Raw genomic sequence first — 285,931 nt, 5'->3', positions numbered from 1 at the left:
TGTTTTTAGTGTTGACAATCCACATTGCTGGGATTGCATATGTCAACATGTTTGTGGGTAGATCTGGATGTACCAGGGGTAAGTGCAGCCACTCAGCCTTTACTCAATGTGATCATAGCAGCAGGTGCAGATGTGTCACAAGTTAATCTAGTAGTAGGCTATGGTATTTGGCCACAGGTGGCAGCAGTGGACTGACCTCCATTGGAGACTGCTCCAGCTGCTGTGTGGTAGTGGATCTGCTACAAATTGAAGATCATATGGAAGTTTTGGAAATTAACCCTTGTACTATGTTGAAGAACAAACAATTGACATTGATTTTGTTGCGGGTCATTTTGACCCGTACTGTGTAAATCCACTCAGGATTATCCAAAAACTGCAATAAAACAATAGCAACTTTATTTCCCATCAGATAAACATGTAGAACACAGACATACAACAGTTTGACTTTCCATAACTATTTTAGGAACAATTTGGTTTTTCGTTCTTACAAACACATTTCTTTTGAACTTGCCCAACATTCTCAGTTTTTCAATGCTCAACATTTTCAATTTTGTCCACATGATGGACAGAATGTAACTGTGTGCTTTCTGCAGATGTACTTCTTGCATTTCTCACAGAAAGTGCTTGTTTTCAAACAGGAATCTTCCTAACTAAGATTTAAAACAAAGGATTTCTACGTCTCCTCCAGTCTCACAAACAGATGACAAACCAAGTGACACACCTGAGTCACTGACTTTCTTAAATCCACTCACTCTCACTGGCTGTTTATTACTAATCACTGTGTAACTGCTGTGAATTCACAGTAACTGCCATCTCCTTACAAATGTTCATTAGATTAACCACACTTATACAGACTGTATATAACTCCAGCCATGTTGATGGATTGCCTATATTGGCTGGAAATATTCATTTCCAGGGAAAAGACACAGACAGACTCTGCTTACAGGATGTGATGTGACAACACTAATGAAATATTGATTTGTCATATTTGTCCAAGGTGTATTTCATTGTTATGGAAAAAGAGAATATCAAAATCATGATGACCAATTGGAGTGGTGATTTCTATGACTTTGTGTATATAATTTGGAATTTTGTACAAATGTAGGCCAATAAGGAATGTATGATATCATTTCATTCTTTTCAATGGTTTATTTGCATGACGCACAAACACACAATTGAAAGGTACAAATGTGCATGACCAGGGGCGGAGCGTGGGGGTGGCTTACTGGGCTTAAGCCCGGGTTGTTTTGTCAGAAGCCCGGGGTATTTTGGAGTGTAATTTTTTCATAGTTAGATGCCTGGCTGACAACTGTATAAAATAAAAAGTACACACAATATTCGAAGCACATAGTGCACACTGTGGGAATTTACGACTGTGCGTGAATCCCCCCCCTGATATTGGTATGATCCGAGCTCAGGCACTAAGCGACTTAGCGAGGGGGCGGGGCAGCTGCTGCCCGTGAGTGCGCTGTTGGAGAGACGGAGCCAGCCATACTAAGGAGAGCTTAAGTTTGACCAGGTACCAAAGCAAATCATTTGTACCGTACAAATAATGTAAATATGACGGTGTATCACAAAAGATTGATGTCAAACTGATCACTTGACCAATATTACGTTACTTGCTGTTCAAGTGAATCAACAAATGGCGAAATGAAAAGCCGAACAAATGCTATTTTTTTAGAGAGTCTTAGCTTACGTGTGTTTATTTCATATTTTCAGTTCTTACCCTCCCCGACTAAATCGGTTTCAGTTATGTACTGAAACATAAGAATGGACATTAGAGGCTTCTTTCAAAGAAAAACTCAGGTAAATGTTATTTTATATATTATGCTTTGCATGTTGTTCAGTATATTTCTATGCAAAACAAGAGGGATTTCAGTACACAGCAGGATATTTACATTTGTAACCAGATATTTACACTTTAGGGAGAAAACATAAAACATTTTTACTGTACAACATCAATTTAGAGTAAACTTTTGTTTTAGATAAATATTGAAATATCTTTTGAATTAGTTAAATGTCAGAATAAAGAGAGACAGAGCTTTCTGTTTTTTATCACTTTCATCAAATTTAGGAGTACATGTACATTATGTTTGTTAATTAATAAGAAACTCCAGACGATTCCATTCTGAGCTGAAGAGGCTTCTGATAGGTTCGTAGAGTACATGTGAGTAAATTGGTGGCACAGCTGTGGATGCATATAAGGCAAAACACAGAGCCTGTTTCTTTGAAATGGGAAAATCAAGAGATGTCAACCAAAACACCAGGAAAAGAACTGTGGAGCTCCATAAGTGTGGCTCAGGTTTGAATACAATTTGGTGCCATTTGCAATTAAGAAATACAGACAATTTCTCTCTTTACTCTTAAAGTTAACAAATATGTTTTTTATATTTATCAATCTAAAAAAAAATAAACATTTAGTCTGATTTGATGTTACAATTAAAAAAGTGTTTGTGTTTTGATCTGAAGAGTACATAAATATGTGGTTTCAACTGTATATTTGATGATTGTCAGCACAAAGAGGGAGAGAGAGGAACAGAGATTGAGATGGAGAATGAGGACAGAACAGAGATGAACAAGAGCAGGTGAGACACACATGTTAGTCAAATGGTTGTTTACCAAAAGTATCACCGTATCATAGGTCCTCATGTATCTCGTACCTAGTGTTTCTTTTTAGGTTTGTTATTTTTCAAATTCTATATTTATTAAGTTCTGCAGGCTTGTTTGCACAACAAGGCTAAATAATTATATAAACTTTTCTCAATCTAAATATTGTACTTTGGTAAAATTAAAAAATAAGTGTAGTGCAAGTCTATGATGATTTTTAGTGCTACTATCATCTAGTTCTGATTCTGGTTCTGTCTTGGTTAAATCCTCAGTAGTCCTGATTTTGAACTGTTGTAGTCCTGTTTTAATTCTGGATCAGTTCTGGGTCTGGTTGAATTGGGGTTTAGTCCTCGTGTCTTGATACAGCCCTGACCTTGTTCTGCCTTGCTGCTTAATTAAAAAACTAGTTTAAGGTGTCCTGCACATGTGATATATATATTTTCCCTATATGAAGTCATTCTTTTTGAACAAAACTCAAAACAGAGCCAATTAATCTTTCAGTCATTTCTACCCCCCCCCCCCCCACCCCCCCAAAAGGGAAAAAAAAAAATCCCACATGCATACTACCCTTTTGGGCTAAGCCCCGGGTGTTTCAAATGTCTGGCTCCGCCTCTGTGCATGACACTGATTCAAACGTGCTGCAGATGTGTGTCACCAGTTGATCTGGCTGTAGGCTGTGGCACTTGGCCAGAGGTGGCGCTGGTTGACTCGAGTCCATGTTAGTGCACAAAGTAAACTGCTCGCTTTAGTTGTGGAGCAAAAACGCTGAATTCGGAGAAATAAACCGTGCGAGGGGAACGATAACGACGACAAGAGTCTCCCGATCGTTTACTCTTGCTGTCCTGTGAACAACAACGGCGTGGTATTACTTGTTTGCTGTTTTCGCGATCGCGTCGCGCATGAGGATATCACCAGGTAAACTCGCCACATTTTTAAACATTTTGTTGTTCAACAGCATCAAGACTGACGGAGTGTGTTTGAGACAACCTCACAAATGTCACAGGTGACACATTTGGCGTTTTTTTTTTTTTTTTTTTTTGCTGGTTTGTCGGTAGCAGCTCCTGAAACGCAAGACTGCCACACATCTGTTCGACTAACGCCAGTTGATCTAAACGCCAGTAGATCTGGAACACCGGGCAGGAGAACAACCAGCCCCCACCTCCAGGACAGAAAGCCACAGGTACAAGCGTGGGGGAGGGCAATCAGCCTTTAGAATAGGACTTAATAGGACCGTCTCCAGATGCATCCAGGGCTGGACTGGGACAAAAAATCGGCCCGTGTTCCAGATTAACTGGCGTTGGTCGAACAGATGTGTGGTAGACTTGCGTTTCAGGAGCTGCTACCGACAAACCAGCAAAAAAACACCAAATGTGTCATCTGTGACACTTGTGAGGTTAACTCAAACACACTCCGTCAGTCTTGATGCTGTTGAACAACAAAATGTTTAAAAATGTCGCGAGTTGGTGATATTGTCAAACACGCCGGTGTTGTTCACAGGAAGGCGAGAGTAAACGATCGGGAGACTCTTGTCGTCGTTATCGTTCTCCTCGCACGTTTTATTTCTCCGATTTCAGCGTTTTTGCTTCACAACTAAAGCGTGCAGTTTACTTTGTTTGCACTAACATCGACTCGAATGAACCATGAATGAATGAAATAATATCATGTATTTATTTTTGACCCACAGTTGTAAAAAAAATTCCAAATTATATACACAAAGTCATGGGAATTACCACCCCTGTTAAGAAAAACGTCTTGAACAAATATGACACATCAATATTTCATTAGTGTTGTCACATCACATCCTGTAAGCAGAGTCTGTCTGTGTCTTTTCCTCTGCAAATGATCATTTTAGAGTTGGTTGTTATATACAGTCTGTATAAGTGTGGTTGATGTGCCTTTCATAGTGTTTAACTTGAAGGCCCCGAGTACTTTCTCTCACTGTTTTCAGTCGACTGTTTTCAGTGGATTTCAGCTTGCTGTGTTTGTGGATATATGACTGGCTTTAATTATCCATAAAATCAAGACATTCTCTGTAAGATTTACATACTATATATTTTACAGTGAAGGCTTTAAAACCATGTTAATGCTGAAAGTACAGGGTGGTTGGTGATATTAAAGTCCTGTTTGTGGCACATTAGTATATGCGAGGGGGCAACTCCTCAAAATGGGTGGTGACCAAGGTGGCCATTTAGAAATCGGCCATCTTGGATACAACTTTTGTTTTTTCAATAAGAAGAGGGCCATGTGACACGTCACACTTATTGGTAATGTCACAAAAAAAAAAAACAATGGTGTGCTTGGTTTCAATGTAACTTGATACACCAACCATTCCCATTTTATTACGGTGTATCCATATAAATGGCCCACCCTGTACAAACATCACTAATGTCACATAACTTTGCCGACATCTCTCCAACAGTCATGTTTTAATGTTCTTTGTTTTTTAACATTTGCAATCAAATAAGCGGCATAGCATTCAGTACTTTTAAATAGAGCAGGGCTATATGATTAAAAAATATTTATCACAATATAATTAGAAAATTTGCGATAATGATATAATTGACGCTAGACAAAATACTTTACAACTCCACAATTTTATTAGTGCAAAAAAACCAAAAACAACTGTCAATGTATTTTCACTATTTTCACTGTCAATTTTCAGAAAAATCAAAGGATTGATTTTAGTGTTGTGCTGTATTTTCCAAAAAACACGGTAATAACGGTGGCCTGCTAGCACGTTCTACCAAAAATAGTGCTTTGTTGTGTATCTAATGGACGAAAGCTAAACCAGTTCCGCGCCATTGAAGTTGCAACGTTTTTACAAACCAATTCTGGTTCATCCGTTTCATTCAACGATCCGCTTTCGCCCTTCTCATTCGCTGTCACCACTGTGCTTTTTCCAGCCATGTGCATATGAAAACAAAGGCAATGCGCATGCGTGTTTTACCCTTATTTTATCGGGGTATTTAATTTTCTTATCGTTGCCCAACATTATACCGGTATTACCGTGAGCGGTATGATATAGCCCAGCCCTACTTTTAAAAGTTTACTATTTGGCTGCCCCACATCAACCATCCGCTGTTTGGTTTTTTTGCGCTATGAAATTTGTTGCGCTATGACAATTGTTGAATCTGACCCATCCTTCAAACGCAGGGAAATAAAGGATGGATCGGAGAAAAATTACAACCACATGTCACCTCCCTTAAAGTAGGATTTCTGGAGATCTTCCAGTCTACGATGGGTCCACTGTGAAGGTGCAATAATATGGGGCCCACTTATGATAACATTCTATGCGAATGCATACAACTGGTGAACACTAAAGTGAGGAAATAATATTACTATTACTAATGTGATATTATTAATACATAGGAAAAGAAATCTGGCACCACATCATGAAAATAGCATAGCACACGGTAAATACACACAGAAATGAACAATTACAAGATTAAGTCTGCATAGCCCACAAGTTCATGCGACCCTAGGATGTCGCTGTGATCTTCCTGTTCCTGAAAAAACATACATACATCCAGGGATGGGTATTGATAAGATTTTCACGATTCCGATTCCAGTTTCGATTCTGTTTAACGATTCAATTCTTTATCGATTCTCTTATCGATTCTTTTTTTTTTTTTAAATGAGAACATTAAGGTCGATTAGCTTAGAACTTTGTTTTATATCTTCTCTTTGAACAAGATATAAATTTAGGAGTAACATGGCCTTATAAACCCAACAGTGAGATCTTAAGAGATCCACAGCCTACGGCTCTCCAATGGGGTGTCACAGGGTCCCCAGGAAAAAAAATTGTAAATGTAAAATAATAAAATAAATATTCTTCTGTAGCAATAACAAAGTATAACATAAATTATTCTGTAGCAATTACACAAGAATATTTAATAATGTCCCTGCTGCTGATTCACGAGTCCGGAGCGGGATTAAAGACACGACATTCATTTAAGGTTATCGTGTGTTTTGTGAGCAAATGCTTTTGCATATTCGTAGTGTTTTAATCCATCCATCCATCCATCTTCATCCGCTTTATCCGAGGCCGGGTCGCGGGGGCAGCAGCCTAAGCAAAGAGGCCCAGACCTCCCTCTCCCCAGCCACCTCCTCCAGTTTATCCGGGGGAATACCAAGGCGTTCCCAGGCCAGCCGAGAGATATAATCTCTCCAGCATGTCCTGGGTCTGCCCCGGGGCCTCCTCCCGGTGGGACATGCCTGGAACACCTCACCCAGGGGGCATCCTTGTCAACTGACTCCTTTCGATGTGGAGCAGCAGCGGCTCTACTCTGAGCCCCTCCCGGATGGCCGAACTTCTCACCCTATCTCTAAGGGAGAGGCCAGCCACCTTTCGGAGGAAGCTCATTTCTGCCGCTTGTATCCGCGATCTTGTTCTTCCGGTCACTACCCACAGCTCGTGGCCATAGGTGAGGGTATCCCTTAAATGAAATATAAATTTGGCAAGTATTGCAAGTTGCCCTGTTGTCATCCATTCTCATAAAGTATAACCAAACTTTTGAGCGTTTGAGCCGTGTTTCCTGCCAGGTAACTGACGCTCCGCAACGTGGTGACGTCATTGGAATCGATAAAGGAATCGTTTGCAAAAATGGCAAACAATCCCAAGTAACAAGGTGTATGTCATGGTAAAACCTCCCCCACACACCAGGAACAAGAAACTAAGAATCTACTAGTCTCACTCATTTAATCCCTCTGCTGCATTCTGTTCACCCCTGCTATAATTCAATCATCTTTCCTAATATAATATTAGTCCAATATTTCATATATTGCTTCTCATCCCACTAAGTGAACCATAAAATCAGAAACACAGCTTCATTGCATGCGTGTATGTGTTAGTAGGATTAATACATTTTGTGCTCCTTAAAGGTTAAAATATCAATACAACACTCTCAATATCAGGAGAGGAAATCAGTATGTCCTTCTTGTTTCAGAAACATCTAAAGTCAGGTTCAGCTAAATCCTAAGCGTTTGCAAGTTCACCAAGTGAATGTAAAGGTGTTGTTAACACCGTCAACAGGTACCCCCGTGTGATGTGTGCCACTTCTAATGTGATTTTTGACACCCCCATATGGAGGACAACAAGAGCCACGCACATCGAAATAAAGAATTCTGTGCTTGAATAATGAATTGTAGAATAAATTCTCCATTTGTAAAATTTTTCAATTCCTCATTAACAAAGGGATTTTTGAAATGTTTTTTTTTAACTCCTAGGATGATAATGAGGTTCAGTATAAACTTAGTTGGCTGAGTTTATACTGCTACCGATGAGTCTGAGCGGGACTCCTTTGTGGATCTCTGGAAGTCCATATTTACTTATTTAATGTTTTGTTTCACACATTGTACAGCAGTAATTCATTTCTTATCCACAACCTTCCTGTTAATTAAAGTAACACTGTTTCCATGCAGGAAAAGGATCAGGAAAACCTCATTAAAACCTTCCCCCTATCTGTGATGATACAAATAGGCAACCAAAATTATACTCAGACAATATTCTACGCAAAACAAAACAAGACAAAACAAACAGAACAATATGCTCAACATTGAGCAATACCACTAAATATCAAACTGAAAGGATAATTTTGTCTACAGTTAAATTCTGTTATTTTCAACTTCTTCATATTGGTTTATCGTTTTATTGTTATAGCAGATTTTAAATTGAGAAACCTTTGTACAACACATGAGTTGATCATTGAGAGAATTCCAGTTTCTTATGCCCATGACTGTTGAACACATTTGCCTTTGTGTGGTTCGAGCAAACCGATGCTTAAAATAAAACTTCCTTCTTCCCTCCCCATGTTCTGAACACAATACAAATACACTTTGTAACTTAAGAGGTAGTGTTTTATTTTTTGCCCTAAATATAATAATTAATGTCTATAATTTCACTATATCTTCTAGTTTTAATAATTTAGATTTTATATACAAACTATTACTGTGTTCTCTATACTAATATATTTATATATATATATCCCGGGAATAACATCGGAGATCTCTGTCCAGAAGAGCGCAGTCCTGGGAACAGCTAAGATACTGCGCAGGACCCTCAAGCTCCCAGGCCTCTGGTAGAGGACCCGAGCTTGAAGGATAAACCGCCCGCAGGGGCGTGCTGGGTGGTTTTTTTGGGTTTTTTTTTTAATACACACACACACACACACACACACACACACACACACACACACACACACACACACACACACACACTCTTACATTACCCAGGATATAAATACTTTTAGCCAACTTTTTTTAACATGTTCAATATGAGGTTTCCATGGTAACTTGTCATCCACTATTACACCCAGAAAATGGAAACCTGTCATTCTTTCAATTAATGCTCCCTCTATAGATAATATTATCTCTTCCTCCTTTACATGGTTTCTGAATATCATAAACTGTCTTTTTTCCAAATTCAGCGTTAGCTTATTTACATCAAATCATTTTTAAATTTTTTTTTTTAAATTTCAATAACCATAATTTTAGCCATTTCTTTCAAGTTTTCTCGGGAAAAAAAAAATTGTTTCGTCTACAAACAACAAAATTGAACATTTTTGACACATCACAAACGTTGTTTATATATAAATTAAAAAGTGGTCCTAAAATAGAACCTTGAGGGACCCCACACTCTATTTTCATTCTATCAGATGAATTGCCTAAACACTGCACATGCTGAAACCTATTATCTAAATAACTGCTTAACCTGTTCAATAGTATTCCTCTCACACCACAAGTACTTAATTTGGGCTACGTTCACACTGCAGGCGAAAGCGCATCAAATCCGACTTTTTTGACCCTATGCAACCCATATCTGATCATGGTATGACAGTCTGAACGGCTCAAATCTGATCTGGGTCACTTTCATATGTGGTACTGAATCCGATACATATCTGATGTTTTAGAAAGCGACTGCTGTTTGAATGGTCATGTCGCATTAAATCCATCTTTTACGTCACTGACAGAAGACGGACGCCAATTATCAGCGCTGGAGAAGTGCCTGAGAAGACATCACGAACGCTTCCTGTCCATCCCGTGTAGATGTTAGTGAAACTGTTGGAAGGACAACGTGAACATTTTATTTATACTGTATAATCTGCAGATTTCTAAAACGGCAATAAGGATAATTATTAGGCCATATGTAAATAACAAAATAACTTACGGCAAAGTTGGGGAAATGTAAAGTCCAAAACAAGTCTTTATATTAAGGGCCATCAGTCAAACAAACGGTTTGGTCTGGGCCTGAACCGCGTTGTGTAATGTCTTCTTTTGCGCATGTGGGCCGCTTTTGAGGGTTCACACAGGACCGTGTTTGCTGTCACATTTCATCTGTAGTGTGAACAAGCAGACAAAAAAAAATCGGATTTGATCGAAAAATTGGAATTGAGTATTAAGACCTGCAGTGTGAACGTAGCCTTAGAAATCAAGATGGAGTGTTGCAGAGTGTCAAAAGCTTTTTTTTTTAAATCAATGAATACCCCTATAGTATATATTATTATTATATTTTCTGATGAAATGTTTTCAATAGCATTCATTAATGCTATTGCTGTTGATCTGTTCCGTTCAAATCCATACCAGGGCTCGCAAAATCGCTAGCCCGGCAAGCGATTTTTCCAGTCGGGCTACCAAAATCTATCGCTGCCCTGCCCATCGGGCTATCGTAGGAAGGAAAACTATATGTCAATGCTTTTGCATCCCTTCGGAAATGTAGCTGGGTAGTTATGTCATTGGCATCGGTGAGCCACTGTCAATATGTGACATATTGAAATCGCGTTTGAATTTGCGCTTGTTTTTTGCTTTCACTTTGCAATCGCGCGAACTGTGTATAGTGACAGAGAATCGCTGAGCGTTATGTGAGTGATAGGTTTGTAGCATAAACCTATTCGCTGGAACGTTAAGACAATATAATTACACTGCAAGCAAGACGCAAGTAGGCAAACTTCTTCATGTTACTCGTGCACGGGAGAGAACCGGACAACCGCTTGACTCCAGTTGGTCTCGTCCGTTCTCCCATACACTGTCCTTTTATTGAGGTTACATGAATATGCATAGGTTCATTAACATACGACGTCTACATACAAACAAAGAGTACCTTGCCTGTGTGTGTGTGTGTGTGTGTGTGTGTGTGTGTGTGTGTGTGTGTGTGTGTGTGTGTGTGTGTGTGTGTGTGTGTGGGGACTGCTGATCAAAGGGTCAAACATCCTTGGTCAGGAAGAGGGTAGCCTCCCCCTCACCCTAGATGGTTCATCCTAGATAACACGGTGAGGAAGTCCTGCAGTTCATCTAAACAAAGAGCACCTAGACTAGAACAGACGTAGCTACGTTAATCCTACCATAAAACAATAAGACACGGTATGACCTCTCATGCTCCCAAAGTGCTGTCTAATACACACAAAGTTTGCAGACTATCAAGGATCAAAACCTCTACCAATCTACAACTAATTACAAAACTCTAAGCATATATAAGTAAATATTTCTAAGCATAAATGACAATCAACAATACAAATCTAACATTTCCCCCCTTTTTGACCTTTATGCCTGAAATGGTTCACGCTTCTCACTGGGCCTCTGAAGATTTCTCAGGAGATTACTGCTGCACCTGTATTTCCTTGCTAAGAAGAAAAACTTCTATTTGGAGAGCATGTCAACAATCATCAAACCACATTCTTTAGTTCAGTGAACTTCACTTATAGGCCATCAAAGCCTCATCTGAACATGGATGCACCACTTGCATAGGTTTAATATTTGTAAATAAAACGGCTAATCACACAAATCACTGCAACAATAATAAAAAACATTGTTTAATGTTAATCCTTGGACTCCACCTCTTGACGCATGGACATTCCCATGCGTCAACTCACCAAACCTGGATCCCTGTCTTAAAGAAAAAGATTAGCTAGATCATATCCCAGGCAACATCAGGGCATCTCCTCCCCTGGAGCAGCACCACCCTGGACCTATAATCCTGCAATGAAAATGTTAGTGTGCTTTGCATATTAAGTTTGCTTAACACCTGGCTCTCCCAGGAGCCTGCATACACATTATCATGGCCTGGAAAACAAAATCTGGAAGTAAAATCAAACTCCATACCTGTAAACAATTGTATCATAAGGACAAGAAGCATTCAACATCAGCAAGACAAGTGTCATGTGCAGGTTTTCTCAAATCAGTAAACTACAATTATTTTCATAAGTCGCCTCAGACATGGATCATCCCATGTACTCAGGCAACATTAATGTAATCGGTGACTGCTCTTAAGCAAAGTCACTCCACTTATATATTACTATGGGCTCAAAAGTGGCCAGCTAATGAGCCCATATCAAACTATCCCAGAAACACTGTATCTCTTATTTGTTTTACTCATGTCACTTGTCCGTTTCAGCTGAATCTTCCACAGCATTCTCAAAGAAATTAACATTAGCAATACACATTGACTGTAGTCAGACAGAGGTCAGACACAGGTCAACAGGTTCCAGAGGTGCCATAAAAACACCATAAAGTCAACCCTAGCTGTGGAAAGAAGTAACACCAGTTCTCAACACAGGAAATTTCACACAGGTTATTCACATTATCAAAGTAACCTTCACATTTTCCCATCAACACAATGCAACAGCATCACCACTCATAACCTGTAAACACAGTTTTCCTCACACATAAACCCAGAAATCCTGTAGTAGGAAAAAACATCAACCAGTTGTCCTGGTATAAATCGCATCATCAATTCACATGAAGAACTGGCATGCTGTAAGAAAAGAAAATGCAAATATTAGCGCTTGCGCAGGCGTATGCATACTTTGTCACAGATATCTCTGTGAGCAACTCAAGCCTATGAATAACACACCTGATAAATGCACAGACACAGAAAATGGCATTTAAAAGGTTAAATCATCATGCAACCTCGAGTGTTGCTGTCATCTTTCTGCTCCTGTAAAAGGAAACACATGGGTTCATCTGCACCTTTGTCAGGTGGGGGTTAGCTTCACACAATCATGTTCAGTCAGTCAGTCAGATATTTTAAAATTCTTACTCATTCACTCAGTGGTTCCTTCTTTTGCTAATTGTGGAAATTATCATCGCATTCGTTTCCACGCTCAGCAAAACGACGTTATTTCAAAAAGAAAAATAATTTAGACTGGATTTCCTCGTTGAATCCTTTTTGGGGGGGACTCTCATTTCCTAATTGTCCCAAATAAGTGGCTTTCTCCTGAACCCATTTTAAATGTGGAGAAACTCACTTGCAACAATTTTCTTGACGACGTGTAACGCTTTTAATTCCCGACTTGCAGATCTGCTCAAAGAAAAGAAATTCACAAGCAAAAATCAGTGCTTGTTCAAAAATGAAAAATAAAAAAATAACAGAGATTATCAAACCAAACTCTCAGTGCACTGTGAAAGTATCAAAATAAAAAGGCCTTGTTAAGTCATGACACAAGCTCCTCATCTCAGGAGGGTAAATCATACCATTAGCATGGTTTATCATACCATCATACTAATCGGCAGGCTCAACTTCACAACAAAAGAAAAATCATCAGCTAGATTCACTCCAAATCAACCATCAGCTGCACAACACACAACATAACCCTAATGTCTTATTAGCTATGAGTTTAATCACCCGGTCTGTGCTCTTCACTCATTTAAGCCACAGATCTATTTTATTCAATTTTTCCTTTTTCCCTTCATCATAAAACATGTGACATGCTGTCATGCACTTCACAAAACAGTCTGTTCTGACGTATTCAGAGTTGTGTATCTAAATACAGGATTCACTCGCACATCAAAGCAGGAAACTCAGTGTTTTAGAGTCTCTACTCAACACACAACAAACTCCAACACATCTCATTCACTCGTGCTAGAATTCAATCACCTTTCATTAATCTAAAACCGATCAACTAATTTGCATATCAGCTATTAACCCACTAAGTTGACAGGACGACAGAAAAGCATGTTCAAAATAGTATCACAAAAGACAATTTCCCTCATACAGTAAATTACTTATGCTGCCTCAATCAAGCAGGAAGCTTCTCCCAATTTACCATTTTAACAACTAAATTTATTGTCTGATCACTGGTTGGTCAAACCAGGATCTTTTTTTTTTTTTTCCCACAAAAGTTAAACTGTTGTCCTGCAACTTGTAGAGTCAATTTTTTTTCTTTAGGATAAATTCAGTATTTGATAACAAGTGTCTGCTAAATTGACACTATTGTAACACTGATGAAAGATAACAAGCTAATTTTCATTGCATGGGTTTGTGTTATTAGGCAGGTCTAATGCATGTCTGTGGAGCTGCATCTCCAGCAGAGCATGTTCTTAAAGCTGCCTTTCCTACACATTTCTCTGCTATTATTTAATCATTTCTTAACTAATGTGCTATGAGTCTTCATGAGTCATTTTGTGTTTGGAATTGTTAGTAGGGTTAATGCATGTTCTGCTTGTGTGTGTGTGATTTTGTATATGTTTCTATTTTCGCAATGTTTCAGACTCCGTCTCAATTTTCCAACTTAAGCAGTCAGTTTTCTTTTCCCCAGTTTTGCTAACCCAAATTTTGATTTCCCACATTAAATAATTCCTATGTGTTCTCACCTAGTCTTCTCACTCTGTTGTCCTCTCACTCTTTTGTCCTCTCCCTCTTCAACAGTCCCGGCAGTTCTCCTTCAGCTTTGTCCTGTCTAGTAGCTGAAGTGCTGCTGCTGCCTTCTTGGGCGACTTCTTAGCAGCTGCTGCCGATTTCTTGGCTTTGGCCGCGGCGGGCTTCTTGGCTTTGCTCTCAGTAGCCTTGTTCATCTTGAAGGATCCGGAGGTCCTGGTGCCCTTGGTCTGCACCAGAGTGCCCTTCGCCACCAGGCTCTTGATGGCGGTCTTGACACGGGCCTTGTTCTTGTCCACATCGTAGCCTCCGGCAGCCAGAGCCTTCTTGAGGGCGGCCACGGACAGGCCGTTGCGCTCCTTGGAAGCGGCCACGGCTTTCACAATCAGCTCGCCCACGCTGAGGCTGACCTTCTTGGGCTTGGAAGTCATCGTCTTCTTCTTCTTGGCCTGAACCTCGGTGCAGGGCGTGTTTATGATGGAGCCTTTCCCACCACAGCGCTGGCACGTTGAACGCATCATGAAGGGTCCATTTCTTTCATGTCGCTAGCCAGCATGCTAGCTGCATGTGGCTTGCCCGAGTCACTCAGTCCTTTTTGAGCATTTCAACATGCTGCCACCGCCATCTTGCTCGCCCCTCCGTGGAATTCATCCAATCAGACAGGAAGATGGGTTTGCTTTCTTCTGCTGCTGCTGTTTATCCACATTGCTGCTGCTTTGCTGGGACTTTTTGTGCTCAGGACTTGCTGCTGTCTCTTTATCATGGAGCTGCATTCCTTATCTTCAGGGAGGAGTGAGCTCGCTTGTGAGGTTGAGAAACACATGGCACTGTAAATAAGTCAGCCAGAAACTTGGCCTGCATGTTTCCAATGATGTTAAACTATAACTTTCTTCCGACCGCTGCATGTGGAAAATTGATACAGGTCTGCTTTTCACCTGAAAGTGACAAACTAAGACATTTCATTATTATCATCACTGCTTAATCAACACACATCTCTCTCTCTCTCTCTCTGTCTGTGTTTGTGTGAACAATCCTTTCTTAAAAGCAGAAAATGACATTGTAGTTGTTTTTCGGCTGATCAACACAAAACCTTTTTCCTATGATTATTTCTCTTCGTCTACAATGTAGTAATTTGTCTCTTTTTCACTCTTTTTTTTTTTCTTCACAATAGCTGGTGGTCTGCAAAATCACCGCTCTCACTCACAATCAGAGGCAATCACTTTTGCACAGTGCACAAAAACACTGTGATGTCAGACACATTCACACTCACTTTTTCATCTGCATAAATAAATCATATGGCTGGAGATATGTGCCATGGTGATCCATAAGCATGATCACCAGTTTATTTAATTATTTTTAATCCAACAAAACAAATAAACAAAAACATGATGCTGATGCTACACACACACACGAGTCAAGGTGCAGAAAAACTGCTCATGGAAACGCTGCACACTCTCTGTTTCCCTCTCTTTGAGTAGTTCTCAGACAGCTCTTGATCTGATAATGTGTAGCTTGCTCATCAGCTCAAAAAACAAAAACAAAACTGCAACGCGACATCACACAGTAGTTGCATGCTCTGCCCACAGTGGCAAAGTCTTACACTTACATATTCAACACAGCTTCTCCATCATGTATTTTTAGATGTTTCATACAGGGTTGAGCATATTAGTTGTTTTCACAGATGTGCTCTATATCTCAACAATGGCTCATAATAAGACGACAGTCTTCCACACAGGTCAAGTGCCTCTATGCACTTCATGAGTTTAAATATTTATCTATATCACTTCACCTCACATGTCATTGTACTGAATTTAAGCAACCACAAGCTTAATGTAGATTACTTTTAACAACTATCCACCTCAATTAAATCTATGGTCTGGCACACAGGCTGCTGTCGATCAGGGCAAGCTAAAGAATAAACATTGTGTCAGCAAGGGGTGGGGGGAAAGCCATTCACCAGAGCATATCTTAAGTGCTGCTGATGTGGGCTGGCCTTCTCCACAGCTCTCCAAGGCTGGTGTGTTTTCTGAAAACTTCTAACATTTGAATCTCTTCCATTTATAAGCCTGCGATTAACCGCACGGCTCAGGTCCGCGTGACCGCGCTCGCGTGAACCCGCGCAGCTGTGGAGCCGTCGCTCTCTCTCTTTTTTACATAAATACTTTGTGCTGCCAGGAGCAAAGTCCAGCACAAACGTCTGTCTCCCTCCGACTCACTCTTGGTTGCTTAGAAACCCATGATAACAACAACAGTCGGTGTCACAGACCACATGTTCTGCTCCGCACACACAACAACAACAACAACGACGACGACAATGACAACAACACAAAATAGGCCTACTGTCCAGAACAATCTGGACCCCGCGGAACTTCTCAACACCCCACTGAGCGGTGGAGAACTCACTACAGTACCCCACACAGCGGTCTGTATTTCGCCCCACTAAGACGGCGAACCAAAAAAAGTTCGAACTGCGCAACTCTGCGACTTAATGCTTCTGTACAAAAAACCCCACTGAGCGGCTTTGTACATCGCCCCACTTAGACGGCGAATTTTAGCCCCACTAAGCGGCCACGGACAACGCCCCACTGAGCGGCGAAGACGTACAGTTATAGAGTTGGACTCTAAACTTACTCGGTGTTGCTTAGCGTGTAATATCAGCCTCGAATCCCGCCAATCGCCATTCATCGAGGAGAAAAGACATACAGCGAATCCACAGGAACTTCCTGGCTGACGTCAGTCTTTCAGCGTGTCCCTCCTCCCCTCGGTGAATGCGATTCCAGGGCTCTGGCATCGAAGGACCAATTAATGATAGGTTTGTAGCATAAACCTATTCGCTGGAACGTTAAGACAATATAATTACACTGCAAGCAAGACGCAAGTAGGCAAACTTCTTCATGTTACTCGTGCACGGGAGAGAACCGGACAACCGCTTGACTCCAGTTGGTCTCGTCCGTTCTCCCATACACTGTCCTTTTATTGAGGTTACATGAATATGCATAGGTTCATTAACATACGACGTCTACATACAAACAAAGAGTACCTTGCCTGTGTGTGTGTGTGTGTGTGTGTGTGTGTGTGTGTGTGTGGGGACTGCTGATCAAAGGGTCAAACATCCTTGGTCAGGAAGAGGGTAGCCTCCCCCTCACCCTAGATGGTTCATCCTAGATAACACGGTGAGGAAGTCCTGCAGTTCATCTAAACAAAGAGCACCTAGACTAGAACAGACGTAGCTACGTTAATCCTACCATAAAACAATAAGACACGGTATGACCTCTCATGCTCCCAAAGTGCTGTCTAATACACACAAAGTTTGCAGACTATCAAGGATCAAAACCTCTACCAATCTACAACTAATTACAAAACTCTAAGCATATATAAGTAAATATTTCTAAGCATAAATGACAATCAACAATACAAATCTAACAGTGAGTGCGTGTGTAAAAGCAGCAGGATATATATTTTAGTTCTGCAGAGCCAAATAAGACAGGTCAGGGTGAAGAAGTGACAGCCAAAGAAAAGCTTACCACAAAACGGAGAAGTTATGACAAATCAGACTATAAGGCAAAAAGAAAGTGCAGCTTTATGGTTTCATGGACAAAAGAATTTCTGTGGCTGCAATATGATGAGCTATATAACCAGGGGTGCACATAAGTGGTCCGCAGGTGCGCATTCGCTGTCAAAATAAAACCAGATGAAAAGTTCCAACGCATGTTTGCGTTCATAATATTTTCAGGAGGAGGCCAGACATTTGTTTAGAACTTTTAAAGATGTCGAAGAAGCAAGGTCCTTTAAGCAATTACTGTCGTGTTCCTCCACGGCAGAAGAAATGTCAGAAGGAGTCCGAACCACAAAAGAAGCACGTATTCTCGGAAAAGTAGTTGCAGGAGGTGAGCTGGCTTCAAGCAAATGATGAACGCACAGAGATGTGGTGTGGAATGTGCCGTGAGAATCCCACTCCAGCAGACAAAAACAGTGCCTTTTATATGGACGCAAACGCGTGTTGCATCTTTTATTTTGACAGCGAATGCGCACATGCGGACCACTTATGTGCATCCGTGTAAATAACATAATGTTCTGCCGGGTGTGTTGTTGGTTTTCCCTTGATTTCTGAGTCGACAAGTGCCTTTGTTGCTGGGACCATTCATTTTAAGAAAGGACCCCATTAGAACCCATAAGAAATGCATTATTGCTCAGTCTGCAATATCTTTCCCAGAACAAACACCAATTGCAAATAACATACTAAAAATAAACCTGAAAAATCTGTTTAGAACAGCGTACTATGTTGCAAAGAGTGAACTACCACTGGCACGATTTAGCAGTCTTTGCAAACTTCAAAAAAGCAAATGGCCTAGATCTTGGTTCCACTTGTCTCTTACCCGTGACTTCAGTGGAAATTTCAAATTCAGGATCTGACACAGACTGATTCATGTCCTACACAGTTCTTACAAGTTCATAGAAATTTCTGTTCAATTAGAACCAAGTATTTGAGTTGATGATTGTAATTTTTATACAGTGTTGTAATTTTTTTTTTTTTTAAATTTTGATTAATGTTTCTGTTACAATATTATACTTTAATGTATAATATTGTAAAGCAAACAAAACAGGAAACAAAACATCAATCAAAAAATTATTCTCTTTTTTTATTTGGGCTACTTAAATTTGTTTTGGGCTACCAAAAACCCTTCCCTGCCCGAAGGGTTACCAGGGATTTTGAGATTTTGCAAGCCCTGCACTGAGGAGTGTAGTAATGTTTATTTGCTCTGCTTCTTTTTGTAAGGGGTAAAATATGTCTATATACTTTTTGTGTCCCAGCTGAGTAACAGGAGTCTGGTGGAGCAGTAGAAGGACAATTTCAGCCATTTGGACTCAGCTCAGCCACTACAGAGGAAACAATGACTTCAACACAAAAGGTGAGAAAAACATCACAGTTACACTGTTATTGAAACTGTGTGTGCAACTGGTTGGTTTTTAAAACACAATTAACAGCAGCTTTGTCTTTTGCATCCTGGGCTCCTCCATATATACAGACTCTACATTCACAACCAAAAACCACAGAAGTTAGAAGAAAATGCAAAGATCATATTTTATCAGCACATATTGAAACAACAATATCATCAGTTGAACTCAAAATATTTTATGAAGTAAAAGATTTTCTCCACTTATATATTTCTTCAATAATGTAATTTTCATTACACCTCTCATTGTGTCACATCATTGTAATGTGATACTATCACCAGAAGGTGGTGCTAACACACCAACAAGGTGTTTGTTGACATGTTTGTTTCCACTGACGGAGGGAGTTTCAGTTCGTTCCGCGACTGCATTTCACTCAGTGCCTCTGTTTTTATCTCTGTCACTGCAGGACCAACATGGAGCAAGAAGTCAGCGCTCTCAGGAGGATGACAAACGTCAAAGAAAGGGAGAGAAATCCTACAGCTGTGATGAGTGTGGGAAGGATTTTACCCGGAGTGACAGCCTAAAAACACACCAACTCATCCACAGTGGAGTTAAACCCTACAGCTGTGAGTTGTGTGGAAAGTCTTTTACCCTGGCTCGAATCTTAAAAAAACACCAACTCGTCCACAGTGGAGTTAAACCTTACAGCTGTGACTTGTGTGGAAAGTCTTTTACCGAGGCTAGAGGCTTAAAAAGACACCAAGTCATGCACAATGGAGTTAAACCTTACAGCTGTGACTTGTGTGGGAAGGATTTTGCCCGGGCTAGAGGCTTAAAAATACACCAAGTCATCCACAGTGGAGTTAAAGCGTACAGCTGTGACTTGTGTGGGAAGGATTTTGCCCGGGCTGAAAGCTTAAAATCACACAAACTTATCCACAGTGGAGTTAAAGCGTACAACTGTCACTTGTGTGGAAAGTCTTTTACCCACGCTCAATCCTTTAAAACACACCAACACGTCCACAGTGGAGTTAAACCTTACAGCTGCAAATTGTGTGGAAAGTCTTTTACCCATTATCAAAGCTTAAAATCACACCGTATCGTGCACAGTGGAGTTAAAGCACACAGCTGTGAGTTGTGTGGTAAGGCTTTTGCTGAAAAAAAGGACTTACAGAGGCATCTAGGTACCCACTCTGGAATTAAGGCGTACAGCTGCAACTTTTGTGGAAAAAGTTTCAGCGACAAACAGTACCGAAATAGTCACCTACGGATTCACACTGGAAATGATGTTTCCCGCTGTGATCAGTGTGGGAAACTGTTTACAACAGACGCACAGTTACAACTACACATGTTTAGCCACACTGAGGAGAGACCTTATAAATGTGACCTGTGTGAGAAGACTTTTAAATCTCCACATCACATGAGAAACCACCGACGGATCCACACCTGAAAGTAACTCTACAAGTGCAGTTACTGTGAGGCTGTATTTGTTTTTTTTCTTTTAATTGTAACCCGAGTGTTTGGAACAAGTCTGATCAGTAAACTTACGGAGTTATACTGAATGAACTGTTTGGGAAAAATGAAGAGTCATTTCTGTTCAGTAAACTCAGTCTTATAATGTAAACAGTAAAATGTAATTGGACGTTGGCAGAGATGCTCTTTGTTTCAGGCAACATTGAGGATAAAAATAAAAAAAGCAGAGCAACACAGATGGATCCAGTTCTCAACCCTGTCGTCACTGTGGTGGTGGGAAAGAGTTTCTTTTTAACCTTTGAGGAAAAACTTCCAATCATCAACGGGACCTAAAACCACATCAACGTATCCACACTGGAGACAAAATGAACTACTGCAAAGAATGTGGGAGAGGCTTCCACACACAAGTACATTAAAAATACAAAAACTCTTCCACAGTGGGGTCAAAAAGCACATCTGTGACCAGTGTGGGTCATCCTTCACCACTGGACATGACCTCAATGAAAAACCATAAGCGAATCCACACAGGAGAGACACCATACAAGTGCAGACACTGTGACAAAAGCTTCTCACAATCAGGTCATCGTAACAAACATGAACGTACACACATGGAAGTGAACTTAAGCTGTGACCAGTGTGATAAGAGTTTCAGGAATCTCAGTTCATACTCCGAACACAAACTATCCCACACTGTAAATAAACTGTTTCACTGTTACCAATGTGGAAAAGCCTTCACTTCATTATCTGCTCTGTGCAAACATCAGCCTGATCATGCAGGACTGAAATCACTGGATCACAATGAATCTGAAGAGAGAGAAAGATCCTCTTCTGGTTTCAGGCTCAGACTTAAAAACCTTGAGATCAGGCTCCACAGAGTTCAGATGGAATCTCCTGTAAAGAGTGTCAGCTGATGTCACACTAGGATCTGATGAGGTAGCTCTGATTTCTGGACCTGCAGTGAATAATCCTGAATGTTACATTTAGGAAGCTGCATGTATAGATATGCATATCAAGTTTGTTTTTTCCTTTGAGGGATTTTAATTCTCTAAAATGTTATCCCTGTTACATTTTAACCTTTGTTCCCTTAGGACACAGTAGTGTTTAGTAGTTGTACTTGTTACTGTATTATTAAAGTTATAGGAATGTCTTTTTTACCAAACAGACTTTGTATCAAAATTGCAGATATGGATATATATTTCAGTTTCTTTCATTTGAACTTTCTTAGTGTTTCCAAAATTAACTTCTTTTTTTAAATGTATTCATTTAATGTGTTACCTCAGTTAAATTTAAATTCTTTATTCATATTTAAACTTTTGCTGTTTCTTCTTTTGAACCTTTTCTCCCAAAATTGCAAATATTTTCACAGCAGTTGCTCTTAAATCCTCCAAAATGAACTAAATCTGTCCACCAGCTTTGAAACAACACCTGCTGTGACTTTATGTCCAGAAAAAAGAAACTCAAGCTAAACTGGTTTTGGGCTGTACTTCCATGTAATACCAGTTTGTACCAGAAGATGGAGCAGTGAGTCAGAGTAACCTTTATTCAGTTAGGCAAAGACCACATTCGTATTCACATTGGCAGCAAAGAACTGTTACAAGATCAAAAATTCAAATTCTATTAAACCTCTATTTTTCGCTCCTCCTTTAACTTTAGTGTGTTTACTGTGTTCTTGAAGTCCACATGTTGTTTTTTTATGAATTCATTTTGATCCACATGTTCTGCAGCCTTTTTCTTGTTGATTTGAAGTTTGTATTATGAAATCGTGATTTGTTTTGATCCTATATTTGATGAACTTTGAAAAATAAAGAAATGGTCTCACAACAAGTAGTTTGAGCCCTGATTTCAGATTCAAAGTAATTTAACTGTTTTCAGTGGTACATGTGGAGCTTTATCACAGGAGGAGACTTGGCTGTTCTCCACTAACATTGAACAGGGTTCCTGCAGCTCATTAAAAACTCTGAAATGATCTTCAAGGACAAAGATGTTTGATTTTTCTTAAAAACAAGATGTGGGCATGAAGTTTTCACAGAGTGTGTTTAAGATGCTTTGTGATGAACATCTCACACAAAGCAGATGTTCCTGCATTGCAACAGCGGTTTGCAGATGTGTTCTTCCCCCTGCCCGGCTGCATGACTCTCATGGAGCACCACTTTGAAACGCAGTCTGCCGTGAAAGTGCGTTCATGGCCCTAGATGTTGCCTGAGCACAAGAGACAAATTGTGCAAAAGGAATTGGCTGAAATGGTGAAAATGCTGTTATCATAGGATGAAATGAGGATTTGTTCCTCAGTGTTTGGTCTCCTATGCTTACCATTTCTCCAGATGATTTGTCGCAGCTGTTGAGAGGGGCCGGTGTTCCAGATCAACTGGCGTTTAGATCAACTGGCGTTGGTCGAACAGATGTGTGGCAGTCTTGCGTTTCAGTAGCTCCTACCGACAAACCAGCAAAAAAACGCCAAATGTGTCATCTGTGACACTTGTGAGGTTATCTCAAACACACTCCGTCAGTCTTGATGCTGTTGAACAACAAAATGTTTAAAAATGTGGCGAGTTTACCTGGTGATATCCTCATGCGCGACGCGATCGCGAAAACAGCAAACAAGTAACACCACGCCGTTGTTGTTCACAGGACAGCAAGAGTAAACGATCGGGAGACCCTTGTCGTCATTATCGTTCCACTCGCACGGTTTATTTCACCGAATTCAGCGTTTTTGCTCCACAACTAAAGCGAGCAGTTTGCTCTGTGCACTAACATGGAGTCGAGTCAACCAGCGCCACCTCTGGCCAAGTGCCACAGCCTACAGCCAGATCAACTGGTGACACACATCTGCAGCACGTTTGAATTCGTGTCATGCACATTTGTACCTTTCAATTGTGTGTTTGTGCGTCATGCAAATAAACCTTTGAAATGAATGAAATGATATCATGTATTTATTATCAGCCTACATTTGTACAAAATGCCAAATGACATACACATAGTCATAAGAATCACCATCCTGATATCAACACTTTTGCCCATAAGAAAAATGTCGTGAACAAATATATGACACACCAATATTTCACCAGTGTTGTAACTCACATGTCGCCAGCATAGTCTGCCTGTGTCTCCCCTCTGCAAACGAACATTTCAGAGTTGGATGTGATATACAGTCTGCATAAGTGTGGTCAATCTCATAACGATCCGTAAGGGGATGGCAGCTACGCTGAATGTACAGCAGTCACACAGTGATCAGCAATAAACAGTCCCCAAAACTTGCATATAATCCCCAATGTGGAGCCCATCTACTGACTACCACATAGCAGCTGGACCAGTCCCCAATGCAGGTCAGTCCACTGCTGCCACCTGTGGCCAAGTACCATAGCCTACCACTAGATTAACTTGTGACACACATCTGCACCTGCTGCTATGATCACATTGAGTAAAGGCTGAGTGGCTGCACTCACACGTGGTGCATCTAAATCTACCCACAAATATGTTGAAACATGCAATGCCAGCAATGTGGATTGTCAACACTACAAACAATCAGTAAGCAAAGACTACACGGGTCAATTCCTTCTGTGTTCATTCAACACCCGCTACATTTGTAGTCGCCTACTGCAGAGGGGAAGTCGACACACACTGTGTGGTACCACTTCCCACAGAAGGTGCATTCAATCTGCAAGGAAAAGTAGATTGTCAGTGTCATTCAGCTGGAGTCAGGCTCTTGAGTAAAGCAACTAAACATGTTACAGTGTACAGATACTGCATATTTCTGTGCAACAGTCTCATCTGTGCATCACTTGCTGTTTCCATGCGTCCTGTAGGTGCTCTAGTGTCTTTGAAGTGCAGAGGCATGCAGGTCACCTGAACTAGAATTCCACTGTTGGTGCATCAAAGTGACATGTCACCCAGTGATGTTGAAGTAACCCAGTCAAGGTGCGTCCATCTTAGGTATTGATTCTGTCATCTTACCCAGTCATCGGTTTCTGCACCTGAGCTTGCCTCACCACAGGCACGACATAGCTGGGAAATGTCATCTATAAATACATATGTCACAATGTGGATACACACATAACTGTCACAAATGGAGGTCCAAATGCCGTTTCCCGGGTATACCTGAGTTTTGGAGCAGAGAGAGCGCTAGCTCCAGTCTGAGCCTGGCAACCCCCTCCTCGTCAACAGGGAAAGATATATTTGTCCCCGACAGTATTTGTTCTGCAAGCTGAACATTGTCTACTCATCAGAATCTGTCCATTTAGGTACAATACACCATGAGCATTGTACTAACCTTGCATACAAAGACGCCACAGGATGTTAGGTCCTGCTGTTTTGGATGGGCAACAGTTGAGCATGTCCATTTGCCGATGGCTGGACATTTCCGTCTAACCAGAGCTCTTTCAAATGTTAAAAAAAAGAAAAAACAGATGGGTACAAAAAACAAGAAAAGGAACAGGTACTGAATGTCATCCAGTGCAGCAGCCTTATGTGATCCACATGTACAAGTTAGAAATATGACTGCTGTGGTTAACATTAGCCTGTTGTGCGTACCTTGTCACATCCCTGCACCTATCGAGTTGTGCTTGTGTTGCCCCAAATGGGTCAACAAAGACAGCCCGCATTTCTTTCAGATACATTATCTTGAAAAACAAATGGAGATCATGTTAAACCTAGTAGGTTCACGTCAAATTCTGATGGTTGTGTGGCGTCTTACAATGAGTGTCCAGTGTCTGTTGTCACAGACTGCCCCAGCTGCCACGTCATAATTCAGCAGATCCAGCTACAAAGTGAAGATCGTGGCATTACATCATGAATAGTCGTAAATGAGGATGGTTACATGTCAAAGCCAACTCACCTTCCTGAAACCTTTCATGGACCCCTGCCAAACTGATGTCATGAAATAGGAGTCCATAATCAATACAGCGTGTTGGCGCCCCACCAGTGTCAAATATGCATTTATGATCTAGGGGCACACACGGTACATTGTCATTCCCGTCCAATGAGGTGACCACTCATGTGGAAAACATCTACATACTTCACTTTCCAACTCTTTCCCAGGGGCCAAATCTGCAATGTTCTCCGCAAATAGCTTGTAAGGCCCAATTCTGGACCACAGCACCTTTCCCCTTTCACCAGCCCAGATTCTGGTTATTACTGTGAAGACAACATTGTCAGGAACTTGTCAGACATATCATTTGTACATTGTCTGCTTACTCACCATTTTCGGGGTCACAGCGAGACTGCACCAGTGCTGGCCCCTGGCAGGGTGGCGGTGACAGTGGGGGTGCTGATGGCCCCTGGCAGGGTGGCGGTGACAGTGGGGGTGCTGATGGCCCCTGGCAGGGTGGCGGTGACAGGTTCTTTAGCTTTGCTGGGACCCTCTCCTCAGGCTGGAAGTAGTGCGTCAGTTGGTCAACGTTGACCTTCACAGTCCGCTTGCCCTTCCCTGACACCAAGTCAGCACTTTTGCCTTCCAGCTTCACAATCCTCAAGGGTCCCAGCATATCAGCATCCAGTTTGCCACCTTTTCTCTGTTCCTGCCTCACATTTTTGCGCAAAACCATGTGTCCCACCTGGAAGCCATCCTCCTCTCCCCTTTCTGCCTTCCCCCTGTGGATCTTGTCTTGGGTGGTTTTGACATTTTTGGTTACGTCAGCGTAAACCACCTCCTGGGATTTTAGGCCCTCACACACGTCTTCATTCGAAATGAGTTTAGTGACCATGCCTTCTGTAACCTGCCAAAATACAATGACTGAGTAACTGGATTAGGATTGAGACATCTTCTCTCTTGTACATTACACCATTTTACCTTGTATGCCTTTGGGATCTCCGATGGATACCTTGCCTCTCTGCCGAACATGAGGTAATATGGGCTGTATTTTGTTGTCAGCTGCTTTTTTGTCCTCAGTCCAAACATGGTTGACTGCAGGAATTTGTCCCAGTTCTTGGGCTCGTCACTCACCAGTTTATTGAGGGATCTGAAATGTCAATGCATGAATACAATATACTAAATAGCCATCGTTGTGACATAGTTACAGCACAATATATAAATGACAGTATTGTACCTCTGGATTGTGCCATTTAATCTCTCCACCAAGCCATTGGTTTGGGGATGGTATGGTGAGCAGAGGCTTCTTCGGATGCCCAGGGTTTTACACAGGCCATAGTTGACCTTGAAAAGGTGATCACATTGGTCATCCAAGCTGACATTACATATGTGCTTGAGCTACTAATACCCCACCTTGTTGCAGAACTCTGAGCCCTGGTCTGTTAGCAGTCTTTTAGGTGCACCAAATTTGTAGAAAAAATCCAGAATACAACTGGTGACCTCATCTGCAGTTTTGTTTTTCAGTGGGTAGGCCTCTGCCCATTTGGTGAAATAGTCAACCATCACACAAATGTACTGATTACCACCATCCGTTAAGGTCAGTTTACCCACAAGATCCATTCCAACGAGCTCAAAGGGCTCTGTGACCTGTGAGGGGGGTAAAGAAGAACATGTCACATTTGATGTATTTGGACAGTAACAAATATGCTGTCTGTGTTACTGTACCTCGATTGGAATGTATCCTTTCCTTTCCTTAATATTGGCCTGCTTACACTGGCATTGTGGGCACTGAGCAACCTATTGCCAAATTAAGTAACATTACATGTTAATGATCAGCAAAGTGCCTTGGAGCTGTAGGTTATATGGGTTAGTTAGGAGCAACAGGGTACGAACACAAGACATACGAACAACAGAGAAACAAACAAATGTAAAAAAAAACAAAGGGGGGGGGGGGGTTCTTGGGTTTCCACAATGCGTTTGAGGCTCATTCATACAGAATGTGCTCACCCATTTTTTAATGTCACCCTCCATGCCAGGCCAGTAATAGCGTGCCATGATGGCACAGTGGGTCTTCTCCCATCCACAGTGTCCACCAAAGTGGCTGGAATGAAATTCCTCAAAAATGTCATTTGCCTCTTTGGCAGTGCAGACCACTTTTGCCAGGTTCTCCGTTCTGTTCTTCTTCTGCCTGCATACATAGTACAGGTCTCCATCTCCATTGGGCATGTGGGGCGAGACAAGAACAAACAGACAAGAGGGAATGTTCACATTAACGCACAATACTACACTCTGATGGTTTACATGACATTATCCATTGTACTCACCATTTATCCTGAAGGTCTCAGCTCTTCTTTTGATTGTATATCTTTCCCTGCTGGTTGATCCTTCAGGATAGCGATCGTGGAGCTTGAACTCCAGAAGCTCCCTCACAATTCTGGGATCCATTTCCCTCACCTACACCTGTCCACCTATCTACCTACTCCACTGTACCACAAACACACAGACTAACAGACACACCACACAAACCAACTAGCACACCTCAGTCACTCACTTTCAGGAGTCCACTCTCTCACAAGCTCTTCCCAACCACACTGGCTATAGTTGCCTTCTAATCACTATCTAACTGCTGTAAATTCACTGACTGCTACCACCTCACGAAACCCACAGATGTTGGTTGTACTCACTGGGCTTATATAGACTGCATATGACTACCAATTCTTTCCAGCTGTGCTGCTTAATCACCTATATTGGCTACCAGTGTTCCTGGCAAACACCACACGATTGCCTCATGTGACTCCAGTTGCACAATTGAAATATACAGAATCACAGTAGAGACATAGGCAGCCTATTCTGACAAGGTGTGTTGTGAGCACACTGATGACATATTTCTATGTGATCTATGTGTGGAGTGCATATTGTTGTTGGGTAATAACATAAACAGAAGGAGTTGTGATGTCTACAACTTCATGTATATGATGGGATTTAAATGGATACACAATTGTGTTTCATGTGGTTGCATGGTTTATGGGACAGCAAAGACAACATTGACAATTACAAATGTGTTGTGCAGGTAACATATTCAAACGTGGTGATGGGACCAGCTGCAGATGTGTGTCATACGTATATCTGGCTGGATGATGGACAGAAGGAATTGACCCGTGTAGTCTTTGCTTACTGATTGTTTGTAGTGTTGACAATCCACATTGCTGGCATTGCATGTTTCAACATATTTGTGGGTAGATTTAGATGCACCACGTGTGAGTGCAGCCACTCAGCCTTTACTCAATGTGATCATAGCAGCAGGTGCAGATGTGTGTCACAAGTTAATCTAGTGGTAGGCTATGGTACTTGGCCACAGGTGGCAGCAGTGGACTGACCTGCATTGGGGACTGGTCCAGCTGCTATGTGGTAGTCAGTAGATGGGCTCCACATTGGGGATTATATGCAAGTTTTGGGGACTGTTTATTGCTGATCACTGTGTGACTGCTGTACATTCAGCGTAGCTGCCATCCCCTTACGGATCATTATGAGATTGACCACACTTATGCAGACTGTATATCACATCCAACTCTGAAATGTTCGTTTGCAGAGGGGAGACACAGGCAGACTATGCTGGCGACATGTGAGTTACAACACTGGTGAAATATTGGTGTGTCATATATTTGTTCACGACATTTTTCTTATGGGCAAAAGTGTTGATATCAGGATGGTGATTCTTATGACTATGTGTATGTCATTTGGCATTTTGTACAAATGTAGGCTGATAATAAATACATGATATCATTTCATTCATTTCAAAGGTTTATTTGCATGACGCACAAACACACAATTGAAAGGTACAAATGTGCATGACACGAATTCAAACGTGCTGCAGATGTGTGTCACCAGTTGATCTGGCTGTAGGCTGTGGCACTTGGCCAGAGGTGGCGCTGGTTGACTCGACTCCATGTTAGTGCACAGAGCAAACTGCTCGCTTTAGTTGTGGAGCAAAAACGCTGAATTCGGTGAAATAAACCGTGCGAGTGGAACGATAACGACGACAAGGGTCTCCCGATCGTTTACTCTTGCTGTCCTGTGAACAACAACAGCGTGGTGTTACTTGTTTGCTGTTTTCGCGATCGCGTCGCGCATGAGGATATCACCAGGTACACATTTTTAAACATTTTGTTGTTCAACAGCATCAAGACTGACGGAGTGTGTTTGAGATAACCTCACAAGTGTCACAGATGACACATTTGGCGTTTTTTTGCTGGTTTGTCGGTAGGAGCTACTGAAATGCAAGACTGCCACACATCTGTTCGACCAACGCCAGTTGATCTAAACGCCAGTTGATCTGGAACACCGGTCGTCTTTAAGGTGCTTCCAGGTAATTAAGAAGTGAGTGCAGGGTTTTAGAATAGAATAGAATGCCTTTCTTGTCACTATACAGTTGTACAATGAGATACAGAGCATCTCCTACTCAGTGTAAACATGCTGGGGGGGTACAGTTCTGCATCGCTATGTACATATGGACAGTAATAACATAGGGAAAAACATATATATATATATATATATTAAAAAAAAAAAAAAACACCCAGCACGCCCCTGACCGAGTGCTCAGTGAATACCTCAGGCAGCAGAAACCCAAGAAAGAGGAGGGAGACGAGGAACCATCATGGAAGGACAGGCCCCTGCACGGTATGTACCACCGGCAGATAGAGGAGGTGACTGATATCCAGAAATCCTACCAGTGGCTGGACAAAGCTGGACTGAAAGACAGCACAGAGGCACTAATCATGGCAGCACAAGAACAAGCTCTGAGTACAAGATCCATAGAGGCTGGGGTCTATCACACCAGGCAAGACCCCAGGTGCAGGCTGTGTAAAGATGCCCCAGAGACAATCCAGCACATAACAGCAGGGTGCAAGATGCTAGCAGGCAAGGCATACATGGAACGCCATAACCAAGTGGCCGGCATAGTGTACAGGAACATCTGTGCCGAGTATAACCTGGAAGTCCCGAGGTCAAAATGGGAGATGCCCCCAAGGGTGGTGGAGAATGACCGAGCTAAGATCCCGTGGGACTTCCAGATACAGACGGACAAAATGGTGGTGGCTAACCAACCGGACATAGTGGTGGTAGACAAACAGAAGAAGACGGCCGTAGTGATCGATGTAGCGGTTCCGAATGACAGCAATATCAGGAAGAAGGAACACGAGAAGCTGGAGAAATACCAAGGGCTCAGAGAAGAGCTCGAGAGGATGTGGAGGATGAAGGTAACGGTGGTCCCCGTGGTAATCGGAGCACTAGGTGCGGTGACTCCCAAGCTAGGCGAGTGGCTCCAGCAGATCCCGGGAACAACATCGGAGATCTCTGTCCAGAAGAGCGCAGTCCTGGGAACAGCTAAGATACTGCGCAGGACCCTCAAGCTCCCAGGCCTCTGGTAGAGGACCCGAGCTTGAAGGATAAACCGCCCGCAGGGGCGTGCTGGGTGTTTTTATATATACATGTGTATGTGTATATATACATGTGTATGTGTATATATACATGTGTATGTATGCATATATATATATATATGTAGACAGAGAGAGAGAGAGAGAGAGAGAGAGGCTTCGGTTAGCTCTGCAGAAGGCTAACTGAAGCCGCCAAATTGCTGGTTCTTATTTTAGTCGACTGTGATTTCATAACCACTAGGTCTGGAAATGGAACAGAAGCTCTACTCTGTATAGAGATACTGTCATCAGCACACTGAGACTCTTTGTTTCAGTGCAACAGCAGAAATCACTAAAGTCTTCGTGTAGAAATGAGGCATTCAGGACTCTGCAGATGAATGCTGCTGTGAACTTGAGTGAAATCTGCAGAGGAAAGGAACTTGTTCCTTAAAGTCTCTGTGCAGATCTGTGAGCGTCAAACTCAGTCATAATCACTCAGTTATTACCTCTGTTTGCTCCTCTTTTCTCTTTTGATTGGAATGGTGGTAAACAGGGTGGTTTGTACTAAGAGTGGATGAGCTTTGTACTGATGATTCAGAGTGGTTTAGACAACAGGAGCTTATATGTAGATGTTTTGACTGGGACATGTTACTGGTGGTTTGAGTACTTCATCCAGCAGTGACTGACAGATCGATGAAAATAAGATGACCACAACTGTCAGTGCTGCAGAGTGAAGTGCTCTGAGAGCAGTTCCACTCATGAATGAATGAATGAATGAATAAAATATAAAAGTAAAGTTACATGATATAATAACGTTATATAGATACTTTAAAACAGAGTTTTTAAGCGTGCTTAAATCAGAAGATAAAAGACAACGCATGGAATAGAAATAGTTATACAGCTGTAAGCCTCCATTAGGTTCTGTGGAAAAATACACAAAACAGTGTGCGATATTATTCATTAAATATCAGTAAATTAAAGTCCATTTAATTCTAGGGGTAATTACACCCTAAGCCTGCGTGCCATATTATAAAATGCTACCAAAATTCAGATATAATGCAAAACCCGAAATGAAAGTTGAAAGACTTCATCTTAATCACATATTTATCGATTGACTTGCAATACTCTCCGGAGATCAACAAAGGGAAACCTACAAAAATGGTGTCTTTGCCTAAGACATTGTGGATGACATTATATACCGTAGCATGTGTGTATATTAGTGCACAAACTCTTTGTGGACTGGAAATCTCCCATCACTTTCTGCTGCTTGTATTCTGCAGTCTCCCATCCCTCCAACTAGTAAGTAGGCGGTGACCTTTACGTTTGTTTTCAGCCTCGGAACAAGTACATAATCCCGATCAATACAACAAGCGGAGAGTACTCATACTTGGAAAATGTTGGGAATGTGACAGTGGAAATGGCCTTTCTGTTGGAATGCTATGGATGCCCCTCCACACAAAGAAATACATTCTTTGTGCCAATTTAGTCGGATGATCAACCATCCGGGGTGTCCCCAGACTCTTCTCAACCCTAGCCTAAAATCACGTGATCAGCAGGGGCGTCAGCAGCTTGTCCCGGGTGGTGATAGAAGTCAGATGAGGGGTCAAATCCTGAGGGAGGGAGACGCATCTAGACGGACTTTCAGTCTCTTTCAGCTCTATGTGAAAACTTACATGTAGTGAGACAGAATAGTTGTCTGTAGCACCGCCTCAGAATTACATCTGAAATGTCCGCTGGAACATCTGTACTGCTCAGCTGGACCCAGCTGTGGCTCTGCCTCCTTGTTTTGGTCCGTGCAGGTGAGACTTGACCTGTTAAATGTATCTGTATCTGTAAGTATTAATAAGTAAGACATTTAAAAAATGACAAAGTGTTCCCTGAAAACGTCTGTCTCTAACTCTGATTAATCTAATATCAGTATAACAGCATATTAGTTGCTTGGAGAGTGCGTCACCACTTGCCTTTCACTACACCTTTGATTTAAACCACTTTGTATTCTTTTCTTTTATGTACTGACATCTAACTAACTTATCATTGATTCTAGGATCAATCTTTAAGTGCAGAGCCTACAATTAAAATTAAATTAACCAATTCACAGATTTCTCTTCCAGGTTAAGGTGAACCCTTTAGTTATTAAACCTACAGGTTAACAGTCAGTCATGTTTTTCAGAATTTTCCAAAGTATTTTGAACAATTATTTGTAGTGAAACAGATAAGAGGGAAAACATGCACAGCATTGATTCAGTCACTTAACTACAGAGAATAGAACAGAATAGACTTTAATTCCCATTGTACATCTACAACGATATTTAACCGACTACTGTACAAGAAATATAAATAAGACGAGCGCACAACAAATGGCACATGATAAAATGAAGTTGTGACATTTACAAATGACTTGAAAGTACTTGGAGACAGTCCACTATATCATCAAGCAGTCAAAAATCACACTGCCTCTCCATACACCTGGACGAGAAGCAAACTGATAGGAGGGCAGCTTAAGGTAAAGTTTTCATGCAAGCCCTCCTCTTATTGTGCAGACTCAACACAGGGTACATCTGCTCCAGGGCTGGAGATATAGATTTCATTGGCAGCCGTTCTGTTCAAGCCATGTTTGGAGTGCTTTGAATCCTGTTACCATTCAGATCAATCAATGTGTTCAATTTAGAATGTCCCCGTGCATTTTAAGGTGTTACTGGAAAGCACACAAAACATCCATGAAATATATCTTTAAATTATCTTGCATTTTTTATTTAACAAATTTCCCATGTGTGGGACTATTAAAGGGTTATCTTATCTTCGTATATTTGTAAACCCTTACAGTTTTTTCTCTTTCCATCTAACTTTGCCATTTGCCCATTTGTTCAGTTTCTGCTCTCTCACTCTCTCTTGCTCTTTAAAAGACAAAGGCCCCCAGATGGCAGGTAGAAGGAAAAGCAGGAGTTTGGTGGTGAGAGCAGGGACTTTAATGTAGGGACTGTGTAACGGGAGAGAGGTGGTTCATATGATGGAGAGAAAGTAGATATATATATCTGCAGCAAACCAAATGGAAAGGAAGCAAGACCAGGTGCACCAGAGGTGGATTCAAGCTCTTCCAGAATGATGTAGAAGAGAGGAGAGATAGAGTAGGGAAACTAGAATGGAAAATTTTATATTCCATTTATACGCCAATCAAAACATATACATCTCAGTGGTCCCTGATCCTCACAGTGATTGGCTGATGTAGAGGTGAACACTTACTTCATCCTCTTTGCTTTGTGTTGTTTCCTCTTTCAGACCAGAAAAACATAACATCTAAGTCTGGACAGAACGTCATTCTGCCATGTCGAGCTCCAAACAAGGACATCCGCATCATTGTTTTAGAGTGGAGCAGAGCTGACCTGGGAGAAGAATATGTCCTAACGTACCGAGACGAGCAGTTTGATCCAGATGAGCAGCATCCATCTTTTAAGAACCGGGTGGATCTGCAGGACAGACAGATGAAGGATGGAAATGTGTCTTTGATTGTGAAGGATGTGATGATTAACGACACTGGAACATACAAGTGTCGTATCATCATGAGAGAAACACGCTCGTGGGAATCCATCAACAACATCAACCTTCATGTTGTTCCTCCAGGTGAGTGAGTAGAGTTGAGTGTGTGTGTGATCAGAGGTGAAGCTGCTTCCTGGTTGTTGATGTTTGTTTCTAAAGATGTTGTTGATGAGACTTTGTAGAAAGCAGCTGGTCTGAGTGATGTGATCAGAGTGCAGTAGATAATGTCTGACAGCAGTTTGAAGAGGAAATGGATTCTGTTCTGTTCTTCACTCATCACCTATCTGACAGCTGACACCTCACACCTGTTTCTCACCTGCAGGTCAGACAGGAGGAGGCAGATTTGTCCCACTGATACTTTGTCTACTTGGTTCCACTGTCTTTATTGTGGTCAGTTTTCTGATCTACAGAAGAAAACCCCACAAATAGGATTCACACGTCCTTCCTGTTGAACAGCAGCATATTTAAAATGTCTCAGAGCTTCTTAACTGTGAACTGAGTCTCTTGCAATTGTTACTAAATATTTATTAGAGTTTTCTCATTTTAAAGAAAAGCTAGGCAGCTTTTATTCATTACATTTTTTAAGCACTGCTTACATGTATTTGCACATGTCTGGATTTGTCAATATATTTACTTCTAATATGCATTTTATTGTTAATGTTAATGAAATTATAGCTGAAGTTCCTGATTCACCGCCCAACCCAATATGCATTTTTATCTGTTTATTGGGTTTCTTTTTACAGTGTTTTAAAGTCTTAACTGTGAATACAAATTGTATTTTAATGACTGAACATGTGTTGCTGTGTTGATATGTGTCTGTTTCTTTTAAAATGTGTATGTTTGTTTTTAAATGTTTTCCCAATCTTACCCCACCTTACCTCTCTGAGCTTCTTCATCCCTACACACCCTGTTGGTCTCTTACTTGCTTAGTTGGAGTACCGAGATCCGGGAGGAAGCTCAGAGGGGGCAGGGCCTTCTCTATCGTGGCTCCTGAATTTAGAGAGGTCCCATCTCTGTCCACTATTAAAACACGCCTTTAGCTTTTGACCACAGTGAGACTTAGTGTCTCTTGTATTTAAATGTGTTATTTAATTAATTATTTTATTTTTCTTTTATTTGCTTTCAATTAAATCAAATGTTATTTTTATTATTTAGTTCCGATCCACGGCACTTTGCGCCAGCTGTGGTTGCTTTAAAGACTTTATTAAAAAAGATGATGGTGATACTTGTGCTCATTGTAATTCAGTCTATATCTTAAATGTTGTTTTGTATTATTTTATGCTTTTTAATGTTCTTATTTTTTTTACTCTAATTTGTTTACAGTGTTTGGTGCTTAGAATTAAAAAAATAAAATAAAATCATAACTAAAGAAAAACTGAAATAGAATAATCTGAATTTTAATCAGTCTTGAGAAAACAAACATCACTGACAGGTACAACCTTGCCACTTAAAAATATTAGAAATGAGAAATAATCAAAAACATGCCAATTTAGTCATGTTTACAAATTAAACCATTACCACATTAAATGATAATTTAATGTGGTAATTATGGTAACATAATTACCACATTAAATCATTCAGCTTCTCTGGAGGTTATCATGTCACTTGTAAAAACTCATCTGATATTGTGGACCGTCGCTGTTAAAATGTATTTTTGAGTATGGAAACAATAATGATCTGCTTGTATCCATGTTAGTGTTTAAAGTCCAACATCTCCCTCTAGTGGCCATATATGAACCATGTGTGAGGATGGTGTTAATGTAAAATGTGAATCATAGTGTTCCAGTCAGTCATCAGTGTGTCTCTGCACAGCTGTAATTAAAATGTGTTCAGAGGGCCTCAGTGTCTGAATGGTTCCAGTTCAGCTCCATAACAGCAGCGTCCCTGGTTTGATTCCTGTGTTTCACATCATATCTGCCTCTCTCACTGAGGGGGACGTCCACTACATGGACATGGATTTGTTCATCAACCAAACTACAGATCACTGAGAGCAGAGGACATTTGACTTGAGTTTTCTTTCCATCTGTGTGAATTGCCAGATGTCTCAGCAAGCTCATTGCATTAAAAGATACATGTTTATAGTTTATATCTTGCATTTTTATAAGAATTTAATTATCCACTGTATTTGAACCAGTAGAAAAGCAGGTGCTCAGAGGAAGAGGGCGGGGTTTACTTGGTGTCAGTGACAGAAATGAAAAAAAGCTCAAATGAGTGAGAAGGACGATGAAGGAAACATCTGTGCTGTGTCTGCTCTGTAAGTAGAATCTCTGTGTTTGTTTGAATTCTTGTACTTTGACTGTCTGCTCTCCTGATAACTGATGATGGAGGAGAAGACATGAAAAACAAATCAGGCTGAATTCAAGTTCAAAACACCACGAGGACCAACTGCAGGTCTGAACTGACTCTTTATCTTTGCTCAGGAGTTGAGGAAACACAGCAGGCAGTGAAAAGCTCAAATCATTCACTCATTATATCAACACAGCTGCACAGTGGACACATGACTTTACAGGGTTATTTAAAAGTAATGGATGTTTTGCATATACTAAAAGTTTAGTGAAATGTTTATTATTTCAATGATCATTTTTAGGAGATGCTGTTTAGATACGTGTGTAGCATCCCCGGTTGAAAAGATGGTCTCTCAAACTGATGGTTCACAATACTTTTATTAAACAGCTGTGTATGTGAACACCCCGTAAGACCATTAGTAAATCAGTGTGTTACCTTTAACACACCTTTGCCTTATTCATTAATCACAAATTAATTATCTTGAACTTACATAACATTTAACAGTGGAACTTGTAAATTATTGCATCGCTGCCTAAACATGACGAGGTACGTTAGCACCCTCTAGTGGGTGAAAACTTAGCCTTTACCTTTAATAGCGGTCAACAGCTATCCGGTTGTTCAGTGATGACGCAACGAATCCTACTTCCGGGACTAAAGTAGTCTGCGTTTAATATGGCTTTTGTGTTGTTAACATGTTTAATGTTATGTATTTTCTTCTATTTGATCTCAAAAAGCTCCTAAAACAGTCAGTGATCACTGCTGACCTCCCTCGGCTTTTATTACCGCTAATCATTTATTTAAGCTCAGTTTTTAAAACCTTAGGATGTAACTACAGCCCAGCCCATGCAGCAGTATATGAATGACTAACCTCGTACTGTGGATGGATTATCTCAGTTGTTCTCCTGGCTGAAGTTTGGTCCTTTTACAGCATCCTGCCATGCGATTACATTTGTTCCTGACCACCGACAACACTCACGTTAACTTTTATCGAGTGGAAAAAAAGTTAGCTTGTTTATATTATGCTAACATAGCTGTGTCGCTAGCGGTCACGTAGCACATCATTATATACCAGCTAGCCCAACTTCAGTAACCCTACAAACGTCACTGCTGTTTAGTTTTCTGTCTTCATTCATGCTGGAAGTGATAGCAGAGCTGTATGTTTTAATTTGTTTCCAAAACCCCGCAGTCAGGACATGCTATATTGTATTTAGATAGAAGCTAGCGAGCTAACTCCCTGCTAACTTCTAACTCCGTTAAATGTCATAAATTCCGTTTTCATGGATGCCTGGATGTTAAACTCAATTGTTACACCTGGTAGAGCAGAACACTGATCATTTTATTAAAGATGAAAGACTTTAGACAGTTTTTCAACTCTCAGTAATGCCATAGTGATCGTTTGATATATGGACCTGCAGCGGAGTTTAGACCCAGACACGGCTAGTGACGTCAGACTGAACAACCGGATAGTGCGTTTTCATGGTGTGTCATCAAACCGGAAGTCGCCATATTGGAGCTACTGGAGGTAAACAAAGCGCGTGCACTCAAACAGATTCCAAACGTCGAACGAAAGGAAATGGTGAATTATTGCCATGTTTTTGGCTGTACCAATCGGTTAGACCGTGAAAAATATGTGCAGTTTTATAGACAGCCAAAAGTTATTACAAATCATGGAGAATAATGCCGAAAGTTATCAGAGGAAAAGAGGCGGTTGTGATTAGCGAAGCTAAACCAGGCAAAAATCTGGACAACATCTGAATTTGTTCCACTCATTTCTTTCCTATACTTAAGCATACTTAATAAAATATACTCGAAGTATGCTACTTTTTGGTAAGGGATGATATCATACAGTTAAGGTTTGACTGATTAAAGATGTTATTGCGTTACTTACTTTGGCATTCACAACACATCTGTCGCTGATGACTTGATACTGCATCTCCCTCACCCATCCACACACCATCTGGTTATAGGCCTCCAAACTTTTATAAGATTTAAGGTCTGCTGTCTTCTGGGCGAGAAAACCAGGTAGTTGATATCAAGATACGCAATAGACGGAAGACTCCCCGGCTCGTCATTGATCCAAGATGAAGGAGCCAACTCATTTGGATCTGCACACCAATAAAACCTAACTTTTCCAAATATCGTGCCCTTACCTGTGGACCAAGTCCTTCACTGTATACCTTTGCATCTATAACGCATTTTGAGGAGCTTTTCTGTGGTTTCGGACATTGATCCATTGCAGTGTTTACCTCCGAGTGCCTCCAATATGGCCGCACATGCAGGTTACCACCCAGAATGTGACGTGACATTACCAATAAGTTTGATGTGTCACATGGCCCTCTTCCTATTGAAAAAACAAAAGTTGTATCCAAGATGGCCGACTTCTGAATGGCCACCATAGTCACCACCCATCTTGAGGAGTTTGTCCCCTCACATATACTAATGTGCCACAAACAGGACTTTAATATCACCAACCATTCCCATGTTACGGTGTATCCATATAAATGGCCCACCCTGTAGATTGTACTACAAGCTGTTTTTTGAGATACATATTAGAGTAGAAGTGCATGAAGTCCAAATTGATCTGCTGTTTTTCCTTTTTGTTTTGTTTTGGATTTTTTTAGCTTTAGCTGAAAATGAGCACATATATCGGAGATAAGAGTTTGTGTGTGTGTCAGCTGTTTGTGTGGAGTTGTTCTTTATGTTCACCTCAAATCAACCTGAGTGTCATTTCTCTTTAGTTCTGATCTCAGTGCTGAGCTGCACAACAAACCAAGGTCAGTAACCTTCCTCTGTCACAGTTTAAACCTGAGAAATGCTCACTGATATGACCTGACTGGGATCATCTTTGCAGTTCTAACAAAAATATATCAGCTTTTTTGTTTGTTTGTTTGTTTGTTTGTTTGTTTTGTTATTTTAACCCTCACAGCTCATCTGACTGTGAGTCCCAGCAGCTCTCAGTTTTTTAAAGGAGATTTTGTGTCTCTGAGCTGTGAGGAGGAGGACAGCTCTGCTGGATGGACTGTGAAAAGAAGCACAACAACAACTATGATCACTCTTTGTGGAACGGAATGGGGAACACCAGCTGGTTCTTCCTGTAACATCAGCTCCATTTCAACATCTGACAGTGGACTTTACTGGTGTGAATCCAAAAATAAAGCAAATAACAAGATGATCTCTATCACAGTCACTGGTAAGCTGAGTGTGTGGAGTTAGTGTTGATGAAGCTGTGTGTAAATGGATGAAATGCTGTAGTTTGTCTCTGTGTTGAGGTGGATCAGTGATCCTGCAGAGTCCTGTCCTCCCTGTGATGGAGGGAGACGACGTCACTCTGCTCTGTAAAACAAAGACCACTCCCTCCAACCTCCCAGCTGCTTTCTATAAAGATGGCTCCCTCATCAGAAAGCAGCCTACAGGTCACATGACCATCCAGCATGTTTCCAGGTCTGATGAAGGCCTCTACAAGTGTGACATCAGCGGTCATGGAGAGTCTCCATCCAGCTGGATCACTGTCACAGGTGACACACTCACCTGTCTGTGTTTCTGCAGCTTTCAACATTCACAATGTGACGACAACTTCATGACTGTGTTTGCTTTATTTTAGAGAGAAACACCACCACACCTCCACCTACATCCACACCTCCTCGATCACTCTCTCCTCCTGTTCTCTTTGTGTTGCCATCTGTTGGATCAGTGTGTGTTGTGGTTCTACTGGTGTTATTGGTTCTGCTGGTGAAACGATGTGTTCACAGGAAACCTGAAGGTGAGACTTTCTGATTTTCCATGTCTGAGTTTATTTGGTAGAATAAAGTTCGCATTCATGATGATCACAGTAACAACTTTCTTAAATGCAATCTCTGTTTACATATTTTAATTTATATTATTGATCATTTTGCATCATTTCAGCAGATCAAGAAAAAACTGGAGAAGATGACATCCTTACTGACATCATGTGCAGTATAATCAACATATCAAAAAATCAACAAGCGCCAATCAGAGAAATCCGAGGTAGTGGGCTCATCTTCCAATATAGGAAGTTTTTAAGCAGGTTTCATCAGATTCGACTTGTGATTTTACACACACAGTTTCTCACATGCTGGTGACCTTGTGGCTTAAATGGCATTTCCTATCTATTTGGTCATAGATTTTAATAAAACTGCCCAAATATCTGTTAGGAGGCATTACCAGGAAGGCCACTGAATGGGTAGATTTCCTTTTAGAAGGACTTTCATGTAGCTTTATAATGTGAACAAATTTATGGAAAGTTGGAGCGAAGATAGTTAAGGAACTGGAAATGTTTGAGAATGTGTGTTTTGATCATAGTTTGGACGATGAATAACATCTCTGATTTTTTCCTCTTCAAATGTGTCAGGCACACAGTTGAATATGAAGGTAGAATAAGATTAGCACTGTTGCTGACTTTGATGATGGGACATATGAGGGAAGTTCAGAAGTGTAAAAATGTGGACTGTTGTAAGAGTAAAACAAGCAAACAAAACTTGCTAAGTGTAGTTATGAACTTGTTTCCTTTGTCTGAAAATAGGTCAGCTTAGTCAGGTCTAATTGCCTTAAGTGTCACACTGTGAGTGTTGTTCACTGTGAGCTGGACTGTGTGTTTGTGGTCTGTGGTTAACTGAAGCTAACAGCTCTGCAGTCGTCCAGCATCCTGTTTCTGATAGAAAGAAAACCCTTCAGCTGCAGGTGTTTCAACACAGGACCGTTCATTTTAAAATTAATTTAAAAGCATTTCCCAGTCTCTATAACGAATCTGACGTCTATAACGTTGATAATTTAGTAGTTTCTGTACCATCCTGACACGTTGAGCACATGCATTAATCATGTTGATGATTCCAGTTAACTATAGTCTGAAGCTGCTTCTCACTGCAGTTTGTCCTAGTTTGGACAGTAATAATGGTTATACTGTGAGAAAGTGTTTGCTTTGTGCTGAGGTGAAGCAAGTCAGTCTGTACTGAAAGCAGTAGCAGCTTTGTGGTCGTCCGCTTTTCTTTTTCACAGAAACACCCCTCAGCTTCATGTGGCCAATCTTTTTTTTTTTCATAGCAGTGGCATTAAGATTAAAAAAAAAAAAGTATGAAATGCTGCTGTGGTTTTTTTTAAAGTTGTCGCTTATTCTCTTCATGATGCAACATTAGGGTAGAAAGTTTCCCACAGCTCTGCTATAGTATAAAAGTTGTGCAGTTGTTATACCTGTTGTAATTTCACATAATTCTGATTGTTTACTTCTGCAGAGACGGATTCAGATGCAGTCTACTCAGCAGTGAAAACTAAAAATGACAGTTATGGACAAAAAACTATCAGAACAAGAAGGGCCAGGTACGACTTCTCTTTAACTTTAACGTTGGACAGGGACAAGCTAGCTGCTCACCCTGTTTCCAGCAATAATGCTTAGCTAAGCTAAAGAAAAAAAAGAACAACACACGATTGAAGCTCAGAGCTCTGACCCAGTTCACACTTCAAATGCAAATGTAAATAAGAGAGGCATCAAGGTCTTGATTGAACTACAAAGCTTGTAATCATGTTTCCTGTTGGGTTTTTTTTGTTTTTTTTAACTGTATATGTTTGTGTTCAGACTTTAAACCAGAGCCAGACGTTGTCTACTCTTCACTGAAGTTGTCAACCAGTCCAGCCACTGACGTCCAGCTGCTGGTCTCTAACTGGGCCCCACCACACGTTAAAAAAATATTTTTATTCTTTATGCTTTTGTAGAATAGAATAGAACAGAACAGAGTAGAATAGAATACAATGGAATAGAATAGAATAATCCTTTGATTGTCCCACAAAGGGAAATTTGGTTGTAACAGCAGCAAGAAAGACATTGTAGTCATTCAGTGTGTCTAACAGAGCTCATCCATCTATCTATCTATCTATCTATCTATCTATCTATCTATCTATCTATCTATCTATCTATCTATCTATCTATCTATCTATCTATCTATCTATCTATCTATCTATCTATCTATCTATCTATCTATCTATCAGTTTATGTAGTGAGGTTTGCACCCATTAATTTATGCCCACCACAGCATCATTCAGGTTGAAGTCTAGACGCCGATGCTCATTTATGACTCTAGTCTAGAGTATATTAATATACAGAGAAGTTTGTGATAGCCTCAATTACTTTCAGGTGACCCGTTCCCGTCACTGCAAAACAAGCCAAAAATCATCGCCCCTCCACCACTGTGGACAGTACAGTATGATGTATTTGTGATGACATCCTGCGTTTGGTGTTATCCAGACATAGTGCTCTACATTGTGTCAGATATTTTCCTTGAGTAGTTCTTTGGGTTTAATAAAGAAAGTCAAATTGAAAGTTTGGCTGGTTTGGTTCTGGCTGATACACACTTGTGTTTATTGTGAAAAATAAATGAATCCCAAAATGAGTTAAACTGTTACATACATAAAGCAGCAGGAACTGAATTCAGTAGCTGTAAAACAAACTTCCAAAAGTAGTTAAATTTTCCCTTTACTCTATTTATTTGGATTAAGGATTGGATATACAGAAATGTATTTGGTAGCATTTACATATATCTTCCATGGAAATATATGTAGTACCACACTCAGGACTTCACCATGAAGACAAAGAAGTGTTTTATTGTATGAAAACCTTCAAACCTATATGACCCAGGCTGGACTTCGTTCTGGATCACAGCACAGAGCTCCTCCTTTCAAACTTCTCAGTGAATTTACAAAGGGACATGACTCAGAGTTGAAGTCTGCTTCTACCTACTGGCAACACTGAGCATTACAGCAGGGCAGCTGCTTTGTAAATGCCAGCAATATAACCTCTTAACATCCACCAGTTGAAAACATTAATATGAATAATACAGTGTTATTGATGTCAGCTTTTCATGTAAAAACTGTGGAAGATTTTCAGTTAATTTCCACACAGCATATCTTTTTAAACTGTGGGAGAACACACAATCCCATGATAGCAGCTGAAGGAAGTTAGAACCCAGAACTTTGTAGGCTTAATGTTGCAAAAACTGCATCACAAACTCATGTAATGATGTTGCTCTATATTGTTTCTTCTTGCTTCGATAATGTAGAAATATTACTCTTTGAAAGACGATAAAACATAGGTATTAATGTTCATATCTTTAGTCTGAAAGTGCAGTCATGAATTTAAATATCCTTCCAAAAGTTACAAATTTTCTTCTCTTCCAGCTTTGGCGTACTATGATATACCAGTATACATAAAATGCAATTAGGGATCTAAATCTCTTTGACACTGCGATACGCCAAATTACAAAAGAACTGAAACTCTGTGGAAACAGGTCTTATGCAAAAGATGATTGAAATTGAGAATCCAGCTAAAGCCATCTGTAAAGGATGAGACTGTGTGATTTTTATATGTGTAAAGTTCAAAGCAAAGGGCAAACTGAACAGAGATGCCATCAGGCTAAACATTTGTGTACAAAGAGTCAAATGATGAGTCAGATGATCATGGGACTGAACAACAGGTTCTCTTATTTTAAAGCACTGAGCCATGAAAATGTCATGATGTCCAACATTTAAGAACAGTGAGGATGTTTAAACAGAAGCCTGGGTTATAAGGTCACCTGGACTCATCTGGAGGTATAAATCTCGGTGTTGCCAACATATCAATGCAAGGATGTGTGAGTTATTAAAATATTTCCAAAAAATATTTATTACAACCTGATGAGGAAGCCCTTAAACAAAGACTGCCCACAGCCTGTTTCAGGACCACTATAGACATATAAACTCCTAAAAAGTCACAAAGAATAAGGAAATTTGTGTTTGATCAGTTATATTTTGATTGTAACAATACATTGTGCCAGAGAAAATTTGACAATTTTGTGATGGTTTCAACCCACATACTCAACTCTGCTATTTAACCCACAAATCTATTTACCTTACAATTATGAGATAAGTTAAAGGGAAATAAAGAGGTAATACAACAAGCCCCACGCGCAGGGCGATCCGTGATAGCTAGCTAACTGAGATTTGCTGCGTTAATACGGTTATGATATTAACGTCCTTTTAATAAGATTAACGCTGATGGTACTAATTTAACACGGTGGACCGGTGGTTAGCACTGTTGCCGCACAGCAAGAAGGTCCTGAGTTCAATTCCAACATCAGGCCGGGGTCTTTCTGTGTGGAGTTTGCATGTTCTCCCCGTGTTTGCGTGGGTTCCCTCCGGGTACTCCGGCTTCCTCCCACCGTCCAAAGACATGCAGCTTGTGGGGATAGGTTAATTGGATAATCCAAATTGTCACTAGGTGTGAATGTGCGAATGAATGTGGGTGTGAATGGTTGTCTGTCCCTGTGTGTTGGCTCTGCGACAGACTGGCGACCTGTCCAGGGTGTACCCTGCCTCTCGCCCTATGACAGCTGGGATAGGCTCCAGCGCCCCCCGTGACCCTGGAAAGGATAAGCGGAAGCGAATGGATGGTACTAATTTTAATATTAAGTGACTCTCACTGATGATCTGCTTGTATCCATGTCAAGATTTAAAGTCAAATATCTCGCTCAAGTGGCAACATTGAAGGGTAGCATTTCAACAATCTGTGAATCATAGTGTTCCAGTCAGTCATCAGTGTGTCTCTGCACAGCTGTAATTAAAATGTGTTCAGAGGGCCTCAGTGTCTGAATGGTTCCAGTTCAGCTCCATAACAGCAGCGTCCCTCGTTCGATTCCTGTGTTTCACATCATACTCATCAGTGAGGTAAGCAAGATTTTATTTATACAGTCCCTTTAAAGGGAAATATTAAAAAGTGCTTCACAACCAAAAATACTAAAAACATGACACCCAAAAGAAAGCTTTAACCACTAACACATTATAAAATTGAATGAACCACTTAACGGTTATTTGAATTTGTTCATTAACGAAATCACAGCTCATCAACACCAGACTGAGGGAATCTTTGACACTGACATTGAGTTTATATTTTAATATAATTTAGCATAGGCATCTGTACACAAGTAAAAAAGCGAGTTACCCACCACCGCCTTTGTACCAACAGAAAAAACACAGACTCAGAGGAAGAGGGCGGGCTTTACTTGGTGTCAGTGACAGAAGTGAAAAAAAGCTCAAATGAGTGAGAAGGACGATGAAGGAAACATCTGTGCTGTGTCTGCTCTGTAAGTAGAATCTCTGTGTTTGTTTGAATTCTTGTACTTTGACTGTCTGCTCTCCTGATAACTGATGATGGAGGAGAAGACATGAAAAACAAATCAGGCTGAATTCAAGTTCAAAACACCACGAGGACCAACTGCAGGTCTGAACTGACTCTTTATCTTTGCTCAGGAGTCGAGGAAACACAGCAGGCAGTGAAAAGATCAAATCATTCACTCATTATATCAACACAGCTGCACAGTGGACACATGACTTTACAGGGTTATTTAAAAGTAATGGATGTTTTGCATATACTAAAAGTTTAGTGAAATGTTTATTATTTCAATGATCATTTTTAGGAGATGCTGTTTAGATACGTGTGTAGCATCCCCGGTTGAAAAGATGGTCTCTCAAACTGATGGTTCACAATACTTTTATTAAACAGCTGTGTATGTGAACACCCCGTAAGACCATTAGTAAATCAGTGTGTTACCTTTAACACACCTTTGCCTTATTCATTAATCACAAATTAATTATCTTGAACTTACATAACATATAACAGTGAAACTTGTAAATTATTGCATCGCTGCCTAAACATGACGAGGTACGTTAGCACCCTCTAGTGGGTGAAAACTTAGCCTTTACCTTTAGTAGCGGTCAACACCTATCCGGTTGTTCAGTGATGACGCGACGAATCCTACTTCCGGGTCTAAAGTAGTCTGCGTTTAATATGGCTTTTGTGTTGTTAACATGTTTAATGTTATGTATTTTCTTCTATTTGATCTCAAAAAGCTCCTAAAACAGTCAGTGATCCCTGTTGACCTCCCTCGGCTTTTATTACCGCTAATCATTTATTTAAGCTCAGTTTTTAAAACCTTAGGATGTAACTACAGCCCAACCCATGCAGCAGTATATGAATGACTAACCTCGTATTGTGGATGGATTATCTCAGTTGTTCTCCTGGCTGAAGTTTGGTCCTTTTACAGCATCCTGCCATGCGATTACATTTGTTCCTGACCACCGAGAACACTCACGTTAACTTTTATCGAGTGGAAAAAAAGTTAGCTTGTTTATATTATGCTAACATATCTGTGTCGCTAGCGGTCACGTAGCACATCATTATATACCAGCTAGCCCAACTTCAGTAACCCTACAAACGTCACTGCTGTTTAGTTTTCTGTCTTCATTCATACTGGAAGTGATAGCAGAGCTGTACGTTTTAATTTGTTTCCAAAACCCCGCAGTCAGGACATGCTATATTGTATTTAGATAGAAGCTAGCAAGCTAACTCCCTGCTAACTTCTAACTCCGTTAAATGTCATACATTCTGTTTTCATGGATGCCTGGATGTTAAACTCAATTGTTACACCTGGTAGAGCAGAACGCTGATCATTTTATTAAAGATGAAAGACTTTAGACAGTTTTTCAACTCTCAGTAATGCCACAGTGATCGTTTGATATGTGAAAAATATGTGCAGTTTTATAGACAGCCAAAAGTTATTACAAATCATGGAGAATAATGCCGAAAGTTATCAGAGGAAAAGAGGCGGTTGTGGTTAGCGAAGCTAAACCAGGATCTACAAGGCAAAAATCTGGACAACATCCGAATTTGTTCCACTCATTTCTTTCCTATAGTTAAGCATACTTAATAAAATATACTCGAAGTATGCTACTTTTTGGTAAGGGATGATATCATACAGTTAAGGTTTGGCTGATTAAAGATGTTATTGCGTTACTTACTTTGGCATTCACAACACATCTGTCACTGATGACTTGATACTGCATCTCCCTCACCCATCCACACACCATCTGGTTATAGGCCTCCAAACTTTTATAAGATTTGAGGTCTGCTGTCTTCTGGGCAAGAAAACCAGGTAGTTGATATCAAGATACGCAATAGACGGAAGACTCTCCGGCTCGTCATTGATCCAAGATGAAGGAGCCAACTCGTTTGGATCTGCACACAAATAAAACCTAACTTTTCCAAATATCGTGCCCTTACCTGTGGACCAAGTCCTTCCCTGTATACCTTTGCATCTATAACGCATTTTGAGGAGCTTTTCTGTGGTTTCGGACATTGATCCATTGCAGTGGTTACCTCCGAGTGCCTCCAATATGGCCGCACATGCAGGTTACCACCCAGAACGTGACGTGACATTACCAATAAGTTTGATGTGTCACATGGCCCTCTTCCTATTGAAAAAACAAAAGTTGTATCCATGATGGCTGACTTCTGAATGGCCACCATGGTCACCACCCATCTTGAGGAGTTTGCCCCCTCACATATACTAATGTGCCACAAACAGGACTTTAATATCACCAACCATTCCCATGTTACGGTGTATCCATATAAATGGCCCACCCTGTAGATTGTACTACAAGCTGTTTTTTGAGATACATATTAGAGTAGAAGTGCATGAAGTCCAAATTGATCTGCTGTTTTTCCTTTTTGTTTTGTTTTGGATTTTTTTAGCTTTAGCTGAAAATGAGCACATATATCGGAGATAAGAGTTTGTGTGTTTGTCAGCTGTTTGTGTGGAGTTGTTCTTTATGTTCACCTCAAATCAACCTGAGTGTCATTTCTCTTTAGTTCTGATCTCAGTGCTGAGCTGCACAACAAACCAAGGTCAGTAACCTTCTTCTGTCACAGTTTAAACCTGAGAAATGCTCACTGATATGACCTGATTGGGTTCATCTTTGCAGTTCTAACAAAAATATATCAGTTTGTTTGTTTGTTTGTTTGTTTTGTTATTTTAACCCTCACAGCTCGTCTGACTGTGAGTCCCAGCAGCTCTCAGTTTTTTAAAGGAGATTTTGTGTCTCTGAGCTGTGAGGAGGACGACAGCTCTGCTGGATGGACTGTGAAAAGAAGCACAACAACAACTATGATCACTCTTTGTGGAACGGAATGGGGAACACCAGCTGGTTCTTCCTGTAACATCAGCTCCATTTCAACATCTGACAGTGGACTTTACTGGTGTGAATCCAAAAATAAAGCAAGTAACAAGATGATCTCTATCACAGTCACTGGTAAGCTGAGTGTGTGGAGTTAGTGTTGATGAAGCTGTGTGTAAATGGATGAAATGCTGTAGTTTGTCTCTGTGTTGAGGTGGATCAGTGATCCTGCAGAGTCCTGTCCTCCCTGTGATGGAGGGAGACGACGTCACTCTGCTCTGTAAAACAAAGACCACTCCCTCCAACCTCCCAGCTGCTTTCTATAAAGATGGCTCCCTCATCAGGAAGCAGCCTACAGGTCACATGACCATCCAGCATGTTTCCAGGTCTGATGAAGGCCTCTACAAGTGTGACATCAGCGGTCATGGAGAGTCTCCATCCAGCTGGATCACTGTCACAGGTGACACACTCACCTGTCTGTGTTTCTGCAGCTTTCAACATTCACAATGTGACGACAATTAATGACTGTGTTTGCTTTATTTTAGAGAGAAACACCACCACACCTCCACCTACATCCACACCTCCTCGATCACTCTCTCCTCCTGTTCTCTTTGTGTTGCCATCTGTTGGATCAGTGTGTGTTGTGGTTCTACTGGTGTTATTGGTTCTGCTGGTGAAACGATGTGTTCACAGGAAACCTGAAGGTGAGACTTTCTGATTTTCCATGTCTGAGTTTATTTGGTAGAATAAAGTTCGCATTCATGATGATCACAGTAACAACTTTCTTAAATGCAATCTCTGTTTACATATTTTAATTTATATTATTGATCATTTTGAATCATTTCAGCAGATCAAGAAAAAACTGGAGAAGATGACATCCTTACTGACATCATGTGCAGTATAATCAACATATCAAAAAATCAACAAGCGCCAATCAGAGAAATCCGAGGTAGTGGGCTCGTCTTCCAATATAGGAAGTTTTTAAGCAGGTTTCATCAGATTCGACTTGTGATTTTACACACACAGTTTCTCACATGCTGGTGACCTTGTGGCTTAAATGGCATTTCCTTTCTATTTGGTCATAGATTTTAATAAAACTGCCCAAATATCTGTTAGGAGGCATTGCCAGGAAGGCCACTGAGTGGGTAGATTTCCTTTTAGATTGAATGTCATGCAGCTTTACAATGTGAACAAATTTATGTTTAATTAAGGAACTGGAAATGTTTGAGAATGTGTGTTTTGATCATAGTTTGGACGATGAATAACATCTCTGATTTTTTCCTCTTCAAATGTATCAGGCACACAGTTGAATATGAAGGTAGAAGAAGATTAGCACTGTTGCTGACTTTGATGATATGATTATGGGAACATTATGGAACATATGAGGGAAGTTCAGAAGTGTAAAAATGTGGACTGTTGTAACAGTAAAACAAGCAAACAAAACTTGCTAAGTGTAGTTATAAACTTGTTTCCTTTGTCTGAAAATAGGTCAGCTTAGTCAGTTCTAATTGCCTTAAGTGTCACACTGTGAGTGTTGTTCACTGTGAGCTGGACTGTGTGTTTGTGGTCTGTGGTTAACTGAAGCTAACATCTCTGCAGTCGTCCAGCATCCTGTTTCTGATAGAAAGAAACACTTCAGCTGCAGGTGTTTCAACACAGGACTGTTCATTTTAAAATTAATTTAAAAGCATTTCCCAGTCTCTATAACGAATCTGACGTCTATAACGTTGATAATTTAGTAGTTTCTGTACCATCCTGACACGTTGAGCACATGTTGATGATTCCAGTTAACTGTAGTCTGAAGCTGCTTCTCACTGCAGTTTGTCCTAGTTTGGACAGTAATAATGGTTATACTGTGAGAAAGTGTTTGCTTTGTGCTGAGGTGAAGCAAGTCAATCTGTACTGAAGGCAGGAGCAGCTTTGTGGTCGTCCGCTTTTCTTTTTCACAGAAACGCCCCTCAGCTTCATGTGGCCAATCTTTTTTTTTTTTCATAGCAGTGGCATTAAGATTAAAAAAAAACTATGAAATGCTGCTGTGGTTTTTTAAAGTTGTCGCTTATTCTCTTCATGATGCAAAATTAGGGTAGAAAGTTTCCCACAGCTCTGCTATAGTATAAAAGTTGTGCAGTTGTTATACCTGTTGTAATTTCACATAATTCTGATTGTTTACTTCTGCAGAGACGGATTCAGATGCAGTCTACTCAGCAGTGAAAACTAAAAATGACAGTTATGGACAAAAAACTATCAGAACAAGAAGGGCCAGGTAACTCACCCTGTTTCCAGCAATAATGCTTAGCTAAGCTTAAAAAAAAAAAAGAACAACACACGATTGAAGCTCAGAGCTCTGACCCAGTTCACACTTCAAATGCAAATGTAAATAAGAGAGGCATCAAGGTCTTGATTGAACTACAAAGCTTGTAATCATGTTTCCTGTTGGGTTTTTTTTTTGTTTTTTTTAACTGTATATGTTTGTGTTCAGACTTTAAACCGGAGCCAGACGTTGTCTACTCTTCACTGAAGTTGTCAACCAGTCCAGCCACTGACGTCCAGCTGCTGGTCTCTAACTGGGCCCCACCACACGTTAAAAAAATATTTTTATTCTTTATGCTTTTGTAGAATAGAATAGAACAGAACAGAGTAGAATAGAATACAATGGAATAGAATAGAATAATCCTTTGATTGTCCCACAAAGGGAAATTTGGTTGTAACAGCAGCAAGAAAGACATTGTAGTCATTCAGTGTGTCTAATAGAGCTCATCTATCTATCTATCTATCTATCTATCTATCTATCTATCTATCTATCTATCTATCTATCTATCTATCTATCTATCTATCTATCTATCTATCTATCTATCTATCTATCTATCTATCTATCTATCTATCTATCTATCTATCTATCTATCTATCTATCTATCTATCTATCTATCTATCTATCTATCTATTTACTGGAATCAGTTTATGTAGTGAGGTTTGCACCCATTAATTTATGCCCACCACAGCATCATTCAGGTTGAAGTCTAGACGCTGATGCTCATTTATGACTCTAGTCTAGAGTATATTAATATACAGAGAAGTTTGTGATAGCCTCAATTACTTTCAGGTGACCCGTTCCCGTCACTGCAAAACAAGCCAAAAATCATCACCCCTCCACCACTGCGGACAGTACAGTATGATGTATTTGTGATGATATCCTGTGTTTGGTTTTATCCAGACATAGTGCTCTACATTGTGTCGGATATTTTCCTTGAGTAGTTCTTTGGGTTTAATAAAGAAAGTCAAATGGAAAGTTTGGCTGGTTTGGTTCTGGCTGATACACACTTGTGTTTATTGTGAAAAATAAATGAATCCCAAAATGAGTTAAACTGTAGCCACATACATAAAACAGCAGGAACTCCATTCAGTGGCTGTAAAACAAACTTCCAAAAGTAGTTAAATTTTCCCTTTACTCTGTTTATTTGGATTAAGGATTGGATATACAGAAATGTATTTGGTAGCATTTAATGCTCCTCTTCCATGGAAATGTAGTACCACACTCAGGACTTCACCATGAAGACAAAGAAGTGTTTTATTGTATGAAAACCTTCAAACCTATATGACCCAGGCTGGACTTCGTTCTGGATCACAGCACAGAGCTCCTCCTTTCAAACTTCTCAGTGAATTTACAAAGGGACATGACTCAGAGTTGAAGTCTGCTTCTACCTACTGGCAACACTGAGCATTACAGCAGGGCAGCTGCTTTGTAAATGCCAGCAATATAACCTCTTAACATCCACCAGTTGAAAACATTAATATGAATAATACAGTGTTATTGATGTCAGCTTTTCATGTAAAAACTGTGGAAGATTTTCAGTTAATTTCCACACAGCATATCTTTTTAAACTGTGGGAGAACACACAATCCCATAATAGCAGCTGAAGGAAGTTAGAACCCAGAACTTTGTAGGCTTAATGCAACAGTGCTCGCAAAAACTGCATCACAAACCCATGTAATGAGGTTGCTCTATATTGTTTCTTCTTGCTTCGATAATGTAGAAATATTACTCTTTGAAAGACGATAAAACATAGGTATTAATGTTCATATCTTTAGTCTGAAAGTGCAGTCATGAATTTAAATATCCTTCCAATAGTTACAAATTTTCTTCTCTTCCAGCTTTGGCGTACTATGATATACCAGTATACATAAAATGCAATTAGGGATCTAAATCTCTTTGACACTGCGATACGCCAAATTACAAAAGAACTGAAACTCTGTGGAAACAGGTCTTATGCAAAAGATGATTGAAATTGAGAATCCAGCTAAAGCCATCTGTAAAGGATGAGACTGTGTGATTTTTATATGTGTAAAGTTCAAAGCAAAGGGCAAACTGAACAGAGATGCCATCAGGCTAAACCTTTGTGTACAAAGAGTCAAATGATGAGTCAGATGATCATGGGACCGAACAACAGGTTCTCTTATTTTAAAGCACTGAGCCATGAAAATGTCATGATGTCCAACATTTAAGAACAGTGAGGATGTTTAAACAGAAGCCTGGGTTATAAGGTCACCTGGACTCATCTGGAGGTATAAATCTCGGTGTTGCCAACATATCAATGCAAGGATGTGTGAGTTATTAAAATATTTCCAAAAAATATTTATTACAACCTGATGAGGAAGCCCTTAAACAAAGACTGCCCACAGCCTGTTTCAGGACCACTATAGACATATAAACTCCTAAAAAGTCACAAAGAATAAGGAAATTTGTGTTTGATCAGTTATATTTTGATTGTAACAATACATTGTGCCAGAGAAAATTTGACAATTTTGTGATGGTTTCAACCCACATACTCAACTCTGCTATTTAACCCACAAATCTATTTACCTTACAATTATGAGATAAGTTAAAGGGAAATAAAGAGGTAATACAACAAGCCCCACGCGCAGGGCGATCCGTGATAGCTAGCTAACTGAGATTTGCTGCGTTAATACGGTTATGATATTAACGTCCTTTTAATAAGATTAACGCTGATGGTACTAATTTAACACGGTGGACCGGTGGTTAGCACTGTTGCCGCACAGCAAGAAGGTCCTGAGTTCAATTCCAACATCAGGCCGGGGTCTTTCTGTGTGGAGTTTGCATGTTCTCCCCGTGTTTGCGTGGGTTCCCTCCGGGTACTCCGGCTTCCTCCCACCGTCCAAAGACATGCAGCTTGTGGGGATAGGTTAATTGGATAATCTAAATTGTCACTAGGTGTGAATGTGCGAATGAATGTGGGTGTGAATGGTTGTCTGTCCCTGTGTGTTGGCTCTGCGACAGACTGGCGACCTGTCCAGGGTGTACCCCGCCTCTCGCCCTATGACAGCTGGGATAGGCTCCAGCGCCCCCCGCGACCCTGGAAAGGATAAGCGGAAGCGAATGGATGGTACTAATTTTAATATTAAGTGACTCTCACTGATGATCTGCTTGTATCCATGTCAAGATTTAAAGTCAAATATCTCGCTCAAGTGGCAACATTGAAGGGTAGCATTTCAACAATCTGTGAATCATAGTGTTCCAGTCAGTCATCAGTGTGTCTCTGCACAGCTGTAATTAAAATGTGTTCAGAGGGCCTCAGTGTCTGAATGGTTCCAGTTCAGCTCCATAACAGCAGCGTCCCTGGTTTGATTCCTGTGTTTCACATCATACTCATCAGTGAGGTAAGCAAGATTTTATTTATACAGTCCCTTTAAAGGGAAATATTAAAAAGTGCTTCACAACCAAAAATACTAAAAACATGACACCCAAAAGAAAGCTTTAACCACTAACACATTATAAAATTGAATGAACCACTTAACGGTTATTTGAATTTGTTCATTAACGAAATCACAGCTCATCAACACCAGACTGAGGGAATCTTTGACACTGACATTGAGTTTATATTTTAATATAATTTAGCATAGGCATCTGTACACAAGTAAAAAAGCGAGTTACCCACCACCGCCTTTGTACCAACAGAAAAAACACAGACTCAGAGGAAGAGGGCGGGCTTTACTTGGTGTCAGTGACAGAAGTGAAAAAAAGCTCAAATGAGTGAGAAGGACGATGAAGGAAACATCTGTGCTGTGTCTGCTCTGTAAGTAGAATCTCTGTGTTTGTTTGAATTCTTGTACTTTGACTGTCTGCTCTCCTGATAACTGATGATGGAGGAGAAGACATGAAAAACAAATCAGGCTGAATTCAAGTTCAAAACACCACGAGGACCAACTGCAGGTCTGAACTGACTCTTTATCTTTGCTCAGGAGTCGAGGAAACACAGCAGGCAGTGAAAAGATCAAATCATTCACTCATTATATCAACACAGCTGCACAGTGGACACATGACTTTACTGTGTAAAAGTAGTGTTTTATATATACTTAGAACATTCAATGCACACTATCAAAACAATAACTTTAAGTGTTGTTTTTTAAAATATAATCTTAGAGTCAACATAATTAGTCCGACCTGTGTGAACTGCTTTGAGTGTTTAACAATCAAATCAAATTCACCAACAAAACTTTTTGTTCTATTCAATTATTAACAAAAACAATATATAAAGATCTGTAAATTATATTCTAAAGTGGCACAACAGCACATTTGCTGAAAAAGTGGTGAGAACTTATTTTTTAAATCATCTAACAGTACACACGTCACAGTGGTGCAGTGGTTCGAGTCAGTTGTGATGTTTGGTTAACTGCTGATTTTAGGTCTGAATGTGACACAAATCTTTCTAAACAATTGGCCCAAATTTAGAGACAAAGTGCCAGGACATGTGTTATTTGAATTGGTTCCAGAGTTCATTCTGTTTGAACTAGTCAAGATAGATTCTACGTTTAGTTTTTTTGAGACCCCTAGACCCAGAAGAGTGTATTATCTGTGTTTGTCAGCTGTTTGTGTGGAGTTGTTCTTTATGTTCACCTCAAATCAACCTGAATTTCATTTCTCTTTAGTTCTGATCTCACTGCTGAGCTGCACAACAAACCAAGGTCAGTAACCTTCTTCTGTCACAGTTTAAACCTGAGAAATGCTCACTGATATGACCTGATTGGGTTCATGTTTCACAATGGAGCTCACATATAAAACTGAAGAAAAAAATAAAATCTAATCGTTTTTCACTTTAACCCTCACAGCTCGTCTGACTGTGAGTCCCAGCAGCTCTCAGTTCTTTGAAAGAGATTTTGTGTCTCTGAGCTGTGAGGAGGACGACAGCTCTGCTGGATGGACTCTGAGGAGAAACACAGCAACAGACAACAGAGCTGAGTGTGAGGAATGGGGAACACCAGCTGGTTCTTCCTGTAACATCAGTCACATCTACTCATTAGAAAGTGGAGTTTACTGGTGTGAGTCCAGAGAGGGTCCCATCAGTAACATGGTTAACCTGACAGTCACTGGTAAGCTGAGTGTGTGGAGTTAGTGTTGATGAAGCTGTGTGTAAATGGATGAAATGCTGTAGTTTGTCTCTGTGTTGAGGTGGATCAGTGATCCTGCAGAGTCCTGTCCTCCCTGTGATGGAGGGAGATGACGTCACTCTGCTCTGTAAAACAAAGACCACTCCCTCCAACCTCCCAGCTGCTTTCTATAAAGATGGCTCCCTCATCAGGAAGCAGCCTACAGGTCACATGACCATCCAGCATGTTTCCAGGTCTGATGAAGGCCTCTACAAGTGTGACATCAGCGGTCATGGAGAGTCTCCATCCAGCTGGATCACTGTCACAGGTGACACACTCACCTGTCTGTGTTTCTGCAGCTTTCAACATTCACAATGTGACGACAACTTAATGACTGTGTTTGCTTTATTTTAGGGGAACACACCACCACACCTCCACCTACATCCACACCTCCACCTACATCCACACCTCCACCATCACTCTCTCCTCCTGTTCTCTCTGTGTTGTCATCTGTTGGATCAGTGTGTGTTGGGGTTCTACTGGTGTTACTGGTTCTGCTGGTGAGGCGATGTGTCCACAGGAAACCTGAAGGTGAGACTCAGACTTCCTGATCTTTCATGTCTGAGTTTGTTCAGTCGAATAAAGTTCACATTCAATATGATCACAGTCAAACGTTCTAACATGTAATCTCTGTTTAGATAATTAATCTAAATGGATCATCTTAGCAGAACAAGACAAAGCTGGAGAAGATGAAGTCATCACTGACATCATGTGCAGTATAATCAACATATCAAAAAGTCAACAAGAGCCAATCAGAGAAATCCGAGGTAGTGGGCTCTTTTTTTCATCATAACAAATTTTTACGCAGATTTTATCTTTTGATTTTACACACACATTCTTTCATGTGCAGACTTCACAGCTTAAATGACATTTTCTATCTATTTGCCGTAGATTTCAATAAAACTTCCCAAATATCTGTTTAGAGGCGTTGCCAGGCAGGACACTGAGTGGTTAGATTTGCTTTTAGAAAGGCTTTAATGCAGCCTTACAATCTGAGATAATGTATTGAAAGTAGGAGTGAAGATAGTCAGGGAACTGCAAACATGTAACAATGTGGGTAAGCAAACATTTTCCTCCTCAGATTTAAATCTAAAAGTTAGTTTAATATGAAAATAAAATCAGATATAGGTTCATGAACACTTGCTTGTCATTATGATGTGTTGGGTTAAGAGGACATTCTGGATTATGTGTGATCATGTATTTTTATTTCAGTTTGTGTAAAATTGTGGATTGTTGAACAGTAAAATAAAGATTTTTATGATTTGACGCTTTCACAATAAATCGTTTATGTTTATAGATTATAAATGAGTTTTATTTCTTTATGTAAAATTTGATCAGTTTTGTCAAATATAACCGTCTGTCTGTAAAGTCTCACATCCTCTAATCGCCTGAGCCAAGGTGTGAAACTGGGTGTGGGTCCCAATCAGCCAGAGTTTCAGGTGTGTTCATTGTGAAACCTGGCCCCACCTTATCATGCGAATTCCTGAGGGCAGATGGCCCAGGATGGCCCACTCACATCCTGGGCAAGCAACTTAAAGAAGTCCAGACGCTTTTCTTTGCAAGCTCCTTTGACTAAAGTCTCACACTGTACTTACTGTTGTTCACTGTGAGCTGGACTGTGTGTTTGTGGTCTGTGGTTAACTGAAGCTAACAGCTCTGCAGTCGTCCAGCATCCTGTTTCTGATAGAAAGAAACACTTCAGCTGCAGGTGTTTCAACACAGGACTGTTCATTTTAAAATTAATTTAAAAGCATTTCCCAGTCTCTATAACGAATCTGACGTCTATAACGTTGATAATTTAGTAGTTTCTGTACCATCCTGACACGTTGAGCACATGTTGATGATTCCAGTTAACTGTAGTCTGAAGCTGCTTCTCACTGCAGTTTGTCCTAGTTTGGACAGTAATAATGGTTATACTGTGAGAAAGTGTTTGCTTTGTGCTGAGGTGAAGCAAGTCAATCTGTACTGAAGGCAGGAGCAGCTTTGTGGTCGTCCGCTTTTCTTTTTCACAGAAACGCCCCTCAGCTTCATGTGGCCAATCTTTTTTTTTTTTCATAGCAGTGGCATTAAGATTAAAAAAAAACTATGAAATGCTGCTGTGGTTTTTTAAAGTTGTCGCTTATTCTCTTCATGATGCAAAATTAGGGTAGAAAGTTTCCCACAGCTCTGCTATAGTATAAAAGTTGTGCAGTTGTTATACCTGTTGTAATTTCACATAATTCTGATTGTTTACTTCTGCAGAGACGGATTCAGATGCAGTCTACTCAGCAGTGAAAACTAAAAATGACAGTTATGGACAAAAAACTATCAGAACAAGAAGGGCCAGGTAACTCACCCTGTTTCCAGCAATAATGCTTAGCTAAGCTTAAAAAACACTTCAGCTGCAGGTGTTTCAGCACAGAGCTGTTCATGTTAAACACAGGAAGGAACACGGAGACATCATTTGGAAAATGATTTCTTTAAACTCTGCTCACAGACCATCATGAATTCAAAGTGAATAATTTCATCAAGGACGTCTTTTTATAGTTTTATGATGCTAACATTTTATGATGCTAACATTTTAAATCCAGTCTTTCTCATTCTCCAAAATGAAAATTAGAATCTGGCTATAATAAAGTTTATAATTATCTTGTTCTTTATGGCATGTTGACCAGATACAGTCATCCTGCTGATGATTCTAGTTTACAGTAGTCTGAAGATAGTGAAGCCTCTCAACACAGTGTCTCTTGGTTTGGCCAGTAATAGTGTTGATGTTGTGAAGGTCTTTGCTCTGTGGTGAAGTGCATCAGTGTGCACTAAAAGCAGATGTTTGCAGCTTTGTGGTTGTCCTCTTTTCTCTTTCACAGAAACATCCTTCAGATTTATGTGGTCAGTTTCATAGCAGAGATGTTAAGATAAGAAAAGCGTGTGAAGCTCAATCTCTACACTGTGCAACATTATGAATAAAAACAACCTTTGCAATAATATGAAAGTCATACCGATTTTGTACAATGTCAAAGGTGTTTTATTTTGCAGAGAGTTACTCAGCTGCAGTCTACTCAGCAGTGAAAACTGAAGATATGAGTAATGGACGAACAGCCATCAGAGCCAGGAGGACCAGGTACAGCCGCTCTTTAACTTTAACTTTAAACAAGCTAGCTGCTCCCCCTGCTCACCATCATGCTAAGCTAAGCTAATATAATTGCATCATATCTCGAGCTCAGTCTGAACTGGGACTGTGTGTGATGCAGAGAGGTGGAGATTGTAAATAATGTAAGTAAGAGTGTAAATAAGAGAGCAACCGAGGTCTTGATTGAACTACAAAGCTTTTAATCATGTTTTCTGTTGTTTGAACTGTGTGTGTTTGTGTTCAGACTTTAAACCAGAGCCAGACGTCGTCTACTCTTCACTGAAGTAGTCCACCAGTACAACCACTGACGTCCAGCTGCTGGTCTCTAGTTGGTCTCCCCAGCACTTCAAACTAGAGGAGATCCACAAGTTAATAATATATATATTTTTAATATGTTTTTATTTAACTTGTATATGTTATTTTATCTTATCTTTTACGTGAATTTGCTCTAAAATTTCAAATGTGAACAGTAAATGTTAAAATGTTCTGGTGACTGTGGTTCAGATGGTAATTTGATTGGTAGTTTGTCAGGTGATTCTTGGGCAGGATACTGAACTTTGAGCTTCCCCCAATGCATGCATATGTGTGTGTGTGTGTGAATATTACACTATTTATCCTTGCAATAACGTATGTGTGAATGAGACTTGCAATAGAAAGTGAAAGTGCTTTGAGTGTTCCTCTTGCGTGTTTTCCTCATGTGTTTCTGTGAGTCTAAAAAGATTTAAAACGGAAACTTAAATAAACATCAAACCACACCAGACTGAATTTGTGAATTCATGTGAATCAGAACCGACTTATTTTTCGACCACATCTCCTGAACCACCAATCTCCTGTTAAACCGCTCACCATTGAACTTTGGAATTACTAATAACTTTTAAATTCTGCTGCCATCTGCTGGTAAATCTAAGTTTTACAGCAGAGCAGCTGCTTTATAAATGACAGCAGTTTAACAGCCAAACCTCCAGCAGGCGACATCAACCAACTTTGCACTATGGTTACATTTTACTCACACGCTAAAGAAGAGTTTCAGAAACTTAAATATGCCACATTTTAAATTGGTCCTTCGATGCATTATCCAGTAGGCAAGGACATAAAGGTCAAAAGCTGATGAAAAAGGGATAACGGCATGACACGCTGGATAATGGAGGACACTGGCAAAAGTAAAACCACAGAAAAATTAATCAGGAGAGATAAAACTCAACATGGTTATCACTATTTTTTCTCTTAGTGTAGAAGTGAAAGAGGAGAAATATCCATTGCAATGCCAAAGTACTAGAGGGGACACAAGGCGAAAGCTGGTCTTTAAATCCGCTGCAGTAAAGAATTTAAGGCAAACAGGTAACAAGGTCAACAGGAGAGACTCCGCCTCTGGGCAGGGCCAAACAAGGGAACCAGACAACCTCAATCTCTTATTCACCTGCAGGAGTGGAGAGAGACAGAAACAGATATAAGGAGGGAGAAACAGCAGATGGCCATGACAAGAACAACATAGATACCTGCTATCACACTCACAGATTTTCAGCTTCCTTTATCAGATTTTAAACTCAGGGATTCTGTGATTCTTGAAAAATACCACCATCTTTTGGACATTTATCGCACTTTAAATGAAGAAGCAATGTCTGCTGTAACATCTGCATCTCTCTGCCTGACTTTACTGTCTGTCTGCCTCTTGTTTGTCTCTGCAGGTGAGATTGAATTTCTGATTGATAAAATAATACCTCTTTAAGAATTCTGTTCATGGTTTAAAAAAGTGTGTTTAACTGGCCTGTATGACCTGCCAGATATGCCTAAAGTTAAAGAGTTAAAGCTTAATTCCGACTGTTCCTGCTCCAGAGCAGTTTCAGCAAACACTGTGATTCACAAAGAAATGTGGCTTTCTTCCAGGAGGAGAGCTGAGTCGTTTAACAGCATTAACACTCTGTTTGCCCGAGCTTGTCCTCTCCTCCTGCTACACCTGCTTCATATCCTCATACCTACAGGTCATGTCAAAGTTCACATCAGAGCACATCTGATATCTGCTTATCTGCACAAGTTTGTGTTTTTCAAGCATAACGAGTCAGGTTGAATCAGTTCTTGCACAGCAGTCTGTCATTAGCACAAGGATGGGTGCAGTAATCAGTTGGCAAAAAAATAATCTTTCATAAAAGCTTCTCATTGGGACAAAAAAGATCTTTATTTTTGAACTAACTGCATGACCTTACCTTTCACTATTCACAGAAAAGTGTCACTGTCATTGAATTTCAAACAGCATTAGTAGCTAGAACAGATATTTAAAAATGTAAAACTTGAATTTAGTAGACTTCGCTGCAAGATTCCAGATTAATGCTCCATTATCAGTCGTTTGAGTGAAGCATAAATTGCTGTTCTGAGCTTTACTGCCTACCTTTGCAAGCGAGATTCATTAGGATTCCCTTGCAAAGCTAGGCCATTTGGATGGAGGTCATCAACTTTTCTTCTTGATCAGGCCCAGTGAGCACTCACTTTTCACATAAAAAAGAGAGTTGTTGGACTCATCATTTCACTCTTCTTCCACATACAATGGATGTGACCCCAAACACAGAAATGGATGGTTGACCACTTAGTGCTGTGCACCAGTGCATAGTAGACCTCCTCTGAAACTTGATATTTGAAATATGACACAACATTAAAAGCTGATTTCAAAAGTCAAAGTCAAAGTCAAAGTCAACTTTATTTGTCGATTCTGCCACATGTACAGGACATACAGAGAATAGAAATTGCGTTACTCTCAATCCCTAGATAAATAGCAAATGAACATTTAAATATATTTAAATATAAAAGTGATTAAAAATGCAAGTAAAATAATTAAAAAGTAAAAATTTAAATAAATACAATTTTACATATAACAAGAAAGCTATACAATATACAATATAATGGGTAAGTGACATTGAGTGTAAACCAGGCAGAGTAGTGCAAATAGGCAAATAGTGCAAATGGAGATTTAGTAGTGTACGGTAAGAGAAAGTGTAACAACAAAGTCTTATGAGGTAATGGCAGTCCAATGCTCCACAAAGTGACTGGTAACTGGTGCAGGCCAGTGAGTGAGTCAGAGAGTGTGTGTGTTTGTGTGTGTGTGACAGAGTTCAGTGAGACCGTGGAGGAGAGATCTAAAACTATCCCATTGGCTGATCAACATGGGTAAGGGAATTATATTAGTTGGTAGCCTGATTGAAGAGAAATGTATTTAAATGAATGTGCCCCTTGTGTTTGTCTGAAGCAATTTACAGTAAAAAACTCACTTATCTCGCAGTAGCTCCTAACTGTGTAGTGACTGGTTTTACTTGCATCTCTTTAACCACTCTGTTGTTTCCTCTTTCAGACCAGAAAATCATCATAGCTGTGCCGGGACAGACGGTCACTCTGCCATGTCGAGCTCCAAACAGCGGCAACCCCATCATAGCTGCAGAGTGGAGCAGAGCTGACCTGGAGCAAGAATATGTCCTTTTTTACCGGGACGATAAGCTTGATACAGAAGAGCAGCATCCGTCTTTTAAGAACCGGGTGGATCTGCAGGACAGACAGATGAAGGATGGAGACATGTCTCTGATTCTGAAGGATGTGACGACTGATGACTCGGGAGCATACGAGTGTTACGTGGTCCAGAGAGGAGCGAACCGCAGGAAGAGAGCCAGTCTGGATAGTGACCCCATCAGCACCACCTACCTGACTGTTGTTCCTCCAAGTGAGTTGGTAGAGTTTAGTTTATTAGTAGAGTTGAAGCTGCTTCCTGGTTGTTGATGTCTGAAGTTTTTTGAGTTAAACATGTAGCAGAGGTCCAAAGCTTGGATCTTTGTGCCTTGTATTTCCTACTGGCTGCAGCCTGTAGAACATAAGTGGACAAACATATGTTCTTCTTAGATGGCCACAGTAACTTAGACAAAGTTGGTAAAGGGCTACATGTTGAAGAACTAGTTAAAAATAAACATGATACATTTTTTTTTTTTTTTGGCTGCTATAGTGATCAGTTAGACCTTTAACCTCTCTGCTCTGTGTTGTTTTGTCTTTCAGGCCAGAAAAACATCACAGCTTAGTCTGGACAGAACGTCACTCTGACATGTCGAGCGCCAAACACTGTCCTCATACCAGGTGTAGAGTGGAGCAGACGTGACTTGAAGGCACAATATGTGCTTTGGTACTGGGAAAAACAATTTGTTCCATATTACCAGCATCCATCTTTTAAGAACCGGGTGGATCTGCAGGACAGACAGATGAAGGATGGAGACGTGTCTTTGATTCTGAAGGATGTTACGACTGCTGATAGGGGAACATATGAGTGTTGTGTCGTCCATGAAGTAAGAGAAGGTAGAAAGTTGGCCATTTTAAAGACTGAGCCCATCAGCGTCATCCACCTAAAGGTTATTTCACCAGGTAAGTCAGTGGAATTCATTTTGGCTTTGGACACATTCAGTTATTGTCAGAGTTGTTTGGCTGTGAACTGATAACTCAAAATGCATAAAAAGATGTTGCCTGTGATCAGAGGTGAAGCTTGTGTATACCTGACACCTCACACCTATTTCTCACCTGCAGGTCAGCCAGGAGGACACGGAGAGGATGGAGCTGTTGGACTAACAGTTGTTATTGTGCTTTCTATTGCTCTTTTTGCAACTATAATATACTACATAAAAATGATAGAAAATACAGAAGGAGAAAAAAACAGCACTTCCCAGACGAGCAGCAAGCTGAAACGCTCCACTCGTGTCACTCGTCCCACCTTTCGTAACAAAAAGACAGATGCTTCCAAGACAGATGTGAGTTCACAGTGACGGGAATCCAGCAGACAGTAGTCAGCTGTAAATGTCTAACTTATCTTGAGTTTGTTTTTTCCATCTTTGGAGTTTTTCTGGTTCGGATTGGTGGCGTTTGGGAGTGGGTACGTCTAGTCTGCAAATAGTTAGAAATCAACCATCATAATAATAAGTTAAAATGACAGTTTTCATCGTTTTTCTTTGGGGAACACGGAAATGTCTTTGGAGCGCCTGCTGTGAGGTTTTTGACTGTCTGTGAAGATGCTGGCTCACAATGAAAACTACACTCGTCACTCATTGTAAAAAAATTATTTATTTAGGATTACTTATATATTATATTATGTGATATATTTATTACTCTCATTTCTTTCAGATCACAAAACCATGAACAGAAAAAAAACCTGTGATAAGAGCCTGGATGAAGGGGCAAAGTCAGCACTTTTCAGTTGCAGTGAAAATAAAACAAACAAACAAAAAGAAAGAAAATTGAAAAAAAGAAAAACCCACCAATGATAAAATCTACCTCTGTTACCTTTCTGGCACTTAGGCAGTTAGACATTCTTTAGATTCCTACAGTTTACAATCTTGAGATCAAGGTTTAAAGCAGAAAAAAATGATGCAAGTATTTCCATCACAGTCGGATTAAAATCTGTTCACTGTAAAAAAAAAAAAAAAAAGTAAGTATTTGGGGAGGTGAACCTGAACCCCTCATACTAGGTCAGTTCTGATAGATCAGAGAGTTACTGGATCTTATCTGACATCTGTTTCTGCCTGGTTACAGTTGATGAGTAAGAGACAAAGAAAGGTGTTTTGCCGTTTTTTTTTGTCAAACTTGTTTTGTGGACTCCCGCATGAAAATACTGCTTAAAACAATTAAAGGAGCACTTTAAAAATAGATCAGACGTCAAAGCTCATGCTAGACAGGTATATGATATGGAGTGGGTAGCGTGTTAAAAGGGATGCCACATAGTTTCATGGAAATGAAACTTATCTAGTAGACTGAACTTAAAGAAACATCAAACATCAAGGTGAAAGGATTATGTGGAAGGCTGGTCCATTTTTCAGTAACTCATACTGGTGCTCAGTTTGTATGGCTCCCATGTGCTTGTATGTCTACCTGACAACATCAGGTCATGCTAATGATGGATGGTGTCTCCTCCGAGACCTGGAATAAGGCATCACTGAGCTCCTCGACCATCTGAGGTGGACCGAAAATTTAATGTCACCGAGGTGTTCAATTGGATTTTGAACCGGTCAGTGGCATCAATTTCTTCAGCCTTCAGGAACTGCCTGCATACTCTTGCCACATAGCACTGGGAATTATTGTGCACCAGGAGGAACCCAGGATCCAGGATATGCCAGACCATCACTGACCAACAACCAACTGCCAACCTGTGTAGGGTCCAGGTATAGACTCGTGCTACCAGCAATGACACTGACCCCAGCCAAATGAAAAACTAGTAAAAAAAAAATCAGAAAAGATGAGGGGGGTTTGAGTTGCCTGATTGTTGCTAAACTCTGATTTAAAAAAAGACTGTATCCGTTTTTAAAGTTTAGTATTTTCCCATCTGTCCATGAAATGTTAAGTGGTGAAAAAGAAAAAAGAAATTCTTTGTGGCACAATATTATCAGGATCAATAAAAATAAAATATGCATATCAGTGTCACTCCACAGTGAACTGATCATTAAAAATATTATAGAATATATTTTAAATTGTCCCACCGGGAGGAGGCCCCGGGGAAGACCCAGGACACGCTGGAGAGATTATATCTCTCGGCTGGCCTGGGAACGCCTTGGTATTCCCCCGGATAAGCTGGAGGAGGTGGCTGGGGAGAGGGAGGTCTGGGCCTCTTTGCTTAGGCTGCTGCCCCCGCGACCCGGCCTCGGATAAGCGGTTGAAAATGGATGGATGGATATTTTAAAATAACTTTCATGTTTCTTGTAGCAGAAATATGTCGCTCTGCTGTAATACACCAAGATTACCAACAGATGGCGGAAGACTTTAAATGTGAATCTGCATCACTAGCCTCAGTGGGAGTTTACAGAGTGTGTGGGGTTTGTGCTGACACAGGAAAAAGGAAAACACGATTTAAAAAATATCTTCAGGCTCAGTTTGAGTCACAAGCTGATGAGTTTTTGAAGCTTGTCAGACACCGAATCATCTCAGCTCTCTGTGTTCATGTTAAACTACTGAGTGAATCTCCGTGGAGGAGGGGCATTTAAAATACAAACATCCAAACAGCGATCTCTAAACTGATAGCCATAGTTTTACTCTGCTTCCTGTTACACCACATGACTGGAATTAGTGCAACTGTCAAATATAATGAAATTATAAATCTAAGCTAACATGTTCAAGTGGTTACTTTCTTTTTTTATGAAATAAAAGTCAAAATTATGACTTTTTAGTCACATAAAACTAGATCGTGATCATGTAATTAATTTAAATCAAGCAATTAGCTAAAGGTTGAAAAATCTGCCATCTTAGTTTGTTTGTGTTGGTTAGTTTCTAAGTGACACACACAGTTTCTGTGCAGTTTACATAACACACAATGACAGGATTACACAAAGGCTTTCCTAAACTCACTTCACTGAGTTCACTGACTATAGTGCCAACACTCAGGACTTACTCCAGAACTTTCACATTACAAATCTTACACCTTCCTTCATTAATGAGCTTTTAATGTGAAAGTACCCCAGCAAAAAGCAGCATGTTTAATAGAAATGTCTGTACAGTGGTGACTCTGTCGTTGTTCTGATGAATCAGAGTTGTAAATATGAGCCTGTGTGTGTATCTGTGTTCCTGTTGTAAACAAGAAATGTGCAGGTAATGAGTCAGCTGCTACATCTTGACACACCAATCTTCTATTCTAGGTCAGGTTTTGTTTATTAAGGAACACACCCAGCTCTTACTTCTAGTTCCCCACCCAAACACAACACTGGATCCGGCCCTGACTCCTGCTCATGTTGCTGAAACACTTCTTGATCATTTTAAGGAACAGTTCAAACTTTCACGAAACAGATTATAACAAACTGAGAAGTGCTGAGAGTCACAGCCAGGTGAGCTGTAAGGGTTACAATGAAAAACTGATGGCCTGTCATGCTTCTGTCTTCAACTGTCACTCAAAGATTCAAAGAATGCAGGGGAATCTCTGCATACCAGGAAGAAGCTGAAAAACAGGATCTCAGGGCTCAGCTCTGAAACACTTCCATCACTCTGACTCCACCTTTCTCAGAATCCATTCATAGAGAGCAGCTGAAGGCATCCACCCACCCGCATACACCTGGTAAAACTCTCAGTTCCTTTCACTTTATTTGATAAGTTGTAGTTTACTGAGGTTTTTATCTCTGGAAATATTCACATCATTCTAGGTCATCTGTGTGAAATGCCTGCTGTAGCGTCTGTGTCTCTCTGCTGGACTTTACTGTCTGTCTGCCTCCTACTCGTCTCTGCAGGTGAGATTAAACTCATTTTATACCAAACAGGATTCCCTCATGTTTTAAACAGCCTCTGTTTCTGGACTCTCCTAAATCATGTTGTATTAGGGCAGTGAAACACATCTGGAATGGGGTTTTGTTGCTGTGTATCTATTGCTTTCAATATATTTGTTTCTAAGATCCAGTACAGTTTTACTGTTATGTTTATGTGCACAGTTAAAAGACAGCATTTTTATAATGCAAATATCTTTGGTTCTTTTTTCTTGTTTAGATGTATTATATTGTTTTAGTACTGCGTCATCACAATACATCAGTTGGTGTATGTTCTGACTGCATGAGTAAAGTAGCTCCTCTATTTTATTCTATTTAGCTAAGGTTAAGGACCAGTCAGATCTCAGCTGGACATAGAATCAAACCTAAATCAAAAATGATTTAAGGTCTTTTTTCAAGAACAGATAACCAGCAGATGAGGATCCAGGAACATAGATAATAAAAACTCTACCTGCTACACTCGGTTTTTATCTGACTCTCGCGGCCTCTTTTTTTCATTTCCTCATACCTGAGATTGTTTTTCCATACCGTGACATACCACTGCATACATACCAACCTCGTCTAGTCACAGAAGGTATGCCGTGTCACATCTTATAGACCTCATTGTACCATATCACCCTATTAGAGCACTTCGCTCTCGCTCTGCAGGCCTACTTGTTGTTCCTAGAGTATTTAAAAGTAGAATGGGAGGCAGAGCCTTCAGTTTTCAGGCCCCTCTTCTGTGGAACCAGCTTCCAGTTTGGATTCAGGAGACAGACACTATCTCTACTTTTAAGATTAGGCTTAAAACTTTCCTATGGATCACTCATTGTTTCTTCTTCACTCAATATGTCTGTGAAGCATCTCAGTCATCCAGGTCATGGTAATCTAAGGAGCTTAGAAAGAAAAGCGACTGGACCTCTTTGCGTTTCTTGAAGACGTTTCCCCTCTCATCTGAGAAACTTCTTCTCAAACATCTTCAAAATCTCAAAGAAGTCCTTTCACTTTCTTTCCAATCTCCTTACTTCATTTACTATGTGTTTGTACACCTCTCTGCATTTAAGCATTTGTTACTATTAATCTCTGGCTCTCTTCTGTAGCATGTCTTTTGTCCTGTCCTTCTCCCCTCAACTCAAATTAGCCGCACCTCCCTGAGCCTGCTTCTGCTAGAGGTTTCCCCAAGTTAAAAGGGAGTTTTTCTTTCCCACTGTTGCCAAAGCGCTTGCTCACAGGGTGGTCGTCTGATTGTTAGAGTTTCTGTATTATTAAAGTATCTTTAACTTACAATATAAAGTCCCATGAGGTGACTGTTGTTGGAATTTTTGGCTATAAAGATGAAATTAAATCAAATTGAAATGAACTGGATTAAAATACAGCCACCTCTGTGCCAATGAAAACTGGAACTTTAAGTTCAAAACAGTGAATTAACTCATGAATTTCAGTTCCTTGTACAGCCCCCTGAGCTCTCTGCTCTGGTCTCTGTCTCACTGGATGCTGTTTTAGTTACTTTAACATCTCGGCTATGTGTTGTTTCCTTTTTCAGACCAGAAAAACATCACAGCTGAGTCTGGACAGGACATCACTCTACCATGTCAAGCTCCAAACAACAAAACCATCAAAGGCGTTGAGTGGATCCAACCTGAACTGGAGCAAGAACGTGTCCTTTTTCACTGGGATGAAAAAGTTATTCCAAGCAACCAGCATCCATCGTTTAAGAACCGGGTGGATCTGCAGGACAGACAGATGAAGGATGGAGACGTGTCTTTGATTCTGAAGGATGTGACGGTTAATGACACTGGAACATACGAGTGTCGTGTCCTTGTGAGGGGAGGGAACCGCAGGAAGAGAGCTAATCTGGGTGGTGAACCCATCAGCATCATCTACCTTCATGTTGTTGATCCTCCAGGTGAGTGAGTAGAGTTGAGTGTGTGTGTGATCAGAGGTGAAGCTGATTCCTGGTTGTTGATGTTTGTTTCTAAAGATGTTGTTGATGAGACTTTGTAGAAAGCAGCTGGTCTGAGTGATGTGATCAGAGTGCAGTAGATAATGTCTGACAGCAGTTTGAAGAGGAAATGGATTCTGTTCTGTTCTTCACTCATCACCTACCTGACAGCTGACACCTCACACCTGTTTCTCACCTGCAGGTCAGACAGGAGGACACACAAAGGACAGAGGGAAGATGGTTGGAGGTGTTGCTCTGCAAGTTTTTGTTGTACTTCTTGTTGTTGTTAGCTTTGTGATTTTACTAGAATACAAAAAAAGACGAAAGCGCCAAAAGCGACCACGTCGTTTTTGAACAGCAGATTCAGTAATGTTAAAACCATCTAATCCAAGGATGTGAATCTTATATTTAAATGTACACAGATTCCCCACTAGAGGGAGCCAAGGAATTATAATCAACACAACTGGAAGAATGCATAGGAACAAGAGGCAAAAGGAAGGACTGAAGCCAAAGACAGACACATGTAAAACTAAATGAGGACGTGGAAACATAAACATCATACAGAAACCAAAGAGTTACGACTGTGGCTTGAACCCGTAACTTCCAGAACCAGAACTTAGAATATAATGGAAAAAAGGTACAAACTCAAAAAACAGAGTCAGGAACTGTGACAATTACTGTCACAGTTGTTTCCTATTCTTCTCAACAATTTTATTAACATTTTTCGCCCACATTCCTGTTTTATTTCCATGTGGGTTAAGTTGTTATGTAGACCAAGGTCATTTAAATTAATGAAGATGAGCTAAATCCTCTGCTCTGTTTGGTGATTGTTTTAAAGCTTAGTGTTTTTGTGGGTTTTTATTTGCTGTGTTTGTCATGTACTTTTGTTTTTGTTTGTATTTTATTTATTGTTTTATACAATAAAATATTTTACTGTGAGAAGTTTGACTTTCGACAGTGAACAAAGTGAAACAGTGGTGAGAACGAGCACAGAGTTCTTTGCAATTTGAGTCATCCTTTATCACAGGGGTGTCAAACTCAAATACACAGTGGGCCAAAATTCAAAACTGGAACAAAGTCGTGGGCTAACGTTAATATTTATTGAAAGATATTTATTCCTCCAGATATAAGAATGAATCTTTTCTTATGGACTCAAACACGTTTTGCTGAAAAACTGAATATGGAACAAGCAAAGCTTAATACTAAACAATATATATATTAGCTGCATAATACCAGTAGGCCAGCTCTGATAGTAATTTGGTATGGCTTTGCGGGCCAAATGTAATTAGGCTGCGGGCCAAATTTGGCCCGCGGGCCAGAGTTTGACACCTATGCTTTATCATGTACCAGTTTGAAGTTTAAGCTTCATGGTATCATTGCAGTGCGGTGTGCTTGCTGTTACTATGTACCTACAGTGTTGATTTAATGCAGAAGCACAAGTTTTATGGGGTGAAGTCTTTATGTGCTACTGGAGAGCAATAATGGTGGCAGGTGGTTTTTAAATCTCTCTGTCAGCCACATCTTCATCTAATCTTGCTGCAACGCAGAAGACTTACAGCAACTGGTACAAGTGAAACAGATGCAGCTCAACTGTTAAAACCAATGAGATGCCGGGTTCACATGAAGTTGAGGCAATCAGATTTGCTTTGAGTTAAAGCTGTCCGTCAAAGCCAAAGGTGGGAAAAGAAAAGGATGAAAACCTTTCTATTGTTGCTTTGATGCACATAGTCAGCCTCCTGAAGCCCACTTACAAAGACTGTGAACCACTGAAATATGGATATATAAATGTGACTGACTCTGACCAATCACCTTACTTTTGAAGTTGAACTTTTGAAGTTTTAAATAGTCCTTTTGGGTTATGGAGAACGATCTTTGCTCTGGGTTCTGATGACTTTTTTTGTTGTTGTTGTCGTCAGTTAAAGTCAGCAGCTTTATTTTGAACATAAAACAAACATAAGACAAAAGGACACAGGCTATGCAGAAACTACAAACTCACTAACAGTGAGAACGTGTTGGCTAAGGAGGAACCCCTTAAACGCACAAGTCAGACAGCATGAAGGAAACACGACAAAGATAGACACGAGGAGACACCTGGGAATAGACGAGGAGTGAGGGAATATCAAAATAAAACAGGTATAACTCTATTATATAAAACTGCTGTTTTATTGCCTCATCATGGACTTCATGGATTTCAGTTAAAAAAAAACAGTTACTCTCTATACTGAAAAAATGTAACAACTGCAACCTTCAAAGGGTCCTTAAAATATGTGTGCTGGTCAAAGGTTTAATCTGATATCCACTCCTTAGGATGTGCCACTTTATTACTAAAGGTAATCGGACTGAATACAGGCTGCTGCTGGACACAGAAGGGTGACATCATTTCCATTTGTCACTTGGATCTGTACTGTAAAAAAAAACAAAAAAACAAAGAAATGAAATCCAGTTCCAAAATAATGGGAATAAAATAAAATAATAACGCACATCAGATCGTTGGCTGATCTGGGGATCTGACGATCAAAATTAGCTAATAATCTTGAGTGAGTTAAATCATGTCTTTCATTGTGCACGGTTTCAGTGTGAGCTTTATTTGTTCTCTGTGAGACTTTGTACTTGTTTGTGTTCATTACTGATAACATTTCAACAATTATTAGTGTGCTGTGACCTTTTTGGCCATCTTTAGAAACTGACTCATCATGTCATTTTTTTCCAATGAAATGTTTTCCTGTGAGAAGTTTGATTTTTAGCTGTGAACTGAAACAGAGAAAAGAATATGAACAGACTCACATGTGCTTGGAGTTATCCTGCATCACTGTAACAGTTTGAAGTTTAAGCTTCATGATACTGTGGAAATACACTATGTTTGCAGTTACTATGTGCCTCCAGTGTTGACTTAATGCTGAAGCATAAAAGTTGTTTTGCTATGGGATGTAGTGTTTATCTACCAAGTGTGACTGGAATACAATAATTATGGTTACAGGGTGCAGCTGAGTTGTAACTGGGAAATACTAACTGGGAGGTTCCTGCAGTCAGCTATGACTGAGCTCATGATCAGATCTTAAAGTATTTTGTCTCATCTTCATCTCAGCAAGTCATCAGCCAGGTCTAACGTGACTTACAGCTGCTGTCAGGACCAGATGTGACTCAAATGTGGTGGTCAGAGGGCCCGGTGGCGCCAGTGTCCAGCAGCCTCGCCTCTGTCAGTGCGCCCCAGGGCAACTGTGGCTACAATGTAGCTTGCCATCGCCAGTGTGTGAATGTGTGTGTGAATGGGTGAATGACTGAATGTAGTGTGAAGCGCTTTGGGGTCCTTAGGGACTAGAAAAGCGCTATACAAATGCAGGCCATTTACCATTTAAATGTTACGTTCATCACATCAGACGGCTCACATGAGTTATTGTTGACAAAGGGAAAAAGCTGGAAAAAAGAAGGAAGATACATTTCCTCATGTTGCTCTGACACACACACACACACACTCAGGCTTTTTAAATAGCTCACTTAAGGCTTTTAACCACTAAAATGTGGATATTTGAATGTGGCTGACTCTGACCCCCCTCCACATTTGGAGTCTGAAACAGTCTTTTAAAGTTAGAGGCAACAATGTTGTGTTACTTCCAGGTTCAACTCCATTTAATCCAGAGTTTTATTTTATTTTTTGTGACTTTTCTTCTTTTTAGCACATGCAGGTAACATCAGCAGCTTTATTTTGATCACAAAAAAGATTTCCCATCTGCTTCAGAGAGCCAAACTACGGAAAACGAATAGAGCAGATACAAACTGATACTTAAATCTGAACATTTTCAGCTGACGCTTTGGAAATTACATGTTCCCAAAATCCTAAAAGTACTGTTGCTTTTAGAAGAAGACCTGGTGGATAGTTTGTCTTTTCTCCGAGGAAAAAGAATTCCTCTTAAAACTTTCGAGAAGGTGGAACTGAAACTCAAAATACATGTTTCCATTTGTTGTTAAATGAGGTGGAAATATTTATCAGCTTTCACTGGACGTGAAGTCTGTTTTATGAATTTTTTTTTGCATCAGATGGATGAGAACCATGTCAGAAATGTTGGAATAGACTATGTGCACGTTAGCATATGCTACTTCCGGTGCGGAAACTCCTGTGGGGAGCTTTGTTTCCGGTGTCCTATTCGCGGCTGGTTTACGGTCCAAAACAAGTTAAGCAAGTGAATGAATCAAGCGGCGATTTACATTTCTATAGATGTTTTGGGCATTTACCCAATATATCTGTAAATGATGTTCATCGACTTGTGATAAATTTCCCCGCGCCTTAGGGCAAAAGAGAAAAGGGATTCAAATGTTATATTTCTCAGCTGTCCCTCGTTTATCGCGGGTGTTATGTTCTAAAAATAACCGGCGATAGGTGAAATCAAGTAGCCAATTTTATTTTTTGACGGTGCAAAACGTTACGTTGACATCGTGGACATACAGTACTGCACTTCAGAGTCACACTGCTAGCGATCGATGCAGCGATTCTGTACAGGAGAGACGTCACAGAAGAGATCGTCTGCAGCGATCAGGATGCAGGACACAATGTGACATAAAAAAAAGCATGCAAACTTGCACTAAAAAATCTGCGAAACAGCGAGGTGAAAGGTGAACCGCGTTATAGCGAGGGACCGCTGTAATTTTTAAGGTAAGTCACAACATACCCTTCATACATACTAATGTATAGAAACATTTACCAGCAATCATTCATTTTTTTGTGTGGCTTTTTTCACGGTTTGTTAACATGCTGTGTAGGTGTGTACTTGAATAGCTGATCTCGACATAACGGGGGAAACATCTGGTTTGACTATTCTTCACCTGTAGTTTGAATGCTGAACATTTGCCTGTTTAAATCATAATAACTGTCACTATACAGAGATGTGCTTCTGAATGTGGACGATGTGTCGTCTGCTGTAATGATGCAGTTCTGCTTGTGTTGAGTGATGTAAACAACTGATCGCTCTAAACGCTTTAAACGTCAAAACTGATCATTAGATTTTTTATGACACAACAGTGGTGAGTGTTCCCACCTTCTGCTCTTTGTAACTTAACGCGAGCTTTCTGTTTTTGAGTTTTGGACATGATTGTGGAGGATATCTTTGCAGTAGCGATTGACCGCAACGTAAAGCTACCGGAAATGTACAACCCCACATCCGGTCTCAAACCAGGAAGTTAGCATTTTCTCGTGCACAGGGTCAATAAGCCAACATCTTAATGTGGCAGCATGAGGGCAGAAAACAGGTGAAGTTGATGTTGACAATGCAACATGGGGAGGAAGTTACACCCCAGGAGAGATTACAACAGCCAGTGCAAAGGTTGCAACAGTTAGAAAAAGGCACACAGGCTCGTTAGCAGAGGTGAGGTAGGTCAGTTTAATTAAAACAGCTTTTATTAGACAAAATAACTGAATGTAGAGTGCAGAACAGAAACTTCTTCGGTAGCAGGGCCAGCAATACAGAAACGTGAATCATGACACCTTGTTAGCCAACATCAATTAAAGGAACAAGGTTCGCTGCAATGATACTGCCCTAGTTGAAATAGCAGCTCAGTAAAATATTTTTAAAAAATGGGGGAGATCGGCCACTACAGGAAGGAGTGCCCAGGGGGCCACCAGTTACTCACCCGTGTAGCCTCTCTGCAACTCAAACGGTGCATTAAACCTATTTACCAGTGTGTACACTCACATGCATCAGAGGGAATTCCACCTAGACTCCACAACAAGCTGCTGTGCCTCCACTAAAGCAAAATGAAATACTCCAAACTGCTGAGTAAATGACAAATAAAAGAACAAACACACACACTCGAAACAATCCCACATGCACAAAGCAACAAGACAGCAGCAGCGTGTAGGCCACCCTTTAACAGTTACACGAATCCGATCCGCAATACTAAAAAAACCCTCTAATATTCTCCACCTTGAACAGGAATGAGTGCAAATTGCCACGACAGGAGTAAGCCACAGCTGTTCCTTATAACCAGCCTCGGATTACCAACTAACGGGGTGATAAATGTTCACGTTGCGCTCACAGACACCATGCATGAACCAAACATCTGCCAAATCTGACCCACTCCATAAAGATCAGCCTGAGGATAAAACTGATCAGCTCCTTTTAAGCCTTTAGTGTTGAAGTTTGTCTCAGTGTAGTTTTCACCTGCTCTTGCCTGGAGCTGAATTCAGGTGCTTTGTTGGTTTCTATAGAACTGAATCAGCATGTTTCCAGTGAGACCTTGTTAGATTATAATATTATTTTATGCCATGTTATACCCCTAATTAAAGATTGTGAATTATTATGTAGTTTTAGTTTGCATTATTCTCCTGAGTTAGAAGAAGCTGATAAACTGATTTGCATTACATTAAACTGCTGACTTGTTGTGAATGAATGATATTGTTTTATGATGCATTATACTGCTGAGTTATAAGAAATACTGTTCGCAGAAGGTTATTGTCTTATTTGTCTGATTAGAAGAGAACAGAATATGCTGGAGTTTTCTGCCCCATCTCAGCAGGAGCAGATAAACAGGGAGCCAAGGTCGTAGCTTAGGCACTGTGTGAGAGAGAGCATGTGAATGTTTAGGCTTTTTATGATAAGGTGGAGGCACCAGAGGCTATAAAAGTTTGAGCAATGCTCCACCATTTTGAGATCTGAGACTGTCTGCATCAGTGTCCATCTCCCACGTGTGTGATCATTAAAAATCATCGTTTGACTCAACCCGACCGGACCAGTGTTGTTATTGTGGTTTTTCTCTTGTCTCCATCCCCAATATTTTGAACTCGTAACAACCTATATGATTACCCGCAGCAAAAACTGATCACATTCACATGATGATAGTGCGATGATAGAGCCTGATCATTCAAACTTATGCTGCCATTGAACTGCAAACATTTCACCCCCCGGGATACCAACCGATCTCAAAGGACTTAAAAAGAAACAAAAAACTAGTCACATGACAATATTATCCAAAGGTTTAACTCTGTTTTATTTGTGGTTGTCTGTTTAATAAAAAAAAACGTTGTTGACTTTCAGTAACAGAAAGCCCCTCTCCATGCAGAAAAATAACAACTACAGTCTTAAAATAGCAGTTAAACTGAAAATCTTTCACTTACGCAGACTACCTGCAGCTCACTTCCCCTCAGCTAAACCACAGTCAGGTACAGGAAAAAAAATAACTCGTTTCCATTGACCTGAAGCATGATCACCACAAGCAAAGTTTCAAATATCCACAAGTTTCTTTGATTCCTTAATTCTGAGATTGTCACAGGTTTTTGCCAGTGAAGGCATCACACAAGTACTGATGATCCTCCATGATTATAGTTGTTTTAAAAAATTATTTTCAGTGCTTTGTTGCAATCAAAGTGAAAAAGGAGAAAAAAAAAGTTTCCCTTTGATGATAACCACAACAGTGGCATCCTGTCACAGAGGAAAAAGAGGAGGAGGGTTTGAACTGATGTAACTGTGAGCTGGTCAAAGTGTTGATCTGAAATCCTCCGAGAGTTAGGATGAAGCAAACATCTCTGCTGTGGCTGCTCTGTAAGTACAATGATTACATATCTGAAAAAACTAGAGACCCTCTATTTCTTCTAGTTTCTTGTTAGGTCTTTCTATGTCACAAACATCCAGTCTGGGTTTTTCAGAGGGGGAGACACTCTAACCCTAAAGAAGAAGGAAGACGGTCGACAAGAAATCTGAATATTTGATTAGAAATGCATGCAGGGCAGAAAAAATTATTTCTAGATTCACTTGTAACTCTCACACAGATATGTGACATGAAATGAGGATGCACAAGATCTTTAAGGACTTTTTTTTAAAAGAAACTGGTGAATAAAAACTTTGGACTCAGTATCCTGCGAATAGTTCATTCATTCATTTGTGTATCAATTTGGTGTTATAGATGGAGATTACAATAGTAACAGTACCATATTTTAATACAGATTGTGGTGGAGCCGAAACAGAAAAGTGCAAAAAAATAGAAATACTTAGACTAGCATGGGTGCAATCATGTTTCAGGCCCTAATGTCCAGTAGACATGCTCCAGTGTAAGCGATAAAAGAGAAAACTGCTTCCAATCTTTGTCTGTCTTATCAGTGCATAATTCAACCAAACCAATCATGCATGCATTTCCCAAATTCATTGTTTAGCATTTTCTCTGCTGTTTTGTTAAATCTTAAACTTTGTACTGATCTGAGTGTCATTTCTCTTTAGTTCTGATCTCACTGCTGAGCTGCACAACAAACCAAGGTCAGTAACCTTCTTCTGTCACAGTTTAAACCTGAAATGAACTGTAAGTCCTCTGGTTCTGGATCCATGCCTTCATGTAAAATTATATAATTATTACATCAATTTAACCCTGGAGCTGCTGAAGGTTTAATCAAAAAATATAAAGTGCAGAGGTCCAGCTTTATTAAAAAATGCAATAACTTTTAATAAACTTAAAGCCATTTTTATAAATAGTTGTGCATCATTAGGTTTTTTTAAATTTCTTTCATATGGCTCATCGATATCCTTATGTGGGGCGATCGTGGCTCAAGAGTTGGGAGTTCACCTTGTAACTGGAAGGTTGCCGGTTCGAGCCCCGGCTCGGACAGTCTCTGTCCTTGGGCAAGACATTTCACCTACCGCCTACTGGTGTTGGCCAGAAGGGCCGATGGCGCGATATGGCAGCCTCGCTTCTGTCAGTCTGCCCCAGGGCAGCTGCGTCTACAACTGTAGCTGCCTCCACCAGTGTGTGAATGGCTGGATGACTGGGTGTGTAAAGCTCTTTGGGGTCCCTAGGTGGGACTAGTAAAAGCGCTATACAAATACAGGCCATTTACCATTTCTCCCACAGGACTATCAGCTTAGTGATGATGACAAACTGACAGGACTTAGACCAGAAGACCAGATCAGGGTTTTGGCTAGTTATTACGGTTATTAGGGTGGAAATAGGAGTCTGTAGTTTACACCAACCAGTTTACCACCATTTTTCCAATCGCTGGCTGAACTCGATGGGCTTGTAGTCAGGATCACCATTTCTGCCCTAGGCAAAAATCAAAACCTTCCCCTGGCAGTTTTTCCTCATAGCTCTTAAAAGTGACTAAATCATAAAAATACATTCTCTTCACAGCTGGTCTGACTGTGAGTCCCAGCAGCTCTCAGTTCTTTAACCCTTTAAGACCTACCATAGAACCAAGTTCGCCAGAGCTTATATTATATTTTTACATGCTGTGGAGCCATTTTTGGGAGCATTTCAAGTTGCTATACATCAATACAACCATTATAGCCCAAACTTTAATAATATGTCTGCATTAGGTGCATAGTAATTACATAAATTGCAAAAAAGTGCAATAAACTACAAAAAAATTGAAAATCGTTTTTGCTTTTTTAACATATATTTCTAGTTAGAGAAATTTAAGAGGCTTATCCCTCAAAACTGTAAATACAAAAAAGTTGCACAAAATAGTTTCCCACCACAGAAAATTTATTTTGAGTGTCTTCATAGTTTTATTTTTGAAATATACCAATTTTTATATACTGCAGGAAAAACGAAAATAAATATTATAGTGCAAATTTGCAAAATAACAGCATATGCATCAAAATAAACTATTTCCAGCAGTGCAATATGAGTCTTAAGCATCCCAGAAACGACACAGAAAGTCATAAAGTCAAACATAACTTTTTAAAACACATAACAAGTAAAACACAAGCTCATAAGGCCCCGATCGTAAAAAACTACATTTCCGCAAAATGACGTCACTTCCGGTTTCAGGCAGGTCATGCGGTCATGTGATAGTTCGCGCTGATGGACGTAGGAAGTGTTACAAACAGCTGATGGATCGGCGAAGCGTGTTTCTGGAATATCATGTTTTTGTTGCTGCAAGTGATTTTTATGCAGTTTTTGCAAAGCTATATGTGGAAGGAAACTGTGACCTAGGACAAGCTGATGGCATAAGATGTAAGTACAACTCCTCCGGTTTCATATGCAAAAAAAAATTATTGCGCTAGCTTACTTGGTTGCAGAGCTACCGGGATTTAAAAATAGTTACGCAAAACAGAGCGTGCCCGCTCCGATCGGCTGTAAAGGGTTAAAGGAGACTTTATGTTGCTGAGCTGTGAGGAGGACGACAGCTCTGCTGGATGGACTGTAAAGAGAAACACAAGCAGAAAACAAATGACAGAGTGCGGTTCTGGGTGGGGAATATTGACTAATTCTTCCTGTAGTATCAGCTACAGCACCACGTGGGACAGTGGAGTTTACTGGTGTGAGTCCAGAGAGGGTCCCATCAGTAACATGGTTAACCTGACAGTCACTGGTAAGCTGAGTGTGTGGAGTTAGTGTTGATGAAGCTGTGTGTAAATGGATGAAATGCTGTAGTTTGTCTCTGTGTTGAGGTGGATCAGTGATCCTGCAGAGTCCTGTCCTCCCTGTGATGGAGGGAGATGACGTCACTCTGCTCTGTAAAACAAAGACCACTCCCTCCAACCTCCCAGCTGCTTTCTATAAAGATGGCTCCCTCATCAGGAAGCAGCCTACAGGTCACATGACCATCCAGCATGTTTCCAGGTCTGATGAAGGCCTCTACAAGTGTGACATCAGCGGTCATGGAGAGTCTCCATCCAGCTGGATCACTGTCACAGGTGAGGAGCTTCACTCTGATTTCGCCTTATATTCTTATTTCCATCCACATGTTCACCTGAGCAGTTGGAATTCTCTCTGCAGGTCAAGCTACAGCCACGCCCACCAACTCTCAAATCCTGCCCACCTCCTCAGCTCCTCCCCTTATCTCCACCTCTCTCCGGGTTGCATTCCTGCAGCTCTTTTATCCGGTGATGTTCTGCCTGTACTTCATCTCCACTCTCCTCATGGTGTCTTCATACAGAAGCAGAGGCACAGGTAACATTCTGATGCTAACCCTCCCCAATTACCTATCAAGCGTCTTTCTTTTTGACTCCATTACAAAAAAAATTATGATTGCTTCATCTGACAGTAAATAATCTCATCTTCATGACAGCAGCACAACAAACCCTTGATGAGCAGAGACTGGCTAAGGGTTGACAGCCATGACAGACAGTTCCTGTTCCATCAGTCAGACAGCTGTTATTAGTTCGCTGTGACTGAACAATGCATGAAGTCACTGCTTTAATATAAAGCTGAAGTAATCCAAAAAATGCTTTCTATTTTACATTTGCCAACTGTGTGTGTTTTTCATTACTCTGCACTTTTGTACTGCTAACATTCATGGTTTTTCTTATTCAATAAAATGTAAATGCAGAATGGGACTCTAATTAAATATCATGTTTGGTTTGTTTGGAACAGCATATAAACACTTCTTTTTTCATATCACAGACAGTAAAGTTTAGAATTAATTCTTTTTTTTTTTTTTTTTTTTTCTAAATGACATCAGAAACAGCAGTATGTGACATTACGTGATGGCAGAGCTTCAGTTCATCTTTTTTTTTTTTTTTTTTTTTTTTTAATAAATAGGACAGGGGGAATGAATGAGAGAAAGAGGGGGAGAGAGAGAAAGAAAACCAAAGGGGAGAAGAGACGGTGAGAAGGGGGGGGAAGAGAGAGAAAAAAAAAAGAACTCCTGGGTCACCTGTATGGAGAAAAAAAACAAAAAACAAAAACAAACAAAAAAAACAAACAGAGGAGACAGCAAACAACAAAGAGCAACATAATAATAGAGAAAACAAAGCACCATCACAATAAACTAGCTAGTCATAGATATCAATATTTACTAAATAATAAACGATATTGTGCAGCACGCAAGATAGACAGCGCACAGTGTGCTTTGAGGCAGCAGCCAAGAAAGCTTTAGTCCGCGTCTGTGAATACCCATGTGTGCATACCTGTGTGGATCAGCATGCTTGCATTCCAAAGGTTTCTCCATGTAATGATCTGCTAGGGAGTGTGAGGGGGCCACAGCCCCGTCCTCCAGGGTGTGAAGCGGGTATGGAGGAGATCAAAACTCCAGACATCCAGAGGCCCCCAGAACACAAGAGACCATGGAAGACCAACAGCCGCGCCACTGTTCCAGTAAGAGCTGAGGAGAGTCCCAGATGAGGGCTCGCCCAGCAGCCGCGGAGCAGAAGTCAGGGGGAGTTGCAGTGACGAGCTCCGTGAGCTTTTAAAGAATTAATTCTTTAAAAAACAGAAACAGTCTAGTTGTGATCCTTAGTACAGACCATCTCTCGCCCGTATGGATCAGTTATTTTTTATTATTTCAGGCAATAAAAGATAACACCACAGCTGGACTGTGTTTGTGGATGACAGGCAATGGTGGGTGTTGTTGTTCGCGAGCAGGATAGTCTTTTTTTTAGCCTGTGGTTAATAAAAGCAAACACCTCGCATGTTCTTGAGTTTCCTGTTTCTGGTGAAAAAGAGTCAGCTGAAAGTGAAGCTGTGGGGGTTTCACACATGATAAAATCTAAAATGAACAGGTACTTTTTTTTTTTTAAGTTTGACTCCGTAACAAGAAAACATCCTTCACCTTTAATGAGAGTTCTCCTCAACTTACTTTTTGCTGTCTTAACTTTAGCATCAGTATTGACATTTGTAATAAAACTGTACTTTTATTTTGATAAACTCAACATTTGGGTTTTTTTTTTGTTTGTTTCTTTTGTTTTTTCACTGATTCTGACATCAACCAGCTGATAAAATCTCTGTAATCATCATGTCTGCATCACTGTTTGATTCTCTCACAGCAAAAAAATAAATAAAAACGCGGAAAAATGAAGAAAAATGCCGTAGCTGCGGAAACATTTATCTGCAGCACTAATTTTGCTGCTGCATTTGATCCATTTTATACAAAGGATGTTTTAACAGTCTGCAGTAGCTGTATGTGTATAGCATGTAATATCCAGCTGTAACTGTATGAAAAGCTTCTATTGAGCACAACTCCTAGATATATTTAGACAAATATTGTGTTCTGTTCCTTGAATGCTGTATAGCATGGATTGATATAGAATGAGCCCAAGAAAGTAAAACCTGAGAGGAAATGCCTCAGAGCCCCGTCTGTTTACATTAAAGCGCTAGTGGAAGGCAGTTGCATGTGACACTGAAAATTAAACTTTATTGCACTCTGTTACCTGAAGGAGTGAAAACAAACATAAGAATTGGGTTTTTACTTTCCCTTTCTTAAAATCAGGCTGTCCCTCATATATAAGATTAATGCTGAGAACATTTCCACACAGGCGACTGAGGACACCCACCTTGGAAATTCTAGTCAGTACAAAAAGGATTAATCAAGGGTAAAACACACATTTTGACTATTTTGAAAATATGAATTTGGTGCAGTAGATTTCAGAATGTGGTGTGTAAGTATTTAAGTAACCTTTAAGTAAGTAACATTTTCATTAAACCTGGTGTTGCGGCTCTTCCAACCTATGGCCGTGGCTAAACATGAGGACACAGATGACGCGCAACAATAAACGTATAAAATACACTTCTGTACCATTTGCTTCTTTATTTCCACATGCAAATGTCCAATATATAAATCAGCACATGGGATTAACTATTAAACAAATGCACAGACTGCACAAACAAATAACTGCAACTCACCAATAACTGCACTAACTACTATGCCAACTTACAATTTGGCCTATGGTATCAGTTAGTGCATAAATATACAAAAACCATCAAGTTACAGTCAAAATACATCAAAATCATTCAAGCTGCGCTCAAGCTGCGGTCAACAGAAAGTTTTGCCTCATGCTCACCCTACCTTTCTGCTCATCAACATCAGGTACTGTGAACAGGTGAGTGCAACCACATTTATCATCTACCACACCCACGAGACACGCCCCACACCCGTGCACCAATACAGTGAGTCCATTTAAACCAAGTCACTTAGTCAAAAAGGAACAACTCATATGGTGCCTACACCTGGGTTTGATGAAGAGAAACAACCCCACTCTAGTAAAGGTTGAAGAAGTGAAGCAACTTCTTTTACTCAAGAAAAAGTGAAGGCTCTGAAACGTACTCAAAGTAAAAAGTCGCTCCTTGAAGAAAAATTCTAAGCATTTGAATAGCAACTATGCGTTGTGCTATATTATTATATTATAAGATTAGTACATAAGGAAAAAATTTAAAAAAAAAATACAAAAATTATTCAAATTTAAATTCTAACTCTAATGAATGGGAAATGCTTCACTGTCACTGAGGTTTTGGCACAACTCTTTGATAGTGAAAGTAACATAGAGGAGAAAGTGTCAGAGAGAGAGGATTGTGTTGAGGAGGACCCTGATTTTAAGGAATTCTCATCTGACGAGAATGAGAGTGCTGACCCTCACGCTCTCACACACTCTCTGTGCGTCATGTGTACACTAGTGCAGACAAAAAACTTGATTGTTGGACAACTGTTCCATGTTCTGATTATTCAACTGATGTTCTCATTATTTTCTGTTTCACAAATGGTTGAATTTCATCCCAAATATGTACCATCGCCCTCAGAAAATAAAAAATATACCCCCCCCCCCCAAACAAACAAACAAACAAACAAAAAACAACAACAACACAATTAAGGTGGATTTCTGGTTCCTCACTGAATGGAGTCCAGTTGTTTCCTGAGGCTGATGAAGTCATTCCTCAAGTGTCAAAGTGAGTGTTGCTGAATGCCACTTGTAGTCAGGTTATCTATCTGTCCGCAGGTCATCCTTCTCTGCTCAGCAGGAGGAGACTTCATCTGGAAAAAGCTCTTAGAAATTTGAGAAAGCTCTGGATGCTCTGAATCCTGACTCTGTTTGTGTTTTTTGTAGATCACAAAACCAACAACAGCAGCAACAAGCACAATAAAAACACTCAGACTAACTATCAGTCCAACAGATCCATCCTCCTTCCCTCCATCCTCTGTGTGTCCTCCTGTCTGACCTGCAGGTGAGAAACAGGTGTGAGGTGTCAGCTGTCAGGTAGGTGATGAGTGAAGAACAGAACAGAATCCATTTGCTCTTCAAACTGCTGTCAGACATTATCTACTGCACTCTGATCACATCACTCAGACCAGCTGCTTTCTACAAAGTCTCATCAACGACATCTTTAGAAACAAACATCAACAAGCAGGAATCAGCTTCACCTCTGATCACACACACACTCAACTCTACTCACTCACCTGGAGGATCAACATGAAGGTAGATGACGCTGATGGGGTCACCATCCAGATTAGATCTCTTCCTGCGATTTGTTCTTCCCTGGACGACACGACACTCGTATGTTCCAGTGTCGTTAATCATCACATCCTTCAGGATCAGAGAGACATCTCCGTCCTTCATCTGTCTGTCTTGTAGATCCACTCGATTCTTAAAAGATGGATGTTGGTTGTCCAAATCAAAGTTCTTGTCTCGGTAAAAGAGGACATATTCTGTCCCAAGCTCAGGTCTGCTCCACTCTAAAACTATCATGGGATCACTTTTGTTGATAGGAGTTTGACACGGCAGAATGACAGTCTGTCCCACTGTGATGGTTATTTTGACTGAAAGAGAAGAGCCGATATGCAGCAGAGAGTTAAAAAGGTCAACATTAAATGTCTCATTTGCACAGAACCGTCATGATGAGCTACAAAAAGAGACTGTGAAAAAGCAGACACGGTACACTAGGCACTCAGTGCTGAAATTTCCAACCCGGTATAGCAGGAGTCTGGATTGTACTTCATAGTGATTTGTTGGATTTGAATAGATTAGCACCACCTGCTGGCAGTTAAACTTACACATGCTTATCCATTTAATGCCTAGAAGAAGCAAAGCATGACGTTCATGCAGTGGAACTACACGGGTGAGTAATTGGTGGCACTCTTCTCTGTAGGTTGCCTCCTCAAGTGGCCAGTCTCTACTATTTTGTTTAGTTATTTTTACCAAGCTGTGATTGTTCTAGGGTAGCACTGTGGTAGTGAGTCAGGTCATTTTAATCAACTGTTGTTCATAAAGTGTTTTAATTAACGGTCTTGCCGTCTCAACCCTGCTTTTAGTTCTTCCTTCTTTTTTTTTTTTGCCTGTCCCGTTTGGCTCTTTTGCCATCAGAATTATTGTCTAAAGGCAAAGAAAGATGCCCAACGGATTTATTTTACCAAATAGACCATCCCAGCCTTGCCATAATGGTCCATTTGATTCACCTTTTATTGTTTATTTTATTTTTTATTTTCACTTGCTAGATACGGGACAGACTTGAATGAGGAAAAGAAAAGGGAGAAAGGAAGAGGGAAAAAAAGTTAGTAGTTCTTCCTAATAAATTTTGATTTGTAACATCCATGTCTCACGTCTGCTGTTAATAACGAGTCTGTGGGCTTTGGTAGCTAGGGAACACTTGGGATCGGTTATCCCGCATTCACGCCACCACATTATGTTTGTAGTTTTACAGTGCCTTCATTAGGGAGACAAATAAACCCTGCAATGACAACTGAAAGTTTTTGCCTCTCCATTTGAGGAACTGCCTATCCACTAAACCAGGCATCTACATCAAGGTACGGGGAGGGCAGAATAGCCATATAATATAGGAAATTTTAAATAATCTTAACGTTTTTTTATTCCATGGTCTCCCTCAATTGGCTGATAGCCTTCAAGTTGTGCGATCCCGCTGGTGTTTCCTGGCATCTGTGCTACGGATACTCCATGATGGCGGATGGACTTTGCAAAATCAATTTTACAAAAACAGACTCGAGTCTGGACCTAACTCACTACCAGAAGAAGCAACACCTCAACGTTTAGCAGTTATTTATTACAGTGTACTTTAAGTATTAGAGGTTATTATTCAATTCAATTCAATTTTATTTATATAGCGCCAAATCACAACAAAAGTCGCCTCAAGGTGCTTCATAGATAAAGAGAAAAATCCAACAATCATATGACCCCCTATGAGCAAGCACTTTGGCAACAGTGGGAAGGAAAAACTCCCTTTTAACAGGAAGAAACCTCCGGCAGAACCAGGCGGGGGGAGGGGCGGCCATCTGCTGCGACCGGTTGGGGTGAGAGAAGGAAGACAGGATAAAGACATGCTACAGCCAGCTTGAAGGCCTGTGGTACATAGCCGATCATTAGAGATAGGTTGATCATATTTCAGATTGAAGAATTAATTAATGGCAGGACTTCTTTGAGCAGTTTTGTAGGAATGGGGTCTAAAAGACACGTTGATGGTTTGGAGGAAGTAATTATAGAAGTTAACTCAGAAAGATCAATTGGAGAAAAAGAGTCTAACTTAACATCAATGGTACTAAGAGTAGCTGTAGATAATATTACATCTGTGGGATGATTACTGGTAATTTTTTCTCTAATGATTAAAATTTTATTTGTGAAGAAGTTCATGAAGTCATTACTAGTTAACGTTAAAGGGATTGTTGGCTCAAAAGAGCTCTGACTTTTTGTCAGCCTGGCTACAGTGCTGAAGAGAAACCTGGGGTTGTTCTTATTTTCTTCAATCAGTGATGAATAGTAAGATGTTCTGGCTTTGCGGAGAGCTTTCTTATAAAGCAGCAAACTATTTCTCCTTGCTAAATGATGATCCTCTAAATTTGTGACACGCCATTTCCTCTCCAGCTTACGAGTCATCTGCTTTAGGCTACGTGTTTGAGAATTATACCACGGAGTCAGGTACTTCTGATTAGAGACCTTAGTTTTCACAGGAGCTACAGTATCCAGAGTCGTACGTAGTGAGGAGGTGAAATTATTAACAAGATAATTGACCTCTGTTGGGGTAGCGTTCAGATAGCTGCTCTGCTCTATGTTGGTACAGGGCATTGAAGATGATAACAGTGGGTGATTGTATTCTTAAACTTAGTTACAGCGCTTTCAGAAAGACATCTACTTTGATAAAGTCTACTCTCCACCGCTGTGTAATCAATTATTGTAAAAGTAAATGTTATCAGGAAATGATCAGACAGGAGAGGGTTTTCAGGAAACACTGTTAAATGTTCAGTTTCTATGCCATATGTTAAAACAAGATCTAGAGTGTGATTAAAGTGGTGGGTGGGTTCTTTTACATTTTGAGAGAAGCCAATTGAGTCTAATAACAGATTAAATGCCATGTTGAGGCTGTCATTTTTAGCATCTACATGGATGTTAAAATCACCCACAATAATTATTTTATCTGAGCTCAGAACTAAATCCGATATAAAGTCTGAGAAATCAGACAGAAACTCTGTAAGGCCCAGGTGGACGATAGATGATAACAAGTAAGACTGGTTTCTGAGTTTCACAGCTGGGGTGGACGAGGCTAAGCATCAGGCTTTCAAATGAATTGAAAGTCTGTCTTGGTCTTTCATTAATTAATAGGCTGGTGTGAAAAATTGCTGCCACACCGCCCCCTCGGCCTGTGCTTCGAGGTTTCTGGTAGTTAGAATGACTCGGGGGTGTTGATTCATTTAAACTAACATAATCATCCTGCTGCAACCAGGTTTCTGTAAGGCAGAGTAAATCAATTTGTTGATCAATTATTAAGTCATGTACTAACAGAGACTTGGAGGAGAGAGACCTAATATTTAATAATCCACATTTCACTGTTTTACTCTTTGGTTCAGATGTGGATACTGTATTGTTCTTTCTTTGTAATTGTTTATGTTTAAGTTGTTTGTTGCTGGTTTTTAGTTTGTTTTTTGTCTTTTTGGAAGCTGACACAGTCTCTATGGAGATGGGTTTTTGGGGGGGGGTAGCAGGAGGAGAGAAGCTGCAGAGAGGCGTGTTACACTGCATCTCTGCTTCCTGGTCCCAACTCTGGATAGTCATATTTTGGGGGGTTTAATAAATTTGTCCATATTTCTAGAAATGAGAGCTGCTCCATCCAAAGTGGGATGGATGCCGTCTCTCCTAACAAGACCAGGTTTCCTCCAGAAGGTTTGCCAATTATCTATGAAGCCCACATCGTTTCTGAGCTGTTATACTCTGATCATTTCTCTTAGTTTAAACTATTTGCTTTCACAGTTTTTGTTAACCTAACCAAGACACTTTTTTAATGATAATTAATCACAAATTTTAAGTTCATGAGGTATTATAACATGTAAAAATAATATAAATGAAGCAAAAGAAAGTGCCACGTTTAGGATTCAAACTGCTGTGTGAATGTTCGAATCTCCAAACCCAATAGCCCCCAAAGAAGAGCTTTTTCTCCCTTTTCAAAGAGGAAAACTGTAATTTTGTCTTCCAGCACATGAGTTAGTACATATGATAGCGGGTAAGTCAAAATAGTGCTTTTGACCAACCCACAGCAAGAAAAAACAAATGGCCATGTATTTACTCCGTGTGTGTAAATTCTGAGCTCACCTTCGGTGGCACAAACCACAAGGAGACACATGCAGAGGAGAGTCCTGCAGCAGAGTGATGCAGTCCCAGCAGTGGTCATCCTCCCTCTCAGCTCCAGCTCTACTCTTTACAAACAGAAGCTCCTCCGAGCCGCTATATTTAGAAAACATAAAATCAGAGTAGTGGTTTTGATAATGACTTTGGTGGTTACTGATAGTTGACTTTTTCAAGCTCAGGTTTTGTTTCTATCTCCTCCCCCTCTTTAAAATAAACACATAAAAATAACAATCCATTTAAAAAAAGACCTCTACTCTGATAGCTTTTCACTTGATTATTATTCTTTATTTCACCATACTAAACCTCTTTAATCACACATTAACAGCTGTTACAGGAAGATGGATTGATGAAAGTGTGGATAGATGGATGTTTTTTTTTTGTTTTTTTTTTAAAAAGACAGAAAATCAATATTTCCTAAATTTGCTTGACATATAATGATGATATGGCTGTGAAACAACAAAGCTCACCTAACTTCTCTGATTAGAAAAATACACATTTGCATAGAAATATCTGAAATACTGCATTACTGTGTGAGCATTCATTCACATCCTTGTCCATAGTCTTATTACATCCCGTATTGATTACTGTAATTCCCTCCTATTTGGTCTCCCTAAAAGGTCCCTTCATAAACTCCAACTTCTTCAAAATTCTGCAGCTCGGGTCATAACTTGCACTCCGTTAAGTGCTCATATTACCCCAGTTCTTCAGCAGCTTCACTGGTTGCCCATAGAAGCCAGGATAAATTTTAAAATCTTACTTCTTGCATACAAGTGTATCCATAAATCTGCTCCTTCATATTTGTGTGACCTGCTCCATATCACCACTGTTTCCCGCCCTCTCAGATCATCATCCGCTATTCATCTTACTGTTCCGTCCTCACATCTTATTACTATGGGGAACAGAGCTTTCAGTCGCTCTGCTCCTCGGCTCTGGAACTCTCTTCCTCCTGCACTAAGAAATATTGACTCCCTCTCCGTATTTAAGACACAGCTCAAAACACATCTGTTTAAACTGGCTTATTCGCTTTAATGCTGATTTTATCTGTTGTCACGCTCTGTTTTGTAATTTTAACTTATTTTATGTATTTTATGACTATTGTTCCTTTTATTAATTGTGTTTTTTGTAAGGTGACCTTGGTTTTCTGAAAGGCGCCCTCAAATAAAATGTATTATTATTATTATTATTATTATTATTATTATTCCATAATTATTATTATTATTTCTTAAAATTTCAAGAGCTAGTGGTGAACTGATGCTTCTCAGTTTAACTGCCTCAGTAACTCATTACCCTGGTATTTTCTTCCTTCCTGGTATTTCTGGTACTGAGAAGGTTTCTACAGAGGCCTTCGTGCTAAACAGTTTTATTTAATCAGGGTGGGATGTAGTGAAACTTGCTACCTATCAGATGCAACATTTCTAACATTTATTCTATGACTCTGAACATTTTAATGACATGAAGAAAATTATATGAGCCTCAGAGGAATGAACAGAAGCTTTGCTGCTCTTTTTAAATCTGCAGAAAACAAGGCAGAAACAGCATTAAACAGTAAATCAACAACACCCATTCCATTGATAAAAATAAGATGAAGCAAATAAATCATTGCAGAAGTGATGAGTAAAAGACAAGGATTTTTAATCTTAATTAGGTATGAGTGCATCACGGTTCAGACACAGCAACATTCACACATGCATACATGGATCCCTGGGATTTGTCGTTCTTTTTTGAGTGGTAGTCCAGCATATGAGCATCCACTCTAATATAGAGAGAAATCAATGTCTTGGTCTCCTATCTCACTTTTTCTCAGTCAGTTTGACCTGTCTGATACACGTGGGCATATGCTGGTTGTTCAGATGTCGCATGCTGAACAAAGGGCTTTGTCCTGCTTGTTTATATGGGGCAACTGCATAATGGGAAAGCTGCCTTTGCCCAAATATGGTATATGCTCTGATCCCAGCCTGAACATGCAGCCACCCCAGTGGTCACAGGTCGCACGTATCACATGTACAATCTGAATGCTGTACATGAATGTTTACTTTTGCTTTTTTTTCTCATGTCAGCAATTGAAAGCCTATGCTTTCTCTATGTTCATGTATGGGAGTGTGTATCGAATGTAGAGGAGTGTGTGTCTGGTGTGTTCGGGCCTGGATAGGTGGAGGTTGTTAAATAGGTACATTTAGCTTTTGTACCTATTTTTATTGAAGTGATGGTGTTTTTTTCTGTCAGTGAGTAAGTGAATAAAAGTTATGTAGATATATTACATCACACCAAGCCTCTTCCAGTTCCAGAGGAGTTACCCTGAATGAGCCCGAAGTCAAAAAAAGCAGATCTTCTTTTCCTCCTGGAACCATGCCTCCAAAAGAAAAACCACTCAAACCACCTGATCTGTCTACCATTACTTGTCAGAGGTTTTTCATAAGAATTTTGTCTCGTCTCTTCCTCCTTACCGGCTGTATGACTGCGTGATCAACTTTTTTCCTACTGCTCCACTCCCCACCAGCAGGTTGTACAGCTCATCAAAACCTGAGCATGAAGCTGACTCCTTTGCTTGCTGGCATCAGCTGCAGGATTTTTCTTAGTGCAGGATCGTGAGGTCTTATCTTTTTTCTCCAGAGACTATTGTTGTTTGCATTGCATTACTGTAGAGAATAAGTATCTTTTGGATCTCCTCTCCTCTGACTCTGAGCTTTTGCAGACAGCCACCATTTTTACAAAGCTGGACTTTAGCAGCACATATCGTCTAGTGTGTAAAAAGGATAGAGATGAATGGAAAACCCCATTTAACACTCATCTGTGTCATTCTGCTGTCTTCCAAGCCTTGGTAAATGACATTCGACGGTACTACCTCAACAGGAGTTTTTTTCATATACTTGAATGGCATTCTGATTTTAATCTCTTTTAAAACACATATCTGACGTCTGTGTGTTGTTCCAACGACTGCTGGAGTGTAAGCTGTTAAAGGGGAGAATAGGAGTTTCACAGTCATTCTATTTCCTTCTTCAGCTACATCACAGAGAAGAGGCAGATCACAACTGAGCCAGACAAAATCCAAATGGTAATTGACTGGCCCATGCCAACTACTCAGAAGCAGTTTCAACACTTCTATTGGTTTGCTGACTTTTACCGACAACAAGACTATCACATATCTCAAAGTGGCCAAACAGCTGAACTCAAGACAAGCCAGGTGGGCTCTCGTCTTTGCATGGTTAAACTTTTTAATCACTTACAGACCCAGCTCTCGGATCATGAAATCCAATCCTTTGTCCCACCTATTCAGAGGTATAGCTATTACACCACAGTGGAGAAAACCACTATTCTGCTGCCCTCCTGCATCCATTGGTTCGCTGACCTGGGAGATTGAGTCACTGGTCTGCAATGTGCAGCGAGACAAACCTAACCCTAACTCTTTGTTTGTACCTTCTTCAGTTCAGTCCCAAGTTGGGGACATACAGCCAGAGGTGTGGACTCGAGTCACATGACTTGGACTCGAGTCAGACTCGAGTCATTAATTTTATGACTTTAGACTTGACTTGAAAAAATGTTCTAAGACTTGTGACTTGACTTGGACTTTTACACTATTAACTTGGGACTTGAATTGGACTTGAACCGATTTACTTGAAAAGACTTGATATTTTACCCCAAATATAAAATTTAACATGCATATTATCAGTGTTGGGGAGTAACGGAATACATGTACCGCCGTTACGTATTTAGAATACAAAATATGAGTAACTGTATTCCGTTACAGTTACCGTTTAAAAAGGTGGTATTCAGAATACAGTTACTTTGTTGAAATAAATGGATTACACTGCGGTACTTTCCTGTTTCATTTTGTCGCGGGTCAGGACTGTTTGGGTTTTGTTTGACAGCTACGTTTTTTCGTTCCAGGCGGCAGCGTTACGGTTGCCATGGTTACAGGGCGACGCTCTCTCTCTCTGCGACTGTGTGTTTCCTGGGTGAGAGAGCGCCTTTTCGTTGTTGTTGTTGTTGTGCTAAGCTAACAGGCAGAATGCTACAAGCATAGCTCTAAAGAATGTAGCATCATGGGCAGTGTAGTCCGTGCTGCTGGGAGAATGGACTGCCATACACGTTATGTGTCTGTGAGCGCTAGGAGGGAGAAAAAGGGGAGTGGAAAGGTAGGAGCAGTCATCGAGCAAAAACGGGAGCTGGAAGCATGTAAATATAATAATAACCACTGCAGCCAAGAAGAGAGCCTGACGAGCCCAGTTGTAAGTAAGCTATTAAGACTCGACTGTACACCGTGTTCGTGTTTTCCTCCGAAAACAATAAGTTCCGTTGGAGCAGCCTTTCAACGCCTCTCTCTGTCTGTCGCAAGAAAAGTTGACCCACACAACAAAGTAGAGCTATTTTTCGGCTACCAGCCGACAGGGACCCCGCCGTATTATGCTGGGCTTACACTGTGCGATTTTTTCAGTCGCGCGATTCAGCTCCTGCTCAAACTGTACGATTGACTCGCAGGGGTTAGAAGTTCATAGGTCACGATGCAGGTCTCACACTATACGGCCCGATGCTCTGATGCGACCTGAGTGCTCACACTGTGCGTCCATAAAAATGAAGGTTATAACAGAAATTCTGTCGCTCGCTCTCCCTCTCCGTCTTTCACTCACACAGACACACCACCACCATCAACTTTGCTAAATTGCTAATGAAAAACATTGATCAGGCAGCTGTGATTGAGCAGCAGTGTCGATCCAACTATTTTCACGGTTGTTGTGGTCGTGATAATTTTGTGAGGCCACATCGAAAGGGCTCGGATGGTTCTACAGGTTGTGCCTCCCTCGCTTGTGTCCAGATCACACGCTGCACTGCCATGCTACGCCGTCTTTTTCGCTGACATTTGTGTTTGCGCGTGCGCAGTGTGGCAAACTGCGGTGACACCCTCACGACCAAGCGATTGATGATCGGGAGCTGGTCGTGAGGTGTCAATCGCTTCTCGTTACCCCACGTATACTACACGATGCACGACGCACGATGAAGGCCAAAATCGGGCCGATCGCCAAAACGATCGCACGACTCAAAAATCGGCTCAAAATGGGCCAAAAATCGCACAGTGTGAGCCCAGCATTAGTCAGAGGTCCCTTTACTACAGTTCGGAGTCGCGGACCTTCAGTAATAGTAATAAATCACACAGCAATAGTACATTCACGTTGTTGTAAAAAGCATGATAATATTGTAGCGGGTCAGGGCTGTTCGGGGTTCTGCTTGTACAGTTATGTTTTGTGTATGTTGCCATGGTGACGGGTGACGCCCTCTCGCTGCGACGGTGTGTCCTTCCGGGGTCAGAGGGCGCCCTATGTGTGTTGTGGTTGCCACGCTGAGCAGTTAGCTAGTGGCAGTGTGTTCTTCTGCAAATGTTATAAACGGCTGTGCTCCCTGGCTAGCTCACGGGAAGCAAGACCAAACGATACCTCCGTCTCCTCCTTGTCTGAACTCGCCACAATATATTAAGTAATCCAAAGTATTCAGAATACGTTACTGTCATTGAGTAACGTAACGGAATAGGTTACAGAATACATTTTGGGGCATGTATTCTGTATTCTGTAATGGAATACATTTTAAAAGTAACCTTCCCAACACTGCATATTATATAGAGATTGAAAATGTGACGTCATTCACGGGTAGAACCGCAAAGGATTCTGGGAACTCGTGGCAAGCGGTACTAGCGCACGCAGGCTTTCAATTAAAATCAGTTATACAGCGATAAAAAGAAACACAAAAATGTCAAGAAGCTGTTGTATTATTAACTGCAATAGCCGGTCGCATGACAGCCATGGGAAGCCGACGGGTAAAGAGATCGGTTGTTATCGGATTATGTCGTTGAAGAGAAATTGTTCGAGCCATGTTTCCGAAGTAACAGACGCGACGGATGGCCTGGATTGCAGCCATTCAAAGATCAAATATAACGTCCCAGAACACTCCAGCTCACAGGTTAGTCTGCTCCAAGCATTTACACGAAGGTCAGTGTCTTTTAGTAGTTAATACGTCATTTTCATAACATAATTGGTGATATAGGTTACAAGCAAGTCTGGCGCTGAACAGAAATTGTCGCGCTATGCTCCTTTATTTATTGTGCATAAATAATGAATTGTCCTGACACAATATTGCGTTTCGCTTCTGTTATTATGGTACATTGACAAAAACATATACTTTTATTCACAGGATAAAACAGGTTTTTTGTATCACTAATTGCCCAGTACGATTACAGCATACAATATTATTGTCACTGCTACATTTCTGTGATGGGTACCAGAAATTATTTCCACTACTAATTAATTACCGTTGAGCTCAAAGGTCCTATTAATAAACGGTTAAGGAATGTGTATTTATGACGACAATTTGTGAGACTGGTAAACTTATGATATGTACGATGGTCTTTCGTTCTACACGGTGCATTTCAAGGTCCTGCACCCATCCGTCGGTAAACTGTACCTGGGCTTGTTGCAGTGACCTGAAGTTACTAAACTTCATGAGTGTATGCACTCACTCCAAGAACCGTATGATTATAAATATGCATATAAATATGCTACGATGAGATAGCTGACTTCATCTAACTAGCAAATGTTGTCCAGGCTACGTTGGTGATACAGTTTTTTTTAATGTGTATGATATTTTTGTCATGCGATTTTAAAGTCGGTCCTACAACCGCATCCAAGAATAACATGCAGCTTATCTCAGAACTGTCGGTGAAAATTATTATTGGAGCTAGGTTTAATTGAGCTGCATTTTAAAGAGGTGCAATTTCACAATTTGTGTATATTTTCTAAGTTCACTATTTTGTCATGTGTTGAGAAAAACACAGATTTTAAAATTACATGGTCTAATATTTACATTTAGCATAACTGCAACATTATTTTTTCGTTTTTTTTTTTTAAAGACTCGAAAGGACTTGAAATTCAAAGTTTCAGACTTGTGACTTGACTCGGACTTTTACACCAGTGACTTGAGACTCGACTCTGACTTGCCTGACATTACTTGAGACTTGACTTGAGACTTGAGGATAAAGACTTGAGACTTACTTGAGACTTGCAAAACAATGACTTGGTCCCACCTCTGCATACAGCCAAATTCGCCTGCCATCCTGGTAAAGAATTTTTTTATTGATTGTTCTGGTGGCCTAAGCTCATTAAAGACGCACTTGATATGTGTCAGCCTGTCAAGTATATGACTAGAATCAATCTGTTACTTCTCGGCCTGCAGGACTATTCCGACTGCTACCAACTCCCTGGCAACCTCGGTCCCATATAGCTTTGGATTTCATCACTGGTCTTCCCCCCTTGGCAGGTGACACTGTGATATTAACCATTGTGGATCATTTTTCTAAGACAGCTCACTTTGTTGTGGATTTTATTATGACATATATACCTGTATACACGTGCAATCATAATTACTCACATAAAAAAATGAAGTGTCTTAAATAGTGAGGTCATTGTGTTAAGCGTTTAACCTGCATGTTCAAATCACATGACCCATATATTTAGGTCAAAAATATCTACCATTATATTAATGAAAAAGTTTGTGTCACTTGTTGTATGAACACATGCTGGTTGAAAATGTAACAATAGGGTCAGTAATTAACATTTGATAGTATTATGGCCAACGGTGACTAGTCCAACATCGGGTTAATTCAGCTGGTACTGCTAAAATATGTGCATAGGCCCCCTTCTCAGCATTTAGCTCTATTTAGCTGTACCGCTTCATGACGTGTACGGCCCTTTCAATGGCTGTACAGCAAAAACACCTGGCCTTCGCAGGGCAGGTGTCTGGGATTCTGTTTCTCGCCTCAAATGCCAGAAGGCAAAAAAAAAACTCTTACTAAGCATAAATAACAGTTTACATCTGGCATGCACACCCAACAAGATTGTCGAATCAACTGCCTTTTTGCAAACTTCCGGACTCAGTTTGGCCATCAAAACGACAAAAGGACACAATTAAATGATGGATGAAAGACTGATTTGCAAGACGTTATGGTGTAGGGTTGTATGTATCGGAAGTGGAAGATGAAAAGAAAGAACAAAGCATGAAAGAGTACCCAGTGGCAGGAGGAGAGGTCGCTGATACTATTTAAGAGAAGGGTCGATATGCCCCGGACTGCTGCTTCGTTCCTGTCAGTCTTTTGTGTGTTTTTTCCTGTTTGTGCTTTAAGGCTCTACACCCCAAGGTTGCTTCACTTTTGTTCGTTTTGCTTTCTTTCTTTGTCTTATTTCTGCTGTAAATGTACTTTTCTGCTATTCATATGACATTGTTTAATAGACTCAGTTCTAAACATTGTTCACTTTTCCAGAGGATCTTTTTGAGTGATTTGATTCTAATTAGATCTGAAAAGCTGGACCTCCACAGCGTTGGTGGGATAAGGTTATCATATTGACTTCAAAATTTGCAACTCAACAATTGGCGACTGGACGAAGGGACAAGGAGTCTGAGGCGACAACCGGGGGCCTGTGGGGATTGCCAATCTATGAAACCCAGAAAGCACTAAGCAGCTGCAAAAATAAGGTAAGCAGAGATTTTTTTCTGCATAATTGGTGCTTTCTGAGTTCAGGAGGGGGGGTTCTGCCCAGCTTAACTCCTGAACCCCAGTACCGACCACAACAGAAAGTATGGCTCACCATCAAGTATGTTCCATTAGGCACAAAACCTCACAATTGTATTTAACCCTTAAAACCTATGCCCTAATCAGTCCTGTAGCATTTTGCGTGAAGCTGCCATGCAACATGCACATTCATAATGTCTTACATATCTCTTATTTAAAAGCTGATGTTTCTAACTAATTCATACATTACATATGTACTGAAAATGTAAAATTATTAACAAGATAATCAACCTCACTTGGAGCAGCATTCAGGTAGCTTCTGCTCTGTCTTGGTACAAGGAAGTTGTTGATCAATTATTAAGTCATGTACTAACAGAGACTTGGAAGGGAGAGACCTAATGTTTAATAACATAATAACTACATCTCACTGTTTTTACTCTTTGGTTCAGATGTGGATGTTGTATTGTTCTTTCTTTGTGATTTTTTTTTTATGTGTAAGTCTTTTTTGTTGATTGTTAGTTAGTTTTTTGTCGGTTTTGGAGCTGACACATTCTCAATGGAGATGGGTTTTGGGGGGATAACAGGACGTGAGAAGCTGCAGAGAGGCGTGTGAGACTGCAACGCTGCTTCCTGGTCCCAACTCTGGATAGTCATATTTTGGGGGGTTTAATAAATTTGTCCATATTTCTAAAAATGAGAGCTGCTCCATCCAAAGTGGGATGGACAACAAGACTACTTTTGGTTTCCAACAGAAAGTTTCCCAATTTCCCAATAAACTATAAAGCCCACATCGTTTTTTGGACACAAGGCAGACGGCACAACACCACACTATTTAAAAGCTTGAAAAAAAGGATGCGTCACACACTATTAACTTTCCCTTTGTGAGCTGCTGAAAGCCGTATTTAAAAGTGAATAATCACTGTGAATACATCAATATATGAAACGAGGAATCTGAGTTGAGAGATGAAAGCCTTGGGTCTGACGGACACGCGTCCTCGAGTTGGCTCTATTCATCAGACAGGCTCAAAGTTACCAGCAGTGTGTGCTGTGTGAGCCTGCGCACAAAGAGAGTACAGAGGGAAAGAGCGAACAAGAGATGAAAAATGAAATGAAAAAATGAAACCATCTCATTTGGGCCTTTTCCAGTGGATTGCAGTACATTTTGTCCATGTGCAGTTTTTAGTAATCTATTTTTTTCTTTCTCGACTTCTAAAAGTTTGTTTTCCCCTCTTGCCCTATGGATTTAGGGTTTTTCTATGAGTCGCCATGAAGCAGGAATAACAGGAAGAAAAGCTGGAGTTTGCAGATTTTTGTGCAAATTACACCAGAGGATTAACCAGTGCCCAGCAACCGTCATCTCAAATGAAGTGATTTATACCAGTTCTTTTTTTTATGAATTGTTCTGTTGTCTGAGCTGCTCTCTTGTCACCTGCTAAAATCTTAAAATAAACCTGCAATCAAAGTCCAATTTTTTCGTTTTTATTTAATTGTAAAGCTTCAAACACATGTGTGAGTAAACTAAAATACTCTTAGACAGAGAGCACAGACTTCTAGTGCAGGAATAACTGGTGACTCAGTCCAACTAAGAAGATTCTTTATATTCTGTTTTACAGGATGTTTAGGCTCTAAGCTACTGCCCCCCTAGGCACTCCAGTACATAGGCACAGTTAAGAAAAAATAAATAAAATTTAAAAAAAAAAACCCTGAGGTGAAGTAAATTAGTAAATTCATCCAGCTGACAAATGTCTTCCTCCCAAAGCCTTCCCAGCCACCTTTTTCTTACAAAGAAAACACTCTGGTTCGAGACAGGACAAATCATAGGGTAGTCTTTAAGCCTTTTAGTCAGAGCTGGCAGATACACATTCCACAGCTGTTGTTTACACATTTGACCCCTCCAGATGGAGGGTGGTGTGTGTGTGTGTGTGTGTGTGTGTGTGTGTGTGTGTGTGTGTGTGTGTGTGTGTGTGTGTGTGTGTGTGTGTGTGTGTGTGTGTGTGTGGAGGGGGGTGACACATATAACACGTCATGTCTTTTTCCATCCCTAAAGACATGAAACAAAGGGCATCATTACCTGTGGATGCCTAAGCTGATATTACAGTTTTTTCTGATTGCTTAAGCACATTTTTTGTAACTATTGGCTAATTTTGCAAAACTCTTCACACAAATAAGAAAACCTGTCACCCAATAATCAAAACATTGTAGTTCTCTTGCAAAAGCAAACACAGCTGGATTAACTCTTCACACCTTCGTAAAAATGGTGTTTCCGTATCAAACAGTACACACAAGCCATCATCTACTAAGCACACAATGCGCCAACTGCACACTGATGGTATGAATACAAAACACATCTGGCTTTTGCTTTCTCTGTGCACAAGGTAGGCTATGTCAGTTTGAGCTCATACTTCTGTCATAGATCCATAAGCATAGAGGGATCCAAACTTCAAGTACTGGTGTTTATTTAAACACATCAAAACAAACACAAGTGTTTATTTCCAAGTATAGGATTATTTGCAATCGCCATAATGACTATATGGGTTACTTGGTCTGCAGTGAACATGCTTCCTCTGCCCCCAGCATCTGGTCATCTAGCAATTCTGTAAAGTAACAATTTCAGTATTTTTACATCAATGGTATTGGTGTGTTTCTCATTGGCATATGGCAGTGCTACAAATCTTTGTGCGAAGTGACTGCATTAACCGACTCTCATTTCAAGATGTCCTTATGGTACTTGCTACAGTGTAGCGGCTCGAGTTAGGCTGGACCCGTTGGCCAGCTACCCTCAGGGTCATTCCACGGTTGATTACATGGTCCACTATTGTAGCTCTGATGTCATCAGCAATTCTATTTCTTACTCTTCCTACCCTTCCTCTCCCCCCTCCTCGTCTTCCTCTCCCCCCTCCTTGTCCTTGTCGTCCTCTTCATCCTACTTCTTCACCTCCACGTCCTCTTCCTCGGCCTCCTCTACTTCTCACTCTTCCTGCTCCCTCCATTGTACTCCGCACACACAGCTTACCTGTATCATAGTGCTTAGGCTGATTGCAAAGTGAACTAATTATCTAAAAAAGTTTTCACATGTGAAAGTGTGCCAGACAGTTGGCAAATTAGTGTTAATGATAGCCATACATGTGTATACTTTTGCTAGGGAGTGTGTTGGAAATTTGGTAATTGAGTGTTGTGCAGTGAATTGTGCCTACAGTTTTGCAAAGTGTCTGTTACAAAATTGCAAACTGAGTGCAAAGCAGTTTTTGTGCGTTTAGTTTTGCAAACTCAGTGAGTGGTTTTGCTATAAGTCTGGATAGTTTTAGAGATTTAGAGATACAGGAATCACAGTTAGGGTTTAAGCATTCAGAAAAAACTGTAATAAAAACATATCACCAATACAAAAAATAAAATAAAATACATTTCCATCACACGGTCATGGAGTTCATCACCTGGCAAAGCGTATTGCTCTCATATTGTAATAAAAGCAGTGTGGTCACTTTGCTGAATAGAACTTTTGCAACCATCTCTGCGTTACCCATGTATGAAAAGTATCAAATTCAAGTTCTCACAATACAACATTTTCTGAGGTCAACACGATAAGCGTCTTTTGTATTCTGTCTAACTGTGTAAAACATCTGTAAAACTTCCAAGTGTGAAAGATGAAGCTGTACACTCAGGCTGGTTGGAAAAAGCCTTTTAAAGTCCGAAGCAGCTCTCTCACTCATTTTGTAAATGTAAGAGTCTGAATCAGGGACGACGACTAATCAGAATGAAAAAGATATAGACAAAAAAAGACGGTTAAAAGATGTTCTGATTTAGAATGTGGTGTGGGAGATGTAGCTGAATTCACTTCAAACTACAAAAAACTTCACTCCAGTCCTTCACTTTGTTTCCTCTGCTGTCTTTCAGGAATCTGGCCAAATGAGACCTGAATTCCCCTTCAGAGCAAACATGCATTTTTTTGTTTCATTATTAGCTACAGTTATGATTTTCTCTTCTATAAATCAATAAATGACTGATAACAGTCAGAACCTCTGTGTATTTAGTTTATCTTCTGAGTCAAAAGGGAGAGCTTTTTATTTGGAAATGGACTAAAAAGCACACAATAATCCTCATGACTCCTCCAGCCACATAATTAGACTAAGTCAATAAAATTCCAAACTGTATAATGAATATAATATATCTTCAAATATATGATAGTTTGTTATGACTATGACACTGAGGGAGAAACCGACTACAGAGCATGTGATGGCAAACACACAAACCACCAACTTTACCGTTTGACAACAATACAATTAGACTGTGAGTGAAGGAGGAAAAAAAGAATAATTAACTTACTCTGATCCACAGGCGTAATATTCAACAGCACAGCAAAATGATTCACGATTCAAGAGTATCCCAGTCACAATGACTATTAGGGAGACATCATGCCTACAATACACTGCATATTTCATTTGACCTACACTGATTAAAATAGATATCGTTGTTGAAAAGCCTTGCTGGGAAATATATTACAGTAATTTCCAGACCTTGCTTCATGTCATATGTGTAAAATGGAGAACCAGTTGGCATCAACTATGCACCCGTTTGTCTCCTGCGAGCGTCTTATAGAGGAGTTTGTCAGGGCAGCGACCTTTTAGTTGAGGCTTAGCAACCAAAGTAAAAAAGAAAGTGCTCAGAAGAGGAAGGAGAGGAGAGGGCTGGATGAGTATACCACTGGGACTAGATTTAATCAGAGCTATCAGGTACTTTGGTAAGTGCTGAGACTGAAAGATGAACTTCTGATGAGTGAGTAGACTGTGTTTTTGAAAAGGACTGAAACTTTCTTACCGATTACATGCTGAAAAGATGCTCTCATACTGTAAAATGAGACATTACAAATGTCTTTACACATTATAGCTTTAGCCAGGTTGGATCTATTTTGGGCTTGTGCCATCCAACTTTAACCACTATAATACAGCTGTGTTGCATCTATTCTGTCTTTTTACACTTTTTTTAAAAATACAGTTACATTTAATGGGTTTAAAATTGATCACAGTAAAATACCTGTATTTTAATTCCTTGTAACTAAACCTCATCAAAATTCATAACCTGGATTAATAACACAGTTTTGGTGAATCAGTGCTTAACTAAAGCTGAGATAGTGGATAGATATCGAACTTGAAGTAAAAATCTAGCAACAAATCACAGCGTGATAGTCTTTTGATATGTGTCAGTTTGCTGAGACTGACAATGATAAAGTCGTCCTCAAGTGTCAAAATGAAATTAATGGTTTCTGTGGAGTGTTGCTCAATGCCACCTGTCAAGTAATGATTCCATGCAGAGTCATATTTGGTGAAAAAAATGACTGAAGGAAAAACAGTCAATGCATCATGGGAATGATGGAAGCTGTGGAGGAATTGAAACTGTAAGCTGGTTACTTTACAGAAAACTCAAACTGAAGGCTCTCCCTCCCATTCTACTTTTAAATACTCTAGGAACAACAAGTAGGCCTGCAGAGCGAGAGCGAAGTGCTCTAATAGGGTGATATGGTACTACAAGGTCATTCAGATAAGATGGGGCCTGATTATTTAAGACCTTGTATGTGAGGAGCAGGATTTGAATTCAATTCTGGATTTAACAGGAAGCCAATGAAGGGAAGCCAAAACAGGAGAAATCTGCTCTCTCTTTCTAGTCCCTGTCAGGACTCTTGCTGCAGCATTTTGGATTAGCTGATGTCACGATCTGCGGAGGCAGACCGTGCGGTGGTGTGTGTGGTGGACCCAGGTGCGAACACACGAGAGTCGACTGGAGTAAACTTAACTGAAAGCGAGCCTTTATTGTGGCTGGTGACAAGGAGTGCAGACAAGGAAGAAACGCAGTGACAAACTAAACTATGACTAAACTGGGAAAGTAAAACTAGGAAAAACTATGAAGACACAGGAAACCATAACTATGAGTACTAAGACTGGCTGTGACAACATGGAGGGTGGGAACACAGACAACGTGACACAGACTACACGAAACACAGAGACTAAATACACATGAGGGATGATCAGGGGAAGTGGCCACACATGGGATCACAGCTGACACACATGAACCTAACGACAGGACAGGAGGGTACACTGACATTGAATACAGACTTTCAAAGTAAAACAGGAAACATGGAGATTAGACATGACATGAACTAAACATAACCACGCAGACATGATGCATGAACCAGGGAGACTTAGTACAGGGGGAGATGACATAAACAACTAAGGAACAAGACTAAACAGCAATCTAGAAATTAACTAGGTGAACTACGCTAGGCACAAATGAATACAAAAGATACATATAAGAACTCAAACACTGGGTCACAGACCCAGCCCATGACAGCTGAAGGCTTTTCAGTGAGTTTTTAGGACATCCTGATAATAATGAATTACAGTAGTCCAGCCTGGAAGTAATAAATGCATGAACTAGTTTTTCAGCGTCACTCTGAGACAGGATATTTCTAACTTTAGAGATGTTGCACAAATGGAAGAAAGCAGTCTTACATATTTGTTTAATATGTGCGTTGAAAAGACATGTCCTGGTCAAAAATGACTCCAAGGTTCCTCACAGCGTTACTGGAGGCCAAGGTAACCTCAGTTTTATCTGATTTGACATTCACAGATTTCCGGTTTTCATTCTTATTTTGTAATTCCAAGTTTTGTGTGTGTGGGTTTTTTTTCTTATCCACTATTTGCATATCCTTGAACACTTTTCACATGATTTCTTTCATGTGTATTCAATAACATCCATGTTCAGGAAATAAATATTCTGTGTATAAATGAAATCATGAATAAACACCAAATGGAAAAATCGTCACTTCGTCAATCTGTCTGTTTTGTTCTGAAGTTCTGAGTTTCTTTCTTTGTTATATGAATCATGTTTTATTATTGTTGCTTCATGGTCTGTATTGTGAAAAAAAAGCAGGCTGTTCTTTTTATTGCTGTTAAAGACGTCATGTGATCAGAATGAAGCTGACAATTAAAATTCTTTAACCCTTTACTTTGGTGGAAATTTGAATTGATTGAAGATCATGTTTTGTTTTGTTTTTAAAGGTTGTTGGATAGATTGTTTTAAATCAAAGATAACTTGAATTGTCTTTTTTTGGCAATAATTTATCTGATATTGAATGTGAGCAGTTGCCTCAAGGAGCTTAATATTGTAAGGTAGACCCTACACTGATTGAGCCATGTTTAGTTTCTGTTCTTCAGGAGTAAATACTACTGAGAAAACAGCAGACAGAGTCACTAATCATCTTCTAAATTAACCTTTAGATAACTTTTTGAAAAGTTACAAAAACCTTGATACATTAATATTTTAGTGTGAGAACCAAAGATGAAATCGGCCACTTTGGATCTGCTCCTGTAATCTGGGACAACAACATGAAGCTCTTATTAGAAAAAGCAGCGGCTACAGCTCACCCAACACAGTTCAGCAGAGTTAAACAGAGACCTTCCTCTTGAACATGTAGAAGTTTCCTCTGTCACATTTATGTTCATAAAAAAAAAATCATTTACTTTTGTTTGTGTTTTGTTCAGTCTACAAAATAAAAGCTTGCCTTTTGCTATTCATCCACCCTCGCCTCCTTTGCGTCCACTATATTCTTACTTCATGTTGTCTGCTTCACCAGACGTGACAGCAGTGGTATTAATGTTATTACTGCTGACTCATCAGCATGAGGCATGAATCCTGAGAACCATACGATGACAAAGATAATCATCATCGTCATCATTGATAGGTTTGTAGCTTGAACCTATCCGCTGGAACGTTAAGGACAATCTGCTACGCAGCAAAAAGCAAGACACAAGGCACCAAAGTTCTCTGGTTTACTCATGCATGAGGGAGACCTGCCTGGAGCCAAGCGTCGTCCCACCACTTGACCTCCGTCAGACTCTCAGCCAGGTTCCCCATAGCACTCCTTTTATTGTGGCTACATGAATATGCATAGGGTCAATAACATATAACATCTTACATAGGTATACATGTGAACAAAGAATACTGTGTGTGTGTGTGTGTGTGTGTGTGTGTGTGTGTGTGTGTGTGTGTGTGTGTGTGTGTGTGTGTGTGTGATTTGTGTGAGGTCAAAATGTGACCCTGTGAAGACTCCCCAAAGCTGGTGCCAGGAGTCTAGCGGGTCCATCTGAACAAAAGGCTCTTATACTTAAACAGATATACGTGTGTTTGCTATACCATATATCAACAAAGAGAAGATAGGACCTCTCTTATGCCGCAGTACGATATTTAAGCCCTTATAACACTAGATCCAAAACTAAAAGGGATGAGGCGAGTGCATCTGGTATGCCTGCCTACCCTTTCCATGATACCTTTCCCATGGTGGAGGTTGCGAATCCCCATTTTGGTGTTGAAGATGACCGAAGCCGTGTTATTTGTGTTTACAGGCCATGGACTGAATCTGAATGTGCAGAGGCATGTAAAGATTTAGGAAACCCGTTGACTAATGTTGATGAATTTATCACCCGACACAAGCAACTCTGCTCCTCGTACCGTTTAAACGGTCAGGAAACACAAGCCACTTTCAGGAAGTGTCTCACATATAACTGGGCTCGGGTGCGAGGCACCTACACAGGGAGGGATGGTAATACCGTCCTGCCCTATGGCCATGCAAATTTAAGAGGCCAAGTTGATGGGGTTTATGAGCGTCTTAGAAATACTTTTAAAGCTTCTGTAGATTACAACAAAATTGCCCAATGCATTCAGAAGGCAGGAGAAGATGTTCATGAGTTCAGGGCGAGATTAGAGGAAGTTTTCAAAGAACATAGCAGCCTTGAAGAGAGTGCAGAGAAGGCCAGCCCATATCAGCAGCAGTTAAAACATGCTTTGATGAATGGCTTTCATTCACCCATTGCTGATTTCATCAGAAAACAAAATGTTAGTCATAACACTGACGGGTCCGTTGAATGCATGAACTGGGCCCGCCATGCACAGGAAGTCATTAAAAATAAAAAAAAAGAAGTCACAAAGCTCTGAGGCCGCTGCTTTATTAGCAGGTGAAATTTTGTTTCAGGGACAGGCTGGAAGAGAGCAAAATAGAGGCAGGAATAGGAGAAATAGAGGCTCATGGCAATTTGGGAGGAACCGTGGTAAAAGAGATGATAAGTGCTATGCATGTGGGGAAATGGGCCATCACGCAAGGGAGTGTCCTGATCGCATGCCTGAAGAGTATAAACGCCCTGATCCAAGAAACCCTTATTATAATAAATGACTAGCACCTGTTGACACTGCTAACACACATACATGTACAAATGATCCCTTACTTTGTCAGAATTTACAACAGCCTGTGTTTCAAACTCTAGATTTGACAGAAGTATTGTTAATTCTGTCAGGGAAAGAAGTAAAACCAGTTCGCACGTTAACTGTGCAAGGCAAAACTGTTCAATTTCTGTGTGATTCAGGTGCAGATAAAACTGTTTTAAAAGATCATGTGTCAGGAGTTGATCCTTCAAATGGCACAATTTATGTGAAGTCTGCAAATGGTCAGTTAAATCAGCATAGAATCTCTAAACCAGTGTGGATTAGAGATCCTACCACAGGAGAGGCAGCTCAGGGTTCAGTTGTAATGTGCCCAACTTGTCCGGTGAACCTCTTGGGAAGAGATATGATGATGAAACTTGGAATTTCAATAATTCCAACATCCATTGGGATGATAGCTGCAGGAAAAGGTGAAACTGCTGAGACAATGGTTCATCAGGACAGTGGGGATTTGCATTATTACTGGACACTCGACCTTTCGGCCTCCAGACCTGATCAAATAAACTGTAGACTGTTAGCTGCAGCTGAGGAAATGTTGACAACTAGCCATGACATACAGCCACCAGAAGACTTGCATGTCACACTGAGATTTAAGACCATGCCTGGGCCTGATGAGGCCTACACAGATAAAGTGCTGAAATTAGGGCCACAGAGAATCACCATAAAAGCAATATATACTGATGGTGAAACCATGGCTGGATGCAGTGTGATCCCTTCTGAAGCTGCACAACAACTTTTTACAGGGCAAACACCACATATTTCACTGACAAAGAGTGGCACAGCTGAGTGGACAGACTTAGCATCTTTGGTGAGACAGGGGGAGAGTGTTGGAATGTGGCAGCAAGCAGGAGGGGGTTGGGAGACAGACGTGCAGCACAGCATCTTTCGTAAAAAGCTGGGATGGGTGACACATACTACACCACAAACACATTTACAGGGGAGTGAGAATGACACAGCAGAATGATATGTTGTAGATGTCAAAGATCACCCGGAGCTTAAACAGGTCCCAGAGAACCTCTGGTCTACTGGGAAGACTGATGTGGGGTTAATAACAACAGCGAGTCCAGTAGTAATAAAGCCCAAAACGTCGTTTAGGCCAAGAGTGAAACAATATCCCTTGAAGCCTGATGCAGTAGAAGGCATTAAACCAGTAATAGAGGATATGATTAAAGCAGGGATACTAGTTGAAGCTCCACAAGCAGTATGTAATACACCCATCTTCCCAGTAAGAAAGGCTGATTGACAGTCGTGGCGCATGATTCAAGATTTAAGAGCTGTAAATCAGGCAGTGGAGAGTATAGCTCCATGTGTCCCCGACCCCCACACCTTATTAAATCAGCTTAAACCAGACATGACACACTTCACCGTGGTAGATTTAAGTAATGCTTTCTTTTCCATACCAGTACATGAGAATTCACAAGGCTGGCTTGGTTTCACGTATCAAAGTCAAAGTCAAAGTCAACTTTATTTGTCAATTCTGCCACATGTACAGGACATACAGAGAATAGAAATTTCGTTACTCTCAAACCCTAGATGAAATAGCAAATGAACATTTAAATATAAGAGAGTGATTAAAAAATGCAAATAAAATAATTAAAAAGTAAAAATTTAAATAAATACAATACAATTTAACAAGAAAGCTATGCAATATACAATATACAATATTCAGGTAAGGGTAAATGACATTGAGTGTAAACCAGGCAGAGTAGTGCAAATAGGCAAATAGTGCAAATGGAGATTTAGTAATATACGGTAAGAGATAGTATAACAACAAAGTCTTATGAGGTAGTGGCAGTCCAATGCTCCACAAAGTGACTGGTAACTGGTGCAGGCCAGTGAGTGAGTCAGAGTGTGTGTGTGTGTGTGTGTGTGTATGTGACAGAGTTCAGTGAGACCGTGGAGGAGAAGAGGGGAGAGGGGGCAGAATCGGGAGGGAGTTAAGCTTCCTGACAGCCTGATGGATGAAGCTGTCCTTCAGTCTGCTGGTCCTGGCCTGGAGACTCCGCAGTCTCCTCCCTGACGGCAGCAGCTTGAAGAAGCTTTGCATTGGGTGCGTGGGATCAGCCGCTATGCAAAGGGCTTTTTTAGTGAGACGGGTGCTGTAAATGTCCTGGAGGGAGGGGAGAGAGACACCAATGATCCTCTCTGCAGCCCTCACTATGCGTTGGAGGGTTCTATGACAGGACGCATTGCAGGTTCCAAACCACACAGTGATGCAGCTCGACAGGATGCTCTCGATGGTGCCTCTGTAGAAAGTGTACATGATGGGGGCTGGTGCTCCTGCTCTTCTTAGTTTGCGGAGAAAGAAGAGACGCTGCTGTGATTTCTTGGCCAGTGCTGTGGTGTTGTACGTCCAGGAGAGATCCTCTGTGATGTGCACACCCAAGAACTTGGTGCTGCTCACTCTCTCCACAGACGCTCCGTCAATGGTCAGAGGAGCATGTTGGGTGTGCACTCTCCTGAAGTCCACGACAATCTCCTTCGTCTTCTCCACATTCAGAGAGAGACTGTTGTCAGCACACCACGTGGCCAGGCGTCTCAACTCACTTCTGTAGTCGGTCTCATCCCTGTTGCTAATGAGACCCACCACCGTTGTGTCGTCCGCAAACTTGATGAAGAGGTTGGAGCTATATGATGGAGTGCAGTCATGGGTCAGCAGAGTGAAGAGGAGGGGGCTCAGCACACATCCCTGCGGGGCCCCCGTGTTTAAAATGATGGTGCTGGATGTATTACTGCCGACCCGTACTGCTTGAGGTCTTCCGGTGAGGAAATCCAACAGCCAGTTGCACAGTGAGGTGTTGAGCCCCAGCTGGACCAAAAACTGGTCCAGCTGGGGCTGTTGGGGGATTATAGTGTTGAATGCTGAACTGAAATCTATGAACAGCATTCGAACATATGAGTCTTTTTTGTCCAGGTGTGTGAGTGCTGAGTGGAGTGCAGTGGAGATAGCATCATCGTTTGAGCGGTTGGGCCGATACGCAAACTGGAAGGGATCCAGGGAGGGGGGCAAGACAGTCTTGATGTGTTGCATGACTAGTCGTTCGAAGCACTTCATCAGGATGGGAGTAAGTGCAACAGGACGATAGTCATTAAAGCAGGAGGGAGATGACTTTTTTGGGACCGGAATGATTGTGGTGGCTTTAAAACATGTGGGGACGACAGCCTGGATGAGTGATATGTTGAAGATGTCTGTGAAGACATCAGTGAGTTCCACTGCACAGTCTCTCAGTACACGACCAGGAATGTTGTCAGGACCCGGAGCTTTACGTGCATTGATCCTGCCGAGGGATCTCCTCACGCTGTCCGGGGACAGAGTCATCACCTGGTCACCAGGAGGGGGTGGGGTCTTCTGTGCAGTGGTGCTGTTTTGGACTTCAAAGCGAGCAAAGAAAGTATTCAGCTCATTCAGCAGGGGGATAGTGCTATCACAGGTCTGTGGTGGGGGCTTGTAATCTGTGATGGTCTGAATGCCCCGCCACAGGCTCCGTGAGTCTCTGCTGTCTTTGAAGTGATGAGATATTTTCCTGGAGTACTGTCTCTTAGCCTCTCTGGGAGGCCACGGGAAAGGTTGGCCCTAGCTGTCCTCAGGCTCGCCTCGTCTCCATCTCTGAAGGCAACATTCCGAGCTTTCAGCAGCCTGTAGACCTCTCCTGTCATCCATGGTTTTTGATTTGCCCGGACAGTTATGGTTTTCGTGACTGTTACATCCTCAATACACTTGTTGATGTAGGCAGTAACAGTCTCTGCGTACTCCTGGCAAAAAGGCAAAGGCAAGGCAAAAAATACACATACACCAGATTGCCGCAAGGTTTTTGTGATAGTCCTACAATTTTCACACAGAATATTACAAATTGTCTGTCTGATTTTGTGATTCCATCACATCCACAGATGTTGGTATATGTCGATGACATTTTAATTGAAGAACTGGAAAGACATATCATTGGCATTGCTGACTCACTTAGCTGAGACAGGTAACAAGGCCTCACTTTCCAAGCTACAGTGGGTAAAGACAGAAGTGAAATTTTTAGGACATCTGCTTAGTGCAGCAGGGAGGAGCATACATCCAGAGAGGAAAACAGCTATCTTGGCAGCACCTAGGCCAGTGACAAAGAAACACATGATGCAATTCCTAGGGTTGCTAAATTTCTGTCGATCGTGGATGCCCCATTACTCTGAAATTGCGCAGCCATTATTAGATATGATGTACAGTAAACCTTTGGCTATGTCAGAAAGTTTAAGTTGGACCCCTGAGGGGGAGCAAGCTCTGTGCATGCTGAAACAGATGCTGACAGGAGCATCAGTTTTAGGACTTCCAGATTATAACAAGCCTTTTGTTCAAACTGTTGACTGTAAAGTACATTTTATGACATCCATGTTAGCACAAAAATGTGGAGGTGGAATGAAGCCAGTAGCTTATTATTCTAAGAGGCTGGTACCAGTGGCTTGTGCCTTACCTCACTGTGTGCGATCTGTGTGTGCAGCCGCTGAAGCCGTAAAGTGTTCTGGTGAAATTGTTTTGTTTCACCCTTTGACCCTGCTGGTTCCACATGAGGTTGATGTTTTATTGCTGCAGACTAAAATGACATTCTTGTCACCTGCAAGACACTTGTCTTTAATGTCACTGTTGCTCTCCCAGCCACACATAACTATTAAGCGGTGTACAACTTTGAATCCCTCTACATTGTTGCTCACAGAGGAGGAGGGTACACCACATGTGTGTAGTGAGCATGTGGAAACACAGTGTAAACCTAGAAGTGATTTAACGGACATACCACTCACTGAGGGCAAGGTTTGGTTTGTTGATGGTTCCAGTTTTAAAACAGCAGAGGGAAAGTCTAAAACGGGCTTTGCTGTTGTGGATGATGTGCAGGTCATTCGTGCCGGGCAGTTATCACATTCCATGTCTGCCCAAGCAGCTGAGATAGTGGCTCTGACAGAAGCCTGCAAAGCAGCTGAAGGGCAGGCAGTGACTATATATACAGACAGTCAGTATGCATATGCTACACTTCATTTCTTTGCCGCTCAGTGGTCAAGACGAGGCATGACAACATCAACAGGGAAACCGGTGGAGCATGCGACACTTTTACAGGACCTGTTGAAAGCAGTCTTACTGCCCAGTAAAGTTGCAGTTTGTAAATGTGCAGCACACACACGTGGCACTGACCCCATTGTACTAGGCAACGCCTTTGCAGACAAAATTGCAAGAAATTGCGGAGTAAGTGGCAGGAAGACCGGGTACAAAGGGGGGGGGGGGGGGGGGGAAGCCTCTAGGGCCCTTCGTCTCAATCCGGTGAAGAAACCAACTGAGCCACAGGTACTCATCAGAATGGCTGGTAAAGTGTCGTCTACCCTGCTGGGTGTAATGGCTTTGATGTCATCATGGTCAGCTGTGGAGACCCTGTATGTCCAAGGAAACCACACCCAATACCCTCATGGCTATTCTACAAACTTTTGGTGGCAGTTTATGAATACAACTGCTCACTTGAACAATAGAACGGACTGCTATGTGTGTGCTCATATGCCGTTATCCGCATATACATCTGGACTGTGGCCGTACAGCATACCAGAGGACAGGAGTTGGTGTCTGTTGGGCTTAGCAACTCATCCTGGCAACAGAGTCCTCTGGTCCAAGGCCAACTATAGTACACCTTTGAACATCACCTGGAGTAAGTCGCCACTTCTACACGTGAATTGTTCTGGGCAAACTGACTTATTGGCCTGGCCTCAAGTGTCAGACCCACTGCCAGACATAATATTGCTGAACAAGCTGAACGCAGCTCAACTGCCGTTGTGTGTGATGAACAATGGATCACTGTCAGTGGGGGAGTTGCCGCTTCGCTTATGTGGGTACATATACACCTACTGACCTCCAGAGAATGAGAGCAGGTGTATGAAATGCTTGACCAGTGCGAAGTGTGCTGAGAACTTGACATTAAGGAGGACTGAATGCAAGTCCAACCTGGCTTACAGAATACCAGTAAAAGCAAAGAGTCAGAAGTGGACAGGATGTGCAAGGACGGTGCCGAGCAGTAAAGGAACAAGAGCCTCACCTAACTCTTTTGGAGTGACAGTAGACACTGGAGTGCCGCGAGAATTTCACATTTGGAGTGGAGGAGCTAAATTCTTCCAAGGTCTGATCCCAAACATCGGAGTTGCAGAGGTGCGGGATCATGTGGAGATCAACCACTGTGGAATGCACACCAAGCCTTTGTAGTCTGCTAAAGACCACAGTCCTATCACTACACAATTGATTATACACCTCTAAGCATATATGGTTAAATATTTCCTAATACAAATGACAATAATAAAATCTAAACCCATCAATCATCGTCATCATCGTCATCATCGTCATCATCGTATTCTCATGAGTCTTACAAACGTGTTATGTTATGTTGCATATGCTATATGTTTTGACTAGTGTTTCATGGGACTTTGTGGCAAGGTCACCATTTAAGAGGTCAAAGTCATTTTCACTGTTGAAACTAGTTTTTTTGGGAAAAACACAAAAGGTCTTTTTTAAAAATGAAAAAAAAATATTTTTGTTCCTGGGTTTTTAAGACTTAGGAGAACTGTATTTTGAAAAACAAACAAATATAAAAACAGTCCATTATGCAACTGGTTCCTGTGCAAACATAAAACAAAACAAAACAAAGAAATATAGATTTTTTTTAGATTGTCTGGAGGTCAGAGGTCTGGATTGATAAATTGGTGAGGATGATATTTCTGATATTTCTGTATGATGTCTAAATTAAAGAAATAGCACAGTGAATTAAAGTAGTATTTATGGGATGATGGAAGGAATCAAATCAAATCACTTTTATTGTCACATCACATGTGCAGGTACATTGGTACAGTACATGTGAGTGAAATTCTTGTGTGCGAGCTTCACAAGCAACAGAGTTGTGCAAAATACAATAATGTAAACAAGCAAAATACAAGAATGGCTAATCTGAAACTAATAAATATATGTACAATATATAATAGTATATGCATTTCTGGATGTGTATACTAAATGTTTTTCTACGTGTGTGTGTGTGTGTGTGTGTGTGTGTGTGTACACATATTTTACAAAATTTAATCTATATTAAATCTTCAGTCTTCCTTCTGCTGCTTTTAGTGTTTTTGTTTTTTCTTTATTTAAAACCACGTGACCAACAACAGAGTGGTAGCTCAGTGCAGCTTAATGTTGAATCGCAGTGTGTTGAAATGTCTCGGAGCTTTTCTCAGCCAAAATGATAGTCCACAGTCAACTATCATCCTGGCATTCAGTAAAGAGCAGGATCCAAAGAGGAAAGAGAGAACAACCTCACAGGTTTATGAATGAGAGGATGTAGGGAGGAAGGTGGGTGAGACATATGCTGGACTGAAATTTGGTCTGATGATAATTCCTCTATTTAAAGAAAAACAATGTTTAAAGCTTCTTAGAAGAAGTCTGCTTAAGATGCATTAATGTAAGTTATTACTGCCACCTGAAGCTGACTGAATGTCTCGGAAAGACGAGTGACTGGCTGTGTCTTAATTCAGGGGCTGCATCCTTCGGAGGACCCATGTCACGTTTATTTGGATGATATGGATGTTTGAGTTCTTTAGGGTAGAAAACACATAGGGAAACTAATAAACAACTGAGCTACCCTAAAGAACTCAAACATATCATCCAAATAAACTAAAACTCAAAACACTGGGTCAACAGAAGGCTGAGAAGGCTGAGAAGGCTGGAAGTGCGAAGCTGTGTAATGGGATGGTCTAGCCTTGGTGGAGTTAAACTCAGCCGTCTGCTCCTTACTATCTAATATATAACAGGACACTGGAGAAAATTCTACCATCTCACGCTATTTTTTAATCAGTTTTCTGTTTGGATTTTATGAAAACTGTAACTTTAATCGCAGCCAAACCAATTTACTGATCAACAAATAAAACACTGAAAAAAGCCAAACAATAATATTTTTATGTTATCTATGTTAAAATAATGAGCCAGTAGTTCACTGTTCTCGCCGGCTCTACTGAGCCTTGACAGTTATCGATCTGGTGGGTAACAGACATCTCTAAAAATGTCGAAGCACTTTTGCAAATATGTGATATCTTGACAAATCGAGCAGATATTTGAAGCTTACACAGCTACTTTGTCGCCTGAAAATATAATAATTGTTTGTTCTGTGACCCAGAAGGAGTAATATAATAAACTCTTTAGTTGTGCAAATTACAGGCCTTTCTTCTAACTACCTTTTCTTTCCAAAATTCTTGAAAAGAGAGTTGACAGTCAATGAATGACCTTCCTTCCTACATAAAAAAGGCACATATTCCATACAACCATTACTTCAGTGTCTTGATGACATTAAGGCTTGGATGTCTCTTAACTTTTTAAAATTCAATGATAAAAAGACTGAGGTGATGACTTTTGGTAGCCCCACTGAGATGCCAAATGTATATTTAGATTCCTTGGCTCGGTATGTTAAGCCAACTGTCACAAACCTGCTGGTCAAAGTGGACTGTAATGAGAAAAGATGACATTATATGCCACGGTAAATGCACTGCCTAATTGTTACCTCTCCCCACTGCCTTCAGTGGCAGGCAGCAGGAAACAGATCAGGAGGCAGAGATGATCTTTAAGTTTAACATTACTCACAATGTTGCCAAAGATTGATATGGAATTTAAGCACAAGCACGTTTCAGTAACTTATCTTTCTTGTAGATCTGTGCTCCAAATAAAGAACTTTATGCTGACAAGATTATTAGTTAAAATAACAAATTTTAAGTTACAAATCAATATTGTCTGCATGGACAGATATTCCACATTCCATATATCATCATTCAGGTCCTGCATCAATACATTTCCATATTTTTATATCTATAAAAAAAGCTGACACTTGCTAGACTCTATCAAAGGTGTGAGCATCACAGCAGATGCCTTTGTGTCGAAGTAGCTGAGGATAAAACACAGAAAAACACAAAGTTGATTTTCCTGGCCTGGGATTTTATAAAAATATTCTGCAGTACATCAAAAATGAAAGAAAACCATTAATCAACATATGAACCTCAGCTGATGCTGCTGAAGTGAAGCAGAGCAAAGTTACAGAGGTTTTATTAGAGACACAGCTAAGTGTTTTGAAATTTCGCATAATTTTAAAAAGTTTGAATTTGTTCAGTAGCCTATTGAACAGCAGAAATGAGACTTTCTTTTCAGAATTAGGTAAAAGGGAAAAAACAGCGGCCGACAGCACTGTAAACAACAGTAGACTTGTGAGTAATAAACAAGCGAATAATGCAGAAAACAGATTTTTTTTGACGGGAAACTGTTCTTGAAGTACACATAGACAGAAAGAGAGAGAGAGGGAGAGAGCTGTGCATGAAGTGTGATTTTATTGTTGTGGAAGTAAAACAGCAAAAGTTCATGACGATGTTTATGTGAAGGGTTGGATCTTCTTTAGCTGCTGGTTTAGTCAATATTGTTTGGAGAGAGACAAAACCTGCAGCTTCAGAATCTAGTGGAAAAAGGGCGGGAACTCAAAGCACGGATCAGCGAGCTGTCGGCTTTCAGCCCCGACCGTGTCCGTGCTGTCGTGAGAGAAAGGCGACATCTCGCTGATTCTGATCCGTCGGTGGATCCACGCTTTGTGTTTACGTCTTTGTGCAGAATCGTGTTCCTGCTCTCATTTACTATTTCAGCTGTTTGGCTGTTGTTATTTGTTGAAATTTTCTGAGGTTTAACCTGAAATTCTGGCATTTTGGTCAAAATAAATTTGTATTAAAAAATCAATTCAGGATTTTAATGAATCGATATCACATTATCCAAGCTAGAACCGATTTTAATCGATAAATCGATAATTAAAAACCCACCCCTATACATAACTTTGTGGACATGTAGCCAACAGTAATGTTATAACGTTCTTTGCAGATATATAAGTGATCTAAAATTTTATACTTGCTTTTAAAAGTTTATTCTTTGGCCACCACGCTTCAGCCATCTGCTGGGGTTTTTTCTTTGTTGAAAAAAAAAGCCACAGCCACCACTGCGCTATGAATTCTGGCCTATGTTGGGACATAATCAGCCTTCAAATGGGGCCTCGAGGGATGCAGACGAAGTATAGATAGATAATATAAGTGTAGATACTTACATGAAAACAAACATAATAACTTGATACTGTCACTGGGTTTAAACTAAAGGAGTGTTCACAAGAAATCATCAGTATCAAACTGTGACAATAAAAAAATGTTCATTAAAGCAATCAAGAATGAGTTTGATGTGAATCTTTGGTAATGCATGGGGGAAGCTCTGTGCCAATTTTATCAACAGCTACGGATTTTATCCTTTTCTGGATGCAATACCTTGGCCTCCAGTAACACTATATGGAATCTTAGAGTCATTTTGACCAGGATTTCTCCTTTAATGGAAATATTAAGCAAATATTTATGACTGCTTTCTTCCATTGCTGCAATATCTTGAAAATCAGAAATATCCTGTCCCAGAGTGATGCTGAAAAACTCGTTCATGCATTTATTTCTTCTTGTCGGGAATATTGTAATTCATTATTATCAGGATCTTCTTTTTTGCGTTGGGACACAGGCAGGATGCGATGGCTGCTGTTTTATCCATGTGTGGATGCACATACCCAGCTCCCAAATTGTACCCAAATACTGTACGTCCCTCCATCCAACCACACACTTTAGGGACTGTGACCACCCACTGCACATGCTCCACCGTGGTATCACTATGAATGACAACATCATCCAGGTGGCAAACAGCATATGCAGTGTGAGGACGCAGCTATCGCTACAGGAGGTGCTGAAAAATGCCCGAGTCTTCAAACAAACCTAACAGAAGTGTGATGAATGGTACAAACCCTGCACTCACTTCTTAATTACCTGGAAGCACCTTAAAGACAACCGGCCCCTCTCAACTGCGACAAATCATCTGGAGAAAAGGTAAGCATAGGAGACCAAACACTGAGGAACAAATCCTAGTTTCATCCTATGATAACAGCATTTTCACCATTTCAGCCAATTCCTTTTGCACAATTTGTCTCTTGTGCTTAGGCAACCTGTAGGGCCATGAACGCACTTTCCAGGCTGCGTTTCAAATTGGTGCTGCATGAGAGTCTTGAAGATGGTCGGGGGATGAACACATCTGCAAACTACTGTTGCAATGCAGGAACATCTGCTTTATTGGAACGTGTGAGATGCTATTCACAATGCATCTTAAACACACTCATGTTAAAACTTCATTCCCACACCTTGTTTTTAAGAAAAATTAATCATCTTTTCCTTGAAGATCATTTCAGAGTTTTTAATGAGCTGCAGGAACCATGCCGAGAGCAGCCAAGTCTCCTCCTCTGATAAACCTCCACATGTACCACTAAAAACATTTAAATTAGTTTGAATTGGAAATCATGGCTCAAACTACTTGCTGTGAGACCATTTCTTTATTTTTCACACCAAACTGTTTAATAAACTTTACACAGAGTTCATCAAGTATAACTGATGCTTTAACAGTATCAGGATTTCATAATGCAAACTTCAAATCAAAAGGCAAACAGCTGCAGAACATGTGGATCAAAATGAATTCATTAAAAAAAACAACGTGGACTTCAAGGATACAGTAAATACACTAAAGTGAAAGGAGGAGCCAAAAACAGAAGTTTAATAGGATTTGAATTAACTAAAAGTAGTCACCTGTAATCTTTAAAATGGTTCTGATGTGTGCTGCTGTTTTTAACTTTTAACAGTTCTTTGCTGCCACTGTGAATATTGTGTTCTTTCCCTAATTAAATAAAGGTTACACAGCATCACTGCTCCATCTTCTGGAAAAAAAAGGTATTACATGGAAATACAGCCCACATCAAGAGTTTAAATATGAATGAAGGATTGAAATTTAACTGAGGTGAAACATGCAATGAATACATAAAAAATAAGTTAATTTTGGAAAACTAAAAAAGTTCAAATAAAATAAATGATTTACATATCCATATTTGATTTTTGATAGAATACCAGTTTGGTTAAAAAAAAAGAAAGAAAAGACATTCCTATAACTTTAATAGTACAACTACTAAACACTACTGTGTCCTAAGGGAACAAAGGTTAAAATGTAACTGGGATAACATTTTAGAGAATTAAAATCCCTCAAAGGAAAAAAACATAAACTTGATATACATATCTATACATGCAGCTTCCTAAATGTAACATTCAGGATTTTTCACTGCAGGGGTCCGTTCTTCGTACCTCGCTAAGTAAGTTAGCTGGATTTGATTGTTGACGATTTCGCGTGATCCTGGATCGTTCGGTTCCCCGAAGCTCATCCGGGACTTGCTGTCATAGCAACAGAGCCATGAGCGTAAACCTGCTCTGGAGCAGGTTTACTTTATGTAAACAGGATTAGATCGCAGCCACGCAGGTATGTCCGCTTCATTTATACGAAAGCAACAGCGATATTCCACCACTGTTTCACCATAAATAAATAACATCAATGTAACTAAAGATAATGCAGCACTTGATCCTTGTATTGATGTCACACAGATACATACAGGTCATTTCCTAAAAAAAGGGAAATGTACTATTAACATTCTATTACATGTATGTGATTATTACAGATGCAATTCATATTTCAGAGTAGTAATTGTAAATTACTTCGTGTAATCAAGATGAGAGACCACGGCTATAAAAGCGAAGGTGGATTTGGGAAGTCTGTCGCAGCCATGTCCTGTCCGTATACGCGAGCCACCCATTGCGGAAGGTGCAAGATTGATAAGGAGAGTTTTCAGAATCCAGCGTATATTGCGGAATAGACAGGATCCTTTAGCTCAGCGCGACAGTGTGCTCATTGAGAGATATCGATTTTCCCGTGAGGGTATTATTTACTTAACCAACTTGTTGACGTGGGGGTGCAGGACCACCACCTGTCTTTTTTTTGCTCTGCCCTTTTCTTGGTTGCTGTTATGAACAAATAAACAGATTATTTCAATTCAATTCAATTCAATTTTTCTTTATTGTCCCACAAGGGGAAATTAGTTTAGCAGCAGGAGGATAAGAACAACAGAACAATACTATAAAACAATAATAACAATAATAATGATAGAAAATTCAAGGACAATTATTTGCCATTAAGGAGACAAGACGCAGTAGGGATAAAAGAGACCTGGAGTCTTTTAGTCCTCCTCGGAGGTACTCTAAAACGGCGGCCGGAAGGCAACAACTCAAACTCACTGTGAAGTGGATGGTTCACACAATTAATAATAGAATGAGCCTTTCTAAGCACGTTTCTATTGTAAATGGCCAAAAGTCCATCTTGCCAGCGCCCTGAAATTTTGCTAGCGGTTTTTACCAGAAGTCCCAATCGATTCTTGTTCTTCACCGTCAGGTTACCAAACCAGGCAGCGATACAAAAAGACATCACAGATTTCCAAGAGACAAAAAGCAATATAAGTGATAAATATTACCATTCTGTGGAATATTCTTATATTTCACTTTTACTTGTTCCCATGTTCTAGTGGGTCCTGTTGTGGCTCTAATGTGAAAGAGGATATAATATAACAAAATATAATATAATGTAATATAATATTGGATAATATAGTGTAATATAATAAATCTACCCTACCGCCTACTGGTGTTGGCCAGAGGGGCCGATGGCACGATATGGCAGCCTGGCTTCTGTCAGTCTGCCCCAGGGCAGCTGTGGCTACAACTGATTAAACTCTGAAACTCCTAAAATCCCTCACTCAAGAGTTCTTTCTCTGCTGCCAAAAAATACCGTGCGTGCTCCTTCGACATTTCGCCGACCAATCAGAGGGTTGCCGATCAATGTTTCTACTATCGATGCGTAGCCCCTTTTACGACACCCAGTTATCTCACATCATTTCATCCAGCTGTACTAATCGTCAACAGCAGGTGTGTTCGGAGAACCGGATTAGCGAGCTCACGGTTAGAGCGATGATTTGGTCTTGGATGTAAGCGACGTACGAAGAACGGACCCCAGGTCCAGAAATCAGAGCTACCTCATCAGATCCAAGTGTGACATCAGCTGACACTCTTTACAGGAGATTCCATCTGAACTCTGTGGAGCCTGATCTCAAGGTTTTTAAGTCTGACCCTGAAACCAGAAGAGGATCTTTCTCTCTCTTCAGATTCATTGTGATCCAGTGATTTCAGTCCTGCATGATCAGGCTGATGTTTGCACAGAGCAGATAATGAAGTGAAGGTTTTTGCACATTGGTAACAGTGAAACAGTTTATTTACAGCGTGGGATCGTTTGTGTTTGGAGTATGAACTGAGATTCCTGAAACTCTTGTCACACTGGTCACAGCTGAAGTTCACTTCCATGTGTGTACATTCATGTTTGTTACGATGACCTGATTGTGAGAAGCTTTTTATTCTACTGTATTTAGTATATTATTTTATTCTATTCTGTACAGCTGTGTACTGTATTTAGTCTTTTTGTATTCTAATTTTTGCGTCATAACTTTTGCACTGTCCACTTCCTGCTGTGACAAAACAAATTTCCCACGTGTGGGACTAATAAAGGTTATCTTATCTTATCTTTTGTCACATTGTCTGCATTTGTATGGTGTCTCTCCTGTGTGGATTCCCTTATCCTTTTTCATTGAGCTCACGTCCAGTGGTGAAGGATGACCCACACTAGTCACAGATGTGCTTTTTGACCACACTGTGAAAGAGTTCATGTATTTTTAATGTACTTGGTGTGTGGAAGCCTCTCCCACATTCGTTGCAGTAGTTCATTTGTCTCCAGTGTGGCTGCGTTGATGTGGATTTAGGTCCAGTTGATGATTGGAAGCTTTTCCACAAAGCTTACAAAGAAACTCTTTCCCACCACCACAGCGACGACAGGGCTGAGAACTGGATCCATCTATGTTGCTCTGCTTTGTTTATTTTTATCCTGAATGTCGCCTGAAATAAAGAGCATCTCTGCCAACGTCCAATTACTTTTACTGTTTACATTATAACACTCAGCTTACTGAGAGAAAATGAGTCTTCATTTTCCCAAACAGTTCATTCAGTATAACTCCATAAGTTTACTGATCAAACTTGTTCCAAACAATCAGGTTAAAAATACAGGATAAAAAGGTAAATACATCCTCACAGTAACTGCACTTGTAGAGTTACTTTCTGGTGTGGATCTGTTGGTGTTTTTTCAGCTGATGTGGAGATTTAAAAGTCTTCTCACACAGGTCACATTTATAAGGTCTCTCCTCAGTGTGGCTAAACATGTGTTGTTGTAACTGTGCATCTGTTGGAAACAGTTTCCCACACTGATCACAGCAGTAAACACCATTTCCAGTGTGAATCCGTAGGTGACTATTTCGGTAGTGTTTTTCACTGAAACTTTTTCCACAAAAGTTGCAGCTGTACGCCTTAATTCCAGAGTGGGTAACTAGATAGTTCTGTAAGTTTCGACTTTGAGCAAAAGCTTTACCACACAACTCACAGTAGTGTGCTTTAACTACAATGTGGATGAGTTGGTGTTTTTTTTGAGCCCACACGATACGTAAAAGACTTTCCACACAACTCACAGCTGTAAGGTTTAACTCCATTGTGGACGAGTTGGTGTCTTCTTAAATCTCGACCCTGGGTAAAAGACTTTCCACACAAGTCGCAGCTGTAAGGTTTAAATCCACTGTGCACGAGTTGGTGTCTTTTTAAGTTTCCAGCCTGGGTAAAAGACTTTCCACACAAGTCACAGCTGTAAGGTTTAACTCCACTGTGGACAAGTTGGTGTCTTCTTAAATCTCGACCCCGGGTAAAATCCTTCCCGCAGTCATCACAGCTGTAAGGTTTAAATCCACTGTGGATGAGTTGGTGTGTTTTTAAGTGTCCAGCCCGGGTGAAAGACTTTCCACACAAGTCGCAGCCGTAAGGTTTAAATCCACTGTGGATGATTTGGTGTGTTTTTAAGCTTCCAGCCTGGGTAAAAGACTTTCCACACAAGTCGCAGCTGTAAGGTTTAACTCCACTGTGGATGAGTTGGTGTTTTTTTAAGCTTCCAGCCAGGGTAAAAGACTTTCCACACAAGTCGCAGCTGTAAGGTTTAAATCCACTGTGGATGAGTTGGTGTGTTTTTAAGTGTCCAGACTCTGTAAAAGACTTTCCACACAAGTCACAGCTGTACGCTTTAACTCCACTGTGGATGAGTTGGTGTGTTTTTAAGTGTACAGCCCGGGTAAAAGACTTTCCACACAAGTCGCAGCTGTAAGGTTTAAATCCACTGTGGATGAGTTGGTGTGTTTTTAAGTGTCCAGCCCGGGTGAAAGACTTTCCACACAAGTCGCAGCTGTAAGGTTTAAATCCACTGTGGATGATTTGGTGTGTTTTTAAGCTTCCAGCCTGGGTAAAAGACTTTCCACAGATGTCGCAGCTGTAAGGTTTAACTCCACTGTGGATGAGTTGGTGTTTTTTTAAGCTTCCAGCCAGGGTAAAAGACTTTCCACACAAGTCGCAGCTGTAAGGTTTAAATCCACTGTGGATGAGTTGGTGTGTTTTTAAGTGTCCAGACTCTGTAAAAGACTTTCCACACAAGTCACAGCTGTACGCTTTAACTCCACTGTGGATGAGTTGGTGTGTTTTTAAGTGTCCAGCCCGGGTAAAAGACTTTCCACACAAGTCGCAGCTGTAAGGTTTAAATCCACTGTGGATGAGTTGGTGTGTTTTTAAGCTTCCAGCCTGGGTAAAAGACTTTCCACACAAGTCGCAGCTGTAAGGTTTAAATCCACTGTGGATGAGTTGGTGTCTTTTTAAATCTCGACCCCGGGTAAAATCCTTCCCACACTCATCACAGCTGCAGGTTTTCTCTCCCTTTCTTCTGTGAGGTTTGTCGGCCTCCTGAGAGCGCTGACTTCTCGCTCCATGTTGGTCCTGCAGTGACAGAGATACAAACAGAGGCAGTGAGTGAAATGCAGTCGTGGAACAAACTGTAACTCCCTCTATTAGCGGAATCAAACATGTCAACAAACACATTGTAGGTGTGTTTCCACCACCTTCTGGTCATAGTATCACATTTCAATGATGTGCTACAATGACAGTCGTAATGAAAAATACATATTGAAGAAATATTGATAAGTGGAGAAAATATTTTACTCATAAAAAATTGAGTTCAATTTTTGATATTGTTGTTTCAATGTGTGCCGATAAAAATTATGTTTGTATCTTCTTGTAACATCTGAGTTTTTTGTTTGTGAATGTAGATTCTGTGTATATATGGAGGAGCCCGGGATGGAAAAGATAAAGCTGCTGTTAACATGTTTTTAAAAACCAACAAGCTGTGCAGTTTCAATAACAGTGTAACTGTGATATTTTTCTCACCTTCTGTGTTGAAGTCATTTTTTCCTCTGTAGTGGCTGAGCTGAGTCCAAATGGCTGAAATTGTTCCTCTGTTGCTCCACCAGACTCTTCTCCTGTTACTCAGCTGGGACACAAAAAGTATATGTATTTTATCCCTGATAAAAATTTAAAAAAAAGCAGAGCAAATAAACATGACTAAACTCCTCAGTGACAACAATACCTATGAAACTTCAATGTGGAAACTGAGAAGCAGCTACAACAAGAAAGTCATCAGTTGTCACAAGAACCTGAAAGGGGAAAAAGCCACTGACCCCCCTGCATATCACTACCTTTACCCAGTGGATGCTACACCCTGTATATATGGACTTCTATAGATCCACAAGTCCGGCTCACACTCAATGGTAGCAGTACCACCTGAAGCACCTCATTAGATTCCACCTACTCCACCCAGACAACCCACATGGAAAGGATATATATAAATCTTATAAAGTTTGTATCCGTCTTGTGTGAAACTTGTATGAAAAGCATACAAGAGTGAAAACAGATATAAGACCCCTTGAAAATTATATAATGAAACTTCTATGTTTTGGATACTTACTAAAACAATATATGAAAGTAATGAGAAAGTGGCCGCTTTCATGAGTAAATCATATAATTTTTTACTATTTCTTTTCCATATGGGAAGGTAAAGGGTGGTTGTATGTAGGGATGGGTATCGTTAAGGTTTTATCCGATACTAGGGCTGCATGATTAATCATTAGAAAATCGCGATCTTGATTCATACTTTTGTGCGATCTCATTTCCAAATGACAACGATTTTAAAAAAAAGAAAAAAAAAAGTACCGCATTTTGATCCGGGACGTAATCTGCATGAAAACAAGCGCTCACTCTTCCTGCTCAACAAATGACAAGGGCGGAGCCTTATACCACGTGATACAGAAGCTGTGCCGTGTGATGCTAAAATTAGTAGGGAAAAAACAACGGAGAGCACGTCAGGGAAGACGAGAAAGTGACAGGAGAAAATCCATCCCGGTCAACCACCCAAACATCAATAACGGGAACCTTATACAGCACTTCCCTATACCCATCGAACTCCCGCAGGCACAAAGAAATTACAGAGGCCATTACTTATCACCTGACCAAAGATATGGCTCCCATCAACACTGTGCAAAACGAGGGATTTAGGGAAATGATCAACACCCTAGACAAACGCTACACAGTGCTGTCCCGCAACTATTTTTCTATTGTTGCACTACCTGCTCTATACACGCAGTGTCGAGCAACGGTGGAGACGGAATTTCAAGCAGTACAACATTTTGCAGCAACAACAAATGTGAGACATTTGTTGTTTTTATGTTTATTTATTGTTTTTATGTTCAGTCTCAACTGTTATGAAGTTGATGTGCAGTTAATAAGTGCAATAAATATTTATCGTGAGAGAATCGTGATCTCAATTCTAAGGGAAAAAAATCATGATTCTCATTTCATGCAAAATCGTGCAGCCCTATCCGATACCAGTACCAAACTGGTACTTCTGAAACGGTGACAGTGCTTAAACGGTACTCAAACTGGTGCTTAAAGAATGGAGAACACAAAATTGGTCCAAAACCCTCTCATGTTCAGCTGTTTTTTTGGTAAAAAGATAACAATGTTAGCCTTTTCTGCAGCCATAGGGCATATATGGTATCACTCTTGGCTGGAAGCAATGCTTAAACAATGGAAAAAACACAAACTTGGTCCAAAAACCTCTCATGTTTAGCCGTTTTCCATTTTTTCTTTGGTCATTTTAGCCTTTTTGGCCAGGGTGAAGGGAGTATCTGCCATCAGACAAGAAGAAAGCCATGTAACTATGACGGTGTTTGCTAGTTCACCTTACATGCATTAATGTAATAACGTGGTTAGCCTACTCAACGTAAATTACACACGAACAACATTAATCTACATATATTGTTACAAATATATGTAAGAACTGAGCCAAATTTAGTAATGCCAACAAAATGAAATAACAATATTTGTATCTTATATATGATACATTCTTCCACAGGAGCTGCTGATCCAGTTCTACACTGCGGTCATTAAGTCTGTCCTGTGCTCCTCCATCACAGTCTGGTATGGAGCAGCCACTAAACAGGACAGGAGCAGACTGCAGCGGACTGTACGGGCAGCAGAAAGGATCATCGGCACCCCCCTGCCCTCCATCCAGGATCTGTACCTCTCAAGAACCAGGAAACGGGCAGGGAAAATCATCACAGACCCCTCACACCCTGGACACAGACTTTTTGATCTGCTGCCCTCTGGCAGACGGTACAGAAGCCTGCAGACCAGGACCACCCGACACAGGAACAGTTTCTTTCTCCTCGCCATCTCCCTTCTTAACAGTTGACTTGTCACACTGCTCCCACTGCCAGACTGCAACTGCACCTTATGTACATTTTGTAGTATTCATTCCACCTCATTCATTTCTGTATTTTATGTATATAAGTTTAGGTTCGTTATTTATAGTTGGTTTACACAGCTTTGTGTATGTATGTGTATATATAGACACGTGTGTGTGTGTTTGTTTTACATTGCTGTGCTTGAGAGCCACCATCTACTGGAACCAAATTCCCTGTATGTGTCTGCACATATACTTGGCCAATAAACACGATTCCGATTCCGATACATCTATATATATACACTGTAGGGCTGCCACGATTAGTCGACTAGTCACGATTACGTCGACTATCAAAATCGTCGACGACTGATTTAATAGTCGACGCGTCGTTTGAAGCTTTGTAAGATCCCAAAAGACGCAGGAATAAGTAGCAGGATTTAAGAGTGTAATAACGGACTGAAACAGAAGATGGCAGCACTGCATGTACAAGGATGCCAGCTGCCGTTAAACCCCGAAGAAGAAGTAGCTCCGTCCCAGTCAGAATTCATAGCGCAGCCCAGCCAGTGTTGCCAACTTAGCAACTTGGTCGCTATATTTAGCGAGTTTTCAGACCCCTTAAAAAAAAGACGTGAAAGCGCTACTCTCAACAAGCAGCGGGTGCTGTAACGCAGTCAGTTCTTCTTTTACTCTTATGCTGTTTTGTGAATCACAAGGTTTAAAACTACTTATAAACACACACACAAAGTAACTCCACCAGAGTGTCTATTTCGGGTCACTTTTGCCGGTCCAAGCCCGGGCAAAGGAGCAGGGTTGGAATTGTGACATTAAAAAAAACAATAATTGCTAAAAGAAATTTAATTTGTAGTTCTAAATAAACTAACTGCATTTAGGACGTTTTTACTCACTTTATGTCTCTTCCATGATGTTATTTCTCTCTCCAACAACATAGGTTACAATTAGATTAGCATGACCAATTATGCAAATTAGGCGATGACATCATTTAGCGACTTCTAATGACTTTTTTGGACAACCAATAGCGATTTTCCTTACTGAGGAGTTGGCAACACTGAGCCCAGCTCAGTTTCCAACAATGGCGGCAGCTAGTTAGCTTTAATATTACTCTTATTATTCTTTCTGGGTCACAAAATAAACATTTAACATGTTTTCAGGCAAGAATGTAGCTGTGTAAACCTCAAATATCTGCTCAGTTTATCAAGACACCACATATTTTCAAAAGCGCTCCGACGTTTTCGGAGACGTCTGTTAACCACTAGCTCGACAGCTAGACGGGGGCAAGGCTCGCTAGAGCCATGAGAGCACTGGACTCCCGGCAAATCGTTTTCAAACCCACCGCCGTCTTTCGCTACTCAGGTTAAACATGATATATGAGTCACTTAGATAACTTAAAAATGTTATTGTTTGGCTTTTTTCAGTGTTTTATTTGTTCCTGAGTAAATCGGTTTGGCTGAGATTAAAGTTATAGTTCTTACACAGCTGAATAAACTTCAAGCAGACAGCTGATCATCAGAAGTGTGAGATGCTGGAGAATTTACTCCGGTGTCCTGTTATATTTTAGATAGCAAGGAGTTTATTAAACTTCACTGAAACAATCTGCAAATTTCATTAAAATTTAATAAACTATCATTTTGTCTTTATTTTTAGTTAGCACATACCTTAAACACTTAAAGCTGTAAGCTAATGATAATTATATAAGAGCAGATGCTGCTGGTGCAATAAGCTGTATGTTTTACGTTCAATGGATGATGATCTGATTAGTTGACTAATCGCAAAAATAATCTGTGACTAGTCGACTATCAAAATAATCGTTTGTGGCAGCCCTAATACACTGTCAAAGATACTTGTCTTTGAGTGAAGATTTAAGGTGATAGGACATAAATAAATGCAACTTGAATCTTTACTGAAGCTCAGTATTTGACACAGAGTTCAAGTTCAATGCTGTAATAACTAATAATGATTAATATAATAATAACTGTAATATTGGCAGTATAATATTTACATCACCAACATGAAATGACTTTAGTCTCATGAACAACATTAGCTAATTGTTATTTACTAGCTAATCTTAAAATGACTGTTCAGTACAGAAATGAAGCCCAACAATCATGTTTTTACAGTCCCGCGGTCTCAGCCTCAGATACTCAACAAATCAAACAAAGCTCATAAAAAAATAAACAGATGAACAAAAACTGTTTCCCTTCCATTTCAAACAATGCTGTATGAAACGTTTCAGCGGTTAGTGACATGGTTGCTAGGCAACCTGAGCAGCGCCATGGAGGCAAGACTGTCCCATTACACAAGCATCTCACTTTCGGTCTTTGAGGATGATTCCCGCATGGCCCGCATCCTCCAAGGCTGCAGACCCTGAATTGGAATACAGCCTATAAAGGTGTGTGTATGAGAAGTACTTCTCAGAACCACTTGGTGTTTGCTGTGACTGCATGTAGTGGGATCAGTGGTAATAAAGCTTTGAAGAAACATACTTCAGCCTCATCTGACCCTTCTTCTCCAGCTGGGATATCAAAAGAATCGGTGAAGTCAAGAGAAAGTGAACCTCAACAGCACCTAGCCACACGAGAAGTCCGATCATTTTCTCTCTAATCTTCTTAGACTCAGAACAAAAGTTGTCCGGCTTTGTGTGTCTGGCAAAACACTTTTTACAAATCCTGCTGGAATAGGTCTGGTTACAGCCGCAGTCAAAGCATGATGGAAATAATTGAACAAGCAAGCAAATGTAGCCCTTTCGCATCCTTCGCAGTAGGCTTCCACTACTCTCTCTATAGGGCTTTGGAGTTGACATCACGGAACGCTGGGAACGCTGGGAACGCTGCGCCATCTTCCGGGGAAATGAATCAAAACAAACACACTGTGTTGTAACGACGACTACAAGAAAGATGCTTAAAAGTAGCTCAAAATAGCAGAGACTGTATAGAGACTGATTGCGTTGGAAATGTGGACCCGCATGAAATACAGCCGTGACGTAGAATCCCTGAAGACCTACTGCTATTGATGTAGCCTGACATTTTTTCGTACCTTGTCAGTGGAGTCAGCGCGCACAAGTCGTTAGATATCGTCATATCGCCCAGCACTATCGTGTGGACAATAGAAAAGTGTCTAGTGCCATTTGTCTTCTATTGTTTTTAACCCAAATTTTATAAATTATTACATAAAATATATAATTAACCCTTTACAACCGGTCGGAGAAGGCACTCCGTTTTACCTAACTATTTTTAAATCCCTGTAGAACTGGAACCAAAAATTATTTTTTTGGCATGTGAAACCGGAGGAGTTGTACTTACATCTTATGCCATTAGCTTGTCCTAGGTCACGGTTTCCTTCCACATACAGGGAGTGCAGAATTATTAGGAAAGTTGTATTTTTGAGGAATAATATTATTATTGAACAACCACCATGTTCTCAATGAACCCAAAAAACTCATTAATATCAAAGCTGAATGTTTTTAGAAGTAGTTTTTAGTTTTAGCTATTTTAGGGGGATATCTGTGTGTGCAGGTGACTATTACTGTGCATAATTATTAGGCAACTTAACAAAAAACAAATATATACCCATTTCAATTTTTTTTTTAACCAGTGAAACCAATATAACATCTCCACATTCACAAATATACATTTCTGACATTCAAAAACAAAACAAAAACAAATCAGCGACCAATATAGCCACCTTTCTTTGCAAGGACACTCAAAAGCCTGCCATCCATGGATTCTGTCAGTGTTTTGATCTGTTCACCATCAACATTGCGTGCAGCAGCAACCACAGCCTCCCAGACACTGTTCAGAGAGGTGTACCGTTTTCCCTCCTTGTAAATCTCACATTTGATGATGGACCACAGGTTCTCAATGGGGTTCAGATCAGGTGAACAAGGAGGCCATGTCATTAGTTTTTCTTCCTTTATGCCAGCCACACTGTGGAGTACTTGGACGCGTGTGATGGAGCATTGTCCTGCATGAAAATCGTGTTTTTCTTGAAGGATGCAGACTTCTTCCTGTACCACTGCTTGAAGAAGGTGTCTTCCAGAAACTGGCAGTAGGACTGGGAGTTGAGCTTGACTCCATCCTCAACCCGAAAAGGCCCCACAAGCTCATCTTTGATGATACCAGCCCAAACCAGTACTCCACCTCCACCTTGCTGAGTCGGACTGGAGCTCTCTGCCCTTTACCAATCCAGCCACGGGCCCATCCATCTGGCCCATCAAGACTCACTCTCATTTCATCAGTCCATAAAACCTTAGAAAAATAAGTCTTGAGATATTTCTTGGCCCAGTCTTGACGTTTCAGCTTGTGTGTGTTGTTCAGTGGTGGTCGTCTTTCAGCCTTTCTTACCTTGGCCATGTCTCTGAGTATTGCACACCTTGTGCTTTTGGGCACTCCAGTGATGTTGCAGCTCTGCAATATGGCCAAACTGGTGGCAAGTGGCATCTTGGCGGCTGCACGCTTGACTTTTCTCAGTTCATGGGCAGTTATTTTGCGCCTTGGTTTTTCCACACGCTTCTTGCGACCCTGTTGACTATTTTGAATGAACCGCTTGATTGTTCGATGATCACGCTTCAGAAGCTTTGCAATTTTGAGACTGCTGCATCCCTCTGCAAGATATCTCACTATTTTTGACTTTTCTGAGCCTTTCAAGTCCTTCTTTTGACCCATTTTGCCAAAGGAAAGGACGTTGCCTAATAATTATGCACACCTGATATAGGGTGTTGATGTCATTAGACCACACCCCTTCTCATTACAGAGATGCACATCACCTAATATGCTTAATTGGTAGTAGGCTTTCGAGCCTATACAGCTTGGAGTAAGACAACATGCATGAAGAGCATGATGTGGACAAAATACTCATTTGCCTAATAATTCTGCACTCCCTGTATAGCTTTAGAAAAATTTGCATAAGAAGCACTTGCAGCAACAAAAAGATAATATTCCAGAAACACGCTTTGCCGATGTTCATAACACTTCTTACGTTGGCATATACATCAGTGCAAATTATTGCATGTCCGCCATTACCTGCCCGAAACCGGAAGTGACGTCATTTTTGTGGGCCTTATAAGCCTATGTTGATGTTCATAAAAGTCATGTGCATATTAGTATTGTACAACACTTTGGTCTACTAGGTGTGTTTTTAAAGTGCTATATAAATAAATGATGATGATGATGATGTTTGACTTTGTGCTTTTCCGTATTGTTTCTGGGATGCTTAGAACTTAAATTACACTGTTGTAAATATTATAATGCATCAAAATAAACTATTTATTTCCATTTTTCCTGTAGTATATAAAAAATAGTGTATCTCAAAAATACAATTATAAATACACTCAAAATAAATTTCTTGTGGTTGGAAACTTTTCTATTTACAATTTCGAGAGATACACCTCTTAATTGTATTTTAACTAAAAAGATATGTAAAAAAAACAAATCAAACAGATTTTAAATTTTTTTGTAGTTTATTGCACTACAAGTTTTCCAATTTATGTAGTTACTATGGACCTTATGGATACATATGCATACAGATTATTAAAATTTGGGCTATAACGGTTGTATTAATATATGGAAACTTGAAATGCTCCCACAAATGGCACTACTACAGTTAAAGAAATTGCAATAATTTGTTCATATTTATTATAAATAATTCTAATTATACATCTTACTTCCATTCTTTTATCCTGTGTCACTAAAAATACATTTTATTTTAGTTTTATACATTGATTAATGACCTGTGACCATGGGTCATTGTGAGCATCACAGGGAAGGTTGAAGCCGTCCACTGCACCTGTATGGCCGGAGTTGCGGAGACCTGCAGCCATGTCACTGCTCTTCTGTTTAATGTAGAAGCAACAGTGCGGATCTGTGGCACAAGGACTGTTACAGATGAACTTGGATACTGGGTTTTGCTGGGTAATATGACCAAGAAACAGTCAGAGGTTGGCCATAAGATGGACTTCTCCTCTTCAGCTGCCCAAAAAAGGCTCTTGATCAAAACATAAACAGACCATCCGTATGGAAAGGTAAAACTAGCCGTCAACAAAAAAAGAAAAATCCTACCTGCTACTGTGGAAGAGTTGTCACCGCCATAGGGCTTTGGAGCGTGATGTCACGGGCGTGGGCGTGGAAAGTATTTTGGCCTGATGCGCCATTTTCCGGGTCCAAACAAAGCACAAGCGAAAAAGGAGCGAAGGCACACACAACAGCCATGGTTCGTACTTGCCGTGTTGCCGGCTGTGGAATAAGCTTAAAAAGGGTTTGTCTTTTTTATTCTTTCCCAACCTGGAAGCATCATGAGGGAGCTGGGAGGGATGTGAGATGGGCAAATGAACTGAATCATTTCTTCAACAGATTTGATTCAGCCATGAGGCAGTCTGCAACATCGGCTGCAGACTCACCCACCCCCACTGCTGCTGTTCCACCTCAGACACTTCACACCTCCTCTATTCACCCTGCTCACTCCCCCCCACCCCCAAATGCAGCATCCAATACACACTCAACGCAAGGCTCCAGCCTGTCTCTCTCAACCACCCAGGTTAGGAGGGAACTGAGGAGGATTAATGGCAAGAAGGCAGCGGGTCCAGATGGCATCAGCTTGAGGGTCGTCAGGTCCTGCGCGGACCAACTGTGTGGGGTGATGGAGCACCTCTTCAACCTGAGCCTGAGGTTGGGAAGAGTCCCACAGCTCTGGAAAACCTCCTGTGTTGTACCAGTGCCAAAGACTTCACGCCCCAAGGACCTCAACAGCTACAGGCCGGTGGCTCTGACATCCCACCTGATGAAGACCCTAGAGCGGTTGGTCCTGGCTCAGCTTCGGCGCCTAATAAGCTCATCACTGGACCCACTTCAGTTTGCCTACCAGCCTGGCATTGGAGCGGATGATGCCGTCATTCACCTCCTAGATCGTTCCCTCGCTCACCTGGAGACCGCTGGAAGCACTGTGAGAATCATGTTCTTTGATTTCTCCAGTGCCTTCAACACCATTCTTCCCTCGGTTCTAAAGGACAAGCTGGTGAACTCTGGAGTGGACCATCACCTCACTACCTGGATCCTGGACTACCTCACCGACCGACCACAGTATGTGAGGACTCAGGGCTGTGTGTCGGACAGGGTTGTCTGCAGTACGGGGGCCCCACAGGGAACGGTTCTGGCTCCGTTCCTCTTCACCATCTACACTGCAGACTTCTCCCACAATTCCACCCAGTGCTTCCTGCAGAAGTTCTCTGATGACTCTGCAATAGTCGGCCTCATCACTGATGGGGACGACAAGGAGTACAGAGGTCTGACCCAAGACTTTGTGGACTGGTGCCAGCTGAACTACCTCCAGATCAACGCCAGTAAAACCAAGGAACTGGTGGTAGACTTCCGCAGGCACAAGCATTCTCCACTGCAACCACTGAACATCCAAGGTATGGACATTGAGGCTGTGGACAGCTACAGGTACCTTGGTGTTCATCTGAACAATAGACTGGACTGGACTCATAACTCAGATGCCCTCTACAGGAAAGGGCAGAGCAGGCTGTACCTGCTGCGGAGACTCAGGTCGTTTGGAGTGGAGGGCCCACTCCTGAAGACCTTCTATGACTCTGTTGTGGCTTCTGCTATCTTTTATGGTGTGGTCTGCTTGGGCGGCAGCATCTCTGCTGGGGACAGGAAGAGACTGAACAGGGTGATCCGAAGGGCCAGCTCTGTTCTAGGATGCCCTCTGGACCCAGTGGAGGTGGTGAGTGACAGGAGAATGGTGGCTAAGCTGTGATCACTGTTGGACAACATCTCCCACCCCATGCAGCAGACTGTGACAGCACTGAGCAGCTCCTTCAGTGGGAGACTGCGGCACCCACGATGTGGGACGGAGAGATTTCGCAGGTCTTTCCTCCCCACTGCTGTCAGGCTCCACAACAAAGACTTTAACTGATCAAACACACACATCCATACATATGCAATAATACTAAGTGCAATAATCCTTTCTGTCATCGTTGTACTTTTACTCAGTTGTATATAGCATTTGTATTTGTATTCTATTTTTATCTTATTGTATATTTATTTTATTTTATTCTACTGTATATAGTATTTTATTTTATTCTATTCTGTACAGTTGTGTACTGTATTTATTCTTATTGTATCCTAATTTTTGCCTCATAACTTTTGCACTGTCCACTTCCTGCTGTGACAAAACAAATTTCCCACGTGTGGGACTAATAAAAGGTTATCTTATCTTATCTTATCTTATATGGCGGACCTTACAAAACGAAGGCGTCTAGCCTGGATAGCAGCCATGCGACGGCTTGATATCCAGTTTTCTTCCATCTCCAGATATCTGTTGGTGTGCTCCAGACATTTTAACTCCAGCAAGTTCTGTATGTTCATATCACTCTTTATAGCTTAATAATATTATTGTTGGGGTTCTTGGAGGTTATAGAAATTGCAAACAAACATAGAATTGAGTGACTGTGGAGACATACGTGCTATGTAACGATTTGCTAACTCTTTCGCACAACTGTAGGGAAGCCTGCCTATGAAATGAATCAAACAAATCCAGACTGGTTACCAACGTTACACGTAGGGCACTCCGAAATCCGAACGTGAGGGTTAGGGTCAGGGTTAACAAGATACGTGAAGATATCGGGGTAGGACAGTGGCGGTAAGTACTCTGGGTCTTTACTCCACTGCCCTACTTCATAGTCCACACCAGAGGCGGAAGCAGACATCTGAAACACCCGGGGCTTAGCCCTAAAGGATGGATGTGGGATTCTTTTTTTTCTTCTTCTTTTTTTTTTTTTTGGGGGGGGGGGGGGGGGGTAGACATTACTGAAAGATTAATTGGAGCATAACTGAGCCACTGTGTGAGAGCTGAGCAGCAAAAGGAAATTAAGTGAGGGTAGAAATGACTGAAATGGGCTTTATTATGAATTTTGTTCAAAGAAGAATGACTTCATATAGGAAAAAATATATATCACATATGCAGGACACCTTAAACTAGTGTTTTAATTAATCAGCAAGGCAGAACAAAGTTGGGGCTGCATCAAGACACGAGGACTAAACCCCAATTCAACCAGACCCAGAACTGATCCGGAATTAAAACAGGACTACAACAGTTCAAAATCAGGACCACTTAGGACTTAACCAAGACAGAACCAGAACTAGATGATAGTAGCACTAAAAATCATCATAGACCCGCACTACACTTAGTTTTTTAATTCTACCAAAAGTACACTATTTACATTCAGAAAAGTTTATATAATTATTTAGCCTTCATAAGCCTGCATAACTTAATAAATATATAACTTGAAAAATAACAAACCTGAAAAGAAACACTAGGTACGAGATACACAAGTACCTATGATACGGATTTTGGTAAACAACCATTTGACTAACATGTGTTTCTCACCTGCTCTTGTTCCCTTACTGTTCTGTCCTCATTCTCCTCTCTCTCCCTCTTTGTGCTGACAATCATCAAATATACAGTTGAAACCAGATATTTACATACTCTTCAGATCAAAACAGATACACTTGGTAAAGATACACATCAAATCAGACTACCGTAATTGTCGGGCTATAAGCCGCTACTTTTTGCACAAGCTTTGAACCCTGCGGCTTTTAGTCAGGTGCGGCTTTTCTATGGATTGTCCATGATTTTTATCATATCGTAAGACAATTTGTTTTGTTTGTTCCGCTGTTGTACGGCACTACATTGCCTGGCGGAAGGGCATGTGATCAGACACACAGTATCGGGGTTCAAGAGTGGTATGTTGGTCACGTGTCCATCCGCCAGGCTGGCCGTGCTGTACAAGTAGCACGAAAAACAAACTTCAAATTAACGCTACGCGTTCAGCGGGAGTCGTGGATGACGAGCGGCGATAAACTTGCGAAAAGCAAGTTATGCTCAATTCCACCGGTGGAATCTGACAGCGTGGAAAAGTGTGAAAACATCCATGATCACCAACGGATGTCGAAGGGCTGGACTGCTGCATGATGGAGAGGAGGACACCACGGCCTTTCTGAGGGTGTTCAACTCCGACACTGACAACGAGGATTTCTTTGGTTTTCAAAGTGACAACGAAGGAAAGAAGCTGAGAGTGGATGACGTAGCCATCCTGAGCCTGTTCGTATCTGACACTGGAGAAGAGGACTTTGGTGGTTTTAGTGCGCAGGAATATGGTGGTGAATGACTGACTTTTCTTCTTGTTAAAGCCGTGTCACTGCACCTGAGCCTAAAAGGTAGTCCGAATCTATTTTTCTGGTGTGCTGTAGGTTATTGTTATGTACTACATTTGTTACTCATTCATGAAGCACAGTACATGTTTCGTACTTGTAATTACTGCTACTTGCACATATACCTAAAAAGTTATGCAAATATGTACCCATAACTTGTTTTTCAAAATATTAATAAAAGGGGTGTGTCTCCAAACAGCCATCTCTTTCCTGACATTTCGCTTTGTGCATATTCTCTTACATATGATAAGTCAACATTGAAACACCTGCGGCTTTTAGTCAGGTGCGGCTAATGTATGTACAAAACAGGATTTTCCCCTGATTTTAGCTTGTGCGGCTAATATTCAGGTGCGCTTTTATAGTCCGGGAAATACGGTAAATGTTTATTTTTTTAGATTGATAAATATAAAAAACATATTTGTTAACTTTAAGAGTAAATAGAGAAACTATCTGTATTTCTTAATTTTAAATGGCACCAAATTGTATTCAAAATTGAGCCACACTTATGGAGCTCCACAATCCTTTTCCTGGTGTTTTGGTTGACATCTCTTAATTTTCCATTTCAAAGAAACAGGCTCTGTGTTTTGTCTTATATGCATCCACAGCTGTTCCACCAATTTACTCACATGGACTCTACTAACCTATCAGAAGCTTCTTCAGCGCAGAATGGAATCGTCTGGAGTTTTCTTATTAATTAACAATAAACTTAGTGTATATGTACTCCTAAATTTGATGAAAGTGATAAAAAATAGACAGCTCTGTCTCTCTTTATTTTGACATTTAACTAATTCAAAAGATATTTCAATATTTATTTATCTAAAACAAAACAAGTTTACTCTAAATTGATGTTGTACAGTAAAAAAAATGTTCTTGTGTTTTCCATAAAGTGTATGTAAATATCTGGTTTCAACTGTGAATATACTGCTGTGTATTGAAAGTCCTCTTGTTTTGCATAGATATACTGAACAACATACAAAGCATAATATATAAAATAACATCTACCTGAGTTTTTTCTTTGAAAGAAGCTCCTTATGTCCATTCTTGTATATCAGTGCATTACTGAAACCGATTTATTTAGCCGTGGAGGGTAAGAACTGAAAATATGAAATAAACACACATAAGCTAAGACTCTCTAAAGAAACAGCATTGTTGTTGTTCGGCTTTTCATTTCACCATTTGTTGATTAACTTGAAGAGCAAGTAACGTAATATTGGTCAAGTGATCAGTTTCATATCAATGAAACTCATATCAATCTTTCGTGATACACCGTCATATTTACATTTTTTATACAGTATGAATGATTTACTTTGGTACCTGGTCAATCTTCAGTTCTCCTCTGTCTGCCTAGCTCCATTTCTCCAACAGCGCACTTGCAGTAGTGATGTGTCGGACGCGAACGAAATGGCTCGTAGAGCCGGCTCTTTGGAGTGAACGACGCGAGCCGGCTCCTTATTGGGAGCCGTTTTTTTTTCTCTCTCTCTCGCACTTTTTTCCCCGCGTCACTCCGCACTCGAGCCTTGTGCTTTGCGCTGAAAAGAGAGGGGAGGGGCAGTAGTTACACTGGCAGTAGCACAGGAACAGAGCTGGAGGGAAACAGCCAGGGACATCAACGTCACATTAGAAAGGTATAGTAATCATCCAAAACTATATTCAGTTGCGGATGATAAAGGATTCAGAAAGTTTATTCATGCAGGCCCAAATGGCAGAGAATATGCATGTTCTTTTTGTTTTCATATTTTAATTTATATTTAATTGTGTTGTGGTTTGCAGTGTTTTGTGTTCTTTCACTTTAAATTTGTTTAAAAGGAAAAAAGCTGAAAATTTAAATAGTTAAAAGTTGAAATGTAAATAGTTGGTTTTTTGTATTATATTATTTATTTATTACATTTTGTGTGGAGTGAATAAATAAAAGTATATTTACAGTGGCCCCTAGAGACAAAGCACGTAAAAACTCCAAAACACGTACAAAAGACAACAGAAGTGCTCCAGGATGCTCGGGTGCAGTGTTGAGCCTTTGTTATCTTGTGGCTACACAAGCCAGCAAGTACCAACGACCGGATTTGGTGTGTGGTAGTAACAGGTAAATGAACTTTTTTTTAAATTATTTGAATATATATGAGTGCTTGTGTATAAATACACAAACAATACACACATGCTTTCAATTGTGTAATTTAAGTGATCTAGGTAGCGGTTTTGAAAGTTCAGTTAACGTTAGAAATGTGTTTTGGAGTTTGTACGTGTTTTGTCTCTAGGGGCCACCGCATATATTTATATATAAACATATATAAATAAAACCACTTCTTTTTTTTACATTAGTAATTCCTTTTGTGCATAATTTTATATTATTGTTAATAATAAATTAATTAAAGCAACAAAACAACCTGAAGAGCCGGTTTGGAGCTGAAAGAGCAGACTCTTTTTAGTGAGCCGAGCTGAAAGAGCCGGAAATCCCATCACATCATCACTGCGGGGCGATCGTGGCTCAAGACTTGGGAGTTCGCCTTGTAATCGGAAGGTTGCCGGTTCGAGCCCCGGCTTGGAAAGTCTCAGTCATTGTGTCCTTGGGCAAGACACTTCACCCGTTGCCTACTGGTGGTAGTCAGAGGGCCAGTGTCGGCAGCCTCGCCTCTGTCAGTGCGCCCCAGGGTGGCTGTGGCTACAATGTAGCTTGCCATCACCAGTGTGTGAATGGGTGGATGACTGGATATGTAAAGCGCTTTGGGGTCCTAAGGGACTAGTAAAGCACTATATAAATACAGGCCAACAATCATGTTTTTGCGGTCTCAGCCTCAGATACTCAACAAATCAAACAAAGCTCATAAAAAAATAAACAGATGAACAAAAACAGTTTTGTAATAGAGTGAATTGTTGCCCCCCAGTGGTAAAATACCTGGGGGGCATACCTGTTACAGGGCTAGTTCTTGGTTGACCAATATATAACAACAAAAAGGGTAGATTTCTGCACGCTAAGAAAACAACAAGTTAGTGTGTGATGTCCTGCTGTTCAATAAAGGCACCTATCCACGTCCGATCTTTTCAAAGAGCCTAATCCAGAATATCACAGTTTCTCTAAATACAGGCAATATACCATTCACTAACTCGCAGGCAGTAGCTGCCCCGTCCTGCTTAGTGCCTGAGCTCAGATCATACCAATATTAGGGGGGGTTTACGCACAGTCGTAAACACATACACATACAAATCCTGATTTACAAGTACAAAATATTTATGATCACATTTTGAGCCCATACTTGAGCTTTGGCCCAGAAAGTGGCGCGTCAGGCCAAAATCCTTTCCACGCCCACCCCTGTGACATCACGCTCCAAAGCCCTTTGGCCTCCTTCTCAGCAAGCTTCCACTACTCTCACCCTGGAGTTGCGCTCCCCCAGGCTTGTACCTGTGGCTTCAGGTCCTGGGGTGGGGGTTGGTTGTTCTCCTGCCCTGCACCCCATCCTTTTGTTCATATTCCAAGACTATTTTTCTTTATGTATTCTTTCCCCCCAGCAACCGCCATATTATGATGTTGCAAGCAATCACAAACTCTACAGTCTGTCTAACTCCAATGTCTACCAAGCAATCTATTATTCTCAACAGAGCTAAACTCAGCATAAACTGAACCCACATTAAAGTTAGCTCGATGCTTACCTTTAGATGAGCCCACAAACCGAGGGAAACTCCGTGATGAAGCTGGAACACTTTCCAAAAACAGGAAACAGATCAGGGAGCAGAGACCCACGTGGTTCACGCTGATCTCAGCTACGATCCAGGAGACAAGGGTGTGCAGATCGATGCAGATATCGATCCAAACGTTGGTAGTGGTATATGTTCCTGTAAGTTTACTACTTTACAACCGTTTCATAAAAAAGCAGCTCTCTCTGCTCGACTCCTCTCCTGCATACACACTTTGCTCCGCCCCCTTTATCTGACTCCGCTGTGATTTGTTGCTGTGCGGTCACGTGACTCAGCTGCACAACGTAACCCAGTGGAGTGTTATTTCAAAAGTAGCGCCAATCTCCTTTTCCTAATCTCTTTTCCTTGGCCTCGATGAAAACGTCATCGTGGGGAGGACAATATGGAATCAGAACGATGCCACCTTGAAGCGAAACCGAAAAAAAATATTGTAACTGAAATAAATGTACTGGAAAATCTTGTATTGAAACCGAAAAAACAATTGATAGTGAATAAACAATTAATTGAAACTGTAATTTTTTTGTTTTCGTTTACAATTTTTTTTTTCGGTTTCAATCCATTTTTTTTCGGTTTCAAACCATTTTTCAGTTTCAATCCATTTTTGTCATTTTTGTCATCCACATTGTCAGATGTAGCCCCCCAAATTTTTTACACACTGTAGTCAAACACCTGTTTAAAAAAAACCTGTTCTTGATCTTACGATTCTTGCAAATTACAGGCCTTTCTTCTAACTACCTTTTCTTTCCAAAATTCTTGAAAAGAGAGTTGACAGTCAATGAATGACCTTCCTGAAAAAGCAAAATGTTTTACACGTTTTCCAATTTGGTTTTAAACCCTTTCATAGCACTGAATCAGCCATTTTACAAGTTTTTAATGACATATTTTTAGCCACTGATGCTGGGGACTGTGTTGTTCTTGTACTTTTAGATTTGACAGTTGCATTTGATACTGTGGATCATGCATTTTACTCTGTCATTTGGAGCACTGGGTGGGCACTTGAGTGGTTCAGGTCCTACTTGGCGGGGCAAACATTTTGTGTCAGTCTCTGTGACCATGTGCCGTCCTCCGCTCCTCTCTTTTGTGGTGTCCCACAGAGCTCAGTTCTAGGCCCCCTTCTCTTTTCTTTGTATCTGCTCTCTCTTGGATCTATACTGAGAAAACACAGCATTGCATTTCACTTCTATGCTGATGACTGTCAGATATATGTCCCTCTACATCATAAAGGCACATATTCCATACAACCATTACTTCAGTGTCTTGATGACATTAAGGCTTGGATGTCTCTTAACTTTTTAAAATTCAATGATAAAAAGACTGAGGTGATGACTTTTGGTAGCCCCACTGAGATGCCAAATGTATATTTAGATTCCTTGGCTCGGTATGTTAAGCCAACTGTCACAAACCTGCTGGTCAAAGTGGACTGTAATGAGAAAAGATGACATTATATGCCACGGTAAATGCACTGCCTAATTGTTACCTCTCCCCACTGCCTTCAGTGGCAGGCAGCAGGAAACAGATCAGGAGGCAGAGATGATCTTTAAGTTTAACATTACTCACAATGTTGCCAAAGATTGATATGGAATTTAAGCACAAGCACGTTTCAGTAACTTATCTTTCTTGTAGATCTGTGCTCCAAATAAAGAACTTTATGCTGACAAGATTATTAGTTAAAATAACAAATTTTAAGTTACAAATCAATATTGTCTGCATGGACAGATATTCCACATTCCATATATCATCATTCAGGTCCTGCATCAATACATTTCCATATTTTTATATCTATAAAAAAAGCTGACACTTGCTAGACTCTATCAAAGGTGTGAGCATCACAGCAGATGCCTTTGTGTCGAAGTAGCTGAGGATAAAACACAGAAAAACACAAAGTTGATTTTCCTGGCCTGGGATTTTATAAAAATATTCTGCAGTACATCAAAAATGAAAGAAAACCATTAATCAACATATGAACCTCAGCTGATGCTGCTGAAGTGAAGCAGAGCAAAGTTACAGAGGTTTTATTAGAGACACAGCTAAGTGTTTTGAAATTTCGCATAATTTTAAAAAGTTTGAATTTGTTCAGTAGCCTATTGAACAGCAGAAATGAGACTTTCTTTTCAGAATTAGGTAAAAGGGAAAAAACAGCGGCCGACAGCACTGTAAACAACAGTAGACTTGTGAGTAATAAACAAGCGAATAATGCAGAAAACAGATTTTTTTTGACGGGAAACTGTTCTTGAAGTACACATAGACAGAAAGAGAGAGAGAGGGAGAGAGCTGTGCATGAAGTGTGATTTTATTGTTGTGGAAGTAAAACAGCAAAAGTTCATGACGATGTTTATGTGAAGGGTTGGATCTTCTTTAGCTGCTGGTTTAGTCAATATTGTTTGGAGAGAGACAAAACCTGCAGCTTCAGAATCTAGTGGAAAAAGGGCGGGAACTCAAAGCACGGATCAGCGAGCTGTCGGCTTTCAGCCCCGACCGTGTCCGTGCTGTCGTGAGAGAAAGGCGACATCTCGCTGATTCTGATCCGTCGGTGGATCCACGCTTTGTGTTTACGTCTTTGTGCAGAATCGTGTTCCTGCTCTCATTTACTATTTCAGCTGTTTGGCTGTTGTTATTTGTTGAAATTTTCTGAGGTTTAACCTGAAATTCTGGCATTTTGGTCAAAATAAATTTGTATTAAAAAATCAATTCAGGATTTTAATGAATCGATATCACATTATCCAAGCTAGAACCGATTTTAATCGATAAATCGATAATTAAAAACCCACCCCTATACATAACTTTGTGGACATGTAGCCAACAGTAATGTTATAACGTTCTTTGCAGATATATAAGTGATCTAAAATTTTATACTTGCTTTTAAAAGTTTATTCTTTGGCCACCACGCTTCAGCCATCTGCTGGGGTTTTTTCTTTGTTGAAAAAAAAAGCCACAGCCACCACTGCGCTATGAATTCTGGCCTATGTTGGGACATAATCAGCCTTCAAATGGGGCCTCGAGGGATGCAGACGAAGTATAGATAGATAATATAAGTGTAGATACTTACATGAAAACAAACATAATAACTTGATACTGTCACTGGGTTTAAACTAAAGGAGTGTTCACAAGAAATCATCAGTATCAAACTGTGACAATAAAAAAATGTTCATTAAAGCAATCAAGAATGAGTTTGATGTGAATCTTTGGTAATGCATGGGGGAAGCTCTGTGCCAATTTTATCAACAGCTACGGATTTTATCCTTTTCTGGATGCAATACCTTGGCCTCCAGTAACACTATATGGAATCTTAGAGTCATTTTGACCAGGATTTCTCCTTTAATGGAAATATTAAGCAAATATTTATGACTGCTTTCTTCCATTGCTGCAATATCTTGAAAATCAGAAATATCCTGTCCCAGAGTGATGCTGAAAAACTCGTTCATGCATTTATTTCTTCTTGTCGGGAATATTGTAATTCATTATTGAATTGAATTGAATTGAATTGAATGAATGCTTTATTGGCCATATGCAGGTTGCCCCGCAGAGGAATAGGACCCCCCCCCCCGACTTAGACACACAACAAACACATCACATAGGAATACAGTCGGAGATCGGCAGCGTTGCAGAGAATAACACTGAAAAATTACACAACAATGGGAAAAGTACAAGAGGAAAAAAAGAGACCTCTTCTCACGCTGGGCACCTATGGGAGGACAGCATGAGAACAGGAAACAAAAAAAAACCTCATCTGCACAGAGAGCACATTAATGTCCACATCGCAACATTAGAGCACATGACAAGCCACAGGGGATGGATAGGGGGGTGGGGGGTAATCCGAAGGAACACAGCAGTCATCCTACACAGCGCTACCATTTCAGCGCGGCACGCAGACCCGCCGTCTTCCCCTGCAGGAAACAAGCATCGAAGGCGTTTGGAAAGGGAGGGGGATGAGTGCGTGCTTATCAGTGTAAGTGTATGTGTGTGCATGTCCAGAGTCCAGCTGAGACAGTGTCCTTCGCTCTATCAGGCTAAGTAAACAGTCTGCCAGCCAACCCAGGTGGCCTTCATGGGATGGGAAGAATAGTCATCACACAGTCGTTATCAGGGAGTTGTTTTGGTGGGCTCCAGCCTCGGGCCTGAGCAGCTGGCGCCGTGGTGTCCATATGTTGAATATTGTCGATTTCTCCTTTATGCGAGCAGCGAATTTAGCACTATGACACTGGTCCCTCGATCTCCCGTTGGAGAGCCGCGAGCCTCCCCATGATGGTATCAAACTTCCGTTCCGTGGTGTTGTCATTCTTTTGATTCTGAGACCCCACAGCTGCAGTGATCCGTTCTGCGATGTGATCCAACTTTCGCTCAAAGGTGTCATTGCGAGCAGGCCCCTCTCTGATGTATCCCATCATACGCTCAATGGTGTTAGTTTGAGTCTTCACGGCAGCTGTAAGCGTCTCCAAGGTGTTAACCATGCTACGTTCGGTGTGAGAGGCCGTGCCTCGTCCGGTCGCCTCAATTCCAGCGGTCAGCTTAGGGGTTTGAACAGCTGGTTCCGCTCTCTTATTTCTCCGATAAGTAAGGGCCAAGCCAGCTCCGATCAGCAAGAACCCTGTTATCATGGTTCCGAATAGGTAGATATCTTCAGCGTCCTCGATAGACAGTCCCGCCAGGCACAAGATCCTCCAGGTCTGCCACCCATCCATCGTGTATCTGGCAGGGAAAGTCCCTCCAGGGCACTCGGGCTCTCCCGAGCCCAGACTTCTCGTTGAGAAGAGGGTGTCAATATCATTCAGAGACCAGTTATCAAATTCATAATTCTATTAGGTTTTAGAGAACGACAGTGAGAGACTGTTCGAGGGAAAAGTAATGCACACGAGACAAGACAAGGACACAAGAGGCTAAGCAGGGAAGATAAGGGGAAGAAGGAGAGGAGAAAAAGTGCGACCGCCTTCACCGTTATTACATTATCAGGATGTTCTTTTTTGCGTTGGGACACAGGCAGGATGCGATGGCTGCTGTTTTATCCATGTGTGGATGCACATACCCAGCTCCCAAATTGTACCCAAATACTGTACGTCCCTCCATCCAACCACACACTTTAGGGACTGTGACCACCCACTGCACATGCTCCACCGTGGTATCACTATGAATGACAACATCATCCAGGTGGCAAACAGCATATGCAGTGTGAGGACGCAGCTATCGCTACAGCAGGTGCTGAAAAATGCCCGAGTCTTCAAACAAACCTAACAGAAGTGTGATGAATGGTACGAACCCTGCACTCACTTCTTAATTACCTGGAAGCACCTTAAAGACAACCGGCCCCTCTCAACTGCGACAAATCATCTGGAGAAAAGGTAAGCATAGGAGACCAAACACTGAGGAACAAATCCTCATTTCATCCTATGATAACAGCATTTTCACCATTTCAGCCAATTCCTTTTGCACAATTTGTCTCTTGTGCTTAGGCAACCTGTAGGGCCATGAACGCACTTTCCAGGCTGCGTTTCAAATTGGTGCTGCATGAGAGTCTTGCAGATGGTCGGGGGATGAACACATCTGCAAACTACTGTTGCAATGCAGGAACATCTGCTTTATTGGAATGTGTGAGATGCTATTCACAATGCATCTTAAACACACTCATGTTCAAACTTCATGCCCACATCTTGTTTTTAAGAAAAATTAATCATCTTTTCCTTGAAGATCATTTCAGAGTTTTTAATGAGCTGCAGGAACCGTGCCGAGAGCAGCCAAGTCTCCTCCTCTGATAAACCTCCACATGTACCACTAAAAACATTTAAATTAGTTTGAATCGGAAATCATGGCTCAAACTACTTGCTGTGAGACCATTTCTTTATTTTTCACACCAAACTGTTTAATAAACTTTACACAGAGTTCATCAATTATAACTGATGCTTTAACAGTATCAGGATTTCATAATGCAAACTTCAAATCAAAAGGCAAACAGCTGCAGAACATGTGGATCAAAATGAATTCATTAAAAAAACAACGTGGACTTCAAGGATACAGTAAATACACTAAAGTGAAAGGAGGAGCCAAAAATAGATGTTTAATGGGATTTGAATTAACTAAAAGTAGTCACCTGTAATCTTTAAAATGGTTCTGATGTGTGCTGCTGTTTTTAACTTTTAACAGTTCTTTGCTGCCACTGTGAATATTGTGTTCTTTGCCTAATTAAATAAAGGTTACACAGCATCACTGCTCCATCTTCTGGAAAAAAAAAAAAGGTATTACATGGAAATACAGCCCAAAACCAGTTCAGCTTGAGTTTCTTTTTTCTGGACATAAAGTCACAGCAGGTGTTGTTTCCAAGCCGGTGGACAGATTTAGTTCATTTTGGAAGTTTTAAGAGCAACTGCTGTGAAAATATTTGCAGTTTTGGGAGAAAAGGATTTAAGAGAAGATTTTATCACAGCAAAAGTTTAAATATGAATGAAGGATTGAAATTTAACTGAGGTGAAACATGCAATGAATACATAAAAAATAAGTTAATTTTGGAAAAGCTAAAAAAGTTCAAATAAAAGAAATGATTTACATATCCATATTTGATTTTTGATAGAATACCAGTTTGGTTAAAAAAAAAGAAAGAAAAGACATTCCTATAACTTTAATAGTACAACTACTAAACACTACTGTGTCCTAAGGGAACAAAGGTTAAAATGTAACAGGGATAACATTTTAGAGAATTAAAATCCCTCAAAGGAAAAAACATAAACTTGATATACATATCTATACATGCAGCTTCCTAAATGTAACATTCAGGATTTTTCACTGCAGGGGCCCGTTCTTCGTACCTCGCTAAGTAAGTTAGCTGGATTTGATTGTTGACGATTTCGCGTGATCCTGGATCGTTCGGTTCCCCGAAGCTCATCCGGGACTTGCTGTCATAGCAACAGAGCCGTAAGCGTAAACCTGCTCTGGAGCAGGTTTACTTTATGTAAACAGGATTAGATCGTGGCCACGCAGGTATGTCCGCTTCATTTATACGAAAGCAACAGCGATATTCCACCACTGTTTCACCATAAATAAATAACATCAATGTAACTAAAGATAATGCAGCACTTGATCCTTTTATTGATGTCACACAGATACATACAGGTCATTTCCTAAAAAAAGGGAAATGAACTATTAACATTCTATTACATGTATGTGATTATTACAGATGCAATTCATATTTCAGAGTAGTAATAGTAAATTACTTCGTGTAATCAAGATGAGAGACCATGGCTATAAAAGCGAAGGTGGATTTGGGAAGTCTGTCGCAGCCATGTCCTGTCCGTATACGCGAGCCACCCATTGCGGAAGGTGCAAGATTGATAAGGAGAGTTCTCAGAATTCAGCGTATATTGCAGAATAGACAGGATCCTTTAGCTCAGCGTGACAGTGCGCTCATTGAGAGATATCGATTTTCCCGTGAGGGTATTATTTACTTAACCAACTTGTTGACGTGGGGGTGCAGGACCACCACCTGTCTTTTTTTTTTGCTCTGCCCTTTTCTTGGTTGCTGTTATGAACAAACAAACAGATTATTTCAGGGTCTCTTTCCAAGAGACGACAAGCAATATAAGTGATAAATATTACCATTCTGTAGAATATTCTTATATTCCACTTTTACTTGTTCCCATGTTCTAGTGGGTCCTGTTGTGGCTCTAATGTGAAAGGGGATATAATATAACATATTATAATATAATATAATGTAATATAATATTGGATAATATGGTGTGATATGATAAATCTACCCTACCGCCTACTGGTGTTGGCCAGAGGGGCCGATGGCACGATATGGCAGCCTGGCTTCTGTCAGTCTGCCGCAGGGCAGCTGTGGCTACAACCGTAGCTGCCTCCACCAGTGTGTGAATGTGAGAGTGACTGAATAGTGGCATTGTAAAGCGCTTTGGGTGCCTTGAAAAGCGCTATATAAATCCACTCCATTATTATTGTTATTATTGAATTACTTACGAGTTTGATTTGTCAGCAACTTTCTGCCAGCCCCTCTCTCCTTGCTTTTGCAGCCTTTGCAGTGTTCCCTTGCGTTTTAATTAAACTCTGAAACTCCTGAAATCCCTCACTCAAGAGTTCTTGCTCTGCTGCCGAAAAATACCGAGCGCGCTCCTTCGACATTTTCGCCGACCAATCAGAGGGTTGCCGATCAATGTTTCTACTATCGATGCGTATCCCCTTTTACGGCACCCAGTGATCTCACATTACTTCATCCAGCTATACTAATCGTCAACAACAGGTGTGTTCGGGGAACCGGAATAGCGAGCTCACGGTTAGCGCGATGATTTGGTCTTGGATGTTTCATTTGATCTTGGATGTAGTGAGCGACGTACGAAGCACAGGGCCCTGTGCTCAGAGTGAACCAGCTCTAATCTGTGAAGACAACAGGACACCTCATGCTAATCAAGCTGCATGGTGCTGGTCATTCCACCTACATTGAGTGTATTTCAGAAACAAGTTACCTGCTGGGGGTCATTTTGTAGCACTCTGGCAGTACTCCTCATCTTCCTCCTCACACAGAGCGTCAGACATTGGCCCACTCTTGAGAATCTGCTGGGAGACACAGGAACTCTTGTAACGTTGCACATGTTTATGCCATCCTAGAAGAGCTGGATTTCCTGTGTGGCCTGAATAGGCTGTAAGTACTACCCTGTGATAGCAGCAGTGACAAGGCCTCTAATAAAAATCTAAACTAGTCAGAAATTCAGAGATACAAGAAGAGATCCTTGGCCACCACTGGCAACCGCTCCCTTTTTGAGTGTTATCTTGTTATTGTTTGGTTAACATCAAAGCAAGATAAACGAATTCACAGTGGTTTATGCTTCTTAACTGAGCAGCCTTTTGTTTTAGCTGCTACCTCGAGCACATTCTCTCCAGGAGGCTAACACACCTGAAGAGTATTACCTATTGTAAATCATTTAAATTGGACTTTTCCCCACCTAATTCCTGAGCCTTCACTCTTATCTCCAATATGTAATTAAAGCAATGTTTAATGACCACATAATACAGTATATACATAATCGTACTGTACAGTACACACAGTACAGTACATAATTACCAGTACATGATGAAGAACACATACAAGAATTAAACAGATGTCTTAAACAACTTAAACAATACTTTTGCTGCAGGTTTTATTTTTGTTCTTTGTTTAAATCTGCAAAAAGCTGAAACAGTTACAACAAATGAAACAACTGGGACAACAGGGGGCAACACTGTGGGGCTGCTCTTACAAACAGACATATTTTGAACTGCTCTTTGTGTCTTATCCACGCTGAAAGTTATCTGAGTGAAAGAATATAATACAGAGTGTGTATTGTGCAGCTCTCACAAACATCAAATAAACATGAATAAATGAGGGGAATGCAGCTCGGTAGGTTTTGGATGAGTCAGCCTCTCAAACTTGCTTGAAGTGAAGGCATGTGGCCTATTTTGTTGTGGCTGAATAGTTTTGTCCAAATATGTCCCCATACTGCTTCCTTCCTGTTTCTGTGTCTACAAAACAAGTAGAGAGTATACCTCTTATATATACAATGACTGTTTATATCTGAAGTATAAGCTTCCTATTTATTTATTTTTTCAAGATTTCTGTGACCTTCTGTGTACACGTCGATTCAGATTCTGACACTTTTTGATCTCTCCAAATCCAAAATAACGTCTAACTTATATGTAGTGATTCATAACAAAACATAACTATACTGTATAACCCTCAGTACCTCAGTGCAACAATCCTGAACCCTCATGCTTTATAAAGCAAGCAAACAAAAAATGTGTCCTTCACTCCAACAAAGCACCATCAGGAACAAAACCACGTGCACTGTTCTTCTTCAGTTTTACATAAAGCGACTATAAAACCACAGCAACACCCACACACCTCCTCTTGGGAGTTCCCGATTTTGATATTTGGGTCCCTTTCTGTAGTTTTATGAATTTTCAAGGAACCCTCTCACTCACCCTGACTTAACAACCCAAGACAGCAGCAGTGAATGTAAAAGAACATTAAAACTGCAAACCCTATTCTTTACTGCCAGTGTTGTAGAGAATGCAAAACTCTGACCACAGGGCTGCACTATGAAGTAAGTTCCACATGCCTAATCTTGATTCACCTCAGCAGTCAGGATACACTTCCAGGCTTTCCCCTGCACGTTCATGTTAAAGGGGTGACAGTGGCTCCAAATGACTAATCACAAACTAGTTTTAAAAGTGAAGATAGCACATACGGTGCTATCTTCATTTTTTATATATATATATATATATATATATATATATATAGAACAAAAAAAAAACAGGACACTATTCAGTAAGACAGGACAACAGCTGATATATTTAAAATGATGAGGCTATTTAAAGACAGTAAAGACAGTAAAAACTGCCAGCACTGCTAGTTCACAGACTTGTGATTCACGGCTCATTTCAATTTCTCATTAGAGAAATTTTGTTGGATTTAATCAAATGAAGTTTGAAGGGCAGCTTTAGTTTTCAGCTTTATCTTTGGGTTTTAATGCTCTGGAAGTAAAAAATTAACATAAAAACTGAATTAAGGGAGTGTCCAAATTCATAAGCTGCATCCACCTGAGGACTCTGCCTTTGCGGCCTATGTGGGCCGGGTCCTCAGGAGGATGCAGCTTATGAATTTGGACAACCACAATAAGAAGGTCAGAATTTGATATGAGGACAGCAAGCACAGTGTTTTGCCCTATTTTATAGTTTGCTGCCAAATGAAACAAAACACACAGTATTATCTCAAAATTGTGATGTCAGTTTCCGGATCGTTCCATGATTGTAGTGATAGGGGCGGGGCTACAGCCGGTATAACAGGCAGGTTTTTCTGTGATTACTCACTGACTTGTGTTCTGACCGAAGAAGAAGTCAGACAGACTTAGATGTCAGCGAATTTCATCACAATGAAGGCGATTTAAACTAAAAGAACTGCACAAGGTAGGCTAAATGTCCTGTCCTCCTCATCTGCTGCGTGCAGAGTGACGACTATGACACCCCGTGTCGATGCTCGGGTCACTTTTTTAGATCGTGGCTGATAACATAGATGCTCACTACATCCATTCATTCTGAAATGAGGTGATTTTAGGAGGCGCTTAATTTAAATGTTTATATTGGTATATGAGCTGTAGAAAGGGTTTATATATATATATATTTATATATATATTGCATATATATTTTTAAAAGGACGTTAAGTGTTCTTATGACTGCTTTATTGTACTTGATCTGCGTTCTTTATTAGCCTATAATCCAAATCATCCAGAACAGTTATGGTATATTTAAAATTTCTGCTGCCATCTTAGCCACATCTCACTGAAAAAGAAATAATATTAGTAATGATAATAATAATAATAATAATAATAATAATAATAATAATAATAATAATAATAAATTAATATCACTGAGACGCTTTACTTCAATTAAATACATTTTTTGTAGAGTTAGACGTTTTTCTGTGGTGTGACAAGAATGTTCTTCCTCACTTAATATTATAGATTTTATGTCATTTATAGCAGTTTAAATATAGTACAGAAACATGTTGTTGCTATCATACATTACTTTTATCTTTTATTTCTCAGCGTGCGTTCCAAAAATGCCCCTATCTCCTATTCCTAACCAGTGATGGGAATAATGGCGTTACAAGTAGCGTTGTTATTAACAGCATGATTGCTGCTGTTACTGACTGAGGAAGAATAAATGAGTCGTGGTAAGCCAATCCTACGACCACTTTAAAATGACAAAGCAACAAGGTGATATATACCAAGTTTTAAATTGTGTTGATGGGCCACGTAAAACCAGAGTCATGATAAACAGTAAAAATATAACGTTTTCTACTCGGATTTTGTGTTTTTTGTCTGATTTTAGATCAAATGTGTTAATACAGTATGTCAAAATAAAAACATAACCGTAAATTCAGACACGTGAGGTTGTGCTGAAAAGAATGAGACCAAACAAGGCAAGTAAATAGTTTTTAAAGGTGAAATGTAGAGGTCAAATCAAAAGTAGTTAAAAATGGCCAATTATACCCTAGGCCCCAGAGGGTTAAAGATTTTTTTTAAGTAACGCAATAGTTACTTTTCAAGTAATTAATTACTTTTAGTATCTTGTAACTCACTAACTCAGTTACTTTTTTGTAGAAGTAACTAGTACCTATAATTAATTACCTTTTCAAAGTAACTTGTCCAACACTGTTCCTAACCTCTTTTTATTGATCTCAATACAAGCACCATAGAGGTCAAGGAAAAGTGCATACGAGAATTGCTAAGGACTCAGGAAAAGAGAAGAGTTGTGCGTTGAGGTTTGGAACTACCTTACTCTAGTCTATCCCTAAAAATGTGCTGCCGTATGTTTTGAAAATGCAATGTGCAGAAGAGGAACTGCAAGACCAAAGGTTTCTAAACCGGAGGTCTTGTAAGGTCATGCAACGAGAACAGCCTGTGAAAAATATCCTTCATTATGAACGGTGGAATTTTAGGGGCCAGATTTATTAAATACTAACTCTGCCTCTTGATTGACTGAAGAGGCTCATTGTCACTTTATGACTGACAGTTGTGAACCGGAGTATTTTTACAGCTGAACTTGTGGCGTATATGTTTTTAAGAGTTTCATTTCACAAGAAGAATAATTCAATTTCTTGTTTTATTGCCAAACGTTTGGCTCTGTCCTAATAATCTTAACTCAGTCCTCACACCAAACATTTAGATCATCTTGTTGTTCCTCAGTAACGCTGGGAGTTTCATAAAACAGAGCAGAATGAACTGAATGAGCTAGGCTGTTGTTCAATTTATACATTTCTTCCTTCAGGTCAGGTTGCAGCAACTCCACTGTCTGCACGACCCGTCATAGATGAATCCTCTCACTGTCCTTCTCATTTTGTCTCTGAGTTCGGCATCTACGGGTGAGTCAAAAAGGGGACGTTGATTTTAGTTCGTTCAAAACAAAAAACTCATGAGGAAAAAAGAGAAATGTTCTAAACAGTATTTGTGTATCTAACAGGGTTGTGTGTAGCTTGTCTGTCATAATGATATGATTGGAAAAAAAGGTGTTGTTTTTCTACTTGTTTCTGCATTTATAACGTCACAAAGACTGTGTGTCCCACTTCCTCATTCTGTCTTTTGCTCAGGCTTAAAAGAGATAGATGTGCAGGCAGACAGGAATGCCCAGCTGGAGTGTCAGGGTCCTAAAAAAGCCAAACTTGTCCTGTTAGAGTGGAAAAGACTTGATCTGTTGTCGGATGGATACGTCTTCTTCTACCGAGATGGTCATCTTCATAAAACCTTCCAGCATCCAACTTTTAGAGATCGAGTTAAACTGAGAGATCCGCAAATGAAAAATGGGAACATGTCCATCATTTTGTCCAACACCACAATTAAAGACACTGGAACGTATGAGTGTCGTATCATCGCACAAAACATAAGAGACAGTAGCAGCTCTACCTTTGAGATCAAGCATGAAATCAAGCTGACAGTTGTTCCTCCAGGTGAGTGAGGAGAGTTGAGTGAGTGTGTGTGATCAAGCAGCTGGTCTGAGTGATGTGACCAGAGTGCAGTAGATAATGTCTGACAGCAGTTTGAAGAGGAAATGGATTCTGTTCTGTTCTTCACTCATCACCTACCTGACAGCTGACACCTCACACCTGTTTCTCACCTGCAGGTCGGCCACAAGAGGTCACCGCATTTAGAGATGAGGAGAATGGAGGTATGGACGTTGGGAACAAGGATGAAAGAGATGGAGGATTTATTGGACTGGCAGGTGGTCTGTTAGCTTTGGTGGTGATTCTTGTTGTCTTACAATCTCTTCCTCCTGTTGATATGACAAAACGGTCACAAAGGTGACAAACTAACAGCAATTGGCTAATTGCCAATATGCATTTAAAATATTATATGAATCATGTCATTAAAACACACATTGCGTGCATCTTCTGTTTTCTTCTAAGCATGTGCAGTCGTTTGCATTTTTTGTTCCAACACAGTATTGTTTCCCCAACACAAGCCCGTGGGGAGTAGGGTTGCTGAGGTTTACTGCTCCAACCCTTGTCGCAAAAACAAATGTCTTCAGAAATGTTTTATTTAGGAAGTAGAATTAATTAATGAAACAAGTAAAGAAAGCCCCCCGTAAAGCATTATAGTCAAATAACATGCATACTAGATACCAGTACAAGTGGTGTATTTCACAAAAAGAGCTAACAGACAACAACTGTCACCAGCTAAATGCTCTCCCTAACATTTTGAACACTTTGGACATCACTGCTCCTCCTGAGGAAATTTATCACCAAAACTTAAAGTCACATTTAGAGTATTAATAGCATACACTCAGACAAAGGTTACATTTTAGCTTATTATGAGATGTCATCACAAAGTTTAACATTATACTTACGCAATAATTTCACCTTCCCACTTTTGTTTCCAAAGGGTTCTTGACTATGTGTGTAAATTTGACTTTTGGCTGAGTGAAATATCCATATATGACTTGGTTCTGTTACATTTTGGCTCTTTATGTGAGCACCGGGATCTGTAACTGGGGCTACACTGACTATAGTACAACAATCCAGTATTGAGTAGCACAGAGCTGTTGCCTTAAGTAGTGGCAGGAAAATGCAGGAACACAGGTTACTTGCAGGTGCGTAGGTCAAATGCGGGAACCTGTAATGAGTTCTACCCAGTTGGAGAGGAGTGGAAGAGAGAGAGAGAACAACATAACAAAAACCCAGCTGACATCAATTTGGAGGCAATTTGGAAGGATCATGACATCTGCTTGTTCATCACTGGGATGAGAAAGTGTTGCAGCTCTCAGTCTGACAAAACCTGCAAATATACACATTGTTCAAATGACTTGATATCTTCCACAAAAGATATATTCGACAAGTTATGGGCCAACAACAGTTAAAATACTGGGAATCACTTTTTGGCAATTTGATAAATAAATGAATTTTTGGGAAAACTGTGAACTATGAGATTTATTTTAACACAGTTACATGCTTTTTTTAAAATAATTTTATTACTGGTCCTGGTGGCAATAATAAACTTCATAAACTTACCTTTCTAAATGCTGTAACACTTTCATTTGTGGGCACTGACTCTTAGAATGAAAACACAGCTACCTAAAACTAATGTTATTCCTTTTGTGTTGGAATTGGAATCAGCTGGATGCGTGAATCATTTGAAAGTTTGTGGCTGCTATAATTGCAGCTGACCACCAGATGTCACTGGTAGGGCCTGTTTTTGATACTTGGAACTTTCATATCTTTTACTTGTACAATGAGAAAGAAGTCACAGAAGCTTCACAAGGCTTCATGGGCCTATCTCTAATATGCGGAAGAAAGTGAATGGGTTACAGCATTTGTAAATTATGTGCACTTGCGACATTCATTCTCCTCATTCATTCTGATTGAGAGGAGGAGTGTAGGGAGTGCCTGAAAGTGAAAATATGCAATCCTGCATCAGATCTGACGCACACAAACACCCACAGTCAAGGTGCTTTTACGTCACTCAGACATAGTTCATCTGTCAAGGAATGCATTTACCCAGTTTGTTTTTCAAATCTTGTCTCATGTGATGAGGCACATGATCAATTGTGGGTCAATGAACCTCTTATGGGACAGACCCACAACAGTTTGAATAACTAGGACCTTCACCATTTGATTTTTGGAGTTCAAGAAGCCTCTTGGATGAGAAGTGAAACATCTTCAAGAAACTTAGAGAACTCCAGCTGCTTTCTTTCCAAGCTCCTTAGACACTGAAACAGAGTGAACTTCCACTGCTGGTTTATGTCCCTCACTCAACTCACTCACACTTATACACCAATCACCAATTGTTTTGCTATAGAAGTGATTTTTTTTCCACCATAATTTCACACTGGATAAATTGAAGGGCTCTCACCTTGTGGTAGCAGGGATAGGTTCCAGCCCCCCATGTCCATGACCAGGATAATTGGAAGAGGATGTAATGAAAACTTAGGAGACCCTTTGAAATATAAATATCACATATCCTGTGTCCCAAACTGTGACTGGATCACTGAAAGCTGACTGAAGTCAGTTTTCACAGACAGCTGGTACAGTCAGGGCACCATGAATAATCAGGCTGGCTGTGAATCAGCTCTACAGAAGCTCTTCTATTAAAGTCTGTGTTGAGGACACATGCTGGTCATGTTTACAACAATCTTAAGTGGTCAGATTTAGAGGCTGAAAGTGAATTTCTTGTAGTTTCAGTTCTCAGCAGCTCAGAGAAAAGATGTGACTGAAACCAAAACCTATCAAGAGCCTCTGAAATCAGGAATATTGTACATCAGGAAACGAGAAGGAAGCTTCAGTCTGTTCAGGCAGTCTGCTACTGACTAAGAAATTGATTTTTTAAAGGCATTGACTTAAATACAACTTACATTGTATATCTGCTCCTCTACATGTACAGAACACGTTAACTGCTTCAAAATCTTTTTTAGGAACTTGTGAAACACAAACACACTTTGTTATGAACAGTGACGTTTAATAAAAAAAGAACAGTTTCAGGATTCAGGAGAGTTCAAACCGTAAACATGCTGAGCTCCTCCATTCTGCCTCCTCTCTGACAGGCTCAAACAGGGTCCTGCACAGCCTTTAAGAGCCAAACATACTTCAGCTTTTTGTCGTCAGTTTTACACTTAAAGATGATAAACTCACAGCTCCTAATGAGTGTTTTATTCCGTTCTGTAATTTAACAAATTATTCATCTCCAGCCTGAGATTTTCTTCATTTGTGTGTTGTGAAGATTATGAGTAAAACATATGTTATTTTATGACCATAGTCAATGTAGTTGAATTATGTTAACAACTGTAGGATATATATTATCCTTTAGTTTAGATGGTGTGCTGTGTATGTAGTTTAGTTCTCATTATACTTTTGAGTTAACAGAACATATTCACATATTAGCTTATTAGATAAATGTGCATCACTCTGTATCCTTGATCTGCTGTGAATGTGTTACACTGTTTTCTTAACATGCTTTATTGTTGAATCATAAAAAGAAGGTTGTAAGCAGGAGACTTGGTGTCTAGGGCAGAAAAGATAACGGCCCAGAGGCTACAGGATAGTTAGAAGGACTTTAAATCACTGAAATAAGCAGGAATATTTGAATGTGACTCACACTGACCCACCATTTTGACATTTACAATTTAAAACAGTCTGATTGGGTGTGTTAATTATTGTTGCCTGACCTCCAGGTTGAACTCTCTCCTAACGTCACATCTTTTTTGGGTATTTTAAACACTTTTAGGTCAAAAGGACGTGAAAAATGCATTTGTCTTTGTTTCACTGTAGTTAACAGAACATCCAAGTAGTTCATTGGATTTTTTACATTTTTTACACATACATAATTTGCATGTATCATCCCCCCCCCCCCCCCCCCCCTCTGATTTTAAGTAAGAATACACAAAACAAGTATTTAAGAATAATTGTTGGCAGTTTTATTAGAGTAACAGACAGCTCTGAGAGAGTCCAAACATTTCATGTGGAGGCTGGTGTTAACTGTGGATCTCTTAGTTTTGTGCAGATAAGACGAACAAACAAAAAACAACCAGAACAGAACACAATCCATTTCCTCTTCAGACTGCTGTCAGACATTATCTACTGCACTCTGATGTCACTCTGGAAGCTGTCCTGCTGTTTGCTGAGGAGGAGGAGGATGAAGTAGTTCATTCTCAACTGTCAGAGTGACATCTGGGATCCTTGTTGTGGAGTGTTGGTGACAGCTGTCTATTTTTAGGTCATTTCTGTCTCTTTGTTTATCAGCAGGAGATTCAGAGTTCAGAAATATCTCAGACATTTCAATCTGTGGTTCAGTGGTGGGGCAAAATGAGTCCTGGCTACGTTGTTTATATTTTCTGTAGATCAAATAACCAACAACAGCAACAATTGAAAGACCAATGATGAGTCCAACAGATCCACTATTCTCTCCTCCAGCCTCCTTCCCTCCTGCCTCCTTCCCTCCATCCTCTGTGTCTCCTCCTGGCTGACCTGCAGGTGAGAAACAGGTGTGAGGTGTCAGCTGTCAGGTAGGTGATGAGTGAAGAACAGAACAGAATCCATTTCCTCTTCAAACTGCTGTCAGACATTATCTACTGCACTCTGATCACATCACTCAGACCAGCTGCTTTCTACAAAGTCTCATCAACAACATCTTTAGAAACAAACATCAACAACCAGGAAGCAGCTTCACCTCTGATCACACACACACTCAACTCTACTCACTCACCTGGAGGAACAACATGCAAGTGGATGATGCTGATGGGGTCACCACTCAGATTTGCTCTTTTTCTGCGATTATTTCCTGTCTTTACACGACACTCATATGTTCCAGTGTCATTAATCGTCACATTCTTCAGAATCAAAGACACGTCTCCATCCTTCATCTGTCTGTCCTGCAGATCCACCCGGTTCTTAAAAGGTGGATGCTGGTTAAAGTGCCCGTCCCGGTACAAAAGCACATATTTATCTCCCTGGTCAGCTCTGCTCCACTCTACAGCTATGATGTTGTTGTTTGGAGCTCGACATGGCAAAATGATGTTCTGTCCAGACTCAGCTGTGATGATTTTCTGGTCTGAAAGAGGAAACAACACAGAGCAGATATTTCTATGATATATTTCTGGAGATCACCTGTTAGAAAAGAGCCAATCAATCAGAAGTAGGAATTATGAGCCAATTATGGTGGTGCATTAATGCACAGTGGACGTTTGGGACAATCTCAATTACTGGTTATTGTTGGGTCTGTGTTTCCACAAGCCTCGCTAATTCTAGAAACTTATTCATCATGAAAAAAACAAGACAGTCAATCGATCGATTATTTGCGCAAGGGAGGCCTGTGTCCACCACGAAAATGACCTCCAGATCTGACCTCCTCCTCTGCTGCCTTTTAATGAGAGACAGTTCACACAAAACACATCAGAACAAAGCCACGCCCAGACAAGGCATTGTATGTATATGTGTGAACTTCTGTATCTAAGTAAGAAGGTGTGTGTGTGTATGTGTGTGTGTGTGTCAGACCTCCTGCTGACCAAAGGGTCGTAAATGCAGGAAGCTTACATCAAAAGCACAAGGATGTGTCTGTGATAAAAGACTACAGCCCCCCACCTAGAACCTGGAGAAAGGACAGTGGAATTTCTTTCATCAGAGTTAAAACAATGTACAAATGGTAAACATAAAAATGACAAACATTTAACAATTCACTCTAACAGTTATGGTAATAAAGATGTCGTTGAGTACTTATTGGAGGAGCAAACAAGGAGGAACCGCTTACATGTCAACTTGTCACACAAGATTCAAGTGTAACATTCTTAATCCTTCTGGTAAAAAAAAAAAAAATCTCATTGAGATTAAAAATTGCATTTCAAAGAGAGACCTTCATGATCAAAATAAAAATAATGAAAAATAATAAAATGTACATAAAAATCTATCAGGTTTTAATGAATAAAACGTGTAGAAAAACACAAAAGATCAAGATGTAAAATAAATAAAATCAAACAAAAGCCTTACGATAAAAATGAGACTGAAGTTGCAAACGAAGACAAGTTGCACAGTTGAGCTCTAAGAGCAAAACGTTCGATCGCTGTGCGTCTTTACGCGTGAGGTGGGAACAGTGAAAAGGTTTCTGTCTGCAGGATCTGGGGATAGACGCTGTTACGGGAACAGCAGCTCAGGTACATTATTCTGGAGCCAGACCATGAAGGACTTTAAAAGTGATAAATAAAACCTTAAAGTCAGACTGCCTTCTTTAAGTTACCTCAGCATTATTGAGAGATATTACTTTGTTTCGATCAGTCAGGTATAAGTTCAGGTCTGAGGTTCGGCTGATGTCAGAGCTCACTTTCAGCAGCGCAAACCAGGACGCAGACGCACAGCACGCCCCGGAAAAGTGACGCAGGTTTAAGATGTTTCATTCCTGCTAACAGTGAACCAGAAGAACCGTCTACTTCATGCCTTTTCATCCACATTTAGTCACGAAATCCCGAATAACGTTGAGGAAAGCCTTATTTTAAGCTTTGGCGTGGGTGGCTTCAGCTTTTGACAGTAAGCTGAAAACTCTTTTGCATTTTTCATATAAGATTCAACTCATAATTGGCTTTCTGTGGGTTCACAACGCAGACATAAACATCAATCGCACATTTTCTTTTGTTTCTTTTGTTTATTTCTTTGGGGTTTTTTTTTCTCGAGACAAATTTCCTTCCCTTTTTTTTCCAGTGATGACGCTTTTTAAATCTGACTCGTCTTATATACGGGCTGACTCGTGTCCGTACATAAACTAAATTTCACCTTTAAACGGGGAAAAAATCCGCAATTTGGGGTTGAAGGGCTTGGTGGAGCCGTTTACATCACGCACAACCGTTCGCATTTTGACCCGATTTTTTTGCATTATTTTACAGAAAATGAAAAATAATACAACTGAGAAGTGAAAATTAAATCATAACTGACATTTTACGTCTTACGTTAAGACAAAAAACAAACAAACCAACATGAAAACCCAAAGTTTGAAAAAGGTTCGCGTTCATCAGCGATACTCTGGTGCAGTGTTGAGTGTGCTGATGTGGAGCTGTGCGCATCGTTGCTCACAGTGTGAAGAAACGCAGAGCTCACCTTCGGCAGCGCAAATCAGGACGCAGGCGCAGAGCACGGCCCAGTACAATGAAGCGGCTGTAAATGTTTCCATTGTGGCTGAAAGCAGATGAGGAGAGGTGTCGCCTCCATGCGTTTTACCAACCAAATTTCGATCAACGTTACAGAGTCGGTAAATTCTCGGCTTTGGCTTCGGAGTGGAAATAATGGTTTGTCTGTGAGGGTACGCTGAAAAGTACTAAGTATTGATTCATGTACTTGCTATAAATATTTATTGTAGTATAAATGACGTTCAGAAGTTTGAACTTTTAAAAGTTAATTTAAAAGAAACAAATGCTAAATGATTGAAACGTTTCTGCAAAACTAAAAACAAAAACGATAAAAAACTAAATGTGAAAATCGTCACTTCATCCTTCTGCATTTTTTTTTCTTGAATTCATAGATTCTTTGTTTGGATGGGAGGTTGATTATTTTTATATTAGTCACATTTTTCAATGGTAAAGTGAATGTATTTGAGGAATACATCCTAAAGAGATTTGTATTTGGGATAACTTGAAATGCAGCTGGGGTAGACTTCATCTCCCTGTGAACCTGAGCTGGACGTGCAGAAGCAAATGAAGAGCGGACTTGAAATATCTCTTCAGTAATTTATGTGATGCTGAATATGAGGAGTACCTGAGCCACTGTTAGTTTCTGTTGTACAGACGTGATTATAAAAGCTGTTGTTCTGGTCTGTGTTCCCTCTGGACTCCTGTTGAATCATCAAACAGCACACAACTCACCCTCCTGAGCTTTGCTCCAAGCAACCGACAGTGGAAACTAGAGGGATCACTGATCCTCCTCCTTAACCACAGCGCACTTTATGAAAGCAGTCTTAAATGTCTGTTTGATAAGCTTTTATCAATCAGGGACAATCAGACTCATTGGTTCTGTGTTCACTTTTAAATCACAAAGATTAAACAAAATATAAGCTCTTTACTGTTATTGTTAACCTGTTATTGTGTGCCTGGGAATCAAAGATGTGATCTGGCTCTAATTGGCTGCTCTCGGCCTTTGGCTGTCATTAGAGGCACCAAAATGAAGCTGCTGTTACAGATTTCAGCTGTTACACTTCTTCCTGTGATCTGTCACTAAGTCATTGTTGAGTCAGTTTAACTAACTTTTGCAGGATGTCACAGGTTGTTTTTAAGTGTTTCAAAAATACTTTGTTTTTCTTTTTGTTCTCTCATTTTTAAAACTTGTATGGGAGGATTTTGAAATCCAAAAATCACATATTGTGGTAATGCAGAGTTAGAGAGGTAGAGGACTGGCTGAGGTGACCTAATCCTCTGCTTCTAAATTCAGACAAAACTGAGGTTATTGTAGTCTGTGCTAAAACTCAGATACATACTTTTTATGGCATTAACTTGGCATGTAGTAAACGAGTATGGAGGTGCAATCACATTTCCGGTCCTGCATAGGTCAAACACAGCTAGATATAACAGAAAAAAGAAGCAGTTTCCTGCTCGTCAGTGTGTTACACAACTAAACCTATGACCACACTGTTCATCGCTTTTCTCTGCAGTCTTGTTAAATGTTAAATTTTAAACTCAAACTGCTGACCTCATTGTTTACCTCCCCATGACTCTCTTGCTTTAACCTCTATTAAAAAAATTCTGATCTTCCGCTTACAGGAAGTGACTTCATCATCTCCATGGCAGCAGAACCACCCAAGCACACTGAGCAGAGATTGGCTGAGGGGTGCTGTGACTGCTCAGCATCACTTTTGAGCTGCACAGACTCAGAGTCACAGAGTTCATGTTCAGTCAGCTGGGTGTAACTTGAGCTTTATTCACTGAATTTAAATGAATCCTGCCTTGTTCCATTTTAGTGAATTCTGAAAGGAATACAGCTCTGAGCTTCAGGGTCTCTTAATCTTTCCTTCTTGGAAACATGAACTTCCAGTAAGTATCTGCAGTGAAGTGTAGTGATGGATTATCTTTAGTTTAGAAGAGCACATAATGTCGAAGCCTCCACAGGAACAGAGGGAGAGACTTTAGGGATCGCACTGGAACTGTTTTTACAGCATCAACCAAGAAGGTCAAACTTTTCTGCTACAGAAACTGTTTAGTTTTAATCCTTCAAACATTTCACATTTGCTAACATGGATTTTATTTTGATTTGTATTAAGTTAAAGTTAGTAACGGTCTATAAATCATCACAGTACAGTTGGTCTATTTTCCACCTCGTGGGTAACAAACGGAAACACCTGTGTGGTCGTCCAGGTTCAAGTTTCTGATCTGAGCTTAGTGTCATGTGCCTGCCTAGTCAGCCCATCATGGCAACAAATGTTTTGGTTTTGCCTCTCTCTCCTCTCTCTTGCTCCTGTCACTCTGCCTGCTCAGACTCAGGTCCCGCCCTTGCCTCACGCACCTGCAGCTGATCACCGGTGATTCCTCACTATTGTTTGCTGGCTCTTCATAAGGCAGGGGCGCTGGCTACACGTCGCTGGAATATTGAGTAACTCAAGTTAGTGTTTGCCCAGCTCTGCAGAAAGCTGTCATTTGTTGTGTTTGCTTTGGAGTAATTCTCGTCTCTGGATGTAGACTTCCCTGATTCCTCTCATACCCTCACCCCTGAGTGTGAGTATGGCTCATTGCATGGAGTTTTGTGTGGGAGGGATACTCTGTGAAGAGCGAGAGGAGTGGAGCATGTGTGAAGATCTTGTTGCTCCGTGACCCTGTGGACCCTTGGAACTTTTTCCCCCACGTGTATCTAGTGCACCCACTGTGGATTAATAAAAGACTGTTTAATTGTATCTCTTAGTCTGCACCTGAGTCCTTCCCGATTGCCTTGACTCTTAGCCAGTTTGAATCTACTTTAGCATCTATATTTTAAATAATTTGGAGTTCACATTCCACTCACTGTGAGAGATGTTGACATAAACGTGGAGCAACAAGCAGCTCAAACAATGATGCACATTATTAGCAGTAATTTTAATATAGGAGACACTAACAGTATCTCCCATATTATACATGACACATGCTGCTGCTTTGTGAAAACTTGTTTATGTGGGAAATGCACATGATTAATAACATGCCACCCTGAAAACAAGGGTCAGGAAAGGTTGCATGGTTTTAGTTAAGAAGCAGTTTTAAGAAGTTTCCAACAGGGGACAGCAGATCATCTCTTTAGTTCCAACACTGAGCGAGATAGAGATTCACTATTTAAGTTCTGTGTAGTGCAGGGGTCCCCAATCCCAGTCCACGAGGGCCGGTGTCCCTGCAGGTTTTAGATCTCACCCTGGGTCAACACACCTGAATCACATGATTAGTTCATTACCAGGCCTCTGGAGAACTTCAAGACGGTTATTTATCTATTTAAATCAGCTGTGATGGATCAAGGACACATCTAAAACCTGCAAGGACACCGGCCCTCATGGACTGGGATTCGGGACCCCTGGTGTAGAGTCTAACCCAGTCAGAGTAACAGACACTGTAAAATGAGGTTGAAGGCTCTGAAAGCTGTTTTTTTTCCTTGTAGCTACAACTTTGAAACTGACACACAGAGTCATCAATTCTGGACAAAAACAACATAGGAAAAGCCCAACACGTCTCCACACTGCAAATCTATTCCTGAGTGTCCCTCTGTGGTTAGTTTGAAGTCAACTCATAGTATCTTTGTTTTAGTATTTGGTGCCTTTGAAGTAATTTCTGTTGTCAGTATTGTAGTTTTCAGATTAGAGATTTAGTCAAACACTTTTCTAAAAGTTTTTTTTGCTTGTTATTTTTATTTTGCTGTTTATTCTTTTTATTTTTAGTATATGGTGAGAAGGCAAAAAATGAAATGGCTGCTCAATTCTTAATGTCAGAAAAATGAATAATAAAAATAAATATTATAGAATTTATTTATTGTTTGCATTTTAAGCCACTTAACAGTGACCTCTGAATTATTATAGTGTAAAAAGCCACCACAAACAAGGGAAGAACTGTATGCTAGCTACACATAGAAGACAATTTAGAAACTGAACCATATTTTAGTTGTACCTTTGCGTTTTTTGTTGTTGTTTTTTTTCTATTAACAGCCTGCAAAAATACACGAACTTTTAGAATGATTTTTAACTGAAGCTAGAAAAATACCCCAAGTAAGATCTCATTGATTGTTTTACACACTTGGTGATTCTCACAGAGCTGTTAGCTAAAAATGTTTCACAGCATTTTCTGCAAATCTGAGGAAACTGGATACGCAGAGGACAAACTATCCACAGCAGATGAATAAACAAAAGTCACTTTTTAAAAAATATTTTTTCATCATGGAGTTAGAAATGATTGAAGCATTGGGAATACCAACACCAAAAAGGATGTTTCTTCTCAAGATTCAAAGTTCAGTATTCAAAAAAATTACAGAAAATGAAGAAGAAAGTATAATCTCTAAATTAAAAAGTTCTAAAGCAAGGGATGAGTACCAATTTCCTGAAGCATTGTAAATCGTGTCTTTTGGTGCCTGTGACCCATCAATCACACACGTAGTCATTCCTCTGAGTTGGAAGGTGGAAAAAGTTACACCAATTTATAAGATAAGATAAGATAACCTTTATTAGTCCCACACGTGGGAAATTTGTTTTGTCACAGCAGGAAGTGGACAGTGCAAAAGTTAAGAAGCAATTAGAATACAATAAGAATAAATACAGTACACAACTGTACAGAATAGAATAAAATAAAATACTATATACAGTAGAATAAAATAGAATAAAATATACAATAAGATAAAAATAGAATAAAAATGCTATATACAAGTGATTAAAAATACAACGATGCCAGAAAAGATTATTGCACATGTGTGGATTTGATCAGTTAAACTCTTTGTTGTGGAGTCTGACAGCAGTGGGGAGGAAAGACCTGCAAAATCTCTCCATCCCACACCGTGGGTGCCGCAGTCTCCCACTGAAGGAGCTGCTCAGTGCTGTCACAGTCTGCTGCATGGGGTGGGAGATGTTGTCCAACAGGGATGACAGCTTAGCCGCTATTCTCCTGTCACTCAGGGGGCATCCTAGAACAGAGCTGGCCCTTCGGATCAGCCTGTTCAGTCTCTTCCTGTCCCCGGCAGATATGGACTGGTTCTTATAGAGCACTTTTCTACTCTTCTGAGCGCTTTACACAACTTGTGCATTCACCCATTCACACCCATTCACACAAGCACATTTTTCCTAGGTGCTTTCTAACTGACATTCACACACATTCATACTCTGATGAATGCATCGGAGAGCAATTTCGGGTTAGTATCTTGCCCAAGGATATTTGGCATGCAGACTAGGGGAAGCCAGGAATCGAACCACCAACCTTCCGATCAGTAGATGACCTGCTCTATCACCTGAGCTACAGCCACCCTTCTGAGCTACAGCCACCCTTGATGCTGCCACCCCAGCAGACCACACCATAAAAAATAGCAGAAGCCACCACAGAGTCATAGAAGGTCTTCAGGGGTGGGCCCTCCACTCCAAACGACCTGAGTCTCCGCAGCAGGTACAGCCTGCTCTGCCCTTTCCTGTAGAGGGCGTCTGAGTTATGAGTCCAGTCCAGTCTGTTGTTCAGATGAACACCAAGGTACCTGTAGCTTGTTGCCAAAGGCTATTCATAGATTTATGGTGCAGACTATGATGAAACATTCTCTGCTGTTGTACGATTTGTTTCAATTCGTACATTGTTATCATTTGCTGTGCAAAACAATCTAAATGTGCATCAAATGGATGTTGTGACTGCATTCTTGAATGGACACCTGGAAGAGGAAATCTACATGGAGCAGCCAGAGGGTTACATCAAACCTGGGCAGGAACATCTAGTGTGCAAACTAAAGAAGTCAATATATGGACTGAAGCAGTCTCCACGTTGCTGGAGCAAAGCTTTTACAGAGTTCATGAAGAGCATTGGTTTTACACAGAGTACTTCAGATCAGTGTGTGTTTGTTAGAACAGGTCATGAGTTGGAAATATTGGCTTTGTATGTTGATGATCTGATTTTGATTACAGAATCAGCATAGAGCATGAAGACCTTAAAGGACACTCTGAAGAAACACTACAAAATGAAGGATATGGGTGAACTATCCTAATGAAGAATAATAGTTTTGTCTAAGATGGACACAGTACATTTTTTTGTTCAAACCAAAAGAGAAAATGTTTTATTTTATTTTTTTATTATTTTATTATTATTTTATTTTATTTTCTAGTAACACTGTGATATAGGTGCATAATGTTGTTGTTTTTTTGGAAAGAAATAAGCAATGGCAGTCAAGTAAGTGAACTCCATGGTAAAATTAAGTGGGAGTGTTGTAATAGTAATTTTACAATGTATGTTGAAGGGATATTACTGCCCTCTGTTGGTGTGTCTGTGTACAAGCAATAAAAGGTGTTGGTTAAAAACATCATAAACTTGTCCACCCCAGCTGTGAAACTCAGAAACCAGTCTTACTTGTTATCATCTATCGTCCACCTGGGCCTTACACAGAGTTTCTGTCTGATTTCTCAGACTTTATATCTAATTTAGTTCTGAGCTCAGATAAAATAATTATTGTGGGTGATTTTAACATCCATGTAGATGCTAAAAACTGACAGCCTCAACATGGCATTTAATCTGTTATTAGACTCAATTGGTTTCTCTCAAAATGTAAAAGAACCCACCCACCACTTTAATCACACTCTAGATCTTGTTTTAACTTATGGCATAGAAACTGAACATTTAACAGTGTTTCCTGAAAACCCTCTCCTGTCTGATCATTTCCTAATTACATTTACAATAATTGATTACACAGCAGTGGAGAGTAGACTTTATCAAAGTAGATGTCTTTCTGAAAGCGCTGTAACTAAGTTTAAGAATATAATCCACCCACTGTTATCATCTTCAATGACCTGTACCAACACAGAGCAGAGCAGCTATCTGAACGCTACCCCAACAGAGGTCGATTATCTTGTTAATAATTTTACCTCCTCACTACGTACGACTCTGGATATTGTAGTTCCTGTGAAAAATAAGTCCCTAAATCAGAAGTATTTGACTCTGTAGAATAATTCACAAACACGTAGCCTAAAGCAGATGACTTGTTAGCTTCTAAATACAAATTTAGAAGATCATCATTTAGCGTGGAGAAATCATTTGTTGCTTTATAAGAAAGCCCTCCGTAAGCTAGAACATCTTACTATTCATCACGGATTGAAGAAAATAAGAACAAACGTAGTCTCCAAAAGTTGATTCTGTTCATATGGACGTAGCGTTTTCAGTGGGACAAACGTTTCGTCACTCATCCAAGTGACTTCTTCAGTCTCAGCTGACTGCAGGTTTCCCCAATCTTATAACCAGTACATTTGCATAATGACTGAAACCAGCCCACTGAAGGAACAATGGGCTGGGAGGTCAGTTACTTCGTCATAATTATGCAAATTATGACGAAGGAACTGATAAACAACCACTAATCAAAGACCACTGATCAGGTTGTTTGATTTCCAATCATAAAATGATTATGTTTGTTTTTACATTAGAACATTAGTATATCTGTGATGTACTTGAAGTCAGCCAGTTGAGCCTCCATCTACATGTCCTCCAACTTCTCTCTAAGCAGCCCAGGCTGGATCGTATTAAACAAACTGTAATGCTGGGTCTATAGAGGGAGTAATACGCTCCCTGCAGCAGATGTATCACTGCATTGTCCACCCCCGAGTGGGACTGGTGTGCAAACTGCTAAAAGTCATGTGACTTGCTCACCAGGGGTCTGAGGTGTTCCATGATAACCTTCATAATATGAAGCCACAGTACATCAGTCCTTATGCAAGATACTAACCCCATGTTGCTCTCCGATGCATCCATCGGAGTGTGAATATGTATGAATGTTAGATAGGCACTAACAGTGCCTATCTACTTAATAAAAGTGCTGTGTGATTGGATGAATAAATTAGTTGTATAAAGTGCTTTGAGTGCTCAGAGTAGAAAAGCACTATATAAGAACTGGTCCATTTACCTCTTTGGTGGGAATTGAGTTGTCAGTGTCATATAGACTCTGTTAAACCATCAATGTCACTGCCATGTGTTTCATCATTTGTTTATATGACTATAATACATTTATTAATAACCTGAGAGTTTATCCACTTGTCACTGATGGGTCAGTCTAGCACAACCCCTCGCTAGAACGAGACAATTCAACAGTTTCTCTGTTACTATCAATAATTAGCCGGTCTTCGTTTCTTCCTCTGTGAAAAGTTTGGGTGTCATCCTCGATAGTACTCTATCTTTTAATTCACACATTAATAATGTCACTCGGTCCGCATATTTTAAATTGCGCAACATTAATTGTCTCCGTCTTTTTCTCACCCCACATGCCACTGCCATTCTTGTCCATAGCCGTGTTACTTCCCGGATTGATTATTGTAATTCACTTCTTTTTGGTCTTACTCAAAAATCCATCCACAAGCTCCAACGCGTCCAGAACTCTGCTGCCTGTATCATCACTAGGACCCCTTCTATCCATCACATCAATCCTGTCCTGCAGCGGCTTCATTGGCTCCTGGTACGGTGTACATTTTAGGACATCGTCAGGTATCAGACAAAAAATTGTCAGGTGTCAGTTGTCAAAAAAAAAAAAAGTCAGGTATCAGAAAAAAAAATTGTCAGGTGTCAGTTGTCAAAAAAAAAATTGTCAGGTATCAGACAAAAAATTGTCAGGTGTCAGTTGTCAAAAAAAAAATTGTCAGGTATCAGAAAAAAAATTGTCAGGTGTCAGAAAAAAAATTGTCAGGTGTCAGTTGTCAAAAAAAAAAAAAGTCAGGTATCAGACAAAAAATTGTCAGGTGTCAGAAAAAAAATTGTCAGGTGTCAGTTGTCAAAAAAAAAAAAGTCAGGTATCAGAAAAAAAATTGTCAGGTGTCAGAAAAAAAAATTGTCAGGTATCAGAAAAAAAATTGTCAGGTGTCAGTTGTCAAAAAAAAAAAAAAGTCAGGTGTCAGAAAAAAAAATGTCAGGTATCAGAAAAAAAATTGTCAGGTGTCAGAAAAAAAGTTGTCAGGTATCAGAAAAAAAATTGTCAGGTGTCAGAAAAAAAAGTTGTCAGGTGTCAGTTGTCAAAAAAAAAAAAGTCAGGTATCAGAAAAAAAATTGTCAGGTGTCAGAAAAAAAATTGTCAGGTGTCAGAAAAAAAATGTCAGGTATCAGAAAAAAAATTGTCAGGTGTCAGAAAAAAAGTTGTCAGGTGTCAGAAAAAAAATTGTCAGGTGTCAGACAAAAAAGTTGTCAGTTGTCAAAAAAAAAATTGTCAGGTATCAGAACACAAGGTACCAGAGAGAAAATCTTCCTGCAGGTGGCGCTGTTGTCATGTCCCACCCGAATTGATTTCCAAATATGTCATCAACGTGTGACCGTGGGAGAGCGTAAGGTCATTGACCTCACCGGAGTTTTACCGTGGTTCAGGCTCCTAACGACACAAGGTAAGTTTAACTTTTTCTCCCTTTTGTTCATATTTTTGCCACAGTTGTGTTATATTAAGTTGCAGTTATGTTGTGAAAGTTACATATCAGAGACGGAAAGCCAGTTTTGTACGAAACCAAATCAGTACTATTTTTGTCTGGCTAATTCATTCTAGCTAGCGACAGTGGTGAAACGTGATTCAAATTTAAACTGTTCAGTAATTGTTTTGTATACATTTCAGCAAATGGACAAGCTGAAAGCTCACGAGCAGCCTGCATCCTTTCTGTCGCTCTTTTTCTTTATTTCTCTTTTCTATATTGCTACTGTCGGGATATTTTTTGATCCCGATATGTTTTTTCTGTTGTTGTTTTTAGACTTTGCTGCAATATGTCATCTGACGATGATGAAAGGAGTATCCGACTCTGGCTGGTTCCCATGACTGTACCAAAAATACTTTTTTTTTTTTATTAAAAAAAGAGCATTAAAAATAAATGACTAAAGTACAACTTATTTATTAACTACTGTTCACCTCTTTCATATCAAAGAAGTGTATTTTTTGCTACACATGTTTTATTTGTGGGCACTGAATAGACGATGCTTTTAGTGTAATTGCCACATAAAAAGATTTAGTACTTTACTGGTTAATTACTTATGTTCAGTGTAAGAGGTGGGTGATCAATTAGACTGTTGTTGTTACACTTAACCTTTCAAGATATGATGATAATAACATTGTTCAACAAAGGCTTAAAACAAAAGGAAATCAGCTGTGCACTGAATTCATATGGGCATAAAATAAGGTAAGTCTGCATTTCAACAGTTTCCGTGACAACTCTCTAAAATGACAAAACATGCAGTTTGCATTTAATATAATGTAAGTCTGTGTTGTCTTTTAACAGTGAGAGGCATCTGAGACGAGTTTTAAAACTTCTAGGGTTGAAGCGAAGATGCCCCCAACGACCTTTTACTGAAATCCACAAAGCTGTGGAGGTAAGCGTTAAAACATCAGTGCAAAAAATATATATTTTCCTGAAGTCTGTGTCATGAGCTATTGTAGAAACAATAAATGTTATTTTCTGTAGTGATTTAAAAAAAAACAAACATTCAATTGTCTGTTTGTTTGTTTTTTAGAGTGAGATGAAACAGTGGTCTCCTGAACAAGGAATCAGGGCAATGGTAAAGCGGGTAAGGGATGTCAGAGGAGTGCGGCCTTGTTATAGGTTGGTTAAATAGTGTGTATATGATCAAGTGTTCTCTTGTTTTACTGTTGAGCTCAGAGTAAAATCTATTGTTACTGTAGAGACGATGTTGCTAATATAATGAGGTATATGGATGCAAGTGGTCTTCAGAGGAGATCTCCTGGAAAGAAGAAAATTCCCCGTCGGAATTACATCAGCCGTGGTCCAAATGACACACGGCACATTGATGGTATTTATTTTATCTTTTCAATTAACCTTCCAAACATGTTTTGATGGTACTTCTGTTGAAACAAATTGTAATTATTATTTGTTGTTTCATATAGGCAATGATAAACTGAAGTTCTTTGGAATGTGGATACATTTGGGGATTGATGGGTAGGTTTGAATATGGCATTCGCTACTTAATTTATTATATTCAGTGATAGTACAAAGTTGCTTCAAGATAAGGATGTGCGGTAAACTGAGGTGTTATCTCTCCTGAGTAGTCTAGGGCAGGGATGGGCAAGTCCAGGCCTCGAGGGCCGGTGTCCTGCAGGTTTTAGATGTGTCCTTGATCCACAGCTGATTCAAATGGCTAAATTACCCTCACAACATGTTTTGTAGTTCTCCAGAGGCCTGGTAATGAACTAATCATTTTATTCAAGTGTGTTTACCCAGTGTGATATCTAAAACATGCAGGACACTGGCCCTCGAGGTCTGGATTTGGCCAAGCCTGGTCTAAGGGACCAAGATAAAGTATGAATAGTGAAGGAGGATTCAAGATGGCGGTTTTTAAAAGGCTTATTTCCTGCTAGTCTTAAAGTTCCATTTCAGACTGGCAGTTAATTTCAGGGAGGGCCAAGACCAACACAACAAACAAAACATCCCTGATATAAAGTAAACAGAATTTAACTCCAAAGAAAATAAAATGTACAATTTACGATAACCTACCTAACCAACACATAAACAGGAGAATACAAGGGATTACAAAACAAAAGGCAGCTCTCCCCTCGCGTCAGTCTGAACACAGTCAAGAGTCACATTCAATTCCAAAGGCATGTAAGCCTACACAACTATGGCAGTCAAAATGGCCGGAGGAACCAGAAACAACGCCTAGACATAATACAATGGAAAACCAGCATACTCTTGGGGAATGTAACAAAAACCAAACATAGTGCCAAAACATGATTAAATCATATGTACAAGTGGCCACTTTTCTGTTTCTTTCTTTTCAGATTTTCCAGGAAGGTTCTATGGCTAAAGGTGGGCACATCCAACCGCAAGCAAAACTTTGTGGCCAGATACTTGTTTGAGGCTGTTCAAGAACAGGGTGGTATGCAATATACTAAAAAATGGGGGGTTAAAAAAGATTACATTTTGTTAATAAATTTATTTTTTCATCATTCACTAATTATCTTCAGTTTGTGTCTTTAGGCTGTCCTCAAATGATTCGGGGGGACAGAGGAAAGGAGAACCTTGTTGTGGGTCAAATGCAGATGGCATTTCACATGCGAGATCTTGGGAATCAGGCATGGAGGTGCTTCAGAATGGGGACATCAGTGCACAACCAGGTATGTCTTTAAGCTGGTAAATGACTATTTCTAAAGTAACAACCTGACAACAAAACTGATAATGTCATGTTTCTGTTGTTTAGAGAGCTGAATGTTTCAACAGTATTTTAAAGTGGACATGGATTAAGAAATGGCTGACAACATTTGAGGTAAAGCAAATCTTTCACCTGTAAAACCTATTAACAAAGAGTAGCCATCCAAATTTCGTTAAACATACGATGGATTAGTTTATCTGAAAACACAAGGCCAGAATCTGTGTTTATGTACATCTGTACCTTTTCACTAATGAAATTCTCACCTTCACAACTTATGTCTTTTTCAAAACAACATGCGTAGGCCATGATGGAGTCTGGGATCCTTGAACTGGACAATCCTGTGCACATGTAAGTCAATATTTTTAGACATGAAAAATAATCAAGCAGCAGTATGAAAGTATGTGGTCTAGGAATGCCTTTGTTTTTTGAGTACTGATTAAAATTTAGCTTTTACTTATTCTACCTCAAAGAAGCAGATGAACATATTAATTTTTTAATTCTCCTTTTTCATAGCAACTGCTTGCAGTACTCACACTTGCCACTGCTTCAAAGAGACTTAAAAACGGAGCAAACAGTTTGGAACACCCATGACATCCGCAAGCAACGCAATGCACCTGGTCCATTTGGGAAACCCGACCTTCTGTTTACCTCACCACCTCCTGATATGTCATTTGAAAGCCTGTGGGGTTTTATTTTTTTGTTTGTTTTTTAACTTTCATTAGTTTACTTTTACTTTGATATAGCACTCTTCACAGGATAAAAACCACAAAGTGGCTTCACAATAATATAAAACAGATAAACATAAAACAGCACAATCGAACATACAGAATAAATGCAATCAAGGAAACGTAATGATGGAGGCAGAGCATTCCATGACCTGGGAGCCACCGCTTTGGAAGATCTCTTGCCTCTGGTCTTCTGGTGGGACTACTAACAGCCATTGATTAGATGATCACAGGCTGGGAGAGGGAGCGTGGGGTTCTATAAGATCAGAAATTAAGGCAGGAGCTTCACGATTCGGAGCATTGAAAGTCATTACTAAAATTTTAAAATGAATTTTCTAAAATATACTGGAAGCCAGTGTAATGAGCGTAAAACTGTTATAATGTGCTTTCTCTTTTGTGTCTTCCGAAGAAGCCTACTTGTAGTACAATAAGAGATTTCTGAATTTCTACTGTCAATACTAAAATGGCTTCATATTGACACCTTTAACTAAAAATTTATCTAAATGTTTGAGTGATATTTCCATCTTTAAGTTTCTGTAATAACATCTGTAAACACTGACTGCTTCTTATACAGGTTCTAGAACAGCTTTGTCATTATTCATTTATTTTTAACATTCAAAGTGAACATCTTTTCAATATTGTCTTTCATTCGCAGGATATGGCAATGTGCTGCACATTGTTGACCCAGACCTTTTAGACTATGCCAAGCAATTAATCTGTGAGAGGGAAGAGCCTTCACTGGTAGCAAACCAGGAATTCAGAGACATGTGCCAGAACATTTTAGAAAACAGCCACACCTGATGGTTGCCTTGCTGCATACCTCATGCTAGTCCAAGAGCTCACAACTGCCATGAACAGAAATGCAGTTCCTACACTTTCTACGTTTGCCGAGGCAAATGACATATACATCTTTCTGAAGAGAGAGAGGATGGAAGGTGCACCAGTAAACATTTCCAATGACCAATAAAATCATACAACAGTGTTTGTTAACATTTATTTATCCTTGTTTAAAATCAACAGGTAATTTGAAAACTGTCTGACCAACAAAATGTACAATAAAATGTTGAAATACAATTGACATGGTGCCATCTTTCATAATGATTCAGTGTTTCATTTACCACAACTTTTGTTAACAATAATGTAGAACATAATTCACATTGAAAGACTTTTGAACTGCAGACTGTAGCAACATTACCACTTGTAGCCATATCAGCTCGTAAGATCAAGGCCTGACTTGAGAAACTTAACAACATCAGATGCGGAAGGCCTTGAGTCTGGGTCATAGCTCACCAAACCACCAAGAAAACTGTTTTTGTCACTGAGATGTGATAGGGCATGTGGTGGGGTTTTGGTGGCCATTAGTGCAGCCAGTTCTCTTTGTTTTTTAACCATCCACGGAGCGGAACCCGTCAGGATCTCCAGATATGTGGCTCCGAGGGACCACATGTCTGTCTGGAACGAGGCCTCTTCAAACATCAGTATGCATTCAGGGGCCATGTAAAGATATGTGCCACCAGCTGGACCAGTAGCCTGGGCAGTGAACTTACTCCCTTGACGAAGCATCACAGTGTCTCTTATGTTTGCCATGCCCCAGTCTGTCAGGACTGCCTTCTTAGAAGGGTGGTGAACCTATAAGGTTGAGAACTTACCAGGTTGTCTAAAATTTCACAAATGTTATCAAAAATGTCATTCCAAAGACCACAGCTCATAATTGGGGAAAAAAAAACCCCTCAAAGCTTTTAGCACCCAGATCACCCAATCACTGCAGATTTATTCTGAGATTGTTTATTATACCCAACATTAAAATTAACAGATTGGTTAATGATCCAACCCGGTTTTATAGTCCTGTGCATTTTTTAATCCCCATTCCACTTAAGCAAGTGGTACAGACTAATAAAATAATAGAAACTTTCAGTTTGTAAAGCCTAAACTTACAACATGTTTGGGAATTTTGTAGGTGTGCAAGAACCAACATATTAAAGAAAAATTGGACTATTAAAGAAACAATGTAAGGCTTCTTACTTTAAAAAAAAATCCTTTATATGAATATGCCAGGAAAGTTTCTCATTTTTCAAATGTAGTGTTTAATAGACTGAAGAGAATAAAGTTAAATAAATAATATACTATTTTTATTTTGATCTTCAAAAACAAAGTGGAGAAAAAGAAAAATACAATATGGCTTACCATGACATTTGCTGGCTTTATATCCTGGTGAATGATTCTCTGTGCATGGATGTACTCTACTGCCATGGATAAGTCCAGTGATATGAAACCGGCATCATCCCCTTCAAGCTATCAAGACAATATATAATATTAATAAAACAATGCATAGCCAGGTGTGACAATCTAACATGTCTACCACTGGAAATGTATTACTTCAAATAGGATTAGTATTCAAATGCAACTGCTCGTAAGCTTTCAGCTTGTCCATTTGCTGAAATGTATACAAAACAATTACTGAACAGTTTAAATTTGAATCACGTTTCACCACTGTCGCTAGCTAGAATGAATTAGCCAGACAAAAATAGTACTGATTTGGTTTCGTACAAAACTGGCTTTCTGTCTCTGATATGTAACTTTCACAACATAACTGCAACTTAATATAACACAACTGTGGCAAAAATATGAACAAAAGGGAGAAAAAGTTAAACTTACCTTGTGTCGTTAGGAGCCTGAACCACGGTAAAACTCCGGTGAGGTCAATGACCTTACGCTCTCCCACGGTAACACGTTGATGACATATTTGGAAATCAATTCGGGTGGGACATGACAACAGCGCCACCTGCAGGAAGATTTTCTCTCTGGTACCTTGTGTTCTGACACCTGACAACTTTTTTTCTGACACCTGACAATTTTTTTTCTGACACCTGACAACTTTTTTTCTGACACCTGACAATTTTTTTTCTGATACCTGACAATTTTTTTTTTGACAACTGACACCTGACAATTTTTTGTCTGACACCTGACAATTTTTTGTCTGACACCTGACAATTTTTTGTCTGATACCTGACTTTTTTTTTTTTTGACAACTGACACCTGACAATTTTTTTTCTGACACCTGGCAATTTTTTTTCTGATACCTGACAATTTTTTTTTTGACAACTGACACCTGACAATTTTTTGTCTGATACCTGACGATGTCCTAAAATGTACACCGTATTCTGGTCAAATATCGTATCAATTTCAAAATACACTTGTACACATTTAAGGCTATTCATCATCTCTCCCCTCCATATCTCTCCGATCTGGTTGAGATCACCGCCCCATCTCGTTGTCTCAGATCTACTTCTTCCCTTTCACTCTCCGTCCCCTCCCCCCGTCTTGCCACCATGGGGAGCAGGGCTTTCAGCTGCTCTGCTCCACGACTCTGGAATTCCCTACCTCCTCTCTCTTTAAGTCCCAACTCAAAACTCACTTGTTCAAAATAGCTTATCCCACATAACCTCTTCATTCTGCTATTTTAAATTTGTTTACGTCTTGTGCTTTTATGATTGTGTAAACTGCTTGCTTTTATGTTGCTTTTTATTCTGTGTACAGTGACCTTGAGTATTTTGAAAGGCGCTTTCAAATAAAATGTATTAATAATTCAACTACAACAGCAAAAAGCAAGACGCAAGTCACCAGAGTTCTTTGTGTTACTCGTGCACCAGGGAGAGAACCGCGACAGTGCCGTTCCTTCGGTTGACCCCAGTTGCTCTTGTCTGCTCCCTCGTAACACTGCTCTTTTATTGAGGTTACATGAATATGCATAAGTTATGTACATAAGTTTTGTAAAATATGACATTTTACATTGGCGTACACGTAAACAAAGGGTACCTTGTCTGTGTGTCATGTAGGTGTGTGTGTGTGTGTGGGGGGGGTTAATCCAGCAGTTCATTTAAAAAAAAGGAACTTATACTAAAACAGACATAGATGTGTTTATCCTACCATAAAACAATAAAATAAGGTACGACCTTAGGATCTGTGTGTGCATGCCAGTACACTCTGGAAGGCACACAGAGTCTTTACAGACTGCTAAGGATCAAACCTCTATCATTATGCAATCAAACTCTATGCATATATGGGTAAATATTTCTAAGCATAAATGACAATCCAGCAATATAAACCTGACAGTCATTTGACATGAACTGAAACAGAATAGTTTTAATTATATTTGGTGGTGGTTTAAAAGTCTTCCTTCTTATTCCCGCTCTGCCAACTCTCAGCCTCATTCTGTCTCTGCGCTTCCTCCTAGCCTACAACAGCTAGAGCTTCAAGTCAGGGTCTTCTCTTTCATGTTCCTTGCAACATTCTCCCTTTCTTTACGGGTCTGGCTCTAATACCTATCACTGCCGAGATGGGCCATCGGAGTCTGCCAAATATCTCTATAAAAATTGTGTACATCAACAAATCATGTTCATTCTTTGTAATGATCTCTCTTTATTTAAGTGGCCTCTAGGCCACTTTTGACAAGCTCAAGCTTTTTGGAAGCTTTGTGTGTTTTCCAGACTTACCTCAAACACCCATATTGTATGGAGTTATGGAGATCTCAGTTATTTACTTTATAAATTTCTCATTTTTATGTAGTGTATTACAATTATGGGGTGTTTTTGTTACCATTTTTTTTTCTTTTGTTCCTTCTGTTTTGTTTCCTTGATTATAGTCAGAATAATTTTTGTTCACCCAGGGCTTCCATGTCTCCCTAATTGCCTCATGCATGTATTTATGGGCTCAGTCTCCCTTTGGCCTTTGACAGAGCATCTGGTAATACAGGAAACTAAAACAACTTTAATAATAAACATTTACAAAACAAATTTAGAGGATTCATATTTTTCCACTAGTCTTAAAACACATCTTGGAAATTTTCAGGGAAATATAGAAATTAAATTTCTTGATTTCAGACTTTTGATGGAACCATGCTTTTCACTCACACACAATGTAACACATACAATGATTGCGATGGTTTTAACACTTGAACCAAAACCACACTTTCAGTACAGTGGATGTCTAGGTCTGGGGTCTTAACGTTCTGTTGAGGGAGTCATTTCCAATGTCAATGATGTTTCTCATGGCGTTCATTATTATAGCATCAATGTCAGGATTCAGTTCTCTTTCTGAGTGGTAGTTCTTCACTGGAAAAATAAAGTTAATAGGGATGCCCACACGTTTGCTGAACTGCTCAATCTAAATTAAAAAACAAACAAGAAATATAAAAAATATGAGAATTATTTTGACAGTTTAATTATAATGCATTCCTGTATACAGTTCTATTAAAATAAAGTACCCTTTGCTGCAGACATTTGCTCCTGTAGACATTTGTCACATCATGTTTTATCTCAGGAAAAGCCTCGTCAATTTTGGTGAAAATTGCCACTTGTGGAATCTCTGACAAAATAAAATACAAATATTGAGTAAATGGATTGTGATGTGAGATAAGTTTTTCCTAACACTTCTAGTTGTACATAAAAGACGGTGGTCCAATTTCTATCTGTAGTGATGTGCGATACCACTGATTTCCTTTCCAATCCGATACCAAGTAACATTCAGGGTGGTATCGACGATACTGATTTGATACCGATACTTTGTACAAAAACTTATTTTATTTATTGTATCTCAAATGATAGCATCATAATGATTACAGGATATCAGATTACTTGTTTTTATCACTTAATAATGCAGAGTTCATCATATAGAAATAAAAAAACATGAAGTTGCTTTGAACACCTTGCCAGCCTACATCACTAAAGGACTCCATGAGAGACGTCTGTCTCGCCCTAGCAGCACCTGTCCCTCTCTTCAGTTCGCCTCAACATAGCTCGTCATATTCTATGATATGATTTACTCTGAGGTGTTTGACAAGGTTAGTGATGTTGCTGCAACCATACATGCCGACCCTCTCGATTTTTCCGACAATCCCGAATTTCAGTGCCCCTCCCAAACATCTCCCGGAGCCACCATTCTCCCAAATTTCATTTCTCCCGATTTTCAACAAAATTGAAAAACCATATCGCAGAATTCAAAGCGCGGCCCGGCCAATTCCAGTTTCCAACAATGACGGCAGCTACTTAGTTTTAATATTACTCTTATTTCTCTTTCTGGGTTGCAATTTTTTTAAACATATTTTCAGGTGAGAATGTAGCTGTGTAAACTTCAAATATCTGAGCCGATCGACACATCGTCTTCAAACCCCGCGGTCTTTCGCTACTCGGGTTAAACATGATATATAAGTCACTTTGATAATTTAAAAATGTTATTGTTTGGCTTTTTCAGTGTTTTATTTGTTCGTGAGTAAATCGGTTTGGCTGATATTAAAGTTAGATTAGATGACATTAAATTTAACTTTATTAATCCTTCGGGTGGGTTCCTCCGGGGTTTTCACACAGCTGAATAAACGTCAAACAGAAACTGATTAAACAGAAGAGTGAGGCGGTCGAGAATTTACGTCAGCGCCCGGTTATATTTTAGATAGCAAGGAGCAGACGGCAGAGTTTCACTCCACCGAGGGAGCTCGTGACGTACTACCCGGCAGGGCCGTGCAGAGAGGTTTAAAGGGGTGGGTGCTCAAAGTTAAAAAGGGGCACATTGAACCAGGCTGAATAACAACAACACACATTCATCAAGAATCTAATACGGGAAGGGCAGGGCTGTGTTGATCTGAGACTGTAGACATTAAAACGTCCATAAGAGAGATGGTAGCTGATTAAACAAGTGTCATGAGATAATAACTAAATGCAAAGATTGGTGACAGCGCTTGGAACCATAAGGCAACAAAAAACTGTGAGAAATAAACTCGGCTCTGCCTGTGAATCACTCTTTGCTTCTCTTCTTCCTTCCATCCCATCTTTTCATATATCACTCTCCACTTGCTGTCTATCTGAGAACAAGGCACAACTTGCTATTGCAATAAACTATAATTTAATTATCCACACCTAACAACTCTTGCACTTAATCTATAATAAAATGATGACAGAAAATGTTATAGCCCTGCCTTTAGTAGCCTCACACAGCTCCTACTGTTTCCTCCTCATGTCCTTACCAGGCATGTCTGGACAATGTTATATCATGAGTAATATTTTTTTTAAAAATCCATCTAAATAAAACACACACATGCACACACAGGGACATTTTAGACCTTCTTCAGAATACTGTATATACTATGGGCATCATGGTGCTGATCCAGAATCCTTACATTATTAATTATTACTAGAGCTACAATAATAAAGCAATGAGGAGGGGGAAGTAATAAATATGAAATAATGTATTTATGATGATTCCATTTGTTTCACTATCCACTCTGTGCAGGGGCAAAGCTTATTACATGTTTAAACTGTAGAGATACAATAATTTTACTGCTGTAAAATCCAAATTTTGTCTTATTTAAAATATAAATCTAATATAATCTGCGTCTTAATGTATGTTCTTTAAAATACAGTGTGTGTTTTTTAATATATTATAATTATAATAATGCATAATTATGTGGACATGCATATTAGATCGTTTTTTAGTGAAATATAATCCCTCCAGAAAGGCAGGAAAAGCCCGGAAACTTACTTTAAAACTAAATATGTTTCTTAATACCTTAAAACTAAATATTTTCCCTAAAACGGTGACAGAGCTACAGACCCATGACAGGCAGTGAGCTAGCAGCTATGACCAGCACTACTTGTGCAGTTAATAAAAGGACAGGTAATGTTTGTCGCGCTGTTGCACACACAGCACGCTCGTTTGTTTCAGTTCGTCAGTTGCCACAAGACAGCTTACCAACGTGTACGTAATAAGCTAATAATAATAATAATAATAATAATAATAATAATAAATTTTATTTATGAGCGCCTTTCAAGTCACCCAAGGACACTTTACAATAGAATAAAACACTTAGTAAAACAATGGGAGAATAAGAACAATAAAATACAAGCACAAGATAAAATGAACAAACAGTGGATTCACAGTGAATATGCAGATTTGAACAGATGAATTTTGAGTTGGGATTTAAACTGGGGGAGAGAACCAATATTTCTTATTTCAGGGGGCAGAGAGTTCCACAGCCTGGGAGCAGAGCCGCTGAAAGCTCTGCTTCCCATGGTGGTGAGGCGGAAGGAAGGTACAGTAAGCTGGATAGAAGAAGAAGAACAAAGTGAACGGGCAGAACAAGTGGTGGTTAACAGGTCAGAAAGGTAAGAAGGAGCGAGGTTATGAAGGGCCTTGAAGGTGAGCAGAAGAAGTTTGAAAATTATCCGGAATTTCACAGGGAGCCAGTGAAGTTCCTGAAGAACAGGGGTGATGTGCTGGTAGGAGGGGGTTCTGGTGATAATGCGAGCAGCAGAGTTCTGAACCAGTTGAAGCTTATGGAGGGATTTTTGGGGGAGACCATGCAGAAGAGAATTGCAGTAGTCAATACGGGAGGTAACAAGACTATGTACAAGAATGGACGTAGACTGGGTGGAAAGAGAAGGAAGCAATCTGTTAATGTTACGTAGATGGAAGTAGGCAGAACGGGTGAGATTATTGATGTGAGATTTATAAGAAAGTGTACTGTCTAGGATGACACCAAGGCTCTTAACCTGAGGAGAAGGGAGAACTGTGGAGTTATCGATGGTGAGTGAGAAATGGTTTGCCTTCAAAAGGTTTGGATTTGGTGCCAATAAGGAGGATCTAATACTCCTGTTTGCCACACACTACAGTGTACGCTGTACACCTACTTACTGGTTTTGTCGTCTGTGTCTCTGAGTTAACTTGTGTTTCTCCTACAGCTCCGGACCGCTAAAAATGCGCGTGCTCTTTGTGAGCTCGTTCCTGGCTCGTAACCAGCGCGTTCTGCCGTCAAGGGCGATCGTTGGTTAAATGTGATCATGTGACTGATGCAAGCCAGATCCTTTTATTTAGCAAAACTGTGATTAATAGTATATATTATTCACAATGTGAATAAGTGTTATTCTTTATTGATGGGTGTTTACACTGAAATGGCAACAAACAATAACAACTGATGGCTTACATTAGATTTTTTAAGGCAATTGGTCCCATTGTAAAAAGAAGGAGTGATTTTTGCTCACCCAGCTCAGTGGCTTCATCTCTGACGTCCTGTATTGCTTCCACAGTGGCATCATTCATCAGAGATGCAGTGTTGGCATCAACAACACAAACCAAAACGTGCACTTTGTCGTTCTCAGTTGGAGTTCTGTTGTAGTATCTATCGCCTTTTGACAGTTTATTTTCAGGGTTGAACTAAAAGATAAAGCGTAAACATAAAACAAATAATGTAAAATGATGAATTACCTAAAAATTACCAAAAATAATATGAAAATCTTTTCTTTTAACTGAACGTCAGAATTTTAAAAATGCAGTAACTCTACCACGTAACCATCCTTTATGTGGCCCTTCAGCGCCTGTTTGACATGTTTCACATGAATCCTTCTGTTTCTTCTGCTGGTTGTGAATTTCAACCCTACCATGTCATTTAGGAAAAAAGGGTAAAAGGCATTTCCCTTTTTGATCTTGTAGGTTGTATACTGTGGATCACATATGGAGAATACATTTATTTATTTTAACATTCAAACACTCTCAGAAACAGGTCCCATAATGATTATAAATTCAGAAGCAATTTACAGTCTATTGAGCTCTTGTTATTTTTATAACTTGTTGCCACCACAGCATCACCACTGGGTTAGTGGAATTTCATACCAAAACTTCAATGTGAAGACTTAAGTTATTATTTTGGCCTTTTGAAACCAGAAGTGGTGAGCAAGGGGCGAATCAGATAGAGAAACTAAAGTGCCACTACTACTAGAAAGCGGCATTGGTACCATGAGCTGGTGAGGCAGGAGGGGCTAACAAAATTAGACAACAATAGCTATTGTATATAGTAATAGCTAGCTAATTAGCACTAACTATTTCCAGGTTAGCTCATTGACGCTACTGATAGGATAGGAACAGGGTGCATTCATTTATCCAATTCTAGTTCTCCACCACAAGTTAACTTCACATACATGACAGTAAAAGATAGATAATAGCCTTCACCAACTTGCACATTCATGGATAAAGCCAGATCACTGCTCTGCCTACAAGTTATTTAGTGAGTCACATATTAACTGTTACTGGCATAGTTGTACTTTGTCCATACCTTTTTGGTGAAACAGTCACAAGAGTTAGCCACCAAAGCCTCGCAACATACTCTCTTTTGTAAGACGCTGTTTACAGAATTGATGAAACTAGATTTTCCAGCTCCAACTGGACCATGAAGAAGGATCCTAAGATTTTGTTCTTCAACCTCAGGTTTGTAGTTCTCCACAACATGCTGATCAGTTGGGTTCTCTCTGCTCAGGAAAGGAAATATTACATTATCTCACACCTTACATGGAAAAAATGAATAGACATGGAAAATCTGGGTAGTTTACTGACTAAACAGAGGAAATAATTCAAATGTATTTTTTTTCTGTGAGCTTCACTCACCCATTGTTAATTTTCCTCCATGGTTTTTCAAGAACTGACAAGAAACAATTTAATGAGAAAATAACATCAATGTATAGTGCATTTTTTTATTGGATGACAACTCGTATAGCTTTTGAATAAACTTACGTAGAGATGGAGCAGCTGTTGTTGAAGACGAAGAACCCATAACTGAAACATGAAGTATTTATTCTATTTAATTCAAAGTTTACAGAAACAATTTAATTTTTGCTTTGGATTAAAATGAACCTACCTTTGCTGGAGAAAGCCTGCCACCCAATGCCAGAATGTGAACCTATCTACAGTTTTAAAGTCTTCCAAATCCGTTTTTACTTTCAATTTGACTTCTGGGAATTCCCCTTGATCACAGTTTACTTTAATTTTCATCCTGTTTATAGATAACATCAAAACAGCAACATGTTGATGTTTCCACTCTCACGTTCACTGAGAATATTTAATCTCACATTTCATTTGGTTGAGTTTGATATACTTCCATTATATAAAGTCATGTATACCCACAAGGGGTTCTGCAAATTGTTAGTTTTTTTATCTTATAAGTAACATGTTTTATACAGTACTTTCTAAATAAAAGATCACAAAATGCTTCTCACAAGGATAACAAATCATAATTACTTTGCTAATAGTTGAGCTTGTCATGGGCGACTAGGCTTATTCAGGGTTAGGATTTAAATGCAGACATAAACAGAACAACCATTCAAACTTTAAAATGTTCTTAAAGTATTGGGTTATTCATGTACAATTCAGATTTTTCATATCTGTTACCATTTTCATCCTATCCCTCTTTAAGTTTTCAGTTTCATCTTTGTGATTTTTTAGATACAAATACATGCATTGTTATGGTTGCTATGCACTTGGCTTTGAGTGGGCCTTTCGCAATATTCTCTTCATGTCCAAACAACTTCTTGTTCAGCTGACACTTGCGAGACTTTATCAAAGGTGTAAGAATCACAGCAGATGCCTTTGTGTCAAAGTAACTAAGAATAGAACACAGGAAAAACATAAATTTTTAGATGGGAAACTGTTCTTGAAGTATACTGTGTGTGTGTGTGTGTGTGTGTGTGTGTGTGTGTGTGTGTGTGTGTGTGTGTGTGTGTGTGTGTGTGCGTGTGTGTGTGTGTGTGTGTGTGAGACACCAACTGTCTGCCATCTATAATCCAGTTTTGAGATCCCTTCCCAGACGCCTTAATGCCCACTCACATCCTGGGCCATCTGATCTCAGGAATTCGCATGATAAGATGGGGCCAGGTTTCACAATGAACTCACCCGAAACTGTTCTTGAAGTATACTGTGTGTGTGTGTGTGTGTGTGTGTGTGTGTGTGTGTGTGTGTGTGTGTGAGAGGGAGAGAGAGAGAGAGAGAAAGAGAGAGAGAGAGAGAATGAGAAGTGTGCATGAAGTGTGATTTTATCGTGGTAAGTACTGCTAAGTACAAGTCTGCCACTGTTTTCTTCCTTTTAGTTACTTCCGAAAAGAAAACCTAATTTCTGCCGTTAAATAGGCTTCTGAACAAATTTAAACTTTTTAAAATCATGCAAAATGCAAAATGCAAAATACATGCCCCAAAATGTATTCTGTAACGTATTCCGTTACGTTACTCAATGACAGTAACGTATTCTGAATACTTTGGATTACTTAATATATTATCATGCTTTTTACAACAACGTGAATGTACTATTGCTGTGTGATTTATTGCCATTACTGAAGGTACGCGACTCCGAACTGTAGTAAAGGGACCTCTGACTAATACGGCGGGGTCCCTGTCGGCTCGTAGCCGAAAACTAGCTTTACTTTGTTGTGTGGGTCAACTTTTCTTGCGAGAGCCAGAGAGAGGCGTTGAAAGGCTGCTCCGAAGCAGAAACCCGCATTGCAAAGCTGGAAGACCGGGTCCAAAACGCGGAACAGGTGATGCTAAAGATGTTAAAAATTATCAACGAGCAAGAAAACAAAATTGTGGATCAGGAAAGCCGGGCCCGGCGAAAGAATCTGAGGCTGTATAATGTCCCTGAAGGAGTGGAGGGGTCTTCGATGACAGTTTTTGTGGAAAAAGTATTGACGGAATGCCTCGACCTCCCCCAGGGCACAGAGCTTGGTATTGAGAGATCACACCGGGCCCCGGGAGCAGTGAGGAACCGAGAGGGAACCCCACGTTCGATATTGATTTGTTTTGCACGTTACAACACCAAGGAAGAAGTTTTGCGTAAAGCGTGGGCCAAGAGGACTGTTCTGTTGAACGGTCAGAAAATATATTTTGATCAGGATTATGCACCAGCTATTCTGCGAAAACGTAAAGGCTACGCTGAAGCTAAAAGAGCTCTGAAACAACAGAACATAAGGTTCCAGACTCCTTATCCTGCTAAATTAAGGGTCTTCTATCAAGAGGGAACCATGCTCTATGCGACGGCGGAGGAAGCAACCGCGGACATGCGGACAAGGGGATTTCAGATTGATAAAGTTGCCCAGAAGCAGACCTTAACGGAACAGCTGTCAAATTTGACGTGGGCGAAGATTGGAAAGTCGCAGCGGTGTGACTCGGAGGGACATAGAGAAAGTCCCAATAGTGAGCAGCTTCAGCTATCTAGAAGGTGCTCTCCCTCTACGACAGGAGACTAATGGAGATATACTGTGCGGCCGCAATGGGTGAGATAACAAATACTTTTCCCTTATTAGATGATTAAGATTGCAGAGAGACTGTGGAGAAATGCACCTTAAAGGAGCTAGCAGGGGCCCTTGCCCTCCAGTCAGGGGAGGTTTCCCCCTGTCTATGGGATATACGTGCCAGGGTCTGTTAGGACTGACCCCAACCTTGGAATCACATATTATTTTTGTTTTTTTGTCTTGTTTTGTTTTTTCTTTGTCCGATTCTGGACGATTGTGGTTGTTTATTATTTGGGTTGTTAAAGGGAGTTTACCAGTTGATAAATTAATTAAGTCTGGATATTTTATTTCGGATAAATGACTACTAGAGGAATTAAGGTTATATCTTTTCATGTGAATGGGCTCACGAATCCCATTAAACGAAGTCGAATCTTGAATAAAATGAAGAAAGATCGAGCGCAGATAGTATATTTACAAGAGACACACTTGAATAATAATGAACATGAAAAACTCAGGAGGATGGGTTTTACAAATATGTTCTCCTCAGCGTATGAATCAGGCCGCAGACGGGGCGTGGTAATCTTGATTTCCAGGGCACTGAACTTTGAAAAGTTATTTGAACTTAAAGATAAGGATGGGAGATTTATACTGGTACGGGGAACAGTTGATGGTAATCAGGTTACTCTAATGAATGTGTACGCCCCACCAGGAAGTGACCTAAGTTTTTTTAAGTACATTGTTAACATAATGGTGACAGAAACTCAAGGCCCTTTAATTTGCGGCGGTGATCTGAATATACGCCTACAACCGGACCTAGATAGCTCTAAAAGAAAGAAGCCGGGATCGAGTACATTATATAAAAGAATCTCAGCACTGTTCGATGAGGTGGGTTTAATTGATGTATGGAGAAATCGCTTTCCTACAAGGAGGGATTACTCTCATTTTTCAGCCCCACACTCACTTTACACGAGGATAGATTATTTTTTAATGTTTGGAAGAGATAGGGATAAAATCTTAACATGCGAGATGGGCTTGATAGATATAAGTGATCACGCACCGCTGTACCTAACGATTGATATGAATGTACACCCAAAAGTTTCAATTTGGAGATTGAATTCATCCCTGCTTAAAGATGTAGAATTTAGGAAAGTAATAAAGGCAGAGCTCAAAGATTACCTTGAAATTAATGATAATGGGGAGGTTTTACCCCCGATACTATGGGACGCATTAAAAGCTGTTATGAGGGGGAAGATTATAGCATTTGCCTCCTTCCAAAAAAAAGCAAGAGAGAAAAAAATGGAAGATTTACAAGCGATTCAAAAACAATTAGAAAGTGAGCACAAACATAAGCCTTTAGCGGGCACCTTGCAGAAACTAACAATGATTAGAAATGAAATAAATACGCAGAGTATACAGACGATAAAGAGAAAATTGTTATATTTGAAACAGAAACATTATGATGGAGGATCGCAATCAATGAAAATTTTAGCATGGAAACTTAAGAAGAAGATAGCGGAGAATACTGTAACTAAAATCAAACACCCAGAGACGGGGAATATAATGACTCATCCTTGCAAGATACAAAACGCCTTTGAGTCATTTTATAAAACATTATATGCGGGAGTCCCAGGGGGGGCTGAACAGGAAATGGACAACTTCCTGAACTCTTTATGCCTACCAAGCTTTAACGAGGAACAAAATAAAACGATGATAGCGGAGGTGACGGAAGCTGAACTTATGAATGCCATCAATAGGCTGAAATCAAATAAGTCACCAGGCTCCGATGGTTACACCGCGGAGTGGTATCGGGAATTCAAACAGGACTTGATCCCTACACTACTTACTACTTTTAACTGTGTGTTAAAAACAGCGCAAATTCCACCGAGTTGGAAGGAGGCAATTATTTCGGCTATTCCGAAAGAAGGGAAAGACAAAATGGAGTGTGGCTCATATAGACCTATTTCTGTCCTTAACATAGATTATAGATTGTTTACTTCGATAATGGCCAGGAGAATGGAAGAATTTTTACCTGACTTAATTAGCAATGATCAAACGGGGTTTATAAGACGACGACAGACCCAGGATAATATACGTAGAACTCTTCATGTAATACATCAGATACAGACATCTAAGAGTACAGCCATGCTTATGAGTATTGATGCAGAAAAAGCCTTTGATTCTGTAAATTGGGACTTTCTATATAAAGTCCTGGATAAATTCGGCTTACATAAGGGAATTGTTGATACGGTGAGGGCACTATACACTAACCCCACCGCAAGAATTAAAGTTAATGGTTCTCTCTCAAATAGCTTCGTTCTGCAGAGAGGAAATAAACAAGGCTGTGCTTGGTCCCCGCTCCTGTTTGCATTGTACTTAGAACCCTTGGCACAATCAATTAGACAAAATAAAGACATTAAGGGGATCACTATTGCAGGACAGGAACACAAGCTCGCTTGTTATGCGGATGACATATTGATCTATTTAGATCAGCCCACTAACTCCTTGCCTTCGCTGATGAATCTGTGTCAAAAATTTGGGAAACTCTCTGGATATAAAATTAATATGTCTAAAACTCAAATTCTCAGCTATAACTACAACCCCCCAGCTCACATGGTTGTTCAATATCCAATGAATTGGCAAGCACAATCATTGAAATATCTAGGAGTTGTTATTCCCAAGGATTTAACTAAACTATCTGAGGAGAATTTTGGTTCTCTACAAAGGAGAATAGTGGGTGATATTAGGCGATGGAACATGATCCCCTTTCTTTCTTTACACTCACGAGTTGAATCTATTAAAATGAACATCTTGCCAAGAATATTATATTTATTCCAAACACTACCAATATCCATTGATCCAAGTCGTTTCAATGAATGGGATAAAATAATATCGCGGTTTATATGGGGGGGGGAAGCGGCCGAGGGTTTGTTTTAAAACTTTACAATTACATAAGAAGGTGGGAGGATGGGGGTTGCCATCACTAAAAAATTATTATCGGGCTGCTCAGTTGAAAACGGTGGTTAATTGGTGTGATACAAGCTACCAAGCACACTGGAAGACTATAGAGGAGAATATGTTTTCCTCCCCAATACAAGCTGTCCTGATGGACTCGAATATTCGAAAATATATTGACAAGATTCATAACCCCTGGGTGTCGTGCACACTTAATATATGGAGAAAAGTCGTGAAAGAATTCAAACTTGAACAGGATTTGGCTTTATTCAAATGGTATGCATATGATTCTGACTTTGCCCCGAGTAAATTGGACTCACGTTTTAAAAGCTGGCCTGCTAAAGGGTTATCTACATATGATAGTTTGATAAAGGATGGGAACCTTATTAGTTTTGACACGCTGAAACAGAGACACAATCTAGAAAAACAGGATTTTTTTCGATACTTGCAAATAAGACACTATATAAAGACAACAATCGGTCAGATGTCAAATACTAACGTGGAATTGGTAACTTTATTTAGACAGGCGTACAGTGGGGATGTTGACACAAGACTCATTTTTTTTTGGTACAATTTTTTTATGAATAAGCTTCCACACTCAACTGATTATGTGAAGATGTTATGGGAAAAGGAGGGAGGGATGTGTATTTCTAGGGAAGAATGGACTCAGATGTGGGAATGGCAATGGAGGAGTACTTCCTCCAAAAGCTGGAGGGAGTTCGGATGGAAAACTCTGATAAGGTTCTTTATCACTCCATGTCAAAAGGCTCACTATGATGGGAATCCTCCCGTGTGCTGGCGAAACTGTGGATACCAAGGAGCCCATCACACCCATATTATGTGGGACTGTCCTGTGCTACGGACTTACTGGAAAGACATTCATGGTATATTACAAGGCATTTTTAACTGTACATTCCCTCAGGATATGAAGACAATTTTTTTTGGCTGTATACCGCAGAACTGGTCCAAAAATGACATATGTCTGTTAAGAGCTTTATTGGTTGCAAGTAAGAAATGTATAACAAAGAAATGGTCCTCGCAAGACATACCGACTTTGTCATTATGGTGGGAAATTACGTTAGAGATATATAGGATGGAGGAAGTAACAGCTCATGTTAATGACAGGATGGCCTGGTTCCATCTGTGCTGGGATAAGTGGGTCCAATACGTTAATACCTATAAACCGAATTTTCTCTTTAAAGCTTGAAACCACCAATTTAGTTAATTGTTTACTCCCGACAGAGCTTTCTCCTTTTATTTTATATATATATAATTTTTTTTCCTTTTTTTTTTTTCTTTCTCTTTCTTTCTATCTGTCTTTCTTCTCGTTTTGTTTCGTTTTTCTCTTGTAAACTGTGTTAATTAATGCCTGTAATCATCTTTATGAGGTAATATTGTAGAAATAAAGAATATAAAAAAAAAAAAAAGAAAGGCTGCTCCAACAGAACTTATTGTTTTCGGAGGAAAACACGAACACGGTGTACAGTCGAGTCTTAATAGCTTACTTACAACTGGGCTCGTCAGGCACTCTTCTTGGCTGCAGGGGTTATTATTATAGTTACATGCTTCCAGCTCCCGTTTTTCCTCGACGACAACTCGTACCTTTCCACTCCCCTTTTTCTCCCTCCTCGCGCTCACAGACCCATAACGTGTATGGCAGTCCATTCTCCCTGTAACACGGACTACACTGCCCATGATGCTACATTCTAAAGAGCTATGCTGGTAGCAGTCTGCCTGTTAGCTTAGCACAACAACAACGAAAAGGTGCTCTCTCACCCAGGAAACACACAGTCGCAGAGAGAGAGAGAGCGTCGCCCTGTAACCATGGCAACCATAACGCTGCCGCCTGGAACAACAGAACGTAGCTGTCAAACAAAACCCAAACAGTCCTGACCCGCGACAAAATGAAACAGGAAAGTACCGCAGTGTAATCCATTTATTTCAACAAAGTAACTGTATTCTGAATACCACCTTTTTAAACGGTAACTGTAACGGAATACAGTTACTCATACTTTGTATTTTAAATACGTAACGGCGGTACATGTATTCCATTACTCCCCAACACTGGACAAAAGTATATGTATATGCATGTGTGTGTGTGTAAAACACTAATACCTCTGGAGAATTTATATATTTCTATTTTATATTTATTCAGTGACATAAATTATTTATCTGACATTGAAAGTGAGAGGCATTTAGTTTCTGTTCTGAAGAAATGAAAATGAGAGATATGAGTGAAGTTGGCCCCCCCACCTTCTTCAAATACAACAAAAGTGGTATCAGATGTTTGTGCTACTTTTGTGCTGCAAAAATTTTCATTTGTGCTCCTGTCATTTTAAAGATATTCAAGAAAATTTCTAGAGGTCATCAGAGGTCAACCAGCCCCCCACATTAATGGAATCAAACAAAACTGGTGTCAAACACAAACTGGTTCACCCGAAAGACAAAACTCCTGTTACGTTTCAGTGTTGTCAGTGTGTTGTTTTTGGCGTGACTGTTATGTGTTTCCTGTTTACTTTGAAAGTCTGTGTTATCTTAGTGTTTTCAGTTTACGTTTCCCTGTCTCGTCAGTTCTAATTTGCCCCAGCTGTGTTTCCCTCCTGTTGTCCATTTTCCTGATTGCTCCCTCTATGTATTTAAACCCTGTGTTTCAGTGTGTCATGGTCGCGATCTCCCCCGTGTTGTAAATAGTTTGGTGTTTTGTTGTAAATAAATAGTTTGTTGTAAATAGCTTTAAATAGATTTGTCGATACTTTCGTTTTGGGATTTTGGTGGTGAGCTTTAGTGGGGTTTTTTGTGTGGTTTTTTTTTTTCTTTATTTTTACTTTTTTTCGTGTTGCACTCCGGTTGCCTAGGCCGGGGTGTAACATATGGGGGCTCGTCCGGGATTGCCTTCGCTGGGGGGTCCGGGGACCGCCCCAGCCTTTGTCGTCTGCTGGAGGGTCCGTGGGACCGCTCCAGCCTTCATTCGCCTTCGCTGAAGGGTCCGAGGGACCACTCCAGCCTTCATCCGCCTTCGCTAGATGGTCCGTGGGACCGCTCCATCCTTCGTCGTCTGCTGGAGGGTCGGTGGGGCCGCTCCAGCCGTCATCAGCTTCGTCTGCCTTCGCTTCAGCCGTCTGTCTCTGCTGGAGGGTCCGAGGGACCGCTCCAGCCTTCATCCGCCTTCGCTGGAGGGTCCGTGGGACCGCTCCAGCCTCCGTCGTCTGCTGGAGGGTCAGTGGGACCGCTCCAGCCTTCATCAGCTTCGTCTGCCTTCGCTGAGGGGAGGGTCCGTGGGACCGCCCCAGCCTTTGTCGTCGCTGGAGGGTCCGTGGGACTGCTCCAGCCTTCGTCGTCTGCTGGAGGGTCAGTGGGACCGCTCCAGCCTTCATCGGCTTCGTCTGTCTGGATCAAACTTTTCACTTGGTGTTAAATGTTTGATTTTTGGGTGGGGGGAACTGTTACGTTTCGGTGTTGTCAGTGTGTTGTTTTTGGCGTGACTGTTATGTGTTTCCTGTTTACTTTGAAAGTCTGTGTTATCTTAGTGTTTTCAGTTTACGTTTCCCTGTCTCGTCAGTTCTAATTTGCCCCAGCTGTGTTTCCCTCCTGTTGTCCATTTTCCTGATTGCTCCCTCTATGTATTTAAACCCTGTGTTTCAGTGTGTCATGGTCGCGATCTCCCCCGTGTTGTAAATAGTTTGGTGTTTTGTTGTAAATAAATAGTTTGTTGTAAATAGCTTTAAATAGATTTGTCGATACTTTCGTTTTGGGATTTTGGTGGTGAGCTTTAGTGGGGGTTTTTTGTGTGTTTTTTTTTTTTTTTTTTTTTTTCTTTATTTTTACTTTTTTTCGTGTTGCACTCCGGTTGCCTAGGCCGGGGTGTAACACTCCAAAACACAGACAACACTAGGAGTCCCAGGCTTCTACCGTTTCTACCTTTAAAAGCCGGAGAGCAGTCAAATGATGGAAGTGGAAGCTAAATTGGCTAGTCATTCATATGTAGATTAGGCTGTTACGTAGGAATTCTGGAGGGAGGGGAGTGGGGGTGAGTGACTGAGGGGGTGGGGGAGTGGAGTGTTTCAGTTTGCCATCTTAGGGAGAAATCAACACACATGGGTGTATGTCCTTTGTTGCTGACATTTATTGATGAAAACAGTACAAAAAACCCACCATTTGTACACATATTTACAAATAATGATAAAAAGTGAGTGAGTATATTACAACATTATCAGAAATCACTCACAATCCTGGCACTGCCACGGTATCTGTCGTCTGCATTTACCACATGTGTATCTGTAGCAGTGAACACATCGCACAGTGACCTGATTTCTCTTGCATTTGTGTTTGACCTGACACGTTGCTCTTTTTCCAGGGCTCGGTGTGGAGGGTTGTGTCCGAAGCAACTGTTCTTTTCTTGCCTTCTTCGCAGCTACATGAGAGCGAGCCAATTCTGTTGCAAGCGCCACCAGGAAGTCCACCCGTCTTTCCTTCGTCCCGGTGCATGCTTGATACAGCACATGTGCATTCAGTGCTGCCATGTCAATCATGTTATAAAACATGGCAACTGGCCAGCGCCGTGTTCCTTTGCGGACAGTGTACTCCCGAACCATCTGGTCCATCACATCCACGCCACACTTTGTTTTGTTGTAAAAGGGTGACAGTGTTTGGCTTCCTTTTGGTAGTGTTATCAGTCTGAACCACGCTGTGCATGCTGCTAAGAATGGTAAATGGCCTGCATTTGTATAGCGGTTGTATAGCTTTTCTAGTCCATAGGACCCCAAAGCGCTTTACACTACATTCAGTCATCCACCCATTCACACACACATTCACACACTGGCGATAGCAAGCTACATTGTAGCCACAGCTGCCCTGGGGCGCACTGACAGAGGCGAGACACAGGCGGACACAGGCGCCACCAGTAGGCAAACACGGGGTTAGTATCTTGCCCAAGGATATTTGGCATGCAGCCAGGATGCAGCCTGGGATCGAACCACCGACCTTCTGATTAGTGGCTGACCTGCTCTGCAACCTGAGCTACAGCCACCCATATAGACTGTCTTCTTCCGTTTGGCCGCATACGCCGTCAGCGTGGCAGCAGAGGTTGAAAACACCTAAGAAATAAGATAAATTGTTATTTCCATAGCCCTTTTACACACAATGAAACACATAAACATAAAACCACAAAAGACCTGCAACATACCTGAGTGGTGAATTCATTGCGATCTGTCTGTCTAGTGGATTGGGGAATTTCCCTGCGAATCTTGTTGACTGTGCCGAGGATGGTGGTTTTCCGTCCAAGAAGTTTTTGCGCAAGTGAAAGCGATGTGAAGAAATTGTCCGTGGTAACATTTCTGCCCTTGTCTAGGAATGGTTCCATCAGCCTCATTACGACATTTTCAGAAAGTCTCTCCCCAGTGGGACGATTGGGGTCCTTGCCAAGATATGGGAAGGCATTGCAAATGTACTTGGATTTTAGGTCGCAAGCCACCCAAAACTTGATCCCAAACTTGTCCGGTTTACTTGCAATGTACTGCAGGAAACAGCACCGAGTCTTTGATGGGAAAAGCTGTTCATCAACGGTGATATGTAGACCAGGGTTTTAGCACGTGATGCAGTTGGTGACAAATGATCCCCACACACTGGAAATTGCAGCGAACTTATCAGTCTTTGCTCGATCACTGCGGGTGGACTTGTCATCAAAGCGTAGGTGTTGCATGATGTCTTGGAAGCGGTTTCGTGCCATAGTTCCAATTATCTGTGGGATTCCCAGGTTTGCTGACCAGCAGTCATTTACAGATGGAACCTTGTGAACCCCCCACAAGATGACAATTGCAATAAATGCCATTAGTTCAGGGAGGTCCATGAACCAATGAACATGCTCCGTTTGCTGTGCATGTTGAATAGTCCATTCTTGAATGCTATGAAGCATGTCAAGAGTGATGTAAAGAAAGAGTGATATAAAGAATAAAGTTATGTTGAAATCAAGCTCACCATTGTTTTTCTTGTGACATTACCAATAAGTTTGATGTGTCACATGGCCCTCTTCCTATTGAAAAAACAAAAGTTGTATCCAAGATGGCCGATTTCTAAATGGCCGCCATGGTCACCACCCATCTTGAGGAGTTTGCCCCCTCACATATACTAATGAGCCACAAACAGGACTTTAATATCACCAACCATTCCCATGTTATTACGGTGTATCCATATACAGTGGGGCAAAAAAGTATTTAGTCAGCCACCGATGTGCAAGTTCCCCCACTTAAAATGATGACAGAGGTCAGTAATTTGCACCAGAGGTACACTTCAACTGTGAGAGACAGAATGTGAAAAAAAAATCCATGAATTCAGATGGTAGGATTTGTAAAGAATTTATTCGTAAATCAGGGTGGAAAATAAGTATTTGGTCACCTCAAACAAGGAAAATCTCTGGCTCTCACAGACCTGTAACGTCTTCTGTACGAAGCTTTTCTGTCCCCCACTCGTTACCTGTATGAATGGCACCTGTTTGAACTCATCATCTGTATAAAAGACACCTGTCCACAGCCTCAAACAGTCAGACTCCAAACTCTGCCATGGCCAAGACCAAAGAGCTTTCGAAGGACACCAGGAAAAGTATTGTAGACCTGCACCAGACTGGGAAGAGTGAATCTACAATAGGCAAGCAGCTTGGTGTGAAAAAAATCAACTGTGGGAGCAATCATCAGAAAATGGAAGACATACAAGACCACTGATAATCTCCCTCGATCTGGGGCTCCACGCAAGATCTCATCCCGTGGGGTCAAAATGATCATGAGAACGGTGAGCAAAGATCCCAGAACCACACGGGGGGACCTGGTGAATGACCTGCAGAGAGCTGGGACCAAAGTAACAAAGGTCACCATCAGTAACACACTACAACGGCAGGGAATCAAATCCCGCAGTGCCAGACGTGTTCCGCTGCTGAAGCCAGTGTATGTCCAGGCCCGTCTGAAGTTTGCCAGAGAGCACATGGATGATACAGCAGAGGATTGGGAGAATGTCATGTGGTCAGATGAAACCAAAGTAGAACTTTTTGGTATAAACTCAACTCGTCGTGTTTGGAGGAAGAAGAATACTGAGTTGCATCCCAAGAACACCATACCTACTGTGAAGCATGGGGGTGGAAACATCATGCTATGGGGCTGTTTTTCTGCCAAGGGGACAGGACGACTGATCCGTGTTAAGGACAGAATGAATGGGGCCATGTATCGTGAGATTTTGAGTCAAAACCTCCTTCCATCAGTGAGAACTTTGAAGATGAAACGAGGCTGGGTCTTCCAACATGACAATGATCCAAAACACACCGCCCGGGCAACAAAGGAGTGGCTCCGTAAGAAGCATTTGAAAGTCCTGGAGTGGCCTAGCCAGTCTCCAGACCTCAACCCCATAGAAAATCTGTGGCGGGAGTTGAAAGTCCGTGTTGCTCGGCGACAGCCCCAAAACATCACTGCTCTCGAGAAGATCTGCATGGAGGAATGGGCCAAAATACCAGCTACTGTGTGTGCAAACCTGGTAAAGACCTATAGTAAACGTTTGACCTCTGTTATTGCCAACAAAGGTTATGTTACAAAGTATTGAGTTGTATTTTTGTTATTGACCAAATACTTATTTTCCACCCTGATTTACGAATAAATTCTTTACAAATCCTACCATGTGGATTCATGGATTTTTTTTTCACATTCTGTCTCTCACAGTTGAAGTGTACCTCTGGTGCAAATTACTGACCTCTGTCATCATTTTAGGTGGGGGAACTTGCACAATCGGTGGCTGACTAAATACTTTTTTGCCCCACTGTAAATGGCCCACCGTGTAGAAATTAGTGACTATACCCAGCCGTAGTGCTGCCATCTGCTGACAGCAATTATCCAGTACTTTAAACAGATTCAAAGTCAGTTGATTCACATCTGATTCACCCACTCTGGGCTGTGCTGGGAATCTTGCATACAGTGGGCTGGTGTAAGCACTGACGGTTAAATGTTTATTTCTCTGTAGCATGTTGCATCCATCCAAGTCTGTTTTCCGTATAAGTTTGGTATGTCCTACATTATTGAACTGATTACTTTAACTGACGCGCCCTTGAACGCACCACAGGTGTGTGGAATGGCATGCACTGAATGTTAGTCTACTACTACTCCCGACACGTGTATCTGTTCCCCTTGATCATTTTACTGTCAACCTGCTGTGTGTGAATGCCACAGCAGAATAATTCAATCCTAACTGGAAATCTGCATCCGTGTCCTTGACTTGAATGCAACGCCCCAAACCTTGCCACGCCAAACCTATTAAACATCCTGGAGACAACGACTGATCCTTTTTACTGACGGCAGCCCATTGGTTCTTTTTCATCGCTGACACTGGATTGCCCAATCAAATATCCCTGTGTGCGCTAGAGTTTAGAGTGGTTTGGAAGTGGCTCATAAAGAAGGACAAACAAAAGTGAAGAGGCAGAGCTAAAGGGGTTAGAAAGAAAAATAAACTTGAAATAGATCCAGCACAATGTGCCAAATTAAGCGACACGTTAGCGTCTCACCGTCAACAGTAGAACCAGCAACAACTATTAAGAAGCCCTGACTGCAGCAGCCCCTGTTTAATGCCTCCTTTTACCATGAGCCAGTGCTAATAGCTAAAGTGTAACTTTTAATTGTTACAGTGCGGGGTAATTATCCCAACAACTGTACCAACCTGATCAGTTAGAAAAAAAAAACTGCTTCAGTAACAGTAATCAAACTCCAGGACTGATTTGTATTCCCAGTCTTACCTACTGTGCATCAACATTAAAGGTGCAAAATAGATTTTCTTCAGAAGCTGCAGGGAGAGCAAGCAAGGAGGATGCATTTTGGCTTTCAGGGCCCCACAATTATCAAACTTTTTGAAAGTGTCCTTTCTACTGCAATTAAAGGTTTATGAGCGTCCAGTTAAAGTTAATTTGGAAAACATCAGATTAGGATAGATTGCCTTTGTGTTGAGGTGGATCAGGGATCTTGTCCGTCCATGTAGAAAGACATGACAGTGAGTAGACTGCACTTGAATCTATAAAGAGATCCAAACTCCAGTTTCTAAATTCTAGTATTCATTCACACCCCCAGTAAGTATAAAATTATTTATTATTATGTCAAATTATAACTATCTGGACCTCCTGGATCTGGCTCTGGTCCAGTCTCAAGCTGTAATTTTATTCACTTTGGATACATTCTGCTCTTTAAGTGGATTCGGATGAAGACCCAGTTTGTTGAATCTGTTCAGATTCAATTGTGTGTAAATGCCCACAGCCTTTGGAACACTGAGGTTACTTCATTGATATGAATATGATGCCAGGCATATGTGGCACTATGATAAATATGCCAGTCACTTTAAATCTCAATTGTAAATTTTAGGTTGTTATTAATCCTTTTGCCCTTAAAGTGTATATTTGTTCCTCAGTCTCAAAGTGTCTATATATTTTATTCTTACTCTTCCTATATTTATTGTGGTTCTTTTGCACTGATATCACTAATCTGCATCATTCTGGACAAACCAGTCAATGCTTTTCATCAGCACCATGAAAGAAGAGATACAAGGTTTTTGCTATTTTTTTATTTGCAGGTGTGTATCATTTACTTTTTACTGACTTTGACAGAAAGACCTCTTTCTACATATAAATGTGTATAAAAGCTTCCTAAAAATAATCCAGATGACTTGTAAGTGGATTTTTCTAACAGACTATTAGATTCTGTAAATTATCCATAATAATTTGCATGTGAGTTGAAAATTTAAAATGCATTTGCGTCAGAAAATAAATAATTTTATGCTGGACACTTTCTTACCAAGAAACGGTTTGACTGTCAAAGAAATGAAACAAAAACTAAATTAAAACCAATGATGCCTATCAAATTCTTTCCATGACAAAGAAGTTTGCCAAGACATGCCATGACTTTAGCCAAACAGGACACACCCACAAATTTTGCTTTTAACTTTCATGTCCTGCACTGCTGAGCAGTGAATCCGGTAAAGGGGAAGCGGAAAGTTTAAGGCTGACTCGACAACTGATTAAAACGATTATAAAACTGTTAATCAAATTATTCCTTGTTGGAACAATCACCGTTTTGCTCTACAGATGTGCACTGTATAACTTATTCAAAGTAAATATCTTAAATTACAGTAAATGCAAATCATAAGGGTAGGCTTGGCAGGGAATTCCCTTGTGACGGGGCAAGGGCAGGGTTTGTGAAAGAGAAATCCAAGGGGCAAAATAAAAGCACTGAACCAAATACAGAGAGAGCCAGCAGATCACCAGAGTCTTCACAAATGCACATCATCTGCAATATTTCTCATCATGTACAACAGGTCAGTAATAGATTTCAAAAACATTGCATGAAATATGAATAGAATAAGCAAGTTTCAGCTGCTCGCTTGTCACAAAGAGTCGCCAGAGCATTGTGTCTGTACATGTTTGATTTGGCTTTGAGTTTTCACACTGAAAGGAGATTGGCATCCATCATTAATCAAACCAGCAATCTTTTCCTTACTAAGCAAATATATTGAGAGAAATGTTGTTACGTGTGTTAGATTATGATTGTCATTGTAATAATACAATGGTGCAAATAAATACAGCCTGCCTGGAAGTTTGTACAAATTGCATTGTGTATTTTCAGAGTAACAATCTCAACACATTTTTAAATGTGTTTTTGAACAGATTTTTCTTATCTGATTAAGAAAATGGATGAAGATGAAGAAATTCTACTCAAGAAGCTGAAAGCACTGGTTACAAATATCAAATGGAGCCCAAAGGAGGTCGCTGACTTGTTTGATGCTCTTTTGAAGAGATTTGAGTCATCAGTAAATGACAAATCACATCTCCTCATGTGGATGATCAAAATGTTGCACTGCATAGAGATTCACTTTATTACTTCAGACTGGAAAAATGAAGATGGAAAAACACTTCTGGAACTGCTCCAAGACAAAGCTGTAACAGATGAAACCTTGAAGGAATATTTAGCCAATGACAGAGAGAAGACTCTGGAGGAAATACTTGATGAAATTCGGCAAGAAAAGTTGAACCAGATTGACGAAAACATTTTAAATGACGTCAGAGATATTGTATCAACAGTTAATGAAGGGCGTGATATTCCTGAGGACGGCTCACAGAAGAGTGACCTGAAAACCATCTTAAAGGATCTCCGTTTGGCAGTGGAAAAAACAAAAATTAAAGATACCAAAAAGCCATTTCGGCCACGACTGACACAGATGGTGAGCTGGTGTCTGATGGCTCTTTCAGAAACAGGGCGATTGATTCAGGTTGGCACAGGAGAGGGGAAGTCTTGCATTGCGGCCATGTTTGCAGCTTTTCGAGCTCTGAGAGGAGAAAAAGTCGACATCATGTCAAGTTCATCAGTTCTTGCAGAGAGAGATTTTAAAGAATGGGAAGGATTTTATAAAGAGTTGAATATCACTGCTGATTATAACTGCAACAGGCCTGATGTAGAACTAAAAAAGTGCTATGAGTGTCAAGTTGTTTATGGCACTGCAGAAAACTTTGCTGGTGACTGGCTTCGGCACCACTTTCAGAGGTTGGACATATTAGGGCAGAGGAAATTCCAGTGTGCAGTAGTGGATGAAGTGGATTCCCTGATGCTAGACAAGGGTCATCATGTAGTCTATTTAAGCAGTAACATGCCAGCTTTACAGCATCTCAACCCACTCTTGGCATGTATATGGGCCACTGTTAATCATTACAAGAAAACTGGCACAGATACAACAGTAGGACCAAAATATCCTTTTTATCAAGTGCTGGAAAACATGATGGACAAAGATGGTGATGAGTCCATCATTTGTCAGATAGCAGAGGACACAGGTATACTGTCAAAAGGATCAGTCAAGGACCTGAGAAAGAACCCGAGCCTCTTAAATGAAATGACTAAGAGTGCGACTGCTGACCAGCTGGGTGAGTTCTTTAAAATGATGGAAAGGAAATTTCCATCTTCCCAGTTTGCTCTCCACCTCATAAACAGCAATGGTGAAATAGACAAACTCAACAAGGAGCAGCTGAGTGAAAATGTGGAAAGCAGAAGAGTGTCACTGCTTTTACTTGATGGTGGCTTCTGTCAGTACATGTACTCTGATCACAAAAGTGTGGTGAGAGCTGTAGAAGAGGAAGTAAAGAGATCAATTCATTTTACACCATGTGAACTGAACCAAGCTAAAAGCAGCTGCTACGTCCCAGGCTTCTTTTCAGAGCTGGTCAAATCTAAACTAAAGGTCTGGATTGAAAATGCATTTGAAGCTCAAGTCATGACAGAGGACCATGAATATGTGATGGAGAAACATGGAATCGTGCCTGTGGACTACAGCTGCACAGGGGTTGTTGAAAACTACATGAAGTGGACAGATGGACTTCAACAGTTTATTGAAATGAAACACGAGTCAAAGATTAGTGACATGACAGCCATCACAAACTACATGTCTAATGTGGGCTTGCTTCAAAAGTACAAAAAACAGTTTGGAAGTCAGATCTACGGGATGTCTGCAACTCTTGGTCAAGAAAAAGAGACTGAGACTTTGCAAAAGATTTATGACGGTATCAAAACCTGTCAGATACCTTCATTCAAACGTAGAAAGCTGTTTGAGGTTGAAGGTGTTGTTGTAGAAGATGAAAAAGAATGGATTGAAAAAATCTGTGATGTTGTCATTGCACAAACCAGCCCTACATCATACAGGGATCCTAGAGCTGTGCTCATCATCTGTGAGACCATCAAACGAGCAAAGATGATCCATCACAGTCTAGGAGACAGAGTCACAAATAAAACTCTTTATATAAACAACAACATGGACAACAGTGTGATCATTTCCAAGGAGTTTAAAGCAGGAGAAGTAATCATAGCAACAAACCTCGCTGGCCGTGGAACAGACCTTCAGGTTTCTGACACAGTAAAGGAAGCTGGAGGTTTGTTTGTTGTGCAGACCTTCCTGCCAAAGAATGCTCGTGTAGAGTTGCAGGCATTCGGTCGAACTGCCAGACAAGGATCTCCAGGATCTGCTCAGCTCATTGTCTGTTTGAGTCATCTGGCAGAATCTCTTCAATTGCTGCTTTCAATAAGGAAACTTTATTCTTTATTGAGAAGTCTAACAGATGTCAGGCCACTTAAACAATTTAGGTTTGTGATGCAATTAAGGTTGTATAAACAAGTCAACAGTAATAAAGCATCTGCAGAAATGTCTTCAGTGCTGAAGGATATTTTGTCTGGAGCATCACAGCAGGAAGTAAAGATAATTAAACAGGTCAGAGACAGCACAGTGGCTGATGAGCTATCAAGCTACTTGGAGTCTCAGATCCCAGACATGAAGAAGAAGGAAGAACTCTTCAATGATTATCTGGATGTACTGGATGATCTGTATACAAGCAGCAACAACAAACCAGGAGCTTCAGATTTGTCTGCTCTGAATGAGTTTTGGGGTGTGTGGCTACTCACAAGCTTCAGTGCAAAAGATTCTACTGAAGAGTTGAAAAGTCGACTCAAAACAGACCTGGACACAGCGAGGCAGAAACTCAGACGGAGAGAATCACCATCATCAAACCTCTACCACTACATTAGCTTTGGTAACAACCTGCGTGAAAAGGGGAAGTTTGCAGAGAGCATCAACATGTACACTAAAGCCATTCAGAAGGATCACTGTTGGGGAGCTATTGCATATTACAACCGTGCTCTTACATCTTTGAAGCAGCAAGACAGGAGTCAGAGTCCAGACTGCATCAATCGAGCTCTAGAAGATTTGCAAAATGCACTCAAGTCTGTTCAGCTTCACTGTGACCAACTCGAAGTCACTCACAGGTTCTTAACACAGCACACCAAAAACAACAACAGTGCTTCACTCACAAGACTTGACAAACACTTCATGGCTAGATGCACAGTGTTGGAGTCATTCAAGATAAACATTACAGAGGCCATAAAGAAAGTGGACAGAGCCAGAGATACAGGTGGAAATGTAAAAGTGGAGGAGAGTCTAGTCTACTTCATGGTTCCACTGGTGCATTTTTTGCCTTTTATGATCCATTTAAGGGAATCAGTGCCTGTTATCCGCTCTAGAGATCCTCTGATGTGCCGCCAGCTAATCAGCCACCCCTCCCTTGATATTCTAAATGAACTTGAGTCTCTTAAATCTCTGGGCCTCACTCATGTCTATACATTAGACACACTGTTTTCACTAGGAGGCTTTTTCTCAAAGATTACTAGAAAAATAATGAAGACAAGTTAGGAGGCAGGTGTTTAAGTAAACAAGAGCTGCTCTAAAGAATATTTGTTAGGTTTTGAAGAATGGGAGTAAGATAATGGCAGCAACCAGTTATACCCATCAGCCTCCTAGTAAATACAACTATGGCATAAGTTTTAAAATCTTATGTTGCCATCTCATGTTGTTAACTCTCATAATTTCACATCCATAGCTATACTGTTAAGTAAGTCACCGTTGGTCCAACTAGGTTTAGTTATGTTTCTTTGTACAATGTCACTGCAATTCTGACAATTAATCATTAAAATTAAGTGATGTACAATATGTGTCTGGGCTCATGAATAAAGTAAAGGCAATAACACAGTCAAACATTAACAAGTGAATGTACTCTGGTCTGATTGGTGGATGAGACCTGAAGAACCATCACACACCTGCTACTATGGTCAGACTTGCAGTTCTATAGAAGCTTTTGGTAGCATCAGTGACCTGAGCACTATCTGGGTGACTTTATTGGCAGGTTTGTGGTCATATTAAGTAAAACACTAAGTCCAGGATATGAGTTATGGTCATTCTAAGAGATGGAAATGAATCAGGGTGAAAAAGCGCAGCTGTTTGAGCACTTCTGAGTCAGTAGATGGCAGCACCAGACTGTGTTTCTATCAAAGCACGGTAAGAAGATTATGGTTGGTAATTCATCATCATATCAGATAATTTAGGAGAAACAATCCGCATTTTTCTGTCTTCTGATTTCTTAGATTATGCGTGAGAGCTTAGTGTATAAACACCTTACTGTATACTGAACCATATCTATTCCTTTTGAATGGATGAAGGGACGTGAAAGATTATGATGAAGTTTTTTACACAAAATCAGCTCGTTCCTGTTTATAGACAGAAAGGTGGAAAACAGAACAGAAGATTTTATCAAACTGTGGGAAAACTTGGCAAAATTCATCACTTAAAAACCCCCGAAACACAACTTGTGTGAGCATTTGTTTGGCAGAATTGACTTTAGTAGAAATAATTTTTGACTGAGTTCAAATTTAGAACTACTGACAGTGAGGAACCATGTGGATCCAAACTAATGACTCAAATAAGTTTAGAATAAAATCTGTGAAAACCCCGAGTTTGTCTACATTTGTCTGCATGAAACAGCAAATTAATGTTTGGGTAAAATATTCATTTTTAGTCATTAATTTTTTTTATAATTTTTTTGTTTCCACATATACCCTGAAACATCATGAAGTAGTGTATAAACCCATGATGTGAATCCTGTTGATGAGGAAGAGGCTGAGCTCATTATTGGAGCTTTAGTTTACCTGATCAAATCCATACAGAGTGTTTCTATTACAATTGGAATTGTATCTAATATGCAGACGACACTGAGATAAGAGATCCCACTTACAATTTAACTCAATAACTTTGTGAAAATAATGAGATGTTAAATGTCTCCAACTCATCTCTGACTGAATGAGGACAAATGTCAAACATGTCCTCATTTCATTATGACGACATCAACACAGCCTGAACCATGGAGGTAAAACCATCACCTGATGGAGGAACATCATTCGTTCAAACAGCGCCTGTAATAAATTATCTGAAGCTTTCCTGCGAAGTTTTAGGCCCCTGATTAATGTTCCTGCTGCTTCTATTCTGCGGCTGCGGGTTTATTTGTGTTTGTTGTTGTTACTGCTCAGCAGTCGGTTAGCCACATTTCACATTTGTCCCCAGCCCCCAGCGCTCTTTCTGAAACCCAAAGAACCTCACGAGAAGAACAAGAAGTGAGAACAAACTTTATTGTTCCTGCGAGAAAGCAGGCAACAACAGTCTTACACTTGGAAATAAAATATAACAGGAAACAGTAAAATATTAAAGACAGTGCATTATGCATTATTTATAAAATACATAGTATCATTTCTATATTATGGAAGAGATATTGCCAATATGGCCATCATAAGACAGTTAAGAGCAGGTTGAGGACAACATGCTTTTGAACATACAAAATAATGATTTTTAAAACGTTTGAGACCAGCAGCTGGTTCCAGTGGTTGGACTGGTGGGTTACTTCAGTAAGGAGTAAACATCTGGCTCTTGTACAAAGTCTGAAAACACAAAATACACACAGTTCAAACAACATATCAAAAGTATAAAACTAAACCCGTCTGTTATATTTATATGAAGCAAATTGACAGAATTGTATCAAATCAATCATAGTGAAAATAACTTATCCAAAAAACATTTTCATTAAGGAAACATTTCTCAGTGGGTTCAAACTCATGTAATTCTGAAATTTGACTACACTAATGACTTAAATCCACAACCACTTTAGCTAAAAGTGTTTCAGCCAGGCTGTCGCAAATAAGGTTTTGATGTGAAAGAAACCCAGCAGGAAGTTGCTGGTGCAGTAGTTTATGTCAAAGGAGAGAGTGTCAGCAGAGCGGTTCGCTGAGCTGCACTCATACACTAAAAGCAAAAGGGTTGTTTCTAAAAGGTAACATGTTCGCGTCTCTTATTTCCTTTGTGGAGTCAAAATCAAAAGATATTAAAGTAAAGAATCTGAAAAGACTGAGCTGCTCAAAATGTTCTTCAGCAGCTGATCAAAAAGAAGCAGCAACAAACAGGAAGGCAGTGGCCTCCCTCTTGGCAGTCACAGTTCTTCACACCACTTCCTGTGCTCACACTGAAGGTTAACGTAGGACTCATAAGTCCTTATCATAACCAATGTGATGAATTGGTTATGTCATGCGGCAAGTGTGACACCACAGCTCAACGTCTGCTAGACACACCGCAGTCATCTCCTGAACAACACTGCCATTAGGAAAAAATAAATAAAATAAAATAAAAATGTACATAGGAGTTAAAGAAGTCAAATGAAATCGTGAAGACTTTTTCAAATTTTTCTCCAGAATGTCTCATCTTTTCCGTCTTGTCCTCAGTACAATCTCTCCACTGATATGATTGGAAACACTGATATAATACTGTACTCGTGTCTTCAACCCAGGTGCACCACGCTGTCAAATGCAACAAGCTAAAAAAAAGATTCGAGAGGTCACAGAGAAGCCGACACAACATCAAAGCTCGTGGTGCACCAACAGCTGTGACATCACTTCTCGTCTGTGTGTCTGTTTTAGACGGTGATAATGGCGAGCATGAACAGGATCAGATATCTGTGGGAACCATCATAACTTTCATCTTAATAATTCTGTTGATTTCCGTTGACCTTTACCGATGATGGAGGAGGCCAAAAATTGTTATTGATACTTTTAGTCTAGTAACAGATGTAAGTACAATTTTCACTGCTGGTGAAATCTATTGACTTTTAGTGTGTCTATTTGAACGAGAGGGCTTTGCTTCTTCATGCTTTCCTGGCTCATGCTGCTTACACACTTTATATTTTACAAAGAGAAAACTTTTCAGGAAGTAGCCTTGTTTTCTTTGTACTGAACAAAGAGCATGTTTACCTCCAGATCTGTTTGATCGCATTTCTGTTTGTTCATAATTGATGTCTTCAGTTCTCACTGCTGTGTAGACTACAGCTGAATCACTCCCTGCACAACAAAACACACACAGGTCATCAGTGCAAGCAGTAAAGCTTATAAAAATATTGTCAGTATGCAGGGTGCATGTTAAAGAAAGAGTTATGATTTCCTATATAAAAATAGTTCTTAGAGACCGTTGGGGGTTTCAGAACCTCTGTGGCTGGATTTCCTGTTTCACTCAAAACACCCCAGTGACATTTCGACTTTTGGCATTAAGTCCAGTTGAAATCCCACAAAGACACCCACACTTTGTCACACCATGTACACAATATCATCAACGGTGTGATGAGAACTCACCTTTTGTAGTGTACTACTGGTTTGGTATGTTTTAAACTTTAATGCTCTCAAATGCAGCAGTTACTTCCTTCTCTTGTTGTTTCACCTGAACATATTTTAGAAGATACTTTGCGATACAGAATTAGAATTTCACTGATTTTCACGTAGAGCTTTACTGGCATGTTGTGTAATTAATAAAGAGCCATTAAGTTTTGTATAAATATTGATCATCCAGTGGTTGCTGATTTAAGGTAAAGTAGTCCAGCTGAGAAGTAATACATGCAGAAGCTAGTTTTTCAAGGTCACTCTGAGACAGTCCATTTAGATAGATAGCATATTTCTAAGATTTTTAGGGCCAAGTACAATAACATCAGTTTTATCTGAATTTAGAAGCAGAGAGTTCATCCAGGTTTTTATGTCTTTATTCCTGCAGTTTAACTAATTGGTTTGTGTTACCTGGCTTCATGGATAAATTTTCAGGTTGTTTTTTGTCTGTTTGGGAGCTGACACACATCTGGTCCCAACTCTGGATAGTCATATTTTGGGAGGTTTAATAAATTTGTCCAAATTTCTAGAAATGAGAGCTGCTCAGCAGTTTTAAATTTCCCTCAAAGTCACCTGCTCGGGCTCCTGGAAGACAATTGACTATGGTTGCCGGTGTCTCTAGCTTCACATATCTCAGAACAGAATTGCCAATTACCAGGGTTTGACCCTCAGTGGGTGTGGCCGAGTGGGGGAAAACGGGTACTACGTAACTAAACATCTGACACAATGAGCAGGAAAGTGCAGGAGGGACAGGTGAAGAGGCCATGCTGCTAGCGAGTCAGCTAATAGCTAAGCTAAGCTATTAAACCCTAAAGACACATTGAGTGAAAACTTTAAATATAAATTAGCGAGTTAATAAACAGACCGTGTGCTTTGGATGAAATATGTGAAGATTATACAATGCAATAAGAAGTTATCTATATTGTTTTATTAAATTGTTGTGTGTTATAACAGGAAGTGACACTCTACCGCAGAGATAACGCACATAACAACAGACACCATTTAAACTAGTTTACCTTCCTGTTAGTGTTGAATTCAACTGTGAGCTGCAGATGAGTCATTTAATCTCTTTATCTCCATTAACAGCTTTATCAAAACACATCAGTGTGAACACTGCTAAGCAGCTTTGCAGGTTTCTGGAGCTCCAACTATACTGCAACGCGTGAGCAAAGTGCAAACAGGACCGACCACAGATAATCGAACAGCATCCTAGTATTTACAACACATATAAACCCAATGAACTACATAAAAACTTGAGAGATATGAAAAAAGACCCAAAGTCTTTTGGACAAACGGCCTCACATTTGACTCTAGAATATGTTGGAACAAAGAGGACTACACTGCCATGTCTAAAGCTGGTATGAGGTGTTGATGTGCACATTCTGCCCAATAATCTCCAATGCGTCCCTGTCCTATGTAAAAAAAAAAGACATTGTTCCTGAAGTCTGTGCTATGCTCAGACGCAACTTAGCAAACTGCCCAAATGTCTGCCTCAGAAGGTTCTAGTTTGTTTTGCATAGGATTGCATAGAGCCCTGTAAAAACTCTCTTTATCACGTGACAGTCATGTGAAACACTGAGACCCTCAACAGTTTTATTTCTTCTATTGGTACTGCTGCGAAAAACAAAAACAGAACTGATACAGAAGGTTATATGTGAACTGACGGACTGTGGTTACTCTGTTCACATGTTAACTACAGGGAAATGTGTTATCTGGTCAAAAGGTCAGTATATCACACAAACTATAAAATGATTAACTACATAAAACTAAAACTCAGAATTTGGATATAGGTGACAAGAACTATGAGGAGATTTAATTTACTGTTTGTACAAACTGTTCATCTACATGTTTCCTCTTTTCTTAACAGCCCTGCAGTAAAACCTGAGCAGAGACATCAAACCACAGGCTGTTAACCTCTGTTAACACATTAGACACAGTATGACCCTGGTTTTATTGTTTTAATCTAATATGCTAATTTTATTATTTTAAATGTCATTCCAATTATCATTTAATTTTTTAATTTTATCTGTATTTTTCTTTTTGTTACCTGCATGTCAGGTGTACAGCTCTTTGTTTTCAGCTGGGAGTTGTTCTGAAAGTTCTATATAAATAAATTGCTTGCTTGTCTAAAACCAACTTTGAGCTAATAAAGACACAGACCAGCAGTAAGAGAACAAAATTCACCAATCGTCATCTACAAACACAGAACAACTACAGTCTGATCATTTTTAGAATTGAACTGATTTAAGTGAATAGTTTAAGGTGCATGTTAATGTAAGGTGCAAAGCATAAAAGCTCAAAGCCTTTTTCTGCATTACTTTCCCAGAAGGTACCAATAACGGTCCAGCTGTTAACAGCAATAGCTGTTAAATTTGCAAAACCTTCTCTTCTAAATATAGTTACTTCTGTACTTCTGGCTCCAAACAAACGAGACAACAAAGGCTAAAACAATAACAATGACACTTGAAAATGCCTTCAGATGTATATGGAAGAGAATGTTGTGCGACATTACACATTTTTTAACACAATCTATAGTCTCAGCCCAGCTGAAGATTTAACCATTATGGATATAAGCAAGGCTTAGATGAAAATACTAGAAAGCAAATTCTGAAAATGTTGTTTGTGAAATTGAAGAACACAAACACAAAGTACATAAAAAGCTACCTGTGCTGAGTTTAACTGACTGTTGTTGGTGATGTAATTCTTTGAGATCACTGTATGTGAGGCCATCTTCAGCTTTTTCCAGATCAACTGAAACAAACCAACACGAACACCAAATTAATTTAGCACAGTGATCTTAACGAATACTTGTTAGTAGATAACATGTAACAAATAGTTTACATAACTCTCTACGTCATATTTCTGAGTCTCACCTGCAGACTTCCTACAAACACGTTGTCTCACCAATAGAACCACTAACACCAGCAGAACCACAACACACACTGATCCAACAGGCAACAACACAGGGAGAAGCAATGAATCAGGAGGAGAGGTAATAATGGAGACTGGTGTCGGTGTGGATGTAGGTGGAGGTGTGGTGGTGTGTTTGTCTGAGATAAAGCAAACACAGTCATTAAGTTGTCGTCACATTGTGAATGTTGAAAGCTGCAGAAACACAGACAGGTGAGTGTGTCACCTGTGACAGTGATCCAGCTGGATGGAGACTCTCCATGACCGCTGATGTCACACTTGTAGAGGCCTTCATCAGACCTGGAAACATGCTGGATGGTCATGTGACCTGTAGGCTGCTTCCTGATGAGGGAGCCATCTTTATAGAAAGCAGCTGGGAGGTTGGAGGGAGTGGTCTTTGTTTTACAGAGCAGAGTGACGTCATCTCCCTCCATCACAGGGAGGACAGGACTCTGCAGGATCACTGATCCACCTCAACACAGAGACAAACTACAGCATTTCATCCATTTACACACAGCTTCATCAACACTAACTCCACACACTCAGCTTACCAGTGACTGTCAGGTTACCCATGTTACTGATGGGACCCTCTCTGGACTCACACCAGTAAACTCCACTGTCTGATTCATATAGTTTGCTGATGTTACAGGAAGAACCAGCTGGTTTTCCCCACCCATCTCTTCCACACTGAGTCCTCTGTTGTTTGCTTGTGTTTCTCCTCAGAGTCCATCCAGCAGAGCTGTCGTCCTCCTCACAGCTCAGAGACACAAAGTTTCTTTTAAAGAACTGAGAGCTGCTGGGACTCACAGTCAGACGAGCTGTGAGGGTTAAAATGAAATAATGTTGAGACTTTTGTTATTGTAAAAAAAAATACATGATATATTAAATCATTTCATAAAACAGCTAAATCTACATACATGAAACTTTGTGTGGCTGTAACTAAATCTCAACAGATTAAGAGCAGGTTATTTGATTCTGTGGTGTACAGTATCTAACCAGTTACTGAGTTCATGAGAAGAGAAAAACATTTATTTTGTGTTGATAACACAACTTCATTCTGAGCATTTAACAGATGTAAGCAGACACAGAAGAAGGTCACTGACCTTGGTGTGTTGCACAGCTCAGCAGTGAGATCACAGCTGGAAACAGATGGTTATAAGTTTAACACAATAACCCTGAAGAAAAACATGACAAACCCGGGTCGTACTGTATGCCTCACTGCTGATTTTGTCTCTACTGCTGTGCAAAATAGAGAACAGTGGATGCTGTAGTTCATCTCCATACCATTAGAGCTTCTGTGGTAGGTAATGTTAAATATTAGATTAGCAACTTTGGATTTGATTTCTGGGTTTATTTCAAAATAAAACAACGACTCATGCAGGTGTATGTGTTACTGACACGAACAGGCTGTCCTGCTCTCAAGCATTGTTTTAGAAGAAAGATAAAAATGACAGTGGTGTTACTTAGACGGTGATGGTATTTATGCTTTATTAATAAATTTATTGGAAAGCAAAACATATGATCATTTTTACTTTTTGTTGTGATTTTGGATGTTACCAATGTAAACATTGCAAACTATTCACGACTCAGTGCCTAATTACTATCAGTTATACAAAGTTTCCAGGTAATATTGCTGTTAACTCATTTTTTAATTTCCCTTCCCTTTTTTCTGTGGAAATGTCTGTCATCTGTTATCACTTAGCAACAAAGAAGACTTTAAACAATCAAGAAAAATAAACATTGTTAAAAGTGAGAGATTTTACTCACAGAACAGACAGCGCAAACACGTTTCCTCCATTGTCCTTCGCACTAACTTCAAGTTTTTTTTCTTTTATTGATTTTTGTCAGTTGCACCAATTTAAGCCCTCCCTCTTCCTCCCCAGCAAACCTGGTGGAAACCTTGGCGTCATTTCCCCTGTTAAAACCGATAAAAAGAAAGAAAAAAAAAAGAACAGAAAAATGTACATGTACAGTTAAATGTTAACCGGATTTGTTCATAGAAACGAGGTCAAGCCACACTGTGTCCTCCTAACATCAGAAAGTTGCTTTTGTTGTCTCAGCTTTTCTTCTTGTCAATTTGTTTTCTTGTGTGTGGGTGGTTTGCAGTATGGATTTTAAATTGGAGCACTTTACTTAAGGTCAGACTAAGAAGAAGTTTAACAGGACAATAGAAGACGATGTGATACTTATGAATTTATGTAATATTTAATAATATGTGAAGAAAAAATAAATATTTGGACCGTTTCCCAGCTACCATTTGTCCCGTTGCTGTAAACATACGTTTAAATAAGATCAGGATACAAGCAGACAGAAATATTGTGCAGTCCCAGAATACTGCACTTTAAAAACTAGAGCATGTAACGTTTACGAGTTTGTAAATGCGCACAATAAGCACTTCATTCTAACGCCATCACCAGTAGATGGAGACATTTGCTTGGCTGTGGTTTATAAAGAGTGTGGCTGTAATTGCTGAGGTCATGATTTCAGGGTGTTTGTGCTTTTTCTATTATTAGGATTTTAAGAAATTGTGATTATTTACAGCTTTGCTGTTAGACCTTTTTATAGTTTAGTATATTTTCTTTTTATACTTCTTGTTAAAGTTCCCTCATCTTACTGTGTGCCCTTAATGATGATTACTATCACATTAAATATGGACAAAGGTTGCATCTGGTCACAAAGTAACATCCACACCTCTTGTGTTGACGTGTAGTTGCACATTCTCATCATCGTAATTGCTTTCTGATGTGCTGACATGTGGCACCCTGAATATTTTAAGTGTGTAATAAAACCTGGCCACCTTTTTTTGCTTTTGTTGTTACAATAGTTTACATCAGGGGTGGGCAACTCCAGGCCTCGAGTGCCGGTGTCCTGCAGGTTTTAGATGTCCTTGATCCAACACAGCTGATTTAAATGGCTAAATTAACTCCTCAACATCTCTTGAAGTTCTCCAGAGGCCTGGTAATGAACTTATCATGTGATTCAGGTGTGTTGACCCAGAGTGAGATCTAAAACCTGCAGGATACCGGCACTCGAGGCCTGGAGTTGCTTACCCCTGGTTTACATCATTGAACAGAGCGAAATTTGCTCCCATCTGATGTGGTGTTAGGGTGATATTAAGTTTCGCCAGTAGGTGCCAGTGGCGGCTCAGACAAATGAGTGACTGGCAAAGTAATCCCTTACAAAAGTAATGCAGGCCAGTCATTGTAATGGAAGCCGTCAGTGACACAGAGCTGCTGTTTTGCCGTGTTTCAGAAAAATAAACCTCAACATGCACTTGGATGAGCCTTGGCTTCCTTCAGCTGTGTCTGCAGTGTGTTCAGCTGTAGCTCATTATACAAAACAAACCTGAATCAGGCTCGTTCCAGCACAACAGGTCAACCAGGAAGCTTTGTTTAAATGTTATAACGACAAAGCTGCCACATGGAAGAAATTCAAGAAGATCAAGTTGTATTGCCTAAGTTAAAATTAATGTGAGGTGAAACACATTTAGCTTGTATTTGAGACCACAGGCCTTGGTTTACAATAGAGACAGACAAGGCTGTAGGTCCACTTTATTCTGATACTGGTTGAGGGTTCTGAGAGGGAAACATACACATGAGGAATATGTAATGCCGGCAAATCACAACCTCAAAGCCATCTTCACTGAGACTGTAACTATTTTCCCTGATTCCCTTCTTAGCTCACCTGCTCAGTCTGACCACAGTGACCTTTTCTCACACCTGTGCTGTGTTTTCAAGGATGTTTTCCACAAATGAAGCCACTTCTATGTCACTGAAAACACCTCATTAAATAAAATTAGTCAATTATGAAGTAAGTCGTGCACACTTGTTAAGCTACTCATCTTTTTGATTTCCATCCACTATCACAATCCTCATATAAGAAGTACAAGTACAAGCCCTGCTCTCCATACTTCTTCTCCCTTCATAACAGCGAATTAGCCCTAAAAATCAGCTTATTGGATAAAATAGTATCTGCTGTTTCCTGAGACTGCATAATAAAGGGAGTGTTTGTACTGAATTAATTAAAAAACCTTCCACATAAAACAACTCTATTAACTCATTCACTGCCATTGACATCTATAGCCGTCAATTGCAGTGCATGAGTCAATGGGTTTAACTCATTCACTGCCAATGGCTGGCAGTGAATGAGTTAACAGCCTTTTTAACTTTATTTGGTCTACAGATACAAGAGCTCTGTATTTTTGTATTTCCTTGAAATCTTCCAAAGAAAAAACTCAGGTCACTTTATCTTAGTTTTGGTTGTGAAATGAAGCCTTTAATAAAAAATAAGGATTTTTTTTTTAAAGGAGGACAGTGTAACCAGATGTGTGTGCAAATGTTTTCTAATCAGTCTTTTTTTCTTTTGCTAGATATGTTGATGCCATGTCTCTCCTGAAAATGAGATTTTTAATCTCAATGAGATTTTTTACCTGGATAAATAAAAGACAAATAAAAATAAAAAGTGTTCTTTAGTTGAGAGATGAGAAAGTGATCTGTTTTCAAAGAGATTATTTTTCATCTTTAATGTTTGTTCAGAATTATAACCTCCCTTTCCTGTTAAACGTGTTGAGTGAGGAAGAGTTCCTCCCCTCCTGTTGACCTGAAGCCAGAACCGTTGAGCTTCAAATCAACAACTTGAGAGCATGGAGCGAGGACGGCTGCTGTCGCACTGCTGGGCTTTGTTGTTTCTCCACTCCTCCCTGACTGCTGCTGCAGGTGAGTGTTTCTGAGTGTGCAGAGGCAAGAAGTGAGCTTCAAATACTTTTTTACTTAAGTAGAATTTTCATGTAGCTGTACCAACAGAGCTTATTGCATGCAAAGAGAGTAAAGAGGCTAAAGCATTACATTTATGTATCATTTATATAGTTGTACTCAGAGGTTAAGTATCTGTACTTTTACATAGTAAATCATTTCTGCACTGTTGCTATCTGTGTGTGTCTGTCATTTCAGTTGTTGTCAGTAATTGACTGATTAATGTGTATGTCACTTAAGCTTGAAGCTGCAGCTTATTTCATTCACTGAGTTAAGACTTTCCAGAATAATATGAAATCATTCATTGGTAGAGTGACTAATAATTATATTTTTAAGTGACACATATTTGTTTGTTTCATGAATATAAAATCTTGAAGCAAATGTATCACCTTAACAAACACAAAAACACCGACACACGCACGCACACACACACACACACACACACACACACATACACACGCACACACCCACACACACACACACACACGCACACGCACACACACACACACGCACACATTTACTATAAAGGAACATAGCTTCATTACTGAAAGAGGATACAGGAAGAGGATCTGTGTGTTTTCTCAGCAGAGACCTTTAGCAGGAACAGGTTATTCAAGGTGCCTGTGACTACGTGTTTGTCTTCGGAGCTCCCCAAGGGATTTCCCAAATGGGTTTTTCCTTTTTTAACTCTAACAATTAGGGAGATCCTAACTATGTGACCTCATAGATTGTTGTATCCATACCTGTATCACATATTACATGTGGTGATCTCTAATTGCAGGATAACAGAATTTGTCTGCTTAATACACACCAGTTGTCTCTTTTGTCCTGTAGACCTCGTAAACATCACAGCTGAATCTGGACAGAACGTCACTTTGTCATGCAGAGCCAACAACAACAACCTCGTCACATTTCTGGAGTGGAGCAAACATGGTCTTAGGAAAGGATATTTACTTTTGTACCGGGATGAGCGGTTTGATCTAGAGAACCAGCATCCATCGTTTAAGAACCGAGTGGAGCTACAGGACAGACAGATGAAGGATGGAGACGTGGCGTTGATACTGAAGGATGTGACGCTTGATGACCGTGGAAGTTACGAGTGTCGTGTTGAGACAAAAATGAACCGCAAAAAGAGAGCGAATCAGGATGACGACCCCATCATCATCATCAGCCTGAATGTTGTTCCTCCAGGTGAGTGAGCAGAGTTGAGTGTGTGTGTGATCAGAGGTGAAGCTGCTTCCTGGTTGTTGATGTTTGTTTCTAAATATGTTGTTGATCAGACTTTGTAGAAAGCAGCTGGTGTGAATGTCTGACACCTGTTTATAACCTACAGGGCAGCCGGGAGGTGACGAGGAGGATGGAGGGAAGAAGGGACAAAGAAGTCGTAACAGTATTCTCATTGTGGCAGTTCCCACTGTTCTTGTCTTTGGTCTTCTTGCTGTACAGATCTACACAAAACGCAAAAGACAAATTCAGGGTCCAGATGAATACCAGCCTCCTTCTGAAGTGATGACTATTTGAAATGTCTCAGATTCTACAGCTTCTACAGTGTCCTGATGATGCTTCAAATCCTCTCATCAACTGTGTGTAGAAAATCAGCCCGACTCAGTAAACATGTTCAATGGACTGTACAGTCCATTGAACATGTCCCATGGTACATATTGCAACTCCCTTATTCACCAAGGGTCGCTAAAAATGTCATTTCTACACCAGCTTCTCTTCCTGACACCACCCATAAGGGACCTTTGTTTGGGCTCGCCCTTTTGGGCCATGGAGACCCTGAAGGGGAATTCTGCGGACACATGTGAGCACATATGTTTGCTTTGAAATGAGATGCATCTGATACAGGGATAGTGGGAGGTCTTTGTGCTCACAGTGGGGTTTATGGTTTGAAGAGAGGTGTAAGCAATGGAAACAGCTGCTGTGCAGACACCGTCACAAAGTGCTAACTGACATGTTTATCGCTTACTGACTGACATGAAAGTCCAGAGCAAACCCTAGTGTGGGAGTCAAATGTCCACCTGAAATTATTTTGTTAAACGACAAATAACAATACGGCCGCATAATAGTGTTTGTTCTGAGCCATGTACACATGTCAATAATGCAACTGTGTCCTGCCCATTCTGTTTATAGTTACAGTGAAAACATTGGTTGCTAGGGTGAGGTGGCATCAGATAATCTGCTGTTGTTCCTGTTACTCTACCTCTGTCACATGAGGTAAAAACTCAACATAGATAAACAGATTTTCTCACTAAGATTTCCTGCTGAGATAAACTACAGCAATGTGACTTATTTGAAGTCTTTAAACGCAAACTAAATGAGCTTCAGTGTTTCCTCCCTCATGAATTAAAAGTGATCACGTTGTCGCTTAATTCATAGTGACCAAATAGTCAGCATGGCTGAGGAGCTCATTATGTAAATTAATATTACATGTGTACATGTGGGGCGATCGTGGCTCAAGAGTTGGGAGTTCGCCTTGTAATCGGAAGGTTGCCGGTTCGAGCCCCGGCTTGGACAGTCTTGGTCGTTGTGTCCTTGGGCAAGACACTTCACCTGTTGCCTACTGGTGGTGGTCAGAGGGCCCGGTGGCGCCAGTGTCCGGCAGCCTCGCCTCTGTCAGTGCGCCCCAGGGTGGCTGTGGCTACAATGTAGCTTACCATCACCTGTGTGTGAATGTAAAGTAAACTAGTAAAGCGCTAGTAAACTAGTAAAGCGCTATATAAATGCAGGCCATTTACCATGTGTACTGTATCTTACAGCAGAACTGGATAATATGCTGATATGTTTTAAACTTGAAACTGTTTGCAAAGCTCACAGGTGAACTCTCACTGCAGTGTAGCTCCATCTGTCTTCAGTTTGGCTGGTCTAATATTTCTGTTATCATTAGTTTAACTGGCATCAGATATGCTGAAGGCTTTTAAACAGGAAGGAGTAAAGTTGATCATGAGGAAGAGAAAAAAATTGTACTTATTCTTTTTTTTAAAACATTGTGATGAATTTTATTTGTTTGAAATACCCTGGAAGAACTACATCCACCATCACAATCTTAATCAACACAGAGTCAGAAGAGTGTGTTTTGTTTTGTTTTAAATCAGACATGTTAAACTCATATATTACTGATCTGAGAGATGACAAAAAACTTGCACAATTTAATAAAAAAAAATTAAACATTGCAAATCCATCCACTCAAAAAAATATGTTCCATCTCTACATACATGTTGTGTTGTGATTGTCCTGTGGTGCTCTGGAAGAGAACCAAATACATATTTAAATGAGGTAAACTGGGGAAAAAATAGTCCATGAGTCCATGGGATTTAAGAAAAGAGACGTGATGTTAGTTCTAGACCTCAAACATGTCCGTTTATAAAAATGTGTTCATTTCTATCTAGAGTGTAAAAAATGTGGAGATAAATATAAATCTGAAACTAAACAGAAATCCTGTGTCCTGTGTGAAACATCAAAATGTACTATTTTTATGAATTAAAAAAGAAAACCATATTTTCCATGTACATGAGCATAATTAAAATTAACAGCTGCAGATGATCTCAGAAATGCATCCTGAATGAAAATAAGAAAATAAAGTAGGAAGAGCTTCATGAAGAACTTCCTGTACTCTGCAGCTTTAAGAATGCAGTGAACCATTCAGGTTTGGATGTTTCTCTGTAATGTAAACAAGCAGGAAGTTCTTATTACTCATAATTCCTTTTTAATCGTATGATCTGTGATTGCAGTTCAACCACAGAACCCTGCCCTGTTTCTTTTTTTTTTCCTTTTTGTTTTTGCTTCTTGATAACAAAAGGAGAAAAAACTTGCCTATGTAGAATTTTTAAACCATTTAAAATCACAATTCATAGTTTTATATGTGAATTATATAATGTTAAATTACTATTAAACAAATGACTGACTAAGTATTTTAGACTTCAGCCATATTCCATTTAAATCAGGTATCATACAAAAATAAAAATAGAGTCATGACAATAAAAGAATATGACTTTAAGGACTTAACAACATTACTTCAGATATAGTGCACCAACATCTCTGATACATTAGTGCTAAGGGAACACTGAATGACCTGCTGGTTTTCTTTTTTTTATGAAGAAGCAGAACATTTGCACAAAATCACCAACACACCACATGAATCCTGCCAATTCTTCACTTCCTTATAACCCACTGAATCAGGTACTGAAGCAGTGATGCACTGAATGAAGCTTCGGACCTCTGTGATCACGTTGCCCTGTTTAAACAAACCAGGGCTTCTGAAGCAATGCACTGATTTTTTAGACGCATGCGCTGGAGATTCAGCTTCAAACAGACAATCATTAGCTATTAGTGTACTTCTCGTGTTTCTGAGTTCTTTATTTGGGTCCCACCTGTCATGGTCCTGGGTTATGTGACCCAGTGCTTTGCATTTCAATGTATTTTATTATTCATTTGTTTTCCAGTTTCATTTTAGCTTATCTCGTTAATTTCTATCAGGCCCCGGTGGCTGTTTTAGTGATTTGTTTATTGGATCCTCTCGTGTCATCAGCCCCTGTGTTTTAGTCTCCCTTGTTGGTTCATGTTATTAAGTTCATGTCATGTCTCTCTCGTCAGGTTTACTGTTTATTTTGAAAGTCTCGTTTCCATGTTTTGTTTTACTTCCCCTGTGGCATCACTATGTTCATTCTAGTCAGCTGTCTCATCGTGGGTTTCCACTTCCCTTGATCACCTCTTAGTCTGTGTGTTTTCTTTCAGTCTTCGTCGGATCGTCTGTGTTGCCTCCCTCCATGTGTATATAGTCATTGCCATAGTTGTTTAGTGTTACATTTAACTCTTGCCCCTGTTTGCCTTCGTTTCAGTTGTATTCATGTTATCAGCCACAATAAAGGCTCGTTTTTTTGTTTGTAGCTCAGTTTCGTCTCCCTCCCTGTCTGCCTTTGAGTCCCTAGCTAAAACACACGGGCATACGTCGCCATGACACTACCTCTGCCAGCCACGCAACCACCGTGACAAGTTGTGCGTTGTCAGCACTCATCATTGTTGATGGTGGGAGCATTCTGTCTTCTGCTGTGAGAGCATTGGAGATATTTGTTTCTCTGGTAGTGATGGCCAAATGAAGCCTTACGATTACTGGAAGCTTTACATCCAATTGGTTCAAAAAATGGTTAGTTTCTTGAGGCTTCATATGCACATAATCCCCCTCTGCTGGTCAAAATCTTTACTGTTATTTCAACTATTTGTCATTCCGGACACATTGAGCCCTCTGCAATTTGCATATCAAAAGAATCCACTGAAGATGCCGTTACTGCAGCCATCCACACAGCCTTCTCACACCTCGAATATGAGGACACCTATGTTTGAATGCTGTTTATAGACTACAGATTCATTCAACACCGTCATCCTAAAGAGACTGATGGGTCATATCAAAATTTTTTTAGTTTTTAGTTCACAAATTATTTGGATTATGAAAGGAGCGAGCTGAAAGATTTCCATATTTCCTTAAACTCTCCCAGAGAAAACACGCAGATCGCTTAATATATGTTGTAAAAACCTGATTATTAAAACAACATATGAGATCATTTTTAAAAGTACAACAGTGTCACCCGATGTGACTACTGTAATCAGTAGTGCGTCTTTTTTTGGCTAGAAATATACGTTATTTAAGAAAGATGGGGGTTAACCTGGCTGTTTTCAAAGCCTGGATTATATTTTCATATCTAATGTTTTTTTTTTTGTTTTTTTTTTAATGGGCTGTAATTATGATGCCTGTAATCTCTATTTGGAAACTAACGTCATAAGAGCTCCTCCCATTTGATGTCAACAAAGAGCCGTTGAAATTCTAATCTACTCAGCTTGAGAGCATGGAGAGAGCCGGGCAGCTGTCGCACTGCTGGACGTTATTGTTTCTTCACTTCTGCCTGTCAGGAGCTGCATGTGAGTGTGTGTGTGTGACTTTTTGGACAATGTGGGGAATCTCCAACACATATGTACATGCATACATATATGTATATTTGTCCCTGTAATGTGTATGTCATAATCTTAAATCTGCAGCTGATTTCATTCCCCTTGTTAAGATTGGTGGGATTTAATTCAAAATAATATGACATCATTTAATAGATTTATTAGTAGACTGACATTTTATGTTGGGCAGCAAGTCTGTCTGTGTGAAGTTTGCATGTTCTCTCCATGTTTGCATGGCTTCTCTCCACTTGTTTTGGCTTCCTCCCACAGTCCGAAGACATGCAGTAAGTGGGGTTAGGTTACTTGATGATTCTAAATTGCCCGTAGGTCTGGGTGCGACTGGTTGTCTGTCTTTATGTTCAGGTGATTATTTATAAATCATTGAACCAAATGTATCTCATAACCAAATGCATCTCATAACCAAATGCATCTCATAACCAAATGTATCTCATTAACAAGCATGTTTCCTGTATAGGAGCATAGTATCTTAATACCGAAAAACCAAGAAGAGTTGTGTGGGTTTCAGTTACAGGTTTTTGCCTCAGAACTGTTTTGCAGCCTTTAGCATGTGGGTGTGGAACCTATAACCATATCCTGTTTATAAGAGTTTTATATCTGATGGATGTCACTGGGAAATCACCCTCATGTCACCAAGAAATGTCTAAAGAGTCTTTTTCTTTCTTTCTTTTTTAGCTCTAATAATTATGGGAGAGCCCAACCTTGTGACCTCACAGATTGTTATATCAATACTTGTATCACATATTACATGTGGTGATCTCTAATTGCAGAATAACAGAATTTGTCAGCTTAATACACACCGGTTGTCTCTTTTGTCCTGTAGACCTCGTAAACATCACAGCTGAATCTGGACAGAACGTCACTTTGTCATGCAGAGCCAACAACAACAACCTCGTCACATTTCTGGAGTGGAGCAAACATGGTCTTAGGAAAGGATATTTACTTTTGTACCGGGATGAGCGGTTTGATCTAGAGAACCAGCATCCATCGTTTAAGAACCGAGTGGAGCTACAGGACAGACAGATGAAGGATGGAGACGTGGCGTTGATACTGAAGGATGTGACGCTTGATGACCGTGGAAGTTACGAGTGTCGTGTTGAGACAAAAATAAATCGCAGGAAGAGAGCGAATCAGGATGACGACCCCGTCATCATCATCAGCCTGAATGTTGTTCCTCCAGGTGAGTGAGTAGAGTTGAGTGTGTGTGTGATCAGAGGTGAAGCTGCTTCCTGGTTGTTGATGTTTGTTTCTAAAGATGTTGTTGATGAGACTTTGTAGAAAGCAGCTGGTCTGAGTGATGTGATCAGAGTGCAGTAGATAATGTCTGACAGCAGTTTGAAGAGGAAATGGATTCTGTTCTGTTCTTCACTCATCACCTACCTGACAGCTGACACCTCACACCTGTTTCTCACCTGCAGGTCAGACAGGAGGAGACACAGAGGATGGAGGGAAGGAGGATGGAGGGAAGGAGGAACGGGGAAGTGAGAAGATAGGGAGGCATAGCTCTGTCGGTGTGGCAGTTTCTGCTGTCCTTCTTTTGGGTGGTATTGTTGTGTTTTTGATCTACAGAAAACATAAAACAACACATAATCTGGACCCATACCAGCGTCCTGCTGAACTACAAACTGTTTAAAATGTGTCACATGTTTCTACAGCTGAACTGTCAGTGCCTCTGCTGCTGTTTCCTCAAACCTTATTTATTTGTTTTTTATACTGTTTTGCATATTAGAAGGTTTCAGCTCTATTTATGGTTCTATCTCTGTTCTGCCGCTACAGGAAGCTGAGAAAGGCATAATGTGGTAACTTTATCTCTGACTGACTGATGTGAAAGTCCCTAGCATTACATTTTCCCTGCAGTGTTACGAGTCAAACTTCCAAGATTAAATTTGAATAAGATTATCAATATGTGTTTTTTAAGCTTTAAACAGTTTCCAAAGCTCATGATTGAACTATGGATGTTACTTCTGTTGAGTTTGTGTGGTTTGATATTTACGTAATTATGAGCTTAACTGACATTGGAGATACTGAAAGCTTTTAAACAGGAAAGATTAAATTGCAATAACAGGGAGAGAAAACACGAGTGTTTCTTTTTTTTAGCCTTTGTAATGATTGTTGAATAAATCTGCCTGTAGATGTTAATATGAACTGCACTGTAAGAACTCATGGGGTGAAGTAGAGAGGAAGAGCTTGCTGTGCAAGTAGTTACAGCATGGTTTAACTACATTTATAACATCCACCGTCACATTAAGGAGCAGCCCAGTGTCAGAGCAGTCAGATTTTAATGATATACATTAATACATATAAATACATATAAATACATACATTTTTCCTTCACCCTGTGATTTATTTTCCTTAAAAGAAAGGCAAAATGACTAACAAAAGAAAGCAAAGATGAGCTTTTTGATAACTATCTTAGTCTGTTGTCTATTATCTCATGCCTCGAGCTTCTTAATGTCAGTCACTTCTCATTTGTCTTTCAGTTTCAAACAATGAAGTGTATTCTTGCCACAGAGGTCTTTATATAACACACTGTCCATATAAGAAGGGAAACCTGCTGCTGTTAGAGGAACTGAAGTCTTAAAACACAATGACTATGAGTCCACAGACCAAATCCTGAGAACACAGGAGGTGAAGGACTAGTTAAAAACAGGCCACGTACCTCAAACTGATTTGAATTGATTTGAATTTCAAATGTCTGCTCGTCATCTGTGTACACTCTCCTCTGTGTTTGCTCTGTTTTATTTACTCTGTGCTTCAGGATTCAGTATCGAGATAAACACAGAGCAACAAGAACCAAACAAGCCGAACTGAAACTGTTTGGGATTCTGGATAATTCGTTATTATATTACAAGTCCAAGTTATAAGTAACTTGGACTTTAAAAAGAGAGAGAGAGAGTTTTGTTTGAAGAAGGATCGTAGCCAAAATAAAGATCCCCAAACAGATTTGAATAAATGGAAAATAATCCATACAAAAAAGTGTACAGAGAGAGAGAGAGAGAGAGAGAGAGAGAGAAGAGAGCAAGCAAACAGAAACACGCAGGTGAAACCCCCGAGCTGACAAACAGCACTATGCAGCAACTCATCAAGGAAATCTGAGGCCTTAAATACACATGTAACCAGGGAGATGGAAACCACCAAGGACACACCTGAACGAAAACAGGGAAAAAATAAGATGGTAAACAAGACTATATAAAATGCACAAGGACAAGAGAAGCCACTACACAGGGGCTTTCTCATACAGCGATGGGGACTTTACATGATACCTGGATAAAAGGAAAAAAAGAAACTCAGGGGAATAACAAGAAACGATAACTACAGTTACAGAACATGAAAGAAAACGCAATCTTACCTGAAAATAACTCAAATAGGAACAAAAGTTAGAATATGAAACTCTAACTAACCAAGAACAGAGCAAGTAAAGGTCAAAGCATCCAAAACTGAAATGTGAAAACCAAAAATAAAGGGTCACAGAGAGCACCCTAACCATGTACAGGTTTACAACATTTATTTTGTGAGTTTAATGATTTAAAACGAGTTCATGATGTCAAGATCTGTGTGTGGATGTAACATCTTTGTAGGGACCAAAAATACTTGTGGCGACCAACAGCCGTTATAGGAACCAGAATCCCATCTCCACGAGTTTGAAGGCATTTTTGAGACTCAAAATGTGGTTTTATTGTCAGGGTTACAATTAGGTTAGGGTTAAGTCTTGGTGGGAAAAAGTATGGTGGGAAAAAAGTATGAAGATTTTTAATGTGTAATGAAAGGCGGAAAGGAGGAGGAGATTTTTAATTAGAATGACCTGAAATTTCTTTTTTTTTTTTTTTGTAAGTAATTTATGTGCTATTGAATGTGAGCAGTCCTGCTTGAGCCACGGTTAGTTTCAGTTTTGCAGAAGTGATTATAAAAGCTGTTTGCTGCTTCTGTTTGGCTCATATAACCCATAATCACTCAGGTATCCTGCTGAACCAGAGATAAGAATACGCAGCTCGCCCTCCTGAGCTTTGCTCCAAGCAACCGATGGTGACAAATCAAACAGTCGCTGATCATCTTACTAATAATAACCTTAACTAACCTTTAAAGCACATTTTGAGAACAGTCTTACCTTTGGTAAGCCTTTACTATTATCAGGTAGGATAAATCAGTAACACAATGAATAAAACAGGCTTCAAGTGTACTACATAAAATTATATAGAGATTTTGTTTGTTTTTACTTTTGACTCTGACTGACCACAGTGAATTTTAAACCAAGCACCCTAAAATGTCTTTAACAAAAGTCCAGTGTATGCTATTCCAGCTAGCATCTCCCCCTCCCACTGTATGTGCTACACAGTCTCAGTCAGGCTTTTTGTAAATGGGCACCTGTTTATGATGTCATGTTGGCTGTGGTATACCCTCTTTGGATCTGGTGCTCGGGGCCTGTTCCTGTCACGATCAAAGCCTCTGTGCTGGCCTGTCCAACATTAATCAGCATCAGCCAGGCTCAGAAACCTTTTGAGCCTGGCTGATAGAGGTGTGCTGTCCGAGATGACGTCTGCCTTCATCTAAACTGTTTCTAAACTTTATCTAGATGTTTCCTTGCTGCGTTGAGCTTATGAGGCACAGATGCTCCACGGTGTGGTTGAAAACACCCACATCACCTGACCATGAATGATTGAGGTTTTGGACAGGTGCCATCCATTTTGACGCACCAGTCATTTGTGCTGGAGCTTCTAATCAGTGAATTACTGTTTGAATACTACTGCTTCAATGCCCGACTATAACTGGCCCAGAGATCAACACGTCACCCTTTGCTCTGTTTCTTTTTTTAGCACAGACAACAAAGTTTAAAGTTAAATCAGCAGTGGAGGTGTTGTTGCCATTCTGTTTTAGTCTGTGCTTCACAATAGCTTTAACTCCTCTGTGGTTGTCATGGCTCCCATTTCTGGTGAAACTAAGTCGACAGAAACCGAAACATTTAATACATGACAAAAATCTAAACCTGCAGGCAGCTCCAGGTCCTGCACAGTATCTTATATCTTATATAGATAACAAATAGATCATCGATGTGCTCCAGCACAGCGGGCTGATCACTTCACTGCCATACACAAAAAAATACTTTGGTTCAGCACAGCTCCCGTCTAAATGTAAGATCTGTAAGTATCTGAATACATCTTTAATCATTAAAGTGCACTTTCATTGTTATTGTAGCGACTTCCACAGTCGCTAGAGGCCGGGGATGGAGCCTGCCTATTTGCCTGACACGCTGTGAACTTTACTCAATAATGCGAGAGGTGGAATTGCTTGTATATTAAAGTGCTTTGAGAGTTTACAGAGTAATGTGATGAGCTCCCGATTCAGACTCTTAAAACATCACAGGCTGTAAGGCAACAAGAGAAAACTCGTCGTGCAGCGGTCAAAAAAAACTACAACAGACAGAGCTGTGAGAGTGAAGATACGAAGATATGAGATAATAATGAGACTCATGAAGGAGGCTGAGATTACATAATTGTTGTTGGAGCTGAAAAAGCTACCTGTCAGTGGATCACCAGCTTCCTGACAGACAGAAAGCAACAAGTGAGGCTGGGGGAGATCACCTCTGAAACCCGGTCCCTCAGTATTGGTGCCCCTCAAGGATGTGTCCTCTCACCACTACTGTTCTCCCTCTACACTAACGACTGCACCTCCAATAACTCGGCTGTCAAACTCCTAAAGTTTGCAGATGACACCACTGTCATTGGCCTCATTCAAGATGGTGATGAGTCTGCATACCGGCAGGAAGTTGAGCAGCTGGTACTCTGGTGCAGTCAGCACAATCTGGAGCTGAACACTCTTAAGACTGTAGAGATGACATCTCTCAACTCTGCTCCCCCTCAACATATCAGACAGCCCTGTGTCAACTGTGAAGACCTTCAAGTTCCTGGGTACAACCATCTCCCAGGACCTGAAGTGGGAGACCAACATCAACTCCATCCTCAAAAAGACCCAGCAGAGGATGTACTTCCTGAGACAACTGGGGAAGTACAGTCTCCCACAGGAGCTGCTGATCCAGTTCTACACTGCGGTCATTGAGTCTGTCCTGTGCTCCTCCATCACAGTCTGGTATGGTGCAGCCACTAAACAGGACAGGAGCAGACTGTACGGGCAGCAGAAAGGATCATCAGCGCCCCCCTGCCCTCCATCCAGGATCTGTACCTCTCAAGAACCAGGAAACGGGCAGGGAAAATCATCACAGACTCCTCACACCCTGCACACAGACTTTTTGATCTGCTGCCCTCTGGCAGACGGTACAGAAGCCTGCAGACCAGGACCACCCGACACAGGAACAGTTTCTTTCCCCTCGCCATCTCCCTTCTAAACAGTTGACCTGTCACACTGCCAGACTGCAGCTGGACTTTATGTACATTTTGTAGTATTCATTCCACCTCATTCATTTCTGTAGTTTATGTATATAAGTTTAGATTAGTTATTTATAGTTGGTTTACATAGCTTTGTGTATGTATGTGTAATGTGTATATATAGACACTTGTGTGTGTGAGATTTACATTGCTGTGCTTGAGAGCCACCATCTACCGGAACCAAATTCCCTGTATGTGTCTGCACATATACTTGGCCAATAAACACGATTCTGATTCTGATTCTGATTCTGAAAAGAAGAAAACTGTTAGAAAATGCATCAGATCCACATCTATTTGTGTTTGAGTGCCCTCTAGTGGAATTTGGTTTGATATGACAGACTTTAAATCAACATAATAAATATCAACTTTCTTTAGAAGTCAATTAGTTATATGGTACCCTGGAAAAACCCCAATCTTTGAGGAAAACTTGATATTAAATCCAAATATTCTGAAAATAAATCAATAATTGTGATTTGTGTTTTTAAAATGTCTCAGACGGTGACATTTTTCATTTTCAATCTGCTCACAATTTATGGGGAATTCTTTATTCATAAATTTAAACTTAGTAACAAGAAACTTCAGTTTAAAATTTTCATAAACCAGCTTTGAGCACAACTCCAAATCTGCAACAGACAACAGTTTTCCATTTATATACAATCTTCTGTGGATTTAGAAAATACATGTCTTGTCAATAATATTGTTGTCTTAATGTTAACCTTTTTGTTTCTGTCTCCCTTTTTTATATTGTGCAAATATTATTTCTGCTGTTTGAGCCTCTGGTTAATATTGTAAATGTTATTTGTCTTATTGTTTTTGTTGTAAACAAATAATCATTTGCAAACGTTTGCTGTTGAACTTAGCAGCTGTGATAAATGCAGTATTGCAGGAAAACCTAATGCATGAGTGCTCTGTGGTTCTGTGCGTGAAACATCTTATTTTACACTGACAGCATTAAAAATAGTCAAAATAAATCTGCATCACAGGTGAGCTCTGGTCTGCAGGATTATCTATCTCTACCTGCTTGAACGTAGTGAAGATGATGCAGTGAGGAAGTGTGCAGTAGTTTGCTGAATGAGACTTTTAACTACCTTTTCTGTATACATGCTGTATTGAAACAGCTGAATTACAATCCCACCATCCACCCACCGCAGTGTGGTTGATGAGGATCAGCTTTCGTTCAAGCATTGCACCTGCATTCTCTTAAATTGACCAGCAGAGGGCAACTCGTGGTTGTGAAAAGACTTATGAAGTGTACAGGAAGCAGCTCCCTCACTCATGGTGGTCATTAAAAGAGTCAGAGATGAAGATTAATCGGGATTAAACAAGATAACGTGATAAAGGTTTAAGTGTTTATTTAAAAATAAAAATCTGTTTAGCTCTGTGCTCTATGTGGGAAACAGTGTCTTTATTTAAATAGAAGACCAGAAAACATCAAACTGTAAACACGCTGAGCTCCTCCATGCTGCTCCCTCTGCTGTCTGACAGGCTCAAACAGGATCCAGCCTTTAAGAGCCAAACATACTTCAGCTTTCATCTTCAGTTTTACACTTAAAGATGATAAACTCTCAGCTCCTGATGAATGTTTTATTTTCTGTTCTGTAATTTAACAAATTATTCATCTCCAGCCTGAGATTTTCTTCATTTGTGTCTTTAACACAGAAAACCTAAAGCTTTGTTTCTAATTCACCTTTATATGTCACAGAGAAAAAACTTCTCTACAGAGAATGAAATCTGTCCTCACAACATTATTTTTATGCTGTCCCTTAACATGCGGCCCAGAGGCTACAGGACAGTTAGAAGGACTTTAAATCACTGAAATAAGGATGAATATTTGAATGTGACTCACACTGACCCACCACTTTGACATTTACAATAAAACAGTCTGATTGGGTGTGTTAATTATTGTTGCCTGACTTCCAGGTTTATCTCTGTCCTAACGTCACATCTTTTTTGGGTATTTTAAACACTTTCAGGCCAAAAGGACGTACAACCTGCATTTGTCTTTGTTTCACTGTAGTTAACAGAACATCCAAGTAGTTCATTGGATTCTTTACATTTTTTACTTTTTTACATTTTTTACATACATAATTTGCATGTATCATCCCCCCTCCGATTTTAAGTAAGAATACACAAAACAAGTATTTAAGAATAATTGTTGGCAGTTTTATTAGAGTAACAGACAGCTCTGAGAGAGTCCAAACATTTCATGTGGAGGCTGGTGTTAACTGTGGATCTCTTAGTTTTGTGCAGATAAGACGAACAAACAAAAAAACACCAGAACAGAACAGAATCCATTTCCTCTTCAGACTGCTGTCAGACATTATCTACTGCACTCTGACGTCTGGAATCAGTCCTGCTGTTTGCTGAGGAGGAAGTAGTTCATTCTCAACTGTCAGAGTGACATCAGGGATCCTTGTGGAGTGTTGGTGACTGTTGTTTGCTTCCGGGTCATTTCTGTCTCTGTGTTCATCAGCAGGAGATTCAGAGTTCAGAAATCTCTCAGACATTTCAATCTGTGGTTCAGTGGGAGGATGATCTGAGTCCTGACAACATTTTTTATATGTTATGTAGATCAAAACAACAACAACAACAACAGCAGCAACTGAAAGACCGATAATGAGTCCAACAGATCCACTCTTCTCTCCTCCAGCCTCCAGCTTTCTTTTGGCGCCTTCCCAGCTTTGACAAAAGTCCAGCTGGGATAACCACATTTACTCAGAGCCTTCTTGATGTGCTGTTCTTCTGCCTCTCTGGCCGCTGTGTCAGTGGGGATGGTGTTCACTCTGTGTTGTAGGTTCCTAATGACACCCGGTTTATGCTCCAGTGATGAGAGTCAAACCTTAAATACTGATACTGAAATACTGAGGAGGGGGCCTAGAGGTACATAAGTCACCATCTTACAATGCTGCGATTGCAGCTATTCCACCATTCTCTGTGAATGGTACTCATGGCCATTGATCACTGGTTCTTGATTACTGGTCATAACAATTTGCATATTAATGATATGCAAATTGTTACTTCAGTGCTGCTAGTTTCAGCTAGTTTATTTTCCTGTATAAATCGTTGGTTGTTACAATAGAAAATGTCAGTTAAATATATCACATAGGAGACACACACACAGTGACATTTGAGAAGTGAAATGAAGTTTAAACAATTATTGCACACTTTCTGTACATCCAATAAACTTCATTTCACTTCAGGAAAATAATGACTATTAACAAGGTTGCCCAAACTTTTGCATCCCACTGTATATACACACACATATAAATGGTAAATGGCCTGGACTTGTATAGCGCTTTACTTAGTCCCTAAGGGCCCCAAAGCACTTCACACTACATTCATTCACCCATTCACACACTGGTGATGGCAAGCTACATTGCAGCCTCAGCTGCCCTGGGGCACAATGACAGAGACGAGGCTGCCGGACACAGAGACTCTCCGAGCCGGGGCTCGAACCCGTATATGTATATATGTACATATATATACTCATCTCAATCTGTTTCTCACATTTTATTTTTATTCAAGTGTCTGTTTTATCGTATGTTTGCACAAAGAGCCATAGCAATTTCCTAATGTTGTAAATCTGCTCAACATTTGGCAATAAACCCTCTTCCTGATTTCTGACTCAGCTGAGACTGAAGTTGGATGAGTGACGAAACGTTTCTCCCACTGAAAATGTCCAGATGAACAGAATCACCCTTGACTGAGCATCAGGATTACTGTGTCTATGTTGTGCTCTGGTGAACACAACATAGACACAGTATTTAGAACTATGAAATGTGAGGTCATATTGTGAGCTGCTAACCTCCAGGTTAGTCTGCACTGTATAGGTAGTTGATAAAAAAAAAGTCAGTTTTATCAATGTAACAGGGAGGAAGAATACAGAATAATGTAATTGACCAATTGTCCAACGATTACGATATAATATCCACTACCTCTGAGAGGCCGGTCTGTAATTATGAGAAGCAGAAACAGTTTACACATGGTTATATTTATTTTGGATCCATTCAAGGTGACAAAATCTGCATCAACAGTTTCAGGAAGTCAGAGCTTCTGATTAAAAAACAAAGTACAGCCACAGGAAATGTTGGAATAAAAAAAGAAAAAAAACACATTAAGTACTAACACATGTGGATCTTTGTCAGGAAAATATATAAAGGAAAGTAACAGACTGAAGTGTCTCCTTCATGGAAGGTAAAGTTCAATAAAGCTGAATCGTTCCAGGTCAAAGGGAGGAAATGTTGGACCTGCAGCTACATAGAAATGTTTTTTTCTTTGGTTTCATTTTAATGAAATTACATTTAAAACAAGTCAAACACCAGCAACATGTGATCAAAGGATCCTGAGTAATATCAGACAAATACTGTTTATATTCCAAACAACTTTCTCCTCTTTTCTGATGAAAAATGCAAATTAAATGCAAAATCTGGACGTGTCTGACAGGTACCTGCTAAATGTATTACTGATTTCTGTCTTTCCACATTTTCAGTGACACGGCTGAAAGCAAAGCACAAGAATCACAGTTAAGCTGACATTTCAAACAGGCTTAAATTCAACAGGAGGCTGGTATGAATCCTGACTCTGCTGTTGTTTATGTTTTCTGTAGATCAAAAACCCAAAAGCAGCAGCAACAGGAAGAACAGCAGAAAGAATCAGACCGACGATCAGTCCAACAGATCCTCCTGTCTGACCTGCAGGTGAGAAACAGGTGTGAGGTGTCAGCTGTCAGGTAGGTGATGAGTGAAGAACAGAACAGAATCCATGTCCTCTTCAAACTGCTGTCAGACATTATCTACTGCACTCTGATCACATCACTCAGACCAGCTGCTTTCTACAAAGTCTCATCAACAACATCTTTACAAACAAACATCAACAACCAGGAAGCAGCTTCACCTCTGATCACACACACACTCAACTCTGCTCACTCACCTGGAGGAACAAGACTCAGTGTGATATTGCAGACAGATATCCATGAGCGTGTTTTTTCCATGAACACACGACACTCGTATGTTCCAGTGTCATTAATCGTCACATTCTTCAGAATCAAAGACACGTCTCCATCCTTCATCTGTCTGTCCTGCAGATCCACCCGGTTCTTAAAAGATGGATGCTGGCTGTCTTGAAGAGTCCGGTCATCTCGGTACAAAAAGACATATCGTTAGCTTCATAGCATAATTGCCTAAGTCATTTGACTAAGTCAATGACTTAGGCACTTATGCTATGAAGCTAACGATATTCGTCTCCCAGGTCAGCTCTGCTCCACTCTATCACTATGATGCTGCTGTTTGGAGCTCGACATGATAAAGTGGTGCTCTGTCCAGTGTCAGCTGTGATGGTTTTCTGGCCTGACAGAAGAAACAACACAGAGCAGCGAGTTCACAAACGTCAGAGACAAAAGGCAATGAAAATATCCTTAGTTGAAATCCCCACCGCCCCTCCCATTTAACGTCACTTTGCATATGCGCAGTAGAAGAACAGACTCAACTGTGAGTGCTGACGTGTCAGTAGTGTTAGATGTTAAATAATCACAATTACAGTATTCACCAAAATAATTATGATTATAACTTGCTTTAATTGAGCGGTTTCTCTGCTCAGTTTACTTCTGTTCAACTATTCATTTTTACCAAGATTATCTTTGAAACTTAACCAAGAAATTATTGGTAATAATGTTTTTTAAAAGTGCCAAAATTGGGCGCTGAATGCTTTCCAACATCGACCCCCTCCAGCTAAGAAATGAACAAAAAAGTTCAGTGTTTAAAAGAAGAAAACGTTGATTTCCTGTACAGTTTAACATGAAACTGGTTAGATCAAGATTGTCTTTAGAGAAACAAAGATTCTGGCAGCACATTTATGTCAAAAAACAGGGAGAAAAGAAGTTAAAAAAGAATCTTGTTTCCAGAAACAAGAATCACAACAATCTATACTTGTGACTATTTCCCAAACTTTCACCAAACTGTGTCGCAGCCTTATAAATCCTAACCACCAAAAACATGTTTGCTACATTATGAAAGTTTGGTAAACTAAAAAAGTCTTCTTTAATCTGATTTTAGTTTTTTACTTGCATTTTTTGTTGATTTCGAGCTGTTTATAAGCATTTGTCAGAGTGGAAAAATTCAGAGCTCACCTTCAGCGGCAGCAGCTCCGACACAGATGCACAGCAGAATGAACAGTGATGCACTTCCAGGCATGTTCGCTCCTCCTCCTCTCCAGCCTTTGGTTTGCCATCTTTACCCCACAAATGTCGCAGAGAAGCGACTTTTCCTCTTGTGCTTTCAGCTTCTACCTTTAGGAGTCACCGCAGAGGATCATCTGCCTGCACTTTACCCGACATCGTCTCCTGTCGCACCAACACTCAGCATCTCCTTCACTACATCCAGAAATCTACTCTGTGGTCTCCCTCTTCAGCATACTTTGTTTAATATAATATAATGTAATTGATATTTTTTTGTTGTTTTCTTGTTTGATTGATTTTGTGTATCATAAATACATAAGAAATATATATAGAAATTTTACTTTGTTACCTGTTTTAATTTTCTGGTTAACTGACCAAAGTTACTAGGTAAACATGGTTTAAGTGGGTATTAACAGCTCCGTATGGGGGTCACAGTACAGGAATGTGGATGGATGTTTTCCCTACTGTTTTATATTTATTTATATGACCAAAATTAGAACTACAGTGTGACAGTGGAACACCAAAGCTGACCTAAAATCTTAAAATCTGGTATGTAACACAGCAATCTGAGGTGTGTAACATGCTGTACTGTTCTCAGTATTTTTCCACTGGTGATGCACAGGGAGTGACTCTGCAGCCAGTTTGAACCAGCTCACTGTGCACACACACTGTGTTGTTGGTTCACACTGCTTTGTACATTAGGCTGCTCTGAATGCAAATGTGGTTAACAAGTCTGTTCCCAGTGGTGTCTCATGTTTCACAGTCAGTTTGCCTGAAGTTTCTGTCAGAGCTGGCTGATTTCTCTAAATGCTAGATCTTTAAGGGCCTCCTTTATTGCCTCCTTTATCAGAGGATACAGTTGAGGATACTTTGGGAAAGAAAAGGAGATTTGCCATCCCGCAGTTTACAACGAGTCACTATCAGTCAGGCCTGCTGTTTTCTACAGTCTGGTAAACTTAAAGGTGAACTCTGAATGTTACTCGGTGAAAAAGATGATTAAAACGATCAAACTGAAGGTTGGAGTCTAACCTAGTTTAACTCAGGGGAATTTCATTTTTTCTCTCTCTAATGAAACTCATGCAAACAGTTTGATGACATAGCTTTAAATAAAAAAGGGCTTTGGTGCCCTCTGGAGGTCAGTGTCTGATTTAACAGGGCAGTCATTACTTTATATATTTGCATATGCTGAACATGCTAACTTACAGTTAACACGTATGGATGATGACAGAAATTCAGTCATCTAGTCTGTAGAAATGCCGAGTATATATATATTTAACAAAAGAATTAATTTACTTTTGAAATTATTTTTGATTCCTGTTGATCTGCTCTTTAGTACCATATTAAAACAACTTCTTCAAAGTAAGAAACCCAAAGTACAGTAAAAGGCATAGAAGGAAATCCCCTTGTAGCGGTGCCTGTCCAGGGTTAGTGAAAGAGAAACTGAAACAAAGGAATAAAAACACAGGGTGAAATCCAGAGCCAGCAGATCTCCTGAGGTGCTTCAGTAAGAGATAAATCGTCTGCGATCTTTCTCGTCACTTAACAGGTTGGTGTCAAACTAAAACTTAATTGCATGAAATATGAAACACTTACAACAATTTTCATGGATATGTTAGATTGTGGATGTTAGTCTAATAATACTGAGTAGTGTAGTGTGCACTGCACACTGCATACAGTGTGCTTGAAAATTTGTATAAATTGTGCCTTACTTCAAAGAAAGAATATAAAAATATTTTTACTCTATTTTAACCAGAATATTGAAATTCATTTAAAGCAAGAAAAGTAAGATACAGTAAAGGCATGACAGGAAATCCCCTTGTAGTGGTGCCTGTAGAAGGTTGGAAAAAGCGAAACTGAAACAAAGCAATTTTCAAATATCGTTAGATGGTGTTTGTCAGTGTAACAATACAGTGGAGAGAAAAAATGCAGCTTGCTTGGAAATCTTTATAAATTGTGTCTTACTCAAAGAACCAATCTCTAAATAATGTTTAAATCTGCTTTGAACAGAGTTTTCTTATCTGATTAAGAAAATGGATGAAGATGAAGAAATTCTCCTCAAGAAGCTGAAAGCACTGGTTACAAATATCAAATGGAGCCCAAAGGAGGTCGCTGACTTGTTTGATGCCCTTTTGAAGAGATTTGAGTCATCAGTAAATGACAAATCACATCTCCTCACATGGATGGTAAAAATGTTGCACTGCATAGAGATTCACTTTATTACTTCAGACTGGAAAAATGAAGATGGAAAAACACTTCTGGAACTAGTCAAAGAAAAAACTGTAACAGATGAAACCTTGAAGGAATATTTAGCCAATGACAGAGAGAAGACTCTGGACAAAATCATTGATGAAATCCGCCAAGAAAAGTTGAACCAGGTTGATGAAAAGCTTTTAAATGATATCAAAGATATTGTATCAACAGTTCATGAAGGGCGTAATATTCCTGAGGATGGCTCACAGAAGAGTGAACTGAAAACCATCTTAAAGGATCTCTGTTTGGCAGTGGAAAAAACAAAAATTAAAGATACCAAAAAGCCATTTCGGCCACGACTGACACAGATGGTGAGCTGGTGTCTGATGGCTCTTTCAGAAACAGGGCGATTGATTCAGGTCGGCACAGGAGAGGGGAAGTCCTGCATCGTGGCCATGTTTGCAGCTTTTCGAGCTTTGAGAGGAGAAAAAGTCGACATCATGTCAAGTTCATCAGTTCTTGCAGAGAGAGATTGTAAAGAATGGGAAGGATTTTATAAAGAGTTGAATATCACTTCAAATTATAACTGCAAAAGAACAGGAAATGAACTAAAAAAGTGCTATGAGTGTCAAGTTGTTTACGGCACTGCAGAAGACTTTGCTGGTGACTGGCTTCGGCACCACTTCCAAAGGTTGGACATATTAGGGCAGAGGAAATTCCAGTGTGCAGTAGTGGATGAAGTGGATTCCCTGATGCTAGACAAGGGTCATCATGTAGTCTATTTAAGCAGTAACATGCCTGCTTTACAGCATCTCAACCCACTCTTGGCATGTATATGGGCCACTGCTAATCAGTACAAGAAAACTGGCACAGATACAACAGTAGGGCCAAAATATCCTTTTTATCAAGTGCTGGAAAACATGATGGACAAAGATGGTGACGAGTCCATCATTCGTCAGATAGCAGAGGACACAGGTATACTGTCAAAAGGATCAGTCAAGGACCTGAGAAAGAACCCGAGTCTCTTAAATGAAATGACTAAAAGTGCGACTGCTGACCAGCTGGCTGAGTTCTTTAAAATGATGGAAAGGAAATTTCCATCTTCCCAGTTTGCTCTCCACCTCATAAACAGCAATGGTGAAATAGACAAACTCAACAAAGAGCTGCAGAGTGAAAATGTGGAAAGCAGAAGAGTGTCACTGCTTTTACTTGATGGTGGCTTCTGTCAGTACATGTACTCTGATCACAAAAGTGTGGTGAGAGCTGTAGAAGAGGAAGTAAAGAGATCAATTCATTTTACACCATGTGAACTGAACCAAGCTAAAAGCAGCTGCTACATCCCAGGTTTCTTTTCAGAGCTGGTCAAATCTAAACTAAAGGTCTGGATTGAAAATGCATTTGAAGCTCAACTCATGACAGAGGACCATGAATATGTGATGGAGAAACATGGAATCGTGCCTGTGGACTACAGCTGCACAGGGGTTGTTGAAAACAACATGAAGTGGACTGATGGACTTCAACAGTTTATTGAAATGAAACACGAGTCAAAGACTAGTGACATGACAGCCATCACAAACTACATGTCTAATGTGGGATTGCTTCAAAAGTATAAAAACCAGTTTGGAAGTCAGATCTACGGGATGTCTGGAACTCTTGGTCAAGAAAAGGAGACTGAGACTTTGCAAAAGATTTATGACGGTATCAAAACCTGTCAGATACCTTCATTCAAACGTAGAAAGCTGTTTGAGGTTGAAGGTGTTGTTGTAGAAGATGAAAAAGAATGGATTAAAAAAATCTGTGATGTTGTCATTGTACAAACCAGCCCTACATCATACAGGGATCCTAGAGCTGTACTCATCATCTGTGAAACCATCAAACGAGCAAAGATGATTCATAGCAGTCTAGGAAATAGAGTCCAGAACAAAAAACTTTATGTAAACAACAACATGGACAACAGTCTGGTCATTTCTAAGGAGCTTGAAGCAGGAAGAGTCATCATAGCAACAAACCTCGCTGGCCGTGGAACAGACCTTCAGGTTTCTGACACAGTAAAGGAAGCTGGAGGTTTGTTTGTTGTGCAGACCTTCTTGCCCAAGAATGCTCGTGTAGAGGCGCAGGCATTCGGCCGAACTGCTAGACAAGGATCTCCAGGATCTGCTCAGCTCATTATCTGTTTGAGTCATCTGGCAGAGCCACTTCAATTATTATTCCTTTTAACAAGGAAACTTCACTCTTTATATAGAAATCTAACAGATGTAACTCCGCTTAAACAACATCTGTTTGCAATGCAGTTAAGGTCATATCAGCAAAGGAACAGTAATAAAGCATCTGCAGAAATGTCTTCAACACTGAAGGATACTTTGACTAAAAAGTCACAGACGGAAATAAACATAGTTAAAGAGTTCAGAGAGAGCTCAGTGGCTGATGAACTATCAAGCTACTTGGAGTCTCAGATTCCATTCATGAAGAAGAAGGAAGAGCTCTTCAATGATTATCTGGATGTACTAGATGTCGTGTACAAAACTAGCAACAACAAGCCAGAAGCTTCAGATTTATCTGCTCTGAATGAGTTTTGGGGTGTGTGGCTACTCACAAGCTTCAGTGCAAAAGACTCTACTGAAGAGTTGAAAAGTAGACTGAAAACAGATCTGGATACTGTGAGGCAGAAACTCAGACAGAGAGAATCACCATCATCAAACCTCTACCACTACATTAGCTTTGGTAATGACCTGCGTGAAAACAGGAAGTTTACAGAGAGCATCAACATGTACACTAAAGCCATTCAGAAGGATCATTGTTGGGGAGCTATTGCATATTACAACCGTGCTTTTACATCTTTGAAGCAGCAAGACAGGAGTCAGAGTCCAGACTGTATCAATCGAGCTCTAGAAGATTTGCAAAATGCACTCAAGTCTGTTCAGCTTCACTGTGATCAACTTGAAGTCACTCACAGGTTTTCAAAACAGCACATTAACAAAGACAACAGAGATTCACTCACAAGACTTGACGAACAATTCATGGCCAGATACAGAGTGTTGGTGTCATTTAAGGAACACATTACAGAAGCCATAAAGAAAGTGGTAAAGGCCAGAGATGTGGGTGGGAAAATAAAAGTGGAAAAGACCACAGTCTATGCACTGGTTTCATTGGTGCACTCTGTGCCATTGAAGATCTTTTCAATGGAATCACTGCATGCACTCCTCTCTAGAGACCCTCTGAAGTGCCTCCAACTCATCAGCAACCCCTCCTTTGATATTCCAAATGAGCTTAAGTCTCTTAAATCTCTGGGCCTGACTCACATCTATACCTTAGACACACTGTTTACAGTGGTAGGCTTTATCTCAAAGATTGGTAGATCCATAATGTCATTCCTTAAACTTGTTCGGTTCCATGGCAGGTAATCAGCTTGAGCAAATAAACAAATAAATACATATCAGGAAACATGTTAGCAGAGATTTTACAGCAGGGGAACGGTGCTTCCTTACAGTGTAGATTTTCTTCATTTATTTTATGACTACATGTAAAAGAAATCATTCATATATGTATGAAGAGTGTGGATTTGCAAAATATCTCAGAATATACATATATATACCTTTTATATATCTAAAGATATGTGATATAATTATATACTGTATGCAGTGAGCAAAACCAGTCATTTTTTGATTTGCTTCACTTGAACTACTTTAGTCAGAATTCCCAGTATTTTGTTAAAATTATTTGAACAATAGTTTATAAAGCTCATGATGAGTTGTCATCTAATGCAAAATAGGAATTGATGTTTAGTGTTTGATCGTTATTTTGTTATTGATGTATTTAGATAAATAATTAAATATAACTGTATTCTTTGCTATGTTTCTTGACACTCAATGCTGCTTTTAGTTTGAGATATTCTGCTAATTATATTTGTTAACTTCATATGCATATACTTTAAGTTCAAAGAGATCATTGTCAAAGTAGTATTTTCTCATAAGATCCAGCCCTAACTGTATGCTTTATATACTATATGCTTTGTAAGCTAGACCAGACAATATTACATACAGAGAAAAACCCCAAAATCATATGACCCCCTATTAGCAAGTTAAGTTAGTTATTCCTTATTTAACACAACAGCACAGTAATACAACCACAGGCTTACAGGTTTGGCATACAAGAACTCGTAGGGATGGGAGGGTGTGTATGGTCTGTAAACAAAACATGTACAAAGGGCTGAGTATAATCAACATTCAAGTCATGAATTATGCTTCATTAACTGTCTTCCAGTATAACCAGAAATACAAATGAAAATTCCTATATGATCATCTTTGCATGGAAGTTTCCTACACTATTCAACAAACCAAACAGTGGCTTTTATTAATTTTAAATACACCCAATAATGACAAATCACAGAACACAAATATCACTTTAGCTTACAGCTTACAAGTGTGTAGCATGACAGCTAGCCTTAGCAGCACGCACCACATAGTGAGCAGATTAATGAACATTGCAATTCTACACAAGCCGATTCCCTATATGAAATAAAAGGCACAGGGCTGTCCTCTCCTATCAATGTCTACTCACAGTTCTTTAGTGACACACACAACTCCCACCACGCCTAGAAGTCCACTGTTGAGTAGGGATGGGTACCGGTGTCCGGTTCTGACATAAACGGTAGTAGCCAGACCGAAAAGCAGCGCACATTTCGGTGCTTTATTTCGGTGCTTTTTTTTCCTGAGCTGTGATACACTTTAGATTCTAGCCAATCATTTTACATTTCCGAGGATAGTAGGCGGGGCCAGGTACGTACGTTCTTTTAAAGCAGAGGTACAGATTAAAAATGCCCAAGGCCAAGCGGTCAAAAGTCTGGCTGTACTTCACAGCAAAATATGCAAACTCAGCAGCAACAAGTGCTTTAAGCTGATACTGTGATACTGTCAAAGGAGGTAACACCTCGAATCCGATGAAAAACCTGGTGACGCATAGCGTTTTTTTGGGGGGGTTTTAAAGCCGAGAAATGCGCCGTATTTGATAGCTTGCTGCGAGACCTCACACCGAGCACATCTACTGCGGGTGGGTTGCCTGTTATCGGAGCCGGAGTTAGCAACATCCCCCAAAAACACAAAGAGGAGAGTCCTGGCCCCTAGCCCTGCCAGTGTAGCAGAAATGATGACGGATGATGACGGCAGCAGCAGCCGTTCTTCTCTGCTTGAGTAGCTTAATGTTGTTCGTGTGTAATTTACGTTGAGTAGGCTAACCATGTTATTACATTAATGCATGTAAGGTGAACTAGCAAACATCATCATAGCTACATGCGGCCTTCTTCTTGTTTGATGGCAGATACTCCCTTCACCCTGGCCAAATGACCAAAGAAAAAGTGGAAAACAGCTAAACATGAGAGGTTTTTGGACAAAGTTTGTGTTTTTTTCCATTGTTTAAGCACTGCTTCCAGCCAAGAGTGATGCCATATATGCCCCATAGCTGCAGAAAAGGCTAACATTGTTATCTTTTTACAAAAAAACAGTTAAACATGAGAGGATTTTGGACCAATTTTGTGTTCTCCATTCTTTAAGCACCGGTTTGAGCACCGTTTAAGCACCGGCACCGTTTCAAAAGTATCGGTTTGGCACCGGTATCGGATAAAACCTAAACGATACCCATCCCTACTGTTGAGTGAGTTTGCAAGGTGCCTCTTACTAAATGTTAGCAAGAGGCACATTGTCTGTGCTCTGGACCATGTGCCCGATATCGCAATTGCGTTTTCTCACCACAAGGGGGCTCTCACACACAGTCAAACATCTTTTCCAACACAGACAGACCCACACCCCAGCCCACTGTCACAGTCCTTTCACAGAGGAAAAGAATTACCACATTGCTCTTTACAGCGGTGAAGGCATTTTTTGGCACAGAGATAGTAAGGGTAGGAATACCAATTTAATAAATTTATTTCAATGATTAATAATAACGCATGCACACACCATTACAACATAAAACGGTGCCACTTTATTATGCAACACATGCAAACTACCACATCACATAGGTCAAAGTGTAGGAGCACACGCCCAAAAACTTACCCCAAAATACGGGTAATATTTCTAACAAGAAATAAGCTGTGAGCATTTAGGATGAATAGGGGCAAAAGTTTTAGCTGTGCACTCACAGGTTTGAGACATCCAGTCATTGAACCATTCCATTTTTTGGCATCTCTTCCTCTCATTCCCAGTAAATGAACATCATCAGCTGCCACAAAACCCACACCACACAGACACAGCCAGAGGGGGGAGGGGGAGTTGAGTTTTCCAGACTTCAATGAAACTAAATTTGTATAAAAATTTGGTTTATAGAGGAAAAAACATTTTCTGTACTTGGAAATCTCCAGATTTTTCTTTCTTCTTGAGGTGAACCTATTCTACTTCCTGTTCAAGTGTTTGTATCATTTACGCTTTTCACATGTTCCTTTCTGTGTCGATGACAAAGTGTTGATGATCCAGATGTTTAGAAGAATTTTAACTTGTCAGTTTTAGACTCTGACACTAAAGGTCCAGTTCAAGGATTCAAGGATTCAAGCTTTATGGTCATTCGCATCACATCTTAACATGAGGTGGAACGAAATTATGTACATTATGTCCCGGAGCAAAAAGAAACAGAATAATGAGGATTTTTTTTTATTTATTTATTTTTATAAATAAATAGTTGTGTGTTTTTTTTAAACAAAACAGATATACAAGTAATAAAACTATACGACAAGTGGAGTGCAACAACCTGAGTACCAGTATGGAGTATGAGTATAAATATAGGTGTAAAGAAATACTTTATCAATGCTGGTCATCATGCCCTTTGCTGCTAAAGTGACAGTGTCTGTAAGTGTCCATAGTGAATTTAAGGTGCTACAATAACAGTTGTTGTCCATTTATGCATTGAGAAGTCTCACAGCTTCTGGAATGAAGCTGCTTCTCAGTCTGGTGGTTTTTGCATTTAATGCTCCTAAATAGTTGGGGGTTTTTTTTTGGGGGGGGGGGGGGGGGGGGTTTGAACAAACAGAAATGACAAGTAATAAAACAATACAATAAATAATACTATAAGTAGAGTGTAACAACCTGAGTACCAGTATGGAGTATGGGTATAGAGTGTAGGTATAAATATAGGTGTAAAGAAAGACTTTAGCAGCAAAGGGCACGATGACCTGCATTGATAAAGTGATAATAAGTGTCAATAATGGTTAAGGTGCTACAATATCAGTTCTTGTCCATTTATGCATTGAGAAGTGGTGGGTTTGCATGTGATGCTCCTCAGCCTCCTGCCTGAGGGGAGCGGGACAAAGAGTGTGTGTGCTGGGTGAGTGGGGTCCTTCATGATACAGGCGGCCCTCTTTCTGCATCCGGAGGTGTATATGTCTGTGACGGTTGGGAGGCTGCCTCCGTCCACTCTCTGAGCAGCCTTCACCACCCTCTGTAGAGCTTTCCTCTCTGCCACTGTGCAGTTTCCGTGCCACATGTTGATGCCAGAGCACAGAACACTCTCCACCGCACTGCTGTAAAAGGAGATGAGGACTGAGCTCCTCAGTCCCGCATACCTCAGCCTCCTCAGGAAGTAGAGCCTCTGGTGAGCTTTCCTGATCAGGCTGGAAGTGTTATTTTTCCAGGTGAGGTTGCCATCCAGGTACGTACCAAGGTACTTGTAGCTGGGTACTACTTTGACTGCAGATCATCCGAAGTGCAGGGGTGTGTGTGCGTGTCTTCCCCTCCTGAAGTCCACAATCATCTCCTTCGTCTTCTTCTCATTTAAGCAGAGATTGTTTTGCTTGCACCAGTCCTCCAAGAGTTCCACCTCCTTCCTGTAGCCGGTCTCATCATTGTTTGTGATGCATCCCACTACAGCTGTGTCGTCTGCAAACTTTACAATATGACAGCCTGGATGGTTGGGTGAGCAGTCATATGTAAGCAGCGTAAACAGGAGGGGACTTAGCTCACAGCCCTGAGGGGAGCCAGCCAGTGCTGAGGACTCTGGAAGATGAGGAGACATTGGTCGACTTTGGAGAACAGAAGGAACCGTAATGAAAAATTGAAATATGGACAGTTGGGCTGTGATCACTCTGATCTCATGCACTCTGAATCAGAAGCAGAAATTACTTCTAAAAAATAGAAGTAACTGTTTCGTATTTCCACATCAAATACGCATCAAAGGCCATCAAATGCTGAACATTCATAATCCAATGCTGTCACTCTCTGGATGTAGTCCTCCTGTTTGCTGAGGCTGAGCATGATGAAGTAGTTCATCCTCAAGTGTCAGAGTGACATCAGGGATCGTTGTGGGGTGTTGGTGACAGTTGTTTGCTTCCAGGTCATATCTGTCTCTTTGTTCAGCAGCAGGAGATTCAGAGTTCAGAAAGCTCTCAGACATTTCAGTCTTTGCTTCAGCAGAAGGACGATGTGAATCCTGACTGTGTTGTTTATGTATTATGTAGACCAAAAAAACAACAACGGCAGCAACAACAAGCACCACAAAAACAGTCAGACCGACGATCAGTCCAACAGATCCATCCTCTGTGTCTCCTCCTGTCTGACCTGCAGGTGAGAAACAGGTGTGAGGTGTCAGCTGTCAGGTAGGTGATGAGTGAAGAACAGAACAGAATCCATTTCCTCTTCAAACTGCTGTCAGACATTATCTACTGCACTCTGATCACATCACTCAGACCAGCTGCTTTCTACAAAGTCTCATCAACAACATCTTTAGAAACAAACATCAACAACCAGGAAGCAGCTTCACCTCTGATCACACACACACTCAACTCTACTCACTCACCTGGAGGATCAACATGAAGGTAGATAATGCTGATGGGGTCACCACTGAGATTAGCTCTCTTTCTCCGTTTTTTTTCTGGCTTGGCACGACACTCGTATATTCCAGCATCATTAATCGTCACATTCTTCAGAATCAAAGACACGTCTCCATCCTTCATCTGTCTGTCCTGCAGATCCACCCGGTTCTTAAAAGATGGATGCTGGTTGTGTGAATTAAAGTGACCGTCCCGATACAAAAGCACATATTGATCCCCCAGGTCAAGTCTGCTCCACTCTACAGTCATATGAGGATGTCTGTTGTTTGGAGCTCGGCATAGAAGAGTGATGTTCTTCTGTCCAGATTCAGCTGTGATGTTTTTCCGACCTGAAAGTGGAAACAACACAGAACAGAGAGGTTAAAGGTCTACGGTCAACTTCCAAAGTTCACTAACTGTATAATGTTTAGTAATACTGACCAAAATAATCCTGATTATGGTTTTGGCTGTTCTGTGCTCAACTTCTGTTTAAATCATGTTAGGGTGAATTGTTTTCCCTCTTTAAAATTGCAACATTTCACTCAGTGCAGTTAAATGGCCTCCCCTAGAGCTTGATAACCACTGAAACCTTTACATTCAGTTCCTGTCACCCCACTGAGCATCATTACTCTTGTACTTGTTTGTTTAGTTGGTAGTTTGGAGAGTGCATCTGGCCAGTGCCAAAAATTAAACAAAATCTGTATTTATTTGCCAATACAAGTATCTCATAGTGATAAAATCCCTGTGGTTGTTCTTCACTTTATCCAAGAAATGTGAAAAAAAAAACAAACCAAAAAAACAATACAAATATCAAGAAAAACTACATTTGTACCACCGCCAAAACATTTGGCCACAACTATACAGGAAATATTTATGCATCAAAAAGTTCTCAACTTTAACTATCACTGATGTAAAAGTTGTATGAAGACAGGAGGAGTGATAAACAGCTGATGCATCAACATGTCATTTCAAAATCTGCTTAAAACCTCAGATTTGACTCTATTACAGATCACTCTGTTCACATAAAACACACATCCAAGTTTTTTTGGTGGTTGTCTACCCCAACTCTGTAGGGTGAGAGGCAGGGTACACCCCGGACAGACCACAAGTCTATCTCCAACACACAGAGCCACACCCGCCTGTGGGAGGTTAATCAGGTTTGAACGGGCTCTGCCGTCGACCTGTTCAGATTGTTGCTCAAAATGACTGTAGAATAAAGACCTATAAACTCCGGCGCCGAGGCACATAGGCGTCTACGCGCCTGCGCTCACTAATCATGGGCGGGACTTTAACTCGTGGGCGGGGCATTTTCACACTACGCTTAGCAACAAATGACTGTAGAAAAGTTTATCGGGATTGGTCGTCGCGGTGGCGGCTTATATTCTCCTGCTATATATAAGACACATGACACATTACGGAATTTTTCGACTTCGGTGTGGATAGAGGAACGTTAGGCTTCAGCTTCTGACGGTAAGCAGAGACTATTTATACACATACTCTCCTGACTGTGAGCCTCTTACACGCACTTGTTTTATTTTATGCACTTTTTTGAGATATGATTTTTAAACTGTAGTTTCCTTTCAAACAGTTTCCACGCCGAGTTTGCTCGGTTCTCTTTGTTTACCATTTTATTTAGGAGTGATTTTCAACATTATTTTAGACATACTTGGCCGTTTGTGAGCTCACACCACGAACATAAACAGGATTTTGGTTCTTGTTTTCGTTCCATTGTTGTCTTGAGAGAGTTTCTATATTTTTGGACACTTTCTCACGTTTTTTGTGTTTGTGGACACAGCGTTGCGAGGCTTCTTTTGCGTTGAATTTGATAATCTCAAAAGGTTTAGTTACAGAAAGAATGTGAGAACAGGGCGCGTGTTGGTGGGAAGGGTAACAAGAAGCATTCAAACACTGGTAAACCCTGGCACGCAAACACGCACTAATGGCTTCTTTGAAAACCAGTTTGACGATGTCTCCGTTTGAAAGGCTTGCCTGAATGTCAACTCACGTTCAGCTGTTTTATAGTCTAAGCGGAATACAGTCCAAGAACATCTGACAGGCACACCTAGTTTCATTGAAACTACTTTGTAGACGACTCACTTTTGTAAGGAGTGCCTGATAAATCACGTTGAATGGAATCAAGTCCAAGAAAAGGATGGATGATATTTTTTTAATCAGTTTTTTTTGTTGTCAGTTTTAGTGTGATTTTAAATCGTGCTTTCGTGGCTCACTTTAGAGACATAAGCACGAATTCAACCTTTTTTTTTTTTTTTTTTGCTCCTTTCTTTCTCCCCCTTTTGTTGTGGCTAAATATATAATTTGAATAAAGCCCAAGAAAAGGACACATTTTAAGGTATTGTGTGATTTAATGTTCATTTTCTGTGATAATAATTATTAGCACAGTTATTCTCTGTGCCATTTGTAATTTTTAAAACAGAATAGCTGTCCGTAAATTTAAATGTTGAGCTTACCCTCTGCAGAAATCTCAGCGCAGAAACACATGAGAGACCAGAAGAGAATCATTGTGGTCATTTTTCTCGAGAGGAAACTAAATCGAGGAGCAACACAGCTCATTACTCTACTAACTACTAACTACTAATGATCATGGCGTAACACCTTACGCCATGATGATTTGGGCAGTGAGGTACTTTGTCCCCACCCACAAAATTGCAGAACGTCACAGAACGTCTTGTTGGAAAGGACACACATCAGGAAAAACACTTAAACCTCTGAAATGATTATGACCCACTTTTTTTGTTTTGTTTTTTTTTTTTTTCATTGTAAAGCGATGAGTAACTATTTAAACAGAATGAAACCTGCACCTCAACTGCTGAAAAATTCCAGCTTTGAATTTGAAATGTGGAAGCAAAGTTTCTGCTCTCATGTTGGCTCCGTTTTGTGTCTTTCAGAAACGGATCAGAAGTTTCTGGCACCACTTCAGCTCCTTCCACGATTCACAGAGCCAAGCAAAAGATCTAATGATGGTGATGATGGTCCTGATGAAGGCCACAAACCTAAATGTGTCACTCAAGCAGTAAAGTTTCTAAATCATTCAAATTATTGCTTCAGGACTCTGTGTGTTGATTTCAATGACGGCTTATTTATTAATAAGTAATTATTAATATTATTGCTAAACAACTCCAAATTTAAGAAAGAGGTAAGTTTAGTTTTACAGAAGAGAGCAGTCTCTCTGTCAGGTGAATATCTACAAATATACTAACAAATTAAATCTGCATCTGACGATGACAGTCAGCAATGCAGCTCGATTTGAAAACATTAATATGAAAATAAAAGAATCAATGAATGATTGCCTGTCTGAACTTTTAATGTGACTCTTTCCTTACTTGTTTAAAATGTCTGAATGATCAGTCATTAATGCTTTTTGTGAAACCTCAACACAGAAAAAGAATAAAAACTAAATTATGTGAAATTCATCACTTTATTGCTCTAAGTCTCTTTTTTTGTCTTTCTTTAGTACAGTTTCATTGATTGCTTTATTTTTTGTAATGTGAGGGTGTGTATTACAAAAACAAAGTATCCAACCACTGACAAACGGACACACCATGCAGTTATTTGGAAAATAGTTCCTGGATGTGTCAGTCTCCATGGAGCACCTGAATGGGAACTCACATTCACCTGTTTGAAAGTGGAAAACATCCAAGAAAAGGGCACTTTCTAGAAAATAATACATAATGTTTCAACGAGTTAATGTTGTAATTTTGATGTACTTGGTGCATTTTTTTCTAATATTGTCACTAATAAAATATCAATATAATTTAAGATGTTTTAAATGAAGTGAAACTGCTGCCAGCCTTTGAATTTACCCAGCCATTCAGTGTGTTCTCCCTGTGTGTCTGTGGACGGTCTCTGGCAACAAAGTTTCTTCCCAAAGTCCAAAGACAGACATGTTAGTTGCTGCAGGTGCTAATGGTCTGTTGGTCCTGCATCAGACTGGTGACCTGTCCAGGGTCTGGGCTCCTGTCAGTCAACTCTCTGGGTTTATTAAATAGTGAAAGGGCAGAATAAACGTTAGAATCAAAAACATTCAGAGCTGAAGAGCCTGTTTTATTCAGAAATCTATTGTCCAGATAAAGTCATTGATCATCAAGTTCAAGAGTCTCTTCCGTCATGTTTTTAAGTCTTTCAAAGCAAAAAGCCAATAACAAAAATTAAAATAAAATCATGAGATAAAAGGGGTTTCATGAAGAATCAAATGAAGAGTGTTGTGTTACACATTGCTCTTTAACAAGGTGACACTGGAGTCTGTTTATGTGGGTCTACTCTTATTAACTAGTCCAGAAGAGATACGGTCATCTTTGTTATCTCAGCTGATTTTCAATTGTAAATCCACACTTCTGCTAATACTTTCAAAAATAAAATAAAATAACCTTGATCTGTTGATTTTACTCTTACACTTCTGCTAATACTTTCAACTGTTGTAATTTATTGTGATAATTTAATCATCAAAAATAATCCAAAATAAGTACTGAAGAGGTTTACAGCTGACCGTCAAGAGAAACATGTGTAATTTGAGACTTAAACAGGAACCTTTTTACTTCCATAAAGGACATAGTTTTATTTCACTCATACCAAAAAAACCAAAAAACAGTGAGCGGCACACGATGTCTCTAATGTCTGTCATCTGTCTCTCATCTGTAGGGTGGAACTCGCTCTGAGAAAGCACTCAGCCATAGTGACTGTGCGTGTTTTTGTTTTATCTGTCATCATCCCCAATCACAGCTCATGAGAAAAGTCTTGTTGTATAACTGTGTTTATGTACATTAGCAGAATTTAGAAATACACTATTTGCCTGTTAAACATTATTTTAAGCAACTCTGAAGATAGGAAATAGTCCAACGAGGAGAGACTATGAATTAGTAAAGTGCAAAATTTGAGTAAGAAGGTATCTAATTTGGTGTAGAAGACGAAGCACCCCCTCCAAAGAAAACAAAAACAAACAAAAAAAAATGTCAGGAGTTGAAGTTGTTTCTCATCGCTGCTAATTGCTAATGTGAGACCTATGTTGGACTGTTTTTGTGAGAAATCAGCCAACAGAGATTCACTGTTCTGCCTAATTCGTTGCAAGGTAGTCGTTATGCAGAGCTATCACATGTACACCTCTGTCCACTCAAGGGTCATTCATTCCTATTGGCTCACCACAACGAGGTGCAGAAGACACCACGGACAAAAAGACACAAAACAAACTAAAGTGGGATTTATGTCTTGGAAGAGTTTTTCAGCCATGGTTTTAATATGAACTGTGTATAATTGGGAGTAGAGGATGCTACTTAGTGGGATGTGAGTGTGTTACTCTGTCAGAAGGATAAACTGAAGCTCTCACCCTAAACACAGACTGAGGGGCTCAGACCACAGAGGGAGCAGCTGGAAACAGACCAGGTGGAAGATCAACAGCATGCTTAACACCATAAGACAAAGGTGATGAGTTGTCCTTGTGAGAAGTAGATAGAAAAAAACCTTGAGAGATGAGGCCCTGTGGAATGTAGAGAAACATGAACCCACAGCTGGGGGTGTATAGGTGCACAGAACATAGTAAAAGTAGATGTAAGTCGTGAGCATACAATGTTTCAGTTATGTTAGCTTCATGGTTTGGTTTTTCTCACTAATGATTATGTGCTCAACATCCACTCTGCACGTGCTTACGTCACACACACACACACACACACACACACACACACACACACACACACACACACACACACACACACACACACCACTCTGGCTATGCGTTGCTTTGGTTACCATATAAGGGAATCCCCAGGGTTTTAGAGCATGTTTTGAAGCACCCACCCCGAAGGGTGAGACTAAAGGTATATATGTGTAGGACTGAGGCACGGCCCCTCAGATCTGCTTTTTACATTGCATGATCTCCCTCTGCACAGAGGTTTGAATAAAGGAGCATCACAAGTGTTTTGGAGTCAATAGTGTTTATTTTTTTCCAGCAGTAGCAAAAGGATGAGAGAGATCAATGAGAATGATCTAAACATCCTTCAGAGCAGTGAAATTTGATGCTGGTAAAATATTTTTTTTACAGCTCAGGGTGGAAATTTTATCTCACATCATTCTGTTTTATTTAGCAAACAATACATGTCATCTGGTCCTCGCCTGATTTTGTCTGAGTTGATTTATTCTCTCCTTATTGGGCAAACAATAGAGTCTGTTTGCAAGAAGTGTGAAATGTTCCCAGTGGCTCTCACGTGTCAGTCTGCTGTTTTCCTATAACTCAGAGTCACAAACTGCAACCACATAAGTAACAAATTCAACACAGATAAAGATTATATATTTAGTTATTCTCAGGAATGTTTCTGCAAAACAAAAGTGACTTAATCAGAGCAGAAGTGTCATGAAAAGAGAGGAAATAAGAAACCATCGCACCATCAGAACAGACAGTCAGCATGACTAATGCGTGACACATCATCATGTGAATGAATGCTGCAGTCATAATGTATCTGACAGCAGAGCTTGATACTGTGTGATATGTTTTAAACAGTCAGCAGTTTGTTAAACTCACAGGAGAACTCAGTTAAACATGGTTTAACAAGGACAATGAACTGAGTGAGATAAAATGGCCCAAGTGGAGTGTGTGGTTTAGTAACACAGTCTGTCCACAGGTTGGGTGTTGTTATATTAGAGATTAACTTAACTTTTAACCAGCAAAGATTAAATAGCATCAAAAATCGAAGAGAAAACTGCTGTATGTAAGTGGAACTGAATAGAAAACACAAGTGTTTATTCTGCTTTTGAAGTTAAATGCACTTAAGTCAAATAAACATTTTGACCACGACTAATCAGACACTACAAATTGGGAGTAGAGGAGTCCGGTCTGGGAAATCTGTACCACATATTTTAGTAAAACATGAAAGATTTGAATTTTTAATTTGAGGAAAGTTTGTTCTCATGTCATATTTACTGTCTCTTCTTTGTGTTGTGTGGAGCTTCAGTGCCAAGATTACCTCAGAACAACAACAACAACAAAATTCTACTGGAGCTTTTTGCAGTTCATGGATAGTGTATTTATAAGTCACTGAGTGTGAAAAAAAAAACTCTCAGAGGAAACGAAAGTTAAGCAGTAAGTTTTGTTTTACAAGAAATGAGAGAGATGGCTCCACAGGCTCCACCCACAGCCTGCAGCAACTGTTGGTCACATGGAAAGTTTCCAACATTTATTCTCCAATTTTAATCCATAAAAAGGATATTTTAATGAAATATAACTCATTGTGCATTACTAAGATGGATTATCATAGGTTTTGCTGCAGGTTTTACTCTGTTAAATACACAGAAAAAGTGAACAAGTTATAAAGTTGTCTCTGGAGGTCAGTTATAAACACTATGAGCTGTACCTATAAACAGGACAGACAATTGTTTATGGATTTCTAACATTTATTCTGCTCTTTAAGCATATTTATCAAACCCTGAGTATTGACTGACAGGATGAATGTGTGAAGGTGATGAAAAGTAAAGAGCCACAAACAAAATCTGTCTTGACACACACACACACACACACACACACACACACACACACACACACACACACACACACACACACACACACACACACAGTAATCTGAACTTGACTGGAATGCATTCAGCTGCTAGCTGGTAAGAAATCACACGTTCAGTGGTTTGTAAAATACACTGTTGAGTCTGATCAATTTAGTTAACTTCAACTATTTAGATCTAAGTCTCTACTTATGCTGCTCCCCTCTTGTCTTCTCTCTACACTGGGTATTTTTGTGTGTAGCTTCTTTTAATCATAAATCACTGTGAACAAGTATCCTCAAGAAAACACGTCTCACTTTCTGAGAGCTGTGAAGGTTTACAGCAGCTGTTTTTAAAGATGGGCTCTGCAGGCACAGACAAGAACACTGAAGTCTGTTTTCTTCTTTATGTTCTGACCATGAATATGCACTGACCCAAGTGTATCAGAGTGGGGAAACTTTTAGTCTCTCTAACGTAAATCATCACAAAGATCAAGAAAAATCACTGGCTTTTAAGTATTTCATTTAATTTGAAGCCAATGCTTTAGAAGGAACTTGGCTCTGTTTTGTTCCCCCACTGCTTCATGACTCTGTGCCAAGTTAAACTGAAAACACACACAAAAAAAATATCCAAAAGAATAAAAGAATCCAGGGGATTTCATTGGCTATTCAAATAGGTTATTATGAATTGGTGATTTAAGTCATTTGAAACCCTTTTAATGCCATAAAGATCACTGTGTGTGTCTGAGATGGACCAACAGAAGCTTCACTGCTGATTTTCTCTTAATATGCAGATAGAAACAAATCAATTTTAACAAATTAGTTCATTACAAGATAAACAGCTGCTGGAGCCTTGGGAACCTCTATAGGTCAGAGCTCAGGAATGCCATTCATGAGGACTTCTGACATTTATGACGTGTGCACTGCTCCTAACAGACATCTATGCAGATGTGTTTCAGACATACAAAATGCAGTTTATCTGGAAGCTTCTGGGGGTGCTTTATGAGAAATGACTCCAGGTGAAATCACATCAAGTTTATGTTCATCTGTCTTTGGACTCTCCCTCCTCTATAAGAAGAGATATACATGAGTAAAAACTGTGATCAATACAACTTTCATGCTTATCTGTGCGTGTAGAGTCTGGATGTGGTCAAAGCTGCTTGGACTGTTGTAATGATTATATTTCTTGATCCATGCATGTGTATAACCAGCTTATCGCGTTTAAAGAGGACACATTTAGTTGAACGGTAAGTACAGAATTTAACAAGCTCCTAAAATATGTTGAAATTATTTCACTTTTCATTCATTTTCCTAAAAACATAAACACTGATAAGTCAAGGACTATGAGCACTTTTCACTTGTCTTCTCACTTGTATGATCTGTGGGGCTCAGGCCTTAAATGCAGTAAAATGTAGGCCTGCTCCTCCTGCCTCTCTCTTGCTAAGTCAGTAAATATCAGCAGTTGCATATATTAGCAGTAAAGTAACAAAGAGATTCATATTTTACTATACAGTATACGAATATATCACTGATGGTGTTAGGAAATCTTACACCGATGGATTTAGTGGCAGAAACACACACGGGCACAAGATAGTTGTGATGCAAGTTTATATACAATGATAGGGAATATTTACAAGGGAGGGGGCTATATACAGTGAAATGTAAAAAATGTGCAAGGAGAGCAAAGCCGAAGGGATGAAACGGAGCCGAGGTATGCGGGTGGGCAGATGACGCACCGGGTATTAACAGCTCTGTATCGGGGTCAGAGTAGGGGAGACCGGGGATAGTTGTAACGTGGGTCAGTTGTAACACTTTCAATTTCTCCAATCAGGGCTAAGTTTCAAATGATGTGACTCATCCTGTGCATGCCCAATTCAGTTCTGCTATCACATGTGAAAAATCAGCACATTTTGTCAAACACAGACAATTTAACATGAAAAAAAGTAATTTGTATGCCAAAAAGTAAGTTTATCTACTTTATTTCAATGTTTAATAGCATTATCTGCTTTGCAGTTAAACTCATCAAACCTAAATTATGTTATTTGTATGTCTATGGGGATATATTCTGTGTAGGTCTTTAGTGCTAATGTTTTAGCCGTTGGCTGTAATGTTAGCTAGTTCATGGCTATAGGAGTCTGGGTCAGTTGTAACAGCAACAGTCTGGGTTAGTTGTAACAATAATGCAGATGTTACAACTTACCACACTATTACTTTAACTTATATTAAACAAGTTTGTGAACGACATCAGCAGAGAGAGGTTCACTGGTCGCATTTGTATACGCGGTTAATGCCATTGGCAACACAATTCCTCCACTGTTTGTGTTCCCACACATACATTATGCAGACCACTGTGTCAGAGATGGACCAGTAGGAAGTACTGGTAGTGGAAATAAATCAGGATGGGTGCAAGAAACAGATTTCCTCATCTTTCTGAAGCACTTTGCAAACCACACCAAGGTAAGCCATGATAAAAAGTAATGTTATTGCGATGCTGGTGAACAACTACATTTTTTCAGCTTCATTGTTATGTTCAAAATTGGTGCAAGAGTTGTAGGTTATAATGCCCACTGAGCCAATGAGGCCAAACTCAAGGAAGACCAACCAAAATTAATGAAATATTCAGTTGCAGAAAATTCCATAATTTGTCTTTTTTGGGGGGTTGGAATATGTTCAAAAGCTAGATTTCTGCATTCTGTCACACACACACACAGCTACATAAATGGCTCTAAGTGCATTCATGTGTTGAATAAACAAAGATTACATGTTAATGTTTTGTCAGTACCCTTATTTCATTGTGTTACATTTCACCCCAGGATATGTTACAACCCAGACTATGGGGTTAATTGTAACATTTCACTCTTTGTGTTTGAGGCCATACCATGCAATGAGTAATTGTGCTGCAGAGAAAATAGCTGCACTATTTAATAGCAGAGACATGTAAATACTTTGCATTACATTTTGAATCCACTAAAAGAGCTCCAATTTACAGACAGAAATGTCAAAAATGTTACAACTATCCCCGGTCTCCCCACCACGAATATGGATGGATGTTTTCCCTACTTATTTATATTTATTTATATGACCAAAACTAGAACTACAGTGTGACAGTGGAATACCAAAGCTGACCTAAATTATCATATGTAACACAGAAATCTGCTGTATTGTTCTCAGTATTTTTCCACTGGTGATGCACAGGGAGTGACTCTGCAGCCAGTTTGAACCAGCTCACTGTGCACACACATTATGTTGTTGGTTCACACTGCTTTGTACGTCAGACTGCTCTGAATGTAAATGTGATGCAAATTCCTAACCTGCTGGTTAAGGAGTCGATTCCCAGGGTCTCATATTTCACAGTCAGTATTTAACTGGAAGGTTTATGTCTGAGTGAATCTGAAGTCATCTGAACGATATATATATATATATATATATATATATATATACACACACACAGGGTGGGCTATTCATATGGATACACCATAATAAAATGGGAATGGTTGGTGATATTAAAGTCCTGTTTGTGGCACATTAGTATATGTGAGGGGGCAAACTCCTCAAGATGGGTGGTGACCATGGTGGCCATTTAGAAGTCGGCCATCTTGGATACAACTTTTGTTTTTTCAATAGGAAGAGGGCCATGTGACACATCAAACTTATTGGTAATGTCACAAGAAAAACAATGGTGTGCTTGGTTTCAACGTAACTTTATTCTTTCATGACATACAGAAGTGGTGAAGGCGAAGCAGTCCTGAACTTCAGAGATCAATGAGAATGATCTAAACATCATTCAGAGCAGTGAAATTTGATGCTGGTAAATTTCAGTGGGGTAAAAAAGTATTTAGTCAGCCACCGATTGTGCAAGTTCCCCCACCTAAAATGATGACAGAGGTCAGTAATTTGCAACAGAGGTACACTTCAACTGTGAGAGACAGAATGTGAAAAAAAAAAACATGAATCCACATGGTAGGATTTGTAAAGAATTTATTCGTAAATCAGGGTGGAAAATAAGTATTTGGTCAATAACAAAAATACAACTCAATACTTTGTAACATAACCTTTGTTGGCAATAACAGAGGTCAAACGTTTACTATAGGTCTTTACCAGGTTTGCACACACAGTAGCTGGTATTTTGGCCCATTCCTCCATGCAGATCTTCTCGAGAGCAGTGATGTTTTGGGGCTGTCGCCGAGCAACACAGACTTTCAACTCCCGCCACAGATTTTCTATGGGGTTGAGGTCTGGAGACTGGCTAGGCCACTCCAGGACTTTCAAATGCTTCTTACGGAGCCACTCCTTTGTTGCCCGGGCGGTGTGTTTTGGATCATTGTCATGTTGGAAGACCCAGCCTCGTTTCATCTTCAAAGTTCTCACTGATGGAAGGAGGTTTTGGCTCAAAATCTCACGATACATGGCCCCATTCATTCTGTCCTTAACACGGATCAGTCGTCCTGTCCCCTTGGCAGAAAAACAGCCCCATAGCATGATGTTTCCACCCCCATGCTTCACAGTAGGTATGGTGTTCTTGGGATGCAACTCAGTATTCTTCGTCCTCCAAACACGACGAGTTGAGTTTATACCAAAAAGTTCTACTTTGTTTTCATCTGACCACATGACATTCTCCCAAACCTCTGCTGTATCATCCATGTGCTCTCTGGCAAACTTCAGACGGGCCTGGACATGCACTGGCTTCAGCAGCGGAACACGTCTGGCACTGCGGGATTTGATTCCCTGCCGTTGTAGTGTGTTACTGATGGTGACCTTTGTTACTTTGGTCCCAGCTCTCTGCAGGTCATTCACCAGGTCCCCCCGTGTGGTTCTGGGATCTTTGCTCACCGTTCTCATGATCATTTTGACCCCACGGGATGAGATCTTGCGTGGAGCCCCAGATCGTGGGAGATTATCAGTGGTCTTGTATGTCTTCCATTTTCTGATGATTGCTCCCACAGTTGATTTTTTCACACCAAGCTGCTTGCCTATTGTAGATTCACTCTTCCCAGTCTGGTGCAGGTCTACAATACTTTTCCTGGTGTCCTTCGAAAGCTCTTTGGTCTTGGCCAGGGCGGAGTTTGGAGTCTGACTGTTTGAGGCTGTGGACAGGTGTCTTTTATACAGATGATGAGTTCAAACAGGTGCCATTCATACAGGTAACAAGTGGGGGACAGAAAAGCGTCTTACAGAAGACGTTACATGTCTGTGAGAGCCAGAGATTTTCCATGTTTGAGGTGACCAAATACTTATTTTCCACCCTGATTTACGAATAAATTCTTTACAAATCCTACCATGCGAATTCATGGATTTTTTTTTCACATTCTGTCTCTCACAGTTGAAGTGTACCTCTGGTGCAAATTACTGTCAGTGCGCCCCAGGGTGGCTGTGGCTACAATGTAGCTTGCCATCATCAGTGTGTGATTGTGTGTGTGAATGGGTGGATGACTGGATATGTAAAGCGCTTTGGGGTCCTTAGGGACTAGTAAAGCGCTATATAAATACAGGCCATTTACCATTTACTGACCTCTGTCATCATTTTAAGTGGGGGAACTTGCACAATCGGTGGCTGACTAAATACTTTTTTGCCCCACTGTATTTTTTTTTACAGCTCAGGGTGGAAATTTTATCCCACATCATTCTGTTTTATTTAGCAAACAATACATGTCATCTGGTCCTCGCCTGATTTTGACTGAGTTCATTTATTCTCTGTTTATTGGGCAAACAATAGAGTCTGTTTGCAAGAAGTGTGAAATGTTCCCAGTGACTCTCACGTGTCAGTCTGCTGTTTTCCTATAACTCAGAGTCACAAACTGCAACCACATAAGTAACAAATTCAACACAGATAAAGATTATATATTTAGTTATTCTCAGGAATGTTTCTGCAAAACAAAAGTGACTTAATCAGAGCAGAGCCGTCATGAAAGGAGTGGAAATAAGAAACCATCGCACCATCAGAACAGACAGTCAGCATGACTAATGCGTGACACATCATCATGTGAATGAATGTTGCAGTCATAATGTATCTGACAGCAGAGCTTGATACTGTGTGATATGTTTCAAACAGTCGACAGTTTTGTTAAACTCACAGGAGAACTCAGTTAAACATGGTTTAACAAGGACAATGAACTGAGTGAGATAAAATGAACCAAATGAGGGGTGTGGTTTAGTAACACAGTCTGTCCACAGGTTGGGTGTTGTTATATTAGAGATTAACTTAACTTTTAACCAGCAAAGATTAAATAGCATCAAAAATCGAAGAGAAAACTGCTGTATGTAAGTGGAACTGAATAGAAAACACAAGTGTTTATCCTGCTTTCGAAGTTAAATGCACTTAAGTCAAATAAACATTTTGACCACGGCGAATCAGACACTACAAATTGGGAGTAGAGGAGTCCGGTCAGGCAAATCTGTACCACATATTTTAGTAAAACATGAAAGATTTGAATTTCAAATTTGATGGAAAGTTTGTTCTCATGTCAACAAGTCTCTTCTTTGTGTTGTGTGGAGCTTCAGTGCCAAGATTACCTGAGAAAAACAACAACAAAATTCTACTGGAGCTTTTTGCAGTTCATGGATAGTGTATTTATAAGTCACTGAGCATGAAAAAAAAAACTCTCAGAGGAAACGAAAGTTAAGCAGTAAGTTTTGTTTTACAAGAAATGAGAGAGATGGCTCCACAGGCTCCACCCACAGCCTGCAGCAACTGTTGGTCACATGGAAAGTTTCCAACATTTATCATTTATTTTCCTATTTTAATCCAAAAAAAAAAGGTTAATGAAATATCATATATATATATATATATATATATATATATATATATATATATATATATATATATATATATATATATATATATATATATATATATATATATATATATATATATATGATATGCTTCTGGAGGTGGTTTATCAGAAATGACTCTAGGTGAAATCACATAAAGCTACCATCAAGTTTATGTCTTTGGACTCTTGAGTAAAAACTGTGATCAATACAACTTTCATGCTTATCTGTGCGTGTAGAGTCTGGATGCGATCAGAGCTGCTTGGACTGTTGTAATGATCATATTTCTTGATCAATGCATGTGTATAACCAGCTTATAGCGTTTAAAGAGGGGACATTTAGTTGAACGGTAAGTATAAAATTTAACAAGCTCCTAAAATATGTTGAAATTATTTCACTTTTCATTTATTTTTCTAAAAACATAAACACTGATAAGTCAAGGACTATGAGCACTTTTCACTTGTCTTCTCACTTCTCACTTGTTGTATGATCTGTGGGGCTCAGGCCTTAAATGCAGGACAGGTCTTTCTTTCTTGCTTTACTTTAGACTGCCAGGCTCCTCACAGAGCTTACAAGATGCACATGTGCATGACATTGTATTTATATTGTCCTTATTATAAGTCCTTTACTGATGCAGCAGTCTCAATTTTATTTATATAGCACCAAATCACAACAAAAGTCACCTCATAGCACAACGAGAAGGTCCTGAGTTCAATTCCACCATCAGACCGGGGTCTTTCTGTGTGGAGTTTGCGTGGGTTCCCTCCGGGTACTCTGGCTTCCTCCCACCGTCCAAAGACATGCAACTTGTGGGGATAGGTTAATTAGATAATCCAAATTGCCACTAGGTGGGAATGTGGGAGTGAATGTGAGTGCAAATGGTTGTCTGTCCCTTTTTTTTTTTTTTTTATGTTTCATTCTGTTTAATAAAGGATATGTATAATATATATAAGGATACATTGCAATGTCTTGTAATGTATGGAAAGTATGACATGTACAGAAACACTATAATTGCTAGCTTTCCCATCCACATATAATGAGTGACGTCTGAGCTGCTTTGCCTCCTATGGCCACTAGATGGACTGTAATCATGATGACCCAAACATTTTTCCATTCCCAATACTGTTATCAGATATATCACACACAGTATGTATCTGTTACTTTTCTCTTTAAGGGGCCAACAGTGTTCAGTCTGCATCTAATTAATGAGTTCAGGCTACCTATTTGACCTCATGGTAACTATGTGCCATTTCAAAAGACACAGTTACCAAAAATGCAATTCAATTCAATTCAGTTGTATTTATATAGCGCCAAATCACAACAAAAGTTGCCTCAAGGCGCTTCATAGATACAGAGAAAAACCCAACAATCATATGACCCCCTATGAGCAAGCACTTTGGCGACAGTGGGAAGGAAAAACTCCCTTTTAACAGGAAGAAACCTCCAGCAGTACCAGGCTCAGGGAGGGGCGGCCATCTGCTGCGACCGGTTGGGGTGAGAGAAGGAAGACAGGATAAAAGACATGCTCTTGTGGGGATAGGTTAATTAGATAATCCAAATTGCCACTAGGTGGGAATGTGCGAGTGAATGTGAGTGCAAATGGTTGTTTGTCCCTGTGTGTTAGCCCTGCGACAGACTGGCGACCCGTCCAGGGTGTACCCTGCCTCTCGCCCTATGACAGCTGACAGCCGCAACTCTGAAAAGGATAAGCGGAAGTGAATGGATGGATATACAACCATCTCTGGTTGATGTGATACGCTACTTTACTCACAGTTCAAAGAAAGAATACAATGAATGTAGATGGCTGCAAAGCAGCGTTGAGTTTTCACTATAGTATGTGTGTCCTCCTGTCTGACCTGCAGGTGAGAAACAGGTGTGAGGTGTCAGCTGTGAGGTAGGTGATGAGTGAAGAACAGAACAGAATCCATTTCCTCTTCAAACTGCTGTCAGACATTATCTACTGCACTCTGATCACATCACTCAGACCAGCTGCTTTCTACAAAGTCTCATCAACAACATCTTTAGAAACAAACATCAACAACCAGGAAGCAGCTTCACCTTTTGTGACGTTTACGGTCCATAGAAGTATTGCTGCCGTGCCATGCAGTGATGCAGCTGATCAGGGTGCTTGCACGGTGCAGCTGTAGAACCTGCTGAGGATCTTGGCCATCATACCAGATTTCCTCAGCCTCCTCAGAAAATACAGCCCCTGTTGAGCCTTCTTGACCAGCTGTGTGGTGTTCAGTGTCCACGTGAGGTCCTCAGAGATATAGACGACCAGGCCCTGGATAAACAGCAGCTGGTGAGTCCTCTTGTTCTTCGTCGTGTCCACTCTCATCTCCTTTGTCTTGTTAGTGTTGAGGGTGAGTTTGTTGTCCTCAAGAGGTTTCATGAATCTGGGATGCATCTGTTTGTTGTTTTGTGATTGTGCGCTACTAGGATAAGACACTGATGGAATTAAATGCTTCACCATTTGTTTCCGCTTTGCTTTACACTGTTTTACAGTGCTGCTCTGCCCTCTGTTGGACATTGACTAACAATACAGCCATTAGAAATCAGCTAAGAAACTTATTCAGTAATAAATTTTATTCTAATCAATCAATGTTTATACGTTTTTAAACTGATATAACTTAAGTTTTTATTGTAATGAAATATAATAAAGTGACAGAGTTCCTGTTTATGAGTTTTATATCGAAATCAATTAAAAACAAACAAAAACGACAGTTTGGACTTTTTTTTGAGTCTCTGAAAATTTATTTATGTACATTTTTAATTGGCACAACATTATGACCATCTGCCTACCACCGTGTTTGTCCCCATTTTGCTGGCCAAACAGTCCTGTCCTGTTAATGCATGGACTCCTCTAGACCCCTGAAGGTACTGTGGCATCTGCACCAAGATGTTAGCAAAAGTCCTGTAAGCCGTGAGGTGAGCCTCCATGGACCAGACATGTCTCTCCAGGACATCCCACAAGTGCTCAATCAGATTAAGATCTGGGGAATTTGGGAGCCAAGTCAACATCTCAAACTGGTTGTTGTGCTCCTCAACATGTTCCTAAACCATTTTTGCTGCAACAGTTCTTAGGTAGGTGGTAACATCCACATGGAGGGCAGGGTCCAAGGTTTGCCAGCAGAACATTGCCCACATGTTCCACAGTTACACAACACACAACCAGGCATCCACTGCAGTGAACATATCTGAAAAGTAAGAAAGAAATTTAACATTTAAGGGTTGAGAGCTTGCATTTGTTTTTAGGTCCAGCTGTTAATTTACATCCGATGATCTCATTAAATGTGTCTGTTAGCAGTTCAGCAGATCGGCTGGTCAGATCAGGAGAGTGGAGATCAGTCTCCACTGGATCTCAAGCCTGGAACTGCTTCTGGCAGTCGGTAAACAGGTAACTTTACCACTATTAAATTTCCCTTCCAGAGTCATAAATATTGTAAAATAAAACAATTTTGTTTTTTTACAATAATTTCACGAGAAAATTCTTAAATAATTTTCTGTTTACCTGTTGTTTACAGCATAGTTTAACACTGATAATAAGGGTAATGTGGTTTTGACAGTTTTCTAGTTGGTTTAAACTGGAAAGGATTTGTTACCAAATGTCATGATCGTTTAGACAATGTGATTGGTCATTTTGGTGAGTTACAAAACTAACCAAGAAATTAGTTTGTTATTGTTACTGGAAGTGGACGAAGACCCTCCTACTCCACCTCATATACAAGGGAATGCGATGAGTCCACAGGTTATAAAGACAACTAATTTCCTTACAGGAAGAAACATGTTCATAACTTAAAAAAATAAAATATTTTATTGAACAATGACTTTAAAACAACACATTAAAGCCCTTTATTGAGGTCAAACAAGCAATAATGGGTGTTGTACAGGGTCATTATGATACAGGGTCTAGTTATTATTAGGTATTAGCAATGAGCACTGATAGCAGTAACTGTGACCTTCCAAGGGGGAAAACATTTTGACACTTATTTTGGAAGAAAAAACATCAACATTTTTTCCCCCAGATTGGATAAATGTAACTTTTTATGTCCCAATTATCATTCAAATTAAAGTAATAGAAGTAATTCTTCAAAATAACTTCTCAATAACATTATTTAAATTTTGTTCTATGTAATTTTGGTTAAATTATTTAAGAATTGTTGACTCACTGGGTAGATTGTAAAACATATATACACGAACCATACGCTAATAAAAATATTAAAAATTATACATTTTGAAGGATTTAAAATAAGCAAAGTCTTTGGACTTTAAAATTTTGCATTTTTATGAAGAAAAGAAAAAGAGAAATCAAAATTCCAGGTGTGTCAAGGTGGATTGAATTATACACAAGTTTTATTTATACAGTTTGATGTCTTGGGGAAGTCTGTGTCTGCTTTAAATGGCTGTAAGAATGATCTGTACTTTTTTAATGGTAATAATTTAATGGTAATAAAGGAAAAAATGCTTCCAGACTTTACGGCCTTTATCACTCACTGGTGAATACACAGAACTATACACAAGTGTGTAAGGACACCAGCACCAAACTCATGTTTTCTTAGTTTAACTTCCCTGTATTTGATTCTCTAAATTTTGGGAGCAATATCAATTTAGTTATCTGGTATCAACTAACACTGGTCGATTTAATGTTTTAACTGTGAGACCTGCATGATTTTAGTTTCATCCTCTCAGGCTAACATAAATAAATATCCAAAACACAACATTATGTGGGAGATGTGTTCTGACTAAATTATCTTCATTGTATTAATAATACATTGATAAACTTAAATTATCTGAACTCCTGTAAACTTTGGCATAAAACATCATTGTATGAGTAGAATGTAAATGGAAAGAAAAGCGTCTGGACTTCTCTAAGTTTCAAGAAACTTCGTCAGATCTAGAGTAAAATGGTGGAGAGTCCCAGATTTAAACCCTATGGGAGTGTCCCCCCAAGAGGGACATGGACCCCTATTGTTTATTACCAAAGGCCATAACCACCCTTAACTCACACATGCACTGATAAAGACAATTCCATGCAGCCATTTTTTTCCCATTTCCCTCTATAAATCACTAACATGCAATGCCAAGCTCGATGAGCAAGGATGCAGAACTGTGCATTCCCCCCCCCCCCAAACACACACACACACACAGACTTGTTGGCTGTAAGAATGATCTGTACATTTTTAATGGTAATAAAACAAAAATGCTTTAATAAACTTCAGTGTAACTGCACACAGGTTCTCATTAGATCTCATAAAAAGAAAGATGTTTTAACTACTTGTGTGATACAGAAAAGAAACTGTTAGAGTACCTATTATAACTTAAGGACAGCAGTGACTCTAACATCAATATATTTATTTGTTTGTCTATAATGTTTCATGAATTCACTTCTGCCACACGTTGTTTCTGATTGATCTCATTGATTTAGCCATGAAGTCGAGCTCAGTTTTAACGGTTGAACCTGAATCTACGTCTATGGCTGTGACCGTCATTTCTGTGGCACCAAACTTGATTTGTAGTTTGATTTCACGATTCATGCCGCGTGCTGTGTCAGGTGACTCAAGAATAATAGAACCAATTTTCTCTACTCCCCACTCATCCACATACATTAGATCTTGGATTTTTCTCTCTGTGCGATAAAATGCAAAGGTAATCGCTGTCTGATCTCTTTCTATTGGAATGCAGCTGTACTCACTGGTTTTATCCCAGCCCACTTCCTCATTTTCCTTCACCAGTACACAGAAAATACCATCACACCACTCGCCCTCTTTGTTTGTGTATCTCTTGTCTGCCCTATGATTGGATGCATCAAACCTAAGAGACAAAGAAACCCCGTAAGTAAAGGCACTTATTCGAGATGCCACCAATGCTGGGTTTCTTCCAAACAGCACAGCTCCCTTCATGATTGCTTCTTGAGGATGAGAAGGACACAGAACTTTACACTGATCACTAAACTGATTGGTAATATGCTGACGCAGAATCAGGCTTCTAGCGTAGCCTCCAACTAACAGAATGTACTCAACCCTGAAATCTTTCTTCAGGATTTCTCTGAGACTCTTGGTGATGCCATTCAGACTCTCAGCAAAGAATGATCGTACTTTCTCTTTTGAGATTTTGATGGATCCTCGATTCCAGGAAACACCTCTCAGCGATTCAAAAAACGTTTCCATTTTCTGCTTTTCTTTTGCCATTTCACCCAGGTTATATGGGCAGCTGATGTCCACATCATCATCATTCTCTTTTAAAACTGAGATATCATACATCATCTTCTGCAGCTCTCCTGGATCCTCTTTTTCATATGTGTCCCACAAACTATCACTGAAGATTTCTCTGAGGAACTCTTTGAATTTTATATCCACAGTTTGTCCCCCCAGATCATTTCCTGAGGCCTTGTGCAGCTCCTTCAGGGCTCCTCCTTCCAGGACTTCATGAACAGTGATGTCAATGGTTCCACCTGCAACACACAGGAAGTAATTAAAAATAAAAGTGACAAGTGATAACATCTTTACAAATCATTCTCTCCTCCACCCTCCTAATGCTCATGTTTTCTTAGTTTTACTTCCCTGTATTTGATTCTCTAAATTTTGGGAGCAATATCAATTTAGTTATCTGGTATCAACTAACACTGGTCGATTTAATGTTTTAACTGTGAGACCTGCATGATTTTAGTTTCATCCTCTCAGGCTAACATAAATAAATATCCACAACACAACATTATGTGGGAGATGTGCTCTGCCTAAATTATCTTCATTGTATTAATAATACATTGATAAACTTAAATTATCTGAACTCCTGTAAACTTTGGCATAAAACATCATTGTATGAGTAGAATGTAAATGGAAAGAAAATAAATGGCTTCAATTACTCCTCTTTCAAACCATGAAAAACATAAAAAAGTAAGAAAAACTGCACTATGAAAACATAGAGTACCTCCACAGTCCACCACAATGTATTGTGTTCCTGAAGCCTGTTCGAATGTGACTTCACTGTTATTTTCTGTTTTAAAACCATCAGCTGGCAGCTTCTTACACCAGACTGAGGCTGCTTCTGGTTCCAGTGCAATGACCAGCCTGTCTTCCTTTCCTGCAGTCACAATACCTGCCTATAAATCAAAGGTAAATAAGTCCTTTTGACTTTAAAACAGCTGTACAGTTGATCTGTTTATTGTCTTTGTTACCTGTGTCGCAGCTTCTCTCATGAACTGTTTTGCTGAAGGATCCCAGATGGCAGGTACAGTCACCACCCAGGTGAAGTCAGAGGCTATGAACTGCTTCCCACCAGCATTTTCTGAGATGAACTTCAGAGCGTCCTCCTTCAGGTGTCTCAGAGCTTCAGTGAACACCTTCAGTGCCTTCATTGACCGTCCATTTGCAGCTTCAATTGTCACATCACTGTTAAGCTTCTATGATGGCAGACTGGATATGAATAACATGACAAAGGACTTCTGTCGTGTTGTTAGCTGTTAATTGCTTGATTTAGACTCTCATGTCAGAAGTTACAAACCTATTACTTCATTTACAGCTTCAGTTGTATATAACTATATCTGTCTATCTATATATCCTTTATTTATACTGTTAAAAGGCTTTTTCAAAAATGATCTGGCAAAAAGATAATACTTATGTTTAACATTAATGCACTTAGTAAGGTAGATCAGTAAAATGCTAGAGCTATATTTATTTATTTATTAGTACATTTAAAACATTCAACATAAAGCACAAAGTGTTAAACCATAATATAAGATTATTGATATATTTAGATTTTTACACTTACTTTGCCATAGAGGGACATCTTGAAGCATTCAAAGAAGAATTTCTTTCTGGCTTCATCACCTCGTGTTCTAAAATAAGCTGACTGGGCTTCATAACCAAAGCTGAGAAATTTTCCATGCTCATCAAAAAGGATGCAGGTCGGAGTCTTTGGGGTCCTCAGTGAAACCTGTTGACCCCAGTATTTTAAACGAGGTTCAATTTCTGCTTCTCTTTTTGTCAGACTGAAAGCATATCCACTGTACGCAGTGCCAAAGTCTATCGCTATGATGTATGAGTTATCCATTGTGGAAACAGTGCTGCAGAGCAGCAGTTACAGAGTATTTATGAACAAACCAGGGGGCGGACCTCACTGAACTCCACCCCCTGGTCTGTGGAGTTCAGTGTAACAGTCGTACTTGTGTCAGACTGGAAAAAGACTTTCACTAAACAAGACAGGAGACACCACGATGAGTACTCAAAGCAGGTAAGTACATTATATCAACCTTTATCATCTGCATAAACTGGCAGATTAAAATTTTTACACTAATTAGAACCATTTAAACATGAAAATGACTGAATGAAATTTAGAGTTTTGTTTATCAGTTTTTGTTAGTTTGAAATGATATGATAGAATATGTAGTGTACAGCTACGGTTTAGCATTTTTCCTCTCTGGACATTTATCATCTGCCTACATATCTGTGATATCAGTGTTTCCTCTTTACTTTCAAAATAGAGATTGTAATAAAGCAGCAGCTCCACAGGAGCTGAGGTAAGGATTCATTCATTTTTTTTTAAAATCATTTGATGTTTCTGATCAGAAATGTTTAAAAGTGCTTCATTTACCTGGTTTAGTTTCCACAGCTGAACACAGGATAGACTGCATGAATTATACTCTATTTTGCTATATGATCTTCATATCATAAGCTTCTACATTTTAAAAAAGCTCGATAAACATTGCTCTGAAACTAATACTACTAAATTTTTTGTGTGTACTGTGAATAACCTCTCTATGATGTTTTTGAACAGTTTGGCTGAGATGGAAAAAAAACTTCAGGAGGCAAAGTAAACATTTTTTTCTCATCTTTCATAAAAGCCTGAAGTTTCTCATTTCTTCTTCTTTTTTTTAAATCTGTTCACTGAGACTTTTGTTTTACATGCTGTATATTTGCCTCACAGTATGGTGGTGAACCATCAAAAGGGGGAACTGAATTCAGTCAAAGAGAGGTACTGTTTGCATAATTTGGGGAAACATCAAAGTCTGCTGTCTAAACTCACATAATTACATTTACATTGTTAAAGTATTATTTTAAACAGTGAAATGTTGCAGTCTTTTGCAGAGTGGTATGATTGATTTTATGCTTAATTAAACTAAAAACATGAGTTTTGCAAGAAAACCTGACAAGAGGAAATTTAAAAAAAATATTTTTCCCAATTTCAATGAGTAATTTATAAGAAACGGTCAAAAATGTGAGCATCTCTATAACCTCACTAAGGGACGTTTTAGCAGTTTGTTGGTCATGAAATTTAGGTTTTTTCTAACCCACACCCACCCCCTTCATAGACCTGAGCATAGGGCAGCCTGGCACTGAGCCGCCTCCTGGTCCAGGCTCTTAGTGGAAGCTGTCTGTAGCTCAGTGGACTGGAACAGGTGAAATTTGGACAAGGCCTTCGGCAGGATTGCTGGATTGAGCCAGATGAACATCCTTTTTCCATCCAGAAACTACCTGCAGCAATTCCTGTGGACCAACAGAGCATGGTGTTCACTAATCCACCAGGGAGAAGGAAGAAGGAGAAGGAAGCCGAAGGGTGCCAAGGAACAAGTCCAGGTCTAAGGGGGGAACCAGGGGCCCTGGCATGCAAATTTTAAGTTGCTGGGTACCCTTCAGGTGCGTTGAGATTAAAGTGGAGTCGGCCTCGTGTCCAGCAGAAACTGCCCTAATCCCTTGATCACCACCATGCCATGTAGGATCACTTCCTCCATCTGGGACTGAAGGAACTGCAGGATGTGAGAGCGCAAAACAAGGCACCAGCAAATACTATCACTGCAGCTTCTGAGCTTTTCTTTTTTCTTTTTTTTTCGGACTGGGGGCAACAGAATCCTGGGAGGCTGCCAAGACAGGCTCCCACACCACAAAGGTAAACGGATACACACCACCACGACATATGGTACCAAACAAAGAACAAGGTGCAATCAAGTGATGAACAATTGCTGGGTTTTTTTTGCACAGCTGTTTTATATGTACGCTTTTGGGCATCGCTGGGCTAGCCAGAGTGTCTTAAAGAAATATCCAGGAGCCATAACCAAGGGGTGGGGGATCATTAAATATGGACAGATAATGTCAATATGCTGGAGAACACGACGGTCTTCCTAGGAGTGGGCATTGAAGCAAATTCATCACAAGGTTGTGAAACAAACCCAGGAACTCTACAGGCCTCAGTGAGCAAGTTAAATGTTAACATTTACGGCATCACAATTAGAAAAAAGACTGAAGAAGCACGGCTGCTTGGAAGGGTTGCAAGAAAAATCCTCTTCTCACTAAAAGAACATAGCTAAATGGCTTAGGTTTGCAAAGCTGCAGGTGAACAAAGCACAAGACTTCTGGCTGATAAAGTCACACAGGAAACGACCACTGCAGGCTACTGCTGCTGATGGATGTTCTACAAACTGCAGAATAAGGTGGTGGACTCAGTTTTTCAGACTGAAGCGGTTCTTATACACATAACTGTAGATACAGATTTATTTCTAATCATGGAGCTGACTGAATATATTGCATATTGTGAATAACCTCTATATTATGTTTTTAAACAGTTTGGTTGAGATGGAAAAAAAACTTTGTCAGGCAAAGTAAATATTTTTTCTCTTCTTTCATAAATGCCTCAAGTTTCTCATTTCTTCTTTTTATTAGATTTTTTTTAATCTGTTCACCAAGACTTTTGTTTTAAATGCTGTATATTTGTCTCACAGTATGGTGATAACACATCAAGAGGAGCAACTGAAATCAGTCAAAGAGAGGTACTGTTGGCATAATCTGGTGAAATATTGCATAACATAATTACATTTACATGGTTAAAGTGTTGTTTTAAACAGTGAAATTTTGCAGTCTTTTGCAGATGATTGATCACTAACTTCACAATATAGTTTAATAACAGTGGTCTACAAAAACAAACAAAACCAATTTACTTTGTAAAGAAAGACAAATGTAGAATTTAAACTGTTAGTGTTGGTTTTTATATGTTTGGTATTATGTTTAAAAATTATCAATCTGATATTGTTCACATAATCTGTGTTTAATGATGAATTTGTGATCTGATGTGTTTTAACAGATTAATCTGTTTATGTTTTTAAATAGTTTGTGTGAGATGGAAGCATTTTACATCGTGAGACTCAAAGAAGCAGGGTAATTACATTTATGCTTTTTTTATTGTCACCCATGAAACAGTATTTATATTCACTGTTGTTCAACATACACTTACATGATTATTTAGATCATTCTGTTCCTAATATTAATTCATTTTAGACTTCATTTTTCTATCCATAAACTTTGTTGAATGAATTGTTGAATTTCTTCCAAAAAGGCACAATACTTTTTTACACACTACTATTTTACTAAGAGATCTGCTTTAAAAAAAATAAAAATTAAATTAAATTAAAAAAGGGATGGAAATTGAAATTGAACCTGTACAGGAATAACCTTTTTTTCATTGTTCTAACAGTTTGGTTGAGATGAAAGACTTTTACAAAGACAAACTCCAACAAGAAAGGTAAACACATTTCAATACAAAAAAGACATAAAAATGTTTCAAATCCACATCCAGGCTGTGGTGACAGCCAACTTTTATGATTTTAGTTATTATTTTAATAATAGAAGCATGTGTTTCCTCAATAACAGTGACCTTCACAATATTTGGGACAGAGATACATTTTTCCCTTTTACTACCCTGTTCTCGAGTTTTAAAAAAATATATAATTAAACAACTGACATGCATTAAAAGTGCAGATTGTAGACATTTTAGGTATTGGTTGTTTACATTTTGCAGAAATTACAGAAATATTTATACCTTAATGTTAGAGCATGACAATGTGTCAGACACATCAATGAAATATTTATATCAAAGCATTCATGTTCATAACTTGTTATTAAAATCTCACATGTATGACTGCTTGCTGTCTTTGATTTCTCCAGTTTTCATCTTTAAGGAACTCCTCTGTTGGTGTGGCTGTATGCTTGTGAACACTGATATTCCAAACAGTTAGTTTGGTGGATTTATACCAATTTTTAGATTCGAAATAGCTTATTTGGCAACTAAAGACTCCAAAGGTCATGAGAAATTATTAATTCAAAAATTTTCAGATGATAAAGAAAATCAGAACTACCCGGGAAACCAAAAATACCTAATCTATAGTCATGTGAACTGTGGAGCACAGAAACAAATCACTTATTTGTACCAAACAATATTCCACAGATCTGCACATAAAGAAACTGAAGAAGAATTGAAATCTTTCAAAGACAGGTACTGTACAGAAACATCGATTTAACAGTGCTCTGTATGTTGCTCCAGACAACGCCATCTGTTCATTTTTTCAACATTATCTATTACTATTACCAGAGTGGCAGGAGAGGTTGATCTTCCACTAAAGACGGGGAACTCTGAAAACATGAACAACCCAGTGAATGAAACCAGACTGAAAGAGATGTATGAAGAGCTGAGGAAGGACTGGGCTAAAATCAAGCCTTATCTGCAGGAAAATCAGAACAACCCAGAGGAAATCAAAGCTTCGATTCAGGTGCATTTTACAGTCTGAAGAGGTGAGATTAGAGTGTGGTATGAACTGTATTCTTATAAAAATATATATTTTTATTCACTCTGACGATTATAGCACAGATTTCAGTGTGGAGCAGGGGAAACAAAGCAGAAGAAGGAACTGATACAGACAGCATTTACCCTAAATGAGGACACTCAAGCGTCTCGGAAGGTACTGATGTGTTTTGTATGTGTTAAACATGATCACTGAAGCTTCAATTCAATCCAATTCAATTTTATTTATATAGTGCCAAACCACAACAAAAGTCACCTCAAGGATCTTCTGTGATAAAGATCAATGACAGGTTTCATTATTTGTTTCAGGTTCATGAATACACAAAGTTAACCCTTCACAACCTTCAGCTTGCTGTTTACTATGGTTTCAAAGACACTGCTGGTCAGGTTTGTTGGAATTACAGACATAACATTACAGACATTGTAAATACATAACACTGCACGTTTGTGGGACAGGCAACCAATTGCAAGATGTTAAATTGTGTGTTTAATAAGAAACAGTTACTTAAACACAACAGCGGTTTTTTATTTTTATTTTTTATTTTTATGTTGTTTGTAGTCATGTAAACTTGAATAATTTCTCAATGGCAGGGGTTCCACGGACAGGAAGGTCAAACTCATGATGATAGCAAGAATAAGCTCCTCCGGAAGTGCTTCTGGCTGAGCAGCTTATTGGGGCTGAACGATCCCCCTCTTCAGCCTGACTGGAAAAATCATCATCCTGGGCAAGATGCTTGGAACATTTTCCCACAAGAGATCACAACTGATTCTGCCATTGCACTCTGCCAGGACAACTCTGAAAATGTCCTTAATGTCATTGGACATACCAGGACCCAGACTTGAACCAGACTGAAGATCTCTAGAAAGTACAAGTAAGAGAACTACAATTTAGTTTGTGAAATAAAATGAGCAATGTGTTTTATATCCTTGAGAGATCAAAAAGACAAGAGCTGCACTACTTTTGGGTTTTTAATGACAACATAGAGCGTTATCCAAGAGGCTTCTTCAGTTTTAGAGTAATTGATAGAGAATTCCAGATGATTTAAAAAAACAAACAAAAAAAACCATATTGGAGGCTTTCCTCTTGGAGGTGGTCCTGAGGATCGCTGGCCCACTTTTGATGATACAAGTCATCAGATCAACCAAGGTGTGTATAAATTCACTGCGGCCAAGATATAAAACATTACTGAGACATCACCCCACCCTAGTGAGTTCTTGAGGTTACATAAGGCAAGGGGTGAGTGGAGGTTGAAACACCCTGGTAGGGATCTCAACACTGCACTGTCTGCGACTGCTAGGTCCCTGAACAGAGTAAAGTTCTACAGAATCTCACCACTTTACACTTTAAAATCAGTTTAGCATATTACATTCTGCAGCATCCATGTTCAATTCATACTGTAACATTTTTATGTTACAGTATTATGTATTTTTACAGTATTTCTATGTCTCTAGCAACTCTGTTACTGTTAGTTACTTAGTTATGCTGCAATAGATGTAGGCTGCAGGGGGATTCCAATGATGCGTTGAGTATTTTATTTTTCATTCACCTTTCTCACTCACTATGTTTTAATAGACCTCTCTGCATTGAATTGTACTTGTTATTAATCTCTGTCTCTCTTCCACAGCATGTCTTCTATCACGTCTTCCTTCTCTCATCCCAACCAGTCGCAGATGGCCACCCCTCTCTGAGCCTGATTCTGCCGGAGGTTTCTTCCTGTTAAAGGAGAGTTTTTTTCCCCTTTCCACTGTCACCAAAGTCCTTGCTCATATGGGGTCATATGATTGTTGGATTTTTCTCTGTATGTATTATTGCAAGGTCTACCTTACAATATAAAGCACCTTTGAGCAACTGTTGTTGTGATTTAGTGCTGTATAAATTAGAGATGGACCGATCCGATATTACGTATCGGTATCGGTCCGATACTGACCTAAATTACTGGATCGGATATCGGAGAAAAATAAAAAATGTAATCCGATCCATTAAATATCACGAAAGCACCTCACAAAACTTGCAACACGCCGTAACTCACCTCAGAACGTATGCATCACGTGATAGAGCAGCTGTGGCATGCCGGACCTGTCGGTGGTCTGGATAGCATGTGGAGCTTCGCTAGCAACCCGGCATTTCATCTCCGACAAAGTTATCCCCGAGAGAAGTAAAGCAAGTGTGTAAGTCCATCTCTGAATGTTTGTAAAGCATTCCTGCGTTAAGCTTAACAAGCGACTGCCTCTCGCTCTCCGGCTGCTACTTCAATCGTGAAACTGCTTAAATGATCAGCTGATCGGCTTTTCTGTCGCGAGTCTGTCTCTCTTGTTTGTTTTTGGCCCACTTTGCACCAGAAAGAGGAAACCAGCGGCTGAACAACAGCAGCACGTTTAAGCTTGATAAGCTGTTGTTAGAATTTATTTAATATTACTTTCTACTCGAGGATCTTTTTCTACGTAGCTGACGCTGGTAACTGTGCAGGGGCGGATCTAGCAAAGTTTAGCCAGGGGGGCCGATAGGGCATGAACAGGGAAAAGGGGGCACAAAGACATACTTCTCTTTCTTATCCTCATTTAAAATGTCGAGCTTTTAATAAATAATTATCTGACACCCAAAGTTTTAATTTGATGTAAAATGAATAGAAGTCAATTACTGTATATAGTAACTATTAAGTCTAATATATATACCCTAGTAAGCTATAGTACTTTTTACTTTGGGAAGGTACCATCTGTGCAGTCTGCAATTTTGTTGAAGAAAGATGTTGAATCTATTTAATATTTCTTGAAAAATAATTGATTTCTGTGCATTTTTTTTCACACTGCATCAAATTAAGGTTGATTACGTCGATTAAGCATCATGAGGTGGCGCGTGAGGGGTGGTTCCTTATTTTTTATTTATTTCTTTTTGTTGTTGCTGGGAGTTGGAACCCTATTAGTTAGGTTGCTTAATATTTACGCTAAGTACTCTTTAAAATACCAGAATAGGGAGGATGGTGTAGGTCTAAGTTTATTAGATTGATCAGTATTGCTGAACTATGAAATATTTTTTTTGTATACAGGTATAACAGAATAGCTTTAGTGTAGTTGTTGTTTTAAACTTGAGTATGAACTTGCAGACTTGCAAAATGCAGCAAGATATTTTAAAAAACAGTTTTGTTGATTAAAAAACACTATATCGGATTCATATCGGTATCGGCAGATATCCAAATTTATGATATCGGTATCGGTATCGGACATAAAAAAGTGGTATCGTGCCATCTCTAGTATAAATAAAAGTGAATTGAACATAAACACCTGTCTCCTCTGCCTTCCCAACACCACCCCATTAGCTTTCTTCACCACCTCTCCACGGCAGCAGGCCAGAGACCACACCCCTGCCACAATTTCAAAAAATGTTTTCCCTCAAAAGGAATCCTGGCTATTAACACATATTTGCGCTAAAATACACACTGTACTTTCAAAGATATATATGTGGTATTAAAATACGCCAAATGTTTTCCTTTTAAGCACATTTTATATAAAAACCTATTTACCAGTAGGCCGCTAGCGCAAGACTCTTCACTAGTACCACTCACCTCTGCCCTTTAATTGTTTCCCATTCAGTAAAACCTTTCTCCTATGTTTAACGTTCGTTTCGCTGCCCTCGGGCCTCCCTGAGTTCCTGCGAATAATTTCTGTTAGACCCAGTCTTGTTTAAGTTCCTTTTCCTTTCATTAAATTGTACATAGTTCGAGCAATTGGGTCTGCTCTTGAGTCCACTGCATCCTCGTTTGTGACAACTTCTTAACGTTTGTGTTTTACCAGTGAAGATAAAAAGCATAAATGATTATTCTACAGTTCTTTTTTTTTTTTAAAGCTCATACAGGTATGCTTCATATCGACAGTTTACCTGGTGTATGTATGGCTGGCTAGGGAGAAGAGTACCTAGAGTCATCCCATCATGTGCAGTGAACAAAATAAGGACAGCCTAACCAGAACCAAGTGGCATATATACAGGATTTCAACATGCAGCTACTGATCATGTAGAGATAGATAAGGTGTGGAGAGATGTAGTTTATTGTCTTATTCTACCACCCACATTATGTTATTAATAGCTTGACAAGATTTAATAACATTCAAAATGTTTTATGAAAACAACATAGTATACTTATTCATATGAACACTGGCAATGCTACAGTAAAAATGTTGGTGAAGTGCACAGCATAACTGAATGCACTGTAGCACAATTTTACAATCTCATCAAATTAGCAGAACCTAACACCCTCATATCAAAATTTGACCTTTTGTAGCCATCGACCACCTGCCTGGTATAGTTTGTTTATACATGTTATGTCACTGTTGTGTGTAAAACAAAGTAAATATTAGTGGTATTTGAACTTAAGTTGAGTATACATCTTTTTATTTGTAATGATGCAGCTACTTGAAACGTGAGAACTGTTTGTGTTTGAAAAATAATTTGTGATCTGGGTAGTCTTTCTTGTGGAGCCATAACATGTGTCAGGTTCACTCTCATGTCCATGTCTCAGGTTGAATCCAACACAGCAGAGATAACATCTGCCATCATAGCTGCCATGTAGCGATAGTCTTTTCCAACAGTCACTGGTCTGGCTCTGAATATCTTGTGGACTTTGCTCCATGAAAGTTTGAATTTGGGTTCGCCAACACTTTCCCCATCTTGATAAACAACCTGTTCAAAAACATAAATATGAAAATAAATATGTGATACAAAATTCCCAGCATAACATAGGGGTGACCGATAAGGCAAAATATAATATCACAATTTTAATATCACGATTTTGTTTTCATCCACATTTTAGTTGAGTTTGTACTTTTGTCATACACAGAAGATTACTGATATCAATGTCTTCTGTCTTATTTATTTTATCTTTTTTATTAATATTAACACTGGCATTGTTTCAGTAAAAATGACAGAGAAGAGCAGAGCACAAAGAATTCACTGTAGCACAATTCAGACATCTTCACAGATTAGCAGATTGTGATAACGTCATATCTCAATTTGATTTTTTTATTGTCATAGTGCCCACCCCAAGCATAACATGTTTTACAACCTTAAGAAAATTATCGTTGTTTATGTTGGGTCTGCGCTTCCACAGGTCCCGATGGTTTAGAAACTTATTAACTTATTAACTGTTAACGAAGCCAGGAAGTAAGACAATAAGCGATCAATAGATTTTACTTGCGCAAGGGAAGCCTCAGTCAGAGTCTCAGAAAAGCACTCTGAATCCAACTGCAAATGACCTCAACTTGGGCCTCTGCTTGCAGCCTTTTATTGAAAATAGTTACAGTACACACAAGCACCACCCATTGTACACACTCTATGGTTCTAAAAGATAAGGCAATATATATGTGTATGCATGTACAAGAATGTGTGTGTGTATACATGTGAGTGTGTGTGTTTGTGTTTGGGGGTGCGTTTGTGTGACCTCCTGCTTACCAAAAGGGTCATAAAAGCAGGAAGCTTACTAAACAAGAAAACAGAACCCTCACATAGGATGTGTCCCATAATAAAACACTACAGCCTCCCCCACTGTTCAACAGGCTGGTGAGGTGGCCAGAAACAAAGGAATATCTTTGATCATACAGTTTGAACTAAGACTTACAAATTTAAGTAACACAATGACAACATTTCACAATTTAACTCCAACAGTTTACATACCTGTTCCCTGTTTACATTGTTGTTATGATCCAGGGCAGCAAGCATGGAGCATGGTCAAATGCCTCTCTCAGGGAGGCATTTGACGTACATTGAGTGATATACCTGAAACAAATTTGAAATCAAGAATATCAGTTATATCTGGCCAATATAAGATTAGCGACTATGTAAGTGAAATAAAGTAAATGTTTGTTATACCTCTAGTGTTGTTGTGCAAATGCACTTTGTCAGGTGATCCAGGTCTTTCAAAAGCCACTTGTCTGTCACAATCTTCACGAAGGCTTCAGATCCTGGCTTTATCCAGAGCTTTCATCTCTGGACTGTTTCTTCACGAGGGTTATGGGCACATTGGTGATAATGTCTGTTCCCTGGCCAGTTAAGTAGGCTGAGACTACCAGCTGTAACTACAACTGTTAACACACGTGAGATCTAGAGTCAACTGTGATCCTTCATTTTGAGGCTCTTTGATTTCTTCTTGTACAATCGGGGAGCCACACCTTATACAACGCTTAAGTAATTGTTTTAACTGTTGCTAATAAACTAAAAAAAAGTCTTGTGTTTGTATGTGCCGTATTTGAAGTTTGAGATTCGAGAGTGCTTTGAGACAAATCAGAAGAACTTACAATGAATTCAGGGTCATACTGTCTGCACAGTGACTTTGGTTCACTAGCTTAATCATATGATAGGAACAAATACATGGAGTTACCATCATCCACGACTACTTGTTTGTCTAGTTTGGTCTCCTGTCTACTTGTAAAGGTGTGGTCTGTTGAGACTGGAAAGTGCACTTTGATTGCCATTATAAAAAGTCAAAGGCGGGATGTCCCCATAGTAGGTAGACTTGAAGCTGGTATAATATTGTTTTTACAGCTTAGGGTGGAAATTTTATCCAGTGTCATTCTGTTATTTAGCAAACAGAACATGTCACCTGGTCCTCGCCTGCTTTTATTTGAGTTCATTAATTCTGTTCATTGGCCGAACAATAGAGTTGTTTGCAAGATGGAGTGTTCCCAGTCGCTCTCACATGTCATTCTGCTGTTTTCTGTTTTCTGAAGCACAAAATGCAACCACATGAGGAGCAAATTCAACACAGAATTGAGATCAAATATCTCGTTTTTCTCAGGATTTAAAAGTTCAATAATCTGAGCTAAGGAGACACTGGAGCATCATGAAAGGAGAGGCAAAACGAAACCATCACACCAGACAGTCAGCATGACTGGTGAGCGCCACATAGTCATTTAAATGAATGCTGCAGTCATGATGTCACAATCTTACAGCAGATCTTGATAATATGCTGATATGTTTTAAAGTTTGTTAAACTCACAGGGCAACTTAGTTAAAGGTGGTTTAACAAAGAAAATAAACTAAATGAGATAAACGGTCAAAGTGGAGTTTAGGAACACAGTCTGTCCTCAGGTTGGGTGTTGGTATATTTGAGATTTTCTTTTGCTCATCATTTCCTCAACGTTTAAACATGAAGGATTAAAGTACATCAAAAACTGGAAAGAAAACTACTGTAAAGAAATAAAGTTGAATAGAAAACACAAGTTTTTATTCTGCTTTTGCTGTTAAAGGAACTTAAGTCAAATACACATTATGACTACAACTTGTCAGGGACTCAAAATGGAGACCAGAGGAGAGTCCGGTCAGGATACGTTAGGCAAATCAGTCCCACATGTCTTAGTAAAATATAAATGATTTGAATTTCAAATTTGATGCAAACTTTGTGCTCATGTAAAATTTGCAGTCTCTTCTTTGTGTTGTGTGCTGCTTCAGTGCCAAGATAACCTCAGAGCAAATAAATAAAACCAGATTCTACTGAAGCTTTCTGCACTTCATGGGATTTCATAGTTTATTTAGAAGTCTTTATAATGTGTCTGGAAAGGCTGCAGGCTGCAGGGGGCTCACCTGCAGCCTGCAGCCACTGTTGCTGCTTGTTGCCTCAGAGTAAAAAAATAAAAAGCAAAGTGATGGATATATGCTGTTACGTGACATTGTGATTTTTGCTTTAATTTCACATAATAATAATAATAATATATTAGATAGCGGTTTTCAAGACACCCAAAGCACTTTACATTAAATCCGTTCTTGATTCACTCCACTTTTAATACAGCATATTCTTCTTTGAACTGTATAATATAACTGGTACATATGTCCCAAGATCTTTATACTAGAAATAAGGTTGTATTAGTGCAATTTTTAGATGAAGTTTTTGTAAAGCATATGGGATGTAGTTGTTAAATGTACTTTCTGTTGAACTCAATAAGCCATGAGCTTAAAATTTAAAAGCCATCCACAACTTGAGAGATGTACAGCTAATGATAGGAGTTAAATCCTATAAGAGTTAAAATAATAATCTGTTGTCTATTTATTATTATGTCTATTTATTCATATTTAATTATCATATGGAGACATGCTCTTTTAGAGCTCCCTGCACCACCTCTCCACTAAGGCTGGGCAAAACGATTATTTTCCTAATCGATGAATCTATTAATTTTTCGATGCATTGATTAATCTAATGATTCATTTTTCAATCCCATTCGATTTCGATTTGATTCGATTAACGATTTTTTCCCCATTATTTGACTTGTATAGCAATTTCACATTTACTAATTTATGTATATAAATGAAAAACACAAATTTATTCATTTGAAGACCTTTTAATAAAAAAGAAATTGTAAAATAAAGTTGTAGAGGTCGTACAATCAATACAATAGAGATAGCATTTAACAAGAAATGAAATGTGCAAACATATATTGAATTAAGGAAAAGTTAACAAAACATTTCAAATAAATAGCAACAATGGTGTCTTTAAACAAACAAAATGTAACATTCACTTTGATTTCTGCCAAAAAGTGCTCTTCATTCACAAAACAAAATCCACAATAACATTGTACTACAATCTTCTGTTTTTAACAAAAAATTAAATGTTTTGCAAAACAAATATAACAAAGGAAATCATAGCAAAAAATTAATAATATACAAAGAGCAGCAATGGTGTCTTTGAACAAATAATGAAATGACAAGTTACCCCTAAGTAGGACTCTGTGACCAGACTTGTCCAAGCATCAGTGGTAAGGGGGATTTTGGATGTGGCTTTTTTTAGTTCATTCCTTAGTTTCTCCACTGAAGTTTCATACTTTCTCTCCATCATGCTTGTAAAATGACGCTTAGACGGCAGAGTGTAACCTGGTTGGAAAGTGGTCACCATTTCTTTGAATCCCTCACCCACAGCAAGTGGTCTCTTGTCTTTTAAAATCATAGCTAAGACGCTCTCAGTAAGTACAGCCACCTCCTGGGGAGTGCATGGTGTACTTCTTCTCTGACAGTAGTCCTCCAGACTTTTCTGTTTATTCCTGAAATCATAAATCACACACAGCACACAGATGAATTCGAATAATTACAAAATAATTATATGGAAAGCATAATATCAAAATAATTTGATATGGATCTGGTTGAGATAGATAGATAGATAGATAGATAGATAGATAGATAGATAGATAGATAGACACACACACTGTTATGCCATGTGCTTTCATAGCATAACAGTAAGAGGTTAATAATAATCCCCAATGTTGAACATATGATATGCAGTAATCATGATGGCTGGAAAAGATAACGTTTAAACAGCCATAGCTGATGGCACTTTTACTGGTGCACTGCTTTCTAGTTATTAGATGGCATAACTTTGACCTATAAGATCAAGCTAGAGAAGCATTATGTATAAAAACAGCGTTCAAGTAGGATGAAACACATTAAATTTGACAAATCAAGAGATCATTGTCATTTTGCTTTTGCAAGCACTTTAACAATGTTGTAACAGTGTCCACGACGGCTACGTTTAGCAGGTGGTGCATTATCCTTGTTAACATTTCACCTGCGGCCAATTCGCTGTGGTGCATTATCCTTGTTAACATTTCACCTGCGGCCAATTCGCTGTCTCACATTTTTGTCTTTCGCCGATTCTGATAATCAGCCTGCGTGCAATCCGACTCATTTTGCCAGCATGGGCCACAAACAAAAAAACAATAACAACAGCAGCTGCTATATGTTACTGCTCAGCAGTAACTGAGTTTTGCATTTACGGAGGTTGGGTGTTTATCTGTGTCTATGAGTGAGTGTACGTCTACGTTGGGGGGGGGGGGGGGGGGGGGGAGGTGTCTGGATGAATTAACGGGTAAAAACTAGCATTAGTAAAAAGGTTGAAAACTTACGGTGGTTTGTCCTTTGCAGAAGCTGCTCCTGGATGCCGTCGTTTGAGGTGCTGGTGCATAGCCGTCGTGTTTTTATGATAGGCCATTTCCACCTCACAAAGCCGGCAAACGACTGAATCACTTCCTTTTCTGTTAAAATATCCCCATACTGTAGAACTGCGTGTTCGGGTGGAGTGATTTAAGTTGACTGCAACTGCCTCACTCATGATTCCGCTACTCGCTGCCGCCATGTCTTTTTTTGAAAGTGACGACGCATCGACGCAGATTTTTTTACGTCGACGTATTTTTTGCGTCGACGTAATCGATTACGTCGACGTGTTGTCCCAGCTCTCCACTGCAGCAGGCCAGAGACCACATTTAACTGCCATAAATGTAAATTATGTCAATTTGTCTAGGCGCAGCCAAGTGGCGGAGGGCTTTCGCTTTGGTGACCTCAGAATCTCATCTCTGCTTTTTGCAGATGATGTGGTTCTGTTGGCTTCATCGGGTGAGGGCCTCCAGCTCGCACTGGAGCGGTTCGCAGCCGAGTGTGAAGCAGCGGGAATGAGGATCAGCACCTCCAAATCTGAGGCCAATCGTTCTCAGCCGGAAAAGGGTGGAGTGCCCACTCCGGGTCGGGGATGAGTTCCTGCCCCAAGTGGAGGAGTTCAAGTATCTCGGGGTCTTGTTCGCGAGTGATGGGAGAAGGGAGCCGGAGATCGACAGACGGATTGGGGCTGCAGCTGCAGTAATGCGGACGCTGCACCGGTCAGTCGTGGTGAAGAGGGAGCTGAGTGTAAAAGCGAAGCTCTCAATTTACCGGTCGATCTACGTCCCTACCCTCACCTATGGCCACGAGCTGTGGGTAGTGACCGAAAGAACAAGATCGCGGATACAAGCGGCGGAAATGAGCTTCCTCCGAAGGGTGGCTGGCCTCTCCTTTAGAGATAGGGTGAGAAGTTCGGCCATCCGGGAGGGGCTCAGAGTAGAGCAGCTGCTGCTCCACATCGAAAGGAGCCAGCTGAGGTGGTTCGGGCATCTGACAAGGATGCCCCCTGGGCACCTCCTGGGCGAGGTGTTCCAGGCATGTCCCACCGGGAGGAGGCCCCGGGGCAGACCCAGGACACGCTGGAGAGATTATATCTCTCGGCTGGCCTGGGAACGCCTTGGTATTCCCCCGGACAAGCTGGAGGAGGTGGCTGGGGAGAGGGAGGTCTGGGCCTCTTTGCTTAGGCTGCTGCCCCCGCGACCCGGCCTCGGATAAAGCGGATGAAGATGGATGGATGGATGGATGTTTAATTTATTGTGTTCATGTATGTTTATTTCCTTTATTTATTGTTGTTCCTTTTGGGGTAGGAACTAAGGTTCATTCTGTGTTGCGCACAGGCCCCTTTAAGTGACGTAAAGGGAAGTCAAAAGCATGTGCAGAGAAGCTAAGTTAATGGTCGTGTCCAAATTCATGGGCTGCATCCTCCTGAGGACCCGGCCTTCGTGGTCTACGTGGGCCGGGTCCTCAGAAGGTCAGGTAGGCCGGAAGTAAACGGCCGTGAAATTGGACGGTCTAGCCTTCTGATTAGTGTCACCACTGTCTCGGTGGAGTTTAATAAACTCAGCCGTCTGATCCTTGCTATCTAAAATATAACGGGACACTGGCGTAAATTCTCGACTGTCTCATACTTCTGTTTAATCAGTTTTCTGTTTGATGTTTAGTCAGCTGTGTAAAAACCAAGGAGGAACCCACCCGGGGGATTAATAAAGTTTTATTTTATCTAATCTAATCTAATAACTTTAATCTCAGCCAAACCGATTTACTGACGAACAAACAAAACACTGAAAAAAGCCCAACAATAACATTTTTAGGTTGTCTAAGTGACTTATATATTACGTTTAACCCGAGCAGCAAAAGTCCGCGGTGATCTGAAAATGATGTGCCGGGAGTTGTGTCGTTCTCGGCCGCATCAGTAACCCTCGAGCTCCCGGCTAGCTATCGAGCTGGTGGGTAGCAGACACCTCCGAAAACGTCGAAGCACTTTTGCAAATATGCGATATCTTGATTAAACCGAGCAGATATTTGATGTTTACACAGCTACTTTCTCGCCTGAAAATGTGTTAAAAGTTTATTTTGTGACCCAGAAAGATTAGTATGAGTAATTTTAAAACTTAGTAGCGGCCGCCATTGTTGGAAACTGGAGCTTGGCTGGGCCGCGCTATGAATTCTGGGAAATGGTAGGCCACGAAGGACACACCCAACCCATCCTTCAAATTCGGGGAAAAGGAGGACGTATTTGTCAGCTGCATTCGGAGGAGTCTACGAATTTGGACAGCCTTCGGCGGGTCGCTGTGACGTAATCGGTCTACAAAGTTCACTCCTCCCCTTTTGCGAGTGTGGACGCTTCATCTCTTTGCTCCTTAAATGCTTAAATGCTTTTCTTCTTTTATTGATTTTTATGCTGATTTTTTTCCCTTTTTTCCGTATGAGCTTACCTGCGATAGCTTCTGGACACTTATAGATCATTAGGACTAAAGTGTTCTTAACAGAAACAGCAATATTTTTATAGTTACCTTATCCTCAGCGCTCCGTGAGTCTGTGGCCTAGACACAGCTGAAGCCTGATTACAGCCTGGAAGCCTGGAAAGGTGCTAACCGCTAGGCTAACTAGCAACAAGATGCCTTCCCTCTCCACAGATGACTACCACAGCCTCCTGCAGAAGATTGCAGTACTGGAGACAAAAATTCATCGCTTAGAAGTAAACGTGGAGGTAAATGGACTGTGTGGAAATGAAACAACCTTGCCTTTGATTCAAAACAATAGCGATGAGCAAGCTAGTACACAGCTAAGGAGCACAGATAACATGACCAAGAAAGTAGACTCTGTGCATTATTATAAATCCTCAAGTGATAATCCCCCCTTGGACTGTCTTGGTGCAAAACCAAGACATAAATCATGTCTCCTGGAAGGGGGAGGACGTATCACGGGCAGAGCACAGCGAGCTGAAATCTCTGAAACCGACTGGCCTTCACTTCCTACGAGACAGAGAAGCTCTTCTACCCCTGTATACGAGAGGAAACAGGACTGGACAACCGTGAATAGGAAGGTTAACAACAAACCTCCAAAACAACTGAATGTGAAACTGCACAACAGATTTGCTCCACTATCAAAGGACCCTGGATCTATATCGGACAACCATCCATCTAAAAGCAGCGAAGTAAGGTCTGAAAATCTGTTGAAAAGTAAAAGACCACAGGGAAAGCTAAAGGCTAGGCCTGAAACTCTGATTGTGGGTGACTCTGCCGTAAAGGATGTACAAAGGATGTGCAGTAAGAACACTAAAGTCCTCTGCTTTCCTAACGATATGGTCAACAACCTGAAGGAGAGAATTCTTCAAATTGCAGATGAATATCCAACTGTGACAAACATCGTTCTGCATACAGGGTCAAACGATGTGTCCAAACAACAGTCGGAGGTTCTGAAACGGGACTTTACTGGATTACTTAATACTGTAAACTCTCTGAATGCAGCTGTATTCATCAGTGGACCTGTACCGCCGGTCAGTGGAGGAGACGAGAGATTCAGCAGGTTGTTTACACTGAATAAATGGCTTATATCAGCATGTACTGACCACTCGGTGCATTTTATCAACAACTTTAATATCTTTTGGGAACGCAGGCATCTGTTTAAAGCAAATGGATTTAATTTTAACAAGTCAGGGGTGAAACTGTTCACCTCCGACTTGTTTTATTCCATACGTCATCCATCTGTGCTTGGTGCCAAGGCTGAGATAAACGAGGAGTTATCTCATGAAGAGGAACAAACAGTACTCCAAGAACAGACAAAGCCCAGCAGAAACCTTGAGGAGGAGCTCCATCTGCCCCCACCCGGGAAGAGCCTCAGAAAGGAGAGACATCAGAGGCAAGAAGAGGGGTCCCTATTTGCCTCCAACTCTCTCAACAACACCAACGACCAGGACCAGGGACCACGATCTTCCCCAGTCCCCCAAACCCCTGACAGGCCATCACCCTCCTCCCCCTCCCTTTCTCCCCCCTCCCCACACCTGAAATTCACTGAGGAGATGATGGAGCGGGTCAGTGCTGGGCTCAGATCTACCCCCCGGCCCAATCCCTTTTTGTCCCCCATAAACCCCCCACCAGAGCGGCCAAAGGTTCGCCATCGAGCCCCACCCTCAACAGAGCAATCGAAGTCACATTGCCCAGCCTCGCCCCCCTTAGTTCCTCCTTACCACCTTCATGCTCTGTCTCCGCAGTCTGATGTGTGATGTGTGGAGGGTCCGGGCTGCGAGGATTATGGCAGTGGTGACTTTTCCCAGGAGAAGCTGGGACCCTGTTTACTAGAAGGTTTTAAAATCTCTGTACTTTTAGGTGACAGAAGGAGACATGTGACCTGGTCAAAACACAGAGAGGTGCACTCTAAAAGATCTTTAAACATAGTAAACATACCTTGTGTGCCACAGACTGCTCCCAAACACGAGGGGACAAGTAATGCCTCTAAAACACTTAAGTTGGCTTTATTAAACGTTAGATCTTTAGCTGGGAAAAAATTTTTAATTAATGATTTAATCACTGAGCACAGCCTTGATTTTATGTTTTTAACTGAAACGTGGTTGG

The 285,931-nt window shown here is 40.1% G+C and overlaps 16 protein-coding genes and 5 long non-coding RNA genes across 47 annotated transcripts; 14 read left to right on the top strand and 7 right to left on the bottom strand.

The window, feature by feature from the left end:
• The first annotated feature begins 18,200 nt into the window (after nucleotides 1-18,200).
• LOC113015133 (uncharacterized) lies at nucleotides 18,201-22,384 on the top strand. Its single transcript, XM_080299006.1, has 2 exons — nucleotides 18,201-19,104; nucleotides 19,557-22,384. Exons 1-2 carry the CDS (start codon nucleotides 19,087-19,089, stop codon nucleotides 20,538-20,540), a joined length of 1,002 nt encoding a protein of 333 aa, XP_080155132.1. The 5' UTR covers nucleotides 18,201-19,086; the 3' UTR covers nucleotides 20,541-22,384.
• A 16,316-nt stretch (nucleotides 22,385-38,700) lies between these two features.
• Nucleotides 38,701-42,951, top strand: LOC145425721 (uncharacterized). 3 transcript variants are annotated; one of them, XM_080299014.1, is made up of 6 exons: nucleotides 38,703-39,788; nucleotides 39,868-40,113; nucleotides 40,200-40,358; nucleotides 40,502-40,603; nucleotides 41,845-41,929; nucleotides 42,186-42,951. In XM_080299014.1, exons 1-6 carry the CDS (start codon nucleotides 39,644-39,646, stop codon nucleotides 42,190-42,192), a joined length of 744 nt encoding a protein of 247 aa, XP_080155140.1. In that variant the 5' UTR covers nucleotides 38,703-39,643; the 3' UTR covers nucleotides 42,193-42,951. The 3 variants fall into 3 exon arrangements, with proteins under 3 accessions (XP_080155139.1, XP_080155138.1, XP_080155140.1); XM_080299013.1 differs by lacking the exon at nucleotides 42,186-42,951 and having other exon boundaries at nucleotides 38,701-39,788; nucleotides 40,505-40,603; nucleotides 41,845-42,177; XM_080299012.1 differs by lacking the exon at nucleotides 42,186-42,951 and having other exon boundaries at nucleotides 38,701-39,788; nucleotides 41,845-42,177.
• A 2,651-nt stretch (nucleotides 42,952-45,602) lies between these two features.
• On the top strand, nucleotides 45,603-51,902 carry LOC113018489 (high affinity immunoglobulin gamma Fc receptor I-like). Of its 3 annotated transcripts, XM_080299011.1 has the most exons (8): nucleotides 45,603-45,720; nucleotides 48,285-48,320; nucleotides 48,461-48,724; nucleotides 48,804-49,049; nucleotides 49,135-49,293; nucleotides 49,437-49,538; nucleotides 50,768-50,852; nucleotides 51,069-51,902. In XM_080299011.1, exons 1-8 carry the CDS (start codon nucleotides 45,690-45,692, stop codon nucleotides 51,073-51,075), a joined length of 930 nt encoding a protein of 309 aa, XP_080155137.1. In that variant the 5' UTR covers nucleotides 45,603-45,689; the 3' UTR covers nucleotides 51,076-51,902. The 3 variants fall into 3 exon arrangements, with proteins under 3 accessions (XP_080155137.1, XP_080155136.1, XP_080155135.1); XM_080299010.1 differs by lacking the exon at nucleotides 45,603-45,720 and having other exon boundaries at nucleotides 46,330-48,320; nucleotides 49,440-49,538; XM_080299009.1 differs by lacking the exon at nucleotides 45,603-45,720 and having other exon boundaries at nucleotides 46,330-48,320.
• Nucleotides 51,903-54,569: 2,667 nt separating this feature from the next.
• LOC113015158 (Fc receptor-like protein 5) lies at nucleotides 54,570-59,896 on the top strand. 2 transcript variants are annotated; one of them, XM_080299007.1, is made up of 8 exons: nucleotides 54,570-54,678; nucleotides 55,532-55,567; nucleotides 55,712-55,972; nucleotides 56,052-56,297; nucleotides 56,384-56,560; nucleotides 56,698-56,796; nucleotides 59,045-59,129; nucleotides 59,383-59,896. In XM_080299007.1, the coding sequence occupies exons 1-8, from the start codon at nucleotides 54,648-54,650 to the stop codon at nucleotides 59,387-59,389; spliced, it is 942 nt and encodes a 313-aa protein (XP_080155133.1). In that variant the 5' UTR covers nucleotides 54,570-54,647; the 3' UTR covers nucleotides 59,390-59,896. The 2 variants fall into 2 exon arrangements, with proteins under 2 accessions (XP_080155133.1, XP_080155134.1); XM_080299008.1 differs by lacking the exons at nucleotides 59,045-59,129; nucleotides 59,383-59,896 and having other exon boundaries at nucleotides 54,571-54,678; nucleotides 56,668-57,295.
• A 668-nt stretch (nucleotides 59,897-60,564) lies between these two features.
• On the top strand, nucleotides 60,565-64,796 carry LOC113010603 (butyrophilin subfamily 2 member A1-like). Of its 2 annotated transcripts, XM_080299015.1 has the most exons (5): nucleotides 60,575-60,823; nucleotides 62,476-62,838; nucleotides 63,165-63,524; nucleotides 63,684-63,904; nucleotides 64,275-64,796. In XM_080299015.1, exons 1-3 carry the CDS (start codon nucleotides 60,754-60,756, stop codon nucleotides 63,185-63,187), a joined length of 456 nt encoding a protein of 151 aa, XP_080155141.1. In that variant the 5' UTR covers nucleotides 60,575-60,753; the 3' UTR covers nucleotides 63,188-63,524; nucleotides 63,684-63,904; nucleotides 64,275-64,796. The 2 variants fall into 2 exon arrangements, with proteins under 2 accessions (XP_026005543.2, XP_080155141.1); XM_026149758.2 differs by having other exon boundaries at nucleotides 60,565-60,823; nucleotides 63,684-64,796.
• Nucleotides 64,797-66,643: 1,847 nt separating this feature from the next.
• Nucleotides 66,644-70,247, top strand: LOC113011345 (uncharacterized). Its single transcript, XR_003270523.2, has 4 exons — nucleotides 66,644-67,185; nucleotides 67,271-67,354; nucleotides 68,910-69,272; nucleotides 69,511-70,247. It is a non-coding gene; the product is annotated as an uncharacterized LOC113011345 (long non-coding RNA).
• Nucleotides 70,248-79,414: 9,167 nt separating this feature from the next.
• LOC113015169 (cell adhesion molecule CEACAM20-like) lies at nucleotides 79,415-80,339 on the top strand. Its single transcript, XM_080296031.1, has 4 exons — nucleotides 79,415-79,596; nucleotides 79,676-79,921; nucleotides 80,004-80,177; nucleotides 80,296-80,339. The coding sequence occupies exons 1-4, from the start codon at nucleotides 79,455-79,457 to the stop codon at nucleotides 80,337-80,339; spliced, it is 606 nt and encodes a 201-aa protein (XP_080152157.1). The 5' UTR covers nucleotides 79,415-79,454.
• Nucleotides 80,340-82,737: 2,398 nt separating this feature from the next.
• LOC113019603 (uncharacterized) lies at nucleotides 82,738-140,170 on the bottom strand. 7 transcript variants are annotated; one of them, XM_080298988.1, is made up of 5 exons: nucleotides 139,893-140,162; nucleotides 137,565-137,779; nucleotides 88,526-88,657; nucleotides 84,394-84,753; nucleotides 82,738-84,155 (listed from the first exon to the last, which is right to left on the bottom strand). In XM_080298988.1, exons 3-5 carry the CDS (start codon nucleotides 88,602-88,604, stop codon nucleotides 83,881-83,883), a joined length of 714 nt encoding a protein of 237 aa, XP_080155114.1. In that variant the 5' UTR covers nucleotides 88,605-88,657; nucleotides 137,565-137,779; nucleotides 139,893-140,162; the 3' UTR covers nucleotides 82,738-83,880. The 7 variants fall into 7 exon arrangements, with proteins under 7 accessions (XP_080155114.1, XP_080155115.1, XP_080155111.1 ...); XM_080298985.1 differs by lacking the exons at nucleotides 82,738-84,155; nucleotides 84,394-84,753; nucleotides 88,526-88,657 and adding exons at nucleotides 117,776-123,227; nucleotides 123,675-123,808; nucleotides 137,253-137,344; XM_080298983.1 differs by lacking the exons at nucleotides 82,738-84,155; nucleotides 84,394-84,753; nucleotides 88,526-88,657 and adding exons at nucleotides 117,776-123,227; nucleotides 123,675-123,777; nucleotides 137,253-137,344.
• A 10,586-nt stretch (nucleotides 140,171-150,756) lies between these two features.
• LOC113018479 (V-set and immunoglobulin domain-containing protein 1-like) lies at nucleotides 150,757-153,866 on the top strand. 2 transcript variants are annotated; one of them, XM_080299003.1, is made up of 5 exons: nucleotides 150,796-150,872; nucleotides 152,156-152,229; nucleotides 152,736-152,829; nucleotides 153,055-153,411; nucleotides 153,585-153,866. In XM_080299003.1, exons 3-5 carry the CDS (start codon nucleotides 152,778-152,780, stop codon nucleotides 153,764-153,766), a joined length of 591 nt encoding a protein of 196 aa, XP_080155129.1. In that variant the 5' UTR covers nucleotides 150,796-150,872; nucleotides 152,156-152,229; nucleotides 152,736-152,777; the 3' UTR covers nucleotides 153,767-153,866. The 2 variants fall into 2 exon arrangements, with proteins under 2 accessions (XP_026017333.2, XP_080155129.1); XM_026161548.2 differs by lacking the exon at nucleotides 152,156-152,229 and having other exon boundaries at nucleotides 150,757-150,872.
• Nucleotides 152,379-153,720, bottom strand: LOC145425719 (uncharacterized). Its single transcript, XR_013906450.1, has 2 exons — nucleotides 153,579-153,720; nucleotides 152,379-152,823 (listed from the first exon to the last, which is right to left on the bottom strand). It is a non-coding gene; the product is annotated as an uncharacterized LOC145425719 (long non-coding RNA).
• A 5,386-nt stretch (nucleotides 153,867-159,252) lies between the features above and the next one.
• LOC145425720 (uncharacterized) lies at nucleotides 159,253-163,306 on the top strand. Its single transcript, XR_013906451.1, has 2 exons — nucleotides 159,253-163,017; nucleotides 163,095-163,306. It is a non-coding gene; the product is annotated as an uncharacterized LOC145425720 (long non-coding RNA).
• Nucleotides 163,307-169,024: 5,718 nt separating this feature from the next.
• LOC113017748 (uncharacterized) lies at nucleotides 169,025-174,511 on the top strand. Of its 11 annotated transcripts, XM_080298996.1 has the most exons (15): nucleotides 169,025-169,119; nucleotides 169,223-169,391; nucleotides 169,512-169,555; nucleotides 169,673-169,951; nucleotides 170,306-170,343; nucleotides 170,644-170,728; nucleotides 170,828-170,918; nucleotides 171,060-171,148; nucleotides 171,229-171,356; nucleotides 171,451-171,502; nucleotides 172,342-172,439; nucleotides 172,541-172,677; nucleotides 172,761-172,826; nucleotides 173,014-173,060; nucleotides 173,226-174,511. In XM_080298996.1, exons 5-15 carry the CDS (start codon nucleotides 170,319-170,321, stop codon nucleotides 173,422-173,424), a joined length of 1,017 nt encoding a protein of 338 aa, XP_080155122.1. In that variant the 5' UTR covers nucleotides 169,025-169,119; nucleotides 169,223-169,391; nucleotides 169,512-169,555; nucleotides 169,673-169,951; nucleotides 170,306-170,318; the 3' UTR covers nucleotides 173,425-174,511. The 11 variants fall into 11 exon arrangements, with proteins under 11 accessions (XP_080155122.1, XP_080155123.1, XP_080155121.1 ...); XM_080298997.1 differs by having other exon boundaries at nucleotides 169,044-169,266; nucleotides 169,437-169,555; XM_080298995.1 differs by having other exon boundaries at nucleotides 169,044-169,318.
• A 3,474-nt stretch (nucleotides 174,512-177,985) lies between these two features.
• LOC113018084 (interferon-induced protein 44-like) lies at nucleotides 177,986-184,183 on the bottom strand. The gene is made up of 8 exons (XM_080299001.1): nucleotides 184,113-184,183; nucleotides 183,989-184,030; nucleotides 183,863-183,896; nucleotides 183,534-183,726; nucleotides 182,767-182,922; nucleotides 182,467-182,638; nucleotides 178,701-178,801; nucleotides 177,986-178,600 (listed from the first exon to the last, which is right to left on the bottom strand). The coding sequence occupies exons 2-8, from the start codon at nucleotides 184,026-184,028 to the stop codon at nucleotides 178,424-178,426; spliced, it is 873 nt and encodes a 290-aa protein (XP_080155127.1). The 5' UTR covers nucleotides 184,029-184,030; nucleotides 184,113-184,183; the 3' UTR covers nucleotides 177,986-178,423.
• A 21,218-nt stretch (nucleotides 184,184-205,401) lies between these two features.
• LOC145422589 (Fc receptor-like protein 4) lies at nucleotides 205,402-212,317 on the bottom strand. 2 transcript variants are annotated; one of them, XM_080294124.1, is made up of 8 exons: nucleotides 212,163-212,317; nucleotides 211,499-211,534; nucleotides 210,947-211,213; nucleotides 210,622-210,867; nucleotides 210,359-210,535; nucleotides 210,150-210,236; nucleotides 207,087-207,173; nucleotides 205,402-205,727 (listed from the first exon to the last, which is right to left on the bottom strand). In XM_080294124.1, exons 1-8 carry the CDS (start codon nucleotides 212,191-212,193, stop codon nucleotides 205,687-205,689), a joined length of 972 nt encoding a protein of 323 aa, XP_080150250.1. In that variant the 5' UTR covers nucleotides 212,194-212,317; the 3' UTR covers nucleotides 205,402-205,686. The 2 variants fall into 2 exon arrangements, with proteins under 2 accessions (XP_080150250.1, XP_080150253.1); XM_080294127.1 differs by lacking the exon at nucleotides 210,359-210,535.
• Nucleotides 212,318-214,950: 2,633 nt separating this feature from the next.
• Nucleotides 214,951-218,644, top strand: LOC113018483 (uncharacterized). Its single transcript, XM_026161551.2, has 3 exons — nucleotides 214,951-215,110; nucleotides 215,981-216,337; nucleotides 216,480-218,644. The coding sequence occupies exons 1-3, from the start codon at nucleotides 215,038-215,040 to the stop codon at nucleotides 216,665-216,667; spliced, it is 618 nt and encodes a 205-aa protein (XP_026017336.2). The 5' UTR covers nucleotides 214,951-215,037; the 3' UTR covers nucleotides 216,668-218,644.
• Nucleotides 218,645-220,197: 1,553 nt separating this feature from the next.
• LOC145425717 (uncharacterized) lies at nucleotides 220,198-223,179 on the top strand. Its single transcript, XM_080299002.1, has 3 exons — nucleotides 220,198-221,059; nucleotides 221,928-222,284; nucleotides 222,523-223,179. Exons 1-3 carry the CDS (start codon nucleotides 220,987-220,989, stop codon nucleotides 222,735-222,737), a joined length of 645 nt encoding a protein of 214 aa, XP_080155128.1. The 5' UTR covers nucleotides 220,198-220,986; the 3' UTR covers nucleotides 222,738-223,179.
• Nucleotides 223,180-229,622: 6,443 nt separating this feature from the next.
• Nucleotides 229,623-240,809, bottom strand: LOC145425718 (ICOS ligand-like). 2 transcript variants are annotated; one of them, XM_080299004.1, is made up of 5 exons: nucleotides 240,401-240,809; nucleotides 233,606-233,764; nucleotides 232,718-232,826; nucleotides 232,411-232,637; nucleotides 229,623-232,172 (listed from the first exon to the last, which is right to left on the bottom strand). In XM_080299004.1, exons 2-5 carry the CDS (start codon nucleotides 233,667-233,669, stop codon nucleotides 232,018-232,020), a joined length of 555 nt encoding a protein of 184 aa, XP_080155130.1. In that variant the 5' UTR covers nucleotides 233,670-233,764; nucleotides 240,401-240,809; the 3' UTR covers nucleotides 229,623-232,017. The 2 variants fall into 2 exon arrangements, with proteins under 2 accessions (XP_080155130.1, XP_080155131.1); XM_080299005.1 differs by lacking the exon at nucleotides 240,401-240,809 and having other exon boundaries at nucleotides 233,606-234,016.
• Nucleotides 240,810-242,844: 2,035 nt separating this feature from the next.
• LOC145425713 (uncharacterized) lies at nucleotides 242,845-245,056 on the bottom strand. The gene is made up of 2 exons (XR_013906446.1): nucleotides 244,619-245,056; nucleotides 242,845-244,380 (listed from the first exon to the last, which is right to left on the bottom strand). It is a non-coding gene; the product is annotated as an uncharacterized LOC145425713 (long non-coding RNA).
• A 904-nt stretch (nucleotides 245,057-245,960) lies between these two features.
• LOC145425692 (uncharacterized) lies at nucleotides 245,961-248,062 on the top strand. Its single transcript, XR_013906420.1, has 2 exons — nucleotides 245,961-246,101; nucleotides 247,538-248,062. It is a non-coding gene; the product is annotated as an uncharacterized LOC145425692 (long non-coding RNA).
• Nucleotides 248,063-264,045: 15,983 nt separating this feature from the next.
• Nucleotides 264,046-266,949, bottom strand: LOC113018495 (heat shock 70 kDa protein 12A-like). 2 transcript variants are annotated; one of them, XM_026161561.2, is made up of 4 exons: nucleotides 266,660-266,949; nucleotides 266,067-266,291; nucleotides 265,820-265,991; nucleotides 264,046-265,343 (listed from the first exon to the last, which is right to left on the bottom strand). In XM_026161561.2, the coding sequence occupies exons 1-4, from the start codon at nucleotides 266,939-266,941 to the stop codon at nucleotides 264,274-264,276; spliced, it is 1,749 nt and encodes a 582-aa protein (XP_026017346.2). In that variant the 5' UTR covers nucleotides 266,942-266,949; the 3' UTR covers nucleotides 264,046-264,273. The 2 variants fall into 2 exon arrangements, with proteins under 2 accessions (XP_026017346.2, XP_080155039.1); XM_080298913.1 differs by having other exon boundaries at nucleotides 266,067-266,304; nucleotides 266,660-266,786.
• On the top strand, nucleotides 266,933-273,466 carry LOC113018493 (uncharacterized). The gene is made up of 14 exons (XM_080298928.1): nucleotides 266,933-267,121; nucleotides 267,372-267,407; nucleotides 267,665-267,700; nucleotides 267,815-267,862; nucleotides 269,448-269,483; nucleotides 269,604-269,651; nucleotides 269,989-270,036; nucleotides 270,353-270,400; nucleotides 271,103-271,150; nucleotides 271,247-271,424; nucleotides 271,518-271,613; nucleotides 271,766-271,843; nucleotides 272,048-272,328; nucleotides 273,082-273,466. The coding sequence occupies exons 1-13, from the start codon at nucleotides 267,105-267,107 to the stop codon at nucleotides 272,297-272,299; spliced, it is 969 nt and encodes a 322-aa protein (XP_080155054.1). The 5' UTR covers nucleotides 266,933-267,104; the 3' UTR covers nucleotides 272,300-272,328; nucleotides 273,082-273,466.
• The last annotated feature ends 12,465 nt before the right edge of the window (nucleotides 273,467-285,931 follow it).

The sequence above is a fragment of the Astatotilapia calliptera genome, chromosome 3, assembly GCF_964374335.1.
Source record: "Astatotilapia calliptera chromosome 3, fAstCal68.1, whole genome shotgun sequence".
Taxonomy (NCBI): Eukaryota; Metazoa; Chordata; class Actinopteri; order Cichliformes; family Cichlidae; genus Astatotilapia; species Astatotilapia calliptera.
The sequence above is the reverse complement of the archived record's forward strand: the minus strand, read 5'-3'. Positions and strand labels throughout refer to the sequence as shown.

What these genes read in the sequence shown, in the direction of transcription:
- LOC145425721 (XM_080299012.1), top strand. Translation starts at nt 39,644, where the DNA reads ATGATCACTCTTTGTGGAACGGAATGGGGAACACCAGCTGGTTCTTCC. An exon ending in GATCTCTATCACAGTCACTG is followed by an intron (nt 39,789 to 39,867) that starts GTAAGCTGAGTG and finishes CTCTGTGTTGAG; the next exon opens with GTGGATCAGTGATCCTGCAG. An exon ending in GCCAATCAGAGAAATCCGAG is followed by an intron (nt 40,604 to 41,844) that starts GTAGTGGGCTCA and finishes TTACTTCTGCAG; the next exon opens with AGACGGATTCAGATGCAGTC.
- LOC113018489 (XM_080299009.1), top strand. Translation starts at nt 48,245, where the DNA reads ATGTTCACCTCAAATCAACCTGAGTGTCATTTCTCTTTAGTTCTGATC. An exon ending in CAGCTGGATCACTGTCACAG is followed by an intron (nt 49,050 to 49,134) that starts GTGACACACTCA and finishes GCTTTATTTTAG; the next exon opens with AGAGAAACACCACCACACCT. An exon ending in TGTTCACAGGAAACCTGAAG is followed by an intron (nt 49,294 to 49,436) that starts GTGAGACTTTCT and finishes GAATCATTTCAG; the next exon opens with CAGATCAAGAAAAAACTGGA.
- LOC113015158 (XM_080299007.1), top strand. Translation starts at nt 54,648, where the DNA reads ATGAAGGAAACATCTGTGCTGTGTCTGCTCT. An exon ending in ATCTGTGCTGTGTCTGCTCT is followed by an intron (nt 54,679 to 55,531) that starts GTAAGTAGAATC and finishes ATTTCTCTTTAG; the next exon opens with TTCTGATCTCACTGCTGAGC. An exon ending in TGTCCACAGGAAACCTGAAG is followed by an intron (nt 56,561 to 56,697) that starts GTGAGACTCAGA and finishes TCATCTTAGCAG; the next exon opens with AACAAGACAAAGCTGGAGAA.
- LOC113010603 (XM_026149758.2), top strand. Translation starts at nt 60,754, where the DNA reads ATGTCTGCTGTAACATCTGCATCTCTCTGCCTGACTTTACTGTCTGTC. An exon ending in CCTCTTGTTTGTCTCTGCAG is followed by an intron (nt 60,824 to 62,475) that starts GTGAGATTGAAT and finishes TTCCTCTTTCAG; the next exon opens with ACCAGAAAATCATCATAGCT. An exon ending in CCTGACTGTTGTTCCTCCAA is followed by an intron (nt 62,839 to 63,164) that starts GTGAGTTGGTAG and finishes TTTGTCTTTCAG; the next exon opens with GCCAGAAAAACATCACAGCT.
- LOC113015169 (XM_080296031.1), top strand. Translation starts at nt 79,455, where the DNA reads ATGACAGAGTGCGGTTCTGGGTGGGGAATATTGACTAATTCTTCCTGT. An exon ending in CAGCTGGATCACTGTCACAG is followed by an intron (nt 79,922 to 80,003) that starts GTGAGGAGCTTC and finishes TTCTCTCTGCAG; the next exon opens with GTCAAGCTACAGCCACGCCC. An exon ending in ATACAGAAGCAGAGGCACAG is followed by an intron (nt 80,178 to 80,295) that starts GTAACATTCTGA and finishes TCTTCATGACAG; the next exon opens with CAGCACAACAAACCCTTGAT.
- LOC113018479 (XM_026161548.2), top strand. Translation starts at nt 152,778, where the DNA reads ATGAATCCTCTCACTGTCCTTCTCATTTTGTCTCTGAGTTCGGCATCT. An exon ending in TCTGAGTTCGGCATCTACGG is followed by an intron (nt 152,830 to 153,054) that starts GTGAGTCAAAAA and finishes TCTTTTGCTCAG; the next exon opens with GCTTAAAAGAGATAGATGTG. An exon ending in GCTGACAGTTGTTCCTCCAG is followed by an intron (nt 153,412 to 153,584) that starts GTGAGTGAGGAG and finishes TCTCACCTGCAG; the next exon opens with GTCGGCCACAAGAGGTCACC.
- LOC113017748 (XM_080298996.1), top strand. Translation starts at nt 170,319, where the DNA reads ATGTCATCTGACGATGATGAAAGGA. An exon ending in AAATCCACAAAGCTGTGGAG is followed by an intron (nt 170,919 to 171,059) that starts GTAAGCGTTAAA and finishes TTTGTTTTTTAG; the next exon opens with AGTGAGATGAAACAGTGGTC. An exon ending in GGCTGTTCAAGAACAGGGTG is followed by an intron (nt 172,440 to 172,540) that starts GTATGCAATATA and finishes TTGTGTCTTTAG; the next exon opens with GCTGTCCTCAAATGATTCGG.
- LOC113018084 (XM_080299001.1), bottom strand. Translation starts at nt 184,028, where the DNA reads ATGGGTTCTTCGTCTTCAACAACAGCTGCTCCATCTCTAC. An exon ending in AACAGCTGCTCCATCTCTAC is followed by an intron (nt 183,897 to 183,988) that starts GTAAGTTTATTC and finishes GTTTCTTGTCAG; the next exon opens with TTCTTGAAAAACCATGGAGG. An exon ending in ACATAAAGGATGGTTACGTG is followed by an intron (nt 182,639 to 182,766) that starts GTAGAGTTACTG and finishes TTTATCTTTTAG; the next exon opens with TTCAACCCTGAAAATAAACT.
- LOC145422589 (XM_080294124.1), bottom strand. Translation starts at nt 212,193, where the DNA reads ATGGAGGAAACGTGTTTGCGCTGTCTGTTCT. An exon ending in GTGTTTGCGCTGTCTGTTCT is followed by an intron (nt 211,535 to 212,162) that starts GTGAGTAAAATC and finishes ATCTGTTTCCAG; the next exon opens with CTGTGATCTCACTGCTGAGC. An exon ending in GCGATCAAACAGATCTGGAG is followed by an intron (nt 205,728 to 207,086) that starts GTAAACATGCTC and finishes TTGTGTTTTCAG; the next exon opens with ACTTTGTACAAGAGCCAGAT.
- LOC113018483 (XM_026161551.2), top strand. Translation starts at nt 215,038, where the DNA reads ATGGAGCGAGGACGGCTGCTGTCGCACTGCTGGGCTTTGTTGTTTCTC. An exon ending in CTCCCTGACTGCTGCTGCAG is followed by an intron (nt 215,111 to 215,980) that starts GTGAGTGTTTCT and finishes TTTGTCCTGTAG; the next exon opens with ACCTCGTAAACATCACAGCT. An exon ending in CCTGAATGTTGTTCCTCCAG is followed by an intron (nt 216,338 to 216,479) that starts GTGAGTGAGCAG and finishes TATAACCTACAG; the next exon opens with GGCAGCCGGGAGGTGACGAG.
- LOC145425717 (XM_080299002.1), top strand. Translation starts at nt 220,987, where the DNA reads ATGGAGAGAGCCGGGCAGCTGTCGCACTGCTGGACGTTATTGTTTCTT. An exon ending in CTGCCTGTCAGGAGCTGCAT is followed by an intron (nt 221,060 to 221,927) that starts GTGAGTGTGTGT and finishes TTTGTCCTGTAG; the next exon opens with ACCTCGTAAACATCACAGCT. An exon ending in CCTGAATGTTGTTCCTCCAG is followed by an intron (nt 222,285 to 222,522) that starts GTGAGTGAGTAG and finishes TCTCACCTGCAG; the next exon opens with GTCAGACAGGAGGAGACACA.
- LOC145425718 (XM_080299004.1), bottom strand. Translation starts at nt 233,669, where the DNA reads ATGCCTGGAAGTGCATCACTGTTCATTCTGCTGTGCATCTGTGTCGGA. An exon ending in CGGAGCTGCTGCCGCTGAAG is followed by an intron (nt 232,827 to 233,605) that starts GTGAGCTCTGAA and finishes TTCTTCTGTCAG; the next exon opens with GCCAGAAAACCATCACAGCT. An exon ending in AGAGCTGACCTGGGAGACGA is followed by an intron (nt 232,638 to 232,717) that starts ATATCGTTAGCT and finishes ATGAAGCTAACG; the next exon opens with ATATGTCTTTTTGTACCGAG.
- LOC113018495 (XM_026161561.2), bottom strand. Translation starts at nt 266,941, where the DNA reads ATGGATAACTCATACATCATAGCGATAGACTTTGGCACTGCGTACAGT. An exon ending in TGAGAGAAGCTGCGACACAG is followed by an intron (nt 265,992 to 266,066) that starts GTAACAAAGACA and finishes TTTGATTTATAG; the next exon opens with GCAGGTATTGTGACTGCAGG. An exon ending in CATTGTGGTGGACTGTGGAG is followed by an intron (nt 265,344 to 265,819) that starts GTACTCTATGTT and finishes TGTGTGTTGCAG; the next exon opens with GTGGAACCATTGACATCACT.
- LOC113018493 (XM_080298928.1), top strand. An exon ending in GCAGCTCCACAGGAGCTGAG is followed by an intron (nt 267,408 to 267,664) that starts GTAAGGATTCAT and finishes GTTTTTGAACAG; the next exon opens with TTTGGCTGAGATGGAAAAAA. An exon ending in GTGAGACTCAAAGAAGCAGG is followed by an intron (nt 270,037 to 270,352) that starts GTAATTACATTT and finishes TTGTTCTAACAG; the next exon opens with TTTGGTTGAGATGAAAGACT.